The 245,929-nt window shown below is 42.5% G+C and overlaps 2 protein-coding genes across 7 annotated transcripts; both read right to left on the minus strand.

The window, feature by feature from the left end:
* Positions 1-21,804: 21,804 nt before the first annotated feature.
* Positions 21,805-193,300, minus strand: cacna1ba (calcium channel, voltage-dependent, N type, alpha 1B subunit, a). The gene is made up of 50 exons (XM_061259522.1): positions 193,035-193,300; positions 188,463-188,568; positions 179,093-179,232; positions 126,159-126,256; positions 125,032-125,184; positions 122,070-122,257; positions 108,542-108,645; positions 102,023-102,138; positions 100,103-100,192; positions 98,346-98,433; positions 96,147-96,367; positions 94,820-94,932; positions 94,330-94,442; positions 93,828-93,959; positions 89,599-89,671; positions 89,276-89,393; positions 88,725-88,792; positions 88,110-88,216; positions 85,964-86,026; positions 79,632-80,438; positions 78,637-78,830; positions 77,505-77,631; positions 75,095-75,224; positions 74,586-74,645; positions 73,544-73,650; positions 71,787-71,798; positions 68,600-68,620; positions 64,821-64,917; positions 64,080-64,240; positions 63,390-63,527; positions 61,843-62,044; positions 60,007-60,171; positions 59,670-59,780; positions 56,996-57,079; positions 56,232-56,234; positions 55,624-55,740; positions 54,240-54,305; positions 52,013-52,104; positions 50,681-50,831; positions 49,726-49,853; positions 45,896-45,992; positions 43,387-43,492; positions 41,809-41,916; positions 39,479-39,597; positions 39,154-39,296; positions 38,732-38,864; positions 38,537-38,644; positions 31,391-31,607; positions 28,340-28,557; positions 21,805-26,125 (listed from the first exon to the last, which is right to left on the minus strand). The coding sequence occupies exons 1-50, from the start codon at positions 193,295-193,297 to the stop codon at positions 25,619-25,621; spliced, it is 7,083 nt and encodes a 2,360-aa protein (XP_061115506.1). The 5' UTR covers positions 193,298-193,300; the 3' UTR covers positions 21,805-25,618.
* Positions 193,301-199,836: 6,536 nt separating this feature from the next.
* ehmt1a (euchromatic histone-lysine N-methyltransferase 1a) lies at positions 199,837-243,189 on the minus strand. Of its 6 annotated transcripts, XM_061260093.1 has the most exons (29): positions 243,130-243,176; positions 241,224-241,450; positions 226,087-226,171; positions 224,712-224,792; positions 224,118-224,563; positions 222,779-222,965; positions 220,865-221,001; positions 220,001-220,165; positions 219,485-219,550; positions 218,848-218,959; positions 217,972-218,208; positions 216,107-216,252; positions 215,446-215,589; positions 214,790-215,016; positions 212,827-213,009; positions 212,498-212,580; positions 212,020-212,126; positions 210,737-210,859; positions 210,226-210,327; positions 209,840-209,944; positions 209,481-209,635; positions 208,888-209,055; positions 208,230-208,374; positions 206,181-206,258; positions 205,383-205,498; positions 204,306-204,392; positions 203,260-203,338; positions 201,481-201,656; positions 199,837-200,947 (listed from the first exon to the last, which is right to left on the minus strand). In XM_061260093.1, the coding sequence occupies exons 4-29, from the start codon at positions 224,740-224,742 to the stop codon at positions 200,761-200,763; spliced, it is 3,792 nt and encodes a 1,263-aa protein (XP_061116077.1). In that variant the 5' UTR covers positions 224,743-224,792; positions 226,087-226,171; positions 241,224-241,450; positions 243,130-243,176; the 3' UTR covers positions 199,837-200,760. The 6 variants fall into 6 exon arrangements, with proteins under 6 accessions (XP_061116077.1, XP_061116078.1, XP_061116081.1 ...); XM_061260094.1 differs by lacking the exon at positions 241,224-241,450 and having other exon boundaries at positions 243,130-243,189; XM_061260097.1 differs by lacking the exons at positions 241,224-241,450; positions 243,130-243,176 and adding an exon at positions 238,167-238,183.
* Positions 243,190-245,929: the final 2,740 nt, after the last annotated feature.

Consider the following 245,929-nt stretch of genomic DNA (forward strand, 5'->3'; position numbering starts at 1 on the left):
ACTGCAATTAATCAACTGCTATAGGGCAGGGATTCACTTCTCTCCCCTTCCCCCTGCCCCATACAATACAAACAAGACTAGTGGTAAAGCCGTAATCTCCAGGGGAACGGGAGGAGTCTGCCCAGTCTCAAGCGCACTACAACGATCACAGGAAGTCCCGACTAGAGCACAGCGGTCACGCAGCAGAGCTGATGAAACACAGGCAGGCCGTGTCAAACACAGACAGTCATGAGCACAGCTCTCTGATCAGTCAGCAGGCACAGGACCCATGTATGATGGTTTCTGCATGGTCTGCAGGAGACCATCAACTCACAACATGGGGAAACGAAACCTTTCCAAGCTCATCTTTGATGATCCACCCCGCCATCAGCAATCCTCTCTGACAGTACAGCTTGGTTTGATTCCTGTTGCAGGGAGTGGTGGAAGTTCTTCTGAAAACTGTGACTAGATGACGAGTACTCAAATCTCTCTTCATTCAAACCTATGCACTTGTGTTAGTATTCCCATAATTCAAATTACATTTGGTCGAGTAGGGGTAATAAAGTTGCAGTTGTTTAAATTCTTAAAACTAAAAGCAAGATTGGACTGAATTTTTGCAAGACAAAATTTGTTTGACATACTTTAAAGAGTTCATTTACTGGGGAATTTCTGAGGGCTAACAGTTGAAGTTTTTGTGGTTTAACAGCCACCATAGATATAGGTTTGAGAGATTTAACAGTCACCATAGATAAGTTTGAGAGGTTTAATAGAGGTCACCCTAGATATGTATAGAGGGTCCACATTCACCATAGCGAAGGGAACCAGTAAAAAAGGGTGCTGGAAATAGTGAATCTATGAAAAAATACAAAAACAAATAGTGCAATAAAATGTGCATTTTGAAAATGTGCATGTGCAGCATGCTTTGCTTTTTAATTCCACATTTTGTATATCTGGAAGGGAACACACTTAAGATGGATTGACATGTGTTCTGACATACAGTACAGGTGAAGTCAGGTAAGTGATAGACCATAACTGGAGAGATAGACAGTACTTCTGCCCAGTTATTTTATTTTCTAGGCTGTATTATATTGTTGTTTTTATTTGGTAATCACCTGAGGTTGATGTGCTTAGGCTGATGTGCCCGATCTCTAATACGTATATCTTCCAGACTTCCCCTGAGTTGTCAATAAATGCTGGGACACGTTTAACCCCTGCATCAAGGACTGCTCTGTTAGAATACGGAGCAGTCAAAAGACATTCTATGAAGGAGAGCAGGAGCAGACTCAACCCTGCAGTGTGGTTTGAACCTCCTTTTCCCAACAGGGCTTAAAGTGACTGGTTATCCAACAAATCTTAAGCCTAGAACAGCCCTCAGGCAAACCACAGACAGTATTGAGTGGCAGGGCGAGAAAACACTTAATATGAGAGAGTGAAAGGCAGAGAGAGGCACTGTCATAGGGAAAGTGAATTAGAAAGAGAGTGGGATATTAATAGTTTTTATCTATTTATTGAAATATCAGGTCTTTCAGACAAATCCGTCTATGTTCCCAGCAGATTGCAGTGTCAACTATACCATTATGTCAACCAAACTTTATCTTCACTACTGCACAAGACCATGTATTCATTCTACACACTGAAATCAATAAATTAATCTCAGCATAATTCAGCATTCAGCAAATGTGAGGTCAAAATGCAGACGCTGAACAATGATTGGTACCGATCAGCATGGTTAATCTTATGGCATCTTGACCAGCCTCTCCTGCTCCCCACGGGAGCCCCCATATCCTCTACAAACAACACTTTGTAAAACAGAAGAGTAGGTAAATGTGACTGGTCAGATAGGTTTAGTCAGAGAAGTGACCAGATATAAATCACATCTTTATGGGCTCTGTCCTTGCTGAGCATGTCCCTGCTTAATCCTATCCCAGTTTATTTTATGATTGCATCAGCTATTCGAGAAGGGGTCAACGGTCCCAATGGGGTTTAAAGAGGGGTTCCCAGCACAGTTTGAATTCTGCGGTCCTGATTTGATTATGCACACTCTCCCATGTGAATGGACTAAAGAGAGGAGGGAACTGACATGGTTCACCCTTCCCACACATAGCTACATCATTATTTCCATCGCATTCTCAGCATTTTCTCCACTCAAAGATATTTTTTCATTTCCCCTCGGAGAAGAAAAATATTTAAATATGGCAATGACCTGGACTCACTGGGGCTCTCTCTTTTCTCTTTTCTTTTTTGTTTTGGAAATGGCCATGCCTTTGTTGTAAGGGAAAAAAAACTGTAAAGACCTGTCATACCTTTTTGCTGATGGATTCCAACAAAAGCGTTCTTTAAATGGCCCTTAGGGAGAACAGAATCGTACTGATGAACACTTGCCTGAACCACTGAATGGGCTTGCTGACATGGGTATTAGTTCAATAAAAAAGTGAGCAAATATTTGCATAGCCACCTCCATACAGGCTTATTAGCAGTCAGCCAAATCGGTGATTAAACGCATCATCTCATTTGATCGTGTTATTGTACAAGCTTTCCCCACCATGAAATGCATGGAATGTAGTTCCAATCGTCTGACACACTTGTGTGGCAACAACACAGTTGACATTCATTTTGAAGCCAAACTGTGCTGTTGCCTCAAGCACAGTCAGTCACAGAAAGGTTGTCTATTGTTGAATAGACAAAAAAAAATCTATAAGTATATTCATACTTTACTATAATACATGGAGCTGAGATGATATTCCATCCAGGACTATAATAAGGAACATAACAATTTGTATAATGACAATATGTTGTTCTGAAGGATAACTTATAGAAGGTTATTTCGCAGTCAGAAAACAGTAGCAGTTTTACAACAACATGCAGACTGCTTCTTGCTAATGGTATTCTTTTTCCGATAACCTTTATAACATGTGTTACACTTAATCTAAAATACATTAATATACTTGTTGTATCATGCAATATTGTGTAATTTTTTTCAGAATCAGAATGAATTTACTGACTGCGACAAAATTTGTCATAACCAAAACTTGATGGAAACCCAGCTACAGAAGTTAAATGATATACCCAAATGATAATTGTAATAAAAATGTGGATTAATGAAATGGAGTGAAAACACAATACACATCTTCTCTTTTCAAATTGTATATATTCTTATTTATTCATGCATACCCTGATCAGCACAATATCTTGGATATTTGATCGATCACACATATTATTTACATTTTAACCAAATTTTAACCAACCTAAATAATAACACATCTAATCATAAAATAAACTAAATTAAATGTCACAAGCAAATAATTACTAAAGAAGTGTTTACAGTGAGCACCATAATGTTTTGGACTGATATAAGCCAATAAAAGGCATGCCAGTTACTAGTTAAAAACATTAAAAAAGAGATTCAAATGCCACCATCCATTCAGCCTTTGAAGGCAGTCGAACCGAACGGTGCTGGAGTCTAGAAAAGTGGTGAGGAAGGGGTTTGGGTCAATGGGTTATGCTCCTATGGTCCTGACCATCTCTCATTTTCAGTCAATCAGCGAAGACACAAATAATTTCAGGAGGGGGTCTCTGACCATAGTATCTAGGACCATCTGTGTTGTGCATTTGACATCTTGTCTTATGGCATTCCCTGCTGGTATGCCTGTTGTGAAGGGCAGCGGGATCAAAAACCGTGCCCCTCACCGTGCCCCTTCACAGAGTCAGCGCATTTCTTCTGCTGGTTTTATAGCACCTTTTGTGTATTTCGAAAACCTTGCAGCTCTTAGCACAATGGGGTGCTGCAAAGGGAAGTGGCACTGTATTTGAAGCATCTGTGAGTATTGTCCGTATGCCTGCTTTAACTTCGTGGTTGCGAAGATCTGCCCTGTCTAAATGTCTCCAGAGAGGATTTATGCTCTGCCTAGTGGAGGGAGCTGATGGAAGAATAGAGGGGTCAGCGGAGGAAGAGATAGAGAGATAGAAGGTTACGTCATGGCAGTGGGGCCTGACACAGAACCCATGCAGTGCTAAGGGAAGAAAGCCATGTAAAACCGCAAGTGCTCCAAGAGTTGAAAGGAAAACAAACAGATGGAGATGTTTGCACAGGTGGAGCTAGACTTTGCGAGCCGTATTTCACAGGGATTCGACCGAATTGGCCCCGCCCCGCTGCATGGATGGGCTGGGCCCTAACTTCATGCTGTCAGAAATATGAAAATACTGTTTACTGGTTTACTGGTTAGGATATACACTCACTGAGCACTTTATTAGGTATTTAACTTATTTTTTAGACTTCTACTGCTGGAGCCCATCTACTTAGAGTTATGATGCATTGTGTGTTCAGAGATGCTCTTCTGCATACCACTGTTGTAATGTGTGGTTATTTGCGTTACCGTAACCTTCCTGTCAGCTTTGACCAGTCTGGCCATTCTCTGACATCTCTCATCAACAAGGCATTTCTGTCTGCAGAACTGCTGCTCACTGGATTTTTTTTGTTAATTCTAGAGACTAGTGTGCATGAAAATCCCAGGAGATTAGCAGTTTATGCGATACACAAACCACCCTGTCTGCCACCAACAATCAATCCACGGTCAAACTCACTTAGATCACATATTTTTCCCCATTCTGATGAAAATTAACTGAAGCTCCTGACCCATATCTACATGATTGTATGCATTGTGCTGCCACACAATTGGCTGATTAGAATAAGCAGGTGTAATAAAGTAAAATAAAGTGTTCCTAATAAAGTGCTTGCTTAGTGTGTACTCATTGGGGACCTGGCCATTTCAGAAAATTAATCTCAGATAGTCTGTGTGCTGAATATAATTATCAAAGCAAAATATATTCACTATGTTTCCAAAGGAGTAAATGAATTCAATTTTGAATTTCATGCCAAGCATCTAATGAAATCCCAGGCACACCCAACATTCACAAATGAGGTAACTTCTTGGTGGCTCCTCGCCTCTTTATCTTTAAGTAGTTGGGGAAATGGGACCATTCCAGTTGTTGTCCTTCTGCACATCACCTCTGGAATTCATTTTCAAGCCATATCAGATCCAAAGGCGAGCTAAGGCAAAATGAAGCAGCTGTAACTCACTAAATGTTCTCTGCAAACAATCAAGTCATCATCACGGAAGACAACACATAGGGCACACTCAAATCAATTCATTTGTCACCAAATTAAAACTAAAACTAAAAACACATATTGTACATATTACTTAATTATAAAATAATAGCCAAATAGGTGGGTGTACTTTCGGCAAGAAATTTTCATGAAGGAATGCCTCTCACTCACTCACACGCACACACACACACACAGGTTTCAAGACTAGAAGAGAAACAACAGGACTAGAAATGTTTAAGTGACATTTCTAGGGCTATTTGTGGAGAGTACAAACCACTTAGGTATTTAAGGGAGTGATGACAAACTTAAAAAAAAATCTGCAACTGTATCAGGCGAGATGTAAAAACATTAGTAGTTTCATTCCCAGACTGCCCCTGGAGAGACAAAGTGATTCATGTGGATCACACACAGGATGAAAGTAGAGTTCAAGAAAAAAAAAATTAGAATAATAAAACCAAGAGCCGTTTCTTTTTGCCTGCCAAAGATTGCTCAGTCGTAGTTCACTATCACAGTCAGTTATGTCCTAGTACTCTCATGGTGATAAGAATTATTTCCTCCCAAAAAGTCTGGTTGGGGGTAAGCTTCTTTTTTTGTCCAAACATTTTTAAGGAAAGCATGAATTTTTAGTTGCCCCCCCATCCTCCACTTTAATCAGACCAGTGATGGATGTGCAAGACAGAGCCTCAGCCTTGAGCAGGAAGTTAGACTGCAGGGTGCATCTAGAACTCAAAACCAGGCACTCTGCATGCAGATTTTATCATTTTTACCCCAGTTGTCCCTTCTCCAAATTTGGCATCCCCAATCGTATCTAAGAGCTCATCTCATTACTTGCAATATGTCAACTATCTGTGTGGAATTTGTAAGCTGCATTTCTGCTAACATCAATTGACGCAGATGTCAAGGCCAAATAATGTTCAGCTGGACATAGCTGCTATCTAGTTGCTTTAGTAGCCACAACAAAAATAGCCACCACAATGCTTGCACTGAATTACACCCTAAATATATTAAGGTTTTAAATAATTTAGAAATAATTCAGTAGAAAAATTGTTTCTATAATATGTGACCACTCTCTGACTCTAAACCTGAGAGTATCAAATTTTGACTGATTTCAATTTACAACATTTTAGACATCAATAAGGTGAAGTCAAAGATGCTTTTGAAACTGCTGAGCTGAAACTGAGTTCACTGAGCTCTGTAATCACAGAGAATCACACGTGAGAAAAAAGCCGGATTTCAGAGGTCTGGAAAAGATAGCATATATATTTCCAGATATGTAATGATAAGCACTGCGAATTTTGCACAGCATTGTGTACATCGCTATGAAGCCATTCAGAAAGAAGCGCTAAAATGTTGAATTAATCTGTAAAAGAGCTCATTGTGCTCATTGGAGCTCATTGTGCATATGAGCCATCCATTTAGCTTCTATGACCATTGTGCAGGTTGATGAAAAATAACACAGATGAGGCCAGGTATTTTAGCTGTAACACTTCATACAATGCTTTAGAGAATACTAATACTATTAATAAATACTATTTATATTCTACGAAAAGGTAGTATTGCTTAATGACACAGGACTGTCTTTTTAAAAATACGTGTATATAAACAATGTTATTTTTGGAATCCTCACGATAAAGGGAAATGGTCGATTGCGGAGCAGGGAGGGGGGAACTGCAGCAGGTTGAGTAATTGAAAACGTGTGTCTGACCACAGCGGCCGAGGAGCGTGAGGGGGGGCGGGAGGGCCCACACCACTGGGTGAATGGGCTCCTGTGTGTGGTGGAATGCTCTGGAATTCTCAGTGCGAGTGCAAGGCTGTCATCGCGTTATCATCACAGACAAACCCGAGACATACAGCTCGCTCCAACCGTGCCACGTGCCCCACAAACCGAATGGCAGAGGCAAAATACGCTTCAAGTTTGGCCAATTTCATTTACTCGTTCCTTTTTCAGTGCCAGCTTCCGTAAATTCAACTCTTACCTGCCAATATGAAACTGTAGCACACCGACAGATTTTGTTACATCTTTCTGTGGAAGATTTACATCTGCCTCTTTTCACCACCTTAACTTCACAAACCATTCCAGCCTTGACCCTCTCCTGGTTCAACCCCATGCCATGACAAAACCTGGAGGCCTGCATATTAAGATACATTACTTAGTCTTTCCATTCTCCAAGTTATTTTAACACCAAAGGCTATTTGCTCGGATAGAGACCCCTGTCTATCACCATTTTGATCAGTAGACTATTCCTACATTCCTATTACCTACATTTTCCTAATTCCTGCATTTCTGCAAAGCAGCATTGTGACACTGAATCTGTAAAAAGTGCTATAAAATGGAATTGAATTTACCTAAACATATCGATCCTGCTGCTGGTAAAGTTAATTGTATTCCTAGACTCGGCAAAAAGGAATCTTTTTCCTTGGTCTGCACATCAGAAAACCTTTATTACTGTTGGAGGTTGCCACAGCGGTTGTCCACCTTTAGCGATGTTTGCGGTAACCCGCCATAACCCCTTTGAAACCAGTCACAGTCTGAGATGTGCACTGCTTTGAATAGCACACTGAATAGCTGTCATCTCATGACCCCCCCCTTTGTCAAGTTCACCTCGTTTTGTTAATGGGGTCAAGTAGTACTGGTATCCACAATAACGGGGCCACCTTTACTGCTTGTTAAATACCCTGTAAACTTTATGGGTCACGGCCTGCAATGTTGTCGGCCATTTTCGGAGCCTGACCCTCAGGACTACTGTTTGGGTCAGCTTTCTTCAGGAAAGTGCATGTCCTCGGTGATTAGCCCTGCCTGGCAGGTGGAGAGGCCGTGGCAGCATTACGGCACGTCTGCCCTCGCGCCGAGAGTCCCCACAGGGCATTACCTCACCCGTCAGCCATGGCGGCAACCACACTAAGCCCTCCACATATCTCAAAGGCAATTACACCTCGGTGCACAGCTCTCGGTGATCTCTGAACTGTATGGACGGGCGGTCCACATGCACAGACACTCAGAAAACACGACTGACAGCTGAAATTTTAACAAGAGGGGAAATGTGTTGAAAGGGTTGACTTGAATTTCACTTGCTGATGGAAACAATATCTGGATAGCAGATAGTTTCTGAGATAAAGCTTTTGTCTTTATTTACTATATGAAAAGACAAAATGGTATTAGTTGCATATCATTGAAAAGAATGCTCTCAGCAGGTTAATTAGAGTACCATGTTTTCTTTGTGTGCCTAAGCCTGCAATGAGCTGAGCTATTGGTTTAGGAAACATATCAACATCTTTCAGGACCACAGTCATGATCCACCAACCAACAGCATCCTCGATGAAGCACAGAGCTAAAAAAACATCATATTCCTCTGCCTCCTTCCATCATTCTGCAATCTGAATCGGCAGAGCTGCCACCAGGGGACCGGGTACAGGATGTCTTGAGGGAGAGTGCCAATACTCCCATGAAGCATTTTTACCTTTAGAAAAATACTTTAAAAACACTAGGTAGGTAGGCCACCGAGTTTCCTTTGGCTGATAGACCCAAGCTATCCGTCTATATGGCACAACAAGGTACAGGTTGGCAGGGTTAAAGACACAGGTGCCTCAGCACAGGTATCAGGGACTTACAGTGGTGTGAAAAAGTGTTTGCCCCCTTCCTGATTTCTTTTTTTTTTTTGCATGCTTGTCACACTAAAATGTTTCAGATCATCAAACAAATTTAAATATTAGTCAAAGACAACACAAGTAAACACAAAATGCAGTTTTTAAATGAAGGTGTTTATTATTAAGGGAGAAAAAAAATCCAAACCTACATGGCCCTGTGTGAAAAAGTGATTGCCCCCCCTGTTAAAACATAACTTAACTGTGGTTTATCAAACCTGAGTTCAATTTCTCTAGCCACACCCAGGCCTGATTACTGCCACACCTGTTCTCAATCAAGAAATCACTTAAATAGGACCTGCCTGACAAAGTGAAGTAGACCAAATGATCCTCAAAAGCTAGACATCATGCCGAGATCTAAAGAAATTCAGGAACAAATGAGAAAGAAAGTAACTGAGATCTATCAGTCTGGAAAAGGTTATAAAGCCATTTCTAAAGCTTTGGGACTCCAGCGGACCACAGTGAGAGCCATTATCCACAAATGGCGAAAACATGGAACAGTGGTGAACCTTCCCAGGAGTGGCCGGCCGACCAAAATTACCCCAAGAGCACAGTGACGACTCATCCAAGAGGTCACAAAAGACCCCACAACAACATCCAAAGAACTGCAGGCCTCATTTGCCTCAGTTAAGGTCAGTGTTCATGACTCCACCATAAGAAAGAGACTGGGCAAAAATGGCCTGCATGGCAGAGTTCCAAGACGAAAACCACTGCTGAGCAAAAAGAACATTAAGGCTCGTCTCAATTTTGCCAGAAAACATCTTGATGTTCCCCAAGACTTTTGGGAAAATACTCTGTGGTCTGATGAGACAAAAGTTGAACTTTTTGGAAGGTGTGTGTCCCATTACATCTGGTGTAAAAGTAACACCGCATTTCAGAAAAAGAACATCATACCAACAGTAAAATATGGTGGTGGTAGTGTGATGGTCTGGGGCTGTTTTGCTGCTTCAGGACCTGGAAGACTTGCTGTGATAAATGGAACTATGAATTCAGCTGTCTACCAAAAAATCCTGAAGGAGAATGTCCGGCCATCTGTTCGTGACCTCAAGCTGAAACGAACTTGGGTTCTGCAGCAGGACAATGATCCAAAACACACCAGCAAGTCCACCTCTGAATGGCTGAAGAAAAACAAAATGAAGACTTTGGAGTGGCCTAGTCAAAGTCCTGACCTGAATCCTATTGAGATGCTGTGGCATGACCTTAAAAAGGCGGTTCATGCTCGAAAACCCTCCAATGTGGCTGAATTACAACAATTCTGCAAAGATGAGTGGGCCAAAATTCCTCCACAGCGCTGTAAGAGACTCATTGCAAGTTATTGCAAACACTTGATTGCAGTTGTTGCTGCTAAGGGTGGCCCAGCCAGTTATTCGTTTTAGGGGGCAATCACTTTTTCACACATGGCCATGTAGGTTCGGATATTTTTTTTTTTTTAAACCTTCATTTAAAAACTGCATTTTGTGTTTACTTGTGTTGTCTTTGACTAATTTTTAAATTTGTTTGATCTGAAACATTTAAGTGTGACAAACATGCAAAAAAATAAGAAATCAAGAAGGGGGCAAACACTTTTTTACACCACTGTATGCAAGTCCCTAGATTTAAGCACACTTATGCACAGCCAGTTTAAGGGTGTATGCAATTCAGCAAAACTATGTTCTAATGGTGATAAAGACCAATAAACCCAAGAAACTGAAATATGGCCTGAAATGGTGGTACCCATGCTATGGGCAGGAGCACTGTTTACTTGCAGCTTCTTAGTCCTCACTGTGTTAATGCATGACGTACAAAATCAAGAGAGAATTTTCCAAAGCGCTAAATGAATTGAGGAATATCTTAATTTTAAATTTCTAGTTTTAATTTTAGTTTATTTAGTTAATTCTAGTTTAATTTTCTAGTAATGTACGGATGAAGCATTAAATGATTAATTTCCACTTTTGCCAAACATGCTTGGGGAATATACTGTGCGGAAAGAAAACCAATTGTACATGCTTTCCTGAGAACATTCCAGCAGAAACAACTTGCTACATAGGCCACTATTCATTCTTCAGGACATCAACAAATCACTATTTTTCTCAGTATTAGAAACAAAATAATAATCTAAACACATAAAGATTACATTGGAATACTGGTATTTAGCAGATGTTCATACCCAGAGTGGCTTACTCACTGTTCTTTGCATATTTGACATAGTATCCATTTATATGGTAAATGGTTGGCATTTATATAGCGCCTTTATCCAAAGCGCTGTACAATTGATGCTTCTTATTCACCCATTCATACACACACTCACACACCAACGGCTGTTGGATTGGCTGCCATGCAAGGTGCTGACCAGCTCGTCAGGAGCATTTGGGGGTTAGGTGTCTTGCTCAGGGACACTTCGACACAGCCCGGGCGGGGGATTGAACCGGCAACCCTCCGACTGCCAGACGACTGCTCTTACTGCCTGAGCCATGTCGCCCCATAATATAACATTATATAACTGAATATACGTATACTGAACCAATTCAAGGCATCTTTTATACAGTAAACGGGTTGCTTAAAACAATACACTGCTACCCACCCAGAATAAAAACATTACATTACATTATTGGCATTTGGCAGATGCTCTTATCCAGAGCTATGTACAGTTGATTAGACTAAGGAGGAGACAATTCTCCCCTGGAGCAATGCAGGGTTAAGTGCCTTGCTCAAGGGCCCAATGGCTGTGGGATCTTATTATGGCTACACCGGGATTAAAACCACCAACCTTGTGTGTCCCAGTCATTTACCTTAACCACTACGCTACAGGCCGCCCCCAAAAAAACAGCATTTGAAAAAAAAAAACAGCATTTGACCTTGCCGTAGTGACTTATTTATATAATCAAATAAAATCAACAAAACAAATTAATTTACTTTTGTATTTTTAATTAAGTCACACTGAAGAATCAACAGTATGTTCTCTCACAGTTCTTCCTGTGCTAGAGAACATTTAATTGAATATAGAATGCTATAAATGTGCAACCCAATCAACACTCTAAACATGAAAAGGTGGATCCAATGTATTTAAACTGAACAACCAGAGCAACGCAGTCTCCCTATTGAGGTACAGCAAGCAAAGCAGCCTTTATTGAGATTAATTTGTTTGTTTAATCATGGGTTTGATTGAATACCAATGATCATCTCACAAGTCATCTCCAGAAAACTAAGTATCTCTAAGAGGTTCCGTTAAACCATCTCACTGTCTAAGTTAAAGAATACTGCCATATTCTGTCATTATGTAACTGTCATTCTTTCTACTGATGTCATGCTCTGCTATTTTTTCTCCATGTCTGAAACTTCACTGCTCTTCCTTAACCGCAAGTTTTTAATTCCAGCTATTGCCAAAATACAATTAACAATAGCTGTTCATTTTCATTCACAAGCAAATGCAAAGATTTTTAAATCAGTTCATTCAGTTTCAGCTAATTATGAGGAGTTAAAGACAGATGTAATCCAGGCCTATTTCTATGGCATATTACAATACAATAAAAAACTTTAAAAAATGTAAACTATATTTCATGTTACCTGCTGACACTGGGAGCTTATTTGAATTTGTATAGGACTGACCTCAGGAGTAACAAGAACCAGGTTCCTGGGTTGCCAAAGTGACAGGGATTGAAGACCTAATTCTGACACCACAGGAATCTCCAAGCACTTCCTGTGATTCTTGACCCCCAATGGAAGAGGTCTGATTAGGCTCACAGTCTACCGAGCAGCACCCCCCCACATCCCTCCGACCCTCTGTCAGCTTCCAAACGACTGTGGCTGCCCTCCAAATTGTCAGGCCACTGCTGGGACAGCCACATCTTTTAAAAGCCCGGGTAAACACAGGGGGCTTTAAGACAAATCAATCAGCGAAGCTTGGGTCTGACAGCTCCTTGTTATGGGGTTTAGCATGTCCCAACAGAACGGCGGGGAGGAAGAATGCGTGCTTTCGGGATGTGTTTTACAGCATTGCGACTGTGGTGACATCTGCCTTTTTTAACCCTGTCAACAGGACATGAGCACCATGCTGTCCCGGTATGTGCATGTTTGTCATCTGCAATGAGAGCTTTATGGTCTCCTGACATTTCAGTGGCCAGGCATGCAAGACACTGTTAAGCACATTGTCTATACATGTGTATATTGTAGGGATGGGTGTGTGTGTGTGTGTGATGCAACTGAGCTACCCAGGTGACATTATATCCAATTGACTGTCAAAAAGCACAGACCAAAATTGCATCATATTTCCAGACTTGTCAGAAAAATTTTAATCAATTATAACTTGCACTTATAACTCAAAATTCTCCATCCCCCTCTCCCTTTCATGAGTTAAATGGGGTAGAAGAATTATCATCTTGATCAGAAATAAAAAGAACAGGCTGGCATGCACATGCCGTTTTCACAAAACCAAGATTGTCCATACCCACTTGGAAGTACCCATGGTCACTTTGCATAAAGCAAGGTCTTTTCATGTGTGCATGCAGGAGGAATGAGTTACATTGTGGCACGCGATCTACTGTGAAACATGTCATCTGCCATACATTCATACACTCTCCATAACACGGCAGTGTGACTGGACTGAAATAAGCATAAAAGTGGTTATGGTCTTAGTTTACTTTGCAATAAGTTGCCCCCCGGTTCGAGGTTAAGCGTAAAACCTGATCGTTTTTGGATTTCCCTGAGGACTTTTCTGAGACTAGCAAAGTCAAAATGTGTTATTAACCAACACAGATCCCTTTTAATCCCTCCCAGCCTAACCAAGCAAAACGTACAAGCCACTCAAACTCCGCCAACTGTTGTTTTTGGACAGCAGGCTCAACAGAAGTCTGGGATTGAACAGACACTGCTGCTTTCATTTCCACCAATCAGAAACAAGCTTTATGCAGCCAACTACTGATATCAAACAGTGTGTGTGTGTGTGTGTGTGTGTGTGTGTTGGGGGGGGGGGGGGGCAGTACTGGCTTTACCATGAGTGCAATGACCCAGAGCTGAGTACTGCTCATGTTTCATCAGAAGCAGTGCTATGCTCCCTGTACGCTCACAAGACAACATTAATGATCACTGCTCCAACACTGACATTCCAGCATTGATGTATAGGTTGAAATGGGAGCCATTCAAGCTGATCTTCACCTTGTCTCCTTGTCTCGCCCTGTGCCGATTGTCCTTTTTTAACAACATTGCAGCTTTAGAAAGTATCACACACACAACAGCTCTAATCACTGGACTGAATGGATTCTGCAGACAAGCAAGTGCTCTTCTCTTATGCTCACAGGTCAAGCTTGCACAGAGATACGCCAAGGGTCTGATTTACAAAGACCTTTAGTACCCACAAAACCAATAACATGACCAGTGATTGGTCACAGTATTTGATTTGCACCAATCATTTGTGGTGTTAGTTAGGTAGTTTTGTGTGCACGAAAAGGTTTTGCACTAGTAAATCAGGCCCTTCATGTGCAGCTGAACAGGCACCCATTCAGCCAGCAGGGGTCACTAGAGGACAGTGAGGCACATGCCTGCTGAACCCTCCCTAACCCTAGTTGACCCGACCACCATTTATGCAGCCCTATAGGTCTACCGGCCACAGTCACCAGTGGCACGGTCCAGACTCTGTTCTGGACCATGGACCCATCTGTGCACTAGAATGAGGACGTTGCCTTAACTGGATGAGGTCAGACAGCAGCCCCGCATTGTTTTCTGATGCGCTCATTTCATTGTACAAGATACCAAAGCATTTCATCGTCATAGAAACATTCATAACATTTGTACTCTGCATGAATGGGCTAAAGCAACAAAATAACTGAAAAGCTGCTATTCTGCTGCCTCACCTACTCCCAGCTGACAATCATCCAGCTGGTGAATTCAGGCTGTGCAGAAAAACTAAATGAGACTTGCACCGCCTGGCTCACCCATTCAAAATGCAGAAATATTTCAATTCAATTCAGTGCTATAAGAAAATGTGTTCAGAAAAAAGAAATACATTTTCTGCAGCATTAATTGTACTACTGCAGTAATGCACGTACTCTACTCCTCTTTGCCCTAAACAAGGCAGCAAAATGGATTTTCACAAATTCATATTCTATAGATATGAACCTGTCTCCTGATGCATAAATAACAAATTGCAATTTGTTATAACAATAATTTAGCAGCTTTCAAAAAAGTGTCTTTCTCCTATCAATTACAGGAGGTGGACAACAATCAGTTTTACATCCTGTTATTAATTTGATTCCAAGTAAGTTGGTTTAAAGCATATATAATGAGTCCTTATACCGGCCAAGCAAAATGCTAAAAAAAAATTTTTTTTAAAGCACAGAAATACTGCTTCCCATATACGATATTGTACGTCACTCTGGATAAGGGAATCTGTTAAATGCCAGTAAAGTAAACATGCAGCTCACTAGCCACTGTAGCCAGCCTGTTTGCCTGTATAGATACCTGCAGAGTCAGGGCTCCCATGGGAAACACTGAAGTGCAAGCTGCCTTGCTGTATGACAGAGCAAGTGGATTGGCCAGGCCTGAGAAAACAGCACCACTGTAGCACCACTGCAAGAACAGTCTGTTCACAAACTGCTGCAGGCAAGGTTAAAGGTCAATCAACAAACCCACTGTTCACCCCCTTTAGTAGGATAAACATTACCATAGGCTGCCACAAGTTACACAAGTTAATGAAACTCTTGCTGGGATAATTAGATTTTATTTCATTTTATTAGGATGTATAATACAAATAAAATGCATTAACAATGAGGGAGGCACTGGAAGCAGTGCTATCCTTGCATTACATAATCTATGCCTCAGCCCATGAAAAATCCACACAAGCAGGCCCTGTTTAAATACGGCTTTTTCACTCCCTGCAATTCAAACTCACCCTGGGGACTCGGCAGTAACTGAGCACTAGCCCACTCTGTCTATGAGTGCAGCTTCAATGTTAGCAGAGAGCACCACTAAAAAATATTTACTGCCATTGTCCTGCATTGTCCACTAATTTGAACCATGTGATGGAGATTGCCATATTTCCTCTTGCAGTTGGTGCAGTGCTTTTGTTGGTACAGCACTCCATTTTGGCTCCACAAGGCCTTAAAGCTGCCTCCAGAGCTCTACAAGCACCACCTATTTACCTTTCTGCACCTACATTTTTTGGTAAACTGATTTCACTATTCAAAACTGGGAGTTTCTCCACCGAGCAGAGCTGCAGTACTGTAAGAGAGGCAGCTCTGCGGAGCTCATAGGCCTATGGGCCCTTACAGTACATTTGTAAATGTCAGCTTATCATTACTTGCGAAAGACATACTGGCACTCCTGCAGAGGCCCAGAGCAGAGAGAAAAATAATGATTCTGCCAGCGTGCCGGAATGTCTGCATGCCTGGATAAGAACTGTAAGTATGAAACTGTATCTCACTGTGGATAGTACCTGTACAAGCCAAGCCCCTAAGGCACAAAAATGCCTTGCATGAATGTCGCTTCATATTGTCCCATCATGCCAACTATAATTTTATAACGGGACAAATAGTGAAAAGTTTGTTTTAAGATATTATCATGGCCTGTTCATATACTTTTCCTTACCTCTCTCCTACGCCCTCTATTGACATGGAGGGAAAATAATAACATTACAGCTAGTTATTCTAGTCAAGCAATACCTCCTCACTCATTAACCTCAACAATAACATTAACAGTACAAACACATTCAGACTTCCGGATAATTCCTTAATGCCTGCTGTGATGATAAAAGGGGAGAGGGGAAAAAAATAAAATATATGGAATTCTGGCAAACATCCAGTTAAACAAAATAAGAAAATAATTTTGCTCATAATTGTTCATATACTGAAAGGTTCTTGTGGTGCTTTCTGTAGATGCCCAGCAGTGACAGCGCTGTTCAAATGACACTGTTGAAAAAACTGACACACAGACAAGCCTGACAGGAGCTTCTCCTCACATACATCCTACTTCTTGAGGCAAAAGCAATCATTTGGGAATTATTTGTATTTCTTCCAGGGGATAACTGCAGTAGTTATGTGTGCATTTAGGTATGTAGCAAATCGTGGTTTTGTTCGTATCTCACTGGCAGCATTTCTCAGTCACTCACTCATTGGTGAGTTTGTATCTTTGCAATCCCCCATTACATGGGGTGTCCCTCAGGGATCTATTCTGGGGCCAGTTTTGTTTTCCATTTATCTGTTCCAACCTGGCCATATTACTTCTAAACATAATACATCTTTCCCTTTTTTGCTGATGACACACAACTTTACCTTCCTTTCAACCAAATTAAATGACAAGGTTAGCTGCTCTTCAAGATTGCTTAATTGATATTAATTGCTTGATGGCCTGACATTTTCTGCAGCTGAATGGAGATAAGACTAAGCTTTTAATTATTGGTCGCAATCCTGAGTCTGAACTTATATCCCATGATTTAAACTGACTCGATTGTGAAGTCTGCTTGCCGGGAACCTTGGGGTTAATTTAGATTCTCGCCTAAATTCTTAGCATCATATCAAAAAGGTTGTGCAATCTTGCTACCGTCAACTCAGGAATGTAGCTAAGATTAGACCATGTTTATAGTTTTCAGACACCAAGAAAGTAATTCATGTCTTTATTTCATCTTGATTAGATTACTGCAGCTCATTGTAAGCCAGTGTAAGCAGCCATGCAGCTGCTTTTTTTTGAAATCTTTCAAAAGTTTTATCTAAGAGCAGTAAAAAGACACATATTACCCCAGTCCTGGTTGAATTCCACTGGCTTCATGTTATTTTTTTAGAATTAATAAACATATGAATCACATTTAAAGCTGTGCATGACTCAGCTCCTTCCTATAACAAGCTTTAAGTGCCTTATAGTCGTGGGAGGTTGTTTGCTCAGCTCAGAGCAGAGGGGTCTTCTCATTGTTAAAAACTAAAGGCGATAGATCCTTCTGTGAGGGCTCTCAAGCTCTGGAATACACACCTTGTTGACAGTCAAAATGAATTATGAATTAATTATGTTTTTTTTATTTATGAATGAATTATTCAATACAATTAATTCGGTTTTCATTTTATTATGAGTTCTTTTTTTTTTCTACTCAATGAGGGGAAAATGCTGACTGTGTCATAGGACAGTGGAACTTGAGAAACAGCGGCTCCATGAGCCAATAAGAGAAATTGCGGACCGAAAGAAATATGCTTCTCTTGATAGCAATAGTCTGAAATTATTTCTACGTCCATGAAGAAGCAGCTGCCAAGACGTCAATATAAATTCCCAGTTCTTTCTGAATACCCTGTTGTAGGATATGCCACGTTAGCATGCACACCCAAAGTTTTATAAAACTAATAACGAGCCGCACACAGGTATTCAATATCATCTTGCATGCTGAAAACTATACCCTGTATATTACACAAGAACGATGTAATAACATGCAACGCGGTAACTTTTTGAACGCACACAACACCTTGATAATGACACATAAATAATAAATAAATACATAAATAAATAAATAAATAAATAAATAAATAAATAAATAAATAAATAAATAAACGGAAAATTGCAGAATGAAATTATTTAATATCCTAGTGCCATCATATTGCAAATTAAAATTGGTATTGTTCCTCGAAAGTAAATACATAGTCTACGTACATACATATAAATCCTTACCTGAAAACGGTGTTCCCGAACCCATCTCGGCGGAATCCATGTAGCCAGGATGAACAGAAGCGCCGACGGTAATGAGAGCCAAAATTAAAATCAAATAATCTGCCAATGTAAACATACTTATTTTTCTTTAAAACAATAACGAACGAAAATGAGCCTATATTAAATATAAATAATTGCCTCGTAGGACATGGTTGTCTCCATAGAAACGGTGCATAGCGTTGCACAGTTATGTACCAAAGTAAAGCTTTTCAGGAGTTTGCGCTCTTTCAAGTTATCTGCGCAAATTTAAAAAAGTAGCGCAACAACCACAGCCAAGTCACTGTACTTATATTTAGTATTTAACTGTTACCATGAGGTTAATTTGTAAGGTTAATATTTTCATTATTATTGTTTAACGGATTTGGCTATCATTTGTTGCCAGCTGGCCAGTGTTGACTTCGTTCCGCGTCATTCACGCACACTCGGCCAGCTTGCGCACTCCTGGGTATACTCAACCGTGGTCTCCGCCCACAACCACGGTTCAGACCAATGAAAATCTTATTCTCCCTCGCGAATTTCCATTTCCATCACTCCGTGGCTAATTCAGAGACGGCAATAGCCACACCTAGCCACACTTGCCGTCATAAGCGCACTTTCAAATGACCCGCAGGTGCGTAATGACACAAGCATAGCCACTACGTGCAGCACCTAGCAAGGATTTAAAGTGGCATGTGAAATGAAGAGGTGAAGAGAAGGCTATCCCTTTTACCAATGAGGAGTTGAGCCTCCTAACCTGGTACCTCAGTCTTTTTTGTCCAAATTGAACTAATTCTGCTACTACTTTTGGCTGGTTTCACAGACTAAATTGAATTTTGTATGGGGAATCTCTGTGAAGCTCGCCCTTATTTTCCCTGTGGATAAAAAGTTAAACTGATGTGAAAAACAAAATATGATGTACTGTACGCCTATGTGTTTTAAGGCTAATATGTGTACCTCTGATGAGCATGTGCAGAAAGAGCCAAATAGTTTATGGAGCCCTCAATGTTGGGTCAAGTCTGGAATTTGGCCCCAACATCTGAAACGATTATCTTTGAGGTGGGCACACTGTAGCCTGAGCCTAAACTATCTGATGGAGTTCACGCTAATGAAATCTTGGCCGACCCAAGGGCCCCTTTCATACAATCTGAGCACCAACACCCACACCCTTGCATGGACTTCAATGGATGTACATACAGTGCAGTCCATAAGTATGTGGAGAGGAGAGTGACACAATTGTTGTTGTTTTGGCTCTGTGCTCCAGCACATTGGACTTAAAATAAAACTATGAATATGTGGTTGAAATGCTGACTGTCAGTTTGAATTTGAGGGTATTTGCATCCATATCGGATGAACCATGTTGTTATTAATGTTTTTTTATACATAGTTCTAACCAGGACATTGGGTGTGTCAAAATCAACTGTTCGGTACATTGTTAAGAAGCAAGAATGCACTGGTGAGCTCAGCAATAGAAAACAACCATGTAGACCAGTGGTTCCCAAACTCAGGTCCTAGAGTACCCCTGTGTATGCTGGTTTTCATTCCAACCACAATTGCATGAATTTCAGCAAGCTTTTAATTTTCCTTAATTAGGTGCTCAACTAGAATGCATACAATAAAGAATAAAATTACCATGTTCATATTGTACAAACAATGCATATACTGTGCTGAAAAATTGCATAAAAAGAGGTAAATTCTTTTTTAACTGATCAAATTAAAAATGCTGAATTGAATCAGTTGGCTCATAATTTGTGAACGTGTTGACACCTGGCCACCAAAACTAACCATTTGCAAGATATAATGAAGAATTTAAAGGCAAAGCAAATGACAACAAGACAAACCTGCACTGTTCAACAACTTAATTATGAGCCTATTAGCTAACCTTGGTCTTTTATTTGTTACCTCTTCTTATGTAATTGTTTGCAAGATGGTACAATAAGCACAATATGAACATTTTATTATTCATGCCACAGCAAAGTTATTTCTGGCATAATGTGCTTTAAGGTAAATAATCAATTTTAAGATGAAAAGCACCCAATTAAGAAAGATTAATAGCTTGTTGAAATCATTCAATGTAAATTGGGGTTAGAACAAAAACCAGCGGTAGTCCAGGACCGCATTTGGGAACCACTGATGTAGACCAGGACTGCGTTTGGGAACCACTGATGTAGACCAGGAACGCGTTTGGGAACCACTGATGTAGACCACGGAAGACCACTTTGGTGGATGACCTTTCATCATCAATACGTTCAGCTGTGAAGAAAAACTCCTTTTGGACTTCCAGACAGATGAAGAACACTCTCCCTGTAGGCATAGATGTGTCAAAGACTGCCATAATGAGAATACTACACCAGTGTAACCTAAGGGATTCAGGGGAAAGATCCACTACTGGTGAGCCTCACAAAGAACATCCAGATTCGAGTTTGTCAAGAGGTACATTACAAAATAGTTTTCTTCTGGAAAAAAAGTCTTCTTGACAGATGAGATGAGTAAATGGTTGGCATTTGGTAATGACATGTACCAAAGTGGTGTAGAGGAAAATACAGAGAAAGAAACTGCTCATGATCCAAAGGATACCACCCCATCTGTGAAATATGGTGACGGTAGTATTATTTATTGGGGATGTATGGCTGCAATGGGATCCAGCTCACTTGGCTTTAATGATGATGCAACTGCTCAAATCAACCAAATGCCTCCAAACTGATTAGCATTTCACCTTGCAGCAATCATACTGCCAACGTAATGACAAAGTTTTTCATTGACAAAAATGTGAATGTTCTTGACAGGCCAGTCAACCATCTTGAATCAAATTAAACATGCATTTCACTTGCTGAAGACAAGGCCAAAGAAACAATGCTCCAGAAACAAACAGGAACCGAAGGCAGTAGAAGTGCAGGTCTGGCAAAGCATCAACGGGGAAAATTCCCAGGATCTGGCAATGCCTATGGGTTGCACTTATTTTAAGATTATGCTCATTTGTCCAAACCTTAACCCTATGAGACCCAATGTTTTCTTTTCAGGCACTCTAGAGACACCATTTTTGCCAAATATCAGTTATATCCATTTCAAAAAACATTTCCCACTCCCTTGGGTCCTACTTTTATCAACATACTGTATTTATAATTGTTTTCAACTGTTCCACAGTGAGTGTCTGGAGTATAACATTTTGGTTTCGGTTACATGAATATATGGGTATCACAGGGTTCATATTCATTGTTTTTTGATTGGAATCATTTCAAATCTAATGTGCTAAAACAAAAATACTCATGGACTGCAGTATATAGTACTGTGCAAAAAATCTATAAAAATAATAATGAGCAAAAATCAGTTTCTAAATATTGAAATGCATTCTTCTGAATTTACTATGGGCCAAAGAATGGGAAAACCAGCTGTGATAAAAATGCCATAAAATGGTGTCAGTACTCAGAGCAACAGAAAGATTACAAATATTCTCTTTTATGTTTTTATTTTAGTTCAAGGACTTCGCTTCATACAAAATTTTAACTGTAGAAACAACTGCAGAATTCAAAGTCTGACCAATAAACCGAAATCAGGCAGCAAACGACTCCCAGGACCCAAATAAGTTCAGTTCCAGCTCTGTTGCAAACGTGGAACCTGTAATATCGCCAAACACTGTTTTTTAATATAAAGTTTTTTCCACAAACCCCCTTATTCATATCAAATATTAAAAATGAACAACAAAATGGTTACATTGTATCAAAAAAGTACGAAGATAAACAATATTTCTTTTTACATGCACATACATTTTTAACATGCAAACATTACTTTTTTTCATGTACGGCCACATCTAAACTGGAACTGGTGTGCAGAAACAGACTGTAGAAGTTCAACGTTTGGCAACTGACTGAAGGATTCTGGGGAGGAAATCTTAAAAAAAGAAATAAATACAGAGACTGCATGGATGAAGAATTACATCACATAAACTGGAACGTACTGATCTCTGCCCTGCACCCGCAACATGGGGCAGTAGTGTTTGGGTAAAAAAAATATTTAAAAGATATTGAGTCAGTTTTCTAACCAAACCAAAAGGCGCTACACATCTGTAATCCAATTACTAATGCACATCTTCTGAACCGCCATATAACCCCAAACTGGGCACATTCTGCAAAATTCACCTTTTCCTTTGACCCTTTAAAGTTGTAAAGCAGGTATATCTGTGGCATGCAGTTTTCAAATATACCAACTTGCATAACTTTTCCTCAAATGTCCTGCTAATTTTTAATAGTTTTTTTTTCTTTAATTCATTGTGCCTTTATGCATTTTTTAAAATATATATTTTTTGAAATATTTTTATTTTTCAGATTTTTTTTATATAAAAGATTTGGTCACAATCATGCTGAAGCCTGAATCTGGAGATCCCAGTGGGTAAAGCTACAGAAAGGATGAAGATTTATTTTTCAAAAGTGTCGTCTTGTTGCATAGCCCTGCTCTCGCAATAGTCAAAAAACCCTACTAGACATACAGAGCCCTGACAAGCCTGTGGTGATGTCATGACATCACCTAGCTCCACCCCTTTTCCCCAGGTCCAATAGCAACGCTCTGCCTTTTATGGAGAGAAAGGTAAAAGGACTAGAATCAATGATTGGCAGGGACTTGAACTGTCGAATTTGAAAAGCTGTTGGTGCCATGCGGTTATTTGTAAAAATGTAGAAGGAAAAAACAGGAGTTGTGGAAAGAACACAATATGATCCGATCACTCACCCCCAGAGCACAGACACATTTGGACATGCCACAAGACTGGCTCAGTGAGGCTACCATGATCCATATTCCATCTGAAGCAGACTATTCTTTTAAAAGGCAGGTGCTTAACAGGACACCGCTGTGTAAAATTCTTAGCATTTTAATGGTCAACATATAAACGTATCTCAGGTTCCAGGTGTAATAAAGTGCTGACCATTTTTCTGTAAACATGACAGTAGTTAGAGGCAGGACCCTCCTTTCCCATAGGTGGAAAATAAACCTGTGTGTAATGCAGGGGGCAGGGCTTGGGAAGCTTCCACCAGAACACAAAGGATACATATACGCAAGTCGGTGCCATGGGCAACACAGACTTCCACCAGGGCTCTGTGTCTTTCTCTGCTTCTCCATACGCTCTTAGCAAAAGGTACACAGCTACCCCAAAGTGTACATTTTCACTGCAAAATCCCCACTTTTACAAGAAAAGTGCATTTTTTACCTCACAGCGCACACTTTTACTGCAATGGACACATCTGTACTACAACGTGCACACTGCTACAGAAAAGTGCACCCTTTTACCTGACAGTGCACACTTTCATTGCAAAGTGCACACCTATCAAAAATGCATACTTTTAAACATCAAATCCTTTACCCTCCGTAACATTTACATAAAAGGCAATAGCTAGCAATGCTTCTCCTCGTGTACCCTTACAAGAAAAAATAAATATACACCATTACTATGTGTTCATAACCTTTTGACAACCAAGTTTAAAGACTCAAACATGCAATTGTGTTACTCTGGTTACGTAGTCTCTGCTGGACTGATATACAACTAATGCAGTTTTCATATTGTTTACTATTCATATATATATATATATATTTATATATATTTTTTGCACGAGAGTGTTTTCCCCATTCATTATCAGGAAAAGGTAAAATAAAATAGTCATATGAAAAGAAATTCCAAGTCCTCTTGTTAAAAAATGTGAAATTCTATACTTTTCTGCGTGGAGCTTTAGACCTTGTATTATCTAACATGGTTAATACAGATGTCTCACACATATCAGTCTACACACCTCCTTCTCTTAAGTGTTGATGCATGGAAAAAGGGTTGAGGTTGCATCATTACTACAAGATATTTCAAAGGTTAGGCACTTGGTAATAAAGAACTGGAGCCATCAGTAGGAAACAGTAGACCTGACATGAGAGTGAACTGTAAGCAATTTACATAAAATGCAGCTTTTCTTTTCTTTTATCTTTTTTTTTTTTTTTTTTTACAAAATTGCACACAATGAAAAGATAAGAGTTCTACTACCTTAGCCTGATAAAAAGTAAAACAAGTACATTTCACGTCCCTTTGTCCTTTCTTCTTAAGGTCACAAGCAGCGATGATGTTTCGCTAGGCATGAAAAAGAGCAGCAAAATGAACAATCGACAGTTTAAATATAATTTGTCCAAAGTAAAGATGTCTCCGCCTGCGTCCTAACTGTAACGTGTTGTACTGAGGTTTACACGCGGTAGCTCTTGGTAAAACGCAAAAAGCAGAGCGAAATGGAGGACGCAGTGATTAGTGCATTTTCCGTCAGTCTCACAATCATCTGCATTCGAAGGCCCCCTTGGAAAGACAAAGTCCTCGTCACAGGTTAAATATAAAAACAGCGACTGTGGGCACCTCTTGCTTCTTCCCTTCATATGACATCGTGTGTCAAGTAGGCTGCTTCGTTCATATCCCGAGTGTGCAGGACGGACGACCTCCAGCAGGGGTCACTGTTTCCCCACATACTGTGAGAAGAGATTTTGGCATATTTCAACAGCAGTTCCACTCGCCACAGCCAGAGTATAAGACACTACATCGCTATATTCATGTCTGTGTTGTTTTCCCAGCTCTCTTAAATGTCACTTGTCTTTAGTGCAAAAAGAAAGAACCAAAAAACCAAAAAACACAAAACGAGAGACATGGCAGGCTTTTCCTGCTGACAAACCTTGCTTAAAAAGAATCTAAATCACTTCTGCAATGCAGGTCAAAAACCAAAATTCAAAACAGCAGTTTCCTTTTCACATACTCACATTTTTCATTCCTTGCCTCTTCAGTTAAAACATGTGCATGCCCGTGCGAATACACACGCACATACACATGCATAGGCACGCACACACGTGCGTACACATACACACGCACGCATGCACACACACATCCACAAAAACAGCGTAAACTACCACTTTCAGGTAGATGATAAAACTCATCCTGTTTTTTTTTGTCCCCAAAAATGCACTCTTAAAAATGTATAAGAACTTTGCATTTTCTCATATATGTGTATGTGTATGTACAGTATGCATGTTTATGCACGTACAGTGCCTGCATTGTGTGTCTCTGTGTGTATGTGTGTGTGTGAGTAAGCAGTGTCAGTGAGTGTGTGTGTGTGTGTTTATGTGAGTAAGCAGTGTCAGTGAGTGTATGTGCGTGTGTGTGTGTGTGTGTGTGTGTGTGAATAAGCAGCGTCAGTGAGTGTGTGTGTGTGTGTGTGTGTGTGGGTGTGGGTGTGTGTGTGTAATTGTGTTAAAGCCATGCTAGCACCAATCGTCCTCCTCTATGCCCTGGTAGTGCCTGGGCGCGCGGGTGCCCGAGCCAATGCCCAGGGTGAAGTGGTATCCGTTGGGCACTGCACGGCTCTGCTGGGGCGGCGGGGGCAGGTGGGGGGTGGTGACGGTCCGGGGTGGGCGTCCTGCGGGGAAGCTCAGGGCGTCGTGGAAAACGGCCTCCTCGGGCAGGGCGTAGTACAGACTGTACCCCAGGGAGGGGTCAGAGCCGATGCGGGTGACGGGGGAGGGCGGGTCCGTGTCGCCCCGCAGGAGGGCGTTGTGCTCCGAACGGCCGCGGCTCATCCGGATTGGACACAGGGCGTGCTGCGGGCCCCCCTGGGCGGGGCTAAACTGCACGGGGGACGAGTTAGCGGTCCGGTAGGCCACAGCGGGGCGGGGTACAAGGGGGGTCTGAGGCAGCTGCCTGCGCCCGCGGCAGGGGGTGCTGCCACCCGAGGACAAGGTCGCGGGGCTCCCTTTAGCGGAACCACTGCCCTACATGAAAATTGGAACAAAGCAAATCAAAAGGATAAACGGGATGAAGACGACGACGCACGGCGACAGACAGCGGGGAGGAAGAGCAGAGTCAGCGGGGGAGGGGAGGGAGTGAAGGAGAAAAATAAATATGTGTAAAATGAAGGGGGGAGGACAGTGTGCAAACACACGGGGCAGGAAACAGAGTGAGAGAGGACGGCATAGGCATATCACAAGACGTGAGAGGGGGAAGGCAGAGATGCAAACACGGAGACAAAAACCGCACAGAGAAATGGTGATAAAGAGAGTGGGAACAAAAGGTGGAAGATCGTGAGCGCTCGCCCCAGGGGTGTAGAGAAGAGAGAAGTTAGGTTTCGGCTGAGGAGGAAACGGGTGGGGGTCAGAAGGTCAATGCACTGGATTCCACTGTTCTGCAAATGCCGGGTGTACCACGGCAATCTAAATGTGTCCGTAGTTCAAAAGCATTGTTGCTTTCTTTCTTAAACACAGTTTAGAAAATAAAGGAGCTGTCTAAATTAACATGCCAAACTATGTTTGAGAAGAAAAAGTTACATTTGAATTTATTTCCAGTCAAAGTAAGGAATGCTGATTCACTAAGTTTGCATTCCAGCATCTCTTCAATTTCTGTTTAATTTTATATACAAATTATTTTCACAAATGAGATTGACTTTAAAGGCACCTGGGATAATTGCAAATAATTGCTCATTGTCCTGGAATGTTATGGATTTCTCATATAATAGCCCTCCACATGCATTTTCACTTCCTTCCCTATCAGTGAGGAGACGGAAAAATTAGTCAAGGACAGACATGCAGAAGTTTCATGCACAAAGAGATTTTCACACATTAAAAACAGAATTCAGACAGATTCAGACTGTGCAAACATTCCCCAACAAGAACAGAAATATCTACAATATTTGAACTGTGTCAACACATATAGTGGTGTCCAAAAGTCTGAGACCACTAGTGAAAATGCTTCCATTTTTTTCCATGCCATCCAATTCTTTTCTAATTTAATACAAATGATACTATCAGCATGACAGTTTGAGTGAAAAGTTTAATCGAAAATTGAATTGAAAAATGTACATGAATTTCAGAATTTCTTAGTATTCTTAGAATTTGGTATGTCCCCCTTGCTTAAATGGCAGTGTACACTCGAGCTGTCTTGGACTCTGAAATCTGATGATCCATGTTATCCCAGCATTATTTGACAATACTCCAAAGAGCATCTTGTGATGTTACTGAGTGCTTTTGGCAGTTTTCAAGTATCCCCATAAATGTTCAATGGGGTTGAGGTCAGGTGGTTGTGGATTGAGCAGCACTCCTTACTTCTTTGGTCTTCAAGTAGTTATTGCAAAGCTTTGAAGCAGCTTAAATTTGTTTTACATTTTTCCAAATCCTAAAACTTTCTGTTTATTTCCAGGATTACACAAAAAACGCCAGTCTCAGACTTTTGGACCCAACTGTACATACATACATACATACATACAGTACAGTACAGTACATGTGCAACAGGCATACTGTACAGACACACATATGCATGAGTGCACGCACAAACATACACTATATCAGGGTCAACCCTGGTCCTGAGTACCAGTGACATTTCTGGTTTTTGTTCCATCTGAGCTTGATCACATGAGTTTGAAAGGATGATTGAAAGTCTGAGCCTGAATATTCTGAAAGAGCTGAGTGCCTCCAGAACATCATCACCTTCATTCATTCAACCTGATTACTTAAAAAGAATCCAGTTATATACAGTATAGACAGGTTTTGATGGAGGAAAACCAGGACCGTCTCTGGCACTCCAGGACCAGGTTTGCCCACCCCTACACTAACACTATCCTATGATGTCAACTTTCATTTTGCACAAAAACACTGGTGTTGGGTCCTCCTCTGTTTGGACAGAACTATTCCCTCCTTCACCCTCATTTCTACCCTGCCCTATCCCTCCATCTTTGTTCTGCCGTGCCCCTTCTGGCAAGTGGGTCCTGGGGACTGGAGTTAAGAAACACTGCTCGAAACTACACCCCCATACCCTACCAGACTCCCTTCGTCTTCCTGCCATCCCACACCACTCTTCCACCTGGAATGGTGTGGAATGCTGAGGCTAATGCTGACCTCACTCTGCAACACCCCACCTCTTATCACTGTTCCCTGGCCCGCTGTTCCCTGGCCATACCCTGCCTTGCTCTCTTGCCCGGGCGCGGTCCCTCCCACCTGCTTGTTGAGGCCCAGGTCCTGGCCATCGCTGGGGGAGGTGGAGCGGCTGGCGGTGGCGGACTTGGTGTGGCAGTGCTCCCGGCTGCCGTAGCGGTCGCAGGAGTAGTACCGCTGCTTCTCCGCGGATGAGGAGTGGTGCTTCCTCTCGTGGGAGCGGCCGCGGTCGTGCACCCGTTCCCGAGGTATCGGGTCTCCGGTCGGGTCACCCGGGGTCCCTGGGAAACAAGAGACCACACCTGGGTCAAATATGTCATTGTTTCGGGATTGAAATACCTTTCTACACTTTACTGAGCTTGTCTAGTTTATCTGGTTGCATCTGATTTTCATTGAAATGTAGTACGAGTAGTCTGCTAAGTAAGCTGTTTTGAACACAGCATATGAAATGTTCTTGAGAAATGGAAACCCCGCCTTCTGGCTTGGTTGACTCAATTGCAAAAGGCAAGATTGATTGAGCACATAAAACCATTTGAATCCAAAACAATTGCGTATTTGACCCAGGTCTGCAAACAATAGTCACGTTAAAATATGACCTTTTTTTGTTCAGTAGAGAAATTTACATTATTTTGTCTTTAGGATGTGCATGTTGCATGTCTTTGTAAAACTCAAAGAATCGTGCACATGGAGTGACAGGATGTGATGTCTCATAAGACATAGGCAATACAAAAATATACAATATACCAATTTCGTTTTTATTTAAATCCCAATCTTTGGGTTTTGGCTACTGAATCAAACACATATGATTTGTATGACAAGAAAACAAATAAATATTGTTTTGTGTTTTACAGTAAATGGGAGCCACTTGGTTAATTGCATTTATTTTGTAGGATTTTAGTAAATGTATATCAGAAACATCAACTTCTTCCTTAAAAATAGAAGCCCACCCGCCTGTCACCCTCATGACATCACCAGTGGTGATGCCAGGAGTTTATGATTCTAAAACATGGCAGACAATCAGGCAGGAAAACCACATGTATTAGCGGCGTCTGTCTGAAAACACAGATTTAAGATGGACTCTAGGCTACAGGCAGTCTTGAATCATTTCAGCTGCCAACACAGTCTGAGGTCTCCCATCTGAGGTCTCCGATGTGTATAATATGGCTCAGTCTGGGCAGTTAGATGGTTACTTTATTGATAGATAGGTACAGGGGCAGGCTGGGCTCTACAGCAGAGACGATACGTCACTGAATGACTGTGATTGCTTGTGGTGGGTGCTCACCGAAATATACGACTGTGTTCAACACAGTCCTGCAAACCGCTTTGTCACACAAACGGCAAACAGTGCTGCTTCTCCCACTGATGAATATTATTCCAACAAAATACATTTTATTATTTGTTAGGTCCAACAGGACTGACACAGGCCATTTCACTGTGCTCAGGAAGCGGGCTGTGCTGTGTGCAGAGCACAGGTGGTGCTATGCATGGGAAACAGACTGCATCCAGGCCCTCTCTGCCCTGGGAGTTGAGAGGCTGAGAGGGGCTCGTAAATTATGGGGTGGTTGGGTCTGCCTGTCTGTCAGACTCTTTTATCTGGGTAATAAAGCCCAGCTGCAGGCCCAGCGCACTAGCGGCAGCCTCTGATGTCTCCGGCAGATGATCCGGTCCCGCGGCAGACCTCAGATCAGTCCTCAGCCACCGCTGCCGGTGTTCGGGAGGAAGAGGCTCTCACGCCGTTAACACACTGCGGCAGTGACACTTTTACGAGAGCCGGCGTGGTTGGTTGAGCATTTTGGTTGATCTGAGAATCCCTCTTTTATAGCTGGCCTTAGTCATGTGTTTCTTCCAACGTGTATTAGAGAAATCTAGAAATTCCAAGATGTCTGGTTAGATCAAGTGCAAGTAATATAATAACACAGACTTAAATGAATTTAAAAGATACAGATACTATAGCTACTGAAGAGATTAGTGAATGTTATTTAACTGCTACTATAGGGCAATACCACACAAATATTTATAACATAAAGACAATACTTCCAAAAGCAGCTTGCAGCTTGTAATTCATTCATATTGAAGGGGGAGTGTGACAGATATTCCACAGAAGCCCAGAGGCAGAATAACGTTTCCCTGCACAAGAAGGACCAAGGAAGGACCAACAAAGGACCTTCAATTGTTTTTTGGATCAATCTGGTTGACTTCAGGGGAGATGAGGATCCCACTGTGATACTACTGGGGGTCAATTGTCACACAGGTCTGGCATGTTCAAGCTCCTGCTAATGTTCTCTGGCATGGTAAAGCTCCTGCTAATGTTCTCTGGCATGGTCAAGCTCCTGCTAGTGTTCTCTGACATGGTCAAGCTCCTGCTAGTGTTCTCTGACATGGTCAAGCTCCTGCTAGTGTTCTCTGGCATGGTCAAGCTCCTGCTAGTGTTCTCTGACATGGTCAAGCTCCTGCTAGTGTTCTCTGGCATGGTCAAGCTCCTGCTAGTGTTCTCTGACATGGTCAAGCTCCTGCTAGTGTTCTCTGACATGGTCAAGCTCCTGCTAGTGTTCTCTGGCATGGTCAAGCTCCTGCTAGTGTTCTCTGACATGGTCAAGCTCCTGCTAGTGCTCTCTGGCATGGTCAAGCTCCTGCTAGTGTTCTCTGGCATGGTAAAGCTCCTGCTAGTGTTCTCTGATATGGTCAAGCTCCTGCTAGTGTTCTCTGGCATGGTCAAGCCCCTGCTAGTGTTCTCTGGCATGGTAAAGCTCCTGCTAGTGTTCTCTGGCATGCGTTTCTGCAGTGTTGAATTGATGAATGAAGAATCATAGATGAAGGGTCATGCATGGGCACTGTGATCTCAGCACCCTGCAGTGACAGCAGTGTTGGGGCAAGCAGTGACGACTGCTGTTACCATTCTGAACCAGGCCCATCTCACTCACTTTGGGTCTGCATTAGTGTGTATGCTTTGTTAATGCTTGTGTGTGTGTGCCTATGGATATTTTTGTTTGTGTGAATACGCTTGTGTATATGTGTGAGAGTACGTAACACCTTAGCCACTGGGCCACAGGCTGCCCGGTGTGTGTGTCACATGTGCACGTGTGTGCGAGTGGATGGCAGTGCATAAGCACTCACCTGCAGCGCTGGAAGGCGGTCCGTTGGACGAGCGGTCCAGTGACCTCTGCTTCCTGTCCTTCTCCCTGCGGTGGTGGCAGCGGTGGTGGTGGTGGTGATGGTGAGGCCTCTCCTGGGCCGGCCGGTCCGGGGTGTGCTCCTGCAGACTGGCCTCCGGGTGGCGCCGCGGGGCCAGGGTGGACACGGAGCGCTTCATCGGGCTGGAGTCCGGGATGGGCTGGGAGGAGCACGGAGGAGAATTCAGCCCGTGTCGAAAAACCACACATGCTGTTGCGCGATTAACACTTCCACAGGGTCCGTACATTTACACAGGACAGCCATTACTACACAGTACAAGCAATATACTGTAACAAGTGCTGCCGATCATGAGTATAAAGGCAAGGCAGTATAAAATTGGTCACTGTATTCCCGATCATAAATGCTGTCCCAGGATCAGCTGTTTCTCTCAACCCATCATCTCCCATCCAACCAGTAACCATTTTTAGCAGAAGGTGCATCATTTATACCAAATGTGAATGCACAGCTTTGCAAGACAAAGTCTTTCAATTCAAACGTAACCCATTTCAAGTGAAACTTAGCCATTTAGCTTTTAGGCCTTTTATGTGATTTAATAAAAAGAAAATTGTGGAGAAATGTCAATGTGTGTGGGCACTGCATTCAGATATGTCAGCTGTAACATAAACACACAACTTGCATGTCGCCGAGTGTTGTTCCTCACCTGAGCCTCATTTGAGTGCTATGGTATTGAGGTGAGGGAACGTCTTTGGATATCCATGTGGACACATACTGAGTGTCACTGTGGCATTGTGCACATTTCCGAAGCCCAACACACACATTATAAAAAGTGGACTCTTTAACAAAATATCTTTATGCCAATATATATATATATTTTTTTTACTGCTTTATAATTGGAAGCTTTTCTCTTCTCTCACAACAGCAGAAGCTGCATTTTCTCCCTTATTCATTTTTTACCAATATTTAAACATGTAGGTTCGTGTTTTTTAATACCAGGTGGCATGCAGGTGATAGACTGGTGGAAACAATAAAAATAAATAATGTAATACTGGCATGATAGCAGTTGAATCTGGATCAAAGCAGCAGAAGCTCTTTCAGTGGGGCGAGGACTGCGCTTGTGTGAACAAAACACTGCAGGAGCACAGAACAGCACCGCAATAACAAGCTCAGCGTTGCCCTCTGGTGGTGTGACTCTACAGTTGTTCAACTGCACCATCACTATAATGCAGTCTTTTCCCCAAATGAGTTAAATGATCTATCATTCTTTCAACACCTGCCAGCTTTTTAACCTTGCCCTGTAATTAGGGCAAGGAAGATAATTGACATTTACATTTCTTATTATCCTAAAAAGGTTTTGATTGATTTGCAGTCTTGACAAACATAAAAAAGCCTCACCTCTTAGCAGCATCTTCAGCCTAATGCATTGTGTAAACTGTATGCTAATTGTGTAACCTGTTTTACATGATATCAGATCTTTTTTTAAATTATTGGACTAATGTACTTTGCCAAGCTTTGAATTATATTCCATTTGATACGATGATTATCTTGCTGATGGGTGATGTTTACAGAAATAGGCATGCTGTTCGCCAGACACAATCAAAAATAGGTTCAGGGAAATGATCAGTCCAGAGGAGTACAGTTCTGTGCTTATGGTGTGCTAATGGACAGTATGGCTGATAATACTGACCAGTAAGTGCTGTGCAAATGGACAAGTGCATTACCCATAATCCATCTCTACTATCCATTTCCATAAATGCTGCATGCTGGGGAGAGAGGCGGTGCTGTGGGTAACATGCATAACGCCTCGGAATGACTTTACTGGGGACTGAACTCACAGTTGTCTGCTTTTAGAAAAGACAGAACTTGAAACTGCTGAACCCAGAACCAAATAGCTTTTCTATACAAGGAAAAGCTTGGCTTGAAACAATAATTTCTTCTTAAGTCCACTAATGCACATGTTCCACTTACTGCCAGCAATTTCTTTCTATCAATTAATTGCTTGGTGTGCAATATTGTATAGTCATAGATTATACCATTTTCTTTACCTTTTCAGTTGCAAAACGCAAGGGATTTTACTTTGGTTCCTGTTCAACTCCCCACTACACATCCCCTGGGACGCATAGCTTCCCTGATTACCCTGAGCTAATTCAGGCTCAAGGACATATGTACCAACCCATTTGAATGGGCAAATTATTTGTGCAATATAGGCATTGTAAGTTGTATAAAACAGGTAAAAAAAAACAAAAACAAAGGGTGGCTACGTCATCCTGAATGATTTTAATTGTCCAGAAGATTTTGCTTCCAGACAAAACACGCGTGCCTTACGAACAATAACAAATGGATCCCGCCCAAAAAAAGCAACAAAAACAACCCCCTGTCTGATCGGTAATTCAGGGGCACTGTTTACGCAAAGGCTACGGGCTACCTGGAAGCTGCGCTTTCATAAACGCCAGCGCGCATGTGTCCCCCGAGACGATGAAAGCAAAGGTCGCCCCTCACTCAAACGGCGGGCGCGAGACGCTGGGATATACGCCACCTGGCAGACACTTTGATTTCGTGTTTCAGACCCAGCTGAATGCTAATCCCCTGATTGCCACTACCTCATTTTAATGCATATTTATGTCACTGGCCCAATATCTAGGGGACTGTAACATCAACATTGGATTATGTCCAGGTGCAGTTAAAAATCTAATTTAATACTAATTGTTAACAGTATAATAACCATACACTTCTATAAATTACTATTTTTCTAGATAGTATGGTACATGGACGCCAAACAGCACACTTTGGAGAGAGGGGTGTGGTTTGAGAATCGGTGGGGAGCACACAGAGGGTGAGGATTAAGTGTGCTGTACTGTAGTATGAGAAAGTAGACCCAGCCTCTGGGGAGGCTTATATGAGCCATGGTGATATAGTGTGCGAGACAGACAGGAGAGGTGGGCATGTTGTGAGACAGAGAGGAGAGGTGGGCATGTTCTGAGACAGACAGGAGAGGTAGTATGGCGTATGACACAGAGAGGAGAGGTGGTGTGGCATATGACACAGAGAGGAGAGGTGGTATGGCGTATGACACAGAGAGGAGAGGTGGTGTGGCGTATGACACAGAGAGGAGAGGTGGTGTGGCATATGACACAGAGAGGAGAGGTGGTGTGGCATATGATACAGAGAGGAGAGGTGGTGTGGCGTATGACACAGAGAGGAGAGGTGGTATGGCGTATGACACAGAGAGGAGAGGTGGTGTGGCGTATGACACAGAGAGGAGAGGTGGTGTGGCATATGATACAGAGAGGAGAGGTGGTGTGGCGTATGACACAGAGAGGAGAGGTGGTGTGGCATATGATACAGAGAGGAGAGGTGGTGTGGCGTATGACACAGAGAGGAGAGGTGGTGTGGCATATGATACAGAGAGGAGAGGTGGTGTGGCGTATGATACAGAGAGGAGAGGTGGTGTGGCATATGATACAGAGAGGAGAGGTGGTGTGGTGTGGCGGATGACACAGAGGAGAGGTGGTGTGGCGTATGATACAGAGAGGAGAGGTGGTGTGGCGTATGACACAGAGAGGAGAGGTGGTGTGGCATATGATACAGAGAGGAGAGGTGGTGTGGCGGATGACACAGAGGAGAGGTGGTGTGGCGTATGATACAGAGAGGAGAGGTGGTGTGGCGTATGATACAGAGAGGAGAGGTGGCGTGACATATGACAGACAGGAGATGGAGTGTGGGGTCTGAAACAGAGAGGAGTAGGCGTGATGTGATGTGGAGAGCTGCAGCGCACAGGTGCACAGGGAGGCAGGACAGCAGTACATACTGAGAGGAATGTCCCCGGGGAGAATCGAGACTGGCTCCGCTGTAGGGCGCACGGGTGGAGGAGAGGCGCACGGCAGCCATGGGACAGCATCGCGCGGGAGCAGAAACACGGAGCAGGGAGGAGGAGGCGGGACGGGGGCATAGAGAGAGGAGAGGAGGAGGGACAGAGAGAGGAGAGGAGGAGGGACAGAGAGAGGAGAGGAGGAGGGACAGAGAGAGAGGAGAGGAGGAGGGACAGAGAGGAGAGGACGGGGATAGAGAGAGGAGAGGAGGAGGGACAGAGAGGAGAGGACGGGGGGATAGAGAGAGGAGAGGAAGAGGGACAGAGAGAGAGGAGAGGAGGAGGGACAGAGAGGAGAGGACGGGGATAGAGAGAGGAGAGGAGGAGGGACAGAGAGGAGAGGACGGGGGACAGAGGAGAGGAGGAGGGAGGACGGGGGGACAGAGAGAGAAGAGAGGAGAGGAGGAAGGACAGAGAGAGGAGAGAAGAGGAGAGGAGAGGAGGGGGGACAGAGAGGAGAGGAGAGGAGGAGGGACAGAGAGGAGAGGAGAAAAGAGAAGAAGAGAGGAGAGGAGGAGTGACAGAGAGAGGAGAGGATAGGAGGGAAGAAGAGGGTGAAGCAGCAGGAAGAAGGGAAGAGAGGGAGACAATTTTGAGATGAGGCAGTGGATGTGACAAGGAGAAGGGCAAAGAGACAAGAAAAGAATGAGGAAGAATGATAGAGAAATGAGCGGGGTGATAGTAATGAGGATAATGAGGAGAAGAAAGGATGCCAGAAAAGGTAGCGGTGTGTAAGAAGGATGTTATTATGAGATGGATAGGAGGGAAAGAGATAAGAGAGATAAGAAAATAAGGAGGAGGAGAGAACAGCAGGGGTGAGGGGCACACAGAGACAAAGCACAGCCAGACAGGACACAAACCGTATGATTAGACACATGAGTCAGCAAGACGGGAGAGATCCTGGAGAGATCAGAGAGAAAGCAGAATGAGGCTAGAGAGAGAAAGGTCAGGAGAAGTTCAGAAAAAGGTCAGCGAGAGGACAGAGAGATCAGACAGAACTGGTACAGATCAGAGAGGGGAGCTCAGAGCACTCCATTCGCCCCCAAAGGAGGAAAAAGAAAACAAGCAATGAACAAACGAGACAGATACAGAACAGAATTCAAGATGGAAGAAAGACTATGGGAAAACAAGCAAATAAATACAATATGATACGAACACTGAAATCACGAGGATGGAATATTTGACTTTAACAGACTTTAACCATTTTTTGAGTAGCTTCATAGTCACCATAAATTATTAATTTAACACCTGTTGCAGTGACTTACATTGATGGTTGAACAGGAAAAAGTAATGTCTAATAACAGGACGCAACAAAGTGTCTCACATACTGTACATATAGCAGTGCCTACGGCTGTTCTTACCACCTGAGCCAATGCCCCCTGTTTGGCGGCAAAATGGAATGCACCTCCTGTCAGTTATGGTGGAGGGTCATTGGTGTTTTGGAGATATTTTGCTGAAACTCCTACATCCACAGCCCCCTTATCGCCCCTCATTGTGCTGTAAAGTTATCAGAGGTGAGCTTAGCTCTCCACGGTATTTCTCGGAAAAAGAGGCCATAATGACATCCTAATGACATTCAGAATGCCTTTCTCTGTAAAAACGGTCACAATCAGTGTTACAAGCCTGTTGCATTAACTGTGATCAGGAGATGGTCTAGTCCTGCGATAGGTGAGGTGGGTTCCGTTTGGTTTCCTTGGATTAGCACAAAATTAGCAACAATATGCCAGGCACCCACTGTCAACCTGCTGCCAGAGAAGTGCTAGCTCTCTCCTGTAGCAATGTGTCATCTGTACTGTGGAAAATAGCCCACACTGATTCTGAGGGAGACCTGTGGTTTTGCTGTAGGCATACGTACATACAGTATGAGCTGCACACTCCTGTCTGTAGAGGTAACATTTGCTGACTCATTTGCAGGGTACTCTAGTTCCAGCCTGCTCACAGCCCATACAATGCCATATGTTCCCAATTGATTTAGCATTTTGTGTCCTTCGTCAGCAATATTGTGTGCCTTCCTGTCTTCTCCCCAGAGGGTGCCGTGGCAACCAGTACCGGCAACCAATATAGCTTCATGCCCACCATGCTTTTATGCTTCTTTGGACTAAGGTTCTTTTGGTTTTCACATAAGAGGGCCTGAACTTACTGGATGTCTACCAGAGTCATTTAACAGGCTGTGGTTTTGCACTCATCTGGATAGCATGAAGACAGTAGAATGGTGCCTTTGATATCTCTGTGGTAGCATTCATTAAACATTTTCCTGTCTCTCTTTTCCATTAATGGGAGCAGCTCTTGGGATTGTGCCTTCCCATAAACCATCGGGCCAGCTAAGAGAATAATCCCATCTGGAATTGACTTGTTTGCATTGTTTTTTAACCCAATGTGTTCCTGGTTGTACTGTAATGCTTTCTTCAATTCATCTCCTTGGCTGAGACCAGTTATGGATGTTTAATTTAGAGAAGCAAATTTTCTGAGGTTATTTAAGGTGGCCAAAATAGTCATGGCAACTGCCAACTGGGCCTCAGCCCTAAAACCCTGCTGCTCAGTGCCACAGGATCTTTGTCTGGAAAGATAGAGGAAATTAAGTCTTCCTTTATCTCTCCTCTGTGAGTGGGCATGGGTGAGTATCTCTGCAGACAGAGATAGCTTCTCTGCTTCAGTTTGCCTGAGGGATATTTTATTAATTCATCTGCACCCTGTCCTCATTGTCCCTTTCTCCTTCCCATGATCCCTCGCTCCGCACACAACCCCCCTGCCCTCCCGGAGGTGATGCAGTACAGTCAACCACAGAATAAAGGAAAGTGCTGATTCTCCATAGCAATAAAGATATGTTTAAAGGTCCTGTTGTGGTTCCATACATTTCCCCTTTCCTGCTGCCGTGGTGCTTATGGAAGCATCGGAAAACCAGTTAAAAAAGTATGCAACGCATTAAGTATGGATATGACGTCAGCTTCCATACTTCATGTGTGCATACTTTTTAACTGGTGGTCCGCTCCTTCACAATGAGAATGGAAACAATAATGATAAACATTCGCAATAATGAACAATGCCTCTAAATCAATTCCAATAAAGTACTAATACCAATCATTTTAACTTGAATGATTGACAATTATTGGACTTATTTTATTTTCATTTTATTGTTTCCTGTTTGAGGCACAAAGGCCAAATGGCTGGGTCTGCTGGGGGCATGTGTTTGGGTCCATTAAAGGGTCACATGAGGAGTTACTAGCAGTAATCCTAGACAGCACAAGCTGACGAGGTCCCCTAACCTGCATCTCTGTGTTGAGTCTGGGCATGGATGCTGCTCTTCCCTGGCTCTCCAGACCCGTGGGGTTTCCTGTATTGGCACTGTGGTGCATCTTCTTCATCTCCAGCTCCTACATATGTACAAATTACAAAGTCGGGCCTCCATCACAAATATTTAGTGACACAAGTTAAAAGTAAATCAACCTTATTTTACACACCTGAGCTCTGGCTGAATTGGGAATGTCCTCTGATTGGCCCCGTGGGACTGTCCGTTTGGTTCCTGGCCGATGGACTTCCTGTGGTTTGTCGGTGACCCGGGAGTCTTTGGTGGTGCTGCCCTGCTGGCCTTGACTGGAAACACATCAAGCCTTCAGAAGCCGGAACAGCTATTCTCCCTTCAGTGCATGTTCCAGATTTGGGAGGTGTTCAGGTTTTACAGCTGACTCTGTAGAGGAGCCTACCTTCTGAACATCGACTATCAATGAAAACTTCACTTTAAATTGTCAACTGATTCATCGTGACATTGATCTTGTCAAACAGAAACTCATTAAACACATGCTTCTGTGAGTGTGTGTGCACTGTACATGCATGTGTGTGTTCAGGAGCGTGTGTGTAAGTGATGCTCTGCTTTGGCACTCACACAGCACCCCCGTTGTTAAGGGAGCTGGAGGCAGGCGGGGGACAGGGATCAGCCGGTGACGTCTTGTTGCTCAGGGCCACCTCCTCACCCTGTATAGGTGCCAGGGGCAGCATGGGAGTGAATATGGCCCCAACCACCTTACTCTGTGGAGGGAGAGAGGGAGCGAGGGAGAGAGAGAGAGAGAGAGAGAGAGAGAGAGATGGACAGAGACAGAGACAGACTTTTATCTGAAATTTTTAGTAGTTAAAGGAGTGTGGACATTTGGTGAAAGAGAGCAGAGTAGAGCGTGTTGAAGGGCGGTGTGTTGGCAGGTGCAGCGGGTTACCTGTGTCCCCCCGGCAGCCTGCTGCTGCTGTAGCTGCTGCAGTCTCCGTGCTCGATTCTGTTTGTAGTAGTCAAAGATCATCAGGGCTGCATACACCTTCCCCACTGTCAGCTCGTTGGCTGAAAGATAGACAGATAGATTGAGAGAGAGAGAACAAACTAAAACACCAGGAGAAATGTACAGTATGTGTGTACGAATATGATCGTTGTGATGGAGTGTGCAGAGGAAGGAGAACTCTTCTATAATATTTCTGCCTCAGCAGCCACACACACTCAACCAATCGCATACACACAACACATTTTCTCACGCGTCCAACCACATGCACACATCACTGTGGAGAGTCTTTCTTAAACCAACAGCCAGACCTTCCCAGTTCTGCTCATTGCCTACACTGCTTTTTGTACGTTTTGCTTGCTCCTGCACAAATTGCTCTTTTTTCTTCTATTTGTTTCGTCTGTCTGACACCAACAATCATTCCACGGTCAAAGTCACTTAGATCACATTTTTGAAAAACAACTGAACCTCTTGACCACGTCAGTATGCTTTTATATGCTGCCACATGATTGACTGATTAAATATTTTTAGCTGGTCTACAGTTCTAGCTAAAGAGCTCACGGAGTGTATATTTAGATTCAGCATAATAACCTCTTGAGGACACAGTGTTAAAGCACCACTCGAGAAAGAAAACCTGCAATCTTTGGGTTAAGAGCCCAGCTCTTTAATCACACTGCTGCGCTACAACTCACGTTCTGTCGTCTGGAAGCGTTTTCCAGGGGCAGGAGGGAGAGGCACCGATGCTGTGATTAATCAAGGCGGGCCGGGGCATGGTCTGGTTCCCCTCCCGAGGTCCTGTCAAGCCTTGCGCTAATGAAATGCAACTGGTTCCAGGTGGCTGTGCTCCATTAGCACTCAAGGTGCACTGCTCTGCCCCCCTCTGGTAGCATGTTGCATTGCAGCACAGGTCCTCTTAATCCTGAATCTCTTTTCTTTTTCTCTCAAATTGGATCGAAATGCAGTCCTACTCAAGAAGTCTCATTGCGTGTAAAGTCGTCTCAATGCTGCAAAGTTGTCAGTTTGGGAAAGCACAGAGAAGCTGCCTTCGGGAGATGTTACTGCTAATCTGGTGACAGCTAACAGCCTGATTTGATATCAAACCTACACCAAGGCAAGGGTAGTTAGCAAGATGAGCCATCCAACAGGCCCAGCACAGGGCTTCATGATGAAATGGCGTCCTTCTTCACAGAGAATTGTTCAGTAATTTGGTGGAACAAAAGTGCTTCCACAGACAGGAGCAGCTGTCACAAGTATTCCAGCATGAAACAGATGCACGATCATTGTCAAAACAAATAATGTCCATGTTAGAGAATGCACATTGTGCTGTAAAACATTCTTCCATTTAATGTGAATTTTAACAAAGATTAACTGCACTACAAATATAGGGTGATGTACTGCCTGATGGGGGAAAATTCTAGTGACACCCCTTCCATGAGAAAGAAATTGCAGATTTTTGTTATTTTCCACTTTGATGAGATAACTGTTTGTGGCCACTAGGTGTCAATAGACATACACCCCTTGTGTTAGTGTAGCAGCATAAACTGTAGGGTTGCTGGGAAGTCATGGGAGGGGCTAGCCAGGGCTGCAGCAGATTAATGGTGTTTGTGCAAACGCAGGCTCGGATTCTGAGAGGATTACAGGGTCGGGGGCATGTGGGAGTTTTTTTTGGGGGGAGGGCACCAGAGACTGCTCTCACTGTGAAGATTACATCGCAGCGCCCAGGCCTCACGGAGCCCTACAGTATGTGGCGGGATAGAGCTGGGCGGGGCCACAGAAACAGCAGAGCTGGCACGGGTCCAGAGCACTGCCACATCCCAGCAGCCTGCAGAAGAGCCGGTCCTCTGGGACACAGCCCTGCAAACCGCTTCATGTCGGGAAATGATACGTTTACCGTAACCTAACCAATCAGAGCCTAGCTACAGTATTCCAAAAAACCATTCAAAAGGATTCTGTGGTACTATCTATCTTTATTGCGGTAGCTCTACAATTCTCATGAGAAACAGAGTGAATATATTTCTTCATTCGCTTGTGTACTGCTGCACCACACGTTAAAAGACCTATAGCACTGTTAAACTGTTAAACTCTGCTTATCTTTGTTATTTAGATTTGGTGTTGTCACAATGGCTTTGTAAGTCAGTTTGGGAAATAGTATCTGCCAAATTAGCAAATGTAAGTGAACATGTTGTAGGGTTGGTATTGTGTGACGAAGGGAATTGTTTCCTAAATATCAATAAACTAATCCCAGGTCAGTGAAATGGTTCCCTGGAAAAGCTTACGTTTGTGCGGCGTCACCAGCAGGTCCAGGGTCTTTTTGGAAAGGCTTGGCCAGACAGTGGAAAGCTCCTTCTTCAGATCAGCATCAGACAGACGCTGGGCCACCATCCCTGCAGAGAGACCGAGAATCAGGGTTCACACAGCTACTGTAGAACAGCCGCGGTCTTTTACCCAGATACGTTACTGTTCTTATTTCACTGCACTTTACCCAGATCCGTTACTATTCTCTGCACTTATTTCAGCGCTGTATACAGATCAGTTACTATTCTCTGAACTTATTTCAGCGCTGTACCCAGATCAGTCGCTATTTTCTGCACTTATTTCAGTGCTGCACCCAGATCAGTTACTACTACTCTTTTTGGCTGTGCAATTTCTGAACTGTACCTTGCACTGGTATCATTATGCTTACAGATTGCCCTAAAATGTAAAGGTAATAATCCTGTAAGGCATTTTTTATACATTAGTTCAGTCATTTTTCAATTATTCAATACATATTAATATTTCAAAACTACAATGTTCTGTACATATTTTGATCTGTTGCCCTACGATATTGCACAAACACAAATTGGGTACTCTTTGAAACACCCCATTTTATGTGAGTGAATCACAAAATGCAAACAACAAAATGGTTTCAAATATTTCTGCTTGTCTTATTTACTGTAAAATTTATATCTAAGATGTAAAATATTAATTCAACAAAAAGAGTGTTCTTTATGCTCAAGCAGCCTGCTGCACCATTATAATTTCCTGCAGTATTGGACGTCGGAAATAAACAGAATTCCTGAGTGTCATCAGACAGGAAGTGGGCACTGAAGCGGGTGAGAAGCATATGGCAGTGGCTTCCTGAAAGCCGGGCTCTCTAACGAGTCCAAAAGGGACCAACGTACAAAGGGCCTCATTTGCAGAACCGGAACAAGAATCTTGAAGCAGAAACTGAACTGACTTGAAAACAGCTGTGATAAGAAAAGACGTCACATTGGTCCCCACCACCCCAGACCACCTCAGAAAATCCTATGTTCCATTTCTTCAGGGTCCCTGTCAGTTTGAGCCCTTGGAATCATCTTTCCCCACACATATGGCAACCCTGAAGATCAGAGAGGCTAATCCGGAGCTCAATCTACTCAAGAGGCAAATTTGCATTTCACTTCACAATTTGTTATTTAGCTGAGGCTTTTATCCGAGGCCACATACAGTTGATTCGACTAAGCAGGAGACAATCCCCCCTGGAGCACTGCAGGTTTATGGGCCTTACTCAACGACCCAACAGCTGCGCAGATCTTATCGTAGCTACACTAACCACCGACCTTCCGGGTAACAGTCATGTACCTTGGCCACTAGGCTACAGGCTGCCACTTCATTCACGTCCATACAAAAATAGCTTTCTACAATGGCTCAACTAATTGCATGGTGCTTTTCAGTTTGATGTTGATCCTCGGCTCCTCTAGGATGGTTCATGGGATGAGGCAAAGTCACAGAAAACCACGAGACATGAGATTAAAGGAACAGGGAACAAGGCACGGATGCAGAACCCGTAGCAAATGAGCAGAAGGACATTGAGATAAGGAAGAGGGGGGACTCACCGGAAGCTAGCTTGATCTCCAGGGCGGTGCGGATTAAGGCCATGAGCGTGGAGGTGAAGTGGACCGTGTTGTCGTCTGCGATGGGCATGTTCATCTTCACCAGCCGCTGAGGACGGTGGGGATGGGCAGAGTAAGGGTGTAAGGGTGCAGGGCATGGCCGTTAGAAAACCCTCAGCACAGAGCATCAATTCAACACCATCAACCACTTTTTGAGGTGCCATCTTGTGTGCTGCTGACCTGCTGGGAGGTAGAGAGTTGAGATCTCTCAAACCCCAAACCCTGCACTGCAGTTTCAGCGCTCGAGATCTGAGGCTCTGCCATGTTGTTTGAGGAGTTAATGCTAACTTGGTTATAGCCAATTAGACTCATCCAACTCCCAAATGGAAGGAAAATGATTGGGGCCTGCCAGTCCCACCCCCACTCCCTATTCCTAATGACATCTGTATTGACCACTGTATAGTAAGACCTTTACATACCAATAGTATTATGCATATTATAGTACTGCACTATTCTACAACTGCTGTGCAACTGCATAGTAACTGTAGATGTGCTATTGTAGAGCTGTTATTGTCTAACATGGTTATTATATGCTTTTAGGACAATCCAGCTCTTTTCATTCATGGCATTTTACACGCCCTCATCAGAATTCTGTGCAGCTGCTCCTAAGCCAGTGAGAATTGCTTGTCCTGCGCTGGGTCAGCATTATATAAAGGATTGCTAACCCTGTGCCAAACATGTGACATGGTCAAAACACCCAGGGGGCTAACAGCAGAGTTTCATAGCAGCAAACAAAATGTTCCCCCCCAAATATTTAGCATTGCAAAAAAGAATACAAAAATAAAAATAAATGATTGCATTCAGGGCATAACAGTGTGTGAGATTTATTTGCGCATGTGTGCGTGTGTGTGAGTGTGTGTGTGTGTGTGTGTGTGTGTAGGCTTGTGTGTCCATACAGTATGTGTGCATGCACGTGAAGCCATTGTGCCAGACAGTTTTCACGGACAGACCGAATTTGCATGCACACACTGCCACTGGACAGCACAAGTGGAACATGCTCAGGCAGAGGGGCCACTGTTCACAGATCAGCCAGAGAAAATGCTTAAAATGGCATGCAGCTCTGCATTCAGTAAAGAACGCGCCACACAAGTTTGCGTTTTATTTATAATTGGCTTTATTTATAATTGATAAACTTGAGCGCTATGTGCACCAGCAGCTTGCGTGTACCTATCTCCTGCCTGTGGCAGTGCAGATCACAGAGATAATAGTGGGTAATGAAAAAGGAGGGAGATAATTGGATACAGGATACACAGGAGCACACACATGCACACACACACGCACAAACATACATTTTTGAACGCGCACATGTTCATGCACACACAGACATGCGCTAGCAGCACTGCGGTCACATTAATGAAAGGACTGAGAATGAGCAGGGGAGTAGAGGGAGAGCAGTCCCCACTGAGAGGGAAAGAATGAGCTTTGGCTGAAACACTGCATTATAGAAAGAACCCAGAAGACAAACAAAAAGAAAAGCCCCCAAAAAACTTCAAAAGGAGGATTTTGAAACAAGCGGGCGGAGGAGAGGAGGACAGATTAATGCAAATACAGAAACCAGCTTCTCCAGGCCGGGTAATGGGGTTATTGCTACCCCTGAAGGAAAGAGGAGCGGGGCTGCAGCTGTGCCTATCTTCACACCTCACATTTTACTCATTTACTTTTGGGAGAGCAGAAAGATGCAGTAAACATCAAGTGCATCACATTAATCACTGCAGTCATCAGCTGTATCACAGGAGTAATCGGCTGTGTCACAACAGCAATCGACTATATCACGATAATCATCAGCTATATCACAACAATCATCAGCTGTATCGCAAGAGTAATCGGCTACGTCACAACAACAATCAACTATATCACAATAATCATCAGCTATATCACAATAATCATCAGTGGCATCGCAACACGTACACTGTATTGCAGCATGCATCAGCTGTATTATGAACGCTAACCATCACAATAATTATCGGCTATGCAACAGAAATCCTTAGCTAATCACAACAATATCACAGTAATCAACTATAATCACAACAATATAGTACAAACTCTTCCACTGCCCCACAATGGACCAGATTGACATATTTACTCTGTGTGTGTATGTGTGCATCTGGGGTGGGTGCGGTGATGCAGATAAAACTGAACTGTATACAGTAGTAAAGTCTTAACTTTGAGTTTAGTAACGTCTTTATCAGATTATTATGAACCCACTTTGTCCCATCCCTATCTTAGCCTGTCTAAATGGGTCTTCCCCGTTCAACAGTGGAGTGTACGGCAGCCCAGAGAGAGCAAGGGAACCACAACCAACAAATCAGAACAGAGGAAAAACAACAACAACAACCAAACATAAAGAAACAAACACCGCCACAGCAGAGCACAGAAATCGGCTGGATGACTAGCCAACAGGAGGACAGCGGAAGCACACGAGGGAGGTGGGGGGTTTTTAAAGGAAGGCTACCTTGTAGGCGACTCTTGGCGGACATTTCTTTCCCAAACCTAAGGGAGGGGACAAGTGCAGCAGCATCTCGTACATATCGAGGTACTTGATGCGGCCGCTTCGCGGTGGGGAGCGAAAACCAAAAGCAAAGAATTTGATAGCAGAGATAGAGAGAGAGAGAGGGAAAAGTAGAGAGGAGGTAAAATAAATAATAAAAAAAACAGTAGAAACAGAAATCTTAGTTATTTAGATTTCCAGGTGAGAGACATGGATATGGATGCCATCCTTGACCTTTTTAGGGCAGGGATGTATCCCAGAATTCAACTGGAGGAGGGAGAATGTTCTGTACCCTGGGAGAGAAAGAAATGGTAATGGCAGAGGAGACAAACTCTGAGTGTGTGATACACGAGGACAGGAGATGGCTCTGTCTTTGTGAGGATGCCTGCTATTGCATGCAGGGAGACACTGGCAGGTAATTGCCAGAGATGCCAAAACAAATCTTACGAAGCCAACTTTCCTCAAATTTACGAAGCCAACGTTTCTCAAATTTTGGCTCACAAATGCAAATATAATTTATATGCACATAGCTACATATATAATTGAGTACACCATTGCATTAAATGTAAAATGCCAATTAATACAGAAGAGTAATTAAAAATTGGGTCTGTACTGTAAATGTGGCTGGTTGGTTGAGGGTCCAGAGCTGGCAAGGTGTGGCTGCTCAAATTGTAGCTTTGTAAGCTTTGCTTCAGGTTAGGCATCACCGCCACAATCAGATGAGAACTGAAGGCTTGAGTGCGTCATGTGTGAGGTAGTATTAGCACAGCCATTCAGTAAGGTCTCTGGGGACATTCGTCAACAGCGCCCCTAGTGGAGGTTATGCATGGGGGGGGGGGGGGGGGGTTGCAAACCTTGTAGGCCACCCTATTAGGGCAGTTCTTTCCTAAGCCAAGGGGAGGAGAGATAATGCGCAACAGATTGTACATATCCTTATAGACAATCCGCCCACTGCAAAAAGAACAAGCAGGTTTAAAACAGGACAGTTTCAAGTGAGCAAAAACAGAGCTTATAAGTTATAACCCTCAATGAAGGTGCACAGACAGCATGATTATATGACAAGAATCCACCCTGAATCAGTGGTTCCCAAACGGTAAGACAGGACCCTTTGGTTACTCTCAGGAGTAGCTGAGGTGGCTCGCAAGACGAGCTCACTGTACATTACACACTTTGTATGGAAATGCACTAGCTGCAGTGTGCATGCAGCTGTTTTGACATGTTAAAACCATTTTCCTTTTTGTGTTGGAACATATAATAACATTTCAATAAGTGGCAGCCGTAAGACTACTCAGAGGAAGATTTTCACATCTGCCGCACAAAATACAGTGGTTTAAATGTCTGTTATAATGAATATGTACGTGATCGAAAGCAAACCTGAACTCAAAATGGTACATGAGACCTTTCTGCAAAGTTTATAAATGATAAAAAAATGAAAAGGGCCCTGTGCAAAGGTTTGGGTACCCTTTTGTATTATTCTTTGTTACTTTTTTAAAAAGATCATTGCTAAGGTCTGGACCCAGGTGATTTACTTGTTAGGGCTTCAATGAGTAAGGTGAGTATGATTCCAGAGCTGAACATTTTATTCTGAAGTTAGTCCATGCCTTCTAAAGTATCTAACTGCAGTTGATGTTCTGTCTGGTGTTAAAAACCATGGGTTCCTCTAAATAGTAGTCCAAGGATTTCAGAATGAAGATGGTTAATTTCCAAGAATGAGAAGGCTACAAAAACCTCTCTCAATGTTTCAAACTACCTATTTCCACTGTCAGAAACATTATTACAAAATGGAAGATAAATAGAAAAGTTGAAGTCAAAGCAGGAAGGCTGGAAGACCAAGAACGATTTCAGACAGAATGGCCCAAGACCTGGTAAGGGAATGCTCAGAACATTTTGTAATGGCTACCGGAGTCACCAGACTTGAATATTATTGAAATCTGTGGAGAGATCTCAAACATGCAAGGAGGCTGAAGAATATTTCTGTGCTAGATGAGTTCTGCCAAGAAGAATGGGGAAAAATTCCAAAAGCAAGGATTGAAAGACTCTTAGCTGGCTACAGGAAGTGTTTATAAGCTGTTATAGTTACCAGAGGAGTTATAAGGTACTAACTGACAGCGTTCCAAAACCAGTTTTTATTATTTTGAAAATGTAAAAAATTACTGCAACTGTAAAAAATCACTTCTTGACCCAGGATGCCAACATTTTTGCACACCACTGTATACGCTTTATGCTTTCTAAATTACCCCTAAGATGAAAAAACCCTGGAAACCAATTGAAAGCTGTTGAAAATGGAAAATAATTCAATCTCCAGTGATTCAGAATTTTCAAAATAACACACCTGCGCTGGTGTGTGATTAATCTATTGTGATAAACGTACTGTATATAGTATAAGGACCTTTCTGGAATACAGGAGGTGGGTAGGCCTGTCACAATTCCTGAAGGACATCAGGTGATACTGTATGACTGCTGCAGAGGCTTCTTTAGTTAAATATGAGTCACGGTACATAAGTACAGGACACTGACAATGGAGCATAAATGAACAATAAAAATTACAGTACCCCCCCTTCATGTTGATATAGAGAAGCCCATTTAAAACGCCATTAAAACTGAGTGGTCTCCAAGCATAGAGGGATGAGCTCATATCATCATACGATTAATATTTCATTCTCTAGCCATGAAAGAAGAGCGTATTGCTCACTGTAGTTCAGACGCTGAGTGTCTTCCATGTTTCAGCTAATAGGGTTGCATTTATTTCATTAATTTCTTCAATGTCGTTTTCCGCACTCTGAATATATACACTGTTATAGGTGTGTCTGAAGGCTCTTCCACCAAAGATACGCAAGACAATCTTAATTAGAATCACCATCCTCCACCGACTCCAGCTCCAGGGTGCAAGCTGCTAATATGCTGTAAGCTATTTATTTGTATGTGTACTGACCAATTACTTTTTCAGGGTTCGGGAAGTTGTATTATTTTAGACAAATGTAAATTCAAAGCACAGAAAATCCCAGAGAGAAGGCAGAAGATAGTCAGCTAATTTATAGTGAGCTAATGCAATTATGATAATGTTCATCTTGTTATGATGATTTTTGTTTTCAATTTTGTTCATGAGCTGTGCAGTAAATGGTGACAACCTGTGAATTAACCTTATTGGTTTACAGGATTGAACCAATTTATAATAATTTCAGAAGCATGCTGAAAGGAATTAGAGAGTGGATCAGATTTACTCATATCACAACTCAGTAGAAGGGATTATGGGTACTGTAGTACTTAATCCTGCAAAAAGACACAAGGAATAGAGCTACCATAGGATAAATGGTATCATATTCAAGGAGGTGGATTTCTGACGGGCATAGTAAAGCATGTAATGCATACTGTGCAGTGAAATGACCATACAGTAGATTTAACATTGATATGAGATGACATAGCTCTTGGAGTTCTGAGAGAGTAAGGTTTCATCAGTGGAAATATAAGCAAGTCTGCACTGCTGGTGGTTTATCCTTAAAAGCATGTTCCCCTCATGGGAAGAACGTCTACCGCACAAGCTAAATGTGTTTACATGGCAGTATTGCTTACTTCCAGTCTACTGCTCCTGTATCTTTTAAAGAAAGATAAAACAGAAAAAAGTGCTTCAGTCAAAGCAGGTCCCTAATAAGAAAAATCCACTGTATATTTTACACAAACCTCAAAATAGAGATTTCTCAGATTTCAAAAACCCCAAGACTGGAGCACCAGGAAACACATTACCGGCTCACACTGCTGTCAGAGTCATAGAGGGTGTGGAGGAGAAGACCACGTACCAGGCTGCGGGGTCATACTCCGCCCAGACACGGATGAATTCGTCCAGGTGGTGAGGCCCCAGTATTGAGGAGTCCCGGGTCAGGTACTCAAAGTTATCCATAATGACAGCCACAAAGAGATTCAGCATCTGTGGGACCAGGAACCAAGGGGAATCTATAACTAACAGGGTTGAGGGGATAGGCACCTCCATTTTTGTGTGATTGGTTGTGAGTGAGGGCCTGTAAAATGTATGGAGCTGTCACGCTTCATCAGTGCCAGTGTGCTTTCAAGAAATCACAGGTTTTTGACGTGGAAAGCAAAGACTTTTGGAAGCCAATACATTAGCATCCTTTTAAAATCCATTCACTTTAAAGGCTTCTGAGTGACTTTGCATGAGCACAGTCTATAGCCTAAACCTTAAGTTTCAATCCAGGAATATGTTATCTTACTATCACTGGGGCAGAGGTTACATTATCCCCCCTAAGGGTAGGTCAAAGTAAACTTTTCATTGCATTACCCATTGTGCAACTGGAATACAGCGCAAAATATAATAAATGCAGACTTCGAGCAGTAGTAACATATATTTCCATATCTGAGAGTAGCACATTTTTAATTTAAACTCCACTCCAATATGTTTAAAATTGTGCTTTGTTCAATATATTTTCAGGATAGCTGCCCACACACGATATAGCTATTATCAATAAGTGATATAGTAGCTCTCCCGTATGATTAACATGTGCATTTGGCCTTTAGTTTAAAAAAAAGTATGTTTGGCTCACAAGTGACTACATTTGTGGAGTGCACACACGCTCAAGTGCTCCTCTTGGTGGGTTTTCATGGATTTTCAAGAGGTTCAATTTGTGACCCCAAGCTGGGGGAGAAATACTACCTGTTGATTACAGCTTACACTGTGTGCATGCAATCTGTAGCTTGCAGTGTAAGAATGACACAACCATTTTGGGGACTGGGACTGACCAGAAAGGAGCAGAGGAAGATGAAGGAGACGAAGTAGAAATAGGCAAAGTCGTTGCCGCACTCCTCGCCAATGGCGCCTGACCGCTCGTCACAACGGCGCTTACTCAGACACGACAGCATTATCTCATGCCAGGCCTCCCCCGTGGCACTCCTGCAGGAAAGAGCAGCAAGACGGACACGCCGTCAGACAAACGGAAACGGACACGGACAAAAGCACATCAACACAGACAAAAACAGACAGCCAGAAACACAGAGGCCATAGATACAGACAGATAGAACAGCTCATCAGACAGACAGAACTGGACATATGGACAAAACCTAAACTATCTAGAACAGTGGTTCTTAAACTGGGTTCGATCGAACCCCAGGGGGTTCGATAAAAGCATAGGTATATAATTTCTTTTCCAATAAAATATATACCTATGTTTTGAAGAAATCATATTTTATTTTTCCAATTACGAAGGGTTCGGTGAATGCACTGATGAAGCTTGCAGGGTTCAGTACCTCCAATAAGGTTAAGAACCACTGATCTAGAATATACAGATAGGTAAATATATACAGACAGTAGAGGAAAAACACAGACATACTCGGAAAGAGAGACCATAACACAAAACTCAATGGAAGGTTGCTGCTGATCCAGGGTGTGTCATAGGGAACATTAGAAAACTACACCTCGCAAAAAAAAAAAAAAAAGTCACAAATTTGAAAAACAAGCAGCAATGGCTTGGGCGCATCTGTAGCTAAAGCGATTACTCATCGCTGAAGTCTCTGAACTGACATTGGGAAAACGCCTCTGTGAAGAGCAGCAGGTTCTTAGCTAAAGGGGATGTGAACCAGTCCTCATGTGTTGTAAACATGTTTGTCTGACACATATGCTCCGAGCGATTTGTTGCCTCGTCTAAATGAATGGGATACACATGGGTAAACACATGGACATGGACTTACTGTCCCATAATTAAGCAATCTCTGATGTAACATGAACTGATTATGACATTTTGTAAATACTTATATGTATATGCTTCTCCTGATGTGACATGTAGATTATTGTTGAATTTGAAATTTGGATGCTTTAAAGATGTATTTGCAAGTGAACGACAAATTGAAACGATTGCTAAAACAATTGATTGGTATTGAATAACAAGTAAGTAAGGATTTTCAAGGAATGGTGCAAGTAATTTGTTAGACCACCTCTACTAAACATCATTACAGTCCCTCTCTCTGGTCCTGCCTTACAGAAGCTTGCAGTATGTGAAATGCATCCTGCCTGGAGATGCCAGGATACCGGTCTGTAAGGAATGGCACAACAGTAACGGGTGTGGCTCTGGCCTTTACCTGAACAGCAGCATCAGAGCCTGAAGGAAGGTTTGGAAGTTGTTATGGTGATTGATTCCCGTATCCTCATTGAGTTCAATATTACCAAACACCTGAGAGAGAGAGAGAGAGAGAGAGAGAGAGAGAGAGAAAGATGCAAAAAGAGAGTAAATGCTACATAAACCTGGATCCAAAATGTGTAGCTACCTGCAACATCTAGAGAAAAAACAGTGACCTATGACCCTAGTTAATTGTTCAAAGTATTATTATGATTATTCATTATTATTATTATGATTATGATTATGATTATGATTATTATTATTATTATTATTATTATTATTATTATTATAGTGAGAGACTGGATGAGTGGCAGAGAATGGTGAGGAGATGGCAAGCTTGGACCCACTGAGTTCAAAGCCAGCCCAAGGGACCATGGGACCACACGAGCGCTTCTAAGTGACAAAGCGAGACCACCCCGAGGTACCATAAACAGAATCGAAATCACCAATCAATTATTAAAACTGCCCAACGGCCAGGCTCTATCTGGCAACTGGCTGCGTTATTAACACTGCCTGATGCTCGCTGCGTTATTAACACTGCCCGATGGCTTCGCCAAATGTGGCCCCCACGTTCACGCTTTCATCTCATGGACACTGCATTAAAAAAGGTTTCCAACACAGAACAGAGGTCCAGATGGCACGACTGTACAGGTTATCACAATTACTGTCATCACCCTTCATTTGGACTTCATCATGTCTGACATGTTTATAGGCCTGAAGATGAGCCAGTTCCTGGAGCTAAAATGGGCTGAAAATCTAAAACGGGAGTTCATAACTACCTTGGCTTTCAGTTGTGTTTTGAAGGGTACTGGAGTTTGAGGTTTGGAGCTCAGACAGTGCCAATTCCTGATTAAATAGCATCCTGAATAGGCCGCTGTTTTATTATTGAAAAAAAGAAGCCATTACCGTTGATTTACTGCTCTACGCTAGTCTATTGACAGCGTACATTGTCGTTGAGCATTCAATTCAGAGGATAGCTTCTATGAGCACTCACATAACTGCAGTCACGGAGCGATCACGTGCCACATGATCGCATTCGAATCAATATTGGTCTCCTTCTTTAATTGGCATACAGATCTGCGGTTGCTTCCTTTGTAGAACAAACATTTCTTGTTATGTTCAATTAGAAAATAAAAACCTTGCCGGTATATTATCCCTGTAATGCATAAACTGTTCTATTCTTTTTTTGTGTCTGATTTTCCCATTTTCTTCAAATTTGGTTGCCAATTGTACCCATTGGCAACTGTACCTGTTCCAATTACCCATGCTGACTAGTTAGGATACACCGTCAATGTCCTCGGTGGCCCGGTGGGATCTAGTGATCCGTAAAAACTGTTCTAGTCTTATAGTGTTTCTATCTCTATGCACACACACGCACACACGCGCATACACACATGCACACACGCGCATACGCACATGGATTATGGTCAATGGTAATGAAGGTTACATAAACATCTCATTAAGCACAGTAGTTCAACCTCTATACCACTTGCATCCAAGGACGGGGAGAGTTGATATCAATCTGTCACACTCGATCACACACAGCATATACAGTATATATACTTTATGTAACAATGCTTGCATCATTGTATGCATTGTAACACTATTACAGAGGCACTGTGGTTGCCCTACTTCAACCAATTATAAAAAATGTACCTTGCAATATGCATGTATTTTTGGTTAACATAGCATCTAATTACAGACACTGGACTACTGGAACTAACTCTAGAAATGCGCTTGTCTCCCTGCATAAGCCAGCAGGCCCTCCCACCTCACACAGAATGCTGCTGATTGGCTATTCTACAATCTGCTGAAGAAGTACTCACACATCATGCCCCCCATCTTCAGCCACAGGTTATCAGTTATGGTCTTATATGTTCAGCGTATAACATGATCATGGTATAATACAGATCTCTGGTCCTAGTCTATGTTGTAGCAAAAGGATCTGTAACCTCGTACATACAGTCTATTATTAAACCTTACACTGCCAGACCACTCAAAACATCTGGATAAGAACAACAAGAACAACAAGAACAACAACAACAATAATAATAGTAATAACAATAATAAATAAATACAAAATACTAGTATTAATAAGAATAAGAATAATAATAAGATAATAAGATAATAAGATAATAAGATATAATATAATATTTATATTATTATTATTATTATGGGAATACACTCACTTGCATGCCGATGATGGCGTAGATGAAGAAAAGCATGGCGATGAGCAGGCACACATAAGGCAGGGCCTGGAAAGAGAGGAGAGAATGTGTTATTAGTGGCTAAATAATTGTAAAGGGGTGTCTATGTTCTTACTCATTCCAGAGTCAGGCAAATAGATCTATGGAGCAGATTCCTGCTGTATCTTTTTCATAATAGGTATGTATTGCCTTTGCAAGGAAACACATTAATTCTAATTGAACTGCCACCTCTCCTGTGCGTTTGCAGCATTTGCTTGCTTAACCTCTGTTATATCCATGAGTCCCAATGGTTTAAAGGCATCAGGAGAACAATGGGGTATCTGTTCACAGGATTCATTACCTATTGTGGAGTGTTAAGACTAAGTTTAGCTTGTGTGAAAATTGTATAATGCTCTCGCCTTTTTTATTTGCGGATGCTACATAAACCACCTGGCACTCGCAGACCAAAAATGCACATCCTTTGCTGGAGGTTACCAAGGATATGCTGTACACTGAGCACGTGCATTCAAACAGGGCACTGAGGGGTTAGCTGTCATCTGTTTAATCTGCGTCTGAGTAGGGCTACAAAGGTCCGGGGAGCATTGTGCCCAGTGTTTCCTTTCAGAAATGTTATTACATTAGCCTGTGAAGGCCATGTGGTTTATGTAGTATCTCCACATAAAAAATAACAAATGCTAGAGGGTTGAACTGTACAATGCACACACGGGCCAAATTTCATCTTTGCACTTTACAGTTGTGGTGGGAAAGCCTTCGGGAGATGAACAATGCGGAGGGCTGCCGTACAGTTTATTATATCCTGAGGTAGAGCTTCAGTATTACAGTATATAGTATTGACATGTTTTACGAGAGAAAGCAACACTTTCAAGAGTTCATTATATACTGTATACACTAAAAGATATGATCAGGGCACTGTTTTGGAACCCCCCCCCCATCCCTCAGCAATGGCTTATTTAAAAGGACAGTACAAGAACACATGAGTGTTTCAACTATGGCAATTCAGCAATTCAGCTTGTCTCTTGTCTATGTGGACCATGCTACAATGGCATTTTCATGCATTAGAGATTTCTGGGGATCTTTTGTCAAATTTTCTTTTGTATTTCCACTCTAAAACATCTTTGTGACAGTGTTGCTGCTGCTACTACTACTAGTAGTACTACTACTTATAATAATACATCATCATCATAATCATTTTTAAGATACTGGAAGAATGGCAGCTCTAGTGTGTTTTCAGCTCACATTACACTTCTCTGCGGTCTGTCAGCCTGTCGCTCTCCTCTCCACGGCCGACACCTCTTACTGATGGGGAAGGGGCCATGTTTTCTGAGTGAGAAGGTGTGGGAGGAAATGAGGCAGGAGCACATCTCACCTTGAAGGACTGGACGAAGGTCCAGAGCAGGATTCGGATGGTGTAGCCCTGCCTCAGGAGCTTGATGAGACGCGCTGCCCGGAACAGCCGCAGGAAACTCAGATTGATCAGTTTGTTCTGCGGGGTGAGGACATGGCACATCACTCACGGTCAGGCAATGAAGATGAACGTCACCTGAAACCCGCCAATTAGGCCGGCTCCAGGGTCTTAAATGTCCTCATTTGTTTCCTGCACTATAAGCAGGATCAAGCATGCACATGCTGTGCACCATTCTACAGTGAGCTCCATAACGTTTGGGACAAACACCCATCTTTTCTTGATTTGGCTCAGTAAAGTGCAGCTAAGAATCTGCACTTTAACCACATGAGAATTGTTTGATGACAAATAAGTGTGGATTACCGAGCCAAATCATGAACACATATGTCTTTGTCCAAAACATTATGGAGCTCACTGCATGTTTCCGATCCAGCAACAGAGCAGAGGACCAGGCAGGCTCTGTTACCCCCAGGGGATGAGAATTGCAGAGAACGACTTGTGGTTTTATAAAGACGCTCTGCTCTGTGGAAATTTCAAATTTCAGGGGGCAGCAGAGAAGGAGATTGACTTACCGTCTGCAAGGGCAGTCGTTTTGGCAAGGACAGGCACCAGTCAAGAATGAGTGTGGACATTAAAGAAGGAGAGACAGAGAAAGAAAAAGGGTGAGATATGTAGACAGAGGTAGGAAGAATGGAAGAGGGAGTGAGAGAGCACAAGAGAGGTGGAGATGGAGAACAAGAGAAAAACAAGAGCAATCACATGTAGCACGGAAACCCAAAAAGAGACAGATACATACATTTAAGCAGTAACATTGTGAAAGACATATATAGTAAGACACAGAAACAACAGTCCATACATCAACAGGGACTACAGTATAGCACATGTACAATTAACAACCACAGTGAGTCTACCATGGGTGTATGTGATGTGTGAACTAACATGAAAAGGTAGAGTTTTATAATCCAGCTCTGTACTTTAGCAATGTTCAATCAATGGATCGCATCTGAAATAAAGCCCAACTAGTCATTTACATACTATAATATACAAGTGGTTGGAGAACGATAGGGTGGTGAGTGTTGGTGTTGATTCTTTGTCTTCCTATTTTCTTGACTTTCCAGAAACTTCCAATACACACCGTACCCCTGCCTCCTCCTTTCAGCCCACCACAGACTGTGCCAGGTCATCACACTTGTGAGGAACCTTTGTCACATGATCAGCATCCATTCTCTGCCCAACCATTTCGGCCCTACCCCTTCAGACTCTGTTCCTCAGATAAACGACACAGAGCTAAATGCCATCACTCTCGGAAATGCCAACATCACGCCGCAGTGCTTACATTAATCTCTGTGACCACGATGTCGGTTATGCTTCCCAGTACGGTCACAAAGTCAAACCAGTTCCAGGCGTCCTTCAGGTAATTCTGAAAAAGAAAAAGAAAGAAAAGGATGAAAGAAGTCTTAGCACTTATCCTGCCTGTTTAGTATTTAAATCTTTAAATCTTGTCCAGAAGCACAATCCAGCCGGTTTGTAGAAGTCTTAAAGCTGCTCAGAGACCCACAACAGGAGCGGGGAGGGGTTGCTCTCCTAGCCAGGACAATCTGTCAGGCCATACAGTAATTACACCATGCTGCTCCACTGTCCCTGGCCATTTGTTTAATGACAGCATCCAACTAGCAGCAGAAGAGTGGTTGCCATCCCAGTAAGTGATTCAAAGGTCAGGGAAGCTGCTATAAGGGGTAGGTCCATTTTTACAAATGAGAGCAAAACTTGTGTAGATTAAAGGAAGGGGGAGTGGAAGCAGAGATGATGAAACGCTCCTTTCGAGGGGCAGTTGGGTGCGTGAGAGCGTGTGTATATACGCGTGTACTGCATATGAAAGTGCATGTAAGTGTATTGTGTGTAAGCGTGTTATGTGCATGATCGAGTGTTTGTACTGTATGTGTGTGTGTGTGTGTGTGTGTGTGTGTGTGTGTGCAGACACTTTGCAGTCTCAGTCTGCAGCTCCACATGGGTGCCACATCCATCTGTGCTGCTCACAGGCTCACTGGTCACAGTTGGAAGGCAGGCATTTTCCTGAGATTACGACAGGCAGAGGGTAACAGGATAACACCACTTGTCACAAAAGCCTCAGACAAAAGCCTCGTCACAGCCTCCTCACCCAAATCCCACTGAGGACCTCTGGGAAAGAAACTGCAACCGGGGACCCTAGACAGGTCAGTCTGCTGGCAGCTCTGAACACTGGAAACTTTGCATGGCATGCCATTTTGTTGAATATGCATTTACTGTTACTTACTGTATTTACTTTACTGTGCTTGTAATATACCGTATACCAAATATAACTTGAATCAATTTTGTAAGCTTCAAACCAAACACTTCTACTATTTTGCTGAGCTCAGCAAAATGGAATTCCAATTTGGCATTCTTTTGATTGATTTATCATCTCTAGATTGCATATACAAGCATCATGTGACTCTGATTTGATGATGGCTGTGTAATGTTTCATGTGTCTGTGGACATGTAAAAATGTTTAATGTGAAATCAACTATAGTACAGTCCAATTTAAACTGATACACAATGTACCATTCTGGTTAATCCTAAAAACTATTTAGCAAAACTCTAGAAAACAAATGCCATCAGTGAATATAATATTCACCTCAGTGTTTTGTTCACAAATTGTTCACACATTGTTTTCAGGTAAAGAACATTTGTTACTGCCCATTGTTTCAAAGTGCAAATACAAAAGTACAAAACAAAACAGAGAGATGAAAAGCCTTTTTTTTAGGCCAGAGGTATACGCATGATATGTAGCTTGGAGGCTATCAGGTCAGAGAAGTCTCTGGAATACGTGGTGTCAAATCTCAAGTTTGTGCAGCCATAGTGTAAAATAGTTATGTACATCCACATTCTACTGTAATACTGTAATGTGGGGGTCATATATTGCATTTTCATGATGGTCACTTTATGAACAGCTGACAGAAGTGGAGAATGCAGCCAAGGGGCAGCTTTGGAGTAGCTTGGTCATTGGGAGCTTCCATCATGGTGCAAGCATGGGGAAATGGCTAAGCCTAAAGCCACATAGTTATACTCCTCCCACTCCCACCATATTTCCTAAATACTAATGCAGAGATGGCTCTCTCGGTCTGGAGCGGGACAGTATGCAACACTCCATATACTATGCAGGGAGCCCTCCTTCAGAACATTACTTTATTTATTAATGTATTTATTTTATTTAACCTTTACTCAACCAGGGTAGTCACATTGAGGTTGACATGTCTTCTGCAAGACACCCCCTGAGCCTACACGTCTTTGGACTGTGGGAGGAAACATGGAGGTACCTGGAGGAAACTCACGTAAACATATGGAGAACATGCAAACTCCAAGCAGAGAGGATCTGGCTGGATGGAACTTGAACCCGAAACCTCCTTCTTGTGAGGCAACAGTGATAACCACTGCTTGCTAACCATAGCGCTAACCACAATGATGACATCAATGCTGAGGCCAGCATACAGATCATTAATAAGCCTGCAGTGGAAAATATGTTTTGTCTCCTGCTGTGGACCGACAGAATTTCAGACTGCTTTAGGGATTTCCTGTTTTAAAGTGCCATCACTCCTGGCTTAAAGACCCTCAGGGGAAATGTGAAAAAATAAATGTGATCTTAAACAAGCTTTGCAAGGATATGGGGGGCATGTGTGGCCAATTATTTGGTGGCAGGTATCTACACACTGTCAAAAGCCATCAGCTCAGATCCCAAGCCCAATCTCACACATGCTGACACATCACACTGCATTACATGCTTCGACAGGAAACCAATAGACAATCACCCAGCCAATCTTCCCATCAAATGCATTTCTAGATAGCCTGATTGTAGCATGTGAAAGCTCGACAGAACAGCTAATATTTCCACTAGCAAGGACATGCCAAGTGCAACCGCTGTATAACAGTGGGCTAATACTTTTTGCACTATAACTGAGAAGATCTTAAAAAATCCTCAAGAACATGAGACTCACGAGTGGACCAAAAGCGATAATCTTGAGCACACACTCCAGGGAGAAGAGGGCGGTGAAAACGATGTTCAGGTACTTGAGCATGGCCTCATAGAATGGTGGGGCTCCATGAAACTGTGGAGAGAAAGACAGCTGAATGGACGCAGTCTCATCAAAACAACATTAACTTGGGAAAAATCTGGGAAAGCTCTGTATTTGGGAGAGCTCATAAACTCTTCAGGAGGAAATAGACTTCAGCTATGTGGATGAGCTCCCACAAACCCCAGGAATGGGAAGGAGATTCAACAGATGTGTTGTGTCTCTCACACACCTCAGGTTTCTAGTACAGCATCATACCAACCTTCATCATCAGCACCACGGTGTTGAGAGCGATCATGGTCAAGATGGAGTACTCGAAGGGCGGAGACACCACAAACTTCCACATCCGGTACTGGAAGGACTGACGGTTCTTGGGCATGTAGCGGGTCAGGGGCTTAGCGTTGATGGCAAAGTCGATACACGCTCTCTGCTCAAGACACAAAGCCATGCATTTTATTTTGATATTATACATTATTATTATACATTATCAATTAACAGAAACATCAGCTGACTTCTATAATAGAAATAACCACCGCTGATATGCCTATTAGCTACGATCACCAGCAGCTGTCATCATCAACATTATTGTTGTCAACCATCTTCATCTGCCAATGGTTAACTGATCTTGGACATTATGGGGAGATTTTCCTTTCCACAGTATACAACACTGCCTCAAATGCAGAAGAAATAATGTAATTATGTTATCTTCTTATTATCTTATCAGCTTTTAATGCACACAACAGTTCCTACATGCTCACAGGTTTACAACTATGAGCATTGATGATGGAAATCCTCCAAAAATGAACAGTAAGATGACCTTCACTGAGAAGCCAAGCCATTCAAGCACATATTCTGTGTGGGAGCATTCAGTAGTACACCAAATGTACTTAACGTTTTTTCCAACACAATATACCAAGGCTTCAATGTTTAATCGCAACCAAAACAGCAACAAAATAAAAAAAAGACATTGGCAATGAATAAGAATATCTTTGTACCTCAAAGGCCCCACTCCCACCCACAAGACCCCTGAAATGGCCACCCCAGACCAAGGTTCCAAGCTGATGACATCTTAATGAATCCATCTGAAGGGAACTGTCTAAATGGACTGTGGGAGATTGATTACTCCCCCTGCGGCTCCGTTCTCTCACCAGTTGGTAGGCGGTGTTGGGTTAGCATATGGAGGGAGAAGATTTATCTTCCACAGGGCTCACTAGGCTCTGCATAATGGTGTCCCCCAGGAAAGCAGGCCCGGCACAGCTCGCTGGGTCCGTTTCCGCCGGGGAGAGCGGGAGAGAGACAGACAGAGACGGGAAACTTGTCTGTCTGTCTGTCCCAGCTGCTTGCCTGGGAGCACGTGGCTGTCGCCCCCTGCTGGGCTCTGCCTAATGGTGCGCAATGCGTGACATGGGACCACAACAGCGGACACAGAAATAACGTCTGCACATCTGGACGTCTGTGCTGCTCAGTGAGCTGGAGCCTGCACAGTCGACCAGCGCAGCTCTGAGTGCGCTCTGGAGCAGTCAGCATATGGGGGAACTGTGTTCCCACATGGTTACATTTATATTCACTTTGGTATTTTTTGAAGCTCAATATCTCAAAAACACTCAGACACCACAGATAGAAGCTTATAATTCCAAGGTCACGAATGGCACACAAATTGTGTTTGAACTGTGTGACTGATCAAATAAGGGCCTTGGTCATTTGGCAGGAAGTGCTTAGCTCAGCATACATGAATTTCACAAAACAGAATTGTTCTGATCAGATCTGGGTCAAGTACATAATTGTTTTGGATTCAAATACTTTTTAGTGGTCAAATCTTGTTTGGTGCAATTGAGCCAACCAAGAGGATCAGAAGGCAGGGTTTGCAGTTTCATTTGCATTTCAGTAAAGCAAAGAAAATAATTTGTATCCAAAAAAATTATATAATTGACCCAGATCTGGTACTGGTCATGAAACAGGATGTGCTTGGCTCAACAAACAGGAAGTATGCAGATGGTCTGACAGGAAATGCACAGGTCAGCTGACCGGAAGTGCACAAATTATCTGAAAAGAACACATATTCTGCCAGATAGAAAATATAAGAACATCTGCAACACACCTCATTCTTCTCCAGGCTGCATTCAGACAAAGCCTTGTCGCCCTGCTCCTGGAAAGTGATGATGATGAGGGCCACAAAGATATTGACGAAGAAGAATGGGAAGACAACAAAGTAGACCACGTAGAAGATGGACATCTCAATGCGGAACCCAGGGCTGGGTCCCTGGTCCTCGAATGTCGCATCCACGGAATGCTTCAGTACCCTAGGTGGCAGGAAATTGGACATTCACTTAATACATATACTGTGTTTAATTTCAAAGCACTTTGCTATGATGGGGAAACCTTATCTCCACAGTATTGGGATAACAGCCACCGATAGGTAGCACCCATCTAGTGCATGGCAGCCATTTTACACCACAAATGCAGCACACATCAGTACAAGTGCACAAGGAACTGAATCCCCAATGAAACTGAGGATGATTTGATGATATATGAAAGACCCATGTTATTTTAATGACAGTGACTCAACCTCAATTGAATGTCTCATCTGAAATACACAGAAGAGACCTCAGTCTAACAAAGGTACACAGGGAACAGGCAGGTAAATGCTTGCCATTTACAGCCAGAGGATCATACTAATATTTCGGTTTAGATAGGGCTCATCACAGTCACCACCAAAAGAGTATTACCACTCTCAGCACAGCCTCAGTTCCCCAGGTCCTGAAGAATATATTGAAATGACTCAAGGAAATACCACCCATCATTTTTACATAGCATGTACCACTGAATTATTTAATACTGTACTTAATTTAATGATTTTTTGGAGGATGGAAAGATGAGTTAAGGGAGATATGAAGAATTATGGACAGCAAGGAAATTGCCCACTCTCTGGTATGCTGACCTGATAAGCCTGGATACTTTGTTCAAATAAGATATATATCAAAGCCAATTAGAGGCCAGCACTGTGCATTTTCAGTTAAATCCCAGAAATGCACCTCCACACCCTGCTGGTCATAAAGACATACTAAACAATAACATCCATATTCTGATATGTGGAGCCTCAGATTTTCTGTTCTTCTATTTAATATAAAGGAGGAACTCAAAAGGAACTTCAGAGGGATGGCGCTTCAAACAGTCTGACGGTACTGGCCGCAGATCAGAGGGAACAGAATAAAAGGAGACACAGGTCACAAGGGGGAAGGGCAAGGATCACAGCAATGGGGGGCGCATGGCAATGGCCACATCTAATGATTGCATCTCAATACAGCAGCGTCGCAAAAATTTGACAGGTCCATCACTTGTTTTGTGCTTAAAAGCCAGAAGATCAATGAAATAAAACCAAAGATTGCCACACAGCTTAACTACATCCACAGTGCTGAATGCTTTCATTTTACCTTTCTTTTCTAATCTCGTTTTTTACAGAGTATATAATTTCCTGGATTTAAAATGGAAGACAGAGAAGACAGTGTGGACAAAACTGAGATCTGTTTTTACATTGTCCTGTCACTATGCTGTCAGTCACTGATTTTAATTATGACTGGCAGCATATCGGACCCTTCCCCTTGTGCCTGCACGCACACACTTGCGCACACACACACACACACTCACGTGGGCCAGCCCTCCCCAGTGGATACGGTGAAGAGGGTGAGGAAAGCCCAAAGCACATTGTCATAGTGAAACTCATATTTCTTCCACTCGCGCGGCTGGGCGGTCACTTCATCCGTATCGTAGTCCAGGAACTGACCTCTGAACAACGGGAGAAGGGAGGGAAGTACACGGAAGAAGGGGGTGGGAAGAAAAGAGAAAGAGAGAGTGTCTGCATGTATGCGCTTCTTATTCTGGGAAATAAACCTACACCACAGAATGTGTATGTTTAAGCCTTTGGCAATAACACCTCTGTTCTCTGAAATATAGCATTTACTTTGCAATATGGTGTTACACATGACAGCATTTATCATACAATTGCCTTCCTAAGTAGATGTTGAGGACATTGAGGCATAGTAACATAAATATCAATGGAAAGATGTGGATACAGACAGACAGATAAACAGCCGTACAGGGCAGCAGGCTGTGAATGACAACAGGGTCTGATTTGCAAAAGCTGGATGCATTAGATGGCAAGAGCCAGCGTCTAGTCCACGTAGCTGGAGTTCACATCTGCGCTGCAGGAGTCTGGTATGCGCAACTAAAATCAGATCTGCGCAATCAGGGGCCAGATCTATACAGCTGGGAGGCACAGACTTGCATGGCTTATGTCTGCACTGCTCAGCCAGGCTAAGGGCAAGTGGGTGACTATACCTGCAGTCCTTCTCTAGCCCCTTGGACTCATCGGTGCAGTAGAAGAACTTGCCCTTGAAAAGCTGGACAGCGATGACGGCAAAGATGAACATGAAGAGGATGTAGACAATGAGGATGTTGAGCACGTTCTTCAGGGAGTTCACCACACAGTCAAACACAGCCTGAGGACACACACAGATATACACACATAAAGGCACCTGCATTAAAAACACAACGATGGATTATTGTCACATAGAAATAAATGCACATATACCACATACTGTTATACCACATACCTGTTCTAATATAGATTTTGAATATGTTTTTAATATAGAGGTCTATATGACTATACTATACTTTTTGGCAGAAAGAGTTGGTGCCTAAGGTTGTGACACAAAGAGTTGACTATACCTAACTTTTTGGTACAGAGATAACTAAACTGTACCTGATGTTTGGACAGAGAGAAGTGACCAAAACATACCCAAGAGTTGACCATACCTTAAGACAGAAAGAGTTGGGGACTATACCTAAAGTTTGGAGAGAGAGGTGACCATACCTGAAGTTTGGCAGATAGAGTTGACCAAAGAGTTTGGCAGAAAGAGTGGACCGTACCTTAATTTCTGGTAGAAACAGGTGACTATATCTTAGGTTCGGGGAGAGAGGAGACCATACCTGAACTTTGGACAGAAAGAAGTGACCACACCTGAAGTTTTGGCTGAATGAGTTGACCATACCTGAAGTTTTGGCACAGAGGTGACATACCTTGAGTTTTGGCAGCCGCTTTATGGTTTTCAGAGGACGCAGGACACGCAGTACTCTCAGGGACTTGATGGTGCTGATATCCTTGCCTTTGGTCCCTCTGCAAATATCAGAGAGTGGGTTAAACCCCACGCAGACGCAAAACTTCTTCACTGTAGAGGAACCGCCTGTGTCAGTATGACTTACTTAGTGCAAAGTGGGACCACTGATTAAAAACGGTTTTATATGTAAAGGATTTGCAATGATTATCTGAAAAACAATAGACATAAAGAAATACATACTTATTGATACAGAAACATTTAGGGGGCAAATTGAACTGTGAGCAAGGTATTGTAATGGAATGTTTTATTTGGAAATTATTAAAAACGTCAGAAACCTGTCTGTATATGATGATGCATGAACAACTAGGTTTGAGACAACACATTTATTTTAGCCTTGTCTTTCCCCACTGATTAAAGTTCTTAGATGACATGAGTGGAACTGTTACTATTTTATTAAGTACTCAGTTTTATGAAGTTCACAGTTCACAGGACTCTGGTGCGAAAACACACCCTAAACCAGATTGATTGTGGCCATAAGCCAAATGCAATTTTAATGTAAGCCTCAAGTAATTGGGAAGTCTAAGCTATTTGTACAGGTATATATTAAGCATTAAAAGCACCATTTAACGTGACCCTTAAATCCATTGACAGGAAGAGGACCACACACCAGGATTTGTGGAGTACAATCCCTTGATAGGTGAATACATTAATATTGCATTTGAAACTGCATTTCCCAGACATCCAGCACTAATACAGTAATACTCTCCCTTCCCCTCCTATCAAACCCTCACCCCCAGGCTACAAAATGATTAGTAATCTCACAACAGCACATGCCACTCCAGAACATTCCATTGTGTGGGCCATGTAATTGTGATTTACATGAGCTAGCTGAAAATATTCCACAGTTTAGCACATGCACAATAAATCTACTGGGTTATTCTACAGAAACAAAGGTTTTTTCTTCTTCTTCTATTTTCCAATCTATGCATAGGTAATGAAAGAAAACAATATGCTGCATCTGGTTTCTGTAGAATAACATGCAATAATCAATAGAAGCTCAAAAAAGAAACTCTTTTATTCACAGTTCAGAGTTTCTTTTTAGGAACCACTGCTGTTTTAGGAAACGGATCCTTAATAATAAGTGACAAAGCTGGGGTGGAACAGGGAGACGCTGAATAATAAAATATAATGTATGTCAGGGCCGAAATTAGAGTAAACAGGAAATGGTTTGGTCTTGATTCTATGCAATCAGCTGATGAAATAAAAACATCTTCAAATCCTGCACTTTCAGAGCATTTTCATAAATGCTAGCTACTCACAGATGACTAAAATACCCCCAAAAAGAAGATCCTCTCCAATCCTATCACATCTACTTCCTAAAACATATTTCAATACATATGGAATCCAGCAGCACTCTGAAGTATTTTTTTCATTGTCATTATCCTGAATATAATTTGAATGGAAGTTGGAAACAAAGTGAGGGCAGAGCCAATAAACCTAAAAAAGCAACATCTGATTTGACATGATTTGATTACTAAAGGGCCGAACTTGTGTTTGGCAAGCTCCACTGTCATAGTGACAGTGATTGACAGGATTGTGAATATGGGAGTGGAATTGTGGTTGCAATGACAGTGTAAATCAGAGAGAGAATTGTTAATGTTGGCTGTCTGTAGGAGAGGAGTTCTAACTTCCACTATTCGCCTATGACAATTTGGCAATCAAGACAGGTTTGAGGCTTGTTTGTTTTGGATCATGAGCAGATCCCTTCTTTCTCCAAACTTCCATCACTTTGGTAGAGGTTAATCCTGGTCTTATCAGTCCATAAAATTTAGTTCCAGAATTAGTGTGGTTCACCTCTGTAATTCTTTGCTAATTGCAATCTCGACTTCCAATTCTTACTACTGATGAGTGGTTTCCATCTTGTGGTATAACCTCTATATTGCTGCTCTCTAAATCTTCTTGAAACGGTTCTTGAGATATCTTCACCCCTGCCCTGAGGAGATTATTTGTGATGTCACTGACTGATGTTTTGGAGTTTTTCTTCACAGCTCTCACAATGTTTCAGTCATCAACTGCTGTTGTTTTCCTTGGTCAACCTGTTTGATGTCTGTTGCTCAGTACGTCAGCGGTTTCTTTCTTTTTCAGGACATTCCAAGTTGTTGTACAAGCGCTGATCGATTTCCCCTCTCTTCCAAGCTTAAACATGGCTTGCTTTTCCCAGCTCTGTGGTCCCCTTATCTTTTCTAACAAAAATGCAGTGTTCACAGGTAAAACTGAAGGCTAAAACCAAGAGTAGACATTTAGAACTATTCATTGTTTAACCAATAAATCTAACAGAAAACATCTGGGCAACAAGAAACACCTGTCAGTCACAAGTTCCAATACTTTTGCTCACCTAAAAATTGGTTGTTCTGATACAAAAGGTGATATGTTCAAAGTTCTTTTACAAATCTAGATAAAAATACCAGGAAATAAAAGATGAAATTCGGACCCGACATCTCATGTATAACCTTTGACCTCAAACTCAATAGTCTTCAGTGTATAGCAAAAACAGGAATTGACCTTGCTGTTCCAATACTTTTTGAGGGGATTGTATGCATGTAACTTCAGTAATAGCACAACTTAAGGAGAGGACACACTATTTTAAGAACACTTATGCGATGCAACATGCACCTACTCAGGACATAATTAGAAGAAAAAATATATACATATGCAAAATATAAAATGAAGTACTGAAATTCTTGTGAATATTGTGAATGGTGTACTTGCTTAAATTTGCCACTGAAGGTCAGGAGGGGGACAGTGCCCCCATTGGTTTGTATGAGTCATTCACATGACTTCCTTGACTGTGCTGTACCTGGGCCGACCAGCGAGGCTACATATTATCACGCCGTGGTTACTTCCCCCCTTGCCCTCCGCCTTTCTCCTGGCAGCAGGGGCCGGTTGTACATGAACGCACAGGCATGCATGTCTCATGCTCCGGTACACATTAGTCTAGCATGCTAGCACAGCTCAGTAGGACCTGTGGTTAATGCTGAGGAAATACACAATGGGCAGAAATTCTGACAGCTTTCGCAAGAAGCCCCTTGATTAGCCTGAGGAGGGTGTGGGCAGAGTCTGCAAGGGACTATGTTAAAACTGCTCAAGCCTTTTCCCGCAGAAGCTGAGAGGGATCTGGCAAAAAACGTATAATTCTCAACAGATTAAAAGCATAGTTTAAGACAGCGTAGTCCATGTTTTTGTCTTTTGTCCTCAGGTCTGGATTGTTCTGCTGTGATTCTATCTGAGGCATTTATTTTAAGTATTATTTTGGGATGTATAAGCACCCTATTGTGTCCTTGAAACAATTTGAATTAATTTGCTTTAATTTGATTGCGATTAGCTGCTCTCTGCCTCTAAGGAGAAGCAGAGATGAACAAGAGGCTAACAAACATTCAAGGCCAGGAAGAACTTAATACATAGGGGAATTGCCTCAGTTTTGTGACCACTCCGGAACTTTCTGTGAGTGAAATCAGGATACAGATGGAGTGGGGCATCTATTGAAAGCTCTCAGAGTGACTGTGTAGTGGCTTCTGACCGGTACAGAAGACAGACCAAAAGAACGGTCATGAAGCACAATTTCTGGCCTGGCTAGGAAGGGGTTACGAGGGGTTGAGGTTCGGGGGGAGGAGTTAGGGTAGGGTTCTGGGATGTTACAAAAACTTCTCAAATAGAACAGAGAGAAAGGAGGGGGGTCCCCACCTTGTGACGTTTTGTTGCGATCTAATGAAGGAAAGCAATGGTTAAAAAACAAAAACAAAAAACAAAACAAAACAGAAGACATTACGGCTGCTTCACATCCACAAAAGAAAGCAAAACAAAACAGTTTTATATAAATCCATTAAGAATCTAGCTCTTTTAAATAATGGTAACATTATTGCGAAAACTGTAAAATAGCCTGCAGTATTCTGCATAAGAAATATGCATCATAAACTCATATTCCCAACACCGGAGACAGAAATCAAATGAAATATGATTTATAAGTGCAGAGAATGGCAGCAATGACTATGATGTATCAGACTGGTCAGAAATGAATATTTGACTGAGAAAGTCTATGGAAAACTTAAACCAAAAAAGAGAAGTCCAGACTCAGCTATTCCTGACAGAGAGCAGGAAAGCATTACCCCATGAAGTTGGTTTGATGGGTGCCCTGCACTGACAGATCTTCTCAGAAGTGGAAATCATTTTTGTAGTAGCAATCAGATAAGTGACAAGAGAGGGAGGAGTCTGATGTCACTCCTATAAACCATAGACAACAGCCACCTGAGAAGAAAGGGAGTCACATCTACAGGCGTGATATTCAAGGTTGAACTCAAGGTCAAATCTGTGGGGTTTGGAAGGCGAGGGTTGTCTGAACAGATGTCATGCCCCTCGAGCCCTCCCTTTGTACAGGGCATAGGCCATATGACACATCTGATAGGGCCTGGAAAAGTGCAGCCAATTGCTCGGGCCCACTGACTGACAGGGCGTGGTCAATGCCATCAGACCAACTGGCAGATTTGACTAGCTAATGCGTTAGCATCTCTGGGAACGACCAGTGAGGCATGATCAATGCATTGATGTGACGAGGTCTGACCAGGAGCTTGTGGACAATGCAAGTGTACTATTGGTTCTGACCGGGCAGGGCATGGTCAAATGCATGTGACCCCTCGGTACACAGTACGCCAAGGATTCAAACCCACCCCGTCGCGGTTTGTCCTTAACTTTGACTCACAAATATATATTTTTTCATATATACTGTATATAAGCTGTGTGTTTTATGTTAAGTATTAGTACTTTTCTGTCACTTACACAGAATCATGAGTCCAGAGGTTTTGCTGGAACATGGAAACAAAAGAAAGTTGTGTAAGTAACAAAAAAATTGCAACCTGCATTGATCATTTGTTATTCACGGTTGCTAAAGGTTAAGAACAAACCACAGTCCAATGGGACTGAATCCAGGCTTGGTAGGATGAAGAATGATGGTGAACAGTGCACTCTCTCTTCTCCACAGAAGAGTCCATTGTGTCTGTCAGTCTGCCGCAATACAACACGTAGAGACCGAAAAGCGCTTTGTGCTTCTTCATTTCTCTGTGCAAATGCTATTTTCATTCTGGCGTAAAAAGCAAACACCCTTTCTTGAACATTTAAGTTGTAGCAATATTACTAGATTTCTACCATATTATTTCTGCTTCATGCAGAAATAATCTCAAAACACTGATTTTTGTTCCCATATAACTGATTTCATTTACACACACTATGTACCGGAGTAATACCAATAGAAATAAGAATAATATATATTATTATGATTATTAGTGTTAGTATTCTGAATACAATCTACAATCAGTTTATCTAAAGGGGCACATTCACATGTGATTATTAGCATTTTTTTAAAATCAGAATGGGATGAAGTCTAATAACTCAATTGCAGAGTTTAAATCTCAGATTTAAACCAGTAGATTTCTGAGCTAGATAAGTACAGTGAGCTCCAGAATTATTGGCACCCCTGTCTGACAATGCACAAAAAATAAACAATATAATTGAGAGAAACTCAAAAATGTCAACATGTGAAAAATATGGTACTTTATAAATTAGTCTTTTCCTGTTATGCTTGGCACTGTTAAGGAACACATTCGGAGGGATTTTAGACCACTATACAGATCCTAAGGTAGCAACATTCTTCATATTCTTGTGTTTGCACATATCAACTACCCTCTTCAGTTCAGCCCACAGGTCTTTGATTGGACTGAGGTCTGGATCCTGAGATGTCCTTGCAGGACATTGTCACAGAACCATTTCTGTGTGGATTTTGAGGTATGATTTGGAAATTGTCTTGCTCGAAAGTCCACTTTCAATACAGCCAAGGCTCAGTCTCGTGGTACAGGCCACAAAGTCTATGTTCTACAATGGCCATCTCAGGCGCCAGACCTCAGTCCAATCGAAAACCTCTGGCCTGAACAGAAGAGGGAATTTGATATGCACAAATACAAGAATATGAAGAATCTTGCAAGGATCTGCATAGAAGAATGATCTAAAATCCCTCCAAATGTTTTCTGTAACCGTGTCAAGCATTACAGGAAAATTTTCTATGCTGTAAGCCTTGCCAGAGGTGGATGCACCATGTAACTAAACCAGGGGTGCCAATAATAATGGAACATAGATTTTGGTGAAATGTATTTTTTATGAAGTGAATGTTTGATCATCTCAACAATTATATAGTTTATTTTATATTGCCTCCTGGTTGCATTGCCAGTCAAGAGTCCCAATAATTCTGGAGGACACTGTATATAAGCTCTGTATTTTATGTTAGCACAGCTGGAGCGTTGAGATTAGGAGTGGCTCTTCCAGTTCTAAGGTAGTTCTGCAAAAAGGGTTTATCTACTGTACATAGACAAGGAGATATTTGAAGGCTAGCCTTCAACACTGTGGATACAACTGCTGCTGTGCAAATAACCACTGCTTATACAATATAAACTGATGCCGTTTCTCTGGGCATGTGCACAAAGAGCCACTGCTTTTTTAAACCAACATCTGTACAGGTACTTCAGCTACAATCCCTTCAAAGCTTTTCAATTACAAGAGACCTTTGCGCAAAAGCCCCTCCTGGTGATTTCAATGGCAAACGTGCTGGACAAAGACACATGTCCCCCTCAGTAAAGAGGAGGTGAGGTGACGAATCTGGCATATGGTGAGGACGGAGTGATAAACAGACTAACGGAGAGCTGAGAGTGAAAGAGTGCGGAGCCGGGCATGCTGCACCATCGATCCATAGGCTGAGCATAGGCCCCGATGATTCACACAGAGAGAGAGAGAGAGAGAGAGACAGAGTGTGTGAGTGAGACAGGCTGAAAGAGAGGCTGAGGCTGAGACAGAGAAGCAGGCAAAAGGACAGAGAGCAGGAAAGCATTACCCCATGAAGCTCCTGCAAGCGGTCCCAGGCCGGGGAAAGGAGAGGAAGAGTTAGAATAAAATAACAGAAAGGGCAAACCCTCAGACACACGCGCACACACACACACACGCACACATACGTTTGCACACATTATACACATATACAGACAGACAGACGCACAAATTTCCACATACTGTATTCTTGCACAAACACAGATGTACGCACACATGACAAACACGTGTATAAACACAGACACTGATATACACGCATATATACAGGCACAGATAAACACACACAAGCGCACCCATACATACACACTGGTAAGCAAGCACAGACATACGCACGTGTACATTGTAATGCAGCAAAAGGATCTGCCTTTGAAAGGTGCTATTTGCCACAGAGAAGACACAGATCTCCTGTTGTTGTCAGCCCTGTATTGAGCGAATTTTATTGTTGAATATTGTCTTTTTATTGTTCTTTAGCCATTTTTGTTGTGTGTGATGGTGCTAAGTGGCTTAGCCGCTCGATCAGTAGAGATGCAAATTTCAGGAATTTTTTTAGGAAGGTGCAACTCCAGACTAGCCTGTTTGTGTTTAAACTAATGTTTTTATGATTTGTTCTTTACTCAAGTCTTGAGTAACACACCATGGGAAACATCTTCTGTGTAATCATAATAATCATTTTACTCCTGACATTACCCTGCCACATAAGCACAGACATATTAACACACAAGTGTGTTAAGTACGGTACATACATAGAAGCCAGCAAAAATGTAGGCATGTACACATACATACACACACATACACACAGAAATATAACAGTAACACCTCAATGAAATGTGAGCACACACAGACACACACGCACGCATACACACATATAAACAGACAGAATTATTCATAAGCTGTAAAGACAGTGCCGCATGCTCTGTGCTTTCAGTAGCACACTCTTCCAGTGACACTGCAGTAAATATCACATATAGAAAAACAAGAAGTGAGCTTTATAGAATTCACAGGCTTCAAGCCACCCTCTCTCATTGCACAGAAGTGAAATTATACACAGAAAAGCTGCTGTTCTTTCTGGTTGGTACACTGAAGCTTCTCACAGTAGTCAGACAAGACCCATCATAATTATTTACTTTTCATTCAATATGTGATAAAAATGAGTTCAGGATATTAGACCGCACCGATTTTCATGAGTACATGCACCGTATAACATCTTTATTACACGTCACACTTTCCTTATTGATAAACACTAAATACAATGTTTTCTCTGTATCCAAAAGGAAAATTAATATTGGATTTCATCACTAAAAAGAGCCATATGAGCGCACAGCTCAGAGACACATTTCAGCACATCAAAGAGCGAAAACCAAGCTAAATCTTAAACAGAATCCTCTGCTATTTATTTTTGCAAATAATCAAAGTCTACAATTTCATCTTTTTAACAGGTAATACCCTCCAGTGAACCAGTTACACTGAAAACACAAAATTCTGATATAAACCTCTTTTCTCTTCCCATTTCACATCTGGGATACCAGCACACACGAGAGAAGCTGGATTCACATTCTAACACAACTACTAACCCTTTATAAGACTCCTTGCCAACATAAATCACTGTTATTCTCAAGTCTTCTTTGCCATATTTGCCTTTGACAATGCCCATCGACTAAAATGCATATGGACAAAAGGAAGAAAAGAAGTAGAGGACTATCAAGAAAACTAAGGGGAGTAAGAAAGTAGAAAATGAGAGGAATACGTCAAAATGAGAGTTACACTTACGAAAAGGCAAATGCCACCAGCGCTCCACTAACCACGATGAAGTCAAGAATATTCCAGAGGTCTCTGAAGTAGGCACCAGGGTGGAGCAGTAGGCCCAGATCCACCATCTTGGAAAGAAGAGAGAGTGCCAATATTCAAGCAGTGTTCAGTGTTAATGCATTAATCTCATCAATTCAACAGTAGTACTGTACATACATATAATTGCAGTAGCGACCATGTGTTCTTTACCAGTTGTTTTAACACTGAACATGTTACTGTGTACTGCAAGGCTTAGCTCAATTCAATCAAAACACCAAAGGACCTGGATCAAATCAAGATATACAATCCACTTTAATAGAAAGTTCCATTCAATAAGGAAACCCACAAACTTTTCCAGATGAATCATGCACAATATTGCACCAAAGTATTTTTTTAAGATTACTTTTTTATTAAATCCAGGAGAAAGTCATATTGCTAACATATGGTGGCTGAATTAATCTTGGATAGTTTGATATTGCTTTATTGAACAGTGCTTTCACTTTTGTTGTCAGGTCGATGTGATCAATGCAAGACAGAACTGGTTGCTTTCCATTATTTATCTGTTCCTCGCAATGACCTGCTTTTTGAGGTAGGATGAGAATGATTCATGGGGAAAGCATCAGAAGTGAACTGGTGTGTTAATCATTGCATGAAAGCACATTAAGTGAGAAGTTTTGTGAAGCTGTGAGTGAGAGGCAAACGGCCAGTAATGAGCACAAGAGCTTGGTTTCAAGAAATGATCAAGGGCTCAATGACCTTAGCAGTGGAAAATATAATTAAACCCAGTGAATGTGTTAAATCTATGGTAACTTTATAGTGCTTTCATCTATGGAAACGTTCACACAAAAAAGGTCACAGAGCTATGAATGCCCGGAGGTGCTTGTATGAATTAACTTGTGAAGACAATCAAATGAATGTTCTACTAATGCAGTCTGCGCCCGTGAACAATGTGTATAAGATGGCTGGTCTTAATCTGGCAGTAATTTGAGGAAATATGCTCGATTTGCAGCACACAAAGCTTTACCTTAATCACCATCTCGAAGGTGAAAACGCCCGTGAAGACATAATCCAAGTACTTGAGCACCTGGAAATAATATAGTGTGAGAAAGAAATTGTTAATGATGAAATTTTATTTCAGCCCACAGCATGCTTTATAAATGGTCAATTTGACCCTCATTTAGTGAGAACCACTTTGAGAACAACATTAATTACTGCAAGCACAGCCACAAGAGGAAGCAGAAGAAAAACACACAAGCCTGCCTCATCCTACTCCACACACGCACTCACACACACACACACACGCACTGACACACACACACGTACGCACATGCACGTACACAGGCAAACACACACACACACCCATACACAAACACATGCACATACACACAGACACATGCACACGTACACACACACACACAGACACAAACACATGCACAGACACACACACACTTCCATGGGGCCCGATGTGAATCATGCTGTTATGCGGGGGTCTCATGCTGTGAGAATGGGGGAGCAGGGCTGGCCGTGACTCACGTTATTGCGCGGGGCGTTGGCCTGGACAGGGTCTTCAGCCGCCAGCGCAATGCTGCTCATGGCTATCACCACCAGGATGCACATTTCAAAGTAGCGCAGGCTCACCATGTAGTGACAGAGACGCCTCACCCTGGTGACCAAACGAGAAGGGACGGTTCAGTAACACTTTACTTCACAGCCCGTTAATTACGCAGTACTGACCGAGTAAGTACACAGCTACTTACGTAATTATTAGGTAAGTACTGGGATTTGAGTGGTAGGTACTATGAAAAAGTCAGTAAGTACCGTGCGTAAGTACTATGTACCGCAAGATTATGAGAGTAGGGGGCAGGCACATTTCGGCCTGTAACAGAGGGAGCAGTGATTTTTGGCAAGATTACCCATAATCCATAGTGGTTTAGGGTTTATTTTCGCACAACCACCACAAAGTGGCAAAGGTGAGCACTCTACTCCACTGCGGAACAAGATAATTTTGTAGTGCATACTATTGATCCAGTGTGCTCTTGTTTTGGTTGGTTAATTGCCTACCATTAAAACCCATTTCAAATCTTGGTTTCAGTGAAATTATCGTAAATTAGCTAGCTAGTGCAGTAGCTATGGCATCCATTTACATGCAGAACAGGTGTTACTAGTCTATAAAATAGACTAGACTAAGTGATAATGCCTCCCTTACACCTCCAGGAACCGAGACTAGAAACTTTATCCGAAACTCAAGAGCTCACAGGCTCAATCGGGACATTGCCCGATTAAAGCACTTAATCTGCATAGTTAGCCAGCGGACATGAATGACAAAGAGGTGTGAAAACACGTCTTAGTCAAGTATATGCTCTTTGTGGTTAAAATTCACTGCATTCGATCACGTTACCTTAGAGTAATTGAGTAATAAGTGAAAAATGTTACAATTGTGCCGGTTCTCTTCTACTTACTGCAGACCATAGATTGTAAAAAAATACATGTATATGCATAACAAACTAACAATGATGACTTTAAAAGAAGCTACGTGATTCCGAGGCAGTTCTGAGGACGTCAGTCACTGCACTCCTGCAGGTTGCCCCCCCCCCCCTCCAGTCACACAGGGGAGACGTTGCGAGCAGAGTAATGCGCATGCGTTGGCGCCTCCGGAGATAAATGTCCCCTCCTTTCACGTAAAAAAACCTCCGCGGGTCCATGTCACTGCCGCCGACAGGTCTGAGCAGCACCTGAGTCATCGGCGCCAGCCCGCGGTTTCCAATCCCCCAGCTTTCACACACTGGATCCAACCTGCACTGAGTCACTGGGGCCTCACACGCATAAAACAATGCTTCCAGGAAGGAGGGCCGCCGCTGAGCAAACCTCCGTCTGAACCCATCTCAGAGGCCCTAGCTTGTTTGCTGTTCATTGACGCGAGCGTTTATGTGGAGATTTACAGTCAAAAACCAACAATGAAGTTGAAACATTTGAGCAACTTCGGATTATAAGGATAGCAGCACTTACTGTCCCTGAGGAAAGGTCCTCTTTTTCCAGCTTCCCTGTAAATACTCAGCACGGACCTGTGCTCGATACATTGTCATTTTGGTTCAGCTTTTTGGTTTCTAATGGAAGCTACGCTTTTTCTATGAATGCTTTTAATTTTTTTTTAAAGCAAACCCCTACTCTGCACCCCTCAAAACCTTCTCAAAGTATCACATTTTCTTTTACCATATTATAAAATGTCTCGATCCAATGTCATGAGAGGCTGAGTCAGCTCTCCACAAGTACAGCAACACTAAAGAGAGATAAGCCCAAAATAAATCGAAGGCTTGAGAATCCAGCTGCCATGCCTATTTTTTTATTAAAATCAATTCTGACTTTTACATACTTGATGTTCCTCTGGTCCCAACAGGGTCAGATATGCAGGATCATGTGGTATTACTTGTGTAGATCTGAAAACGTTTTGATTCTATTGCACTTTTCTCTCATAATCTATATACTTCACTTTTCACTTTTATACTTCACACTGGGGTGTGGAGAATCAGGGCCACCCCAGATAGCAACAGACTGATGGGCCATTGCTAGCCCACACTTATCACTTCAACCAGCCCACATACCATGGAATGAGGTCAATGAACCCAACCAAATCCAAATCAAAATGCCATGATAAATCTTAAATGTGGCTATTAAAAGGCTGTAAAACCTTGTATGTGGTCAGTGGCATTTTGGCCACTTTTGGCCCCCAATACACTTGCTATTGCCATAAATGACCCTTAAGTGCCTAAACCCAATCACATTTGGTCTGGAATCATCTGCTATCTGGGCTTTTCTATAACACTGGGCTGCCTCCCACTGAAATAAGAAGTCAACAATATTAGACTTAAGCTTGCCTCAAGAGTCAACTCCAGTGTGTAAACATAGCCCTACCCTGAAGTCACGCCACCCCTGTAAGCAGACTCACGGATTAGTTTGGCCAAACACAAACATGGAGCTGTAAGGTAGGATCGGTCTGGGTCCACTCTGGGCCAAGTCGTCCAGGTTCTTCTTCTCCTCGTTCATGGGCAGCGTCTCACAGTCAATGTTGTTCACTGCAGAGAGGGAAAACGTTACCATGGCTGCTAATACTATTGGACTGTGAAACCTCATGAACTCATGGATCTGGGCAGCTCCGAGCTGCTTTGCAAAGTACTGAACTCTTCAAATGCGGAAGACAACATGCACTATGAATTAATATTCAAAAGCAGTTAGCACCAATGACATATAGCTCCACCCATTTTGGCCCTCATGAAGCCTCACTCATCCATCACCACTCAAGGCAATTCCCTGGAAGATAGTTCCTGTCCTTCACTGGTATCGCACATTCTCTACACCAGGGATCTCCAACCCTGGTCCTGGAGAGCTAGTGGGTATGCTGGTTTTTGTTTTCACCTTAAAATCAGCACCCTGTTGAGATCCAGGTAAGCAGGTGAGGTGAGTTAATTAATCAATTAGAGCAGTTGATTACAGTTAAGTGCAGAGGAACAACGAAAACCAGCAGACCCTGTAGCTCTCCAGGACCAGGGTTGGAGACTACTGCTCTACACACTGAACAGATGTTTAACGTCATGTTCTTAATACTAAGTGCAATTCTCCCAGCTATTGTAGAAGCACAGTTTAAGTACTTGAAACTAATGATATGACTCATTGCTAATCTTCATGAAGGGGCATGGTTAACGTATATAGTTCATGAACACACTGCATACTGTTAGAAACTGGAACCTATGATTCCACCAAATGTTCACCTCCTGTGTTCCTTCCTTTTTGCTTTCTCAGTCTAGGTAGTTCCAGCTTGCAACAGTTTCTGGTTCTATACTATGGTTCACAAAGACAGCCATGGACAGAGCATTATTGCCAGTATCGACATTTCATACTGAAATGCTGCAGCTTTAACAGAAGGCACAGTATTTTCAATGTTAATAAAGAACTTATCATCTGATCAATCTATAGGACCTGTGCCAGAATCGCCTGGAATAAGGAAGCCCAGAACAGAATACATTCAGACCACTGGAGCCAGCAATGCGGACTGTGTACAGAACCAGGGCGCTGCTACTCACTCGGAATCATGGTGGTGTCCTCGGGCGGGGCAGTGATGGTCACTGGGATGTGGATGGTGTTGGTGCTAATGCCCAGCTGGCTGGTCCGCGTCACGTTCCTCTGGTTGTCCGAGTCCTCCGGTTTGGGCCACTGCTGACCCGCGGGGGGCTGCACCGGAGTCATGGCCTGAGGTTCCCCCTCCGTGTCCGTATGCCTGCCGAAGAGGAGCGGACCTCGGTGAGCGGTCAGAACCCAAACCCTGGCCCAGCACCACTGAAAGTGTGGACACCTCGGGCAGAAAAACTTGATTCTCAGGTCATTTAAAGCTCCTGTAACATTTTAGATCTTCTCACCAGCACTGTTCACACATGTCATTTATAAATCAATATTTAATGGGTATTAGTAAAACGCATAGATGTAGAGAGAGGCACATGTTTCGTAATTGCCAACTTTTTTCCAGAGGCAGCCAAATCGGTTTAAACATACAAATACAGTGCAACTCAATGTTGCTTACTCACACACATAGCTGATTCTTGGAACTTCCCTGCAACTGATTCGTGACTCAGCTGATTGATTCACAGATTTTCATGCTAGCACCTCGTTTGCGTGCACCATAAAGCCAGTCATCGGGACAGAAGAATTGGGGTAGAGCAAGAGACTCCCATAACACTAAACAACTAACACTGAAGACATTGCCTATAACAAGTTGACAGCGAAGGTAAATCAGTGCAACCATTTACACATGAATAATATGGCTAAAGATCCATGTTATACCGATAGTAGTGTCGGGAAATGTTTTGCAGGAAAATATAGGCGACAGTTTTACTCATCTGTTTCAACAAAGTTTCTTTATTCTGAATGAATTGACCCATTTGCCTCACAGCACAGCATAAAAAATTCTAGCAGTGGGGGAAATGCTGTGCCAACTCATCTTAAAGGAAAGTGCAGCTCAACAGAAAAAAACACCCATATTAGTTCACTGATGTATTACAGGAAAGGTGAGTGCTGGTCTTACCTATGGTGCACATGGCCCCTCCCGTCTGCTCTCTCTCCATTCTCTCGCCGCTCCTCCTCAGTGCCCGACTGGGGCTTTGTGCTTCGGGGGCGGTGCCTCCTGCGTTCTCCATTGCCTCCGTTCTCCCCCTTGGTGCACCCGGTTACCTTCTCGCCCTCCCGGTTAGCGGAGCGCGAGCCGTCCTTGTGCCGTCCTCGGCGTTCATTCTTGGCCCCGTTGTTGACCACCCCGTTTCCTTCCTTGGGCTGCCGGTGGCTGTGGTGTCGGTGGGCGTGGTGCTCCTTCTCAGCCCCGCTCCCTCCCCCTCCCCCTCCGCCGCCCCCACCCTCGTCCACGGAGCTCTGGTGGTGGTGCCTCCTGCCGCCCTCCCGGCTGCGGCTGCGCTCAGCCTTCCCCCGCGAGCCCTCGTGCTCCTTGCTTCGGCTGTGGTGGACGTGGTGCCGGCCCTCGCCGTTCTCCGCCTCCTCGCCGGAGTGCCGGTCCCGGTGGCGGTGGTGCTTCCTCGGGTGCGTGGGCGGGGCCGGGGGCTCTCCCGAGCCGTCGCCCTCCTCCGGGGTGACCGAAAGGTCGCCCTCGGCAGGCCTGTGCCGGTCCCCGTTGGACTCGCAGGGCTCCACCACCAGGGGCCGGTCCAGGTGGGTCTTCATGTTGGGCCGTAGGCGCAGGGCGGAGGTCAGGTGCAGCCGGTCTTCGGGGTCCAGCTCGCTGTACAGCGCCTCGCTGCTCGTCAGCAGGTTGTGCCTCCGAAGCTGGGTGGTCCGCTGCTCCCACACCGACATCATCTTCAGCGACTTCTGCTGCTCTTTACTGGGGGACGAGGGGAGGATTGAAGGAACGATGGGGAGAAAAGGAGCAGGAAGAATGTAGGAAAAAAAGAGGGGAGGGGGAAAGAAGTAGACAAGGATCGTTGGACGGAAGGACCGATGGTTGGAAAGAGGAGAGGGGAAAAGGGGAGGGAAATAAGAAAAATAGGAGAGAGAAAAGAGTGATAGGGGATGGGGAGTGGAAGATATAGATAATGAGGAGTAGGGGAAGAGGGGAGAAGGGCAGAGGCAGGAGAGGAAGTGGGTTGGTGGGGGAAGGAGAGGAGGCAAGTTCAACATAAGCACAGCACTATGACCATGCTCTCTACTTTTCATTTTTGAATGTTGCCTTTACTTCGGTAGATGAAATCTGTAGTAAAATACAACACCTACATCCATATGAAGACCCTCTTTAATAGCCAGGTTTTATCTGGTTGTTTGTTTAAATGACAAGGGCAGGTTCCTACATTTCACTGGATTACATCTTATGGAAATCCTCATGTAATGAGTTAATTAGTTTTTCTTCTTTTTTTTTTTTTTTAGAAAATGTTCATGAATGTCACAGATTAATGTTTTCGGCCTCGAAACGAGCAGATCTGTCCAGACCATTGGCTATGAGAAAAGAGGGTCTTTATGGATGGGCCCATACAAAAGTTCACCATGGTAAACCTTCAGACTGCCAGGCGCCGCCATGCTGGCTGATCGCGGCGGAGGCCCATGCATCAGTCTGCCTGGCGACTGGGTTGAATGGTCCACCCTCCCTCCCCCCTTCCCCTGTGGCTTTCTGTCCCCACAGGCAGTGAAGCTTTAACCATGGCTCTCCGAGACAGCGTCAAACTTTCATAAGGGCAGTGAGGGCGGTCTTAAGAGCAGGTGTCTATTGAAACAAAATGCGGTGCCCATCCTCCAGGAGTGTATGCATCTCATCATAGGACCGTGACAAATTTAGGAAACGGTGGGCTTATAGGAGTATGGGGTGGGGAGTGGAACAAGAGTTGGGATTTCAAGGAACAGCTGTACAGCCATTGCTATTGATAGGAGAGATCCCCAGTAAGGGTGGAGCTATCACGAGTCATCAGGGAATCACTGTCTTCAACCAATCGTTGTGCTTCATTGGGGAGTCATTTGGTCTTCTTTATTCAACAGCTCTGTGATTAACTTCATGTAGTCATATCACTCATTATGGGGATCAGTCTCCCATTGCAAATTCTAAGGGGATTTCATAAGATTTCTATTTACAGTAGATGTACAGTAATATGGATTAAAGCTGAATTTCCCTTAGAAATGCAGAAATTCTGGCGCAGGTTATTATTTTCATCAAACTCTTCTTTGCTATAATTTCTTGGTTCTTTCCAGTGAACAACAGCTTTCATATGTTTTTCTTCTGAATTTACTTCACCTACTGTTGCCTTTATTTGCTTTATTTATAATTTTTTTGCGGCTGTACACAGAATTACTCCGGAATAGAGGCGCTTTCTTCATAAAACTAGTAAAAACGCTTTTGTATAAAATATTTTCTTTCATAATGAAAAGGAGAACTGCTGTACACGGGAGCCAAGCTGTACAAGGACTGAGCCCGCTGCTTTCGCTCAGTGTATTCTGCACACACCTCTAGAAGCCAGGCCATTTCCAAGGGTACAGTCATGGTTGGCCGACTACACACCACTACTGGCAGACATCAGACAGACATATAAAGATGAGAAGCCCATGGTGAGGGCAGGGGGGTGACTTTAGCTGACCTCAGACGACTGTGATTGGTCCACGTTAAAGCCTCTCTGGAATGGACAACCGCATAGAGTCAAAGGCCACAATTTGAATATAGTTCCAATGATAAAGAGCACAATCTTTCAAGAACTGCTTTTTTTTTCACAAGGGAAGTAAGGAACAGAAAACATTTTCTGAAAAAACCCTTTTCTGAGGTCACCTTGCTCCAAGAATTCAAATGGCAACGATAATTATAAAAGTAATGCATGTATGCGTGTATGTAGGCATGTACGCAAACAGGATATGTACAGATGTATGACAATGTCGGAAATACACAGTCACCACCAAAACAGCCTGCGTGGTACCTGTACCTCAAGATGTGAAGGGCAGGGGAGTAGACAAAACCCCTAAAAACACATACAGCACAGTATCATAAAGCAACGTTAGGACAGACACATGGAAGTTTTTTACAGAGTGGGGAAGAGAGAGAGAAATGGGGAGCAAAGAGGAAGGAGACAGAATACAGGGAGACAACAGGACAAACAGGGGTGGACACACAGGGCTAACAAACTGAATAACAGCAAAAAAAAACAATAGAAATGACTGCATTGAAACAAAAAAAATAATTAAAAAATGACATAATTAAAATCCAGACATTGAAGACACACCCAGATGTTGGTATTGCACTGCACTCGACAGACAGTCATCGACACCCTCCTCAAGATATAAATGCACACCATTGTACATAGAGAGGAACACCCCCACCCTTTTCTGTCACCAATCAAAACGCAGTTTGTCTCATTCACTCTGAGAAGGCAATGTCCATCAAACGCAGCAGGTCAAACCTCCTGTCAGTGAAATCACCAGCAGGTTAAAGTTCAAACCCCGTCAGTGAGATCACTAGCAGGTTAAAGGTCAAACAGCAGGCTTGTAGTCCATACTCTTTCCATTACTCCCACAGCTGCCATGCTTTCATATATTATGTGAAAAATGAATCATGCTCACAAGATCAGTGAGCTGAATTCAATGATTTATTTTTTAAATTTCAAATCCTTATAGATAATTAGAAACCGATGTTGTTAAATATGTTATCCCTGTACATTCTTACCTTCTTTTACTAACATTTTAAGAGCACATAATAAGAGGTGCTGACATAATCTCACTTCGCCATTGTGTAGTTTTGACATCTTTGTCATGTGTGGGAGAGAAGCTCAGAAACAAGCTTGCAGGTTATGACAACTTTTTAAGAGGACAACAGGAATGAACAAAAGAAAAATTAAAGAAAGAAAAACCACAAATCCGCCTCAGTCTCTCCAAATTTCCATCTCATGAAAAAGTGATATGAAACGCTCAATATGTGATGTTCACGAGACAGGCACTACTTCCTGGACCAGTGGAGAGGTCAGGACACAACACGTGTGTTTGAATCAGAGCAGGAGGAACTAAGCACGGGCGGACAATTTGGGGCTGTTGTGGATTCTCCGCACTTTTGCAAGACACGTGCGCTTTGTGTCTGCAATTAGGCCAACAAAGCCACATATAAAAGTGCATAAAATGCATTCTGACTCAGTGCCTATAAACATATCAACAAACATACTGTAGCAGACCTACTTTATGCTTTCAGGAAAAAGCAAAAACAAACTGACCTCCTTTATATTTTCAGGGACGGGGGGGAAAACACACAAGACCTACAGGAATATTTCAAGGTCATCCTGGCTGCATATAAACAGCATCTCACAACAACACAGCAAGTAAAATAACTACTCCCCCCCACACCCCCAGAGCATAGACACATGGAATATTCACCCATCTATATACTGTGCTGATCAGTTAGTGACATACTGGGCTCAGTGAATGACAGGAGCAAGACTAATGAATAAATCTGTGAATCCACACAGCATCTGTGCTTCACAGATCCCTGAAGGTTTAACACAAACAAGCACACTCAAATAGAAATGCGAGAGAGTGTGTCAGCAACATACTGCAGAGAACCGGAGGGTTTCGACGTTCAACAAAATATTGTTTTTTAGTGTACGCCAAGTCTTAGATCTAACCAAATGGGCATGCATTTCACATGCCTACTGTATGAGTAACAGGCAAAGTCTTTTCATTATTTGGAGAAAAATAAATACATTCAGAAATATATTTTACACATAAGAGTTGTATGTGATGCAGTTACAATATGACTATTTTAACAAGCATTTACTGTATAATTGTATCTAAATTGTTATGTATAAAAACGTTTTGTTCACAGCTCAGTGATATACAGTGCAGTCAGTAAGCGTTTGGACAGCAACACAAATTTTTTTGTTTTCACTCTGTACTCCAGTACATTGTATTTGAAATGAAACAATGAGGTTAAAGTACAGACTGTCAGCTTTCATTTGAGGGTATTTACATCCACATTGGGTGAACCATGTAGCACTTACATATACGTAGCTCCTCTATTTTAGGAGACCAAAAGTCAGACACTGGCTGCTCAGCCTTTTCTTGGCCAGCTGTGTGTTGTTGCGTCATTAGTTCATGCACCAAAAAGCTAACAATAGTTATAGAGTTGATTCTAGGTGTGGCATAGAACAGCCTGCACTGTACAGTGTGATTTATTTTCTGAAAGTACATTCTCAGCACCTGCTGGGTCAGTAGGGTGGGCTCTTGACACAGAAGGTGCTTTAGAATGCATGTAGTGGACATTTAACAACAGACAGAATTGCACAGAGATGTACATTGATTCACTCAATCCATTCGTGAGAGTGGTTTTTGACACAGGGGCATGAGACAAGAAAGGACCTGGTTTTTCTGTCTTTGCAGGTCTGGCATGTAAGTGAAAAGATTCCTAAAGGGACTCGGACTGCTCATGACTAATGCGGCGGTAAGTAGCGTAACCCGGGGCGACCCTAACGGGAGCTCAGACGATGCTTGAAGCCGGAGCAAGTGCACACTTCCCGCTGAAGGGAGGGGAGCACCGAGCAGCTCGGCAGAGAGAATCATTGGCTCGCTGAGAGGCGGGATCTATTACCGTGTGTCCATACACAAGAGAGAAAGCAGTGATCTACCCTGCCAGGACAGGCTACCTGGGAGATAGGGGAGTGCCAGACAAAAACGACAAAGGATCTCAGTACATGCTACCATTAAGAGCAGTCCCTGGGAGAGGACAAAGGTGAGGCAGAAACCGTTCTCTGCTCTCTTAAGATGCATGGTTTAATGAAGGGTACACACTAGGGATGTGACAAATCAACAGCCACAGATTTAAAACACAGAAATTCTTTGATAACTATAGCACTGCAGCATTCAGTACTGGTGTTTGCATGTTTATCCACCTGAAATAGCCAAAGATTGCTTGCTAGGACTAGCCGGACGGATGTTATTATGCAGCCAGAATATTTATTTCAACTGACCGACCAATTGTGCGTTGTGTTACTGGTGGTGAAAGCGCATTTGTTTAATTAAACTGAGCTTAGGTTAGCCGTTTTTGGTAAACGTGTACAACTCAGTTTCGGTAAACCGTTTAAACGTTTAACTGTTCAAACCCCTAGTTAATACACACACATAGAGACAGGCACACACACGCAGACAGACACACGTACATACACACACAGCAAAGGGTCAATGATTGACAAAGTATTGACAACGTGAACAAGGACAAGTGATGACCGCATTCACCCATTGAATGAGGGAACGAAAAAGAGCTTGGGCGAATTGGTGGTAGAGGGATGAGGAGATGGGGGTCAGAAAGACTTAGAGAAAGACAGGTAATAAGGTAGGTTGTCAGGAGAAAAGGAGGGTGGCGGGATACTGAAAATATTGTAACGGAGATCAAAAACTCACGGTGAATTTACGCTGCAGATGGACGAGCTGCGAGATAGAGCACCTCGATTTTGCTTTACAAAACTGCACATGCAAAAACAAAAAGACAAGACAAAAAAAGAAGACATTTGCAAGAGGTCAGAGTCGGGGGGGGGAAGGGAACAGGTCAGTCTGTCTGTTCCACCTCATCCCCCCCTCTTCTGGCTCAGGGGCATTTTATCAGTCTCACAAACTACATAACTCAAAAATATTCAAAGCAAGCATCAATACAGTAAAATAAACAATTACATAATTAAAATGAACACAACCAAACATTTCAAAAGTCAATTTTTAACATATGAAAATAATGAATAAATAATAAACTTCCAAGTGTGCAGCTGGGCGAGACTTATAACTTTAATATACTTTTATAACTTGTATAATTTAAACGGATATCCCAGGTGATTAGACTTTGTCTTTTAGTGAAAGTCCATAAAGTACAACTTCCTAGTTAAAAGTTAAAAATCTTTTAAAACTCCAAATCCTTTAAAAGAAGCATACTGTAAAAATAAATAAGGTGGAAAAACTATCCACAATAACAAACAGTGCCTGGAAATAATCTTTGAAAAAGAAAAATAATCAGGCTACATCCTTTCCTGACTGACAGTGATTTGTTAATAGGTAATTGGCTCCATGAATCTCTCTGAAATGGAGCATGCAAACATTTTGATCCAGAAAGAGGGGAGGGGAGCACTGCACAATACAGGATCCAAACCAAACTCTGAGGTGTAGGGGATCTAAACCAAATTCTCTGAGAGAAACACACGTCCAATCCAATCACCTGGCTGATATTTAGGATTGCAGACAAACTAGGCTTTAGGAGGCAATCAGTCTAATTGACATTTTAACAACAGCCCTTTCCTGATTACACTAGCTGTCTCAGTTGGTTGCATTGAAAGGTTCAATGTGCTATTTCAGATCACTTAAGAGCAAAATGATAGAATGCAATAAAGCAAAGACCAAGTCTCATTTAAATCATCTCATGACATTGCCAATTGTGGCTCTAGTGCACCTAGAATACTTGTGACACATCATCAGTGTGTCACAGCTGTAGCCCGACGGCTCACAGCCACAACACCTGGTCCAAGTCACAGAGAGCCCCACAACACACACATACACATGCTCACACATGCACGCAAACACACACCCTTTGCCCAGTCTTGCCCCTGCAGTCTCCATCTCAGCAAGGGGGGCAGATCACATGGAGATCAATAATTTCAATGCTATACAAGGGCTTTTTAGCCTGTGGGACAGGTTGGTTTGGGGTAAAATGTGACCATTGTGAGAAGGGGATTGAATGGGATTTTCACAATCATGGACATGGGTTCATGAAAATTACTGCTACAAGGGAACACTAGCACAAATCTCCATATTGCGGGCAACCCGCTTCTCTCCTTTGGTGTTCTTTAGTCCACGAAAGTAACTATAGAGATAGAAAGGGATATACAGTATTTCAGAAATGCACTGGGCCATGTTGGGCCAGTGAGAAGACATGAAGCCTCAAATCTCACGGCTCATATATTTAAATCTCTGACCACACTCAATGTCGGGTCATGTTAGAATGTTTGTGGAAATTCTGCGATTTCAGTCAAATTTGTGACTTTCATCCAACGAAGTATAAGCCAGCCTTAAGCGCTAACCCTCCCATATCACCACTAACACCTCAGTATGAACTTGCTGCACACCTTTACGGGGAAAGCACACACAAATCCGCCCCCCCTTTCATATACAAGTGCGCCAAAGTGTGGGGAGTGACCTTAGAGGGTGGGGGATCGCAGTAACACCGTACAACACACCAGAGGTGCAGCACCAACATGTGGACAAAGACTCACCTTCACATGTAACAAAGGGAGGGGGGGCAAGACACTGAGACAAAACTCAAACACTAATCAAAACCAAGAACACACACACAAACACACACACACACACACACACACACACACAAAAACATACAAATAATACGCTCAGATACCTGTAGGAAAATATCTCACAGACCAGTGAAAGACACAAAAAACACAACTCCAGGCAATAAGTTCTAGTGGGACATATTAAATAGTACTGACTTCTGTTGGGGAAGAGGGGGGATTAAGGACAGGGGTGGGTGGGGTGCAGGTGACGCTCCACTTACGCTGCAATAGAAATGTTAGCTGCTGACATAGGGCTAACCTCCTTCACCTCCTTGGCTTTCTGAAGGGCAAGCTTTTTACTGATCGAGGCCTCTTGCTCTTCTTCATCCTAACCAAACCATGGAAAACATCGGTGAGGATATATAAATAAATAAATAAATAACAATAAATAACAAATCAAAGGATTAAGGTCATGGAATCTCTGAAGGGAGGGAGGAGGGCAGGCAGGGGGAGGTGCGGGGTTGAGATTTACAATGAAGCATCACATGTGGAACATTAACAGCTATAAACCTCTCCAGACATTTACTACAGTTATTGACTAATAACTCAAGTAAGCCACCATTCATCAGGCGAATAGATACCCATGTAAACAGGAAATACAGAAACACTCAATGAGTTAAATGAACCTGTCGACTACAGAACAATTGAAGGTTCTTTGTGCATTTCATTAAAAGCTAAACATTTGGCACAGGCCAATATGAGGTGGACGCTAATGAGGAAACCATCAATCAGAGATAGAAAGCTTTTGGGATGGAATCCCAGTCCATCGCTGTATCCTTTCAGTGGTGAGGTGAGCTGGGGTCACTATAACACACTGAGAGCTCAGAAGGCCCTACCTTCGTGAGTTCCTGTGCATTCGCAAGGTTATCGACAGCAATGGCCAAGAAGACATTGAGGAGAGTGTCTGATCACATCCAAGTCAAGGAATCTCCAGACAGAAAATATTCAGATGACCAATACTGAGCAAGCTAGACGGCCAATTTCTACTGCCCATCAAAAACCTTCAGAGAACATACAATCTAAGTAACAAAACTGTCTTTGAATTTAAGAAAGCAGGACAGGTTAAGAGCTGTACCCATCCACTATCCATTTAAGAGGCTCAGGGATATGTCACTTGAAATGAATCAACTGAAATTAATCAAATTAATCAACCGTCAATTAGGGAAAGACATTTAAAGATTTCTGAGAAGTCAATAACTGCTTAGAAAAGGGCTACAGGGGAAATGCTCAATCAGCCCTACTGAACAAAAATTGAGCTAATTTCTGAGCCATGGGTCCTCTGGTCTGGGGATTATTTTCACTGGGGGCCATTTGATGTCAGTTAAATTCAGTCCACTAAGGGGGTCCATATCTCCATGCTACCAAATTTTGTTGTTAGAAAGGATACAGTTTCCAAACAGGGTGAGGACGATGAAGTAGATGGAGGAGAACATCCCACCCTGGACTCCTCCCTGTGATACAATCCCATGATACATCACTGCATTCCAGTCTTCACCTGTTAAAATCTAGGAGCACCACAAGAACCAAAAGGCATATAAAACAGGTGATATGAATAGATACACGCTCCACATTAGTAAATATAAAACACTTTGACTGGTAGGATTTTTGTCTGGGTATTCTTCAAACTTTTTATTATGTGGAAAACATGTCCACATTTTACAAAAATAACGTAATAAAAACAAAGACACATTTTTTTCCTGAATTCTTTACCTGAAAAACTGTAAGAATGGCAGCAGGGAAGGTGTCAAAGTTTGTCGTTGGGGTCTCCTCATCAAAATTAAACCTTAAGGAAAAAAACACAGTGACAGGTGAGTTATGAACTATTTTGCTAAAATATGTTCCGTCTGTGCTTTGAACAACATTCCTGTAAACAAAAGCACTGTTCCAAGATCCAAATCCAAGCACTCCAATAAACTATTATTTTGATATTAAAGAAAGTGAATTGCATACTGTGCATACTGCTTAAACGCTACTATAATTTTTTAAATTATATTAAAAAAAAAACAGCTCAGTTTTTGACATCAAAAATAAACACTGACCTCAGAAATAAACAACATAACCACTAAAGGCTGCAAATTGAGGCAACACGTACAGCGCAGGAAATAGTGCTATTGGCACATTGTGAAGATAGCCTCCCCTTCTGAAGGCATTGTAGCAGCAAAACCAGTCAAAAAGCCACAGCTGCAGAATGCAAGCCTGCAAATAAATGTTTCAGGCACCTGAGGCCAGGGTTAGAGAGTGGTGGAGAGTGCTGAGAGAGAAGCTCCTGTTCAATTATTCACTGGCCTGGGATTCGGGTAAGTGGCCGGCTCGGAGGTACGACAGCTGAGCTGCGCCTGGGATTCATACCTACAACCTGCTGGTTTCCAGCCAAGATCCCAAACCACTACGCCGCACAAGTGCTGGCACGCAGTTAGTGTCCTGCTCCCTGCCCCTCACACCAATAATGGGCTTCCAACTGTGTCTGCTGGGTCCTGTGTGTTTTGGTCTACACCAGTATACTGCATACTGTGTCCCTATCCCTGCGATATGTACAGTAACACCTTTATTAACCCCTTCGCCTTTATTTTCGCCTTTATTGACGACAGGCGCAATCCCAGACTCTGAAATAAAGTTCACCCCAACCACCAGGCCTGGTTTTGGAGATCCATCCGGTTCTTATTTGTCAATAAGCTGAACAGGAGTGGAGAGAAAATTAAGCAAAATCTCTCAAAATACAAATCCAGGCCAATCCAAGTGATTGGTGATGTCCCAGGGTCACTCTACCATCGCCTTAAAATTGAGAACACCTCAACCTGGCATATCGTGGTTTATCTAACAGACAGTCAGACGCAGATAAATCCTGCACAAACATTTCCTTGAAAAGTGACATTCACTCCTAATGGGGCACCATTCAATATTAGTATTATCCTTCCTTAATTATTCCCATATCTCAATCGCTATTATGAGCCGTAAGGCACAGCTGCATGCAGCAGCACTTTCTGAACGAAGGCCTGCTGAACATACCGTCTGCATCGGCTAAAATATCATATTATTGTTTATTTTTCTTCTCTGGCAGACCCAAGATCAATATCTGTGGTTTTGTGCGACTAACACAAGGCACACCAGAGAGAGACAGAGGAATACCTAATGGAGCACGCTGTATCAGTTCTATTGTGACATTTATGTATATTGGTCACAAACCACCTGAGTTCAGTGTTGACAGCCCTGGATACACTGAAGAGAACAGTGAAATACCAGTATGGAACCCACTGCCGCATAAATACTGGCTTCTAGAAAAATAAACAATAAATAAAGACATTGCTGACCTTTCTTCACCAACACTGAGAACCATGGTGCCGGTCTCTTACTCTGCCAAAAGAGCTCACATACACACATACTGTGCACGTTTGCAGATGCGTACTCATGTAGACACATGCTTGTGCATGTGCAGGCACAGGCAATCCCAGTAGAACTTGATCTCTGGGATATAGGGACATGAGATGTACATTTTTCTTTTTTCGCTCAAAGAACATAAACGGTTTGAGGGCTGCACAAACTGTTATCTGAATAAACATGCATATTCTATGGACTCTGGTATTGATTCCATTAAATCCTTACATTACTGCACTGCTCTCCAAGGACGCACAAAATGGAGGCATCTGCAGTTTTCAGACTCTCTGTGAAATTTCAGAAGGAGCTCCAGACCTACAAGCCCACTGTACCCAGAGACCATGTGGGTAATGGCAGCATGACATTTTCTGGTTAATTGAGTTATAATGGTGCAAACAGTGGCGGTGCTGGCCTGTCATGCATATGGGTGCAAGGCATGAAGAGAGAGGCATTCAGCAATATGCTTCATGAATTCAGTTAGTGTCTCGTGTCGTTTTGGTCATTTCATTCTGACATATGTGGGGGTTCATTCCTGCCATGGCCCTTCCTCAGCTGTGGACCCTGGCCCCCTTCTGAAGGTAGGGCAGCCTGGGGCTTCCAGAAAACTCCATGTCAGAGGCGAAGACACAGGGTGTGTAACAAGCACTGCTCTCATTGCTCCCATTTTACCCCGGGGTGGGCCGCATCAAATCTTTCAGAAATTTCCCACCATCATTATCTTACAATCTTCTCATAAAACATTTGGTACACTGACTAAAGGGCTTTGCACTGTGGTTTTCATTTTGGTCATGCCTGAAAGCCTTTCCAGGAACAGGCTGAGGGAGTGCACTCCAGTGGTGCTGTTTGTTTCGAGCTCTGGCTTCTCTCAAAAATGTGCCTTTATTTAGGCTGACATTTACAAACAGCAATGTGGAGAACAGTACAATTCTGATCTAGAAACTCCAATTTGTGTGGGTAATACAGTAAGTATGTATATACACTGGGTTCCAGAATTATTGGCACCCTTGATAAAAATTACCTCATATGTTCAAAAATAAAGGAAAACTTTATGTTTCAACATTTGTTATTAATATACAGTAATACACTGTAATATACAGTATATTAAACACAATTTAAACACATACAATTAGCTATAACCTGAAGTTTTTTTTATAATCTTCACAACACTGTTTCCAATATTTGATGACACTTTAATGGAGCATGCGTTCATAAAACTTTCAAAAAGCATGTACAATGCTGTCATGATGTAGTGTCTTTGTAAATCATCCATGCAACGCTTTATTTCATCATCAAATTAGATCATTTTATATCAAAATCAAGATATAAAGGATTGTTGAGTGCCGTTTTTTATTAATGTTTTTTTTGGCCTTAACTATGCTGCACATAACTTATGTACAACTCAGCTTCCCAATGTTATTTTCTTGAAATAAAAAAGAGCAAAAAAGGCCTTTCTGTGCAAAACACAAGAGCAAAGACCGATTATTAATTCATACACTGAATGAAACAAGCTGCTTGCTCTCGTACTTCTGTTGATAAGAGGCCAAAGTAAAGGAACCTTCTAGATAAGCCGTGATGAGTTTGCAATACTTTTGCAGTATTTGCAGATATACTCCCTGCTGAAAAAAAACTTGCTCAAGCTAGGTTTGAGAGCTTGAGCTTTGAGACAGCTGGTTGACCAGTTCAAACCAGCTCCCAGCTCAGACAAGTTACCAGCACTAGCTGCTTGATCAGCTCATAACCAGCTTGACCAGTTCATACCCAGATAGACCAGCTAGTGACCAGCTTCGCCACCTCAATTGTCAAGCTGGTCAAGCTAGCATAGCTGGATTTTACAGCAGGGCTGCTACACCATGAACTGCTAGAGACCACTCAGCAGCACAGTGAAAACATTAAACAGAACACACGAGTGAACTTATTTTTGTGTATTTTAGTGTAAGGGAAAAAATTTAATATTCTTAATGCATTGATGCATATATCTGATTATGGTTAGTGCATTAGGTAAATGACAGTACTTAGTGTGCTGTACTTTCAATCAACCGAACAGTAGAGAAAGTCGCTACTGTGTTAATGAGGATATGCCCAGAAGCAGATTCTATTCCCGTAATGAATACGATTTGAGCGCGGCACTTCCTACACACCATTCCTTTGTTAAAGATAATGCAGTGGGGTTAGCACAATTCTGAATTATACATATATTAGTAGATGAAGAAAAAAAATTGTTCTGAACAGCAACTTCTTTAAAAAAGGTATCAAAAGCCCAATGTGTTTAGGAGGTAAAATCCTTCATGAAACTCCTGCTAAAATCACATCACGCTAATGCTGTGCCAGTCTCTTCTATGCTAACATATCAGAAACAATGTGGCAAAGTAGTACTGGGGTTCCTTCAGCAGAGTGGGGTCATGATTTTAGAGCGGTTATGAACATTAATGGGATTGGAGTTGGATTTCAGGCCAGAACATTGGGTAGGTAGGACAGGGGAGGGTCTATAACAGGGCAACCATGGTGTGTGTATGCACGTGTACATGTGTGTACGTGTGTGTGTGTGCTTGTCGGAAGGGGGCACTCACTGTCCTCCGAAGAGCTGCATGCCCAGCAGAGCAAACACTACGATGAAGAGGAAGAGGAGGAAGAGGAGGCTGATGATGGACTTCATGGAATTGAGCAAGGACACAACCAGGTTCCTCAGAGAGTTCCAGTACCTGCAGGAGACAGGCGGTTTTAGGGGCGGAAGCAGAATGCCCGCGTGATGCATGTCACATGACACACAAGAGAGAACAGACATAGTTCACATCACATAGTGCACTGAATCAGACCTGGCTCAAATATGTCATTGTTTTGGATTCAAATACTTTTCTGTGCTCGATGGATCTCGCTTGGTGTAATTGAGCCAACCAAGAGGAGTGGGGTTTGCACTTCTTGAGAGTGTTTCATAGGTTTCAAGACAAGCTCAGTAAAGCACAGAAAAGTATTTGAATCCAGAACAATTGTGTATTTGACCCAGGTCTGCAGTGGATACAGCCGGGCAGCAGAAATCTTTCAGTGAGAGAAAACTCAGGCGGGAAGGCTTACTTTGTGACTTTAAAGATCCTGAGAAGGCGGAGCGCTCTCAAAACGCTGATGCCGAAGGAGGCTCCGGGTTTGACGGCTGCCCAAATAACCTCGAAAATACTGCCCACGATGACCTGGATAAGAGTGACTTGCAGTTAAACTGAATAAAAACAATCTGCGCAGCAATAGCAATAACCAAGAACTCTTTCCACAGTATAATGTATTACATCTATTTATTCTATTCTAGAAACTATCAGTCACAGAATGTATTTCAGAGGGAGAAAAAAATATGTTTCAGCCCACAGAGCAAGATAAAAAAGAAAACATGGCATGAATAAGGAAGAAAGTCATCAAGTGTAAGTAGAGTGGCCCACAAACATGGTCCTGGAGAGCCACAGATTCTGTTGGTTTTTATTTTCAGCTTTGCAACAGATTCAGACAAACTCTATAAGAAATTACTTTATGGTTCAATTAAAAAGCGTGATGTCTATTCAGTGAACTCTGGGCTCACCCCAAAGTCGAAACAGTTGAAGGAGGAGTGGAAGTAGTTCCGGGGGCCCAGCCCATACATCTTCAGGGTCATCTCCGTCAGGAAGAGGCCCAGGAACACAAACTCTGCCAAGTCTGCATGAGACCCAAAACAAAGGATTCAGCCACAGTCACAATGGATCCAATGCAAAACCTGTGTCACCTGAACAGAGGACTAGAGGGCAGATACAGTAGGGCTGATCTTTGGCAAATAAGTAGCAGTTTACCGCATTGTTTTACTTAAATACGTGTATACAGTGTACATTTATGAATGCCTAGAGTACACTATGTTTAGATTGAAAGTAACATAATAGTTTTCTGAGAAAAAATGTAATTAAGCACTTGAAAAATAACCGCAGGACAAAAATGTAATTGTTGACACTAAGCACGCTCCATGGCCGTTAAGAGACATAGGCTATATATAATTGTTTGGTGCGTAGATGTCTGCCTGGAGACTTTTTTTTTCCCTTGGTTTCACTTCCACTTAGAACCATTCCAGTGATTTTTCAACAGCTTCTCACTGATTATTTCTAACTTTACTAACAAGATCACATGTGAAAAAAGCATCTCTGTGCTTTCTTTAACTTCATGTTTGCATTCTAAATATCAGACGCCTGAACAAATATTTTTAGAGTTAATTCACATAGCTGCAACGGTTTCCTGCTACAGGAAAATTATTCCCTGGTCAACAATTCAGGCTTCCTGAAATCAAAAAATGAACCCATAAAAATGAAACAAACACATGACCAATTATTGTGGACCTCTGAGCCAACAGATAATATTAAGATCAGCGTCTTTATTCCACTAATGTGATGGTCATAACAGCACAAGACACATAGCACAGAGGTATGCAGTTCAGGATTAATTCTCAGACAGATTTCATGAGTCCAAAAGGAATACAGTGTACTTTTGGAAAATTAACTCAGTGTTGGGGCTGCTGCTCGTGCATGATTGGGCAATCCAGATTTCAGTGGAAAAAGGGAAAATGTTTATCTGGTATTACATTACATTACATTATTGGCATTTGGCAGACGCTCTTATCCAGAGCAACGTACAGTTGATTAGACTAAGCAGGAGACAATTCTTCCCTGGAGCAACACCGGGATTAGAATCACCAACCTTGCATGTCCCAGTATTTTGCCTTAACCACTATGCTACAGGCCACCCAGACCCAGGTCTGGTATTTCACCAGACCTGGGTCAATACATAATTGTTTTGAATTCAAATACTTTTCTATGCTCGATTGATCTTCACTGGTGCAACGGAGCCAACCAAAAGGACCAGAAAGCGGGGTTTGGGGGCAGACTTACAGAGTGCATAGGTGAGCCACTTGGGCTGGTCGTAGTGCACGATGGCCACACACAGCGTGTTGAGGCCCACCAGACACAGCACGGTCCAGTAGAAGCCCTGGGACTTGACCATGCGGCGGATGAAGAAGCGCACCCTCTTCTCCTTGCGCCGGAAGTAGGAGGAGCTGTCGTTCTTGCTGCTCTTCAGGCTGGCTCGGGCGAAGGGGGACCCTGGGGGAGCAGTAGGCGGGAAAGGGCAGACGCGGGCCATAAAGTCGCGTGTACAGCCATCGGCGTTCAGAAAAAGTGTATCACTGCTGCAAAAAAACGGCTCAAGCTAGGTTCAGACCAGCTCCTAGCTCAACATGGTTTGACCAGCTTGACTGAACTCTTATGTTCACATGTTGAGGGTAGAAAATGTTATACCGTGCATTAATGCAGAACAGGTGATGACCGCTGCCATATAAGCTACAGAACAAGGCGGTAAATGTCATATTGGTGATTTAGTGGGTTAGTTTTATTATTATGAAAAAGTGTTTGGTACTATACAAGCAGGAGTGGGGAAGGGCAGGACTTGTCTCGTTAATTTACCATTAGCTGCGATGGTTAATAGACAGTATGGGACAACAAAAGCGCATTTTGATTTTATGTTGCTTCTAAAAACAATATCCAGTTTGTCCCTCAGCTACAGAAGGATGGGAAAAGCTGGGAAAATTTAGCTATTGGCTGAAAGTTCAGTCGGAGGTTGTGGTGTGCGGTATAAAACGTTAGCGGAGGCAGAGCTTTCCATTGCTGTCTCACTGAAATACACTGCATATCCGGTTTGCCAACTACTGCATACTGCTAACATGTGAATGCAGCATTAGATTTGCACTATAAAAGTTACTGTGTAACACTTTTTACTGCAGTCTACTCCGCTGAAGCTTATTATAACATTCATTATTTTATTAAAATTTCTTGTTATATGCTTGCTATATGCCTCACATAAGCCTTAATAATTATGATCCCACTTTCAATGACTCATATGAGGACACACTCCGCTGCAACAGCCTGTACCGAGAGAGCCTTGAGCGAAGGGCAGCAAATATAGCACACATAATTCAAAGTAGTGGTATAATGCAGCTATTCATATTCATATGCTAATGCTTATGAGACCTGCATATTTAATATGAAAGCATAAATATTTCCCATGATGGCATATTGTATTTTCCCTTAAATGCCTACAGCATGATATTAAGGTATCCATAATCAGTGTGTTAAAGCATTGGAATGGTGGATTGTGGGACACCTGGCCATGTCCTGAGGCTTCCTAGCCTTCATTATAACAGGCTACTGAGCTAATGAGGAAGTGTTGCCAACTCTCATCTCCAACTACTTTGTTCTGAAATAAGATTCGTGTGGAACAACATTTCAGAGCACCAATCACATGAACACATCACACCCCTCCATCCCATCATCACCATGCTCCGTGTTCTAGGATTTAGGTAAAGTAAAAATCTTAACTAGGGCTCTGTCATATGAATACATTAAGTAATTTTTTTGACTTCACTTCTGATGGCAAAGCACAAATATCAAAATCTTAAAGTTACAGTACATCTATTTGTTGTTTGGCTGGGAGACCTTAGGGAAGGAAATAAATCATTGAAAAATGTATCACTAATAACTCAACCTATTGGAGGAAATCGTTTAGGACACACACAGTAGAAGAATTGAAACTAAATAGATTAGTTTGCTACATCACTACATTGTTGAAAAATATATTTTGGGTAAAAACATCTGGGAATATGGGATTAAATTGTTGTGGGAGAGGGCTGGGAATTAGCCTACATCAAATTGACACCAAGATAAATGTTTTGTTTTCTTCTTGTCTAATTGGACATGCTGTATGTGTAGAGCATGGGGGGTTACTTTATGCCTTTACTTTACTGTCTAGTTTTCTTCCAATAAATGTCTTTCAATATATACAAAAATAAAAAAAGAAAGAGAAAAGGCTACTAATTTGGAAAATAGTTGCGGAGTTTATTTCCCACGCTTTTCTCAGCTCTTTTTCTGTCTTGTCATTTTGATTCAGTTAAAATAAACACAGAAAAAACACATTTCAAATATTTCTCTTTTAAGGCCAAATATATAATACATGAGAGAATGACAGGTATGCCATCTCACTGCCTGTGTTATGCGACATCCAGGCGACAGGTGAAAGGTCAGGTCCAAGCCTTACCAACTGAAGAGATGTCAGTGAAGTGGTCCTCGCCCTCCTCGGCGTTGATGAGGTCATTCTTGCTCTTTTTGACTTTAGCCCTTTTCAACACTGCAGAAATGGAAATTAGTGAATGCTTCACTACAGTGCTTAAGTAGCAGAGGCATGTATTGTATTATAAAACACTGCCCCCACACACAGACATTAGCAAATGAGTGAACAAATTGCACACAATAAATGCAACACACATTTCGTACAAATACAGTATATAAGTAGGTGCACAGGTGTCCCTAATAAAGTGCTATATAATAAGTTATATATATACGTATATAATATAGATATATATATATATATATATATAATCATAAATGACACTCCTGGGCTTCACCGACATGCTTCGACAGGCTGGGAGCGTCACCACGGAGACCGTGCCATCCGGAGGGGTGACAATGCCCTCCATGCTCCCTGTTGTTGCATTACATACGCCACTCAGCTCTAATCCAATCAGCATGTCTCCCTAATCCCCCTAATTATCCCCTGGATCTCACACCAGCTTTAATTGTAGCTGAGATTGAATGACCGTGATAACATGCAACCATCCCCAGCCCTCTCTCTCTCCATCTCTCACAGACAGACAGACACACACACACAGACAGACAAACATTAAAGGTTTTTTTAACTGTATCACGTCTAAACATGCTGCCGATGTTTAAACATGGATATCTGCCCTTAACAGATTCAGCCTTGGGGCCTGGTCTACACCTGGTAATTGTGTACAGCCCTCCTATTTGAAGTTGGTTGGTTTGTTTCAAAAACACTTAACTCACTGCATGGTCTGAAAACACACAGCATCCTCCATTTTACAAAATACTCAGCAAAGCAGGCTACAGCAGCCCAGATAAATACTGCAGTTTAAGTTATCAGCTGAGATCAAGTCAGGTTAGTTTGGTTAGTCAATGGACATCTTATGGCCATTTAAAACAAACGTATGCAGACATACTGCAGTCTTCGTTGTATTAACCTGGGCACTGGAGCATTCTGCAGTTTGAATCAGGTTGAATTCACCTGAGTGAATAGTGTAGTCTGAGAGATGAGTTCAATTGATGGAAGAGGTATAATTATAGCTTAATTAACCCACTAATTATCTCTCAGCAGCGATTCCTGTCAAACGCAGAGCTGGAGCAGGCAGTGCAGCTGCAGCAGATGAGGGAGCCTTGTCTCTGGGGCAGTTTGAGAAGTTCCCTTTCCGTGTGAAAACACACTGAGACAGTGTCAGACCACATGCACCTGCAGTTCTCACGGTGTCTCTCAGAGCGATGCAATCCTTTCAGTAACACCTTGCGCTACGGCCCCATCAATTATCCATAAATACATCTTTAATACAATGCTGTCAATTGTTTTAAGCCCGGCCCAAAATTTATATTTCTTTCATTGCTTACAAATGACTGTAGGACCAGCAATGCAAGAACCAAGAGTCTACTAATGCTTTACATCAGGAATTGATTCATGATAAGGATTGAAAAGCAAAGTGAACTATCCTACTATCTACCTAAAAAGTGGGTTAATCAGATACGGTTTTTAATTTATATTATGCATAAATATACCATTTGTGTTTGAACACTGCAAACCAGCTGTAGTCTCACACACGCGCACACACAGGGCTATCCATATTTTAGTGCGGTACACTTCCACAGTAACGGAGAGCTGTCACAGGCCTTGAGTGGCCAGTCATGCAGCATGGTTAAAACACGGTGAGCATTTGCTCCTCTGCATCTCTCACCGGAGTTGTTCTGTTTCCTCTTGTACCACGCGCCATCCAGCGGGGATTTCTCCTCCGCGTTCCTGTCCTCCTCCGCCAGCATCACCTCCTCTGAAAGCGGGAGAGAGGAGTCGGGCTCACACGATCACACCCTCCCGGCCCTCCCGGGGAAACGCCTTTCAGCCAGACAAAGCGAAAGGCCCCGTTCCATCGATTCAGTCGCACAGCTGTGCTTTCAACTGAACATTTCACGAGAATTTAAGGTGCGTACATTTATTTTAGTTTCTTCTTTATTTCTTTCACGACTGAATGAGTTGTGAAATCGCTGATAAATACGGTGCAGAATTGCTTGTATAAAAGTCGGGAGCATTTGGGGTTAGATTGAGTAAACGCAAGGGGGGATTTTTGGTTTGAAAGTCTAATATTTGTCACCATCATGAAACAATGGCCCAGACATTCCACCTCATACTTGAAACAATAAAAAATCAGAAAAGTAAAACGATAGATAATATAAGGCAGACGATAAATGAAAGCTATTTAGCTGCACACACAGAACAAGTAAAAACAACCAGAGGGCAATCTGAATGCAAAGTAACTAGGAATCAATTCAAAATGTGAATGTCAAAATAGGAAAAAGTATTAAAATGTAATAAAAACTAAAAAGGTTCTAAAGCTCTATAGATCTAAGCACAGGATTTCTTTCATCAAAGCCTTTGAGAACCTTTGAGTCCTGCCCGCTTAAGTGTAATTAAATTTGCTAGATGTCAATGGTTGCCAGAACACCAAGCCCGTCATCTCCACATACAGTGTGTCGCTCCCAAAAGTACTCAGTGAGAAACTTCAGCACATGAAATTAACATTTCAGGCTGCACCTTACCCTCCCTACCTCTCTATAATACTTAGCCATGTATGTTGTGTGCATGCTATATTTAATGATCGCACACACATTGAATTATTTTACTATTTGTGGTATTCTAGCTGCCAACTGTGGTATTGCTACTTGGACAATTATTTGATTATTCTACAAGGGTTCAAGTTTTTATGTGTGATCACTCTAGCACTTGGAACTGTACTTCCCTCTAGGGTTTTCAGTGCACTTGTCCCTGGTTATGATTAGATTTTATTGTAAGTCGCTCTGGATAAGAGTGTCTGCTAAATGACTATAATGTAGTCGTGCTATTGACATCGGGGTAACCCGGTATTGCATAGTAATTACAAGTAGCATTGGTACAACAGAGAATTATTACTCATCAGTCAGTGTTGAGGTGACAGAGAGCAAATCCATTACGCAATAAGAGCAATGGGCCAACAGGGGCCAAATTATTACTCGGCAATAATTGACAGCAGAACGCAGGTTTGTACTCGATAATAACAGGTAAGAATGGCAGAGTGCAATGTTTACTCCACCTTCCTACCTCAGTTTCAGGCTATTTCTACTTATCTAAAATATTTTATGCATGTACGGTAAAAAAAACTCCCACAAAGAACACAGATCATTCTGTTCAGGCATATACAGTGAAGTCTGAATGTACACCTTCCCTTGAATACCTTGCAACAGGAAAATAAAGCATCATGAAATAAAATGTAATGAAAGAAATACAATTATCTTAAAAATATTTTAAAAATTTAAAAAGAGCAAATCAGCATCCACAGCAGGCCTAAATCAATGAAAGTATCATTTCAAATACTTTACTCCTGGAGATCACTACAAATGTTCAATAACAGATGTCTCTAACCAAAAAAACACTCATATTATTAATATTAATATTAGTGAAAATATGTTTTTTTTTTACTGTGAGTTTCTAAACCATTAAAGCATTTTAGATAAAGTATATTACCACGGTCAGGTTGATTGTTCCCATAGAAAATAGACAGTGGGTAGAATGTACCTGACGCAGGGACTGACAGAGAGAGGACAAAATGGCCGAAGGGAAGTCTGACCTGCCTTGCAAATCCACTCCAGGTACCCGGTCAGCTCTCTTTCAATCTGCTGCTGTCTCCTCAGCTTCAGGAACTCCTGCCTCTTCTCCACGCGCTCACGCTCCTTAGCAAACTCCCTGTGTGGGGAATGCATACACGCACGCACCCACACACACACAAACAAACACAAACAAACAAACAAAAAATATATAATAATTCAGGGACCTGGAAAATTGCCAGAGCACAGCAGGAGCTGACTGAAGGTAGGCCTGCTGCCAGAGTCAAATTTGAGCCACTCAATAAACCTTCCATACTCAAGAAAGGTCCTTCTATCCATGGTCTTTGCACTACAACTGTTTGTCTTCTATATCAATATTTCATCTAAATGTAACCTCAGGGCAATCTCTCGAAGCAAGTGTGCATAAAATACAAAATGGCAATAGGCTGAAAAAGAGAGAATGAATTACCAGTAAAAGATCCTACAGTAATGGCCACGGTTCAATTATGTACTAAAAACATTTGAAGATTCATATTTGATATAACACTTTCATATGTAGGTTGTACAGTAAAAGCCTAAGCAGAAATAGGGACAGTACCGTAAAAATACCATGGCACTGTGCCCCCTTCCTGATTTCTTCTATTATTGTATATTTGTCACACTTTAAAGGGCCATATCATTCAACATCACAACTGGTTGCACTACCTTTAGCAGTAATAAACCTTGCAACCAAACACTTATTTAATTTGATCTTAATTTGATGTCTTTCACATCATTGTGGAGGGATTTTAGGGGCTGGGGGATTGTATCCAGAGGGGAAGAGTCTGGTGAGCAGTGGGAACAGGGGAGGCACAGAGGGGAAGAGTCTGGTGAGCAGTGGGAACAGGGGAAGCACAGAGGGGAAGAGTCTGGTGAGCAGTGGGAACAGGTAGACAGGGAAGAGTCTGGTGAGCAGTGGGATCAGGTAGATGGGGAAGAGTCTGGTGAGCAGTGGGAACAGGGGAGGCACAGAGGGGAAGAGTCTGGTGAGCAGGCTCCCAAAAGCAAAAGCACAACTGTGAAAACGGCAGAGCTGTGCGGATGCAAAGCCAAACAAGCCAATTCCCGCTCTCCCTTCCCAAGCCTCCGCGTGTGGAAAGTGGAGACTAGGTTTCTATGAGTCCCCCCCCACACACATATTTTTCTCACTCTCTGTGTCATTAGGCTCAGTACCACAACTGTAGAGACAGAAGGGATGAGAGAGAGAGGATGAGAAGAGTTAGAGTGAGAGAGAGAGGGAGAGAGAGGGAGAGGAAGAGAGCGGGGGTTCCCTCACAGCTCTGTTTGTGCCAAGCTGTGATTGGTGTCTCTCCCACGCAGTGGCAGAGGAAGTCCCTCCCTGCCTGCACTGCGGAGGCACAGGCCCTCAGTAGGGAGGGCTGAGTGGGCGACAGAGGAATCCCAGCTCGTACTGTACTGCTCTCTCTCTCACACACACACTCACACACACACACACACACGCACGCACATGCACCCACACACACACACGCACGCACATGCACCCACACACACACACACACGCACGCACATGCACCCACACACACACACATGCATGCACACCCACCCACGCACACCCACACGCACTCGCACACATGCACACATGCACACGCATTCATCCATCCACCTACACACACACACGCACACACACACACATGCACGCACACATGTACTTCTGCATGGATACAGAGCTTTTCTTCAGATTACTGGGGTCTGCAGCTACAGTAAAAGAGCAAGTCTAATCTCTCATCACTGAACACTGCAGACCAATACTGCTGAGGGGATCTGAAAAAGCTGACCTTCAAAACCAGTGAAAGAAAGAGAGAGAGAGACAGAGCGAGAAAGAGAGAGAAAGAGAGAGAGAGGGAGAGAGAGATAGGGAAAGAGACAGACAGAGAGGGGATTGAACTGTTTTATTTAAAAAAAGAGAGTAAGAGACAGAAAATGAGAGATTAAATAGTGAGAACAGCAGACCAGTCAAGGGCCCTCACTCCACCAGGGGGTGGGGTGATTGGGAAATGCCCTGCACCCCCCACGCTCCCCAAATCTCTCACATCCCTGCAGGAGGCCGCAGTCCTGTCCCACAATGAGACACACTGCCCTTTAGTTGCCAACATCCTCTGACAAAGAGTGTCAGACCTCCTCTCTACTCTACACCGCGCAGACCACTGAATAACGCATGCTGACAACCCCCGCCGAGACCAGCGCCATGGAAACAAACAGCACCTACGAAGACTAACGAACGGGGGGGGGATGTGACAGAGAGGAGAGGAATGGAGGATGAAAGCCTGACCACCAACTCCATGAACAGGGTACTGTTTCTGGGTGGAAGGACACAAACCACAATATAAGTGGAGAGGAATTAATAAACTGGACTAACCAATGACAGAGGTAGACAAACTGAACTAACCTATCACAGACAAGGACCAATTATATTAGCCTATCACAGAAGGAGACATACTGGACTTGCCTCAGTATTCTGACTGTATTTACATCTAGCTGTTGCTATACATGTTGTTTATTACAGACGTTGACATTTCTTTACAAATAAATCACAGAGAGAGGGTTGAACTGAAATAATCTATCGCAGGGAGTGGGAAACTGAAATAACCTATCACAGAGAGTGGGAAACTGACCTAACCTATCGCAGAGAGTGGAGAACTGACCTAACCTATCACAGAGAGTGGGAAACTGAAATAGCATATCACAGAGAGTGGGAAACTGACCTAACCTATCGCAGAGTGAGAAACTGACCTAACCTATTGCAGAGAGGTGCAAACTGAACTAGCCTATCGCAGAGAGGTGTAAACTGAACTAGCCTATAACAGAGAGAGCGGTGACACCCCTCAGTTCACCGCTGCGTGAAACTCCACAGTCCCGGCACTGCAAAGCTATCGTGTTGTTACCCTCTGCAGGACACGGGCTGAGAAGCAGGGAGTCTGTTGTGCCCGAGCAATGTTTCTCCAAACCCTCGCCAAACAATGCGGCTATTCAAATCACTGAGCTGCAGACTGCCCCAAAGGGATGTCCGTAACAAAACGCAGAGAGGAACCTCTCGCCAAGTCAGTATTGTTGCATCTCACTGATCCGTCCGCAAGTTTTGGTTGTCTAGCTATGGGATGAGAGAACAAATATGTAAACAAACGACAGTTTTGTCATCACAATAAAAGTTCTCTGAATGTTTAATTTCTTTAGGAATTGTGTAGCAGGACTGAAGAGAAAGTTACAAGATGCTATTATGCCATCAACTTTGCTTTTAGGGGTGTCTCAAACTGGTCAATCAAATATGAAAAAGGAGAGATAACGACACTGCTTCCCTTTACTGCAGTTCATAGAAAACTCATGAATACAGACAAGAGTATTTTCCCAGGAGGGGAAATGGGTACCTAGAAAATTAGTATGTGGTAATGGCTGGAATGCTTTTTATCATATTATCCCTAGAGAGACCAATTGAGCATCAAAAATGGATTTTAGGGTGAAATTCTCTTGTCCTTTATTTCTTCTCAGTCAGTCTGTCCATCAGATTGATCCAAAAGTACTATACACATCCCTTACAAGAGCTTTGATGAATTCACCCATCTTCACAAAATTGCACTGTAACCAAGTAGCATTTCTTTTTTTTCCAGGTATGTTCCCATTTCCGGGCTTTAATCACATTCCAGCACATTCTATTCAAAAGTCTGACATTACCCAGAGGGCACTGGAGTCTGAGAATATTACCCATGTGACTCATATATCAATGAATAAATAATGAAGTAAAATTTGAATAAATGATAAAGAGTAATTTGATCAATTACCTTGTACCTACTTATGGATTTGCATATTTATTCATGTTATACGGAGATCGGTGTTGGCCAACATAAGCTAGATCTATTCCTGTTCATTAATTTAGCCTAAAAGTGCATTCATTTCAGTGCTACCACAGAACCTGCCGTTACTGTGCGCAGTTACTCTGCACAGTTGGTTTGTTAAATCTGTTCCACTGTCACACAAGTATTCTTCCTGTGCAGTGAGAGACAGAGATGGCTGCACTCTGCTCCGTGTGCTCCCTGCGGAGAGTGCAGGTCAGGACAGTTCTGCTACAGGGAGCACACCTGTTTAGAGCAGACGTCTGGATGATGCATGGCTTCCACAGACCTAAAAATGGAACAATGGCAGCCAGTCCCACTGCAGCTCCATAAGAGGCAACAACAATACTTACAGCTGACTCTGCACCTCGACATGCACGCACATCTGCATACATTCTCTCTCTCCCTCCCTCTTTCCCACTCTCTCTCACACACACAGACACACACACGCAAACCTGAAGAAGTGGCAACAGAGCATTTTATGCTAAGTGTGTGGTTTGCAATAAAAATAAAAAGAATGTTGCCTCTTATGTTTTGGGGTCATTTCTTGCCGCAGCCGGCAACTCATACAAAGCAACACATTGTGCTGTTTCTTTTTCATATACTTATATACTCAAATGTATCTTTTGCAGGTAATTGTTCCACTTGAATGTTTGAAAGTAAATGAGTTAACCTGCCACTGTGAAACGGGGAAACAGAAAAAGTATGTTCAAGGACAGGAAGAGAGGTGAAGGGGAGAGGATGACTCCCCTGCATAGTAATCATACTGGAACAGGAGTGTTTACAGTCATCTTCTCTCTTCACACCTTTATCAAACCCCCTGGAGAACTGAGGAGAGTCAGGTACACACAAACACATCCGCGCGAATAACCGAAGACACTGGACACACGAAAACAACACGCAAACAACACGCAAACACATACATACATGCTGCTCTCACAATCATGTCCAACCACACACAGAAACATACATGCAGACATATAGACACACAGAAACATACATAAATGCACACATGAAAAAAAAGACACACACACACACACACACACACACACACAGACAAACGCACTGAATATTTCTCTTTCCAGTCCCTGACAAAGCAGCACGACGCTCCTCAGCAGCACAATCAGTAAACCCAGACCTGTGCACGCTGAAGTTGTTAAGAGTATCAAACGCTTGGCTTAATTAGCTGTGCCGGGCCGTTTGTGCTGGAAAGGGACAGGTGATGGGCACAGGGCCATTCTCTGGCAGCATTGTGCTTTAACTTCTCTTCTGTGAGAAGGGATGAGCAGCGTTCTGCCAGAACAGTGTCGCCTCACTGGGAGGGCCGAGGGTTCGGAGGGGAGCAGAGCGAGGAAGCAGATGGAGGGCTCTGCCATTCGAAAGACAAAGAGCAACCAAAACAAAAATGCGAGGTTTGAAAAGGAGACAAAGACTTTGCAATAAATGCTTAGAGTGTCGGTGTGGAAAGGAGAGCAGAAGAGTGATTGGGCAGAAAAGCGGTGAAAATTAGATTAGATTACCGAGAAGTCATAAATTCAGCTCCCAGCAACAGCTACAGTTGGCGGCAGAGCAGTCATTATGAGCGTGTCCATTAAGCCAAGTGTTTCTGCGTGTGTGCGTGTGTGTGTGTGTGTACACATGTGCATGTGTGCGTATGTGTGCGTGTGAACAGTATGTGTGTGTGCGTTTGCGTTTGTGTATGTGTGTGTGCTCATGTGTGCATGTGTGTACATTTGGGCTTGGGCCTGTGTGTGTGTGTGTGTGTGCTCAGGTGTGCATGTGTGTGTATGTGTATGTGTGTGTACGTACGTGTGTGTGTGCGTAAACGCGTGTGTGTCCAGTTTGTGTGCGTGTTTTTGTGTGTACTCGTGCGTGGGCCTGTGTGTGTGCGGAAGATGTATTTCTTAACTTTGAAAGAGGTAGGCTTGTGGGTGTGTGCGCGCAGGTGTGCATGTGTGTGTATGTGCATGTGTGTGCATAGGCGTGTGTGTGTATGTGTTTGCCTGTGCATACTGTGGCAGTATATCTGTGTGCTGTTTGTACGAATCAAAGTGTCTCTTGTCTGTGCCTCCAGGCTACGTGGATATTAACAGAAATCCAATTGCAAATTATTCCGCAAAGACAATAGATTGCTTAATTCAATTTATGAAGAGACACGCATCAGTGTGGGGGGAAGGAGGGGCCTGACAAGCGCATATTGGCCCTCTATATAAGCTATGTGGTCTTTCTATCAATGCAGTAGAACCTGTCAGCTTCTTATGCACTGTTCATGAGATAACTCATATGGTATTGTGACTGACAGAGAGAGAGAGAGCGAGAGAGAGAGACTTATGTACTCTCTCCTCTCTGCAGTTATGGCAATGTTCTCTAAACATTCGTCCTGGCACACTCCTATCACACCCCACCACCCACTCACCTCCGTCTCACCCCCCTCACTCCGTCTTCTGTAACCTAGCCTACACACAGGAACAGAAGCCTGGTGCTGAAATACACTGCAATACTGCGTACTGCATGCAGAGGAATACACACAGATCTCATAGACACAAGTTACAGAAATCCACAGTGCTGTTGAATGACTGCAGACGGTCTGATGGCTCAACACGTGACAGCGTCTTTTATGTTTAGTCTGTTTTGCGGGGTCTCTTTTTTCAGACTTACCCGGACAGGACTCCCAAAACCAAGTTCAACATGAAGAAGGATCCGATGATGATGAGGGGGATGAAGTACAACCAGTTCCAGGTGTTCCCTGAGGCATCGTTGGCCTGAAGAGAGAGAGAGAGAGAGAGAGAGAGAGAGAGAGAGAGAAATAGAGTAACATGTTTTAAAGCTGTCCTTTTTAATAAGTTATTAATGGCGAGTCTATTGGAAGACTGCACACATTCAGCTTTAGTACTCCCTGTGTAGGTGTTGGTAGCATAGCGGTGACACAGGAAATAGAGAGATATACTCCATTAATTCCCAGGGGGGAAATCCACAATATTGGAAACGGCAGATGAACATGGAAAGATCTGACACAACAGCGCTCTGGCATAACAGCAAAAATGAAACCACAAAAGGCAGGCACAAGATACGTATATGTACAACAGTAGGTAGATAAAAGCAGTGAGTGTTCATGTGTCTGTGTTTGTGAGCAAATGGAGTCACTGCCATAAAAATGTTCTAAGCAAGAGTTCTCATTTTGTTTGAACTACACATGGATGGCTCATAGTTGAAGTTCTAATAGAAGCTTCTTCAAAAATGCATGTGACTAAAATAATTTGCCCGGACAAAGCCAAGTTGGAGACATACTAACAGATAATCCAGACAGAAGTTGGATTGCCCTTTAAAATAGCTCCCTCCCTTCAGCCCGAGAACTACAGGTTTCAGGACTCACCTTTTCCTGTCCTTTGTCTTTATGTGCATAAAGCCCTTTTGATTCAATCCGAAAAACCGATTTTAAAAAGTGTCATTGAGTTGCATATGGTTAAAAGGGGTTATATGCACTTGGCTGGCTCCAGCTGGCTGCACACCTTTTACTCACCTGAGAATAGCACTTTTCAGAAGTCCTTAACAGACATCAACATACATCAATATACTGATACCACAAGCGCTTACAAAAATATATTAGGAAAGATCACATGCTCCAAAAGCAGATGTGGGGGAAGGAAGATCGTTATCATTAAGGCTGGCTGCTTATCACAGGGTTTGAAGGACCCATATTTCCATTTCTGTTCTGGTTTGTCAGATGTCTTGGATGATAACCGTGAACCTTAATGTAACGTAGTGTTAGCATATTTGTATAGACATGCACATTTGAACAATATTGGCAAATGTGGGGAGAAACAAATTGTGACATGACTCTGGAATGCACTGGGATCAGGATGCCCATCAGATGTGTGACCGCTCCTGTCTGCAATGTTCACGCCCAGGATTCACCATATTGGGAGATGTGGATCCACCGGTCGATCATTTATACGTGAGACTTCCTGAAAAAATACTTCCGCAAAGGAGGCACTGATGTTTTCTTGCTCAAAGGAAAGATTGGGAGTTCCTTACTTCAACTTCTAGCTCCAAGAAGGAACATTTAAGGGGTTGGAATGTCCTAAAAGATGGCGGACCTCTATTGATTTCCGGGTCAGGAGCAATTAAAAGATAAAAGAGGAGAATAATAAACAATTGGAATGAGTCTTTGTGACCTCCCTGTTAAGGACATAGCCTATAGGCTTCACTGATGGATTACAGGGAAGAATCCTACAGTGCATGTTAAGTATGGAGGCTTGTCAAAAACATCTTCACAATGCAACAGAGTGGTCCTCTTAACCCTACAGCGGTTTACTGATGAAACGTGTCTTAAATACCTCATTGCGAGCTACTATAGAAATAAAACAAATGTGATGAACACCTGCAACCTTTTACTACTGCTCCAGTGCCACTCATACAAACTGAAGAGAGAACAATGGGAAATTATATAAACATGTTTACCTAAACATTAAACAGATTTATTAAACCTGATGCTGATGATGATAGCAAAGTACAGAAGAAAATATTGTATATTAATGCACTTGGATGGTGTGTACCATTTCTGTCACATTCTCCAAGATAAATATGGCGGCACTTTGCTTGAAAAATAAAAACGCTGACCGGCTGACGGAACTCCACTAAACAGCTCATTAAACCTACATAACTGGTCCACTAAAAACAATCTGATGCTTACTTGATCAGAATCATTATCAATTCAACAGCAAATTAAATTCTGCAGCCTGGTTTGGTATATATAAACCCAGGCTATATAGTGTAATGTAACAGATAAATCTCTATGCATACGCAATTGCACCGTTACTGAGAGACAGAAGGCATTCACATGCAGCATGTGCTCACACATGCGTGCACATTCACACACTTGCACACATTCACACACATACGCTCACAGAGATATGATTGATGTTCTCTGATGCAACCGGAGAATCAGCTCATCTTTCACATAGACAGAGCAAAGAAAATCTCTCTCCCCACCTTCCCCCACTCTCCTCTCTCTCCCCCCTCTCCTTTTCTACATCCAACTCCTTGTCAGCTGGGCCCTGACAACAGCAGATATCCTCCCCCCCCATTCCCTCATATTTGACTGTGTTAGGGAGGTGGTGGCCATTATGGTAAAGGTAACAGAGAAAAGCGTCCGGACTTTATGGGGCGGTTAATGTTTTTAACAGGATTGCAGATTTGCTGGAAGGCAGTAGCTCCTTCCTGCAATGTCTGTAATTGCACAAGAGGGCCTGACAGTGCTGAGTCAGCAGGCTGAAAACCCATACACATCAACGCAGCGCTACGCACACCCTCCCCCCTCCCACCACCGTTTCTATGGAAACCGCTCCGCCAGAGGACCCACAAGCCCCGCCTAATTTAATTTATGCATACGTGTGCATGTGCGATTGCTCTTATTGAGGAGGGGGAAAGTGAATGGAAATATGCCCTAAACTGAATGATAAATTCTTCACTGAAAACCCAAGTAGACAATATATTTAAGGCAGCAGGTGTAATACAGTTTCTCCAGAGTGAAATGTTCTGCCTCATAGTATGACAACTGTGGTCGCGGAACAGCAGAGATGTTTCTAGTTGTTTCTCCATCTGAGCCACAAACTGCATAATATCCTGGAGCATCATTTCACTTACAGTACGGTCACAATATTAAGGTGCAAAAACCCATCATATGAGCAGTGGAGCTCTAAGCTCGGAACACAAACCAGAAACGGGCAACAGGGCTGCCAACGCTTACAGTATTTTAGTTTGCACACACTTTCTCAGGCAATGCTCAGGTGATACAATACATACTGTAGCATTTATGTGTACTGCATTCATGACTGAACAGACCAGTGCCTGCAAATTGAAGATCAGGCTCCAAGGTTTTTATCTCTTACTTTTTTATCTCCACTTTTATCTCGATTCCCAAATTTGGAATTTTATAGAATCTTAACTGTTGGTTGATACAAGTGCCATAATATCCCATGCTATTTTAATTCTCAAGGGCAGAGACGAGCAGTTGCATCATCCTAAAATCAAACACAGGTCTGTTTTGCTCCATATTCTTGAATTTTAATCGAAAGTAACTTACAAGCGCATGGTTTCTTCCAAAGGTTAAAAGCATCAAATCCATGAGGGAATATACATAGAACAGAAATATAAATGATATGAAACACAGAGATGGCTTATCTAATTTATTGAGTTCTGCATTTGGGGCGCTACTAAAAATTCAGGCTGGAGGAAAACTACTGCTACAATTGAGACCAAGATAACTCCCACTTTAAGATCTTTGTTTGGCAGATTGAGCATGATGCCTGACAATACAGGAGTGCTGCACAATTCACGATCACCTGACCTCAACCCCATTGAGCATGGGGGCCCTTGAAGACTGACAAAAGCCAAGTATTCAGTAACATCACAAGATGCTCTTTGGAATATTGTCAAATAATGCTCGAAAGAGTCCAAGTTATGTTGATCATATGTTTTTTTATGAAATTACAAATTGGTTTGTATGTTGCTCTGATAGGATATTTTTTTCTGTGTCACAATTAGGAATGCCAAGTGGCATTTGTAGTGCTATGCAAGATTTGTAGTATCTTAAAATTGAGAGATTAAGGGAGGGGGTAAGCAACAGGAAATGACTAACAGACACAATAGTATAGTGGCTGGGGGAGAGAGCCACAAGAGAGCATAGACAGTAAGTGAGAGCTACACGATACTTGACAAATGAGTCTTGTATTGATTGATCTGATTTCTCTCGAGAGGGAGAAAAGAAAAAAAAGTAATTTTTCCCGACCTTGTAAAATACATTGATATACTTGCTTCCTACGTGTGCCATATGGCGTTCCCCTGTGACGCTGGAAATGTTCTGAAGCACCTGCGTGAACATAAAGCCACTGAGCAGCAGCACTGTGAAAACGCCCTCAGAGAATTCTCCGACGCACTGCAGAAGGAATGCATCACAGAACAAAGGTAGAGAGGAAAATAATCTTTACACGTCTTTCAGATGAAAGCATTCATTCTTTACAAATGAAGTCAGATTTCATGCTTCGGGTGTGATAAGGTGCACTCATCATTAAAGGTTCGCCGTGTTCCTCCAATTGCTGCAGCATACTAAACCAGGCTCACAGCTGTGCTGAAAGACCGGTAAAGGCTCTCTCTCTTTCTCTCTCAGGGCCACACAGGACATTACAAAACAACCCAGTTGCTGCCCTTTATTGTGAGCACAGTGAAACTTTTCATACAACGCGCTTAGTCTACACAGGGCATTCATAGACAGGTGAACACAGGCGGTATGAAGGCACACACACACCCCAACAAGTATGCGTGTACTCATTCACTTGATGAAATATCAAAGTCGGTATTAACAGGCACATCCTCTTCCTCCTTCTGTACGGCAAGTACATTAGAACTACAATACCGGCAAACGCCTTTATGAAGTCAGTAAGACTCACAGCCAATGCAAATATTACTAATCTACAACAAAGGCAAATGTATTATTAATGGCTAGCTGTGCATGCAAAACTATTTTCTTATAAACAGAAAAAGTCTTTCTGTTGACTTAATTAAAATGAACGATAAGCAGACCCACTACAGAAACCAGTTCAACATCTCGACACGTGACCTGGTAAACATCCTAGCCACCATGAGATGGAAGCCCAGTTAGAGAGATTCAGCCCTCCAGGACCTTGCCTGCATTGCTATGTTTTCAAAGGTTAATGATACAACCCATGTCCACGTATTTCTTGTTTTAACTTGCTGCGGTTGGGCCCGAGTGAATTCGGAATAACAGACGGATGGTCCTCGTGACACCTTTCTGACTGTGAATCCTCCCCCGCCACCTCCCACCACTGTGCCCCGACAACAAACGCTACGTTAGGCTCCAGCCCGTTCCATTTCTGCTCCTCCTCCTCCTCCACCAAGCTATTTTTAGACGTTTAACAAGTCATTAATCGATACGTCTATCGGCCTAACGACGCGGGACGGCGGCAGGCTGGGGTCAAGGTGCACTTCGGAGGTGGATTTTCCATCTGTGTGACTCAACAGTTTTTAATGAGGTGCTAGACACCGATGACTGTTGCCAGGGCTCCGCTGAAGGATGGCGCCCGACTGCCATTGATAATCCATGAGAGCTGTTCTTTCACAAGGGCAGAGATTCACACCTGTACAATTTGATAAGCATGTCCATTTTGGATCAATATAAACAAACAGCATGTAAGGAAGTGGTATAGTAGAACAGTAATGCTTAATAGTACACATGCTCATCTGTGGTAGTTACTGTATAATGTTAGCATAATTATAGAAACTACCCAATCAGATTATGGTTGCAAATGTTTATACTTCATTACCACAAAGCTTGAGGTATTTGGGTCCAAATCTCTGAAATATCATAACATCTGTAAACTGCTAGTGTAATATATTTCATGAAATTCCATGGAATGCATGGCATACCCTGTCATTATTCAAATGGCAAAAGCACTACAGTACAGTATATCCAATAACATTTAATTGATTGATGAATTAAGACATACAAAAAGCATTGAAAATAACCAGAGCATTCTACCAGAATTGACCTACTGATATTTATTCTCCTTTCTAATTGGTTGTCTCCTCGATTTATTGGTTTATCTGTAAGGGTAGGACACAGTCCCAACAGAGGAAATTAACAGCAAAAAACCTGGCACGCTAACAAAAATCACGCTTGCTGAAAAAGATAAATCAGACCATGGCCGAGACAGTCAAAGGTCAACTTTTTAGAGCACTAGAGGATTCATTTTAATAGGACACAGTCTGGACTGTGTGAGTGAATCACATGCAAATAGCTAAAAGGAATAATCTCTCTTCAGTCTGCAGGTCCCCATGGTCTTGGCAGGAAACCGGGGAAATGAGGCGGAATTTTCATTAGCCAAAACCAGAAAAACGTCAGAAGCAAATGGTATGATTAAAGCTAGTGTAAAGACAAAGATTACCTCGATAATAACGAAAAGTCCACTTGTGCCTATGGTGTCACCAGATTCACCTATTTCACAAACTGAAGTTGATTGATTTCAGGTGAAATATTCCATTCTAAAAAAAGCACAAAGTGATAAAAATATATTTTTTAATCTGTAAAAATATGTGAGCATTAATAGTTGATAGCACCAGTTTCTCAGTTTTCAGTTCAGAAACACATCAGTTAGAATAGGTTTAAAGCCAATTTTTTTCTATCAAGACACTAAATGAGGCCTGGCTCAAAGTGTGAAAGGTTGAGGTCAAAGGACATATTCTCATGACAGCCAACAGCGCAATGACAGGCAAGACTTCTAATATAATTAACATGCGACTCCTTGCTTGAATGTATTCCTACAGCCTCATGATGTTATTTAATATCAGGTTCACCATTTTCTCTCCGCAAATATGGAAGGGGGCAGGTCTCAGCAGCCTCCCTCCCTCAGAGACCTAAAAGCCAGATGAACTCTTAATTTTTTGTGAATTCAGGTCTGCAGGCAGAAAAATCTTTTCAAATGTATATTAAAAAAAAGCTCATTTCATTGCACTTTTCATTTTCTAAACATAAAAAGTTACATTTGGAGTTGCCAGGTCAGCATTTTTTACAGCACATTGTGTTTGTGGCGGTGGGTGTATTGGGCGTGGCAGATGTGTTGAGCAGCTGTGCCTCATCACAGCTCAGTAATGTGCCCCTTTATCTCCGCAGTCATTGCTATAATCTAATTCCACCACGCGGAGAAATCGATGGATCTCATTAAGGTGGTCCGAGCAGGAAGGGAGCAGAGGCTCGGTGCACCACGGCACCTTAGCCGAGCTCCATGTTGAAAACTCAACCAAATTTCCACCTTAACGCACAGCTATTACCGGCACACCCGCTACACACATTGCGAGCCCCGCCCTAGGGCGATTCCCGTAATCAGCAGGCTTGTTTCAGACGAGATTAAATCAACTGAGAGATATCCTGAAGCAAACTACCAAAAACAACTGTAAAATAAAGAATCTGGAGCATAATCATGGCTATTATGACCGACGCGTTGGAAAGAAGTGAGTGTTTAAAAAGCATGCGCGTGCTCCTGTGTGCTCCTGTGTGCTCCTGCGTGCTCCTGTGTGCTCCTGCGTGCTCATGCGTGCTCCTGCGTGCTCCTGCGTGCTCCGCGAAGCCCCGGCCTCCTGTGTCAGCCTGCGGAATGATTACACGCTATCGCATTACATCCGCAGCGGGACCAGGGGCAAACAAAGGGAAATTATCTCTATCTGCTAGCGGAGATTTCCATCAGTAAAAAGACATCCTCGAGTTCAACTGTCTGCTTTACAGTGGCTAATAAGCATCATTATGTCATTAGCTGGGGGATTGTTAATCAAGGCCGAAATCGAGAGCATTCAAAGAAACAAAAAAAATGTTGACAGCCAGGAACGACAGGCGGGTTTTGCTGAGAGAGACATGCATTGAAAGACATTCGTCGAGAAGCCCTACAGGTGCTGTGGCAGGTCCATGACAAGGGCTGAGGGGCCCTGTAGGCAATGTGGACCTTCAGAGACAGAGCTAAGCCAGTTCTAATCAAACAGCCAAAGGATCGATTTATCATTCATCAAACATTTCTGTAGAGCTTTCTTCCTCTAGACCAGGCAGGGAGATGCTGGAATAGGTTACAAGTCACCCGTCAGCTCGAGATCAAGCAAAGTACACAAGATCAAGTACAGAACTAATAGTCAGGGAATTGAGCTTGGTTCCAAGTGGTGTTGGTGTTGAAGGACTGATTTTCACACAATGACAGTTGTGTTGGGCACATAGGAGTGTTTGGAGTGTGGAAATTTGAGAACATGCCAGCAGTGTCAGCTGTGGACTGTGGGATTCAGCTGTTTGTTTGGGTTGTGCTGACTTGTTGGAATTTCAAGTGAGCCATCTGTGACCCAAAACATTCTTGTTTCAGCAATGAGGTTGGGCATAATATATGAACTCAGAAAACATTGTTGTACAAATATGTTGTAAAGTAAAAAAAAAAAGAACATTAAGTCCTGTAGCCATGGCAAATGTCAATAAGGAATTAGGTCAGTGACTGCAGTACCAAGATAAATACAAATGCAAATGTGGATTTATAAATTTTCTAACACTAATGCAGTTTTCACAGGCAAAACCCAAGGCCAAAACCAAGAGGAAACATCAGAATGTATTGTTTAAGTAATCAATCTAACAGGACACATCTGGACAACAAGAAACACCGGTCACATGTTCCGATATTTTTGCTCACTTAATTGGGTGGTCTGAAACAAAAGGTGATATATTCAATTTGTTTAACAAATCTAAATAAAATACGAGGAAATGAAATTCAGATCTGACATCTTTTGACCTCAAACTCAATTGTCTTTGCTGTTCCAATACTTTTTGAAGGGACTGTAAATGGCAATAGATCAGTGTACTCCAACAGGGGAGTGAAGGTACAGTGTGAAGTGATGACTGGAAAATGGGCAGTGACTGAGCAGTTTTTATAGGAATGGAGAGGACCATCCTAAGGTTGGAGCTAAGGTTGAGAAGCTCTGCAGTCAGATTTGTTCAATTTCAGACCTTTCAGAACCTGCCCTAAATCGGCTCAAATGAAATGGTCCAAGTGTGTATTAATGATTTAACAAATATGGACTCCTCAGTGCTATTATAACTAGCCCATAGAAAATCTAGAGAAGGCAGGGCCAAGCTCTGATAGCTCCAGCACTTGTACAACCGTGAAACCATTGAGATGCCATCTGTTGTCTGGTGAGCCAGAATGGGAGGGACACCGTTTGGGTAATGTAATATCTGCACTAAAAGTAATGACATTCATTGTAATTAATTTTTGTATTAATACAGAAGACACAATGCTGTTAAAGACTACAGTACAATGGGTAACAGAACTCGTAGCCAAGGCCATTGGCTATGAGTGCCATGGGGCTCAAAACCCAAGTGTGACACAGCCACTGTACTGCAGGGGATGAGAAAACTGCTCCCATTAAGAGGGGGGTTCACCCCAGATAAAAGAGTGTCCACTAAGAGAGCAAATAGTGATGCCGACTGTCACAGCAATATTCTAAGCATCATGATAACTAGCAACAGCAGTGGCCATATTCTCATATTAAATTTAGCATAGCCCTGAGCAGATTCCTTTGGCAGTATCTACCTTTCCTCCGAGCCGTCAGCCTTTTCCAGGTTATGATGAATGAAGGAGCAGAGTAGGTGAGCTCCAGGCCCCAGTGGCAGGAAATGAGAAATGAGATGTATCACAATCTCATTTCTCTGCCCCCCCCCCCACTCTCTCACCCTCTCTCTCTCTCTCTCTCTGTCTCTCTCTCTCTCTCTCTCTCTCTCTCTCTCTCAGTTCAGTCGGGGACAAGTCACCAGAGCCATCACAAAGCTCCTGCATGCTCCAGCACTGCTCTCCTGTCACGCCACTAGTCTGCAAGGCGACTGTATGTGACGGCTCAGAAGATCACCCACCTAAGTGCCACCTAAGTGCCTTCTTCATGCTCAGCTTCTCTTGCCACTCTGTCCATCACTCCACTTGTACCGGCATACAGTAACTGCCCCCATCACATCAAAGAGGGCAACAACTTATCTTCTCAGTACAGTGGGGCAGCCTATACCCTGTTGGGGCAGCTGATAGCCTAGTGGCTAATGTAAATGACTGGGATGCGGAAGGTTGTTGGCTCAAGCCCCATTGTAGCCAGGATGAGATCGGCACAGCTGTGAGCAAGGCCCTAAATCTCGCATTGCTCTGCGGCGGGGGGGATTATACCTTGCTCAGACTAATCAAGCAATTTTTTATTAATTATTGCAGTAAAACAAAAACAAGTGAGAACACAACATTGAACGGAAAGCTTCATCTGACTTGCACTGAATCTACATGCTGTTGCAGGACAGGGCTCGAAAGCTGCAGGGTTCTCATCCCCAGCCTAATGAAAAATATAGCCAAGTGTTACTATGATACCGCGATAGAGATGGCTTAAGGCAGTATGATGTAACTGCCAATGTGTTTGCCCTGAAGAGCACACAGCACGTTGGGGTGGTTGAGAGCCAACGTGTATAACATGAAGAGCACACAGCATGTTGGGGTGGCTGAGAGCCAACATGTATGCCATGAAGAGCACACAGCACGTTGGGGTGGTTGAGAGCCAACGTGTATAACATGAAGAGCACACAGCATGTTGGGGTGGCTGAGAGCCAACATGTATGCCATGAAGAGCACACAGCATGTCGGGGTGGTTGCGGGCCACAATGACGGAGGCCTAACCGATGTGGGAGGGCTTTTTGTTTAGGGCCTGCGGATGCCTTTTTGTCTGACATGCTGCAGTAGCGCTGCTTTGTTTATAGACAGCGGGCAGAAAACGACTGGAGGTGTTGAAGTGTGCAGTGTGTAGCAGTGGAGCCGTGCAACTGATTCTGACAGCTGTTTCTGGCCCACGTACCCAAAGCACAAGTCTGCCCATCAGCGACAGAGCGAAGGCGCGGACACAGCCCTGGGCGAGGACTGGCGAGCTTAATGAGGCGGCAGAGCCGCGCGTGGCTGGCGCACGATGCTCCCCTGCCCGCCCACCTGCCTGCCATTTGGATGCCGTCTTGGAGCTCGGCGCAGCGGAAACCAGGCCAGTTTGCGCTTCGCGGGAGAATCGCACACGATGCAGCTATCTCCGGCTCGCACCGGCCCCGCAGGTCCGTGTGTGGCCAGCCTGCCCGCTTCCAGCATTTAACCCACAGCACATTCCACTGGTGTCTCCTCCGAGCCGGTTATCGCACACCACTGACCGGCCGGGCTAATCCCATTGGCTCAGGTTGAAGGAGTAGGGTTGGAGTGGATTTGAAAAGCAAACAGTACTTCTGTGCGCAGTATTACCTTTGTCACGGTCAGGGACACAACACGGTCGATGACCAACAGTGCTGTGGTCTCCCAAAGGACCGTGACTGATGAGTATGACAGCTGCTCGGTATGGGCTGTGCCGACATCGTTCAATGAATGACGTTTTCCTTACCTTCTTAAAAAAAATTGTATTTGATTTTTTTTCTTGCAAAAAATTTTATTAGTAATCAGTAAGAGTGATTCTAGCTTAATTCAATTAATTTGGTTATCTCTATTTTCTTACGATCTTCATGATTTTAAAAATACATATACTGTTCAAATAACCCATGAAGTCACACAGCAAGCATGGTATGACACTGTGGATCATACTCTTGAAAAGCTACTGGTGTCAGTTTTAAAATGGCAGCTTTGGCAACCAGTTGCACTGACACTCAACATAAAATTAAAGTGATTCGCGAAAATTCCCTTAGACTGGTCTCACCATGTAATGTAAGATGAAATAGATTAAAGTCTTGAGTGATACCAACATTTATCCTAATTTATCCAGAAAAATATTCAGCCCACTGAGAGTCCAGTAGGCAGCACCGTGTACCAGCAGCTGATTGGTGTTTCTGCATAAGATGGCTGTGTGCTGCCTTTTATGTGTCTGCAGTGAAGAAAAATCCATAAAGAGTGTTAAATAAGAAAACGTTAGAATAATCTCAGCAGAAGTAATATTGCTGAATGATACTTACTGTCATGTGGCAAACTACCGTACGGGAGGGAGTGTAGCAATGTGCTGCATCTGATATCATTATGTAGGACCCTTAATAGAGAGTGCTACCGCATTGACTTTCTGTAATAACTCCCACTGCTGCTCCCCCATCAGACAGCTGTCCCACAAGCACAATGGAGAAGAGCAGGAAAAAGCCACGATTTAGCAAATGTGAACTAAGCACTTACCAGAAGAGGACAGGAGGAAATAAAATTCATCTCACGGGAGTATCAAAACTGCCAAGATCATCTGCCTTCCAGCTGTGAAATGAGTGCAATTTAGCAATCTTCACGCTACAGCTAGGAACTGCAGGAACCCGTGGCATTCTGGCCTGACCTGGCTGTCAGCCACGCCTACCCAAGCTTTTGTGTTTTTTACACAATATGTCTCCACTCATCCTCCTGTGTTTTTACGGTTATATTTCTCCAGCCACACCCACTCATGCTCGGTTGTATTTCACTGCAATACACGTATTCCTCTGGCCACGCTCACTCATGCTCCAATCTTTTTTACTGCAATATTTATCTGGCCACACCCACTCATGCACCCTTGTCTTTTACCGCAATGTTTCTCCTGCACACCGTAAAGGTGTCATATTTACATTTTCAACTACAAACTACATTTACAATACAACTGACATCACTGACATACTGGACAAGCAACCCGACAGCACATTGCATGACAGCATCTTCCTGAAGCCATGGATTCAGAGCAATATCCTTAACAAAATACAATATCAGTTACTTTGCTATCTAGAGAAAAGACTAAAATGTTCGCCATCCAGGTAAAGTATTGGTCTGACTCCTGTTAAATCCGTTAGTGTTATGCTTTAAATGACCAAGAAGCCTGGTTATTTGGCTATTGATTATTAAGCCTGGTTATTTGGCAATCTACAATGCAACAATTCCACAAGTGCTTTACATTTGATGGTTATGCATTGCTAATAACAATAACTGTAATCAATCCAATCTCATAAATAACCGATTTACAAGTGGTCAGTACATTGCTAGTCATGAAAATGCTATTACAGTCTTCAAGACATGAAGATGCATATATCCATACGTGCCCTTTTCAGTTCATTATTATTTTGATAATTTGCTCATTAGAAAAGTTACCAGTTATGCAATCTAACTTTATTAAAGAATTGAAACATGCAGTTTTATATGTAAAATGGTTTCTGCCAGGGTTTTCAAGCTGGGTTTGCTGCTAACTGAAGTATGAAGTATCAAGCCCAAACTCAGGGGACACTGGTGTGTCTGTAGGAGCACGTCACTCACTTGCTCTGTCTGTCACTGAGATTGCATGACTGAACATGAGCATGAGCAAGACTCCAGAGGCGTTGGGCACAGGTCTAAATTCATCACTCACAGCGATGTCATTGTGTCCATAAATAATGATTTGGCTCGAGCAGAGCATTTTAAAAGGCTAATTTAGAAGACCTACACATGGCCTGTAGTGCTGAATTTCTCCCATCGAATCTCATTCTTTGTCAATGAAAGATTTATCACTTAGGTCACTTATCCATTTGATTGAAAGAAATTTAACACTGCACATCTACGCATCGCAATGGTCCAGACAGCTAGCACCACCAAGCAGACAGTGGGCAATGTACGGAGAGAGCACTCACATTGTAAAGTATGTCCACCCAGCCCTCCATGGTGATGCACTGGAAGACGGTCAGCACGGCAAACAGGATGTTGTCGAAGTTGGTGATGCCGTAGTTCGGCCCAATCCAGTACTCCCTGCATTCGGTGCCATTGGAGCAGGTCCGTGCCGGCGCGTCGTGACCGCAGGGGAAATCTGCCACACGGTCATCTATGGAGACAAAAGATGCGCGTGAGGAGTCATGAGGTGCACGAGGTGCATGAGGACTGAGAGGTGAGTCTGGACTGGGTGAACAATCCTCACTGCTGAGTTGGGAATCAGTGCAGGGTTGAGGGAACGGGCTGAAATGAGATTGAGATTCACACCTCTAAGATTCCATTGTATGACGCAACATGGCACTCTTCTTTCATCCCTCTTTCTCACTGCCACTCTATTTCTCTCTCTCTCTCTCTCTCTCTCTCTCTCTCTCTCTCTCTCTCACACACACACACACACACACACACACACAGAATTTGAGTCTGCAAGATTTGCCCAGTAAACAAAGAGTACTGTTACAACAACTGTGAAAGTAGGAGGAATGTGACAGTCATAAATATACATGTAATATCACCTACCCTCTCCTCAGGATAAATGGAAAAAAATAATTTTACGCTGAAATACACATTATAACCGCCTGGAAATAGATTCAATGTCCGTTTTAACACCAAAAATAAAAAAATTATCAAAAGTATACCAAATGTGAATCCTGGTCATGGGCTGGTATTGCCAATAAATGAACGGGGTTGGTCATGGGCAAATGCCTGACAGAAATATAAATATAAGTATAAATTATCTTAAAACACAATTTACTGTACAAGACCAGTCTGAGGATAATTCATCTCTCTTGTCATTTGGTTTTGAAAATGAGCAGTAACAGACAACAAACCAGTGACTCTAACATGCAAATTAAGGCCTGTCAGGCTGAATGCTGTACGATATTGCGAACAGTACACAGTTTGTGGAGTAATGGCTTGAGACCCAGGTTTATATCAAGAAGCCTACAGGTTCATATCCCGAGAGGACCTTTTGCTTTGGCACACACCTTGCTACAGTAAAGACTCGCACCAGTAAAACCATTTAAAAAACACCAGGTTATACTGAGACACGTGAGCCCGGCTCCAGTCTACCCTATTCTTTTTTTACGTATGCCTTATTCACAAAGGCTACAGCTCATTACGCAATCAGTGAATGGGGACTGCCTTCCAATCACATTTTGCGAATGAGGCAGATCTTAAACAGCGCAGTTAAAACACATGTCTAGTTCATTGAATATCTTCACTGCATGGGCAATATCCATGTATCTGGTGACATGTAAAAGCACACCAAACACAGGACAAAATGTGTACATATTTCACCTATGGCGGCAATTGTCATTTGAATGAATCCAAAATGCAAGTGCCAGGATAGAATGGGTTTTGTGAAAGGTTCCATGACATATTTTATTTCTCCCAGAAGCACAATTATTTGTATGGCTGGTTGTTTGTGGCAGAAGTCTTTCCCCATTTCTTTTCCGTGGTTGTTTTGGAGGATTACTAATCAAAAGAAACACACAATCCTGTTTTTATGCCTTTAGCAATGCCAGTTAAGCATGCTCTGTGTCTAACAATGTTCTGTTAAAGGCAAAAAGCAAGTCCTTCCACGATGGACAAAAGCTATTAATAGCAGCATATCAATGCATTCAGCCTACTTGTTACTAGCAGCAACAATCTTTTTAAACTTCAAACAGTTGTTACTCTCATGGTTGAGTAGGTTATTTCAGTCATTTCCCATTGCTTTGCATGAGATATTGGTAAATTTTATACAGTATTTTCTAAATATTTTCTGTGACAAACACCCAGCCTTAATTATTGCTTGGATGCAATCATCATAGATATTTAATAATCTGTTTGATGACTTCTTGGAGTTGCAAAGATTATTTCAGTGCTATGTTCGGAGCGTATACCCATGTCTCTGTCATGGTTGAGCCTCAGTTTGCTGTATAAAGGCAGAGAAATTTCACTCACAAATCGACCCTCTTTAAGAGTGTGGACTTTAGTAATCGCCACATGCATACTGTGGTTCAAGCCCCGTGCACCGTGTTTGATACATACCACGCAAGTTTCCTTGGCAGAATGCAGCATATGTGCGACTGAAAATCATCACAAATGTCTTACTACATCTGGCCCTTAGTATCTCAGAGACTGCATTCATACCATGCTACTTGGCATCCCAGAGACTGTGTTGAAAACACTCCCAAAATGCAACTTGCTGTTGCCACCTGCAAGAGAAGTCAGATTAGGTGTGCTCCTGCCATTGCCCTTGACCAAGGCATTTGTTCCCTGGGTTCTGCACTGTGGCCACCCACTGCTCCTATGTAACTAGGATGGGTCAAATACAGAGGACAAATAACCCCACAGGGTTAAAAAAAGTATATTTTATCTTATCTTATCTTCTGAAAATAAAGCCAATAATCAGAGGGGAGAAGAAGTGATCTACTCTCTGGAGCTCCCAAATTAACCCATGTCCTTTCCACACTCCTTCCCCTGCCCTGAAGGGGCCTGGGCTCTGAAAACAGGAAGCACAAGGAGGATTGAGATAGCATCAGGACAGTGCAACAGAAGTTCACCCTGATGTGGAGATGCTGGGTGTTGCATCTTAACCCTTGGGGTAAAAAGCGGGTATTTATGTCCTTGCACTCCGTGCACAGTCACAAGTTATGGCCACACACTACATGCCTAACGGCTTGTGATATAATTAATTTGTTTTGATAGTGTTGCAAGAGTCTCAGACTAGCTTAAGACTGGATCAGGAGAGCTGCAATTGAGTCTCTGACCAGCTCACACAAGACCACAGTCAGAGGCGAGTACAAACAGAGATAATGCAAGTATTTGTTCTTCGGATCCACTTTAGATCTTGAAAACGGCTCATTCTGGACTAAAAACCCTGTCATGTATACCAGGCCTTACCCGAGTTGGACCTGAAGCAGGTGTAGTGGAATTTGCCCATGTAGAATTCCACACCGATGATGGCGAACATGACAATGGCGAAGAAGAGCAGGAGGCCGATCTGCAGCAGAGGGACCATGGCTTTCATTATGGACTTCAACACCACCTGCAGACCTGCGGGAGGGAGGAGGGGGAGACAATGAGAAACAATGAACTCATGAACAGTACAGGCCCTAGTGACTAGTACTTACAGTACAGTGGTCTTGCAATATTGCTTCCTGACTTCCTTTAACCTGCACTTGCACACTGGGGCTGGGGTGGAGATGAGGTGGTCCCCCCCACAAAATACAGTTAAATGATTCAAAAGGGTTCAGATAAAGAGGCACATTTGGCTACACTGAGAGCACTCATCATTTTGTATTGTGCTTCAGAGGAAGAATGAGAGAGAGAGAGAGAGAGAGAGAGAGACAGAGAGAGGGAACGCACAGACACAGCAGTATTCAGCATTGTTATAAACAGCAATAGCTGGAAATGCAAACGCAGGCAAAATGTAGACCCCAATCTGTCTCATAAGCAAATGAGCCTTCTTATAATTTTGATTCACAAAAAACGTTTTGTCTGCCCGCTTGCTGAAGAGTCTTTATCTTTTTTAATCACTTTTAGCCAGAATCTGTTCTGTCCCATTTTGTCTTTGTGCCCATCTCATCCTTAAAATGTCCTCCATGGTCTTGGGAGAGTGTACGCAGGTGCATCTTCCCCCGAAACGCCCCCTGCTAGCCACCGCTCGGTGCAGACAAACTGCAAGTGACCATCCAGTGAACACAAAACGTGCTCCCGACGTTGCTGCAATGTAGTGGTAATGATATAACATTGACAAAACATTCCAGCAACACTATGATAACATTTTCTATGTGTCGGTGTGTCAAAGTGTTCCTCAGCAAGATATCTAACCCCCAATTGCTTCCGGCGAGCTGGATGGTGCCTTGCATGGCAGCTTATCGCTGTTGAGTTGCTGTCCGGAGGCCTGCCAGACACAGCCGGCCAGGATTCTATGAGGCTATGGGATGCGTTATCATCAGTAACACAGCAGTATAAGCCACCCAGGCCAGAACCAGTGTTATATGTATGTATGAGTTGAGGAGACTTACTGGGAATTCCAGACACCAGTTTCAGCGGCCGCAGCACGCGCACTGCCCTCAGCGTTCGCAGGTCGAAGTCCCCTCCACCGCCCACAGTGGCCAGTATCCTGGAAAGACACAAAAGGAAACGACCATTAGTATCTCATGAACAAAAAACACACACTAGTCAATGCATTATTTATGGGTTGAATTTTGAAAAAGATGAACAGATAGGAAGTCAAATTCCATTGAATTAAATGGTCTTCTTTACGATGTCTGCTGTCATACTGCAATGTAACTTTTCAGTACATATATAGACACCAGCAAACTAAAGAGCCACAACATCACAAGAGCCCTGCTGTTTTGGCATGGAAACCAGATGTGGAAATTAAACAGTCACTGGTCAAAGTAAAGGACAAATGTCAGTTGAATACCAGCCTTAGGGTTTGCATTTAGATGAATGGTATACACGTTTTGATAAGAACTGTTTTTCAAAACTCCAGAATAAATTAACTATTGGACAATATTATGATTTTTTCATTACTGAATGTAACAAATTATATCATTGTCCTCAAGTGGGAAGTTCACAGTGTCCTCCCATATAGAGTACAGTCTCCACTTCACTTGATGAAATATCAAAGTTGGTATTAACAGTCACATCATCAAATGGCTTACGTCTGGTCTGGTCTCTCTCTCTCTCTCTCTCTCTCTCTCTCTCTCTCTCTCTCTCTCTCTCTCTCTCTCTCACACCCTCCCTCTCCATCTCTCTCTCTCTCCCCCTCTCTCTCTCTCTCACCCTCCCTCTCCATCTATCTCTCTCCTCCTCTCTCACCCAGGGTGTCTGCATAAACACTGTTCTTCCTAAAGCATACTCCCACCTTTTTATGTCGTGTGACATAAAACTCCAAAAGCCATTTGCTCAAAAGTGAGCATCAGATTACCTCACAAACATAATTTCATAATTTACCATATACCATGCCCTCTATAATGTTTGGGTCAAAGACCCATAATACTTTGATTTGCCTCTGATTTTCCACAATTTTCGATTTGGAATCACACAATAATTGTCCGATTTTATTAATGGATATTTTTATACATTTTGGGTTCACCATTCAGAAATTACAGCTGTGTTTATACATGGTAAATGGTTGGAATTTATATAGTGCCTTTATACAAAACGCTGTACAATTGATGCTTCTCATTCACCCATTCATACACACACATACACTCACACACCAACAGCGATTGGCTGCTCAGGGACACTTCCACACACCCAGGGCGGGAATTGAACAGGCAACCCTCCGACTGCCAGACAACTGCTCTTACCACCTGAGCCACTTCCCCCCCATTTCAGGGTACCATATTGCTTAGGTCACATGGCTTCATAGGTGTTTGTAATTGCTCAGGTGTGTTTAATTGCCTCCTTAATGCAGGTATATAGTTCTCAGCACCTAGTCTTTCCTCTAGTCTTTTAATCACCTTTGGAAGCTATTATTACTGTTCAACATGAGGACCAAAGTTGTGCCAATGAAAGTCAAAGAAGACATTATGAGACTGAGAAACAAGAATAAGACATCGGCCAAACCTTAAGCTAACCAAAGTCAACTGTTTGTAGCATAATTAAGTAGAAAGAGAACACTGATGAGCTCACAAATCACTTAGGGACTGGCAGGCCAAGGAAGACCTCCACAGCTGATGACAGAAGAATTGTCTCCATAATAAAGACAAATCCCCAAAAACCTATCCGCCAGAAACACTCTTCGGGAGTCAAGTGTGGATTTGTCAATGACCACTGTCCATAGCAAATACAGAGGTTACAGTGCAAGATGCAAACTTAAGTACTTAAAAGGGCAACCACAGCTCTGGAAAAAGGTTTTGTGGACAGATGAGATAAAGAGTAACTTATATCAGAGTGATGACAAGAGCAAAGTATGGAGGAAAGAAGGAATTTCCCAAGATCCAAAGCTTACCACCTGATCTGTGAAATACGGTGGTATGGCCTGGGCATGTATGGCTGCCAAAGGTACTGGCTCACTGCTGATGGTAGTAGCAAGTTCAAGTGAATGCTTCAAAACTCATTGGCGGCAGGTTAATTCTACAGCAAGACAATGGACTAGCCCCTGAAACAAGCATGAGTTAAAGATTGCTGCAATACAGGCCTGGCAGAGCATCACCAACTGGTGATGTCCATGGATCACAGTCATTGCATGCGAAAGATATGCAATGAAAAACTAAACACGAATGTCATTTACATAACATTGCTGTGTCTCAAATATTATGGTGCCCTGAAACAAGCTATCAACTACCAGCAAGTACAGAAAGTAATATTGTTGAGGATAAGCACCACAAAGCAAAAGTAGGGTATGGAATTGTATTTTCGGGTAGGTCCCAATAATTTGAATTGTGGAATAATAAAGATGAGAAATTATAGTAGTTCAGCAAGCCAACTAATCAGTCATGGGATAGTGAATCTTCACAACAACAACATTTGGCAAAGCTAACATATACTACAATCTCACTGATTAGAATCAGATTGCACTATATTGCATATATATTGTTGCAGTTTGCTGTGGAGAGCTAAAACTTTTGATTGGTGGACACACGTCTGTGAATTACAGTTCAGTGTAGCTTCACCCATTACGAGGTTCAAAAAACTTAATTCTCCCATCTCCAAATTAAATACAAATGGTAAATACAAAATGAGAATGAACATATTAGAGAGAAGACAGAAGTAGCAGTGCTAAACAAGGGGGAGCAGGAGCTATACAGAGAGCAGGAGCAGTACAGAGGAGCAGGAGCAGTACAGAGGAGCAGGCTTCTTGTGAATCTGGGAAACAGCAATAACACACCAGCCTCATCATGTACTTTCTCTCATTGCAATGCAGTTTAAATGGCATACAGGGTCGGTTACAGTCACCCAGTCTGACTTGGCTCCTTGTTATTTTTGTGCATAATTGTTTATTTTTACATTGTTAAAATACGGTTCCTGTTTTTCGTTGAATGTTAAACCCTTAGGTTGGCTAATCTTTTAAGTGAAGTGATGTCACTTTTTCACCCACTGCTTTCATGAAATAGCAGGAGAAGCAGAATAAAAATCTACAAGAGATAGCTGGCATGAACAGAAGAAACAAACTTTATAGGATACAGCAATAAAGGGAAAGAGCACCTGAATTAAGGTCATTACTCAGTCAGGTAATGCCCTCTAGCACAGTGGCGATGTAGACCAGGCAGAGATAATGGAGGATGGAGACAGTCGTGAGGCACAGGTTATGAGATGGCTGGTTCAGGGGTTGCAGATTGATGCCCAGCCATGTGGCAAGAGTGGCTTTTAATATCCCCTCAGCAGCTCTTATCACTGGACCAATATTTCTCTGTGACCAGTCACCCCTGTACAGGATATGCTGTATGACAAGCAATGGTATCAGCAATCAGTCACCCTCTGTACCTGTCGGACGCCCAGGACGCAATCACAACATAATGGCTTTGTATTTACTGTAGTGTCACTGTAATATGCATACACACATGCATGCACACACATAAATACCCCAGGCATGAATGCATGGACACACAGAAATACAAACACACTCTCAGACGTAATTGCACACACAAACATATGGACACACAAACACACATATATGCATGCAACCATACAAACATATGGTATGCATGAACACACGTACATGCATGCACACAGAAATGCATGCATGCACACATACAAATGTAGGGATTCTTACACACATAAGGTATACAATACACATACAGTCAGGGCCATAAATATTGGGACATCGACACAATTCTCATCTTTTTGGCTCTATACACCACCACAATGGATTTGAAATGAAACAAACAAGATGTGCTTTACCTTGAGGGTATTTACATCCAAATCAGGTGAACAGTGTCGGAATTACAACAGTTTCTATATGTGCCTCCCACTTTTTAAGGGACCAAAAGTAAAGGGACAAACTAACAATCATAAATCAAACTTTCACTTTTTAATACTTGGTTGCAAATCCTTTGCAGTCAATTACAGCCTGAAGTTTGGAACGCATAGACATCACCAGACGCTGGGTTTCATCCCTGGTGATGCTCTGCCAGGCCTCTACTGCAACTGTCTTCAGTTGCAGCAGAATTCATCCTGCTGCTTTTGTCAGCAGTCACATCATCAATAAATACAAGGGAACCAGTTCCATTGGCAGCCATACATGCCCACGCCATGACACCACCACCACCATACTTCACTGATGAGGTGGTATGTTTTGGTTCATGAGCAGTTCCTTTCCTTCTTCATACTCTTCTCTTCCCATCATTCTGGTACAAGTTGATCTTTGTCTCATCTGTCCATAGGATGTTGTTCCAGAACTGTAAAGGCTTTTTTAGATGTTGTTTGGCAAACTCTAACCTGGTCTTCCTGTGTTTGAAGCTCACCAATGGTTTACATCTTGTGGTGAACCCTCTGTATTCACTCTGGTGAAGTCTTCTCTTGATTGTTGACTTTGACACACATACACCTACCTCCTGGAGCGTGTTCTTGATCTGGCCAACTGTTGTGAAGGGGTTTTTCTTCACCGGGGAAATAATTCTTCTGTCATCCACCATAGTTGTTTTCTGTGGTCTTCCGGGTCTTTTGGTGTTGCTGAGCTCACTGGTACGTTCTTTCTTTTTAAGAATGTTCCAAACAGTTGATTTGGCCACACCTAATGTTTTTGCTATCTCTCTGATTGGTTTGTTTTGATTTTTCAGCCTAATGATGGCTTGCTTCACTGATAGTGACAGCTCTTTGGATCTCATATTGAGAGTTGACAGCAACAGATTCCAAATGCAAATAGCACACTTGAAATGAACTCTAGACCTTTTATCTGCTCATTGTAAATGAGATAATGAGGGAATAACACACACCTGGCCATAGAACAGCTGAGCAGCTAATTGTCCCATTACTTTTGGTCCCTTAAAAAGTGGGAGGCACATATAGAAACTGTTGTAATTCCTACCTCAATACCCTCAAATTAAAGCTGAAATTCTGCAGTTAAAGCATATCTTGTTTGTTTCATTTCAAATCCATTGTGGTGGTGTATAGAGCCAAAAAGAGGAGAATTGTGTCGATGTCCCAATATTTATGGACCTGACTGTATGTACAAGTGCAACCATACAAACCAGTGTGCACACATGTAGACCTGTGCAAGCAGACAGACTATGCAGACACATGCACCCAGACAAACGTTCACATGCAAGGCACATACACATGCTTCCAAATGTGCACACACAGGTACACAAATTGACACGTGCACACACACATGCACTTACACACAAAAATGCCAAAAAACGCACACACTCAAGCATGCACATAAACATGTAGAGACAAACCCACAGCAGATTATTATAAAGAATTACTATCCATCATAAATCCAGGTTAGACAAAGTGGTCTGATCTACATGCAGCTCATACTGTACAAATAAAAGCAGCTGAGACTGATTCATTATAATGATTTATAAACTCAGTGCAATCTATCTGCAGCAGAGTTTTACCACACAGTAAGTACCATCCTGCAGTTACAACAAACCAGTGCAAAATCCAATGAGGGTGAAGCGATGTGTCACATGACGTATTCCAGGCTAAACAACATTGAGCAGCCTCCACCTCATCTGTTCTCATTTGTATTTATTTATACCGTGAAAAGGCATACTGGAGAAAAACAGCTTCTTCCAGCACTGTGAGCCATTGGAGAGTTATATACTATCAGTGTTTTTTATGAACAATGCTACCAGTGATTATTCATAATGACTTCATAACTTCCGGTATACCTCATACAGTGTGCAAAAGAGGTTTGCTTAATTGTATTGTGACTCAAACTGCATGTGAATTACCCATGAATTGGATGATGCAGGAGTGATAGTAGTGCATGGGCCAATTTGTGCAGGCACTTTAATAGTATGTAAATACCTTTATATTATGTAAATAGCTTTATATCCCGCTGGCTTCAGCTCTAGACTGCTTCACAACTTGGCATCACAAAGTTTTTTGGGCTGACAGCACAGGCCAAGTTTATGAATTATTAATCCCTGATTATAATAAGAGAATATATAAATTGATAAGGACTGAACACATTGACAGCAGGTCAGACTCAATAATATGTGTAGTGGGATTTATTCAGCACTTAATGTTTCGCTTCAGTGAACTAAAAGATCTCAGTGAAAGACCTTCGCATGGAAACACTTTCCTGAAAAGCAATCAAGAACTCTAAGCCACTCTAGCATTTTTCTGTTTTTTCTTCTACAGCATGCTACTCGAGTTTTTTAGGAGTGCTGACTTTCCTTTAATGTTCAATATTTCAGCAAAGTGAGAGCATGCTCCACCAGCACAAGAAGCATAAACCTGTAAGTAACATAACAAAATGGCAAAACACAACAGGGAGGGGTTGTACTGGTTGCCTAGTACTGTATGGTGCATTTTAAAGGCATGGGCTGGATGGACAGAGAACCCTTGAAAAACAGAGGTTAATTATTATTTAACAGACCTGGCCAATCACCTTCAACCCATGTAGAAGAAATTCTAGCCTGTAGAGATGGGTGCCTTTCAAGATACAGTAATAACGCCCCGGTGGTGATACAGTGGAGTCAACAACTGCCCCAAAGTTAGAGTACACAGCTTGGGTTGACAGACAGGTTGGCTGCAGCAGTACACAAGTGTGGTGAATAGGTGATGTGGGTATACTGACGTATACATCAGTCCCACTGTTCCCTGTAAATATATCTACACTCCCACTTATACGCAACTCCGCATAACAGATAAATTATTCATCATACAGTATTAATATATTTATCTCCTCCTGGAAAGAGAACCACAGTGATAGAGGCAAGAATGTTGGCAGTGGCTTCATACTTATAAGTTGTCTTCCCTCCCAATGCAACAGCTGATCTACGCATAAACACACAGGCTCACATAGATCCACACACATACGTATACTCACATATAGGGGTGAAACAGCATCTTATATCATGATACTTTATGATGAAATAGTAATATCATAACTGTATATCCTGAAATATGACCGTATCACAGTATGATGGTGTCTTTCAGAAAATATAGACCCTATAACAAAACTTTGTAAGACAATGGAGAAAGCGATGCAAGATTGTTTGTCCCCTAAATTGCAGCACAATTGCCAGCTCTTGAGCTATAGCCACACTACTGATGAAGTGCAACACCACAAGGGCACAAGGGCAGTTCATACTGAGGATATCTCACATTTGTTCAAACATATATTTCAATCCTGTTAATCCATTAACAGGGCACATTTATGTGCTTACACCTAGTGTTAAAATGTGACTGTATGTTACAAATGTCCCTGTTTGACTGTGAGGCTTCTTTGGTTGTCAGAAGAAAGGCAGGACTGTGGCAGAGAGTTACAGTAGGCTGTATGTAGGCAATGCAGAAAGTAAGTCAAGACTTGGAGCCTTAGAATTTTCCCTGTGTGCATTATCCATAATGACAGCATAGCCCAAGTAAATGTTTCTTCTGCTACTCTCGATGGAGGCGGTCGCATTTTCTTTCTCTCCCTGCCCTTATCTCTCCTGCTTTGCTCTTGTCCTTGTGTAGTCTCTGTCTGAACCTATAACTCTGAGCCTCTCTCTGCATCTCTTTCCGAAAACTGAAATTATAGATCTGATCAGCTGGTCTCTCAATGCAATTGATCAAATTTTTCTCGACGAGAAAACTGGGTAAGGGAGAACCCGCCTGCCCCGACGGAACGCATGCAGCCGGATACATGATGGACTCGTATGAGGTACCGAGGGTCGTGTGTCTGTCCATCCTTTCCGTGGAGGATATTGAAGACGTCTACATAATTGGGATTATGATAACAGGTTTCCTGCTGTTTGGATTTGGTGGGTTCCTGGTTTATCGCAAAGTTCGAAAGGCGTTGGCAGCAGTTTTGGCAATTGAGAAGCTGTCCGTCTTTGAGGGAATGTGTCGGATCATGAACACTCAGACTCAAGCGATAGGCGAACTGCATCGCCTCACTCGCAAGAGGGATAACGACTTGGAGAAGTGGATTGGAACGACTCGGAATGGGCCATCACATTCGGCTAATTTGGACCGAGAGAACCAGTGAGACTTTAAGGCAGGCAGAAAACTGCAGAGTCGGTCTAACCCAAACAAGCTTATCTTCATTGGCTCCCCCGCTTCGGCCTTGGACAGCCGATTTCTACTCTCCTGGATGGTATGCAGACAGCTGCTCAGCCCATCCCCCAAACCCCACCCCTCTCCTCCCCATTCCTCCTGTGGACTTCACCACTTGGGACTTAAGGTTGTCTCCAATCCTCACCACCGATAGAGAACACTGTTGGCCTGGGCGGTGATGAAGTACAGAGGCTCACACATACACATACACAAAGACACACGCACACACACCCTTGGATTCAACGCCTTAGTCGGCCCCCTCGAGTCTTTCCCTATCATAGAGCAGTCTGCTGGGGAGTTGAGCGTTGCGCCATGTGGCTGCGCGCTCCCCCTAGTGTCTGAGCTGTGACACCTCCCCTCCCTGAGACCTTTCCCAATACCAAAATGTGCATGTCTCGAGTTTTCTTGTTGTGATGTTTCATTTTTGCTTATGTGCCGAGGTTTTTTTTTCCTAATCCCACACTGGGCCGCCATAAAGGAGCCCAGTTTGGGGAGTTGTGTTTCTTTCTTATCTAATGATAGTTCTCCTGCTCCTGTCTCCCTCCCCATGTTGGCCACGAAATGGCCTCTGTATGTTTCTTGGACGGGATGAAACTGTCAACTGTAATTTCGTTGCTCTGTACTGTGCAATGACAATAAAGCTATTCCATTCCATTCCATTCCATTTTTTAGAATTTTAGAACTTTCAGGCAAGATTCAATGTTAAGTAATTGCATAAGCCAAAGTAAGCATTTTTTGTAAATTTTACTATTCTAAGCACCATGATGATTGAAGTAGACAAGAGGTTAGCAGGCATGTTTATTAGTTTTATCAATAAATGTTTGGCCGAATGCATTGATGTAAAAGCTTCATAAAAACGCTAATAACATGTTTGTTTGTTTTTTTATAATCCATATGAAGACTTTTTTTAATCAGCATAATGAAATGTGTTCAGAGGGCAAGCTGAAAAATACTCACTCTAAAATGTTTGTGTTTATTAAGAACATCAAACTGTCATAGATAATTGTAAATATTATTCTTACGCATGACTACACACTTGATATTTTCCACTAATCTTCTGTTGTTATTATTTAGAAAGTGTTTAACAGTTTAAAAAGCAAAAGCTAAAACTAACTTTGTGTCCAAAACATTTTTATATGTCTTCATTAAAAAAATGAAGAAAAAGTGGTATAAAACCCAGTCAGAAATATATAATAAACAGGTTGAAATGTACAGTACATAATGAGGGATTGCTTAAAAATGCTATAAAAAGCACATCAAGATACATTCATAAGCATGGTATTTTAATTTTAGGATAAATCTCGTAATACACCTTATACCCCACGCACAAATATGCGTAAAGATGTGCAAGTGCGCATGCACAAGCATATAAATATTCACACACACATGCACTCACACACACACGCACTTCTAATGCATTTCGACAGGCACGGTATGTTGAATCATCACAATCTTGCGATCAGAGTTGAATTATTAATTGATTTTATAGGGCCAACCCAACAAGCTCAGCATTCCTCAAAACTCCTACGGGAACTCTTGCTTGTATCAGAGGCTGGTATCAGAGTGTGTAGGAACTGTCAGACCCTTTTACAGAGCCAACAGAAACACTGCTCTGTGTATCTCTCCAATTAGCTCTCTGGCCATGATCATTAAAGGGTTTTCATTCTCAACCCGGGCTGTTGTATTGCCGAGAAAAAACCAAGCCATGTGAAGAAAAATATCAGCATAACTGCACTCTGGTTATCATTGCCATTAACAGTTTCATAATAGATAGACCATGCCCTTTCAAGGTGACAGAAAGTGACTGAGATACTAAGATGAGTGATACTTTCATCAGTAGTGTTAAATCCAGTAGTCATTCTTCCTCGTGTGATGCTTGAGGCAGAGAAGACTCTGTAATAACTAATATGGGTCAAATGATGTGCCTCAAATAATGTTTCACTCCAGTCACATGATATGCAGAATCTACAGAGCATAGGCAATGTGTAAAGGAGACACTTGTAAATAATTTAGTCTGTATAAGCTGATATATTTAAAACTAGATGGTTGATTTAATTTCACTGCAAAGTAAAAGGAATGTCTAAAAGCAATAAATCAAAAACGGTATTCACAACAAAGTGAAGCCTGAGCTCAATTTCACACCCCATGAACTCAAATGAGGAGAATGATGAAGAGGGGGTTTCACCCAAAAACCAGGCCAGCCCAAACCACAGCCAGTTCAGAATTACAACAAACCCAGCCCAGCCCAAACCACAGCCAGTTTACATTCACATCAAACCCAGTCCAACTCAAACCATAGCCAGTCCATTCCCACCAGTCCCAGGCAGTCCAAATTCACACAAACACAGTCTCACCACAATCCTACTCCAGGACACCTCGAAACTCATTTATTAGGTATTTAATATACTTATTTGTTAGACTTTGTTAGTCTTCTGCTGCTGTAGCCTACTCAAACCACCCTGGCTGCCACCAGCAATCATTCCACAGTCAAAGTCACTTAGATCACTTAGATGGTTGATGTGAACATTAACTGAAGTTCTTGACCCATATCTGCATGCTTTTATGCATTGCACTGCTGCCACGTGATTGGTGAATTAGATAATTGCATGAATAAGTAGGTATACATATAGTTCAGTGAGTGTATATTTACACACTACCATTCAAATGTTTGGAATCACTGCAATGTTTTTGAAAGAAATGTATACTTTTTTTCACCAGGGTAGCATTAAATTGGCCTGGGATAATGGACTTCAATTTGATTTTCAAAGAAAAGGCAATTTCTGAAACTAGCAAATAAGAAGAAAATGTTAAAATGGGCAAAAGAACACAAATAAATTAGGCCAATAAGGCCTACAACACCAGCATTGTCTTCACTGTTGCAGATGAAACTGATGTTTGGCAGGTCAGAAATTAAGCTGCCAGCCGTGGACCTGCAGGGCATCTGTTTCTTAAACTAGAGACGGAAGTCCAGTTTCCTGAAAAATTGAACACTAGAAATGCTAGTGTACTAGACAGTGCAGCAACTGAAAGAAAAATATATTTTTAGCTTCATTAAACACCACAATTGTTTTCAGCTGCGCTTAATATAACGGGAGTGCTTTCACTAGTACAATAATTTGCAGATTAGCACATCAATTTAATACTTCCTTGGTGAATAAAAGTATCAATTTCCTTCGAAAACATACACATTTCTCATATTCTCATATTTGAATGGTAGTGTATACACACACACATTGTGCAGCAACACTCTTACTGTACAACCACAACTGCTCTCCATCAGCACATATCATTTTCCATGTTTCAGTACTCAGTATTTGACTGCCCATATTCACTTTTGAAATATACAATTCTCAAAATAGGATTTCATACAGTACTTTCTATGCCTTCAAACAGTACTTATAGGAGTCCATTTATCAAGCAGCTAGCTAGCATCAAGTTCAAAACAACTACCCTCAGAGAGAAAAGGTGAGAATATATGGGGAACCAAAAGGCAAACGAATACTTTGGTGATGACCATAAAGACAGTTTAATGAACTCATACTGTCTGTCATCAACAAGCTGGATCAAACAGGCAAAGTGCTGAGCCATGGTTAAATCTTGCCTCTTCATGTAAATGTAGGCTAGATTTTCTTTATGGAAAAAATGAAACTCAAAATGAACAAAATAAATAAGGTTATCGAGAGCAAAGCAGAGCAATAAATGTGCAATTTGTGCAGTTTTGGAAAAATGCTTCATACTGTCAAATAACCTTGCCCGTTTCTTTACAGTAAACAAACCATGAAATATATATAGAAATGTAAGACCTGCCTTGGCGGACACACAGGTTATATACCTTTCTGTATGGTATGGTAAATTTCAGCAGCGAATTACTTCTGAAGGTCTGTCTGATTTCCCAGCTGGGGCCACATCTGATGTGTACGTTAGCAGAGTTTAAATCTCTCTCCCCCTGAGCCACACTTCAGTCACCCTGAACCAGTGAGACTCCCCTCCCCTCCCCTCCCGAATATTAATTAATGCTGGCTGAGTAATATCTCCCCAGTTGATCTTGCACTAATTGTCAGAGTGTCGAATAAAGGGAAAAGTAGAGCCACATGTCTTTTGTGAAGACTCTTCAAATACCTCTGCTTCAGCTTGTTCCCCTGACACGATCTAATCACACAGTTCAGACCGAGCGAATGCTGTCACACACTCAAACTGTTCATACAGCCCCACCTTCATCAATGCCCAGCTGGTGCTGGGAACTCCCTGTAAAGAGATCGCAAATACCTACAAAATCTACTTATAGTATTATATTTCTGTAAGAAAAAGACTGCCAGGAAGGACACTGAAAAACCCAGAGTGGCAAGAACAGTTGGAGGGGGGCAAAAAAGGCCAGACCATTTTACTTTGAAAATGAGGCCAACAACTTGTCGGACATAATTGGACGAGCTGCTAAGACTTCCTCAGTATGTGCTACCTCCCAGCAGCCTCTCTATAACTGCCACATCATCATACAGCAAAATCAAACAGATTTAAATAAAAGAAAATACGTTATCATTTAGCTGCCACTTTTATCCAAAGTGACTTACAGGAGATTAGACCAAGCAGGGGACAATCCCCAGTGGAGCTATGTTGGGTTAAGGGCCTTGTTCAAGGGCCAGACAGCTGTGCAGATCGTGGCTACACCAACCTTGCAGGTCCTAGACGTGCACCTTAACCACTAGGCTACAGGCTGCCCATAAATGGATGCCGGTGTCAACACAATCCTTGTCCTTCATTGATAGCACTGAAAACCCCATTTGTGCAGTAGTATTCTCCTGGGTGTTGATCTCCATGGAGATCAGGACAGGACTCCTCCCCTTCATCCTATGGGACCATTACCAGGCCACTTCCTGTTCCTCTACCCCAACCACAAGACCAGATTGCTACTCCCTGACAGAAACTCAATACAGAGCATGATGGCCATAGTGGCCATATCCTGCTCACAACCAGCATGTTGCTGCTAACCAGTGCACAAATTCAACACAGCACACTTTAAATTCAATACAGCATGCTTCAAACTCAACACAGGGCACATTAATCTCAGCACACAGCTCACGATCACAACCAGCAAGTCACTGCTAACCAAACCCAGCACAAAGCACACACAAAGCACACTGCTGATAAAGAGAAGCACTGTCTGCATATTTTAGCCAGTCCTTAAGAGTGATTAAAAGTGATAGCAAGTTGAATATAGTGTGTGTGTGTGTGTGTATGTGTGTGTGTTTCTGACATCAAAGAATACATATAAAGCAAAGGAAATGCACATTTATGTTCTTCTGCGAACATAAACCGAGGTGACTCCACTGCTGTTAAGCCACTGCTCAGCTGTGTCACTGGAATGAGGACAGACAGGGCCCCTGAAACCCTTACAGCCCCTCATTCACGTCAGTCCTCGGCGTGTGCTGGCTCTCTGCAGGGGCAGCTCAGAGTCTCTTTGACAGCGCCGTCTAGGCCAAGAGACAAATCGTATTTCAGCAGATGCCGTTTCTGCTGCTACCCAGGCTAACCCAGCCATTGCCTCTGGGATAAGCTCTGGCACCATTGAATTAATTTTTATAGCCTCAAAGCTAGCTCACTAGCAGCTAGTATGAGCCTGAAAGGCTAACACACTACCCTGAAAAGATATGGCCTTAGCCTGGAAGGGTATTGTTATCTTAGCAAACAGGTAACCCAGGCTGCCGCTACAAGTCCAGGGTTGAGGAATGCTGGAGAGCTCAGCCACAGATTAAAGGGATTTGGTCAAAGCACTAGCACAGCCCCTCAGATAACTGTTCTGATACGGTTACAGAAGAACCCCCTTGACTCCAACAGCTTGGTTGTGTGAGGCTAAGCCATACAATTTCAAATGTAGTAATAAAGACAGCGATCAGCCAAAGCTCATGTCACAGAATGTTTATATTTATGTTTCAGTAACAGGTGCTAACCTAAAGGTCATATGGCCTTTCCCCCAAAATGTTTCAATGAAAGGCCTGGTGCTATACTTTAGACAACGTAGTGGGTTCATATTGTTTGCTTTGCAAATCAAAATGGTAGACCTACAGTATGTATGCTCACATTATGACTGAATAAATAGGCTATCAATCACAAAAACACATTTTAAGTGAAATGGTGTACAGTACCAGCACAGATTACAGCCCTGTACTATAACTACTGTAATAAAACATGCACTATAACACTGAAACATATAGCCTATTCATGCGTAAGATTCAAACCTTCACTCAAAGAGTCTAATTTATGCTCTTCACAGTAGTGTTCCATACAATGTATTGACAATTTTGGATATAAAAAAATTGGTTAAAAGAGCCACATGTTGCAGATTTCACACTTTTATAAAGTATGTGTTATTTAGAAAATGCAATGCCAAATGCCATTTCTCCACAGGTCACAAAGCAGGCTAAGATGGGCATAAATCACAGGAAGGCCTCCGTGCGTGATGCTAGAGCCTTACTGTGCATCACCCTGCAGCACCCACAGACAAAGTCAGCCCTTGAATGGTCCAGATTCAATACCAGACTGTGGGGACTTGTCCATGCACTCCATGCACTAGAACAGTTCCTTAACAGGGTGAGCCACCCACCAGCCCCCTGCAGTAAAAAATCTGCATGAAAATAGAATATGATTAATACGTAATCAGCTTCTAGATTCACTGCAGCAGTCTTACTTTAATGTTAGTATTTAATCATTGTCATTATGTTATAAATTGAGGAGATCTTTTGGCTGAAAATGATTTTTGGGAGGGGGAGTAATGACACAAGCCGATATAAGATGGAAATAGAGACCGCACAGCCACTGTGAGGGTGCCAGGGGATGACTTCCTGCTCTCCTGCCCCAGTTACCTCCCTGTTATAAAGCAGCACTTGCCCTAAAATCTTAGCAAGTGTGATTCCATTTCAGCAACCTGCCTCTAACAGACTGAAAAGCTAAGTATCCCACTGGGAGAGGATACTGCAGAAATGGAGAGAGAGAAAGAGAGAAAGAGATAGAGAGAGAAAGAGCGAGAGGGAGAGAGAGAGAGAGAGAGAGAGAGAGAGAGAGAGATTAATCAAATGCAGACTGATTTTTGAATCAGGTGGATTATTCACGTTGTTCATATCCTGAAGAAAATGGAGGGAGAAAATTGAACTCTTTTGAGTAAGTACCTCTTGTCGGGAGCTACATTTGTCAAAGCTCTTTGGCAACAATTTTTTTTTCATCGCACTAATGAGATCCATTTGAATCTCAAATTGAACTTTTGAGACTGAGAGTGACAGAAAGAGACAGGGAGATGTACTCATGTCCAGAATATTCCCCAGTCACTGGTACCTTAGTGTTTTTGCTTCCTATGTTTAGTTAACCTAGACTACGAGATCACAAGCTCCTGACACACAGCAACACAGCACAGCAAGTCACCCGGGAAGTCGTCTGGCGGAGGTTCAGGTGAGGTAGGGGATCATCCCACCCTGCCATTTTTGCACAATGCAGATACGGACATGCTGAGCAATATCAATCGGCTCAGATCTCCCTCTTTTCACCAGCTGGATCCTCTGTACACCCATAAAAAGAATTAGCTCTGGGGCAAAAAAAGGCCCAAAAATGCTATAATGTGTATTTACAATCAGCTATCTGTCCATCCTATGACCAATTCACCCGCATTACATAATGTATTATGCATATGTACTTCCAATGCCATTCACTCAGGTCCAATGGGAGACAAGCTGGTAGCTGTTAGTGGCTGGTTTGCTAAAATGCTAGCTTTCAGTAGAGTGAACAAGGATTCAACTGCTTTAACATCATGCCAGTAAGTTTTGAAATGTTGGTTCAATATAGCTAAAAGGGTGAACAGTCCACCTGAAACTAAGTTACTACTACCTGTGTATAAGTCTGTTTACAGCTTGCATAAGGTGTGAGCCTGTATGCTGACAAACTGAGAGTACAGCAAGGCCTGAATTGCATTGCTCCCCAGAGACTTCATACTGCAACTTCAGAGGTTCCTCCATAGCACTCTCCACTTTAGACCATAAGCAGACAGATAAGACACATTAAGGACACTGCTCTGGGAATACAGAGTGGCACCCTGATGCATTAACATGTTGACACAACTTTACCGAGGGAAGCTTTAAATACAGTAAGAGATTTTTTTCTCCATGTGAGCAGCCACTGCTCAGCATTGACAATGCCAGCTTCAGCTGGCCTTTCATTACTAACTTGTAGCGGGTTGTAGGGGAGAGCCGGGTCCAAATTAACTGAGGGCGAAAGTAACATGTGTAGAAGAGGGTTGGGAACCACCACCACATAATGCATGTTTTTTGGTTTTCACTTTCGAATGTCTACTCTTACCTGTTGCATGGTGGCCAGTGCAGTTAACTAATCATTTTAGTACCAGATGCTTCTTTCTTGCACTTTATTATGTCTACTCTTACCCATTGTTGAGGCTACATGTTTAAGCCTGCTGTAAAAAATAATTTGTTTGCTGACACAAAACGTTTGTAAAAATATGTTGTCATATTTATGGTTTATAAATGAGCACATTATGCTCAAAATGGTACCTTGACAAAAAAAGGGAACAAAGGAAATGATGATTTTAAAAAGATGAGATTTGTATTCCTAGTGTGCACGCAATCAGCCGTTATACAGCACAATTTCTGTAAACTTTTCTCTTCCTTAAAACTTTGTGGAATTGGGGTGGCAGCTGTGTGATGTTGAAGACCTGCATAAACTAAGCAGGAGACTACAGTTATACCCTTGATCAAGGTGCTTCAACTGAACTGGTTCACTAAACACCCAGCCACATAAATAGAAAATATCTGTTAGGCTCTCTCAGGCAGCTATGACATCACTTGTGCCTTAGGCAGGCTGCCTTCTGGGGAAAATACAGACATAAAGTAATCAAGCATCCAAAATGGGCCTTGTTGGGAAGAATATCCTCTGGTAGGAAATGAACAGATGCTCAGATAATTCAAACCGATCTGCCTCTCCATTTCCTTTGATACAATAGATCCACAAATCTGCCAATGGGCATCCTAATGCTAACCACAGACTTGATATCGTATGATATAATGGAAACCACTGAGTACAGTTTGAATTGCTGGTATGTGCAAAAGACATTAGGAAAGTCTTCACACAATCGATAAATAGCCCTGGGGTCATTTTCCTTCTAGAATCATTTTCGGTTGAAACCATCTAGAGGTTGACATTGTATCCCATTTTCAAGAACAGTCCTCAGAAAACTGTGAAACAAGGGCGTCGCCCCACTCTATCCATTTTAATCAATATGACGGAAGACAAAGTCGAAAATCATAACCGGTGGAAAGACCCAATCCTTTGGATGCGTTTGCCATTGGCATCTCAGAAATTTGCTTTCACAAATTCTCAAAATGGGACCCAAAACATTTGTTTTCAGGCCCAGTTTTCCAACACGTGCCACCTGTCAAGTGTTGACCTGCAGAACAGTTACTGGCCCTATCAATCGGCTGCCTGACATTTTTCCAGGATTTACGGCCTGTGGTGACGGAGTCACTTCTCAGAGTAAATAAAGAGCATAAAACAAATGCAATTTAAGTCGTAAATAAAGAGGAAGTGGTGGGAGGAGGCCAGCGCAGTCAGCCAGTTGGCCCAGCCCACTCACGCCCACAGCCCCCAGCAGAGGCAGAGAATACATGGAGCCATCCAGCACAGCACACATCTGACAGGCTGCAAATGCAACAGCACACCTCACTGGCATCATAACTCCTTCACTCTCACCACCAGCAACCAACGAGCCGTCCATCAGTTTGAGTGACAGCTAGCTGGCAACATTTACAAAGTTTCTAATCAAGATATAGAAAGCGAAGCTCACAAGCACACAGGCACCCATGCGCACATGCACACACAACATATCACACATGACACACAAACACACACACACACATAAACAAATTAAGCTTTTTAAATGTGCCGTTTCTTTGAATTTTTGGATGGCAGCAGTACTCAATATTTGACATACACACTGTACTCACACTATACTTTACACACATACATCATACACACAGATGCTATACGTGCATGCAAACACACACCTGTTGCATCTGCCAGTCTAGCCCTTTTAAAGCTTAAACATTTAAGCTTTTACAAAATAGATAAATGAATACATTAATAAACATAACCGCTGAATGAATAAAAACCCAAAAAATGTAGAAAAGGCAGTACTACAAAGTATGTTTAAATGTTTTTTCCAGCTGCATTTATAAATGGTCTTTCAGGTTCAAAAGTTCTGGTTCTCTCTGTCTGGGCACACTGGCCTCTGAGAAACAGCTTCATTCATTCAATTACTGCACAGGAGAGCAAAAGGGAAGCCGAACATATTTCTACCCACTGCCATTTCCTTCCTCATATTCAACATAAATGCATTACTGCTACCAGCAAATGAGAGTAAATTGGTTCAGCGTTCTGGGCTATGACGTGAAATGGCCACAAACAAGATCTGCACTAGATCTGAGGGGCTGTAACAGAAAAACAACAGTCGGTGTGTGCATGTGTGCATGTGTGCGTGTGACTGCGAGAGTGTGTGTGTGTGCACGTGTGAGCATGTGTGTGTGAGTGTGTGTGCATGAGTGTGAGTGTGAGTGTGTGTGTGTGTGTGCACGTGTGTGAGTGTGTGTGTGCGCGCACGTGTGTGTGAGTGTGTGTGCATGAGTGTGTGAGTGCTTCAGCTATTGTATAGTATATTTCACCACATACTCTACACATCACAGCACACTCCATAACATCTGAAGAGTGAGCACACAGTGAGATCCATAATGTTTCAGACAAATGACATGACAGCTACACAGAGTGAAGACGGGCACACGTTAAGCACCTGGGCTGATTAGGTTATGTGCTTTCTCCCCCAGCATCCGTGGCCGAGACAATCCTGTTCTCCCCCAGACCGAATGCCACACTCCTCCACCACCAGCCGACGGCTAATTCAGCTTTACACCGAGACTGCTCCCTTCCCAGGTTTCAGCACAAAATTGTCTCCCCTGGGAGGGAGATGCGGCAGTTCTGGGTTTCCAGGCATATATAATAAACTAACACAATAAACTAGAATAACAAATGTAAAGAAAATAACACAACTCGTGCAGATTTTCAGCTGCCTTGCTTTTCAGCTGGCTTGTTTCTCGGCTCTCTCTCCTCCTGTGTGTTCCCGGCCTCCGCCGCCTACTGTGGAAAGAAGCACACTTATCATCCTGGATTGATTCGTAACACAATCCAGGTGTGTGCCTACTTAACCAGTAGGTGAGGTCCTTGGATTACCCTGCTTCCATCCCACAAACCGAGCCCAGCTGCCACACAGTGTGTTTGGGATCAATGGGCCTCATGCAATAACCACTTGTACAAACATGTTTGTTCTTAAATCGCTTGTACGAGTGATTTCTTCAAGTTTCTACAGCTGTCCAAACAGCATCTATTGGAGCATTTTTTGCTCAATTGTTTAAGTAAAAACATTTACAAATGTCTGTAGCATAGTGGCTAAGGTACGTGATCTGGAAGGTCGGAGGTTCAAGCCCCGGTGTAGCCACGATAAAATCCACACAGCTGTTGGGCCCTTGAGCAAAACCCTTAACTCTACATTTCTTCAAGGGGGGGCTGCCCCCTGCTTAGTCTAATCAACTCTAAATTGCTATGGATAAAAGCTTCAGCTAAAGGACAAATTATTATAATAAGACACTTTCATATGAAGTGCAATATACAAATTATACAAAAGGTTGTTAGTTGCACAAAATGATAAAAAGCAGTACCAGGCCAATTAGTAGATACATTTTTTTTTTTATTGTTAGCCACCCCCACTTGAAGTAACAAGCCTCCATCGGTTAGAACCAACAGTCGAGTTTGCGAGCCAGGCTCACATAAAAGATCCCAATGGTTGGACTTTGCAGATTAAATTGTTTTTAAAAAATGGCTTTCTGTCAATTTCACAGCAGAAACACCACTGGCAAATGATGGAGAGTACTCAGCTTTCTCTTCCACCGGTGAATCTGACTGATTAAATGTCAGTTGTGGTTTTTTTCCCCTTCGGTACAGTACGTGATGCACGGGATGACATTCTAAACATCTGCAAACAACGTCGGGGGAAAGCGGCGGAGGGCGAACGCGCAGAGGCAGCATATTTCACCCATGAATCTCCCACAGCCGAGTCCACATACACGGAGAGGGCCTCTGAAAACTGATACAGACGCCGCTTGATAATTTATGAGGTTTCTCAAGCTGATGAATTATACATTTTCCAATGACTGGCTCTGATCGTGCGACACAGACTGTTGTGTTACGCGCCGTGAGATTAAGTATGTGTACGACTCCCTTTTCAAATTTAGGATGATCGAAAAAAAGGGTGCGTCGCAGTGAAAACAAAGCACCGCAATGGCTTAAAGAAATTAACTGTGGGGAACATATGCAACAATCCATTTGCACTTTTATACAAAGTGGAATTTTAGATTTTAATTGTAATTTCACTTATTTCCTTCATAATTTACTTCTTGATAAAGGATTTGCCTTATAAAATAGATTAATTATTTTTTTAATATAAGCAAAAAGGATTTGCATATTTATTTTCAAAGTTAGATTTCCATTGATTAAACATTTTGATTAGTTTTTCCTCATTAGCTCTGGACTAACTTTGACTAGCTTTGTTTCTAATACAGAGGAATAAGGCCTATGTTAGTCTTGTAACGCCTTTAAAAGCATAGTACTGATACAAGTTGTTACAGTAAAATGTTTATTTTAGCCAATGTACAGTGACACACTGCTGTTTTAATGTTAACTGTTTCTTTTTTTCAGCTAAAAGCATAATGCAGTGATCATGTGTTGTAAAGTTAATTCTGATTCATTATTATGGTTGCAATGGTATCGCAATAATACTGAAACTTCAAGATGATGTTTCAAGATGATTCGCTCAAAAGGAGATGATATACGGTAACTTAGAGGATTGCAGTTTAGAATAAGAGACTAATCCCTACTTGGTCACTGACATAACATGAAGATCGAGTCTGCTGGCTCAAACCCTTCCTCCCTGCACAATGATATCCCAAATTATGCAAAACTCCAGGCCAGCTGACATGGACAAGGCCAGGATTCAATCAGATGCCTCCTATATTTCCACCCCAACACCTAGGACTTATAGTACACTACAGCTCAGAGAATAAAGGGATGCTCCAGTTTGAAAGGCCATAATTGAACTGCCGATTAAATCGTACAGCTGATATAGATGATTCATATCTCATTTGAAACCTATGACGAGAGTAAACAAGGCTTTGCTGATTCTAGAAAATCTGTGACTCAGCTGGTATGACAACAAGGAATAAAATGCCAAATTAACCAGGTTCCCAGAAACAATATTATTTCCAAACTGAGAATCACGCCTTCGAGGAAAATATCTTGTGAAACGCAGGTAAACACAGCCAACAGGAAACTCCTGATTTAAGACACCGATCTCCCCACTTGGGACATGGGGCCACAGTGAAGGGCCTCTTATTGTTATTGAACACAGTGCCCACCATTTTAAAATGGTGCTTACAAATAAATTCTCTCTCCCTAGTTACTAACAGCATGTAATGTATCTCATCCAGATATTTCAGCTACAGAGATACAGAGAAAGAGAGTTCAACCAACTTGGTTTCAGTCAAACGTGGACAGGATCAGACAAATACAATGCCCTTTCACATGATCAATGATGAGCCTTAGTCATTGTACAGTGTCTAGCATCATATAAACCACTAACGACATCCAGGCTACATTAGAAAGAGTTCTGTTTAATCAGCTGCAGTTTCTGGATTTGTTTGAGATATTCTCCACAAAATACAACACAAATGAAAATCATATCCTGTTGTGGTTATGGCTGTTTAGAAAATGCAGTGAAATTCCTCATTATGATGCAGGATGCTTCACTGGGACCCTGAGAGAAACAGCTGGGAGATAAAGGTGCTGAATTATATATGTTAGAACACAGATGTAATCAGTCTACTTCATTGTAATTTGTTTCTGTTTATTTGTTTCCTACATAGTCTACATTTGCCATCTGTAGCAGAAGGTTATTACATATGCCACACCACATACACTGTTACACAACATGTTTATGAAGCAAGCAATAATCAAATGTTTCTCCTTGACTTCTGCGTCAGCAAGGTTTTGAAACTCAGAATGGCATGACAGCATCTGCAGTATTACAAGAGATTAAATACTGTGTATTCAACACACTGTAACATCAATACTACAGCAACGTAACTACCCAAGTAACTATCTATGCAGCAGTCAGCCAGAAATCATTTGTATGTTGTAAGTATATACTGTAAAAAATATTTGCTGGGGAAAAAACTTTACTTCACGATAATTTTTTTCATTTTTGAACCAGAGAAAACACCCAACCATCTACATCTGCAGTTGCGTTCACGCGAATCCCACTGCCGATTCAAGGAATGACGGTTTTCCACTGAAACACATGGTGTCACCAGTTGCTAAACAAAAAGCTTACCCCTATCTGATTGAACCCTCCCATACCATGGACGATGCAACCACTAATTCTGCATAGCCCTACGGAGTTACCGGCTGCAGACGGCACTGGCACAGTCTGGATTTCATCCGAGCCTAGTGCCTTAACTGAATGAGCCACCCAGCATCATCACAGTCTGCCAGCATGTAATATAGGATGTATGCTCCATGCTATCTGATACAGGGCAAATGAGCCTCCAAACCTCCGTATTTTAACACTGTCGAAACGTTCTGTCGAATGCCCTCATTATTAGCCTGCTGTCTTTGCTACAGCCAGCAGCCCAGCACCATATGTGACACTCAATATTTGATAATTGAAGTATTTAATCATAACCTCAAAATTAAATTCTTTATGTCAGCATTTCAATTCTACGTAATTAATACAAAATGAAGAAAAATTGTGTTGATCTGTCAATATTCCCAAGAAATTTCTGGAATCCAGCATAAAATAGATGATATAATATGAAGTGTTCTGCCTAAAAGTGTGTTCGAACGCAAATCTCAGTGAGCCATTATTTACACGGAAATAAGTACAAGCCCTGGGGAGAAATAAGCAGTGTTAGATTATTAGAGTCGTATCATTCTTGAGACATTTATCAATATTTTGAATATTAAGATGCATGTACCCAGTTAATGGAAATAGAAATGTTAATCGAAACAGCGGTGTGAATGCGCTACATAGCACATTCACACCCCAGTTCACAATTGCTTTCATATTGCTTTTGGGCATTTCCTTTATGACAGCTGGGAGGCATCAATATATCTGAATTCTGAATTTATCATATACATTATGACATTTAGCTGTGCAGAGCCTTGAACACTGCAACATTAGGCCCAGCCAGACAATAGTAAATGGGGTATAAACGAGTACATTATGTACACACACTCTTTTGTCTCAGGTGCACAAATGCCATCTCTTTCTCTATCTCTCTCTCACACATACGCACACAACTATGGCTAAATGAGGATCAGTATACTGCAGATATGTAAAACAACTCGACAAATGTGAAAGATTTTTCCCCAGGCATGCTAAGATGGTGAACTATACACTGACTGAGCACTTTATTAGGTAGACCTGTACACCAGCTTGTTAATGCAAATATTTAATCAGCCAATCATGTGGTAGAAACTAAATGGAAAAAAGCATGCAGATATGGTCAAGAGGTTCAGCTGTTGTTCAGACAAAATGCCAGAATGTAGAAGAAATCTCAGTGACTTTGACTGTGAAATAATTGTTGGTGCCAAACAGGGTGGTTTGAGTAACTCAGAAACTTTTGACCTCCTGTGATTTTCATGCACAACAGTCCCTAGAGTTTGCAGAGAATTGTGAGAAAAAAAAGAATTAAAAAAACATCCAGTAAGCAGCAGTTCTGTGTGCAAAAATGCGTTGTTAATGAGAGAGGTCAGAGGAAAAGGGCCAGACTGATCAAAGTTGACAGGAATGCAAATAACCACACATAACACGTCAAACCACCAAGTGGACAGGCTACAGCAGCAGAAGACCAATAAGTCAAAAAAATAAGTAAGAATATAATCAGAAATCAGGCGGCATGGATGGTGCAGTGGGTAGCACTGCCGCCTCACAGCAAGGAGGTCCTGGGTCCCGTCGGCCGGGACCTCTCTGCGTGGAGTTTGCATGTTCTCCCCGTGTCTGCGTGGGTTTCCTCCGGGTAATCTGGTTTCCTCACACAGTCCAAAGACATGCAGGCCAGGCTGATTGGAGAGTCTAAATTGCCCGTAGGTATGAGTGTATGAGTGTGTAAGTGTAAGTGTGTGTGCCCTGTGATGGACTGGCGACCTGTCCAGGGTGTATTCCTGCCTTTCGCCCAATGTATGCTGGGATAGGCTCCAGCCCCCCTGTGACCCTGTTCAGGATAAGCGGGTTAGGATACTGAATAAATGAATGAATAATCAAAAATCCATCCATCCTTACTCCCCTGGTGGACTTACTCCCCATGTGGGTTTCTGGAAAAAATCCTGAATTATTGAAATTATTTGAACCCCTATACTAAACTGACCATACAGAAGAATATTGATATGTTTACAACAGTCTTCACTCTCATCGATCATCGCTGTATTCCAATTTCCCATGCTCGTCCTCCGTGGCAGTCTCAGATGTGTCTGAGAAGTCATTTAGCTTGGAATGTGTCAAGGGAACAAACGCAAACCCAAAAACAAACAAACAGGCAAACAATTCAATAGAAAATTAACTTTACGTACAAAACAGGCAGATAGATTGAATCAATGCGTTTTCTCTTTCTCCGTAAAAAATCAAAGGACTCTCTCTTGCGATCCTCCCTCCCTACCCTTCCTATAAGGGATATTTCACTTAATCTGTTTTTGATGGAACAGTACTAACTTATAATGTATGCAGACTTAAGCTAGAGGTCTTGAATTAGGTTTGAATTTGGTTAGGCGTTGAGGTATGAAATCTAAACACATTTTAAAATTTGCATTTTACATCAGAAAATGAATGCACCAATTGATCGCTGTCGATGGCTTTTAATGCCAAAAGCAATTACTGTATGCCTTTTCCTAAGAGCTAAGTTGCATGTTTGTGTAGTGTGAAATTGTGTTGTGTAATAAGTGCTAATTCCCTGTCACAAGCGTAAGCCAAATTGCCATTAACAATTCAATGATTCTTTGTACCGGTGCAGGGTTCTAACCCCTTACACAGAGATCCCAACCAGTGTCCTTTTTAATATTTATGTATGCAGGCATGTACAGTTGTAGTATCATTTACACTTGTTACTGCGATGTCTGTCTGTTACTGAGGCGTTGTTGAAACCAAGAATATCAGGACAGTTTTATCATTCCCTGCATTATTCACAATGGAAGATTCTATGTAAGCCTGAGCCTGAGGTAATTATTTTATTGTTCTCAGTATTTTTATTTATTTTTTTGGTCTTTGAAGAAGGGCCAATCTGGGGGACTCCTCGGTGTGAATGCACATTTCACAAAGGGCTATTTTCAGCAATTGTTCATGCTAATTTATTAACTGGTGCACACACACATAGGCATGCACAAGCATTTAAAAACGTAAGAGGCATTTGAAGAGGTTCTTAGCGTTAAGACGCTTTTGGGAAACCCACCCCTGGTTAGTAGCTATTCATATCCTCCTATTCCATTGCAGCAATAGACTACAGAAATTGACTGTACACCCTGCACCAAGCACATGGCTCTAAAAGGGAATTAAAATAGGTCATCTGATTGGCTATGCATGACGTCAGTTTCAAAACACCCATCATATAGCCTATTGTATCCAGCAAAATGAAATGACTCTGGGTAATGGAATGGACTCATCCTGATGAGCAAGTAATTAAAAATGCACAGAGGGTGTATCACTCCTATCATGAACAGTGGTAGCACAGCTTTGAATGTGAGTAGCTCACACATGTTTTTATAGTGAGTTAATGAGTTAATATATCATAACTGTAAAGCAAGTTCCATACCATTTCTTCTTGGTGCTATAGTGCTATCATGTAGCAACTAAGGCGTTTTGTCCAATTACATTACATTAATGGCATTTGACAGACTCTTATCTCTTATCCAGAGACTTCCTCAGTACGTGCTACCTCCCAGCAGCCTCTCTGTAACTGGCACATTATCATACAGCAAAATCAAACAGATTTAAATAAATGAAAATATGTTATTATTTAGCTGCGATTTACAGTTGTTTAGACAAAGCAGGAAAGAAACCTCCCCTGGAGCAATGTAGGGTTAAGGGCCTTGTTCAAGGGCCCAATGGCTGTGCGGATCTTATTGTGGCTACACTGGGGATCGAACCACCGACCTTGCGGGTCCCAATCATGTACCTTAACCAACAATGCAACACATACTGCTCAGCACTAACACACTGGGGCCCATACCTGATCCAGCGTGTGGATGATGAATGTTTAAGTGAACCAGCTCAGAAAGCTGTCATTTTGTCTGCATACAGCACCTGGTTTAGGGATAGGACAGGTGCTGGCACAGAGACACCTGGTTTCCAGTCCCATACAGTGTACTCCTGATCAAGCTCGTCAGGGCTCATTACATTGAGCTGCAGAGGTAAATGATCCCACTTACAATAAAGCACTTGGGCCATTCTCCAGGGAACAAAATATTAAATGTTTACAATTATCTAATCGGAGCTCCATAAATGACTTTTACATGTTATGGGGAAAGAAACCAGTCAAGATTTTGAGACAAACCACAGAGATCATGTTCATTATTAAACAAAGAATCAGTGCCTAGTACATACCAAATATAGAGCAACATGTAGAATTGTACAGCAACACTTATATTTGTTCTGAAACCAGTTTCAAGCAGTAGTGAAGTGTATTGTCTGCTTATAGAGACTGCATGCAGGACAGACCTTGGAATGTTAAAAACTTTGCGAATGTTAAAAACTCAATTGATATGATCACCAAAGCCAGCAATGCTAAGAGCTAATCCCAGTCTTCTTGGCCAACTGGCCCTGAGGCTCTCACCAAACAGCCTCAGTATGGTAGCTTTTCACATACAAATAGCTAACAGGGTCAACTAAATTATTAAACAACACAAAACAATTGCATGCCTTATGGGTGGGGTGACCAGACAATCCGTTTTCCCAAGAGAGCCTCATATTTCAGCCAGTTTTCACACATCCCACATATTCTGAGAACATGTATAGATTTATAGATTTTCACGTATTTTAGTCATAACATATTTAAATGTTTTTTTTCTGATTCCATTTGTCAGTATATAGTAGGTTCTCTTTGCATTCTATACATGGTCCTCAAGGGAATATGATCGCCCTACTTATGGGGTCACACCACATACAAAAGTACATCAAATAAAGTACACTTATGATCCAAAACTGCACATAATATTTGTCTACAGTGAATGATATTTGATTCACATTAATGCGAAAATATAGCCTAGGTGAGGTCAGCTTGGAGACTGAGAAATCATTCAACAGACAAACTTATAGTGGTGCAGCACAGTGACAACAGAGTGGTGTTCCTACTCCAATCACTGAGAGGTCAAGACAGCCATTGAAACACGATAAATAAAGAGATTTTGACATTTTAAAAGCCCTGTTTTATTCATATTTTATTCCCAATTCTAAACTCTAACAGTAGGTGTTGTCATGTAAAGCAATTTTGCAGATATATTGTAGGCTACTAGAGGGAAGACCTAAAAAACAATGTACTGATGGCCCACTGCCACAAATTCAGCTTCTCGTTTGAAAGAGAGCATATTAGGGAGTCATTTATGACATTACAAACCAGTCTGTTCAGTTTAGTCTTCGAATATAATTACAGTCCCTTTAGAATGTGAGGTAATTTAGTCATTTTAACATTCTATCCTGCATATACTGTATGTGGAATAAATAGTCATCGCTGGACAACACAAAGGTGAGTTCCAGAATATATTACGGCAGTCACAGAGCGCCAGTCATATGCCAAGGGCCCAATAATCTGCACAGGACATTTTTAGGTATACAATTTGAAACAATCAATTGGCAATCATCAGATGGAAACTGGATAAATAATGGACAGATCAGAGTGCCCCAGTGCTGATTTCCACACTCCACTGAACAAAGTGTCCTTCTCAAAGAGCAGAGAGCCAACACTTCTACTGGTGCACGGCCTCCACATGATAGGTGCTGTACGCAATATAAGGCTTCCCTAATTTCAAATTAATTCATTAAATACATTAAAAATAGGCAACTATTCAGAGGCTTTTGGGTTGGGCGATAGTCAACAAGTACAACCACGAGCAGTGACACCCACCCTAGCTTCTGTTGCGCCCAACCAATCACTAGCAATGAATTACTATTATAATCCTGCCAGAAATGCAAATAACTCAATGCGCAATTTGTGTATGACTGCTTTATAAACCATCAGTTCAGCTTCATGTTTACTCACTTTTTAAACTTTATAATTGCCTCTTTTCAAACTTTATAATAGCTACATTTCTTGCGGCACATTAAAGCAATCAACAAAACTGTCCCTGTTGCCATTTAAGAATAAAGCTGGTAGGTTTTTACCAAAGTTTGAGGTATTATTTAAATTTCGGACCGGAGCAAGTACGTCCACTTCCAAAGCATCTCATAAAACTGGTTGTTTATATTTGGGAAGTGCATTGTGGCAGCCTCTAATAAAAGGGAAGTAGGCATCATAAAATGGGACTGATTGATCATGCCCTGCTACTCTCTGACGGGAATTACGGGCAAATGCTCTGCCGTGGTTGTAAAATTAAATTTTTTTATTATTTATTTTCCCCAGGAATTTTCCAGGGTGCATCCACATAACCGTGAGTATTTTTCAGGTATACAATCACCACATCTTGACAAGGAGGATCTGAGTTCTAACAGTCTGCTGCTGTTGTCCACCCCCCGCAGTCACATATCTCAGAGGTAATGCAAATCATGGATTAAAAAATGCACAGGAATATCTCATACGTTTTATTGCCTTTAAAATGTAGCGGGGTGCTGTGCTTTTACACTGTATATATCAATTTGACTACTGTAAGCAGCAGTGTTCAGAATGCATCAGCTGGATCTGTCTGCAGCTGTGTGTGCACTGGGGGTGCTCGGGGGGTGTCAGGGGGAGTAAGTAGTACAGAGGAATAAAATATATCCTGCACGAGTTGTATAATCAAGTTAATCGAGTTGGCAAGTTGGTCTGGCCTATAGAAGCTCCCACAGTTCCAAGAGTTTAATATGATTGATCAAGCCCCTACTGACTACTGCACTCCGTACACTTAAAATAATACCTCAAACAATTTAAAGACTGAATTAAATATATATGAATTCAAATAATACTCTTCTTACACAATGCAGACCTGGCATATCCCTGAAACCCTGGCATGCAATCTCCTTGCATCTGTGATGTCACAACAGACAGCCTCCTCTTGGTTGCTATAGAAACGAGGTGGCTCCGCAGGTGCCATTAGAATATGGTGATCCCAAAAAGGAACAGTGGGATGGGATGGAGAAAGCAGTGGAGGGAGACGATGAATAAGGGAGAAAGAGGGCTGGGTCGGGAGAGGCCAGGATACAAAGATGAATTGTGTGTGTTAGTTTTCCTGGTAACCATAAAAATGGAGGCGGTTTATCCTCTTTTGATGTGTTTTGCAGATTGACATTAGCGTGCAAATGCGCTTTCTTTGTCCTAGCACTTACCAGAGGTCCATCTGAATGGCCTTTTAAAAGATGATCATTTTCCATTTTTCCGAGCATGGCTGAAAAGCTTTTTTCTAAAATGATTATTCTTTACGAAAGATACCCACAGTGAAGTGCTGTATGCCAACTGACTGTAAATGGCACTTCACAAACAAATCTTAGTATGTATTGCCTGAATGTGGTATTTGGAATACAAGAAAACACTATTCTTCTAATTAAGCATAATCTCTATAATTTCGTTGACAACTCAAGAAAATGAATTATTTTACAAGAAGTAGGCTGCTGCAGAAAAAGCTAAATGGAAATGAATGTACTGTATAGCAGGGCTCCCCTCTGCTCTCCTCAACACACACGGGGAAGCACGTCAACATCGTCGTGGAAATGGGACAGAGGTAAAGGAGGTGTTTGATGATGAAGCCCTATTCCTTGTGGAAGGTGCCTGTATTTACACAGGTGCAATGGCAAACTGCTACATTTAATAGCCGGGCACACGGCTTTATAAGCGCTTGATAAGAACGTGAGCCGAACAATAACAATGCTGAGGGCAATTCAAAGAGGACTAATGGGATATTAGACAGGGAGAAAAACCAGGCTTCCGTTATAGAGTACAAAACATTTCACATTTTCACAACATTGCGGCGTAAGTTGAAGTGAATAACAATGTTATGTTTCTTTTTTTACAACTTCAGTGCATGCGAGCACAAGATTCATGAGACTGAGACAGAACAAGATGAACACAGGTGTTATTATTATGATTATTATTATTATTATTAATAATAATTATTTGCATTTATATAGCACATTTCTTATAGTAAACAAACATGCTTTCAGTAATGAGGGGGAAACTCGCCTCAACCACCACCAATGTGTAGCACCCAGCTGGGTGATGCACGGCAGCCATTTTGCGGTACCATGGTCACCATACAGGTGGAAAGGGAGAAAACTTGTTTTTATCCAATTAAATAAGGGGATGATTAGGTGGCAGGTTGAGAGAGTCAGGTATGGACTAGTCAGGACAGCAGGGAGCCCCCTACTCTTTGTGGCTGTCATGGGATTTTTAATGACCACCACAGTGAATCAGGACCTAGGTTTACCATTTCATCTGAAAGACAGCATCTCCTACAGCACAGTGTCCCCATCACTGCTCTAGGGCATTGGGTTTATTTGACCAGAGGGAAGATCGCCCCCTACTGGCCCACCAACACCACTTCCAGCAGCAACTTATTTTCCCCAGTAGTTCTCTCATCCAAGTACTGACCAAGCCAACTTAGCTTCAGCCATTCAGTAGGAGCAGTGTGCATGGGAGTATGCCTGCTGATTTAGTTTATTGACTACATTTACACTCAAAATTATATTGCACTTGCTAATTGCAGGAGCTTAAGCATTATTCTTGTTCTTCTTCTTCTTCTTCTTCTTCTTCTTCTTCTTCTTCTTCTTCTTCTCCGTATTATTATTATTATTATTATTATTATTAATTATTATTGAAGTTATGGCAGCACTATTAGCAGTAGCACTGGAAACACAAAAGTCAATTCAGTCAGTGTTCATAGTCATAATTCTATAAAATACAATATTCTCCAGTAAGACATGGCTCAGGCAGTAAGAGCAGTCGTCTGGCAGTCGGAGGGTTGCCGGTTCGATCCCCCGCCCGGGCTGTGTCGAAGTGTCCCTGAGCAAGACGCCTAACCCCCAAATGCTCCTGATGAGCTGGTGCCTTGCATGGCAGCCAATCGCCGTTGGTGTGTGAGTGTGTGTATGAATGGGTGAATGAGAAGCATCAATTGTACAGCGCTTTGGATAAAGGCGCTATATAAATGCGAACCATTTATCATCACAAGCAATTTTGCCAAAAGAATTACAAGGTGCATAAGATTAAAAATGCAGTAAAACTCAGTGTAGGTTAGCATTTGTATTTCCCATGGGAAGGAAAGGAAATCGAGGAATGAAAAAAAGAACAAAGACTGTCTTCCTACAACAGGATATTGAGGCGAGTAAGCAGCAATCTTTAGGATACTCTCTGACTGTGTGTTTGGACATAGAGGCAGTCACCAGTGACCTGAAAGCAATGACAAAGCATATTACCACTGCAATATTTAATGTAGCAGGCTGCATTAACGAAACCACCATAATATAAACAGAACTGGTCATGTCAAAGTTAAACAGGGTAATTTGAGAAATTTTGCCCATGATGATACTGGTGATTTATTATTATTATTATTATTATTATTATTATTATTATTATTATGAAATTGGTATGTATTGATGATAAACTGAGGTTTCATGAATTCTAATGGATGGGAGGCCAAGAGGGCCATTGAGGCCAAGAGGCAAGTATGGACCAATCACAGCACAGCCCCTGGGAGGGTTTTCTAAAAATGCACAACAAGACATTTTAGTCAAGAGCTGCCATACTGAGATGTTCAATTATCATGGATCGATAGCTGAAGCAAAGTGACATAGCTGACTCCCACCCACATAGACAATTGATTGTGAAAAAATATTTTTGAACTGTAATGAAACTGTTCTTTCTTTGCAACAGTATGCAGATCATAACTTCAGGATTTTTGTGGACTGCAGTGAACCCAAATTCCTTCCCTCCCAAACATTTTCCACAAGACCCAGTCTAGAGATAGGACTGGAAGTGCTTTGCCCCTTACTTAAACCGATTCAAATTTGAATGTGTTGCAGTTTTCAATTGTTATATTTGTTGTTAATAATGATGATGATGATGATGATGATGATGATGATGATGATGATGATGATGATGATGATAATAATAATAGTAATATGTATTAATTCATTTATGTATTACAATGTTTATTTAGCATAGTGTCCTTAGTAATATGGTAAAAAGGTATAGGAACCTATACTATAGGAATAGGGTAGTTCAAGTTGTCAATTGAGATTACACTTCTTGTACTTGCTGTGGAAAACTGCACTTCCATCCCTTATCTCTGCACTTTGTGTTTGTATTGTAAGTCACAACATCAGAATTAAAACCAACCTTTACATCAGAAATGTAACTGTTATAGGGTCAATGCTCGGGGGCTATCTGTCCATCCACAGTGCATAGTTCTATTTGTCACCATGGCAACCAGTAAAACCCAAGAAACAGTGAGGGGTGTTTGTATTTATTGGGGCAATGCAGTAAGAATGTCGTAGCTTTGACAAGAAGGAAGCACTGGAGCTTTGTGTATGTGTACAGTATGTGTGTGAGTGCGTTTGTGGTACATTTGCTTTATTTATGTATATTTGGCAGTAGTAATAATAAAAAAATCAAATAAAGCAGTCCCCCTCAACGCCTACCAAACACATAAATCGTGGTTGCCTTTATTTTGTAAACTCGTGGCGCTGTGCAGAGAGAACATGCTTCAGAAAGCACTGCCAGTGGCCTGGTGGGAGAGCAAGTGGGGGAGATGAGGCAAATGGCACAAGCTGCTTCTGAGACACTGAAAACCCTAACCGACAGCTGAATTTATATGTGACTGGCGGCTGGATTAATTTCTGAACAGTTACTGATTTATTAAACCTGCTGCTGAATTTCTATCTAATCAGCTACTGAATTTCTACAAAGGAGCATGTACATTACCAGCTGCAGAAGTGCTATTTAATCAACTACTCAATTATGTCTGAATTTTGATCAAGCCAGCTGTGGAAAGTAGTTTAAACCAACTGACACATTTCAAACAAATGTCCTGCTGAATTTCTGTCTAACTGATTGCTAAGTATCTATCCAGCCAGCTGAGTCATTTTTTGTTCTATATTTCAAATTAGCTAGCTGCTGAAAATCTGCAAACTATGTGCTGTTATCTATAGTATATAAGGAAGTGAAAAACATAATGGTAAAACTGATTTGTGGTGCGCCTGTCGAAAAGTAGAAGTTCAGTTTTTCTAAATCTGTGCAACTCTAAAATAATGTAGTGAGAGCCCTATGTGCAGAGAGCTGGAGTATCCTGGAGGCTTCCTCAGGCTGCTATAAGCAATTATACGTAGTATCCTGCTTAAGCCAGAAACCTCTACAGGCAGACAGGTCAGGGAAATTTAATTCAAGAAGCCTGAGCCAGTACAGCACTGTCCAGGATCTGTGGCATATTATGTTACCGTTTCTCAGCGTCATGTCGTGTTACCCACAGCGTGACAGCACATGTAGCCACACCTTCTGCTTTACTGTAGCTTCTGCAAAGCAGTTGGCAAGAGCATCGCCATACATTCATACTGAAGCTTCCCCCCTCCCCCACAGTGGTCTGATCTGCTGACTGAGAGAAAAGGGCAGGGCCACACCATGTAGCTGGGGCAGGGGGGGTGGGGCTCCCAGTTTTTAAAATTAATCTTTCAGAGCACACATGCAGACAATGACCAATGCTTTTTTCCAGAAATGGAAAACATAATTTCCCTGTTGCCAACAGATGACACTGAATAATGTAGCATGAAAATAGAGAGCTGAAAAAATAATGACTTAGCAAATAGATTTTTTACTGTCTGCAATCACAGTACCCACTACTGTTTAAGGCTATAGGGTTCAGTCTGTGCTGAGGATCATTTGCTAATTTACTAAATATGTATTTGGACAATAAATAGTGTGCATTACCTTTTTCTATTAAAAGAGCTCACAATAAATTAGGCTATATCTAGGAGTTTGTAATTAGCCACAAAATTAAAACTGCTGAAAGGATTTTTAAAAACCAACTAGCTAAATTGGTTTCCACTACAGATGGCGATTTTCTCTCTGCTGCATCTCTGAGTGTTTAAACTACTTCCCAAATTGAAATAATCTGTTACTTCACCTGCCAGGAAATATTGGGACGGGCTGGCAGTGGAGGGAATAGCTTTGGCTCTGCGGCTCTCTTCCCTCCACCCGGCACACCCCCAAATCAATCAACCCCCCTTCCCTGCAGAGACACCCACCGCCATCGATCCTCGACTGAGTGCTCTTTCCCGCGCCTCAACTCCACAGAACGGCGCTTAATAACCCTGCTCGTTCATGTGACGCGCTCCCACTTCCAGTGCGTCCGCTCCGTTTCAGCGAACGCGGTGTGGATCCAGCTTGCCGCACCAACACGTCAGACTGCCGCTGCTGGCTGAATCACCAGATACTGGAAATGAGCAGACCCCAAGCATTCCCCCTAAATTTTCTAAGAGCAATGTCGTACAGCACAGCCCGACTAACTGAAATCTCCCGCAGTAGGTACAGCCTGGCCTATTGTGGTGGGGGGTTTTTTCCCTTAGTTGTTCACTGTTAAAAAAGGTAAAAGCCAAACAAGCACATGAATCATGGTGGCCACAGTGAAGCAAGCTGTGAAATTTCATACAAAGCCACAGCTAAAATACGTCCCTCTTTCATCCCCAACCTGCTAATGGCTTTAATGCATCATGACTTCCTGGCAGGTGCGCCTGACTTCCTGGTAAAAACCCGCTGTGGGCCGGCCTTGGCTAAAGCCCGGTGGCCCGCTGGGTGATGCACTCTCCGGGGAGAGAGGGGAGTGGGGGAGAGGGGGAGCGGGGGGGAGGGGGTAGGGCAAATGGGACTCTGTCAGACACCCTATAAAGCATGCCGCTAAACAGCCGCAGCTCTGTATTCCGCTGGCTCCAAGCCCTCCCCGCCATACATTAAAGCCTCCCTTAACCATAACAAGGCATCGATTGACACCTGGTTACTGGATCATTAAAGCCAGAGCTTCCCCATGGGTATCCAAAAGAACACACACGTACACACACAAATAGACACGTACACACGAAGACGCACACAATTACATATGCGCACACACAAATATCTGAATACATACAGTATTTAAGACGAGCAGGTACTTACTATGTTAACATGATAAAGTTACAGTTGATATAATACAATTTTGTACTTTTTAATCCCAATTAAACACATAAGAAAGAAATTGAGATTGGTATGATTCACCACCCAATACCTGACCTATTAAGTCAACATGTAGAATATTCAAACCCATAATATTTGTATGGTCAATTGATAGTAATTGAAAACTCTGGAAAATGTTTTGTGATTTAACCATGTTTAGCTCCCTTCTATTTGGTATGAAATACTGTTAGTTTCTATATTTCTATTTAAATCGGGAAAACAGATACAGAGAAATGCACAAGCTCATCGGCCTTTCAAAATGGCTCCCATCTACAGCCCAGGCACCACAATTCCCAGGCCACACCTATAATTCTTTCTTGGATTTAAGGTTGTATAAGCATGGAGGCAGATCGATTCATGAGCATAAGACATGCAACAATTTTTGACTGAACCTAGAGGTATGTGTGTTTATATAGTCCATAAGTATTTGGACAGTGGTACAATTTCTGTTCATTTGACTGGGCATTTGCATCCATATTGGGTGATCCATGTAGGAATTATATCCCATTTTATCCATAGTCCCTTTTAGGGGACCAGAAGTAATTTCTGTATCTAGTCTTGGGGCGACATGGCTCAGGCAGTAAGAGCAGTCATCTGGGAGTCGGAGGGTTGCCGGTTCGATCCCCCGCCTGGGCTGGGTCGAAGTGTCCCTGAGCAAGACACCTAACCCCTAAATGCTCCTTACGAGCTGGTCGGCGCCTTGCATGGCAGCCAATCGCCGTTGGTGTGTGTGTGAGTGTGTGTATGAATGGGTGAATGAGAAGCATCAATTGTACAGCGCTTTGGATAAAGGCGCTATATAAATTCCAACCATTTACCATTTAGTCTCGATATTAGGCTTTTGATTGCTTTCATTGCCTTATGTATAAAAATGGATGTAATTCCTTCACAATTTACCTGATATGGTAAGGTGGTAAAAGTGACAGTGTGCACTTTAACCTCATTATTCAGAGCCTATATAACAGTAATTGTACCAATGTCCAATCCAAATACTTATGGACTGCACTGTTTGTGTGCATGGGCGCATATGCGTATTTGCACCAGTTTGAACATGTGTGTGTGTGTGTGCGTGTGTGTGTGCGTGTAGGAGCCTGTAGAAAAGCAGGGAGCCTTGTTGTGCAGTCATTAACATACCCCCCCTCTCTTTGGACACGGGTAGCAGCTGTGTGTTGCGGATTTCACATCAGGAGCTGCTTGTGGGGACCCCCCACACCCCCATCACCTACCCCCCGCCCAAAAGATCACACAGCGGCCTATTTAACAGACAGAGAGCTGAACAGGAGGCACTGTGCTGTCAGCCACACGGTACAGCTGAAAGGTGACATCATCCCAGGGGGCAGTCACCCAGCGGGGCTCCATTAGAGAGCTGTCGCAAAATGCCACGGTATTCCTGAACATAATTTCTATCTGCCAGCCAACTGTCCACCAATCCCAACCCCCCACCAGTCCACGCATCCTCCTACGGTATAAAGTAGCCTCCCCTCCATCTCCCTCCCTCTTGCCAGGCTTGAGAGAGGATATCACCAAGAGAGCTCAATATTCATTGTGGGGTTTTTTTGGCCTTATCTGGCACTAAGACAGGAAAGCAAATTTAACAGAGCTATAATGACTCTTCAAAGTGAGGCCACACCAACAGGGAAATACTTAAAAATTCAGTGTTGCTGCATGGCTAATTTGTCAGGTCTTCTTGGAATAGGTAATGTTTGCCTTGCAGCTAGGAAGGTGGATACGGGTGAGGATGCTGGAGTTTGGATAGATCGGGGGAGAGGGGGGTTGCAGAGACCCTCTCTCATCAGCTTTCCAGGTACCTGCTACCTTCCATTATTCAGAAAGTTTATTGTTGCTTTGTAACCTCACCTGTGCCATGCTTTCTGGAATAAAATGCAGTTGCGGTTTCTCTACTAAGAGCACACCTGGAAATCCTGTATGCCACTTGCATGCACAAAAAAAACATTTGTCAGGCATATCATGGCCATGGGCTTCTATCAGTACTGTCCATCTGGGCAAAATGTGCTGAGGGTGATTTGTGTCAAAAACTGAAAACAAAAAACGGAAACAAGAAAGTGTAAAAAAATATTAAAAAAAGAAAAAACTTCAAGGGAAATCGAAAGAGGAATGTGTAAAGGGAAAATGATTAATGAAAATCTATTTGTACATTTTTTTCTCTTTTTCATTAGTTTTTTTCTTTTTTCCCCCAAATTCCTTTTTACTAAATTAACTTGGGTCGAGTATCTTACTCCAGAGCCCCATTGAAAGGCCCAAGTGTACAATGTGCAAATGTGGCAGGCACACAGCTAAAATCATCATTGGTGAATCTGTGAGCTGCAGATTCCAATAAGGTAAGTATGACAATATAGACATTTTATCCTACAGTAGACATTGTGGCCTATCCACAAATAAATCAGAAAGGCAAACAAAAGGATCTGTCTCTGAACAGTTCTTGCAGTAGTTCAGCCCATATTATAGTATATTTTGGTGCAGAAAGAAATGCATTCAACTTCAAACTTTAAATCTTATACAAAATTAATCTTTCACAATGTCCTTTAAGCATTTATAGGCATTCTCCTACTCTTCTGTGTCATAAAACATTAATAATTCATTGTGGCTTGTAAGTGTGGTTTTTAATGCACTGCTCCGTGCTGTGCAATGTTATGACAAAGTACAATCAGTTTCAGTATTCAGTATTTGTGTCTTCTCTCTCTGCAATTTACAGTTAACAGTTAGTGTGCTCCTCTGCAGGTGCATCTCCTTCAAAGTTACTCTACAATACTACAAATTAACTACTGAGATTCCACAACCTTATTTCACATGACTGCGAACCTATCTACAGACATGCTTTCTCACTTACCAGGTCTATTTCTTAAAGCAAGGACTTGCAGTGGCGGAAATACACTTAAAGCAAAGCCAAAAAAGGATACATTTTTTCAAGCTGTGTTAGGTCTCCCCTTTCAAAAATGTAGTTCCCATGGGAAGCGATTCCTTCACCCACACTCTCAGCAGCACGTTAAAAGCTCAGTAATTACTGCAGCATCAAAGAGAGAGCTTAGAAACTGCAACTTTTCACCCCTGCAGGACCACAGTGTGAATATCCATAACAAAAATGAATTGACAAAAAAATATCTGAGAACTGTAAAACGAAACAAGGCATCTCAGCTATTATGGAAGAAATTACAAAGAACATTCTGAGTCTTAAATGGGCAGGAAGTAAATTAACACCCCCTCATCGGGGGGAAATGCCACTTATGAAGTAACTACTGTTTCCACTGATTTCATACTGTGAACTGCCTCATTTCCCCACAGAGAGACTGGCTCAAAGAGAAATTAAGCAGAAAAACATAGCATACAGTCCCCTCCAAAAGTATTGGAACATTAAGGTTTGAGATACCTTCACTCCTGCCCTGTGGAGATTGTTTTTGATGTCACTAACTGATATTATAGGGGTTTTCTTCACAGCTCTCACAATTGTCTGTCATCAACTGCTGTTGTTGTTGTTCATTACGCCAGTGGTTTCTTTCTTTTTCAGGACATTCCAAGTTGTTGTGCAAGCTATCCCCAATGCTTGTGCAATGGCTCAGATTTATTTCCACTCTTTTCTAAGCCTGAAAATGGCTTGCTTTTCTCCCAAAGACAGCTCGATGGTCTTCGTGCTGGTTTATCATTTCTAACACTAATGCAGTCTTCACAGGCAAAACCCAAGGCTAAAACCAAGAGTAGACATATGTATTTACTGTTTAACCAACCAATCGGACAGGGCACAACTGGGCAACAAGAAACAACTGTCAACCACGTGTTGTAATACTTTCGGTCACCTAAACATTGGGTGGTATGATACAAAAGGTGATATGATCTAAGTTGTTTAACAAATCTAGATAAAAATCATACATCTTTTGACCTCTAGCTCAATTGTCTTCAGTGTATAACAACAACAAATGAATTGACCTTGCTGTTCCAAAACTTTGAGGGGACTATATACATAGCAAATACAAAAAGGACATACATGAAGGCATGCACACACACAGACATTAATGACCTCATTGTTCTTGCCATGTTCCTTTTAGCACGAGAATACAGTAATTCCGCATGGTGAAGGATGGTTATTGTACACAAGGCATTGTTTTTACTAACTGCCTGATTTCTTTTAAAAAAAAAACAACCACTGTAATTAATATAGAAGTAGGCCTGCCAATCCTCCAGTCCCTCTGTGGCTGTCCAATATGGCCCATGCTGTGTACCAGTCTGGGAGCCTCATCCTCCCCATTAGAATGCTGGGAGGCGATGAAAGCGAGGCAGCCAGCAGAAAATCAAGTCAAGGGCTAGAAAATCCATCACACCTCTGTGATGAGGTGACATAAGGACACGGGAGCAGTCTGCTCCCCGCTCATGGGAATGAAAGGCTTCAGAAACTGTTCCTTTTCCAGCATGCTGAGACACCTGCACGGCGATACTGGGCCAAACGTGGAGAATTTAGGGGCTCTTAATTAACCTTTCTGAATATTTCATTTTGAACTATCCAGACCTAGGTCAAAGACTTAATTGGTTTGGATTCAAATGCTTTACTGAGCTTGTCTGGTTTTTTGGAACCTATGAAATATTCTCAAAAAGTGCAAACCACACCTTCTGGTCCTGTTGCTTGGCTCAATTGCATCAGGCAAGATCAATCAACCACAGAAGTGTTTGAATCCAAAAGAATTATATATTTTACCCAGGTGTGGAACATTTTTCTCTCCAATTTGGAGCTGGCGGTTGTGCCTCTCAAGTTATTAGGCTAGCCAATAGTCACCCACCAGAACTGCAGCAACTGAAGTGTATACTGCCCTGTGGCATACTTGCCTGCCAGCCACTGACTATTTACTACCCAACAGTCCAAGTTAACATAGCAGAAGCACACACCCAAGACTCATCCCACTGCACCATTGCTCCCCTGAACCCCTTTACATATTCCTCGTTCTTTCTTTGTCTGAGCCTCTTTGGACCTCTCGGAATATATCTGATTATAAAATCCAGACCATGTTACCCGAAGGCCGGTTTGATTCCCCAGATTGAGGCACAGCTACAGTGTCTTTGAGCCAGGTACACATATCATTATCCTGAACTCCTTTACTCAAAATTCAGAAAAATAAAAAGGATCACTTTAAAGTACATGAATAATAATTATTATAGGTTTGTTATTGTTATTTATTGTTAATCCAATGATGAAATATAATAAAGGATGTTAGACATCCATTATGTGGGGTCAATTGCCATGGTTTATGTTTTCATTATGTTCACTTGAAAAATTCAGGTTAAGTGCTATATACAAGTATGGACTAGTGGTGCCCCCTTATCCTTTCTTTTATGCAAGCATATACTTCATGCAGAAATACAAGGTAGTTGCGTGGTGCAGTGGAAGAATAACTGGCATCCAACTGTACAAACAAGTTAAAAAGATATAAAGTAAAAATTTTACACATTCAGACACAAACACATTTTTGAGATATAATTACATATTTACCTCAGAACCATTATCAATGCAAAGGTACATTCTGTCACTGCCTGGGCCTTTGTATTAGTAACGTGTGTTTTCTGATACCGGGAGGTCTAGACATCACATTACACTTTTAAAGACTTTAACTCAGGGCTAAGAGGTCTTTGAGTGCTGAAATCAGCAGTAATTCTGAGCTATAGAATTTACTCTGCAGACACTACTGCCAGAAACCGAGGGGATAAAAAGGTTTGCAACATCAGAAAGTATGGCACAGGTAAGGTTACAAAGGAACAACACACTTTCTGAATAATGGTAGGTAGCATGTGTCAGCTACGAAGCTGGTGAGAGAGTGTCTCTGTAAGACCCCCCACCCCCCATCTCATCCCAACTCCAATGTCCTGCATCCACCTCCCTAGCTGCAAGACAAACATGACCTATTCCAAGAAGACCTGACAAATTATCCATGCAGCGACGCTGAATTCTAAAGCCTTTTGAGTATTTCCCTGTTGGCATGGCCTCACTTTGAAGAGTCATTATAGCTCTGTAAAATTTACTTTCCTGTCTGAGTTCCAGATAAGGCCAAAAAAAAACACAAGCTCATCAAAACAAGCCCACTGCAAGTAGCAGTAGATGATTTATATTATGATTTGTTACAGCTCATGGATTTGGCCTTTTACCATTTTTAAATCACTTAGATTACCTTTTGCTTAAGCTTTAATCTGGCATTGTTCCTCAGGAAATAGCTGACTGCTCATGAATCTATGAATTTACATCCCTTCATCTTCACAGCCACTCTCCAGCCATGGCAACCATATTTGTCAGACCAATAAGAAAATAGCACAAGGCCAAGCGCAGCAATTTAAAAAGGCCACAACATTTTGCAGCATCTTGTAGCATCATTATAAAGAACAAGGCAGATACAAGGACCTTTGAATAAACCTATGGAAGATTCTGACCAGGGGCATCATTAGGCCAAACATATTTTCTTGAACAGCGACAAAAACATCACAAAAAAAAATGCATAAGTTACATTTGCATTCTGGATCAAAATAATCACACTTTCATTTGCTAGTCAGAAGTAAAAATGGAATTCATACGGAATGCATTTTATCTAGAAGGTATATTGTCTTTATATTTCTATATTTCTATATAGCATTAAAAACAAAAGTGGATCTCAGAAAAGAGAAAACAGATGGATGGACGGCTTATTTTATATAAGCAGGTGCCAAACTGCGACTCAACCATGGCAAAACATCTGGCCACTACATTAGGGACATATCAATAACCTTCCCTGCTCAACTGCTGTCATTTAAGACCTATTTTAGAGCTGAGACATACAGAGCTGTACAACCAGGTCACTGACCGAGAGGAGGCTGTGTGCTGTAATTCTGGGCTTTAGAACTGAAGACATGATTACCAAAAACCAACAAGGTTTGCAAAACCACAGCGTACGGCATGAGCAACGTTGCATATAACATATGTTAAAGGGGTTGAGATAAGCCCAAATCTATCCAAGCTCACAGGTCTTTACCTATCTACCTCCCTAGCTGCCTGTTCAAGACAAACCTATTGCAAGAAGACCTGACATATTAGTCATGCAGCCACTCTGAATTTTTAATCTTTTTTCAGTATTTCCCTGTTAGCATGGCCTCACTTAAATTCCAGCACATTTACCTTCCTGTCTCAGTGCCAGATTAAGCACAAAAATACTCACAACCAAGCTCATCAAAACAAGTTCATTGCAAGTTGCACTAGATGATTTATCTTACGATTTGTTTACGGCTCATGGACTTGGCCTTTTACCATTTTTAAATCACTTAAATCATCTGGCTGCAACAGTACATCAGGGATATATCAATAACCTTCCCTGCTGAACTGCTGTCATTCAGGACCTATTTTAGATCTTTCTGAGATCGCTCAACACACAGTCTCCTCTGCTGAAAAAGCAGCTGAAGCTAGGTTTTGAAAAAGCTGGTAGCTGGTTGACCAGCTCAGACCAGCTCTCAGCTCGACATGGTTTAGCTGGGAGCACTAGCCGGATGACCAGCTCACCAGCCTTATAAACCATCTTTATGATCAGCTTGGCCATGCTGGTTGACCAGCTCTTACCCAGCTAGACCAGCTTCATGACCAGCTTGGCCATGCTGGTTGACCAGCTCATACCCAGCTAGACAATGTTATGATGGGCTCAATTTTCAAGCTGGTCAAGCTGGCATAGCTGGATTTTACAGCAGGGTCCCAAGCTGTGAAAATAGTGAGGCTACTGCAATGCTGTGGTTTATGACACTGTCATGGCCTGTCACGGTCACAGCAGTGGAGTACTCATTTTCTAAACTGAAATTAAATCAAGAACTAACTGAGGAGCAGCATAGGGCTGGAGAGACTGAATAGATTAGCTACTTTTTCTACAGAGAGCACAGCGCTCGGGAGCTGAACCCAAAGGAGATTTCTGACAATGCTGAACAATGTAAGGCTCATCGGATACTCTTCAAATGAGTGAGTGGACAAAGTGTTCTCAAGGTGTTTGGCTTCCAATGGGCCACCATGCTAGCATAACAGTGAAGCCACACTGCCTCCTATGTGAAACACATTTTTCTGGCAGTAACAATGAAAGGCTATTCACGCATGTTAGGATGGCTGGTTATGCAAGGCAAGCCACAAAGCAACAGGTAACATGGCACTGGGGTCTTAGGACTTGTGCATGACTTGCCATAACTTTATGGAATTAGCCAATGATTACTGTGTGAACTTGATATTGCGTGGCTATGGATAATCCATACTGATATGAGAATTGTACCTTATCTGGCCTGTGTTCTGTAGTTTTTCCAACAATATTCAGTATAAGAATAAGAAACCATTTCAGGATTCCATACCATTTCAGGATAAGAAATGGTTTGTATGGTGACGGTTTTGTTACGATACAGGTACCAGCTAGTATGGTAAAACATTATGTACTTTTTAGCTGTAGCAATACTTACTACCGAGTCAAATTTGTAGCTAGCTCCAAGCCGATTGATCTGACATTGGTACTTTCGCAAATCGCCCATTTAATAACGAACAAGCAGTTATGCACAGGTTTGTGTGCTCAATCAATAACCACACTTTAATTTGCTAGCGGCTATATAAGACTAGCTTCCTAGCTCCTGTCTGAGACAGCAATGGAGACAGTTCCATCAACCCTGCTAGCCAGACCCTGTGATTGCGATCGATGGCTAGCAGCATTAGCCCCACTTGCTATCTAGCATGCAATACGTTCTTAACCATTAATGTTAGCACCGTAGCATACTAACATATTGTGTGTAATGTCACAATATGCCGTTGCTTCAAATGATTTGACCAACAGATAACGACTGCAAAACTAGATCTAGATTCTGAACTAACAAAACTAACAAAATCAACTTCACCTGGGATAGCTAAATAATACTGGGCCTATGGGATTAACACAGGTCTATCATGCGACCAAAATCAAATGTAGTTGCAGTTGGGATCTAGGCTTCAAACATAAATAAGCAGTTGGTGATCTTGTACTAAACCATAGAAAAGTGTTTGTTTGTTTGTTCTGCTTCACGCAGATTTCAGAAATCACCTCACCAAGCTATGTCCTTGAAGGTAAAGTTCATTTGTATTTACCTCTAAATCAAAGTTAAGTAATGCATTTGATTGAATCCTACCAATTCTGTGTGATTATATTCAAATGTACCGGTCTCTCTCACACTTCAGCTTACACTTGAATGAATAAAGGCACAGCAGTGCTGATTAGTTCAATTGACATTCTTCATAAAAACAAGTAAATCCCCAGATAAGAATGTTGGTGGGTGGTGTGAGAGAACCTCAGTCTGCTTGATATGACTGAAGAAGGATAATCGCTGCTCTGTGTGTCACACAAACACCATAAGGCTGGGTGCCGTTACTACTGTTACCACAAGAGGAGGAAAAGAGTGAGAACAACAACAAAAGAACACCTGCTCTTAGTATTGGCTCTGGAACAGGTGCTACTGTATGAGTGTGAGCGCATGGATTGTCAGCTAATTGGGTGACATTTACTTGCTAACCCACCCCCCCATCCATCACACACTCTCTCACACACACAGGTTGGTGGTTCGTCAAGGTGAAGGAAGGAAACCAAGCCAGCGCAGACAAAGCATCTGCTCGGGTGAGAACATGTCTTCCTTATGTGTACCCAAGGAAGGGTGATAAGAGTGTGTGTGTGTGTGTGTGTGTGAGAGAGAGAGTATGTGTGTGTGTGGGCTTTCATTTCGGCAAGGCTTTTATTTTCAACAAGCAGAAAGATACAAAGGGCAAATAAAGAGCCTTTTTGTTCCTTTACATGAATAGGTTTTATTAGTATGGAGAGGGAGGAGGCGGGTGGAGGTTGAACTGGTGCATTGATCATTTGTCCAGCCAGATCCCCTATTTTTGGTCCTCGATCACACCCATTCCCTTTTCAACAACCTTCCGTAGCTTTTCTGCTTTTTCCTACCACGGTGAAATTTGTGAAAGGAATTTAGTACAGTGAAACAGAGATGATGTGGCTCCAAATCATATGGTGGAAATTATGATCCAGCAATGTAAAGGACAATCCGGTTTTCCTTCCTTGCACTGCAGAATATGTCCAATCAGTGTCGTATAGCCCTGTGCATAGACCAGCTGCTGGAGCCTCAAGTTTTGTGTGTATGTGCATGCACCATTTTCTCATCTACCACGTAATCCCCAAGGCCCCCAGATGTTCATTTACATTTAAACTACCAAGGAACAGACCAATGGCAGAAAGAGAAAAGGATGGACTGTGGGTCCAGTCTGACTGCAGCATGAAGCCTCACTCCCCTGGAGACGTGTAAATAGAACAAAAAATGGGGGCTGGGTGTTGCAACCTCTGCAGAATCTATTTGTTTAACGGTAGTGTCAGGGGGCGCCACCGTGCAGGTTACTGTTATTGGCAGAGGAGGCCTCTGGGCGTCAGAGCTGAGACACAGTGGCGCAGCGCTGAGACTCGCACACAGAGGGAGGCTCCCCGTGTGCACGCGTGTGTGTGTGTGCGCATGTGCACGTGTGTGTCAGACCAGGGCTCAAATACTATTCGTTTTGGATTTAAATACTTTTCTGCATTTGACTAAGCTTGCCTGGTGTATTGGAACAAATGAAATAATACCCGCCCATTAGCTCCTCATGGCCAGCTCAAATGCACCAGACAAGATTAATCGAGCACAGAAAAGTCTTGAATCCAATACAAATACTATTTGAACCCAGGTCTGGTGTGTGTGTGTGTGTGTGTGTGTGTGTGTGTGTGTGTGTGTGTGTGTGTGTGTGTGTGCACGTGTGTGTGCACGTGCGTGTGTGTGTACTTAGAAGAGATGGGCATGACATGTGGTGTCCCTGCACCTAAAATAATGCAAACTTACAGGAGTATTATCTGAATTAAGTATGCATTGACTAAGAAGAGTTTACGAAAAGGTTTTTCTGCCACACCTGGCATACATTTGGATTAACCTAGCGTTTCCACCTTCCATGAACAAGAATCCCATATTCATCAGTAAACCAAGCTGTCTGAAGCAGTTCATCTGGATCCCACATTGCCTTTGTCAGGTAGAATGAGATTTGACAGCTGTTCCTCCACTGTTTCTGAATGATCTGGGAGGAAAAAATGATCATAATAACTAGAGTCTGACTCTGGATATAGTCCTAGGCCTAGGCCTACTTCAGATAAAGATGTACAGTGGGCTCCAGAATTATTGGCACCCTTCATAAACATTGAGAAAAAAGGCTGTATATAATAAACAACATGGATAGTGATCTATATTTTATGTTCACAAATAAAGGATAATCATACACGTTTGTTTCAATATACTTACTCTCATGTTTCAATGTTTTCATATTTTCTGATTGGCACCCCTAACAATTACTTTAAATAAAACAATGTGAAATTGGCAATACAATTTTACTTAGTTAATTACAGTCTAAAGGAACTATATTGTCAGTCCATCACTTCCTATTCCACTAGAGTATAAAAATGAGGTAACAAGCATGCAAAATCCATTTGTCAACCATCAGCATTGGAAAAGTAACTGTCAATTAAGAAGATACAGATGGTAATTGACCATCACAAGTAGGGTAATGGGTACAAAAACTTACATAAACAGTTAAACATACCACTTAGCAGTGAAAGTGCAATAAAAAGGCATAAAACATACGGAATGGCTGCAAACTTGCCAGGATGATAATGCAAATGCATATCATCCCCACAGTCAGTAAGGAAGATGGCGAGGGAGGTAAGTAACCCAAGGATCGCAGTTTAAAAATGGCAGAGAACGGTTGTCTTGGGGTCACCAAGTCTAAAGAAATTAAAATAAAATGAAATAATTTTTCAAACATACAACGGCACCTCCATACCAGACCAACTCTTTGGAAGGGAGGCATGAAGACATCCCTTACTGAGCACAATAAACAAAACCAAGCATCTTGAGTCTGAAATAAAGAGGGGGGTATCCCAAAGATATCAATGATTCATGAAAGTTCTGCATGGATGAATGGTCAAAAATGTTGTCTCTAACCTTATCACAAATTATAGGAAAAGACTCATGTTTGTCAGCCAGGGGGTTTTGCACAAAGTATTTAACCAGGGGTGTCAATCATTGTGGAACTGTCTTCTTAAAGAAATGCAAGACTTTGGTTGATTCCATTTAATCATTAAAATTACACACTATGTTTTGCATGTTGAAAAATGAAACTTCAATAACTATAATTTTTTTTTAGTTCACAGGGAGATTTATCAGGGGTGCCAATAATTCTGGAGCCCACTGTGGATGCATGAGAGACACTCACTATCTGATGCAGACACAGAATCTACAGTGAAGAGCAAAATATCTGTACATACTATCCCCCCGAACCCTCCTTGGAATGTGAAGACCAAAGCAAGAAAGCAAGCATACCCTTTTTCGGCACACCAGCAAGCAAACCATTGTTCTTCTACTTAATCTTTATTTCTCTGTATTCCTATTCTATTCCTTTCAGACTCCTACATGTTTTACACTAGATATACTATATTTCAAGAAGTATTTTTTCTGTACCACCATGGGTAGTTTTTGTTGTTTGTTTCTCAAGAGTTCCACAGCACTTTCCCTGGCTCAATATAGTATTGATCTGGGCACAGAGAACAGGAGATTTATACTCTTATTAGCAACTTGTAATGTCTGATTGGGACTGATTAAAGGTCTGACATTGCCTATGGGGACAAAAACAATTGGAGGCCTTTTCTTTAAAAAAGCAGCATATCAAATTAGCTTTCAAATTAAGGACCATTGTCTTGTGATAGAGATAGGTGGGAGCCTTTGCATTCATTGCCTCTAAGAAATACTAAAACTGACCAGACTGAATTTATATTCCAGTACCAATCTCAATTCTTCGTAGCAGCATATCGTACATTCATAATTTACAGTTGTCATACATACTGTAGTACAGGGAGTAACAGGGGTCATACTGGGGTAACTAACTAAAAACCACAACGCTGGCTCAGACAGTCAGTTTGCAAAAAGCTTTTTGTCTGAAATTCCATTCCAGAAAAAGGTATTCGGCTATACAAACACATCACAGTCATCATTCATTAAACTGTTCCCTTAACAAATCACTCCTCTCATCTGTGAAAACAGATTTTGCACCGCGCCAGCAGAATTGGATTTTTATCCATCAATTCCATCAATTTTCCAAATCAAACAGCCGCTATTGATCTGCGGTCTGCGGCCATCCGGCTGTCCGTTTGTCTTCCCCCCTTCAGCTGGGAGAGGAACTTCTGAAACCCCCCTGAGCGTTTCCATAGCAATGTGAAGAGATTGTCGGGACTGGGGCCGGCTGTAAGAGGGCGAGGCGATTCGCTGCACGTGTGCGGAACGCGCCGTTCTATGAGCTGCAGCGTCATTCACTCACAGTGATGACATTACCTGGAGGTCTGGGGGGGTGGGGAGGGCTAAAATTCAGTTACGCCGTCTGGACGCTCCTCTTCAATTCAATCAGCCTGGTCTGCTCTGCAGCCAGCCTTCGACTGTATAAATAAACACGCGGGCCAACATGCGTCGTGGTGTTCAGCGGAGGAGAAACCCCGGATTCCGAGGGGAGGAACCGACAAGACGGCAAAAGGACCAAGTTCTCGCCAAGAGGGTGTTGGCAGGGAGCATCTTTGCTGCTCCGCTGTTACGTTTACCTGCCCTGTGATCCCCAAGGGCAGATCTGAGCTCATCCACCTCAATTTAGCTTTGACACAGACCACTGTCAAAACACATCCCGACAAAAAAAAGACACGTTCGGTTGACTTTACAGAGCCTATAAAGAGTAGATAAGCGAACAGCATCACAAACAGCAACCTTCATTAATAATATAATTGTACATAAATTAAAGATGGAGGGAGGTGTCCCATTTCTAGCAGAGAGTGAAGACACGGTTTTGTTGCACAAAAGACAGTGGGGGGGGGGGGGGGGGCAGAGGCCATGGCTCCTATTGGCAGAGACCTGGCCCCGCCCCACAGGAGGGTCCCAGACCGCCCGCCTGACGCACAAACCAACCCCGGAGGAATAGACATGTTCCAAACCACACACACGTATCGCACCAATGCATGAGCGCAAAAAAGAGAGGCATGAGAAGCAAAACAAAGAAGACGAAATAACCTGCAACTATGTTGGGAAGAAACAGTAAATGTGCCCTGCAAAATCCGCTCCATATCATATTAGTCTCATAGAAGCTTTTCAGTGGAATTACACTTGACGTTTTACAGTTTACTGGCACTATGTACCACTTGATGGTGTAGCGCACTGGTGACCGTACCCGCACAGCCGTTAACCATGACGGGCCATAGCTCACGCACCGTTGCTAGCAGGCTGACGTAAGTCTCCAAGGGCCAGCTAAATAAAGCTTGCCACCGTCAGGTACGGCAACACCGCAGGAGCCAGGCTACTCCCCCATCCGCTACCGTGGAGGGGAAGAGGCATTTTCGTTTTATCGTTTGGTTCGGGTGTGGGAGGGGTTGGGGGATGAGCTTATCTTTGGGGGAGGTTCCGTTGTGGGACCTTATTATCGCCGTGGTAGCCACTGCGCACTGATGAAGGAGTTAATGCTACGTCTTCCCTCTCTCACCTTTCCCTAGCTGTTTCCACAACTCACCTGTTACCTGGGGAGCGAGCACAGACACTGCCTTCTGTTCTCTCACCTCCCTGATCCCTCGCTGCCCTGACTCCTCCTCCTCTTCAGCGACATTCCTCCCTCTCTCTATACTTTGATCCCATCCTTCCCAGAATTCCCTTTTGTGGGAATTCAGGGACTGACATTGTACAGTCTACACACATACACACACACACATTCCTAACATTCCATACCACTGCCATTCTCGAGGGGGCTCAAATCTCTGTGGTTATACTATAGTAGCCAGAGGACGAAACATATAGTGCAAATTGACATTTTCTATTTGTGTAATGTGTTTACACAACACATTACATAATGAATCTAACTTTAGAAGAACAAAAACCTGCCTTACAGTAAAAAAAAAACAATGGAACAATGTATCAACCCCAAAGACAGGCAACATCGACAGCCACAGCAATAAGACCAAAGAGCTAAAATAACAACATGAAAGCTGGTTGGCAAGGAGTCATGTCGAATTCATCCAATTTTTCTGAAGGCCTTTGAAAGTACGGTCTGTCTTCCTGTGATGTGCTGCCGTGACAACGCTCTCAGTGGCCCGCTCAGCAGTCGGGTGATGTACTTTTTATGAGTCACGAGGGGAAACACTAAACAGCAAATCCATGGCATCAGATTGATATCATAAACTTGGCAAACTGGCTTATTTCCTTACACAAGGTTTTTTTCTGCTTGCTTCCCTGTAGTGTACACCAGGGAGAGGAGGGGAGGGGGTGGTAGGGGCCATATTATAAAGCATACAGATAATTTCCTCTGTAGTGTGCACCTTTTTTTTTTTTTTTTACAAAATCAAATGTGCCCTGCAGGCCTGAACAGGGCCAATAGGGCCCACTTCCAAGCCCTACACCCTCTTTTGTCTTCGTTACAACAACCAAAAGACCCTCCAGCCAATTGGTGCCAGACACACTGCTCTCTGCTCAGTGTGGTTTTTACAACAAATATGCACTATTGCAACAGTTCTAGCTATTTTTGTGATACGTCATTCTACACTTCCTAATGGAAAATGTACATTGCTGTTTATTGCAATTATACAACAATTTTATCAACACGTTTATACATTAAAAAAAAAAAATTTGTGTTATGCCTTTTTTAAGACTGAGCGGAGCGCTTCTGAAGTGTTGCTAGGCTGCAAAGTTATTATATCTCTAATACAATGAATCAACCGAATGTAAACAAAGTGGTTTGGTTTTTGCTCGCGTGATAAGTCGCTCCTTTGAATGTCTCTCAGCCAATGAATTTGTCGGACCTAACTGTTGCATAACAATTGTTATTATTATTATCAATGACACTACATGCACAATAAGTAGTAGAGCCCAGAATCTTTGGACGCTAGATGGTACACGCAAGTATAAGACACCCCAGGAGAAAGTGATGTCACTCCCCTAGAGCTACAGTCGAACAAGAACGCCATTAAATCTCCTAAGCTTGATTAGGTATGTAGTCGCACTGTGTAGACAGTGAGGGCAGCAAGATCCATAGCATCAACCTCCTTTACAGATGCACCATGTGCCCATTGATTCATTCATTTGTTGATTTAAAAGGGTTAACCAAGGTTCGGCAATCTATTGCGCAAGTCAAATATTCATCTGTTCATTCAGTCTCCAACCTATTCAGGAACCGATTCTCTCTTGGACCTCAGTGAGAGGTTCTACACTCCACCTAGAACATCGTAACGCCGCTTCTGTGATGCAGGCTCTCATTTCACAAACCTGTTAGACTGCACAGTGATGAAGGTTTCATGATATTAAGAGTTTGTTTCATCCCACCCTGCTTATTACTAATATGCAGACATAAACACTTAATTTCACCGACAGTAAATTGCTAGTTAGTAACTTTGGCCATGACAAATCTAATTAAAATCAAACATCAAGCATCTCATTAGCCTAAGATGCTCTCACTCATAGCTTTGATTGCACACATTGACACATACACAGCATTGAATAATTACTCTTGGCATAAGCCCAATAATAATAAGCACCCACATGCAAATCACTTCTATCTTGGCTGACCTGTCCCTACATCCAGTAACATTATAGCAGAACAGAGGTGCATGCAGCTCCACTAGGTTTCATTAAACAAAAGTATTAACATTCAATAACAAGTCCCAATTTTGTTTTTCCTACACAATGGGCACAGACAGTTTTGCTAATGACTTAAAAATTCAGTGCATGTAGGACACTAGCCAGACAACTGAAATATGTTAATGGCATAGAAGATGGCAAGCTCCAATTAGTCTGTGATTTCAGACAGATCTAAATCCAAGGGATCTTTTAGATCTGTCTTTCAGATCTTTCAGATCTTTGAAATATTTTAGATTTGCCATGTCTGACAAATCACATCAATGTGCATTTACCATTATGCCACTTAGTTTTGATACATTAATTGCCTAATTTTTTGACAAGATTTTGAGATATGTCAACTTTCAGCTAATCAAATGCAGCAGGGAAAACAAAAAAAAGACAATAACCCAAGTCTACAGATTGGCTGTTTATGAGTCATTTTCTGGAGGAAATCTATGTGCTGATATAAACAAAGAACTTCACTGACAATGCCACTAGGGACAAAGGCTCACTGCAATTGTTTGTATAGTCACCCACGCACTGAGATAAACAGTTTCCAAAGGACTCACCCAGTCAGGACCACCACGAAATCCATCACGTTCCAACCGTTCCGGAGGTAGGAGCCTTTGTGCAAACTGAAGCCAAGGGCGATGATCTTTATGCCGGCTTCAAAACAAAATATTCCAATGAAGTAGGGCTCTGTGTCATCCTGTGGGGAGGGAAGAGGGATTAGTTTTTGTTCAGAGGGAAAGAGAGAAGAAAATCAACCATGAAGGACAAGCAGGACAGAGAATCGGAGGGAGTAATGGAGAATTTAAAAGCTCTCTGTTCCCTCTCACACCACACAACGTAGGGCAGAGGAACGTGCTTCAGTTTGGTTCTGAGAGAAGAACAAATGCATAAGGGACACAGCGTATAACCTGATGCTTCTAAATTACTTACAGAGACAGTGTAATCAATGATGTAACAACTTTTTGTACATATCTTTGTCACTTATAGACTGCAAAAAATATTAATAAAAAAACAAAGCCTCACAGTTAAGCATCTCAGGCACACATTGTAATGCTGCAGCTCCACATATTGCACGCCATTTTAAAGCAAACACCTGTGTGAGCACGACAGAGTTTTGGAAGGTCTGATGAAAGAAGACAAAAAAGTGACCCTTCAATGTAATATCTCGAAAGGTTTTTAGGTCTTATACAGGCGGCCTGTAGTGTGGTGGTTAAGGTCCATGACTGGGACCCGAAAAGGTTCCTGAATAGGTTGGTCGGTGGTTCAATCCCTGGTGTAGCCACAATAAGATCCACACAGCCATTGGGCCCTTGAGCAAGGCCCTTAACCCTGCATTGCTCCAGGGGAGGACTGTCTCCCTCTGGAGAGTCTAATCAACTGCAGGTCACTCTGGATAAGACTGAAGTTAAAGTAAAAGAAGACAAGGCAGCCTTACAGTACGACTGCCTGAATCTATGAAGCCTAAATCTAATTTAATATGCTAGCAGATGAGTTCAAGAACACTTGGCCACAGAAATAGCAGGGAGCTTGGTCTGATGCCAAGCAGCTGGCACAGAATCCACAGCTCTTGGTGGGATGTGACGGCACTGTGAAAATGTGCCGATTTCAGTTCAGACCAGCTCATGGTTTGACCAGCTCAAGCTATGTAACAGTTCAGTCAAGCTACCAGAACTAGCTGGCTGACCACCTCATAGCTTGCTAGACCAACGTTATGCCCAACTCAACTGATGATGGGTAGACTTTAGGGAGCCAAAAAGTGGCCAAAATGAATTTTGGCCAGGGAACACCTTACTGTGATAGAAACGGCATGTTTTATAATGGTTGCATCAGTCAAATTGGACCTCTGTGGGCAGCCTTCGCGCATGAACAGGAGAGCCCATTCACAGGAACATGTTCTACCCAGGCCTGAAGAGATCTCACACTAAAGGATACCAAACTTTCCTGGAGATCTCGCTCACAGACAAAATCAGGCTCTACCACTTCCTGAAGAGACCTGACAGGCACAGGCTCACCAACTTCCTGGAGTGTTCTCACTCACAGACAGAAACAGGCTCCGCTCCTTCCTGAATAGACCTCACTAAAGAACCCAGGCCCAAAGCTTTCCTGGAGATCTCACTCACAGACAGAAACAGGCTCTGCTCCTTCCTGAATAGACCTCACTAAAGGACACAGGCCCAAAGCTTTCCTGGAGATCTCCAGACAGGCATAGGCTCTACCCCTTCCTGACGTGACCTCACAGACACATGCTCCACCACATCCTGGAGATCTCATTCACAGACAGGCAGATAAGCCCCACCTCTGTCAATAAAGACTCAAATGGCCTTCCCTCCCTTCCTGCAAGTCCATGCTGCAAATGCACTCATCTCACTAAACAAGCCACAGCTCCCATAAGCAATCCATATCAGCAAATGAGATAAAAGCCTTGGTCTAATTCCTCTGCTTGCAGGCTATTCACTTCCATCGTCCTGCTTGCATGTTGCACTGATATGAAACCCATGTTGCACACACTACCAAGACAATAGAAGATAGGAATAAGCTATGCCGTACCTGAATAAATTAATTTCTTAGCACCAAAAACTCTGACAGGGGATACTTCCTGTAGACTGTATTTCTTCTTTTACAAATTTCCCTTCAGTAAATATATGAGGTCTTGGCTTTACATTCTGTACCGATCTCTAAGCCATATTGAATCAAACATTTTGTTTCATATGCATGTAATCATAAAGTATTAATACACAAATTATGTTGGCATGCTGTTTGACCAGTTAAAGGTGTTTCTAGGCATAACCCTTACCACAAATGACCGAAACAAATCATAAAAAGAGTAGAAATCAATAAACTCGAAAATAATAAGAATGAAGCGGAGGTTAAAAATCAATTGTATATGTGTAAAGGCACTTTAAGAGCTGACCCCAAGGAAAAAAAACGAACGCAATCTTACAAAAGAACACGTCCGCTCCCATATGAAATAATATACTTTCCACATCGGTCTCCTCTTTCACCACTCAATAACCTTGGAGTCTAGTACCTATGCTCCTTTTGTGTCTAATTTTGTCCATTATGAAATAATGGCATTGTAAAGCCACATCCACCCAGTCTACCTTTCTCTCCCTCCTCTCTTCTTTTGACCTTACCCTCACTCTTTCCCCTCCCACCCACAAAGCAGGCAACCTTCTTGACCTCATCTTCACAAGGAGCTGCACAACAACCAACCTCTCTGTAACACCACTCCATATATCTGACCACTCCTTCATCTCTTTCTCTCTTCCACTCTCCTCTAACACCCAGCCATCTCTCCCACCATCCACTGTCACCTGTCGACGGAACCTTTACCTATGGCTTCCTTCCATGCCCTCTTATCATCTTTCCATTCCTCTGTCTCTCTAGCTAAATCTTCCTTCTTTCACTCGAAAATTAACGCGGCCGCCTCTAATCCCCGCAAACTGTTTTCAACTTTCTCCTCTCTTCTGGCCCCCCCTCCCCCCCCACCCCCCTCATCACTCACACCTGATGACTTTGTCTCCTTCTTTGAAAAGAAGGTTGATGCTATTCGCAATTCCTTCTCCCAACCCTCCACCCCTGCTGACCCTCCTACCCTCCCCAACTCCCTAACCTCCTTTTCTCCCCTCTCTGACGCCGACACACTGAAACTCCTTACTTCCCACCGCCCAACCACCTGTCCTGTTGACCCCATCCCCTCTCCCCTCCTACAATCTATATCTGATGACATTCTCCCTTTTCTCTCCTCTCTAATCAACACCTCCCTCTCTTCCAGCACCATGCCCTCTTCCCTGAAGAGGGCCAGAGTCACTCCCCTCCTCAAAAAACCTACTCTTGACCCCTCTGCCCTGAACAACTACCGGCCTGTCTCTCTTCTTCCCTTTCTCGCTAAAACTCTGGAACGGGCGGTCTGCTCCCAACTGTCCACTCATCTTCTCCAGAACAATCTCCATGACCCCAACCAGTCTGGCTTCAAGAGTGGCCACTCCACTGAAACCGCCCAGCTCGCGGTCACTGAGGCACTCCACTCTGCTAAAGCAAAATCCCTCTCCTCTGTCCTCATCTTCCTCGGCCTGTCAGCCGCCTTCGATACAGTCAACCATGAGATTCTGCTCTCATCGCTGTCTGGGATGGGTGTCACAGGTTCTGCACTCGCTTGGTTTTCCTCCTACCTCTCTGGTCGCTCCTACCAGGTGACTTGGAGGGGCGCAGTCTCCGACCCTCAACCCCTACGAACTGGAGTCCCGCAGGGCTCAGTTCTTGGGCCTCTTCTCGCTATACACCATGTCTCTTGGTTCTGTTATCTCTTCCCACGGCTTTTCTTATCATTCCTACGCCGATGACACCCAACTCTTCATTTCCTTCCCCCCCGACACCCAAATCACCACACGGATCTCTGCCTGCTTGGCTGATATCTCTGCGTGGATGACTTCCCATCACCTGAAGCTCAACCTTGCCAAAACTGAGCTTCTCTACATCCCTGCTAAGTCCTCTCCGTCAATCGACCTCTCATTGACTGTTGAGGACTCCCGTACAGCAAAGAATCTTGGATTGACTCTTGATAACTGCCTCACCCTGGCTCCAAAGGTATCCTCCAAAGGTATCCTCCACTGCCAGAACCTGCAGACCTCCGTCATCTCCTGACTGAGAAAGCCACCCAGCTCCTAGTCCAGGCGCTCGTCATTTCCCGCCTGGATTACTGCAACTCCCTCCTAGCCGGTCTCCCAGCGTGTGCCATCAAGCCCCTCCAGCTGGTCCAGAATGCTGCAGCCCGCCTGATCACCAGTCAGCCCAGGTCGGCTCATGTCACCCCGCTTCTCATTGGCCTCCACTGGCTTCCCATTGCCGCACGCATCCGTTTCAAGGCCCTAGTGTTGGCATTTCAGGCTGCTAAGGGGACTGCCCCACCTTACATACAATCCCTGATCACTTCCTACTCCCCAGCTAGACCACTCCGGTCTGCCAGCTCTGGTCGCCTTACGGTTCCCTCTCTACGTGCACCTGGTGGTCGAGCTGCACGTTCACGCCTGTTTTCCGTTCTGGTTCCTCAGTGGTGGAATGACTTGCCTACCACTGTCAGAACAGCAGAATCCCTCCCCCTATTTCGACGCAGACTCAAAACCCACCTTTTCAAACTCTACCTTAGTCCTCCCTCCTGATTTCCCCTGCCCCTCATTTCTGATATCCCTATCCTTGTCTAACCCCCCCCCCCCCCAAAAAAAAAAAAAAAAAAATGCACTTCTGATGACAACTATGTTTAGAACAGCATTTCCTGTGTATTTTGCTAGTTTCTGGATGTGATGCTCTGACGTATGGTAGAACCTATGCACTTGTAAATCGCTTTGGATTAAAAGCGTCTGCCAAATGACTAAAATGTAAATGTAAATGAAACATCTTTTCAGGTGAAACTGGCTGACATTGTTGCAGCCATATGTTGGGGATTTTGTATGCGAAGACGGAGCAAGAAAGCACCTCTTTTTGGAAGTCGACATGGAACAAGCAAAACAAATCAACAGCTACTTCACTCATTATTTTCACAAGAATTAGGTATCCATACATAATGAACATTTACGTTGGGGTGACATAGAGGTCATAGTAGTAAGAGCAGACGTCTGGCAGTCGGAGGGTTGCAGGTTCGATCCCACCCTGGTTGTGTCGAAGTGTCCCTGAGCAAATGCTCCTGTCGAGCTGGTTGGGGCCTTGCATGACATTCAATTGTCATTGCTCTGTGAGTGTGCGTATTAATGGATGAATCAGAATAAATTGTATAGCGCTTTGGATAAAGCTTCAATGTGACATGATCTGTGAAACATTTCAAGTGTTGAGATTTCAACCAATCCACACCAGGTTAAGCCACATCCTCTCGCATTTACATCTGGCCTTTCAACTAGTTATTTAACTCCATTACATTGAATGAACAAATGCAAAGCCAGACCTAAATTCAAGCTACCTTCCTCCACTTAAAGACATCAAGACTGACATTACACAAAACGTACACATATTCTGATACTCAAGAACACATTTATATACGTCATACACTATGTTATTGTCAGAGTATCAAAATTCATAATGTGTGGTGGCACTTTCATTCCTGTCATTTATTTTATTCAATGGTATGAGACTGGTGTTTTCTGAATAATTCAGAACCAGAGTAAAGGTTGCATCTCATTTATGTCTATCTGTGCAAAAAAGACCCAGTCAATGTCATGCATCTCCATGAAGACCTAATAAATACAAAGAGCAAATACAAACACACTGTATTTATCAGGAAGATGATGTTTTCATCCAAATGATAGCCATCACTGGACCTTGTGCCATTTAATATTCATCATAGTTTTAAATAATGTTGTTTTTAATATATTGTGGCAGCTATAGATTATGTTTTTTCCTGTTGTTTGTCTTTTGTTTGTAATATTTTTAGTCAGGTCAAATGCTCCTGCAACAAGCATTTTTTTTGGCAAAGGTCCAGCATAGCACCCCTATAGAGGGGTAACAAAGGTGAAGCTGTGCTGTGTCTCTGCTTCGCCTTTGGTGACGCACAACTAATTAAGCTGTTTGCATGTTAGCCACCAACAGTAACATGGCCCAATTGTGTTACAGTGCCTACAAGCAAGACAGAAATAAGGCTCTTTATGTAACCATCCACTAAGAAAAGGAGGTAAAAATAAAATGAGAATCAATTAATGATGACAGAGATCCTCAGCCTAGTATCATCCATAATGCATGCGTCTAAAAAAGCTCCTCACTTATTAATACATTTCCTCAAGTCTTTCTCCATCCGTTTTATGTTGGAGAACCGAAAAACTGAGACAAAATGCAGATCTTGAAAACCAACCACTTCAGTGAACATGTTTCCATGGCATGAAAGTCTACTGACCTACTGAAGGACCACGTGGCCCTTTTCCGGAACAGATGTTCAAAATGAGCATTTGATTTGTTGTGGGAAACAGAATGGTGATAAGACGAGGTTAGAATCTGTTCTTCAGGCGATGAGGATAGAATCTGTTCTTCAGGCGATGAGGATAGAATCTGTTCTTAAGGCGACCAGGTTAGAATGTGTCCTTAAGGCGATGAGGATAGAATCTGTTCTTCAGGCGATGAGGATAGAATCTGTTCTTCAGGTGATGAGGATAGAATCTGTTCTTAAGGCGACCAGGTTAGAATGTGTCCTTAAGGCGACGAGGATAGAATCTGTTCTTAAGGCGACCAGGTTAGAATGTGTTCTTAAGGCGAGGAGGTTAGAATGTGTTCTTAAATCGACCAGGTTAGAATCTGTTCTTAAGGCGAGGAAATTAGAATCTGTTCTTAAGACAAGGAGATTAGAATATGGTCTTAAGGCGAGGAGGTTAGAATATGTTCTTAAGGAGGTTAGAATGTGTACTTATGGTGAGGAGGTTAGAATTTGTTCTCACTTCCGACCGTGCCAAGCGACACCTCCGTTTCACAACCTGCTGCTTACCGAGTGGCTTAAATTAGCCCGTCAGGAGGCATTTGCTGATCTGCGATGCCCCACCCTCATAAAAAGGGCCAGTCAACCACTTGCCTGGCCTGTTTCACTGCACGGAATGGTTCACAGAGTTTGCTCTTTTCATGTAGGGAGGATTGGGAGGACAGCTTGAAGAGAAGACCATAATGAAAGGGAAATCAATGGAATATCTGTGTGATGCTATGGTTAGGCTATGAGTGGCATGAAAAGGAGATGATTGGTATCTGCCTGCCAGAGAGATATCACCATGCTCTCCTAATGAGACTAATGAGACACACATGGGTGTGGGTGCATGTACATGGTAACAAGAAAATGGGGCGACATTGGCTCAGGCGGTAAGGCAGACGTCTGGCAGTCGGAGGGTTGGCGATTGAATCCCGCGCTGATTGTGTCGAAGCAAGACACCTAACCCCCAATTGCTCCTGACGAGCTGGTTGGTGCCTTGCATGGCAGCCAATCACCGTTGGTGTGTGAGTGTGTGTGTGAATGGGTGAATGAGAAGCAGCAATTGTACAGCGCTATATAAAGGCCAACCATTTACCATTAAAAAAAAGAAAATACGCTGGTAAAATCTCTTGAAAATATAAGCAGTAATGTTAGTACTGTGCAGTGGGAACCAGCTAACATGGCCAGCCAGCTGACATACAAATCTGAATTTTGTTAGCTAATAACACCGCAGGTATCTAATGATACTAAAAGCTGGCTGGAAAATGTGATATTTGCGGCTAACGTTAGTCGTTAGTTGCATTTCCCTTTGAACAGCATGTTGTCGAGTACATCTAAAAGGCATGGCAGCTCCATGTAAATAACTGGGAAGAAACTGGGTGTTAGCATAGGCACAACAATTCGCTTTTTTAGGTTGAAGAGGAGATTGTTGAAAGCACTGCTCTTTGCATCAGAAGATTTTTCGTGTTCTCTTTTGCACTGTACGTAGATGCAAGCAAGATAGGGTTTCCAGCAGTTTTGGCATCTCCTTTTTTTCTGAACAGACAATAATTTGACCGTAGCAGAAACAAAACCTTCTAGAGCAGCAGGGCCCTCTAGAGCAGCAATAATCAAATCTGGTACTCCCAGGTAATGAGCTGAACAATTAGGGCTACTGATTGGCGAGACCGTCGTCACACATGGTGAAGAAAACCAGCAGTTCTCGGACCTTGAGGACCGTGATTTGTCTCCCCAAAGTTTAAACTAGGACAAGCATGTTGCAACTTTGATAAAAGCTTAGAACAATTGCCACATAATACAAGGTAAGGGTCAAATGGCTGCTTCTTTGGTGCTATAAGTAGCCCATGCCCATGCCTGAATTTTGGACTCCATAATAGTCCAAAAATGGGATTTAATCAGAGTGTAACAGCTGAGCCTTTACTTATAAATAGATGAGAGACATTTGCCAAACATGACCTTCAGACAGGCTAATACTATAAAACCATGAGAACATTTCATTTCTTGGTAAGCAAGCTGAACAAATAAGTAAGTTAATGTTTAGCAGATGTTTGCATTGCGGAACATACAACGGCAATAGACTGACCATTTTTAACTATATTTGAGCAGATATTATATTTCAGATGTCATATTTCATGAACAACTAGCAAGGCTTACTCGTTTCTTCCAGACAACTAAAACTCCAGAGCACAGCTGGACCCAACAATTATGCTCAGAACAGGGAGCTGCACCACTGAACCAAGCCCATTGCTTTATTTTCCATTTATTGCCATCCTATTGTATGTATTTTGTTTGTAGAGGGGAAAAAATGTGTATGCCAATAACCACTTACTGGTTACAATCACCAGCTTGAAATACCAGCTACCAGCTGTTTCCACACATAGCTTGAGCTTTTCAGCAGGGATCAGTACCACACACGTGAGCACAATAGCAGATGTGTACATGTAGTGTGGCTGTTTTTTTTTTTGTTGGAGGAGGTATGGTCATATTATCCCATGGAGTATTTGTGCTTACATGTTGAAAATAGTTTCTATTGTTGCTTCATTCTTTCTAACTATAGCATTTTAACATTGTGCCGACCAACGTGTTGCGGTTCAGTGCGCAACATGATTTTAATCATTAGTCACTTAATTTTACAAAACATTTGTTGACTATAACATACATGTATGTATGTCTGAGTCTGTAACATTTACTTTGGAACTGGTTAGAATAGTCTAATGCAAATTATGCCAGATAAATAAAGCCATCCCCAGTCTCCCCTATTCGGTATTGGCCTCGAAAGAATGGTATTGGTGCACCAGTATAAATTTGCACATTTCAGCTACTGTACACCAGCTCACACCAACATGTTAATGCTTTAGTGTGCCAACTGGAAGTCATGAAAAAGCGAATATCTCAGTGTAGTTAATAATAATAATAATAATAATAATAATAATAATAATAATAATAATAATAATATAAATATGGCATTTTTCTGAAAGCCATTCATAGGCACTTACCAGCCTCTCGGACATAGGGGTCTTGTCATTGGACGGTAGGTGCTGCTCCAGAGCCAGGACAATGCAGTTGGCTATGATGGTGGCGAGGATCATGTATTCAAATGGAGTATGCAGGTCAAGGAAGGACAACAGTGGCAGTGAAGAGCTGTAAAATATCATCTACAATGAATTGAGTGGTCATAATACGCCCGCATATAAATATCATCATCTGTCAAAATATAAGTAATAACATAAATCACACTTTTTCACAGTTCACTTTTGACAAATTTCATTTCATTGTTGAGGACATGATAATGTTCAGAATCTAGAAATAGTTTCTGACTGACATTAGCCATGAGAAAACCAGCACACATTTTTCTTGGCCTTAAATACACACATCTCATAATGAGTGTTACACTTTTCAGATCTCTATTTCAAGACCAATAATTTTATAGACTAAACATTGTATCTTCTTATATTTTGCACGAATAGGGAAAGCCTTTGTGTTGCAAACAGCACTTTGTCATACTTATCTGTACAGCATTCCTTTATCACAGCACTGTCACTGCTATCAAAGTACCTCAGCCACTCTATCGCTCTATTGTTTCTCTCCCTTTCTCTCATTTTTAATTGCTCTCTCTTTCTCTCCATCCTATCTCTTTTGTTTTGTGGTCACTGGACTTAGGTTTTTGTTGTTTATAGAAGAAGTTTTCGACTGATACTCAAGGAGCTGTGGGTAGTAGAGCAGGCGAATCTCACCCGGCAGAGGAACATGCATCATATTAATTAACCATTAGTTGATACATTATTAAAATATGATTAATGTTCATTGCATTGCCTGTCCTAAAGTAGACGTCACTGACTCTTTACAAATTACTTTAAGACAGACACTGGAAAATTAGTTGGCTAATGCTTTGTAGCATTAATTGACTTTGTATGAGCATTCAGAACCCTATTATAATGGTTTTATAAGGAATGAGCTGTGTCAACTTTAGAGCATGCACCGTAAATCAACTGATTGATGTCAATAAAAAGGCATTGTAAAACTATTAGTGCTAATAAAATGTGCAACAATATGAACACGGTATGTGAGAAATGGTCAATTAATATGGTCTTCATACAAAAAGTTATCAGGCCACTAATGCAGAGTGCTACTGTATGCTACTGTATGACAGGTACCAGCTGGTAGCAGTTCTCAATCATCTCTTCCTGATTCCTTCATTATCCTTCATTGTTCAGGGAAAAACTGTAGCCACGTGAATTAATGAGTGGGCTGCCCTGTCATAGCTTGACAACCTGTTCTTCAACCACCACAGCTCCACATCCACTGCCATTTATAAATGTGCAAACAAAGTATATATAACCTCTTCTTGCATATATACTTGCATTTTTCTTCCCTTACACATTTTTATACCAGATATACGAATGAATTTGAATTAATTACATTAACTCAGTGAATGTAGGTCTAAGGCTCTGTTCCTCAAATCACTATCTGCAACAACAAACAGACAAGGCATGTGTGAGGCCAGACTGCCCAATGAGTAGCACCAATCAGGTAATTGGCCGGGAGGAAAGAAAACCAAGGCCGGATTTCAGAGCCAGATTGGAGGTTCCCAGAATTAAAATGATGGTGGTCATTCACATAATCTATGAGAAACAGCTCTTAGAAAGAGGAGCTTTTCAAATATGTCACCTCTGTAAATCTAATAATGTAAATATAAATCTTGGATGGAACATTTCTGGCATGCCCATGGCAGCTGCATTATTCACTATTCCCAAATTGTAAGGCTTAAGCATCTTGAGATCTGAGGAGATCTGACTATCTGGGTTCCAAGACTAGTGTTAAACCAACAAACAAACATTTCACATGCCAAGAGGTTGCTTATATCAGTTATGATAACTGGTGATGTGTTTCTTACCAAGGCTGAAACATAGCAACTTTTCATGTCAACCTAATTCATGCAGCCACCAAATTTTATCAAAAGGTTAAAAAAATTCACAGGCCACAGATTTTGCCCAATCGTCACCAAGATGATACAGATAATGTTCAGACTAGGCCTCACAAACGTTATCAGATGGATTTTTGATTTTCGAAATTGCTTGTTCAGTATAGCCAATCAAATGTGTCAGCGAAGCCACCAAACAGGAAGTGAGGGCATATCTCAGCCACGCTTTGATGTGTCGATACCAAACTTGGTATATGGATCTCCTTCCTAAATATTTAGGGGGGGGGGGGGGATTGTGTCATGTGCCCCCTTCAACCCTGCTCGCTGGTTTAATTATTAATACAATTATTTATTCGTCTTATCAATATAATTGATGATGTCTCTCTCATGATTGCTTCACAGAATCTTCCTAGAGCTACCTCTGCCTCTGAACTGAGATACTTCTGCACTAAGAGGAATTAAAGTTAACCAAAGAACCACTTTAAAGTATATATCAACCATTAACAGTCAGAAGTATCTAGCGTGTATATATAATGTATATAACTTGCACGTCAGATGCGTGAAATACCTTCCGGGTGGGTTTGAATTCAAGATGTTGTGTCATACGGGGACACCTATCTATAACAGCGTAGAAAGTAAAAATCAATAAAAAGGTTTGTTTTTCGTCAAAAGAAATGACGATGGACGGCGATAAATCTTACTCTAATAGCACATGCTGGGCATTTTTGCTGCATTAAATAAAATTCAAATGCAAGTAAAAAACGACGAGACTGGTGCAGGTTCTGTCCAGTTAAGAGATGCGCTATAAAACAAAGCTGTGTGACATTTAATGGCGCAGCTATCTGCACGTCGAACAATATGCTGTGCAGCCTATAAGCCTAATAAACTGTGTTTAACCACCCATAAATGAGGACTGTTTAAAAATTAGTTCATCTGCCAAAGCAGCTATCTGTCTGGATTCTGCGGATTCGGCTGCGGTAATCTAATACACATCTCGTTTATGACGGTACATAGAATCGACCGGCACTTTTATTCACTGGTAAAGCTTCTTTCGCCAGAATTCGACTATCAAGCAGTCCGATTACCCCGCTGGTATTGGTATTTATTTTTTTAGCGAGACTCTGGCGCGTGAGTTCAGGACCCTGGAGAGCGTCCTTGCTGCAAAGAATTCGGGCCGAGCGACACGCTTGAGGTGGAAATACGGAAGTTGCAGTAATGCGTTTCTGCGCACGGTTTGTGTCACTAACTTCACTTGAAGCACAGGCGACAAAATACATGTATTTGTGAATGTGTCACTAAATTTATCTCGTATAGCCTATGTGTATATCGTATACAGTTTGCCATTAGTTTAGCTTTTATTTACAGTAACACAATGGTAGCCCATCTCTGGAGCATAAGATACCCTAGCAATTAGCGCTAACTGAATAAATGTACTGCCTAAGAGCAGGTTCCCCATGCCCCACTGCATTCTAATGTATCCATCAGTAGAATAGTGCCAAGCGATTGCGAAAGCATTAACCTTTCGTTCCAAAGCTAAACATCTCGCAATGCATTTGTAGGCTATTATGACCTACTCGCACGTAACATAACTAATAGCCCAAAGTTTATGCGTTTTGCCATTCTGAGCGATTTATTGGCAATGTGTAGCCTATCGTCTTCAGAACAATCTTAAATCTAATTTAGCCACGTTTTAAAATTTGCATACCCATAAATTATAGGACATACATTTTCTTTGCTGCTTTCTTTTATATACCGTAGCGTTACGAGGCTAGGGGTCGCAGGCTAGGTCTATGCAAACATACGTGGAAATAATGTATGGGAGGCGTTTTGCGTTCTGTTTGTGCTCCAAAGAAGCTACAGGGGCGGAGCGTCAGTGTCGGTACTACGCAAAACTGTCTTGGTTGCTAGGAGCGACCGGAGACCCGCTGCCTGATACAAAGGGAATCGATACAGCAGTGATTTGATATGAAAAGAAAACAACAGCTTCCCTAGGGACTCCCTACAAAGCCGGCAAAGGAATCGAACACACTCTGCCTAATGCTGGGATGAGATGTATCGTGGCCACATCTATGGCACTTTCAGGGAAGAAATAAAGGCATGCATAATACATGTTCGCTTTACAAAGTCCATTAAATTGTAGCTTTTGTCGGGATTTTCGCTTTCTTAACGCCGAGTTTAAACGAATGTTAATCCTGCCATTTCAATTAGGTTTTCCAATCTCAGTTTCAACAGCACAGCAGTGGTGACTTAAACTTACACTTGTCTAGTGAAGCAAATTCAGAAACCAGCTGTAGGACAACACCCAAACAAAACACCCATGTTTCCTTAAATCCCATAGCCTAAGCAATTGCTTTTGCTTTAATTAGCGAGACATCGGTTGACAAGGAAACTGCCATAAAAGACATAGCCTACGTATTAACCGACCTGCCAGTATACAGTTATTTAACAAACTTGGTCACCCGCACCCCTGTTCACACGTCACACTGGTATGGTAGACAACACCATGAATCACGTGTAAAGCATAGTTCTGATTAATGCAACGCTAAGACACAAACACCTACTGTAAAGCTGAACTGAACGTTTGTAAATAAAGCTTGATACTGGGTCACATCACACATATTGACATTGTTAATAGTATAAAGGATATGGCCATTCGTTTATTCTCTTTGCGTATTTCCGTATGATATTGTCTTCACTGAAGATGAAAAGGGACCGGTTGACTGTGAAACAGTTCTGTTTGACGGGGATTGGGTTATAAATGGCCATTGTCCTGGCTCTTTGTGCCATGTTCGATTGCTTGAACATCCTCTGGCCGCCCGGGGGGCCTCCCTGCCGGCTTGCCCCTCGCCCTGCCCCAGCTGGACTACCCCCTCCATAGCGGGCTGGTGGATCGTCTCCAAAGCGGGCCATTCTAGAAACGTATAGATCCGAGAGCAAAAATCCAAACTGGCATCAGATATAACGGAGAGAAGAAGCATCACAACACACAGTTATACCAGTTTCGACTGTGCATCGGTGTGTGTGCGTTGACTATGTGTGCAGCAGCCAGTAGTCTCTTGAACGAATCACTGAAATAATTGTTAAATGTTTTTCTTTTGTTCTTAATTCATGAAAATTGGGTTTTCTCCAATTTGGACGAATCACATCCTTTCCGCAATCTTCCCGTCTTCCAAGTAGCAGGTGGAATAAAAAAGAAAGTTTAAATTCGAATGTTACACAATCCCCGCAAGGTGCGTTTTAAGCTGCAGAATGGTGATAATTCATTTCCATTTAGTGGTCCACAACACATACCATGCGACATAAGGAAAAACATCATTCGAATTAAAAAGACGTTTGCAAAACGTGTCTGGAATTTCGACCGGAGAAATAACTGGCTAGCAAATAAAAATTAAAGGAACTAAACAAAGACTCCATCAGATGATATTTCCTTCCCCGCCGCTGCGTTTTTTTGCTTTTCCCCAAACAAATAAGAGGAAAAATCTGGGGTCTCATTCATCCATTCCGTTCTTTTACACATAATTAAAACACTACGGAAAAACACCAGGATCTCTACTTCCCGGTTTGTTTCTTGTTGACCAGCTAGCAATATAAATGTAACTAGTTCCTATTGCTCCTGGTCCTTATGAATCAATGCATGTGACTAAAATGAGCCAATCGGTAGCCCCACCTGTACCGTTACTGTAGACCCATCGGTTTGCGAATAAGAAAAAAAAAAACTCTGTTGCTTCTTGTGAACAATTTAGCCAGGGTTATTTTAATCGCTGTTCGGTGGACCACGGCTGGTGTTTTCCCTTGGTTTGTCCCTGTGATGTGCTTCACACGAGCAGACGTTTTTGTATGAATCTCTAGGCTCCTTTGCAATCAGTAGAGACGGTGCAGTTCTGTGCATTCTTCACTTCCTCTTCTTGAGGAGCGGATCTCTGTTAGAGGGGGCTGGGTGGGGTGAATTGTAAAATCTGCACATGAATTGGCTTGTGAAAGGGATGTCGGAGGAGGCATTTCAAGGGTCTGTTCCGGTGTGAAATGTTGCTTCAACAAACGATTACTTGGTGACCGAAATGTAACAATTCAACATACTTATATCGTTTATCTTAATTGTGTAGACGTTTCAGTAAGGACATTATGTCCGACATATGGTAGCAGTTCCAAATTATATTTTAATTGCTGTTTCCGTCATATTGACGATCTTTGAGAATAATAAACATTTAATTTGTTCGCAACTTAAAATAGGCCACAATCTGGAGGAAATTTCATTGGCCAAGCGTGTTATCGCAGCTCCAAAGTTCATGTGCATTTCCGGACCTGTGCACGATTTCTTTTTTCAGCGCCTTTTTATTCATCATTACTGTCAATGAACTTTGGCATTGCCGTTTCTAATCAACGACTACGACAGTGCGTAATTGAACTCCCGGGTCCAAATGTCACTGCATGCATGACATACATATATTTATATGGTTTTCCATCTAGCCTACAACAGAAGGGTCGCGGCCAATCGTTTCCACTAAAAATGCATCGGTTTCGTGGAACGTTTTTGTGAACATCCTTTCCGTTTAAATTGCACACATCCATTTAGAATTATACGACTGATAAAGTAGCCATTCACCGGTTGGGGGATAATCGATAGAATTAGGGCCTATCGCTTGCCGTGTAGTTAAGTAGCCTACAGCCAACCGTGTGATCCAGAAAGGTATACATACAATTATTAAAACGTTCATGGTTGTTCGTAAATCTTTCGTTGTTTAACATTAAAGTGTAAACTGTCTCTGTTATGTAAATACCATTGGCTGTGCAGGGAGTTAAATGGCTTTGAAGGAATTGGATTGGGCAGGCCGACAAGAAAGTGGCGTTTTTAAGACTTCTGTGCACATCCCTGCTATCGATCTCCTCACCTGTAGGAACTGGACCTACAGATGGGTCTTCAGTACAGTCGCACAGTAAAATTCCAGGCACGGGTCTCAGATGCAATGTAGCCATTGACTGGAAAACACCAGTGTTTCGGATGGAATTACTCATCTTTCGCTTCAGCCTTTGTACACGACGCGAAAAATGATATTTAGAAACACCGGAGGCCTGTGAAGGAAATAAATGTGATAAATTTGAATGCACAGCCCAATCTGAGACTATTTTACGGATGTGCACGCCTACAGATCTCTTGAGCAATTTCGGTTGTTGAAAATGTAAGACAATGTTCATTTTTTTAAAACACAAAGTAGGTTAGGTATTTTTCTCTGTCTTGTATCTCCTTCGTTTAGTTGAGTGCCCACACATTGAGCAATTAGGACCCCCACTGATGTCACTTATCGCCCTTAATAAACATTCCAAGTGTCTAATTGGAAACAATTAACAGGTTGTTAAACCCAATGGTTCCGATTATTATTGGAACGATGAATACCAGCATGTAGGATAAGAATAAGAGCATTGTGTGAAAATTCTTATGTGTCAAGCTCCTAAATTTTTAAAGAGCTCGGAAGGTGTTGCCAGCAGATGGCGGAGACCACGCTCCTTTCTCCCAATAAAGGACATAGGCTATTAGAAATGTCTGATGAGAAGGAATTATTGAAAAAGTAGCGTCTTGATTGATAGGACATTCTATTTGTCACAGATCTTGTCTGCTGTATATTCTTCTACTGCACGCAAACATGCTCTCACAGCATAAATTAGAGTTATCATGGCACTACGGTTCATGGCGACTGGAAAAATACAACATTGTAAAAGTGATAACTTGGGCCCATTAGAGTAGGCAATTAGTAGAATCAACGAATCAACATCTCCCTTTTCGTGGAAAGTTCCAAAGTTCGTGGAAAGACACTCAAACGTGGGTGGTTCTAATCCAATCCTGGTGTAGCCACAATAAGATCCGCACAGCCATTGGGCCCTTGAGCAAGGCCCTTAACCCTCCAGGGGAGAATTGTCTCCTGCTTAGTCTAATCAACTATACATTGCTCTGGATAAGAGCGTCTGCCAAATGCCAATCATGTAATGTAATGTAAGGGAATGAGGAATTAATAAGCAGTGCTTTTTTGTCTTATTACATTTTTCCGTTTTAATAAATGTTTAATATAAATTGAATCCAGACACGTGCACATTGCTAATTGCTTCTGTTTGTAAACTGAATGGAGGCGAGATAATTGCTAATCGTTTCAGTTTATGCAATGGGATGTTCTACCAAGGCTTGTTATTGGCTGATTCCTGGGCGCCATCATTGTAGTTTTTTTTTTCCCGGCACATGAGTGTGCTGTGAATTAAACTGAGAGCACCTAAGAATGCCGCTTAATCTTTGCTAAAAATTTAAATAAAAAATTAAAATGCATAGTACTTACGTCCTAAATGTTTTAACTCCTTACGTTAAGTTTGAGTTTCTCAGGAGTAATTCTGAGGGGCTTTATATATATATGGCCCCAGATTTCTCAGACAAAGAGAAAGTTCTGTACTGATTTAAACATACAGATATAAATTACTGGGAATTATGTTGAGAAGTACAGGCTACATTACATAATTGGTTTGGTATAGTTATTTCTCGCATTTTTGGTGTTCAGCTTTTCAATTTAATCTTATTATTGAAAGCATTTAACCTGAGATAAAACAATTAGTTTTTTTTCCCCATTGAAATGTAATTTCCTTTGTCTAACTCCATTTATTTGTCTGGGCTCTGGTGGAATGTTTTTTTCTGTTATTAACTTACTAGAACAACTATAGCAAGGGTAGTTAAAAACACGTAATGATGTGATTTAATATGTGGACGAAACATAGCCAGGAATCAATGGTTCAATCAATCACTTCAATCAAGATATTGGGATCAAGATAAGTCCTTGAGAAAGTTATTTGTATTGTGCTTTTAACAAAGGGGCTTTGTCACAAATCAGTTCTACAGAGAAACCAACCCCCAAGAGTACACCTAGGGCAACAGTGGCAAGGAAAAACTCCCTGGCTAACAGGAAGAAACCTTGAGTAGAACCTGACTCAGTGGCAGAACCATCTGGCACTCATTTGTTGTTAAACTGGCTGTAAATATAAACAGTTGAATTATAATACATAAATGTAATCTGAATTCCAAGCAGAGATGACTCCGGTGAAATGGAGGGATGGCAGAAACACAAATTTTACAGCTGAATCAGCAGTGGAGGAGGGAGGTGCACAGCTGGTCTTGGGCTGGAGCTCTGGGCCAGGAGGGGGTGCTCAGGAAAAGTTGGGCTAGCACTCCGTGCAGGTGCCCAGAGCGGGGAGAAGAGGAAAATAACATTGTTAGGGGGTTCAAGTGGGAATTGGTCAATCACAGCAGGAGAGAGAGAGCGGTGCCTGCATGCGATAAGGAGAACCCCGGCAGAATAAGGCTATGGCAGCATAGTTAAGGGAAACAGAGGCAGTGGCCAACACAGCCACGAGGGCAGGCTTGAGACAGTCACCACCGGACCATGACTGGTTCAGTTTAACACAGCACTACCAATAATGATCCAGTGACAGCACTGACAGCTATGTCCACCAGAGACTCAGAGTTTATGCCAGCCACCCACTCCAGCCCCTCAACTGAAGGCAGACTAAAAAGATTTTTTGCCTGAGAGTGTCTGCATCCTGAATAAGTAAATCATTTAAGTACAGAGGGGCAAGCCCATGTAAGGCTTTAAAGGTCAGAAGTAGTATCTTATAATCTATTTGGAATTTAACAGGCAACCAGTGAAGTGAAGCTAACACTGGGCTGATGTGCTGCTGCATTTTGAATTAGCTGGAGCCCTTTCAGAGAGGTTGCCCAAAATGATCTTTCATTTTGTTTGTAATTTTCATTGGACATGCCGTGTTCATGGGTTAATGGGGGGGGGGGGTGTCTGTTGAGGGGTGAGGAGGAGTGCAGCCACTATGTCCAGGGTGGCCCTGGGGTCAAAAGACACCGGGATGGAAACAGCACCCCAGTCACAGATTTCCTATCAGCCCAAAAGCACAGCAGGTGGCACTGACTAGCAAGTTTCATTCATTTTTTCACCTAATGGAAGGCATTCATTTTAAAACCAGAAGTTCAAGACAAAAGGGACCTTTGTAAGTAAGTGGAATGCATTCCAGCCAACAGAAAATAGTACAAACTAAAGTTTATTTTGTATCTGTAATACTGCAGATGTAGATGTAGAGATGCATGTTTATGACTTCAGAATTTGTGGAAGACCACTAACTGTGCATCTACTCCTCCTAGAGGTGATATTTGTGAACTACAATGAAATTGATGAGAAAAAAGTACACAGCAACCAGGCGATATGACACAGAAATAGATTTTCAGACCAAATAATTTCCATTGTTACCCAAATCTTAAGTACAAAACTATGTTAATCATAGAGAGCTGAGCCAGTTTGGCTGATCTCAATTGCCAGGCAACATTTTTATGAAGAAGCAACTGTATTCATAAGGAATTCTGAAGTAAATGGCTACAGTTCCTTCTAGTTCCACATGATCAGTAAAAAAAATAAAATCGATCTTTTTGCTTTAAATGCTCAAGTTAATAATATAACTATTTTACATTGGACCTAAAAATGCAGCATCACTTAGGCCTACAGTTGCATTCAACGAAAACACCAAGTACAACAAATTGAAGCTTGAATCCTGCCTGTGTGACCCTACTTTACTGATCATCTGAATCTGACCTACTCATTGTATCATGCTGAAGATGGGATTAGAAATGTTTAGGGCAAGCTCAACAAGCACAGCTTGTTTTGGACTTGTGTGTCATACAAATTCACATCAAAGACAAAAAAAAAAGTGTATGTTCAGATCCTCGCTATGAGAAAGTTGAGTCAACGGATATTTATGCAGGAAACATTGCCCTGTCTCTCTGTTTCTGTGTGTCATTATAATATTAAATTCTCAGTGAATCAACCAGCTCAGATCTTAGCACATTTCAATATTCTGCGAGGCCACAAGGGAAAGTTTGAGTGTGTAGCTAATTCATTAATTTGTCGTGGGAAGTGATCTGATCGAGGATAGACTGCTCAACTGGGTCAGTAAGGGACTGCAGATGAAAAAAGACCCTACTTGTAGCTGCAGGAAGAGGAGGAAACATTTGAGGGTTGATAGTCCAGTATTGTACAGTATTAACATTCATTTCAATATTGTAGATACCCACTTGATTAATTGTGGTATTGCACTTGAATACATTTTTCTGTGTTCACCCTATTCCTGATTCACCTCCTGTCTGAGTACGTTCTGATTTGACGATGGAAGCAACAGCATAGCCTATGCGTTTTTTCCACAGCTGCACTTCCTGTGTAAGACAGTCAAGCTTGTAGACTGTCAGTGCCGGTATGTGGTGGTGTTAGTGCATTACGCAACTGGCAGGATAGCCAGAGGTCTGGGCCAGTCCATCTTGGGCTTTTTGTCAGGTCCATTACTGGAGCAATTATGCTGATCAATTATTAATCGCATGTTGCCACAGCAATGGAACCGTTAATGGGGAAATGATACACCACTCGTTCTATTCCCTGTAAATTTATTGAAAAAGAAAGATGCAATCAATTGGACAGAGCATCATATTTCACTCATCAGTTGTATGTAACCCAATTGTTTTCACATGGAGGTTTACATGATACAAAAGATCACAGACAGTCAGAAATGATGTAGTTTTACCATCAGTATAAAATAATGGGAATAATAGATGGACAGAATACTACTTAAAAATTGATAGCACACAGTTAAAAGGTTAAAAAACATTTGCCCTCATTTGTTTTGTGTACGTACTCAAGTAAAACAAGCAAAACAAAAACATACTTTTCTCAGCACCAACGTTCTTGTACAAAGAAGGTTCAGTATTTATGTCCAGCCAAAGAGGTTTGTTTTTACAGCTGCATTCCTTGTGGTTAAGAAAAAATGTGGCTATCACTGCATGCTTTTCTAAAGCATCCATTACTCAGATGGGTGCACGTTGCTTTGCTTTGTTTTTAGCAATGGAAAATGCTAAAGTCTGCATACAAACAAAAAGCCAGAGGAATTATATTTGTCCTATGTGACATTCTGGGGGCTTATCCTAGTTCTCCTTACTGATTCTGGGTCTCCTGGCTGCTGACCCTTGCTCTGCCGACAGATGCGGACTATGGTGGCTGGTCCTGGTTTTACAGATTATTCTGATTCTGCTGGTGGAGCCTGACTGTGCCAGCAGAAGCTATTTATGCTGGCTGTTCATCTCTCTTTGGTCTGATCCGGGTTATTTCAGCTGTTTGTCATTCCATTAAGCCATCCTGATTCTGCTTGTTGAACCTACTTCTACCGACTTATCAAGTCTGCGGTCAGATCCCGACTCCCGACAATCACTTATTCTGCATCCCTGGCTGATCATGGTTCGGTTTGCTGATCCTGGCTCTTGAGGCTGATCCTGGTTCTGCTGGACTGACAGGTGGTCCTCAGCAGGGGCTTGAGAGGATGGCGGAGGAGCTGGTGTCAGGCAGGGCTCCGAGCTGCTTTCCCTCAGGAGTGCTGTCCGCCTGCCTCTGGGCACTGGAGGCTTCATTATGCCTGCATTTCAGCGAGCCACACTGGCAGTTGAAATGCTTGCTTTTGATCTCCCAGAAGTGGTCGCCATAGTCGAACCTGACAAGAGGAGCAGAGCGAGAACCACAGTAAGGATCATATGGGGAGTTATCATGTTTAGGCTTATAGGACTCAGTTGAGAGTTGTATTTTGCATACAATATGCTTAATACATATCAGAATACGGATTAACTTTGACTACACATCTTTTAAAAATGCAGACTGCAAGCAAATATTTGAGTGTGGCGAAACATGATTTAGATCCAATTTAAGTCATTTGACATGTCTAAAGGCCAGTTTATAGTTAGCCGATGTATCGTCGCCACCGGTGATCACATTTGATGGTTGGTTGCAGACGTTTGGTTTATACTAGAACAATGGACGATCTGTAGTCATCACTATTACTGTTGCGGCCATCACTGAGACTTACACTGTATTAAACTTTGACCCCAACTTTGTCCTGACAAAGCAACAGCATAGCCTAACCTATAAACTGGCCTCTAATGTTGGCACATTAGTGCCCACATGTATGCGCTGATGCCAGGGAATGCAGTTTGCCTCATGACCGTGTTCCCTGTTGTCGGTCAGTTTTACCCCAGCTCGTCCCCGGCACTGATGTGCCTGCAGGCGAAGAAGGCCACATGGGGGAAGCGCAGGTCCTGGTGGATGGTGAACACCCGGATGGGGACCAGGTTGGGCTCGCACATGTGGTTAATGAACCTGCTGACGTTTCCGTAGAAACGGGCGTCAATGCAGTGCATGTCTCCCACCTGCAAGGGGAGGACACAAAAGCAGCCACATATCTGGTAATGCTGACACAACGACCAAAATAAATGATTAGCACCAGCAAGCTAACCATTTAACAATGAAAACGCCATCCACAATCCACGGTACAGTGTAATTACTTTGTTTGACCGATTTTTCTAACCATTCCCTCCCAAATGACAGAAGTACACGTCATGAGCAAGTAGGTCAGGCTGACCTGGCCAGAGGAGTTGCCAGACGCACAGTGAGGTGAGTACAATCCCAGGGCTGCTGACCGCAGTGTAACTGCAGTTCAGTTCCAGAACAGTGTAGCTTTCTATTACGCATATCACCAAGAGAAGTAGTGGAGGGCTGCAGTATTTCAGGATGTGATCGCAGAATCGATCCCCGGTAATGCAAAACTCTCTAATTATTCTTCAGACGTTTGATTCGTGCTGTTGAAAGATCACTCTTGTGGAAGGTAGCAATAGCATAACTGTCAGACGCCGTGATGCTCCCCTGGGAGGGAGATGCAGCACTTCCGGGATTTTGACCGTTGTTTGTCACATGGAGAAACGGGCAGAGACGAGCAGACTTACTATGTATTTATTATACATTATTTAACGCAACCCAGGTGCGTCTGCTCTCCCCACCAGCAGGCGTGGCTGAGACAAGCCAGTTCTCCACTGGACCGAACTAGACGATAACATAATGAACAGGCCATTCAGCCCAAAAACACTCACCTTTTCCTAAAAGCTAGGTAGCATCCACCACCGTATCAAGAATTTCTGCCTCCTCTACATGACCTGGGAAGCTATGTAGCAGGTGAGTGATGGCAGACCAGGGCTTACAGCAAATAGAGTGATGCAAGTGTGTTTTCACAACTAAGACATGTGGCTACAGTTTGTCACACCAGAGATGGCATAGGAACATACACTGCCTTGTCGTAAAAAGGATAAGCTTCATAAAACATCTCTCACCATGTCAATAAGCAATGGCAGGGCTATTTATAAACACCACGGCAACAGTCATCAAACAAAGAGATAGGGGGTAAGGGCAGTGAAACTGATCAGACTGAAGGCCATGCAGCTCTGCGGTGATGGAGAACCTCCACAAAGTGGTCTCTCCAAGGTTACTGTAAAATGAATGGGCCACCAATCTCAGGCCTGTGCAGTGTCACAAATTATACCACAAAGTAAAAAATCATGGCAGTTTACTTTCCCCTCGCTACTCTATCAACTATTTTGCTATAAGCAATAAGTTGAAGACTCTAGTTGTAATTATTGTAAATCAGTGTTGAACATTGTTTATGTTCAACAGTGTACATACTGCTTTGAATTAGTCAGTTTGCAATGTAAGCCATGTTCAGTACTATAAAAATAAAGTACAGTGAAGATGCAAAATTCTTCAGAAACACAGCAGGTGTCTGGTAGTTACAGAATCCGAGAAACAGCAGTGGAGCTGTCTAAGTGTCCCTTAGTGTCAGGGCATCCAGCGGCATCATCTCACCAAATCATTGTAAAACCCCCAGCAGAGAAAGTATCCTAGGTCTTAAAAACAAATAAACTGAAAGCGAGGGATATGTATGTGCACATTTGTGTGTTAATGCTTGTATCAGGAAGCAGTTACCTTACTGTCCAAGCTGAACAGGTAGGAGTCATTTTCCCTGACATCAGCCTCTGCGTCAGAGATGATCTCCCCCACGTACCTGCGCGGATGGTACATGCTGTCAGAACTTCCTCCCCCCACAATTTCTCATGGTACAATCCAGACAAGAAGCATACTTTCTGGCTTTCACATAACAGCGACAGATGGTGGTAAATATGTATTGCTAAATATTAACCAGGAAAGATTGTGTGGTCGCTAGCCGCATATCAGATAATGTCCAGCTTCTTGTACAGCTGTTTGTTCTGGTTCGCAAACAGTGACTCGTTGTTTTCATATGTATTCAAAGCCTACCAAAGATCTGTGCAGATTTACACTCACCTCAAAACAAAACACTACAATGCCTGTTTAATGATGACTGAATACAAGGGAGAAACTATTCACAAATTTATTTTAGAATTTGAAAGTTGATATTTCACTATTTGCAATATACCGTATAATATTGCAATACACAGTGTACTTTGGCAGAATTGTACAATGTACACTTGTATGTTCTGTTTGACCGGCCTGGTACCCCAGCAGAGTGGTAATGGGCTCTTGTTGCACAGATCACTGGTAAACTATTACCTGTAGCTATGCCAGTTGCTATTGACTATTCAGTGAATTAATCACTTTATTGATAAACAAGGAAAACAAGTTAAGGATACTCTGACATCACAATTGAGGTGGGGCCGGAGTGGACTGCAGAACAAACTTTAGATGGCAGCAGAACATACTTTTCTACCAGTTTTGTATGCCAAAATGATACTTCAGATATGTTGAAATAATGGCATGGATTAAAATGTTACACTATAAAGTAGGCATACAAACATTTACAGCTAAAAAGATGTGATCTAGAGCGTAATTACCCTTGAAGCAATATAAAAACAAATACTAGAAAAAATGACATTTCTGGAAGCAGAAAAAAAATCGGAATAATAACATCAGAGTTCCAGCAGCTATGCGGTGTGGTCCCAAAAACACATTATATGCAACACAGAGTATTTGGGGAAGATATATCTGGAACTCACTCGCACACAAAGGTCCCCTGCGGGATGTCCTGCAGGGCCCGAACCCCCCAGCCCATCTTCCTGGTCCGATACAGCTGCAGGCAGGTCCTGCGGGTGGAACATGTGATCACTAAACTCAGACACCGAGCAAATACTACTGCGTGACGTTCATGTTTCTTTTTATCACAAAAGGGAACATTACAATAAAAACAGTGGTACAATAAAATACACATCACTACAGATCACAATCCAAGATAACCACGCTACATACAACGACACTACCACAAAGATTACATACTGTATGTGTGTACATATATTAAGTCAGACTTGAGTGATACCAAACATAACTATGATCCTATATGGAGGTTTGCAGCAGCACCACAGAGTTGCCATAAATAATAACCATTTAAATATCACAAATTCCTTATGATCTCACAGTAATCCTGTAAAATGATTACAGTAAGATTGGTGATTCTATAGAGATAACTACAATGACATTCATGTTTGAAATCACTGGGGCATTGCTTTTAAGCCTTTTTTATTTTTCATATATTCTCAAGCAGTCTGGAACATGCAGGTCCATGTGTGTTCATGCTCCTAGCTACAACGGCAACCACAGAGAAGGGCTTGCTCTCCACAGATTCCTCTTTTCACTCTGTAATCCACAATGTGAGCTTTCACACACTACGAACTGGGGAGGATAATTCTTGTGTAGCTCGTGCAGGCAGATTTGGGGAACTGTAATTGGCAGAGGGGGTCAATGGTCAATGGTGCGTGATGAGGTATAGATGTTCTACAAACCGGAATCCATTCTTACCTAGGTGAGGTTACGGCCAATAATGTGCCCCCCCACCAGTACTGGCATCATTGAGAATTGACACCAGACCTTATCTACTTTAACCCCCCCCCACCGCCATGTCACGACAACTGCCAGTGTGTCAGTCAGTGAAGCTCACTGGTACATGACTTGGCGTTTCCATGAAGATGGTGATGATTGTGCCCACTGTGTTGGTGTGGTTAACCAGGACTATGAGTGGCATGGTGGTTAGTTCCTGCCATATCTATGAAACACAACAATGGGCATGCGGATGTGGTTACCGCAGTCCGTTCTGGACCACCCGGTTCTTGCAGGATCTCCAGCAGGAGCAGGCATGGTTGCACTCAAAAATGAGCGGGGGCTCCTCCCAGCTGAACTCACGAAGCAGGCGACCGTCCTGGACAAAACAAAAGCCAAAGAGTGTCCAACTGAAACAACCGCAGGGGTCAACGAGGGGGTGGTGGGGTGGTCCCTGAGCCTCAAATCTCCCCCAAAAAACATTTTACGAGCTGTACGAAAACCAATGAAACAAACATCTGGTCATTTACAGTCTCATATGAGTGTAATGAGGTAAAAAATGCAACTCAATGCTTTCATTAATAGTCCACACCTGATTTAACTAATGTCTGTGAAAGTAATGATTACAATCTTAATTATCTATCCAAATGACCACCCTCCATCCATTAAGGATGTGCATTTAGTTATTATAGTCTTTCCGTAGCATAAGATAATGTATTCTCTTATTGGCAAAGAATCATAATTTTGATATTATTCCAAAGTTAATACATTTGGGCTAGGTTATAATATCTACTTCAGATTAATGTTTTTTGTGACTATGAGTGTTCACAAAGACAAATAATTTGAATGTCACATTGTAGCCCTGTACCACTCCAAATTAAAATTGAGCATTACTGCCATGAAAACAATTTGTGCTACTAAAGCCTCAACTTGACCTGAGGGATGACAGTGCTTTCCAGCATACACTGCTTTTGAAAATGGCTCTATATCTGACCTGCGTAATAGAATTCTGTCTTTAATAGTGTGCTCTAGGCCATTGATGTTTGGGGGAGTGTGCTTACCTTGTCATACCAACAGTGGAGACTTAGCTGACCACACATACAGCTGTTGGACGAGCAGTCATCCTTGCACGCACAGTACTGAAAAAGAGAGGGAAAGTTATAACCAGACATTTAAGACGACTAAGAGACTGGGAACAAAGGGCCAGATTTACTAAAGGATGGTGACTGCTTTTCCAAAGTACAAGCAGTTTACACAGAAATATCTATGTGGGATTTACTCAACAGTTGCAATGGGTCATAATCATTATTCGGATGTCATTTGCGAGGATTAGGTCCCTCTGCAACTTTCCTGCTGACACATAGGTAGATCTGTTCATGCATACCCACACGTGGAGAGAACTTTCTGAAACAGGGAGGATATTATGTAAATTAGGCCAATTAAATATTCTCATTTGCTAAAGAATGCATTCATTGTAATATATGGTCATATCATATATTTTTCGGTGTTGTATTCCTATGCTGTAAAAAAGCGTGAAGCTGTGGCTAGCTACTGTACCTCATTACTCTAGATATATTTCCCTTCACTAAGTATTATTTTTCTTATGGTTCCCTCGCTACTTGTGCCTGGTTGCTTTGCATCCTTTTCTTAGTGCCTTGCAATTTCAACATGCAAGCCTCCCATATACTTTAAGTCCCTTTTTATGGGTGTCTCCTGCCGTAAAATTGCAAATGAGGGCATTTCATTTATTTGACTGCATTAACTTTGTAAATTTTTCATTAACGTGTCTGTATCTGCGACCGGAAATGAACCGGTATCCAGAGACTGTTTTTGTTCTGCGACGGTTTCCTTAGTAAATCTGTCAAAAAGACGGCAGATCCCAGAGGGTGCTAAACATGCCCAAGCTATTTGACTGAGAAACAGGTACCAAACACAACTGACACATATCGTGCTTTATACAGACAAATGTCAGAGAAAAAACAGAAGGGAAATTGGGCAGAAACTGATATGAACCCCTAAAAAGCAAGCAAATGAGGTAAAAACTCCCCAGTGAGGAGAAAAACAAATGAGAAAAGGCTCCTAGGCCAGTGTGAAGAAAGGGTAGAATAGATGGTAAGAAATATAATGAGGCATCTGAATAATGAAATGCTTGGTCCTCACCCTCACCTCACACTACACAGCGCAAGTACTTTTTTATCCTCGTTTTCTCCTTTACAAGGGCTAATTGTGTCGGTCGAAGCTGAGAGGTTCAAGGTTTACAAAACTGAACGCAGTGCCTTTTCAGGCAGTCTATTTATCGGCCTATTTATCATATAAACTTCTACTTTAACTGTATTTAACCATGGCTTCTGCATTAAATACTTTTCACAAGAGACCTGCCAAAAGGTTAGCTCATATGCAAGCTGAGAGGACTGTAGCCAGCAGGCTCATGTAAGTGATGTTCCTCTCCCTCTACACATGTTCAGGGGCTGACCTGTAAGTGTGGGATGTTCCTGTCCCTCTACACATGTTCAGGGGCTGACCTGTAAGTGTGTGATGTTCCTGTCCCTCTACACATGTTCAGGGGCTGACCTGTAAGTGTGTGATGGTCCTGTCCCTCTACACATGTTCAGGGGCTGACCTGTAAGTGTGTGATGTTCCTGTCCCTCTACACACGTTCAGGGGCTGACCTGTAAGAGCGTGATGTTCCTCTCCCTCTACACATGTTCAGGGGCTGACCTGTAAGTGTGGGATGTTCCTCTCCCTCTACACATGTTCAGGGGCTGACCTGTAAGTGTGTGATGTTCCTGTCCCTCTACACATGATCATGGGCTGACCTGTAAGAGCGTGATGTTCCTCTCCCTATACACATGTTCAGGGGCTGACCTGTAAGAGCGTGATGTTCCTCTCCCTCTACACATGTTCAGGGGCTGACCTGTAAGTGTGTGATGTTCCTGTCCCTCTACACATGTTCAGGGGCTGACCTGTAAGAGCGTGATGTTCCTCTCCCTCTACACATGTTCAGGGGCTGACCTGTAAGAGCGTGATGTTCCTCTCCCTCTACACATGTTCAGGGGCTGACCTGTAAGTGTGTGATGTTCCTCTCCCTCTACACATGTTCAGGGGCTGACCTGTAAGTGTGTGATGTTCCTGTCGATGTTCATCGGGGAGGTGACGCAGCTCTCCGGGATGTATTTGAAGTCTTCGGGACAGGGCTCGCTGTCCACCCCGTTCACACATGGGACAGGGATCCTCTCGTACCCCTGGGAGATGTCCCTGAAAGAAGGGGACACACAAAGTGACCGTTAAACCTGGAGTGACTCCAGTATGCACTTCAAGGTCATTGTCGATGTCCCCTCTGGTAGTGTGTAACCTGGAAGCCCATACTGTAGATACAGAACAGTATTTTTACTGAACGCATGTCATTCTCTACATTTGGTCTAGTACATTCTTTTGTCTGAGTCTTTTAACAGCAAAACAGCTGCAATGAAAATGCTTTCCTGCAACCTTGGCTATTGACCCATTGTCTGCATGTTCTGCTCTCAGAAGCCATGAGGCATCACACATAAACCTCCAAAAGTGCACATGAAATAAGCCTAGCCTTCAAACAATAATTAATGGACACAGTGATTGAAAACACAGGAAATGATTCTCCTCATTCTGCCTACAGCGAGATTCAACTGGTACTCACACACACAAACGTATCCATGTGTGCCTACATGCACACATACATGCACAAACACACCAGCACTGTGCTAACACAAACACCACATCAAGAAGCATCTCTACCTATTAAGGACCCTCTCTCTGTGGTTGCCATGGATACTCCCCGCCTCCCTCAGCTTCTTATTGGTCAGCAGGTCGGCCCACACCTTGGAGCCATGAATGCAGCACTCCAGGGGAGTCTCTCCCTCTTGGTTCTTCAGGTTCACGTTTGCACCCCGTGAGAGGAAGAGCCTGTTGCAAGGGGGGGTGGGAGAACATCGCTCACCGCAAGGCTGCAGTCCGTGGCCTGAAAGACTTCTCAACGGATATCCACTCAGTGCTTTATTCATAAATGTGACCATTTACTGCCAAATATGAAATGTACGCACACATTAACCATGATCTGCTTCTGTGAGATCCCTCCTATACCACTAAACCAGTCAAGGTAGGAAAAGGAGAGATATCAATCTAGCATTTTTCTTTTAATAGTTATTAATATAAGGCCAACTAAGGGTCTTTGACTCTCAGGAAAATACTGAGGACAGTTCATAACGCATTGGATTTCTCCTTTTTTTGCTAACTTATGAAGAATTCAAATATGGATCCCAATGGCTGATCAGAGATCTCAGAGTTGACCATCTAAAAAATCTAAAACCCGCCCTCTGACTTCTACTCACATCACGCACTCCAGCCGGTTCTCCCGAGCTGCAATGTGCAATGGCGAATCACCATGGACGTTGACCGCGTTGAGGTCACACCGCGCATCCAGCAGCATCTGACCAATGTCCACAGAGCCCGAAAACGCTGCCCAGTGAAGGCAGGTGTTCTCTTCCTACATCGGTAAGGTCACAATTAAACAATGGCAGCAGCAGACATTTAATAAAACCTGGTACATTAGTAAGATGCATTTAACATTTAACAGCTCCTAAAATTATGAAATCTCTATCAACCATTCAGCTCTTGTTAATATAGTCACTCTAACTTGGTTTAAATAAGGCAGTGCATTGTAGTGATGCAGGATGGCACAAAGTCTGACTTTGTCTCTGATGTTGATGTCAGCCCCTCTGGACAGCAGCAGCTTGACCTGGTCCACGTGTTTGTACTCTGTTGCCCAGATAATAGGAGTCCAGCCACCATCGTCCTGAAACCAATGACACACAGTAGGTCCATTAGGGATACATATTCAGGAACAGGCATCGTTCAGAAATCTGAACTGCTTGCAACAGTGGAAGTGAAATCAAAATGTACCATGGTGCAAACATTCAAGCAGAGATAATCTACAGTATGTATTGTGTAATACATTGCTCGGAAAGGTGGAATTGTTTATGTTACTTCTAGTTTGGTGGACTGATCAGTGCCATAGCACAAAGTATTATGAACAATTTCCTGCCAACCTACAGCAGGGCAGGGAGGTGTGATTACCTGGCAGTTGATGTCGATCAGACCAGTGGATAGGAGATGTTGCACAACACTGTACTGCCCCATTTTAGCAGCAAGGTGCAGACAGGTGGAGCCATCCAGGTCCTGAGAGAGCAGGGAGAGCTTAGCTATATCACCACATAATTCATTTCATTCCCATAAAAGGAGCCCAAAAAATCCCCCCCAGGGGACAGTTTGGTTGGACATCAGCATCCTGGTTTACTCCAATCAAACTCTTTTTGTGGGGTTTCAAACTGAACAGTTAATTTCATACACTAAATATTTAGTTTAAGGGTGCAAATTCTATATATAATAAAAAAAACTATTCTGGATATGTAGGTGATAGTTATTTTTCAGGTTGACAGAAGAGAACTCCAGGGCTTAGATTCTGTGGGAGTGCAAACATTCATGTGTCCTGCGGGTAAACCCAGGTCTGTGTGAAAGTGCACACCTGTGTCAAGGGTTTGTGTGGGGGGTGGGTGGGTGGATAGGGGTTTCCAGGCCGTCCACTCACCTTGTGGCTGGTGATGGCCCCTGCCCTCAACAGGTACTTGACAGTCTCCAGGTGGTTGTTTTCACAGGCAAGCATCAGAGAGGTCCTCTGGTCACCGTCACACATGTCCAGGTTAGCACCAGCCTGCAGAGGCCAGAGGTTCTTTTAGAAATGTATGGTGTTTTGAAAGATGTAAGATGTAACCAGCACATATAACACCATCATTCACTTCATATAACTACCATCGTTGAAATGTAAATCTGTGTAAAATGTAAACAGTAGAGCACAACAAAAATGTCATTACAGTGGTGATGAACCTTACAAGTTCAATACAATACATTCCATAGAGGCATGCCAAGAGCTGCAGCCATTCAAAATCGTGGCCAGAAAATAAATCAAACTTGCCTCCCTAGCTCCCTCCTGCCCCACCCACACTGTACACCCCCCTGCCCCAAAAAAGGGTACTCCTCCCTTATTCCCACCCGCTGTACTGAAACCCTCCTTCATTCCCACCTGCTGCACTGAATCCCTCCTTCATTCCCACCCCCTGCACTGCATCCCTCCTTCATTCCCACCCTCCCACACTAAAAACCCGCCTTCATTCCCACCCCCTGCACTGAATCCCTCCTTCATTCCCACCCCCTGCACTGAATCCCTCCCTCATTCCCACCCCCCCACACTAAAACCCGCCTTCATTCCCACCCCCTGCACTGAATCCCGCCTTCATTCCCACCCCCTGCACTGAATCCCGCCTTCATTCCCACCCCCTGCACTGAATCCCTCCTTCATTCCCACCCCCTGCACTGAATCCCTCCTTCATTCCCACCCCCCACACTAAAAACCCGCCTTCATTCCCACCCCCTGCACTGAATCCCTCCTTCATTCCCACCCCCTACACTGAATCCCTCCTTCATTCCCACCCCCCCACACTAAAACCCGCCTTCATTCCCACCCCCTGCACTGAATCCCTCCTTCATTCCCACCCCCTGCACTGAATCCCGCCTTCATTCCCACCCCCTGCACTGAATTCCTCCTTCATTCCCACCCCCTGCACTGAATCCCTCCTTCATTCCCACCCCCTGCACTGAATCCCTCCTTCATTCCCACCCCCTGCACTGAATCCCTCCTTCATTCCCACCCCCCCACACTAAAACCCGCCTTCATTCCCACCCCCCTGCACTGAATCCCTCCTTCATTCCCACCCTCCACACTAAAACCCGCCTTCATTCCCACCCCCCTGCACTGAACCCCTCCTTCATTCCCAGCCCCTGCACTGTACCCCTCCCTCCCACCCACTACTCCACCTGCAGAAGTATGTGGCAGATCTCCCGGTGGCCAGCCTGGGCAGCCACATGCAGGGGAGTGCGTCTGCTCTGGTTCTCCATCTTGAAGTTTGGATCTAGCCCGTCCACTGAAGCAAAACAAAAACACGCAGAGACTCATCATCATCATCATCATCATCCCCGCCACCATCAGCAAAGCAGAGCAGATGCTCAGATCTATAGGAATGTAGGGCAATTTGAATAAAAAAACACTGGGACAAAAAACACAGTAATTAAATGGGTACAGAAATGCCAACTTGGGAATCAAGTAGAAAATCTGTGCCAAAATAAAAGCGTTTAACAGAAACATTTTCCACAAGACCCACTTATGTTGTAACAGCAGTTAGTCAGCCTAAATGGTACATCAATCAGCAGTTGTACATGTTCCAGTACAGGAACCTGCCTAAAACTGAAACCCTTGACCCCATCCCAGATGTCAGCAGGCTAGTGTCCTTTTTACCCAGCATTAGCAGGACCTTCTGGATCTCCCCTTGTTTGGCAGAGAGGTACAGCTGCTTCGGGTGAAACCTCAGCTTCTTTGGCCTAAAATGAAAAGCAGCAGGTGACAAATGTTACCAGGTCTTTCAGATAGAGCTAGGTACCAGCCTTCAGGGTATAACTGGTTACAGGCCTTCCGAGTAGGAAGAGATGGGTACAGGCGTTTAGGGTGGAGATGGGTACAGGCCTTGAGGGTACAGCTGGGCACAGGCCTTTAGGGTTTAGGTCTTTAAGGAAGAATAGTATTCTCAATATAGAAATTGGACCGAATAATATTGATGGAATACATACTTCTCTGCATCCAGGGCCAGGAGGATATTCTCCAGGCTCTCTTTAGCTGGTTCCAGCCCCCCCACTAATGCCAGAGCCCCCATCTGGGAGCCACAGGGGGAGGGAGACACATTTGGTGTTTCTGAGGGCGAGGGCGAGGTTCCCTCTGTGATCTCCTCGCCAGACAGCTGGAGGCAGGGTGGGCTGAGGACACAGACACAGGAACCTCTCAGTTACCAACCAGAAGGCTGTGTGCTACATCAGTTACGCTTTCATCAGTGAAAAGAACTAAACGTTGTTTTACAGTGGAATTCCCATTGATGCCTCCGCAATTCCAGGAAAAGATTCACAAGAATAACTATAATGACACAAACTGCATGATTGGAGCTGGTGAAACCACTATACCGATTGAAAAGGTTAATTTAGAATGGCAGTGTTAATAGGGATCATTTTCTCAGTAAAGGCACCAAGCATTTATGTTTGCTGACACACAGTGTTATTTGGTGTAATCCTTTTGGATTTTCAGATCAGAGTTTAACAAGGATTAACTATGCAAACTGCATAACTCAATTTACGTTAGTGTCATTTTGGGGCAGGATAAATGCTCAGGAACTCAAACGAATGGGAACTTTTAAACTCAGAAAAATCTAATGAAATCAAAACTATTTAACATAATAATTTAACAAAAATAAATGTACTTTTGATTTGTCCCCACCCAGCCTAACCATAAGACAGTCTGCTGGTCTTTGCAATGATCAGTAATTCACTATAATAATTCCTTGCATTTATACAGTGCTTTTCTTATACTGAAAGCTTTGTACAGTGATGAGGGAGGAACTCTCCTCAACCACCACCAATGTGCAGCACCCGCAACAGCAGTCATTTTGTGTGTAAGTGAAGACCTTGGTTTAACGTCTTATCCAAAAGACTGTGTCTCCTACAGCACAGCATCCCCATCACTGCACTGGGACACTGGGGTTTTTATTTTATTCGCCCAGAGGGAAGACCACCCCCTACTGGCCGACCAACACCACTTCCAGCAGCAACTAAGTTTTCCCAGGAGGTCTCCCATCCAAGTACTGACCAAGCCCACAGCAGCCATTCGGCAGAAGCAGGATGCATGGTAGTATGACTGCTGGCAAAGGCAATGCGCATAGCAACCAGTCATCAAATTGTTTTGTAAAAATATTTAGTAAAAAAATCAGCAAAATTACATTTAAGCCTAGAAAAAAAGTTAATTTGATTATAATTAAGAGTAATGAATACTAATAACTTGTTTTCAGCTGCTTACCTGCTGAATATCTTCACTGTTATGCATTGCACCATTTATTATAATTACTGTAATTGTTACATCATTTAATCACTGCATGGGTAGGCCACACTGGGATGTTCTGTATTAAGTATTTTTGCTGGATTTCTGTTGTAGGACTACAGAAATATACTTTATTCCTTAAAAAAAAAAAAATTTTAATTGCAAATGGTCTGCCATAATTATCTTCAAAAAGAAACTGCCTGAAAGGAAAATGTAATATCTCTTTGATCCACTGAGTGATTGAAATATGATGACATTAAAGCCCCATATGCATGTTTTTTTATGAAAAGCTTATGTTTTTGAGCTTTTCATATCATGCTGGATCTGTTTGTTTTCCATACTGATACAAGTAAAACGATGCCAATTTTGGTAGAAGTATGCATTTTTTCAGTCTAACTTATTTTTCCATGGTCAAAACATGACGTATGTTTTTGCGTAATTATCGGATGACGTTGCTAAATGTTCACACAGAGAGCTGACCACAGGAGGCGGAAGGGGAAGGGCTCTCAGGGCAGGGTTAGGGACATTTAAAAAAAAACCTATGTCACTGATCTTTGTGACCGTTTTGTGGGCGTTTTTACACACTAAATCCAGGAGGAAAACGCTGATGTGCGTGGGCCTTTAAACAAACACTAACAGTGCATTCCCCACCCTCGCCCGACGTGGGCGTACCCTCCGCTGGTGGTGTCCGCCTTGCCCTCGAGAGGGCCGGGCGTGTCCGGCCCGAGGTGGAGGGGCACGGTGGAGGTGGTGTCGGCCTTGGCCACGGTGACCTCCTGGGCCTTGCCCGCGTCCTCCCCGCAGTGTGGGCAGAAGCTTTGGCCCCTCATCATCGAGGCGCAGTCGGCGTGGAAACGGTGAGAGATGTTTCTGCCCGGCTGACACTCCATGAAGGTCCCCTGTGACGGTGGCAGAGCAATCACACATCTTTTCCTCTCATCTATCCATCTCTTCATCTATCGGTCCTTAGATTCTGCCCAACAGTGAACACAGTGAGCTCCATACGCATGTCTGACAGACATATCTTTTGTGATTTGGCTCTGTATTAATGACTTTATTTCTGTACTCCACAATATTACATCCATAATCAAACAACTCACATTTTATTAAAGGGCATTTTTAGATCATTTTGTTTCCCCATGTAGAGATCACAGCATAGTCCCCCGATAATATTTGGGACATATTAATGTTTCAAGGCACAATAATGTTTGGGACATATTAATGTTTGAAGGCACTATAATGGTTGGGACATATTAATGTTTGAAGGCACCATAATGTTTGGGATATATGTTAGTAATGCATTGGCCGGTTGAACAGCAGTCACCCACCGCCCTGCAGAAGAACCCGCAGCCCGGGCAGCACTGGTGCTGGACCATGCCGGCCCGGTGGACCTCACACAGGACCAGCAGAGACACAGCGTTGGAGGGCCGCATCATCTCATGCTTCACAGCAGCATTCTGACACCGGCTCAGCTGCACGTGCAAGAAAGACAGAAGTAAACCAAGAACCTGCACATCCAATATAGAACCAAAATCAACGGGAAAAAACGTCTGCACACTGTAGCTCATGGAAAATCTCTCATTCAATAATCAAAACATTGACGTTGAAAGAAAAGCGCATATTCTCATAATATTTTGGGGCCAAAATGATTGACAATATTCATTGTGCGCGTTTTGTTTTTCTTCATATTGAATTGTTGTCGAGTCTGAAAGCTGACACATTTAAATCTACATATTATGCATCACTTCTATTATCATGAGCACAAATTTGGAGGAGATAAACAGATAGAGAGAGATGGATAACTAATGAGACGCAGAGAGAAAATGTAATCGGGCATTACATAAAGAGAGCGGGAATGGAAAAAGTGTACTCATGAGCAGTAGTAGAGGGTGTGGTGCTAATATCCGAGTTTCAGTAAGAGGAACTGCTCTTACAGAAGAGAGGCTTTCAGTGCCAATGTCCCAGGCCGATGAGGGTGCAGTGTTGTACCTGCCCATCCGTGTTCTCGGTGGCCATGCACCTCCGACGCACCATGCTGAGGATCTCCCGTCTCCGAGGCGTCTCCATACGGCAGCTGCAGAGGGGCAGCTCCTGTCCGGTGTCCGTCTCTGAGATCTCCTCACCCGCACACTCACCTGAGCACACAAACCGTACCTCTCCCAATCACCAACAGTCATCATCATTACTAACAGTCATGCAAGCTTCTGAGCATTTGCATTATTTCGAACATATCATATAGCAAGACGCAGGAATCAATTTTAAGTCCACAGAATGAAGCGAATGTTTCACAGTTAAACGGCATATTTTTGTTTGTTCTAACTGTAGTCAAGGTTTTCTAAATCAACGTGCAATGTACACATGCTTTGCACATTGAATTAGAAAACCTTGATGGCTCCAGCCACACTGCTGACATGCATGCCAAAAGAGACCAAGTATAGCCCTTTTGAAATTAATGTGTGTATACTTGGGTTTAATTTTATTTCATGAGCAAGCACATGCACAAATTCCTCGCAACTGTTGATGTGGTAACTTTCACTGGGGGAGTTTTATCTCAATGTATTTTCTAGATGTTCCACCAGGGGGAAGTATTCTTTGAATCCAGACAGTGTGTTGAATTCAGAATAGGCTACAGTCCATAGCACAGTGGCACAACCAAAATCAGCCTACAAGGGAGTCTAAACAGAGGTCACCAGTCATTAAGTAAGTACACACTGCTCCCCCCCACCCCCCACACACACACCTCCACTCTCCTCAATGGGCAGGTTTACTGTTAGGCTTTGCAATTTCACATTTTATTACTACACAGACGCTGACACTTTCAAAAGAACAAAGTTTCATCCTATACCAGTAACCAGAATGCAAATCAAACCACCAATCTTTTCATCATCGCTCAAAAAAAAATGGGCTAAGACTGATTGAAACCAGTTCACTAACTCAAACCAAAAGTTCACTAAGCAGCTCCATTTGTTTACGCGTCTAGTTCACGCCACACCAACGTGTAGCTATATCACCATCTCTCTTACAAGATTATGCATACAGAGGATTGAAATGGGAAATAGGGTGCTGTCATTGTCACAATGCGGTTCACAAACTCAAAGACTTACAATAGCAATTAGAAAGCAACACTGTTGTAAAAACAGCAGAAAATGTGCACCTTGCGTCCATTGGATAATGCATCTGTTAGGAGTCGACTGAACCTGTAAGTAAATAAACACTTATCACCAATAATGAAAGATGACTACTACCACCAGGGGGAGCCCAACCAGTCTCGGCCTTTGGTGTAACTACATGCCTTTATCCACAGCAGAGAATTCAACCTCATTCTGTGCTCATTTTCCAAGTTCAAATGAATACAATACCATACAATAAAATCCTCATATATTAAAGCATATTTTTTAACTTCAATAGATGATATGAGAGACCAAATTGAACACAACAACTATCAAGGCCAATTCAGAACTTCATGGAAACCACTCTTCAGCCCCAAACAACTAAAGACCAGGCAGTCATTAGTGTGAAATACAACTCCCATGACTCATTGTGCAGAGCCATTTAACTGGAGGCCCAGTTGCATGCCAAATGCATCCCACCTACAGTACTCTTTGCCCTTTGCTGATTGAGAAGCATACTGAAAAAGTAGCAACATTATTCATTTTAATCAAAAATGGATTGCTGCCCAACAGCAATAGAATAATAAATAAGAACTATAAATACTTCAAGAATGAATTGGTGCTGCTTATATATGTACACATTACTTATCAATGTGTTGTTTTATAAATAATACAAAAGAAAGTGTGAAATATTTGGCCCATATGCAGCATTTGCAACAGAAAGTCCCTCAAGTCCTCCCCCACCTTCTTGCTGAGCAGAGAACAGTTCCTCCTGGGCTTTAAGATCCAGGGAGTCTAGCGGCAACTCAGTGTATCCATTATGAATGTCTGCTTCAGCCTGGGACTCTGGTTCTATGAATCCATTGTTAATCCCTGCTTCAGTCTGGACCTCTGGCTCTGTGGATCCAGTATTCATGCCTGCTTCAGCTTGGGCCTCTGGTTCTGTGGATCCATTATTAATGCCTTCTTCAGAATGGGCTTCTGAGGCCGGGAAAAGAGACAGAGCAACAAAAAAACAGATACAGAAAGAAAGAGTGGGAGAGAGAAAAGAAAATGAAGGCCCAAATACTGAACCTCACCAAGATTACTTCACAAGGATTAACCCAAAATAAGGAGAGCTAGAGCACTCAAAGCTGAGAAAAGCAACACTTTTACTGGAACAGGATGACTGACTTCGACATTTGGAAGGTCATGCTCAGAGTCAAAAGGTATTGCGTTTCTGAACTTTGAATGCTCACCTGGATCCTTATTTGAGGACTGCATCTTCCTGACAATGAAGAACCTATTTAGCTTGGAAATTGTGCATCTGGCATCACTTTTTTGAACAAAAAGACCACCGTTTATAGTTTATGTATATACTGTATGTATTGTATTTTATTCATATTGTATTATGGGCAACATTTATTATGCTTTGTTATATGTTCATCATCCAGTGTATGTTTTGGCAAGATTATATTATATATTATTGGAACTACGCTTTTTTTTTTACAGTTACTGCTGGTGTTATAAGTCCATACATGTTCTTCGCTTTGTGCAATGCTGTGGTTAAGAGCACTTGCTACATAAATGATAATGTAATGTTACAAAACGTAAATATGATGAAGATGATGATTGTGTTACCCGGGAGATCCTGGGCCTTGGCATTCCTCTTCGGTTTGCATTTCCTGAACGGCCGTGGGTCATCACCCTGTCCTTTCTTTTTTGACCGTTTCTTCAGTCCAGACTCCGGACTCTGAGGAGACAAGGTGGGGGGGCCCGGACAGGACACATCAAGTCACATTTCCATTCAGGCGACAGTGGCACAGTGAAGCCACTGGCAGAATGGAACCATGGGAAATACAGCAGCAGTGCCACACAACCAGTAGCTATGCAAAGATGCTGATAAAAAAAAAACAGTTACTAGCATTGTCAGTTTATAAAATCGTTTTTAATCCTTTTTATTTTTAAAAATAAGGTTGGGGGGAGCCGGTCTCAAGAGGTCGGTCTTCAGTTTGCATCAGAAGATGGAATCTATCAGAAGCTCAATCCACCACCAGAGCCTGTCAGATCAGTCTTTACAGAAGCAGGAAATGTCCCTAAAAATCAACAAGTGTCCCTACTGCCATCTCACTCCTCTTATGCACTGCTACTGAATCAAGTTACCACATGAGGACCTTATCCAAGTCTCCACAACCTGAGGTTTTCAGGAGAACAAGAGGTATCCATGACCAATGTTTTCCCCTCAGGGGAAATTTCTGGGCAGTTCTGGGTGGCTCACCAGATCAGAGTCGTCTGCCTCCACTTCCCCATCATCACCAGACTTTTCCCACTCCTGGCCTTCCCCCTGATAAAAAAGACAAAGCTTCTAACTTTCTGTGAACCCGACAGTACCCAGTCCTGACTCGCTGAGGATGCTGATTCTGACTTCACAGGGCAGGTGAGAGGCAGGAGGGTGCTCCTGGTATATTTCCAAAAGACTCTCCTGGATCTCTGAAGCTAACTATGTATTCACTCTCTGGATTTCCTCTTCAACAGAAGTCTTTCCAGCTCACATTCTGCCAATGGGCAATGTTTTTTCCTGCTGGATGGCTGCCACCAACTCATTCATTGAGTCATTGATTGTGTAAGTTCCACTCACCCACCTTAAAAAGGTGTGAAAAACAATGTTCTAACCATTATCTTTTCTTTAAACACCCAATGCAATGAATGTTAGCACAAAGGCGGTGTCCCCCCCGGGAGCTCTGCTGTAGGTGTGGGGGGAAGCGTGGTTACCCGGGCAGGGTGTTAGACTAACCTGAGTTTGGTTTTCAGCAGCTGTACCCCCCTCTCTGGACGTCACACTTGCTGCCTCTGCCCCGGTCCCTGGACGGTCGGCTGCCTGCGGTCCCTCCTCCTCAGAAACCTCGGACTCCTCCTCATACTCGTTCTCCACCCGCTCTCCATTGACCTGAGGGCTCTCCTTCCATTCAGGCAAAGGAGCCAAAGGCCAGTAGTGAAGACAAGCCTCTATTCAGTTGCTAGGGGACAGGCTGAAAACTCAGGGTGGTGACACCTCACGTGGGAAACTTTGCACAGTAATGTTTTCGCAGAATTAGTGTGCAAAAGGAAATGTACTTTTCAAAATGGGTAATTATAGTAATTATAGTGGATATGGCCAACTAGAGCAAAGAGAAAAATGGGATTGCATAAATCTAACCAAACAACTTAAGTTGAAAAGTCAGCATCCAAACAAACTTTCTAAGGACTTTCTATCTTCTTTAGAGTGGTCCCTCGGATACATTTAAGAGATAAACTGTTAAACTTTAAGAGTTGAAAGGAGGAAGTACAAATAAAACATAAAAATAAATGTTGTTTTGTTTTCATACAAGATTGATTAAACAATTTAATGCCTATTGAGACAACTTATTTCTTCTGGGAGATACCTTTTCAATTAGCTCACCTATCACCTTGTTTATTTGAACAAACTGCCAGAACACACCACGCATGGATTCGTTCTCACCAGGTAGCGAATTACACAGCCAAAATGTTTTCTTTATTTAACCTGACATTAAAACTCCTGTAAATCGATGTCAGAAACGACATCACTCATAAGGCCTTCATAGCAGTGTACAGACCCTCTGCACTGTGACGGCGTAATCGATTCAGAACCTGGTCTTACTTGCGCAATGGCGAGGGTTGGCCCGTTGTCCTTGAACATGTCCAGCAAGGAACGCTGCTTTAGCGTTTTGGGTCTCTTGCGTGGTACGAGGCTGTAGGTTCCCATCTTCCTCCTCTTCTTTCGGGTTACGGCGGTCGCTGTGGGGGAAGAGGGGCATTGATGCCTTTAGAACATAGCCTCCCCCTATCATAGGTCCTTAGACGAATAGCCGACCCCCTTCTCGGGAAAGTGGCAGTATAGTGCAGTTGGCAGAGCCCAGGCTGCAGGGTTCATTTCCAGGTTGGACTCCGCTGCCTTGAGAAATACAGTGACGTCCTTACGTATTTGGACAGTGGTACAATTTCTGTTCTTTTGGCTCTGTACCTCAGCACAGTATATTTTAAATTAAAACTTTCATTTGAGTCTATTTACATCCATACCGGGGGATCCATTTTAGAATTACATCCCTTTTTATACATAGCCCATCCATTTTAGAGGACCAAAAGCTTGGCTTCTCAGTTATTATTAATGGCATTTGGCAGATGCTCTTATCCAAAGCGAAGTACAGTTGATTAGACTAAGCAGGAGGCAATCCTCCCCTGGAGCAATGCAGGGTTAAGGGCATTGCTCAAGGACCCAACGGCTATGCTGATCTTATTGTGGCTACACCGGGATTATAACCACCGACTTTGCGTGTCCCAGTCATGTACCTTAACCACTACGCTACAGGCAGTTGTCTGATTAGTCAAGTGCATTCAATCATTTCCTTTGTGCAGGCATAAGAAAGCTTTCAGTATCTAGTCCTGATTCTAGGCTTTTGATTATCATTGGAGTTTGTTATTTGGTGAGTGGTGATTGGTGATATGAGGACCACAACTGAAAGTGAAGGAAATTTGGGGAAAAAAATGTATTCCTTCTTCATTATGGTCGGAATTCTTCGGTCATCAACTGTAGAGGTCTTCCTTGGCCTACCAGCTCCTTTTCCATTAGCACACCAATGCTCTCTTTCTTCTTTATGATGTTCCAAATAGTTTATGTTTTAGTCCTATTGTTTGGCCTATGTCTCTGGCAGTTATTTTTCTTATTTCTCAGCCTCATAGAGGCTTGCTTGACCATCATTGGCACAACCTTTGTCCTCGTGTTGACAACTTCTGTTCCACTTTGTTGAAACCAAAGGCAATCAAAAGCCTGCATACCATCAGTGTCAGTCTCTGCATTTGAACTTCATATTAATTGCTTAATTTCAAATCCAATGTGCTGGGGTACAGACTCAAAAGAACAGAAATTGTACCACTGTCCAAATACCTAAGGACCTCGCCGTATAATCAATCAATCCAAATAGACACCTAGACACATAAATTGATAACATTTAAATAAAAAGTTAAACTGTGTTGGTCAGCATGGATAGCACTGATTGCTAGGCAAATAAATAAAGAAATCAACAAAAAGCAATGCACACACAATCCTCTACAAACCAATGGGCCGGTGCATGTTTAAACACAAGTTTTAGGCATTTCTGTCATCGGTTGTCTATGACCTGGAGGCAGCATTTGGCCACACGCTGTCAGGTGTAGGGAAATGTAGTTCCTCTAGATCGTGTTATGTGACACACTTCAAATAATGTGTGAGGTCCCCATTGGCTACCAGCTTCTGTCAATGACAGATTTATCTCCCTCCTGGTTGATTCCTGTAGTAATGTGTGCTAAACAATCACCGTCTCATATGCAAATAATGCACATGGTTAAACTGAAGAACTACCAGAGTTAAATGTATACCTGGGACCAGAGATGGACAATTAGCAAATCCGAAACGGGGTAGAAAAATAAAAAAGGAAGGTATACAACGTTTCATGAGTCAAAATCTTTGGCTGCGCTAGGATGGGACACTGGGAATCTGGGAATAACACTGTGAGCAACACGCCTGCGGGAAACAGACCTGCCGGGGGCCGTGCAAGGATGGCGGGGGGCACAGGGGGGTCGTCAGGGCTGGAGGATGGCTGGATTTGAGAGTGGGAGGATGGCTGGGGTTGAGAGTGGGGTGTCTGCTGCGGCCGCTCACTCTCCGGGGGACTCCGGCTCTCCTCTTGCTCGCTGTTAGATTCTTTTTGTTCCCTGCTTAAAATCTTCAAGAAAACAAACACAAAAAATGTGCAACTGAATACAACCTAACCTAATACAACCTGAATGCAAATTTAATTTCCCATACCAAAAAGACAATTTGAAATTAAAGGACAATTTGAAATCAATGGCTTTTCCAGAACAGTCATTCTACACCCCTTGCATAGTTTTGGCTACCTTTTAACCACTAACCATCTCCCTTACTCCTCCCTAAGTCAAGAAAAAGTTACTGCCGAGATGAACAACAAAAAACCACAGATTAAAAAAGCGCAAGGTATCTCTGAACAGTTAGCAGTAAAAACCAGAGAGGGGAAAAGCCTCTTAACTTTCTAACATTAAGCATTTAGCTTATTGTAAGTTCTAAGAGAAAAAAAATGAGCAGGTGCTGAATAAATCTGATAATAATCAGCTAATGTAGCTTTTGCTAAATGGCAGAACATTAACGCAAAGAAAATAAATCCAAGTAACAAGCAAAGTAATATTTTATATGTCAGAGGACCAAATACAACAATTTACCCAGAACCCCTTTATAATAGACGGTGGTTAATGTTACTGTTAGCTAGCACTTAATCATGGAAGTAACCTATAAGACCGGACAGGAAAAAGCCTCTTAACTTTCTAATGTTAAACAGAATCAATCTGGTTCAACTTTGCTTAATGACAGTAACTGACAGAAACAAAGTCCTTGAACTGGGAAGCTAGCGAACTAGCAAGCTATTACTTGTATTTGACACAGGATAAAATACAACCAAAATCTATCCGGAATCCAGTTAAAAAAGACTACAGTTAACGTAGTTTAAGTGTTAACATTACCCCATAGACAAACGTTCTAACAACAGATAAGATAGTTAGACATGACCAAAGCACATGTGGTGTGAAATAAGATAGCCTCCAGTTATGTAGTTCTTTACCTACCTACCCATAATTTCCACAGGTATGTCAATCTGCATTGAAACAGCCAATCTATTCAGCACAAAGATCCCAGCACTGAGCAAGATACAGTATTAACCCATGGAGCCTTGAGGCAGGTCACTAAATTCACCAGGATCACAGAACTGTCACAAATTATGCAGCTTCACTACTTAACATGCAGTACTCAAAGTACTACAGTTAAAAAACAGTATTACAATAGTTGCAGTCATTTTTTGTAAGGTTACCTGCAGTACCGTCTGAATGGAGGCAGACTTGGCCATAGTTTTCCTTGCGCGATGTATGGCGGAGGGTGGCAGGGGGTCCCGGGTGCCATTCTTCACCTCCGAACTGGCTTCCTCCCCAGCCCCCGAGCCCACTCCTCCAGGGCCTGGGTGCTGGGTCTGTGCCGGTGTGGTAGAGGGGAGGGCTTCAGAGGAGGGTCCCACCAGAGATGGGTCGGAGGGTGAGGCACTAGTCCTGCGCGGGGGCGCCCCCCGGTGGCGCTTACTGAGGTCAAGTCCATTGCTGCAGGCGGCCGAATCGTGAGGAGGGTCCCCGGACTCTCCTGCGGCCGGCCGAGGGTCGGCGCTTTGGGGGTCTTTCAACACCTCCAAACTCTCGCTGCTCCCTTCGGCGTCTGTGTCTCTCCCGGACGCATCACCCTGCCTGGCCACGCTCACCTTACATTCACCTGGAAACCAACATCATCGATATCCTGAAACTCAACTAAAGCTATGCTTTAATACTACAAGGATTGAATCAATTCAATAATATCACCTACCGCAAACCCCCATCTCTCATTCCAGCACTCATCCCCCCGTCACAACTACCTTCCTCACCTTGTTCTCTGGTTCTGGAAGGTTCCTTCATCCCCTTGGTTTTAAAGGGTCACCCCTTTCCTACAAATCCCCTGGCCAGACCTGCAGATGGAGGCACGCACACACCAATATTATTCACTCAGCAGTGTAGCTAAAAGCAAGGACTGATAAAAGCAAGGCGTGTTTACTGATACAGCAACTTATTTATGTATATATTTTTCACAATCAACAAGATGGATGGTGTACAGTGCCTGATTTCCTCTATTATTGCATATTTGTCCAACCGACTGGTTTCAGATCTTTAGGGAAAATGTAATATTAGACAAAGGGAACCATATCAGAGGAGGCTAGTCCACTGCCTCCTGTACTGTGAGAGGCATGAGAGAGATCAAAATAAGACTAAGATGGTAGGTCTTCTTTTCTTTTCTAGATTTACTTTTAGCAAGTGGTTATCCTTTTTTTCTTCAAGCACTAGCTACTAGCTAGCAAGCTATTAAGTTAGTCAACTGCTACAGCAAAAACTTTGTTTGCTTGCTAGTTTTTACAGCGGAGCATAGATGTTGATATGTTGATAAGCACAAATACTTATGGACTGAACCGTATATAGCATTAAGCCCTGTTAAATAAATGCACTTTTTTGTTTTTGTTGTACGTCCCTGCAATCCCGTGATACTCTAAGCACACTCTGTACCCACTGTAACCTGAGCACAGTGCCACTGCATCCTGAGCAGACTACATCTTACTGCATCCCACTGCACCCTGAGGGCACCGCATCCCACTGCACCCTGAGGGCACTGCACCCCACTGCACCCTGAGGGCACTGCACCCCACTGCTCCCTGAGAGCACTCACACCATTCCCTAAGCACGCTGCACTAAACCCACCATTGCGCAGCCTGCCGACCTCTTTGGCTGCCAGCCCAGAGCTTGATCCTGTTCCCAACAGCCCAACAGCCCAACTGCACTCCCCACAGCATGCAGCCCCTGTCTCTGCCTCTCTCTCTGCAGCTGCGTCACTCAGACAAAAAGCTACCACAACACTCGCACAACAATACACACGTGCACGCACACACAAACACGCACGCACACACACACACAAATAAAACATGCACGCATGCACACACACAATAAATCTAAAACCGAACAATATGCAACCAATGTAAAGAAAAACCACACTACCTAATGACCCCAAAATAGGATCGTACAATAGTATCCCGTGTCAATAAGAAAAATAAGTCAATTTACATTACCCAGAAGATGACTAGATTTCAATAACTGATGACCTGACCAGTCTCCTATCACATAACCTGTGGTCAATCATTTTACCATCAGTCCCACCAGTAACGGGAAAAAGACAGCGAATAGGACAATTACATCATGACATGAAGCAAAACTTACCGACTTGCAAAGCAGTGTGCACAGAGACTCCAAAGTTTCAGGACTATATCTGTATCTATTATGCAGCAAGATCCCTGGAACACAGCTGTAGAAATCAGAGCAAGAGAGGGGGAGAGAGAACACAACATAAGACCAGTGAAGGGCACAACCAGTGCATGAATACTAAGCATTGAACTGTCATATAAATCACGGCGAGTCGCAAAGCAAACGAACTGGGCTTCTCAGTCTTCTCTGTTAATAACTTAAAGTATACCGTGATGTTCCTTAAAAAAATGAAAATGACCAATGGCAGAAATCTTTGCCTGGCTTCATTATTACATTACATTACATTATTGGCATTTGGCAGACGCTCTTATCCAGAGCGACATACAGTTGATTAGACTAAGCAGGAGACACTCCTCCCCTGGAGCAATGCTGGGTTAAGGGCCTTGCTCAAGGGCCCAACGGCTGTGCAGATCTTATTGTGGCTACACCGGGATTAGAACCACCGACCTTGTGTGTCCCAGTCATTTACCTTAACCACTACGCTATAGGCCGCTTCAGTCTATGTGATAAGGGTGCCATATTACCAAGAGCAGTAAGGGGTAGTGCTAGTTGTCCTTGGTTTTATGGACCTTTGAGAATAGCCTGGACAAGGCCAGCATTGAGAGTTGAGATTTAAAAAAAAAACTGTAAAGAGGCATCTAAAGAAACACATCAACACCCCCCACACACACACACATTTTCAGAACGATTCTCAAAAACGATGTCTCATCTGTTCATTTATCCCACTGTATCATGGGAAAGATTGTAAACACTGCACACTGAACACAGCCAACAGTACACAGACCTCTAGGACCACATCACTAAAAAGATGTACCACAGACAAAAAAAAAACCTCAAAATCCCATGTGGCTCACAGTCCACAGGTGCCAGACTCTCCAGAAATACAGCCCCAGCTCGGAACGGTGGAACAGGGAGTAACAGCAGAAAAATTCAGCAGGATAGGGAGTCATGTCACAATAAAAGTCCCATCCCACCCACCACTCAACCAGTGCTCGGTATGACTGCACACACAGTACGCTCTTCACAGCACATTTCCATACCACTGCCTGTCTGAAATAACCCTTTGGTACTGAAAGAGACGTACTGAAATAGGATTTGCCTGTTCTGTAGACAGCACAACAGTATAACTGCGGAGCACATACATTTACTGTACAGGAATTTACAGAAATCTCAACAGTCTAGGATTATGTTTGTTCAGAGGAGAGTACCAGTGTTCTCTGATTTACAATTACAGGGAAATACAATTGCATAAATATGGTAAAATGGGGTAATGGGCCAAATTAAATAAATATAATTTAATATTATTGGATTAAAACGTATCTGAATTTAGCCTACTGTCATTTCTGCTCAGGAGAACACTGCCACAACACCAGCCCAAGCCCCTTTAAAAAAATATATTCAAATACTATTAGAGATAAGCGAGTATTCAGTTACAACATGACTTATTTATATCCTATCCACATCCTTGCATGCCCACAAGCATAATGTCATCTACGTATTCTTCAACTGGCTCACAAAGAGGTGTTACTATTGGCTGATGGAGCTCGCCATTGGACTGATGCCCATGGAAATCACTCCAATGGAAATCTAGAAGTAGAATATGAAGATAAGGAAGGATCACAAATTTACCAAGTTCAGGGCTGAATTGCACAGATGCGGGAAGCAAAGCGCTCTGGTTTCTGTATATGGGGTATGTCTCACCAACCCATGATTTAGTGGTCAGCACACCAAAACATTACTATTATTAATAATTACATCACCAATCAACAAACAAAATAACCCAAGATCTCAGCTGTAGTGGTAAGCAAAGTTGACTTTTGACCTCTTGGATATAAAATGTCAGCACTTCATAATTTTATCCTATCAGACATTTGTGTGAAATTTTGTCATAACTAGCATATGAATTCTTGAGTTATGGCCAAAAATGTATTTTGTGACACAGTGACCTTGACCTCTGAACACCAAAATTTAATCAGTTCATCCTAGAGTCCAAGTGGACGTTTGTGCCAAATCGGAATGATTTCCCGAAAGGCGTTCCTGAAATATTGCGTTCACAATGGGACAGACAATGGACAGATGGACAACCCGAAAACATAATGCATCTGGCCACAGCTATCACCAGCGCAGAGGCATAAAAATAACTAAGGGTCGCTAAAAGGCTCTTAGAAAGGCAAATTGGCAAAAACACTAAAAGTAACCCCAAACAACCTGCGTGAAGTTGGCACCCCATGTGATCAGAACATGAATAAAAATACTGTAATTCGTTTTGCCGATGTGTCGTAAAAATAATTATTTATAGAATCTGGAATTTCCGTATCCCCAGGTGTCCGCTCTTCTGTCCTCCGAGCGGTGTGTCACAGTGTCAGTTAAATAGCTAGTTAAATGGCTTGTGTGGAAAGCGGTTAAAGCAGATGGTTTACAAATCATATTAGACCACGGTTTTCTTAGCTCACTGCCATCACGGTTATCACATAGTAGTCTGCAACGGCCAAAATCATCTTGGAGGTGTAGCCAAGGTTCAGAATGGGGGCCTTTTTTTGTGTGAAAACACAGTGAAGCAAGTTAAGAAATCCTGCATAGTTTGCCTTCAAAGTCAATAAAGGGATTATAAAAGTTAACAACAGGAGATTTTCCAGGTGGAGTTCTGTTAGCAGGATGAGAGGTGCATAAATGGAAACTAGCAAATGATAAATTCCACACCGAGATTACAAAGCATTTTTTCACACAGTGCAGAATAGCTTGCTAGGTCATGTTGTGGAGTCAAAAACTCTGGGGATTTTCTAAGACCAGGCTTGGTAAAGTGCTGTATACTATTTAGCTTTCTTCATAGTTATTTTGTTGTTTATTGTTCTTATTGATTAAATGGGATTTATTGTTATGAATTTTATAGTTTTATTGTATGTTTTTGAATTTGTTTTATTTTTCTTAGTGATTGATCGGTTTTGTTAATAGTTTTTTTCTGGTTTGATTTACTGTATTGTTTGTTAATGGCTTCATATTGCCCCTCTCCCCTATTTTGTCCATACATCTTTTTAAAAAGAAAAAAGAAAAAGAATTGACGAGTCATATTGGGTTAAATGCCTGGTCGGTTTAAAGTATTTTTCTTATGTTCTTATTACTTTGCAGTATTACTATGAACTGATCTTAACCTAAATCATGTAAAGGCAGCATGCATACTAGAAATAACTACTAGAAATAATTACTTGTTTCTCTCCTCATGAGCTCGATTTGAGCAGCCATAAACAGCACAGAAATGAACCATTATAAATCTGGGTTACTGCTGTCTTTGTGTTTAATATAGCTGAACTGAGAATTAAAGAAAATGTTTTTTGTGAAAAAACATGCAGTTGTACCGTGCGTTGTCCTCCAACATGACCAAGTCAAGGTCACAGGATTGGCGACCTTATTAAGAATGAGAAAAAGAACTGACTCACTAATATTTTGAGTGTAGCCTCCAAAGCTGAGAAACAGAGTGGTTGACATGAATTACATTAACTTGCCCTAAACACAAAATGCACACAGCCTAGCTCTAGTTACACACAACATGAAATGATAAGTCGTATGCCTTTTCTTTTTCACTGCGTATAAAAACACCCAGATGAAAGCTGAAGGATATTGCTACCATCTAACCTTAGATTGTTACTGTAGTTCACATTACTAATACACAAAAAAGATGATGTTCTCTCTGATTCCATAAACTACCTAGCTGTTCAGCAAGGAATTACAGCTTGCTTTTGTGGCTAGCTAGATGTTTATTAACTCAGGTTTAAAGCTAGCCAATATAAGCATTATTTACTGCAGTATCAGGCATTGCTCACCAATCTACACTCAGTAACCCCAAATGAAAAAGTTAAAACATGTTTTTAGAAATTTCTTTGTTTGCTTTAATTGTCCTTGAAATGTGTCTAGAACTTGATTGGACATAGATTAGAAAGCACACACCTGTGTATATAAGGTACCACACGGCATGCCAGGACAAAAACCAAGCCATGAAGTCTCCACAATAAAATTGTGGTGGGGCATAGATCAGGGCAAGGTTGTAAAACGATTTATAAAGCTTTGAGTGCTCTGAGCACAGTGGTGGAGGTGACCAAAAACCCAACAGTCACTCTAACAGAGCTTCAGAAGTCCTCTGCAGAGATGGGAGAACCTGCCCAAAGGTCATCTCAGCAGCTCTCCATAAACCAGGCCTTTATGGTAGAGTGGCTAGACGGAAGCTACTCTTGAGCTAAAGGCATATGACAGCCTGCTCTGAGGACTATGAGAGCATGAGGAAAAAGATTCTGTGGTCTGATGACCCAAAAATGTAACTCTTTGGGCAGAACTCTGAGCACTATGTCTGGTGTACGAACAGGCACGACAGTGACCAGAAGCATACAGCCAAGACAACGCAGGAAGCTTTCAAAGCTATAATGGCTGCCAAAGGGGCTTATACGAGAATGTATATAGAATGGCAATTTTAACCATTTTAACCATTTAAAATTAAATCTACAACACAAACAAGTGTGCAAAAACTGGGGGTCTGAATATGTTCTGAAGCCACTGTAACTACCATTTAAAAGTTAGATTACAGTGGTTCTTAACCTTATTGGAGGTACTGAACCCTGCAAGCTTCACCAGTGCATTCACCGAACCCTTCGTAGTTGGAAAAATAAAATATGATTTCTTCAAAACATAGGTATATATTTTATTGGAAAATAAAATATATACCAATGCTTTTATCGAACCCCCAGGTTAAGAACCACTGAGTTAGAATATACTATTCTTCGCAGGCCAGCCACCATTACACATTTTACATTTTTGGCTACTTATAACAGAGTTAAGAAATAATGGAATGAAATCTGTAAGGAGCAAAAACAACATTTATTATCAGTGTGCCACTGATGTTAGCACTTAACACTTTTCATTCTTAGCACCAGGGTTAACTGTAGACATTGGCAATAAGGATGGATGCGTAGGGCATAATCAGTTGGCAGCAAATTAAAGGGAAAATAAAAAAAGTCTTATTTACAAATAGACAAATATTTACTATTAATAATGTCAGTTCATTAGAAACAGCCAAAATCGGCTACCCTGTCCAATGGCTGACAAGTAGCAAGGAAATTCCACTGAAAGCCTACTGCCGAATTTTCTCTGAGGAAACCATTCTCTTCTAGCAGGGTTAATGGGCCAAAGTCTATGAGCTATGGATAGACTGTACCCTCCTCATTAGCATCCCGGCATGCCAATTTACAAATACCCCCAAAATACACTTTAAACACCTTTAATCGAGATTTTCTCTGAACCAAGAATGTGTCCATCATCAGTGGCTCACCTAGTCACTGAAACATTCTCCATCAATTCAAGAAAGGGCTCTGCTTCCTGCAAAGCCAGTTGAGCTCTTGCATGATGAGATGTAATGTTGCCAATCCTGGATCTGATACTCGGCTAGGAGTCTCATGAGTACACCGGAACAAAATCCAAAATTCGCTATTCAGCAGTGGCTCTCAAACTATAAATCCTATAAACATACAGTAGATGGAGAACCTTAACAGATTCCTAGCACTCCAAACGCAGGGCTATGCCGGGCTCTAGCACTGCCCAGTGTGAGTTTGGCTACAGGTCCCTCAATAAAAGGGTTAGGACAAGTATGCACAAGCCAACCCAAATCAACTCAAGAGGTTGAATAAGTGACAGACCCGGTCATTTATGGACTCCCATCCACAGGTACAGTGAAGTGACTTCAACAGAGCCGATTTCCCAGTCCAGAATTTCTCATTACAGTTCAGGTGCACACAATCACACTTATGGTGCTTTTAGAACAACTTTGTTTCTAGTTTCATGAAGGGAAGAGAAGATCTATACATCTATGAATCTGGAGACACCTTCATTGGGTGAGGATAAATAACATCAACGGACGCTGAGGAACTCCAGAGAATGGTGATCATTGGGAGACAGATGTAAGATCTGCTGCTTTTTAGATGAGAAAACTAGTACAAACCAGCAATTTGTGTGCACCAGCACTCCCCCTACTGGCTGACTGTGGAGCATGCTCAGTAAGAACAGGAAGCTCCGTGCAGATCGGCCATTTCATAACAACTGTTTACCGGCAGTGCACTAGATCTTTCCACCGGTTTGTGCTCATGTCTGTGCGTGTGTATGTGTATGTGTATGTTTTGTCTGAGAATCACGAGACAGAAGTCATAAATGTATGGATATTTGCATGAAAAAATGTTTTTTAAAATGTGTAAAATGTGCACAATCCATTTATTCTGCCTTGATGAACAGCAGATTACATATTACGTATAGCAGATTACAGATTACGTATAGTTGTTTTTAATAGCTGGTCATAACTACTGCCACTATCCAAGCCCATGATTCCAAGCCTACCTGTAGAACTCAAATATTTAACTCACCCACAGCTCAATCCAAATAGATTTATTCCTGCGGTTCACTTAGGCCTTCATTTCTTGAGAATAGAATACATAAACTTGTGAAAAGATGGCGTTTCAAAATCATTTACCTCTCAATTAGAACACTAGAGTCTGAAACCACTTCTTCGTTTCGGACAGGTCTGGGTTTCTGATCCGTGTTTGACCCATGCATCCTTTCCGGTTCCTGAACTTTCCCTGGCATTCCATTCCCTCCCCTTCTCTCAGGCTTAGCCCTTTTCACCAATTCAGCCCAAGATGACAGTTGCTTGGCCCTTATGTTCAGAAGTATGGTTGGAGCAGGGAACAGAGTGGTGGGTGGAACAGCCTTAACATTCATTCAGAGTGCCCCTGGCATAAGACCCAAATGAAGCCAAAAACAGTCAAAAGCAAGCAATTAGAGACTCCGTTCTCCATTCCAGCCTGCAGGAGCTTAAGCACATGCATTCCCAGTTTCTGAGGCTACAGGCAGCACAAGCCTCTCTGCCACCGGCAGCCGTCAATCCCAGCCAACGTGCTATTTTATACAATACCATGGCATTTCCGCGCGACGACATGAAGGTTCTATGTACCTCTTGTCAACATCCAGGACTCCAAGAAACACTGCCGAGCTACACACAACAACTTCAACAAGCCCCCCCCCCCCCCTTTTATTTATTTTTCCTTCCAAAAGGTAAAGAGACATTGACTGTAGGTGCTGTTGTAGTTAGTTCCAGCATGTAGTCAAGAACTCTTGAAGATGAGTCACACAGTGCTTAAATCGCAAGACTGCACCTTTGGAAAAGAAAAAACCTAGCAGAGGAATACAGATTAAACCTTTGAGAAAGATGCTTCTAAAAGGCAGCAAAACCATAAACATCGATCATTAACAGCTCCGTCAAACAGAAAACAGTGAAGTACCCCATTCTGCTTCAGAATGCCAGGCAACGCCATACCTGTGTCCTCTCGATGGCTTCCATTGGAGAGAGAGAGAGAGAGAGGGGGGAAGAGAGAGAGAGAGAGAGAGTGAGTGTGAGAGAGAGCGTGTTGCCTCTTTCCCTCTCACCCCTCTTGCATTCATCTCCGGTCATGTGACCCAGCTGCTCCCTCTGCTGGTTTCCTCGTACTGTGAGGACTGAGCATGCTCAGTGAGCTCTGTGCTGATGAGCGTGTGCAGCCATTACCAGAGCAGGACGGTATGAGGGGGCCCAATGAGGGAGCCCTCGGGGTGCCACCACACCAGGGGCAAGGCACAGACCGCAAAGGAGGAGTCCTGAAAGCTTTCTCAAGAGTTTCTGCACTGGTTCACCATTAGAGATGGATATGAGATCCACAGAACCATGTCCTCTAGCCTTCCCAAAACACGACAGTTACCCCCTTCAACAGATTGCTCTGACAAACCTCATGAGTCTTAGAACACAGGTTTATTAACTGCCCCCCTCAGGGCTCTATAAAGGGGTCTTGTTTGCTAATCCACAATACTGGGGGGAAATTTACATTTAAAAATGTACGTTTTCTATATTTGTTATTTTTATAATTTACGGTAAAAATTCATTATGCTAATACTGTGAATATCACCATTATATTACACTGTACTAGATAGCAAAATTTAAATTACAAGCTAATTATATCTATGATGTAGCAATACAAGTACGCGCCAGATAACTTTACCTCATATTGAGGTGAAGGTCTGTTTTTCCATCTACTGATGATCCTCAGACAGAGCATGATTATCTTGGGGGGCTTTTTTTTCCATCACCTTTTTAGACAGCAAGCCAGCGGTGAAAGTGAAGTCCTGGTGAAAACCTTACAGCCACTCTGAATTCCAAGCCTCTTGGGTTTCAACAAACGTCTCGGTCTCAGTCATCATTTCATTTTTCTCAGTTTCAGTCATTATTTCAAATTAATTTCAAAATATTTCAGGGCACGAGTAACATAGGGACGTCATTACAATATGGAGTAGGCATCAACACCAGACTTTCACCCTAATCCTTTGAGCCCATTTCATTTAGATTACTTATCCTACTTTGAGGAGCAGATTTTCTGGAAAATTGTAAGTTAGTGTTCCAGAACTCCATTGCTTTCAATTACCAGTAGTGATTCTTACATCAGCATTAAAATGTTCAGTTCTAAAGGGTTAATTGCTAGTTCTCTGCCCAGAAAAAAAAAAGCCAAGAAAGCTTCCAGAAACAAGCCTGAGCATCGCAGTACCGTTACCCCATTCCTCCCCCTCCCCCACCCCTTTGAGTTATTCCCAAGATGCCCGCCCCATTCCTCCACAAGCTCTCTGGTTCTCGCTCGAACACCAGGGCACTCCAGTGACCGTCACTCAAAATATCTACATGTACTGTCGCAAAAACCCATGTTTCTGGGTGGACCATCCATCTGCCGATCTGGCCTGGTTGCTGCTCTGCACCAAAGGAGACCTGCATCATCATGTGCTGACTCCAGAACACAGCTGCAGAAGAGCCCGAGAGAAACCTCACTGCTGCCATCAGTTATATATTCCATACAGCAAAAATTCAAAAATAAAACTACACAAAATTACACAAACGTACATAAACAAACACCACTGTGGGTCACAGCCTGTGCCAATGCATCCTACTTCCTCTCCAGCAAACAGCTTCCTGGCCTGCAATGGGAGGCGGCTTCAACCCAGGGAAAGCAAAACATTTCAGGGCTGTTTCATTTCTCCAACAATTACGTTGATTGATCTTCCCCTGGTGGAACTATAGATCCACAAGACCACAGTGCAGGTTAAAAAAACAGTCTGTGCCTGGCAGATAAACACAAATATTTGATAACTGAGATATTACAGTGCAGCATTTAGCATCGGATTAGCATTTGGAGCATGCTCAGTATAGCATCTTTCAGCCCTTTTGGCATGCTAGTAATTGGCAGGCAGGATTTTCACTGACAGGAAGAGTGAAAGATGCCTCTAGCACGGTTGTTTCCCCTTGCTTCGACATCCCTCACCAATCACAATCCCTCACAACAACCCAACCTGCACATTTCCGCAAAAAAACTGCATTGTGCCATGTTATTATTTAATACATTAATAACATTCAAAAACATTGGGGGTTTTTTTTTATTGTATGAAAGAAAAAGAAATTACAATTATCCTGGCATCAAGGTAATCATGGAACCATGCCACCAACAAACTAAAATTAACCCTCTGTCCCTCCATACACACACACCCTGGAGCACTCTGTCCCTCCATACAAACCCTGCAGACTCGTCAAACAGACGCGTCACACTCTCCTGTATCCTGCAGTGTCCACACAACACTTGTATCGCTAAAATCCACATATTTCTGCATATGAATAAATAATCAATAATATACACAAATACTAATGTGCAATGGAATTAACAATAATCCACATAATAGGCTACAGTAATTGTGTTGTCCATCTGCTCTGTCCAGGGTAAATCATACACAGGAGAATCTTACAGAAACCTTAGCCTGCCTGGGCACCTTCATTACATGTCCGCATTCAGGAAACAAGGGGACTGAAGCGCAGTGCAGAAATGTAGGCCAAGTGGACAACAGCCAATAATGCAACAGTGCTCCGCACAGAACACCGGCATCTCTCCCTCCAAGCTCTGAAAACAGCCAGTCGCCTTTACTGAACACCACTAGGTCTGCTCCTTTAATGAACACAGCCAGGACGGCTCCCTTACAGAACACAGTCAGGTGTGCTCACGAACTGAACACGGCCAGATCAACTCACTAACTGAACATGGTCAGGTCTGCACTTTTTCAGAACACAGTTACGTCTGCTCACTAACTGAATACAGTCAGGTATGCCCCTTTACTGGACACAGCCAGGTAGTAATGAAAATAGCGAACGATCCTCTAGAGATCTGTTCAACATCATGTTCAGACAAGTCTTGAGTGTTGGCTTCAAGATTGCATTTCCAATTCTACTGCTCCCAGCAGTTCCTCAGGTTCATCCAGAGGGCCAGGGTATTTTCAAGAGGTTTCAAAATCCGTTTTTGAGTTCATAACTCACAGGTTATGGAAAAATTATCCTCCAAGGATTAGAGGTCTAGAGTTGATTCTAGGAGTGCCATCTGCATTTGGAGCCTGTTGTTGTTGTCTCTCAACATGAGGACCATGAACTAATGCAGACTATCATTAGGCTGAAAAATCTGAATAAATCAATCAGAGACATAGGAAAAAAAGAACTGGTGAGCTCGGCAACGGGCAACAACCTGGTAGACCATGGAAGACCAATGAAGTGGATGACAGAAAAAAACCTTTTTTGCAGGCATAGATGTGTCAAAGATGACCATCAAGAGAGGACTACACCAGCATAACCTCAGAGGGTTCACCACAAGTTGTAAGCCCCTGGCAAGCCACAAGAATAGAATGGCCAAGTTACAGTTTGCAAAAACGTACATTAAAAAACCTGTACAGTGCTAGAACAAAATGTTATGAACAGATGAGACTAAGATGAACCTGTACCTGAGTGAGGGAGAGAGCAAAGTGTGGAGGCTAAAAAGAACTGCTGAAGAACCAAAGCACCCTCCTCATCAGCATCTGAGAAACATGGTAGTTAGGGTGTTACAGTTTGGGCATGTATGGCTGCCACAGGTGCTCACTTGACGAGGTCACTGCTGACGGCACCAGCAAGACAAATGCCAAAGAATACAGAAACAGCTTGTCTGCTCAGATCCAAGCACATGCATTAAAACTGACTGGATGATACATCAACACACAGGAAGACACTATAGCCAAAACGTACAGCCAAAGACCAAAAAGTAAAGACCAAATGTTCTTGATTGGCCAAGTCAATCACCTGACCTCAATCCAATTGAGCATGCATTTCACTTGCTGAAAACCAGACTGAAGGCCCCCAAAACAAGCAGCAGCTGAACATCACCAGGGAAGATACCCAGCATCTGGTGATGTCTTCAGGCAGTCATGCATTTCAAAGGATTTGCAACAAAATATTGAATGATGGTGCCTTTATTTCAGTTTGTGTTCATTTGTTACTTTACTTTTTGTTAATTACTTTTGGTCTCCTAAAATTGGAGGGGCTAAGTATAAAGAGGGCTGCAATTGCTACATTGTACACCCTCAAATTAAAGCAGAAAGTCCGCACTTTAACCACATTGTGGTTGTTTTATTTGCTGGAGTATAGAGAAAAAAAAAAAAAAGTGTCACTGTCCAAATACTTACAGACTGCACGGTATATAATCCAGAAAGGCAATTTAATAAATCCAACATTCCCGGTTATCCACCAGACCAAATTTGAAAAAGGAGTCAGTCCCTTCTGAGCAACATGAGTGATGATGTCATGCAGATCCTGCTGCCCCTACACATGCATATACAGCACCTCAGATTCCTGAAAAACAGGTATGATCACCAGCCAGTGCATATTTCCATTCCTTCATGCGTCAATTATCCAACCAACCATCCATCCATCCATCCATCCATCCTTCCTATCTGGTCGGATTAAAAAATGTTTTTTGAAAATATTGAGCAACTGTGCAAAAAACCCCAAGAAGAGACTACCATAAGACAAACTGGCCACTCCCATCTGCCAACTTCTATACAGAGATAATTAAAATGAGGAAAAAATGAATAATAAAAAAATAACTTTTATAGTTTTTCTCTTTTCTCTATCAGCATAATCGTACCTGGTCTAGTCTGTGGTATTCCATTGATAGAATGAGAGTGGGGGAGAGAGAGTGAGAATGAGAACCAGAGAGAGACCGAGAGGCGGTCTAGTTTCCTCATATGCACAGTTGCTTAGGTCACATGACCAGTTCCTCTGTAGAGTCTTCTCTGACATGACACTGGGCATGCTCAGTAGCAGTCCTGCTGGTCTTGATAAAGAAGAGAAGAAAAAAATATACCCAGCCATTTTGAGGAAGAGAAAGGCAGTTGGCAAAGGAGACAGTCTTCACAGCCAGCCAAACTGCATTTCCACATATACAGTTAGCACTCTCTCTCAGACACAAGCATGGCAAACACTCTGCTTTAAATTGAACACTGTCAGAGAAATCATTGCAAACGCAATAAACTACAAGTCAGCTTCATTTCCACTACATGAGCTTTTGTCCACCAGTGCTGAAATAGCATCTCCTTTAGAGTCTCATTCACATTCAATAGATTCACAGGTTCCAAAACGAATGGCTTTCAACGATCGGATCTTGTTTAGCCTGCAATCTTGTTTAGCCTGCACCACCCAGTCACGGTATCTCTAGTATCAGACTACAACCCTTGTGCTTTAAAAACAGAAAAATGAACACAAAAAACAAAAGAACATGCTTCTTAAATGAATGTACTGTAATGCACTTTGAGTAACCAGTAACAATATAATGATAACTAGCCAGCCAGATTAGCTAGAAAATATGAAAGTAATAAAATCAAGCTCTTATCCAAATTCTTCATATTTTTACATAATATTTTCAGCTCAACCCCCTTTTCACTCAGTCTGATTAAATTACTATTTTTAGATAGTGGTGTCTAATGGCGGCCATTGGGGTTATAAGAACATAATTTGTTGTCAAGTTTCCTTGGCCGCCTACAAATCTGGTTTGAATTTAATTTCTAGCATACCTTCTTCAGGTAAGTCCCAAGGTATTCCTTTGGATTCATATTTGATATGCTATTTGTTTGCTGCCCAAACCATGTCCAACATAACTGAGCTTTCAGACTCTCCTCCTCCCAGATTTCTAACAGCACTTCAGTTGGTATTACTACACAGCATGTACTTGGTTTCCTATTTCTTGTTCACCACCTTGCACTTCCTTGGCCTTTCTATTGGATGCATTAGAAGATTTTAAAGATAACATTGCATTATACTATTTGAATGGGCAACTATTGCCATTCGACACCTCCATAGAAGAGTGCTAGCAATCGTTATGTTTCTCTGATAGTCCTACAAAAAGAAGTGGAAGCTGAAGATTTAGGCACGGACATTTGGTGAACAAATATCAAAAATGAGATTGGTAGCATGATGCAACTGTACAAAGCAATAACATAGTCAGCAATTAAATCTAGATTTAAAAATTCTTTGTCCTATTACACTGATTGCAGCTAGATTTTGTCTGTGTAAAATGTTGGCTGTTCCATCTTCCGTTCTTCAGTATCCTATACATATGAGAAGGCTTTCAAAGGTTCATAACAACATGGCCTTAGTTGCTGTTATAACAGCAGGTTGCATTTGGTGCAAAAACCTGCCTCAAGTGGAGCATTTGTGCATACCTACACTTTCTTCAAATTGGGTGCCACAGGAACGGAAAATAACCTATTCAAATGCTAACTACAATCAGACATAAACAGGCCATTGCCTAACCTTCAGTCAGCTACTCACACCCAAAGGTGGATCCGATTCTGATTCCTTACCGATTCTGGTTCAACTCAAACATACCCTCCTGGTCAGAGTCGTTCAACCCAGGTCCTGGAAAGCCACAGGGTCTGCTCATTTTTATGGTTTCTCTGCACTTAATTGATCAATTAAGGCAGTCGATTATACATTTAACTCCTTCACCTGGTTTCTTGGGTCTAAACCAGCCGACAATGTGGTTCCCCAGGACCAGGCTTCACCACTCCAGCTCAAGGTAATGTCCTTCCTTAAAACAGAAATGCATTTGGCCAGCTTGCTCAATGGGCTTTTCTGGTGGTTTGGTGATGCACTCTCCTGGCTCCCGACAATCATTTGACAAGAGGACCAGCCAAAAAAGAACAAACATGGATTAATCATCCGGCCATCATCTGCGTAGGTTGTAGGAATGCAAGAAGGAGATGTGAAATTAATTATTATGATGTATCCTCTCTGTCAACTCTATCAGCTCATATGGAGATGAGTATGTGAAGGTAATTGCATAACAGGAAGGCACTTGTGCAATGTAAATAAATAAGTACAATAGAACAACATAAGTATGTTCTTAGTTACTCATACAACACAAATAAAATCTCCTTTTGGGAGCCTTTGACCTGAAGGCAATTTTTCACAACAGTAATACAGAGGGAATCTACCAAATCAGAAGTAGAAGAAACAGAACAGATTGGAGGTTTAGGAAGACCCCAATATTATGAGAAAAGCATCAAAGTAGAGTACCTGCAGTTTATGTACTGTGCAAGCAAGGTATTTAACAGCAAATGCAATATGAACAAATGAACAGAACTGCAACCGATTTCACAAACCCTCTCACATATATTTGGGGTTTTTAATCCTTCAAATTAGATTAATTATTTAACAGATGGCAAACTGCGGTCCTGGAAATAGCTTAACACACAAGGGAAAATATAGCCACAGAAGCCATTAGATTCACTCCGCACGCACAGGCAGCCATTGCCTTTTCATTGGTGACATTAGAGTAACTCCTTGACATTCCTTCAGCTGATACTGCCTGCAGAGCCCACATCCTGCCTGCTTGCGTACAACTCGGGGAAAAGACAAACAAAAACGGCTGGGCCTGGCAGTCATTATGGTGCGAGTGCCAGATAAAAAGCAAATTAAGTGAACAACGTGAGATCTGGCAGGGAAAAAAACAACAACAACAGGTCTGCAGACGAGACTGGATTCCAGAATGCAAGCATGTTGAATGAAACAGGACAACATGAACAAACAAATCCAAGACACCAAAAACACACAGCGGACTGCTTTCTAGTCCTTGCTGGATTAACAATGACTATTTTCTATTTCTCTCTCGCTCTCTGGCCCCCAACCCCGTAGTCTGCCATACCTTTACCAGCTGAAGGGCCTTTCTTTCAGCTGCAGGCCTGCACCATGCTTCCCTTCAGCCCAAAGGCCCGTCTCCACTGCAATGCATACTACTTCCTGCTTCCACTAGGGGCAGCGACAGCAGTACTGAGCATGCTCAGTACAGCCAGAAAGGCTGGGAGAGAGTAGATGGGACAACAAGCCCTCATGGCTTCCAACACTGTCAGCCATGCTGGTCTCTGGAGGGGTCTAAAGGAGGATATGGATGGCATGTCAATCAGGTCTCTCCTGTCTACATTCTTTTTTCATCCAATGTTTTTACATTTAGCACAATTCATGTAATCATCCAGCTTTCGCTTTGAACTTGCTTACACTCTTCAATCCTGAATACACTTCTGTCTTAAGGTGTGTAAGTTCCAATTATACAGATCTGTCACAGAAATTGACACTTGTAAATCTAAGTTTACATTTACTTTACAGTATTTACAGAATCCCTGCCACCTTGAGCAGGCAGACAAAAGCATACAATGCACTTGGTTTTAATGCCTGTTCGATAATAATCAAACACCACTACTAAAGGCTGCCTTTAGCCAAAATAAAAATGTCATTATTACTCAGATATCCCTTGGTGACAACAATATCGCTATTAAAAGGATGGCAAAAAACTAGTTCACCGGCTTACTCAAGAATTTTGAACATTTATGGGTTGTTAACTTGAATAATTATTTAAAACTTCCTAAAGGTATGTATTAACATACAAGCAAAGTACAGAAGAAAATGATTCATTATAATCAACCAGTAACTAACATTTAAAGGTGAATATTATAAAATACAGGGTGTACAATTTGGTTTCGAAACCTTGATATCAAGTGGCGATTTTTGATTTGTCAGAATTGTCCATTTCAATGAAATTGCCAAGCCCACAATGGTAGATGATTAAACCAAGACCGTCCATGCGAATCATGATTTGGTGGAGAGTCCGTCCAAATAACAGGCAGGCCCTCGATGAGTGTTTTTGCTCTCTTGACTCTTGAGCGCCATCTGTTGCATAATAACTTGCTATTGCATAATTGTATGGAACCAACCTTCAAACAAAACACATCACATACGGTTCAACCATTATATATCCACTAGAGCAACTAAAATATCTGATTAGACCTAAATTATATGGGACGTGTTGGCTCGGCTAGACATGCAGTATATTTCTCAGAACAATTTATCTTAATATAAAAAACAGTCTACTGTATGTGCTCATTGCAGTGGTTTGTTTCTGGATAGTTTACTAGGAAAATCCAAACCAATATTACCATGCAACTAAAGTTATTACTTGACATTAAATCCAAATAACAATGGTTTATACCCTACTTCTATCAGTAAACCATAACAAGCCAAATCAACTTTACTCTTTACTCAAATGAGTGTGGCTGAAACGGCATGATATCACCATGTGGGGGCGGGGACTGAAGTACAAAACCTAAATAAAATCAACACCGAGTGACAATTAAAATAAGTCGGCCTGCGCGTATCCTACAGCTGCTGCTTAGGTTTCACCGTCAGAACTGCATTCCTTTTGGCGCTGTTCATAAAAACAGTAGAGAACTAGAACGTTGCACATTTTCTATTAGCAGCACACGAAGCCTATAGCTGGCATAAAATGGCGCACAGAGGAGTTGTATTCATTGAAATGCGTTGTGAAGATAGCACTGCTATTATTTCACCAAAGTGTTTAGCGTGTTCAGGCGCGCAGACAACAGTGCCTAGTTTGTGAAGTACAGGACGGGCGGGCAGTTTGAAAAGGAAGGCATACAATCGTCGGCGCCTTTTCTAGCTTTGTTACCGATCATTAAGCTACCGTTTTGGTTCATATCACATTTTAATTAAACAAAATCGCGAAAAAGTTGCAACGCTTAAACACTTCACTATCTTACCTCTATTTGTAGTGGAGACACAGTTTACCAGTCAGTCACCGGGGTGCCCTGAATCCCCGCCTACTTACCAGTTCTTGACGTCATTGTGAAATAAATTAATATAAGTAACAATTAGGTTACTAATGAACACTTGTGCCATATTCGGACTGCTTTGTGAGTCTTAAGTGTCTTTGCTTCGTGTAACTTTTGAATCAAAATGTGAAATTATATTCGGTTCCTTAAAGGCGCTCAAGCATAGGCTATAATAGGCCTATACATTATTTATTGTGTATGATTGCAGATGATATACAAGACACATTTGGCAGTTCTTTAAAACTTTTTGTTGGCAAATATATTAATTTCTTTTGTCAGTTGGAAGAGAGAATAGAAGAGAGATTTTTTTTTCAGTCATCCGTTTGCTCAAAGTCATCCACATAGGTTAAACAAAGAGGTTATTTAATTCAAGGGAAAAGAAGCAAAGAAGGATGTTAGACACTGTAGACATGGCCAGCACACAGAATTATGTTGCGCCAATGCTCCAACAGTGTTCTGACATCATCAAAGGACCAGCAGGGCCGGATCTGGGAGGTGCTTTGCCTCCGAAGCAAAATGGCTGGTACCAATGTTATTGTTAGTGGCAAACCTCCAGGACTGTCAGCAATCCCCATTACAAAAAAAAAAAAAAAGCTTTACCCCCCATCCCCTGTCAATAATCTCTGCGACAAAGGACAGTGGAATGCAAGCTCCCCCGCCCCATCAATAATCTCGGAAATGAACAGCAGAACACTGTGGTATGTGGCAGTTGTAGTCTACTGAATATCTGACTAATCACTGTTCTGGCACCAGGGCTGCAATGATGATTATCAGAGTGAGTGGGGATACTTGAGTGAGGACAGCTGCCTTACAATGCATTATATTATTTTGTTAAATGGTAGTTTGAATTTGGAATTGCTATTTAGATATATTCCCATGGTGGTTTATACATTATTATGAACTAGGATTATTACTATTGTTATAATAATAATCTTTATTGTCCACAATTGTGGAAATTTGCCTTTGGCTTCACAAGGTTGGTTAAAACACATCATAGTAAATAAATAAATAAATAAATAAATAAATAAATAAATAAATCACAATACATACAATAGTAAATAGCACAACATGCACAGTACAGACAAAAATAACAGACATGGTTCTAGTGTAAATGATGTTTACAAATTTAACAAAGTTATTGCATTTGGTATGAAAGCATATAGGATCTCCCCGAGGGCAGATTTGTAAATTCTTTAAAAAGGGGATGAACAGAATCAGATACAATTTGTCTGGCTTTTTGTTTCACCTTCATCTTATATATACATCCAAATTATTTCTGCTCTTTCCAAATAATTTTACTGCCCATGTTTGTAATTCTGGATAGTCTATTTTTGTTCTTAGCCCCCAGGTGCCCATACCATGTACACATGTTAAAAGTTATTATTATTAGTCTCTAACGTATATTATTTTATCACTAATGAAGGTCAATAAATCATCACTGCTGCAAGATGCTGGGATTTGAGGATTGGTTGCTGCATGATTATTAGTTAGTTCAGCAACAGTTTTGAACAGAAATCGGATTGTTTTTATTTAATTGTTAAAAATAAGAGGGCCAAGCACTACAGAGAGCATGCTTATGCACCAAGGCACTCTTTCCAAACCAAGAGAAATACCTGCAGTTTAGTGGAGCCCACTTGTGGTCCAGTTGTAAAGATTTCAGTTTTAGAACCCATGTGTGGTCAGTATACCAAGGAGAAGATCTTTACTTCTCAATAATGTTTTTACTTTTTAGTGGAGCAACTACAGCAACTACAGAGCAACTAAAGAAATCATTACTGCTGCAATATTCTGGGATTTTAGGATTGTTTTATGCCCTGTTTTATGAACACATAAGACCAAAACAAGCCTTTACCGAAACACTGGAAAGCCAAAAGTGTGGAGAAAGGAAGGAACAGCCCCCCTCACCTGTGAAATATGGAGGAGGCAGTGTTGTGGCTTGGTTTGGGCATGTATAGCTGCTTCTGGAGCAGGCTCACTCATTTCTATCGATGATGTAAAAGGATGGCAGCTGTAGGATGAATTTGGAAGTGTACAGACAGATTTTTGTCTGGCAGAGAAATTCCTCCATCCTCATTGGGCGACACATTATCATGCAGCAAGACAATGACCCAGAACACACTACCAACACAACCAAAGCATTCATCAATGGGGAAATATTGGAAAGTTTTGGACTGGCCAAGTCAGTCACCAGATTTCAATCCAATTGTGCATGCATTTCACTTGCTGAAGAGGAGACTGAAGACAGAATGCCCTCCCCCCAAATGAAATGCTGCAGTGAAGGTCATTGGATCCTAGACGTCATGCAGTTATTGCAGTTAAAAGTAAATTGATTTGCGCAAGCCCCGTAGTGGCCATAGCACTGGTACCATGAGACTCCTCAACTCAGACATTCAGTGCTCCTGCAACCAATCTATGAACAAACTAGTTTTTCCAGTTTCATTAATAAACGAAGCATGATAAGTAAAATCAAATATGGTTTTTAAGTGCCACCATTGTCGTGTAGTTCAGCTAGTTAACAAGAACCCCCTGCAGTCTCATCTGCAAATAGCATCTATCTGGGAGCAATAACTCAAGCAGACAAGCAAATGGGAAGCGGGAGTAGGAATTTACATCATTTAAATACTTTTCAGTGGCATTAGATGGCATGGACATACCCCCCTCTTCCACACTTCTTCCTTCCAGTTTTGTAATTGTGATCAGTCACTCTAGTCACCACTTTACCACCTGC

This window comes from Conger conger, chromosome 11 (assembly GCF_963514075.1).
Source record: "Conger conger chromosome 11, fConCon1.1, whole genome shotgun sequence".
In the NCBI taxonomy this organism is placed as follows: domain Eukaryota; kingdom Metazoa; phylum Chordata; class Actinopteri; order Anguilliformes; family Congridae; genus Conger; species Conger conger.

Bases quoted from the DNA above. Each gene is read 5' to 3' on its own strand.
- cacna1ba (XM_061259522.1), bottom strand. From the start codon at position 193,297: ATGGCCCGCTTTGGAGACGATCCACCAGCCCGCTATGGAGGGGGTAGT. The intron at 122,258-125,031 runs GTAAGGCCTGGT...TTGTCTCCATAG, and splicing joins CTGCTTCAGGTCCAACTCGG to ATGACCGTGTGGCAGATTTC. The intron at 93,960-94,329 runs GTAAGCCTTCCC...TGTCTCCTGCAG, and splicing joins AGGATCTTTAAAGTCACAAA to GTACTGGAACTCTCTGAGGA.
- ehmt1a (XM_061260094.1), bottom strand. From the start codon at position 224,742: ATGAAGGAACCTTCCAGAACCAGAGAACAAG. The intron at 218,960-219,484 runs GTGAGCCACCCA...TTGTCTCCTCAG, and splicing joins AGGCAGACGACTCTGATCTG to AGTCCGGAGTCTGGACTGAA. The intron at 212,127-212,497 runs GTAAAAAGGACA...GTTTTGCTTCAG, and splicing joins GAAGGTCCTGCTAATGCTGG to TGGACGGGCTAGATCCAAAC.